General features: G+C 36.7%; 3 protein-coding genes across 3 annotated transcripts; 1 reads left to right on the plus strand and 2 right to left on the minus strand.

The window, feature by feature from the left end:
• Positions 1 to 49437: 49437 nt before the first annotated feature.
• On the minus strand, positions 49438 to 161842 carry LOC131068392 (beta-galactosidase). Its single transcript, XM_058003574.2, has 18 exons — positions 161747 to 161842; positions 161539 to 161651; positions 160328 to 160394; positions 160060 to 160152; positions 148015 to 148158; positions 139703 to 139800; positions 139483 to 139588; positions 139278 to 139362; positions 138826 to 138947; positions 138530 to 138694; positions 114521 to 114738; positions 113902 to 114011; positions 99800 to 99909; positions 99416 to 99523; positions 68518 to 68628; positions 50623 to 50834; positions 50036 to 50381; positions 49438 to 49793 (listed from the first exon to the last, which is right to left on the minus strand). The coding sequence occupies exons 1-18, from the start codon at positions 161840 to 161842 to the stop codon at positions 49683 to 49685; spliced, it is 2415 nt and encodes an 804-aa protein (XP_057859557.2). The 3' UTR covers positions 49438 to 49682.
• A 71389-nt stretch (positions 161843 to 233231) lies between these two features.
• Positions 233232 to 233624, minus strand: LOC131875746 (uncharacterized). The gene has a single exon (XM_059220389.1). The coding sequence runs from the start codon at positions 233622 to 233624 to the stop codon at positions 233232 to 233234; it is 393 nt and encodes a 130-aa protein (XP_059076372.1).
• Positions 233625 to 280251: 46627 nt separating this feature from the next.
• Positions 280252 to 282285, plus strand: LOC131068393 (tubulin alpha chain). The gene is made up of 2 exons (XM_058003575.2): positions 280252 to 281066; positions 281467 to 282285. Exons 1-2 carry the CDS (start codon positions 280368 to 280370, stop codon positions 282121 to 282123), a joined length of 1356 nt encoding a protein of 451 aa, XP_057859558.1. The 5' UTR covers positions 280252 to 280367; the 3' UTR covers positions 282124 to 282285.
• Positions 282286 to 288358: the final 6073 nt, after the last annotated feature.

Genomic DNA, 288358 nt, shown 5'->3' on the forward strand with positions numbered 1-288358 from the left:
GGAGAGTAATTAGCAGCATCTAAACGATGAAGAACAAAGAAATACAGAGGATAATTCACAGGAATTAATTCCTCAATTGAGGAGGTCCACTAGGGAGCGTCGACCTTTAGCCAAGTTTGATGATTTTGTCCACCATTTATTGATTCTAATCAAGCAGAGCCAACCACATTAAGAGATACCTGCAAATGCAAAGGCATAAATCATGAGAAATGGATGGATGCGGTGAAGGAAGAAATGGATTCGTTAATGGAAAATCACACATGGGACTTGGTCAATCTTCCACCTAATTAGAGATCATTGAAAAATTGATGGGTGTATAGATTTAAAGAAGAGGAAGGAAAGAAGCGATATTAGGTCAAATTGGTGGTAAAATGGTATGTGTTGGAAGTGGATTCACTCTGAGAGGGGGGTGAATCAGAGTGCTATAAATTTCTCTATCAAGATCAAACCTGAACAAATGAATGCACCTGAACCTTTTGAACAAACATGTAATTCATTTCAAAAGCATTTGAAAGATAGTTCAATTTAATTTAATGAGCAATCTGTTTATGCTCTGTATAATGCACCTTTGACAACAACTAACTGCTGAAATGAAGTGTTCACATGCAATGAGACATAACAGATTTTAATGACAATATTTTTGCAACAGAATGAACAAAGTTGAAGTATCAGATTGAATGAACACATAAAATAATCAAAGAGAGACAGACAACAACACACGGCACAAAAATTTCATGAGTGGAAAAACCCTCATGGGGTATACAAAACCACTCGAAACTTTTCAATTTTATTCCATCTCAAAAGAACATCAACTTATCACAATGGTGAAGTCTCTGCTCAACACATTATCTTTAATGCCAACTACAAATTTAAAAAAATTCTCAAAGTTTAAGAATCTTGGTGGAGTCTTTACTCAACACCCTTCAAATTTTAGAACCTTGTGAATAGTTGCTATCGATACTGGCCTTACAACTGCATTGTGACTGCAATCCCAAAATCATGATTGAAAACAACTAACATAAAGTTTTTCAATGAAACCAATTACAAGACGTACTGTTGTTTAGTACCACAAAAAAAATCAAACTCAAGATATAAATGTCATGATAGCTTGAGACAAAAAAATAAATCTCTTTTTTAAAGGAATGTTAAATGATCTGTTCAAATTTCTGTTCAAACCCTTGAAGAATGGTTTTAAAACAAATCCTTAACTGAAAGAACTTTTCACCGAATCGGTAGAACTCTTTTTCTAATCAAGAAAAGATTCTCATTTCATTTTTTTAACTTCTTTGATTTAAAAAAACTGATTTTCAAAAACATAAACTAGTTATAAAATCTTTCAAAACGAAAATCTGAATGTTGGCTTATAACGCGAAGATACCTGATTATGTCAGCCAAAAGTCAAATAGAAAAATTGTAAAACATGTATGATGCATGTCCATTTCAGCTCAAAGTCCACCATTCAACTGTGCATCCTTTGTATTCGAACATATAAAAAACCACATCAAGATTCCAACTAAACCCGATCTGCTTGAGGTTGCGAATGATATATGGCGGCTAGGGTTCAATGTTGCCTTTGGCAAAACAGAAATGAGACCCTATAACCTTTATGCGAGCCTCAAAGGAAAATGCATAATATTTCAAATCAGTAAGGATATCAAATGCCAACAAAGCATAAATGCCAAGTGGAACAACTTGATAACATTATGACTTAAATCATAATTTCCAAGTATATCAAATCATAGCTGAATATACTTAACAAAGAAGCCTGATAATAAAAGTGGACCAAGTTATAAGAGGTTGCTATGTTCAAACAAAGAGTAATCAACGAAGGATCTGCACATAAACCAAAGAGTTAGCAATCCATACTGTCATCATAATTAACCATATGCCAAAAGACCAAAGTGAAACTCATTTGAGTGACTAACATGAAGGACAACATCACAAGGGAAAGACCAACAAACTCCCCCTTTGTCCTTGATGGCAAAACCAATGTCAATAACCAAAGAACCACTGAAATAACCATCTATAATGCCAACCATCTGAAATAACAAGACCAATGCCAATAACCAATAACCATTTGTAATGCAAACCAACTATGATGGCAAACCAATGCCAATAACATGAACCATGAACCATGAACCAAAAAACAAGATGATCATACAATTCATCATCAAAGCAATTAAAACAATTTGTGAATCTTTGAACCACATCATAAACAGAACCAAACTGTTCATAAATTGTAACCACTGCTAAGAAAATGCCAATGAAACCACTGCTCATAAAATGCCATGAAACCACTGCTCAGAAAATGCCAATGAAATCACTGCTCAGAAAAAAAATGCCAATGAAACAACTGATCAATGATGCTCATCTCCCCCTTTTTGTCTCGAGGACAAAGGGTGAATCTGAAAGAACAACTGCAAGATATAGTGAGGAGCTGTTAAAATACTATCAAATACAACAACAAGAGGTTGTTGTTGGAGACCAAAGCTCCCCCTGAACTAGTGATTGGATGGTTTAAATAAGGTTAGATAGAGAGACAACTCCCAATCGCAAACGAAGCCTTTCAAATGCATCTGTAGCCAAGGGATTTGTAAAAATATCAGCAACCTGTGCTTGAGTAGGAACATATTGCAATGTAACTTCATTAGCCAATACTTTTCACGAAGAAAGAGTAACCTAGTTGCAATGTGTTTCATTCTGGAATGCAACATAAGATTTTTAGAGATACTTATAGCACTAGTATTGTCACAAATATGGTGAGAGGTTTGTCAACAATAATACCCATATCCAAAAGAGTTTGAGTCATCCATAGCAATTGTGTACAACAAGATGTAGCAGTTACATATTCGGCTTCTACTATAGAAAGTGAGATGCAATCTTGTTTCTTGTTGTGTCATGCCACAAGACTATCACCAAGAAAAAATGCAGCACCGCTGGTGCTTTTTCTGTCATCCACACAACCAGCCCAATCAACATCAGTATAAGCCAACAAAGTAAAATTGTCATTTATAGGATACCAAAGACCAAAATCAAGAGTACCCTTGACGTATTTGAATATTCTTTGAACAACTATAAAATGAGACTGTTTAGGAGCATACTGGAATCTAGAAACCATACAAACTGCCTGAATTAAATCAAGTCTTGATGCAGTTAAGTATAGCAAACTGCCTATCACTCACCTATACAAAGTTTGATCAACATCAAGAGTTTCATCCACTTTAGATAATTTACAACCAGTGACCTTGGGGGTAATTATTGCGTTGCATTCAGCCATTTGAAACCCTTTTAGCATTTGTTTGGCGTATTTTGTTTGAGAAATAAAAATGCCATTTTCAAGTTGAGAAACTTGAAGTCCAAGAAAAAATGTTAGTTCTCCTAACATTGACATTTCAAATTTAGATGTCATTATCTTGGAATTTTTTTGAGATAGTGCATCATTGCTGCTGCTGAAGATAATATCATCAACATAAATTTCTACAACAAGAATATCATTACCTTCTTTCTTGATATAAAGATTGCTATCCACACTAGCTCTGATGAAACCATTGGCTATCAAATGTGAATCCACCCTTGAGTACTAAGCTCCAGGAGCTTGTTTAAGACCATAAAGAGTCATTTTTTACTTGTAGACATGATTAGGTTTGTCCTGTGCAACAAATCCTTCAGGTTGTTCCATATATGCCTCTTCTTCCAGAAATCCATTCAAGAATGAAGTTTTAACATCCATTTGGTAAACCTTAAAAATTTTAAAGCAAGAATATTCTAAAAATGTTCTAATTGACTCAATGCGAGCCACAGGTGCAAAAGTCTCACCAAATTCAACACCTTCTTGTTGTGCATACCCTTTGCACACAAAAAGTGCTTTATTGCATACCACTTTGCCACACTCATCTAGTTTGTTCCTGAAAATCCATTTTCCACCAATTACGTTTTTGTTGTGAGGTCTTGGGACTAACTCCCAAGTTTTATTTCGCTCAATCTGGCTGATTTCTTTCTGCATAGATTTCAACCAATAATCATCATTCAAAGCATCATTAACAGTCTTAGGCTCAAATTCAGTTACCAAACAGAATTGTTCAGCAATTTGAGCTTGTTCATCAAGTTTGACTCTTCTTCTTGTTAAAATTCCAGCATCTTTATCCCCAATAATTAGATTTTGAGTATGCCTCTTAGTAATAATCCTAGAGGGTGTAGATAGAGGTGTTGTTACTTTAGAACTTGACGCATTCTCCTACTGAGAGTCATCTACAACAACAGATTTAGGAGATTTGCCAAGTGTTAAAGTAGGCTCCTCCTCGACATCCTGAACATGATTATCATCTAGAAACACCTTCTCATCAAATGTGACATTTATAGATTCAACTATCTTATTCAGCCTTATATTGAAGCATTTATAGGCTTTACTATGTGTAGAGTATCCTAAAAAGATAGCCTCATCTAATTTAGATTGAAAACTGCCCAAATTTTCATCATCTTTTTTAATAAAATATTTGCAATCAAAGATTTTAAAATACTTAATAGTTGCAGAATGACCATACCATAGTTCATATGGAGTAAAATTAGACTTCACTATGATCTGCACTCTGTTTAGGATATAAACTGTTGTATGAACAACTTATTTCCAGAATCTATCAGGTAACTTGGCTTCATCTAACATAGTTCTAGCCATTTCCTTGACAGTTATATTCTTCCGCTCAACTACCCCATTTTGTTGGGGTGTTCTAGTAGTAGCATACGGTCTTTTTATGCCATGATTTTCACAATACTCAGTGAATTCTTGAGAGGTAAATCCTCCTCCTTTATCTGATCTCAAACATTTAAGTTTGAAATCTGATTCTTTATCAACTAATTTACGAAAGATTTTGAATCTTTCAAAGGCTTCTAACTTATGTTTGAGAAAAGTTACCCAAACCATTCTTGTGTAGTCATCAACAAACATCATGAAGTATTTTTCACCATTGATAGACTTAGTCCTAGTAAGATCACATAAATCAGTGTGAACTAGCTGCAAAGGTTTAGTAGAGGAATGTTCCTCTGATTTAAAACTTATCTTTGTTTGTTTTCCTTTGACACATTGAGAACAAACAACATTTTCTGGTTTACTAAGCACTAGTAGACCTCTTACATTCTGATATTTACTGATTCTAACCAGATTATCAAAGTTTATGTGACCTAAGTGTTTATGCCACATCCAGTTATCTTCAACTTGACCCATAAGACACATACCTTCATTTCTTTCATGATTTGATGAGTCAAGGAGATTATATATATTGCCATGTGTCCATAGTCTTGTTGCAATTGTTTTATGAGATTTAGTTTTGATTGCATAACCTTGTGAGTTGAATGAGACTTTGTATCCACTATCACAGATTTGACTGACACTTAAAAGGTTATGTTTAAGGCCTTCTACATAATACACATCATGAAGAGGTGTATTATCATTAAGAAGTAAAGACCCGCTACCTTTTATTTGGATCCTATAATTATCACCAAACTTTACAACAACACTAGCATAATCTTCAAGTTTCAAGAATTTGTCTTTATCTCATGTCATGTGGTTAGAACAATCACTATCAACAACCCATAAAGTTTTCTTACTAGAGAGAAAAGCAGTTTGAACAAGCATGGATTGTTCTATGTTATAAGCTTGTTTGGATCTCCAACCTTTCCCGTATTTGGTTTGTTTTGTCTGCACTGATTGAAAGTATGACCAATAGCATTACACTTGAAACACCTGATTGCTTTAGAAAAAAACAAATATTGATTTCGACCAAATCTTGATGGTCTGGGCATCATGGATTTGCAGGTGCTCACTTTGTGACCAAACTGTTACAGAAAAATCAATATCCATTGAAGAAGGAATTAAATCTAAAATCGTTCCACTTGTTTTCAAATAGATGCTTCTTACTATCAAATTTTATATTCTGATTTACAGAAATTGAGCATTCACCTATGTTAGTAGGTTGTTTTTATTACCCTAGCAAGTTGTGCAAGTGAATGGTTCTTTCATGTTATTCCACTTGATTTTTGAAAGAGTTAACCTGTTGTTTGAGTGCTAAAATCTCTTGTTCTTTGTTAGAAAGTACTAATATGAGATTCCCTATAACTCTTTTAGAGTCATCTAATTCACTTTGAAGAGAGATGGTCAAATTATCTGAGCTTTTCTCCTAAGAGGAGATGAGTTTCTTGAGTTTTTTAATTTCTTGAAGAGCACAAAGAAGTTCACCTTCAAGATTTATCTCATAGTTCTTAGAATCTGATTGACTATTCGATTTACTAACTGTTTTACTGCTTGCAATTTTAGATGAATCAATTTGAGCCATGCACAAAATTTCACCTTCATCACCCAGAGAGACATCTGACTCATCATCAAAGTCTTCTTTGCAGAGTAGACTCTTTTTCTTTTTAAAATTGTTAAAGTTGAACTTCTTAGGACTGAAAACCTTTTTCTTGTAATGTTTTTCAATTTGGTAATCATCATTATTTTGTTCAGTATAAGGACATTAGGCTGCAAAGTGACCAACTTTGCCACAAGCAAAGCATTTCAGAGGTAATTTGCTTATGTATTTCTTTTTGAGCTTTCTCACTAAGAGAGCTTCTAAAGAATTAGACAATTCGGATCCACTATCCACATCCTCTTTCTTCTTTGTTTTGAAGGCAGACTCTTTTAATGCTGAACTAGTATTGTCAACTTTATTTGTTCTCATTTCAAATGTAGTCAAGGTTCCTTGAAGATCATCTAGGATGAGCTTACTAAAAAAATTCTTTTCTTCAAGAGTTGAAACCTTAGTCTCATATTTAGGCAGTAAGGTTCTAATGACCTTCTTGACCACAGTAAATTCATCAACCTCCTCACCTAATCCTCTCATGCCATTAACAACCTCGCCTATTCTCAAGAAATATTCAACAATCTTTTCATCATCTTCCATTTTCATTTCCTCAAACTAAGTTTTTAAAGTCAGAATTTTTGAATGTTTAACTTTTTCATTTCCTTGATAGATATTTTCAAGTTTTTCCTATATTTCATGGGCAAATTCATAGTGCATGATTTTGACAAAGACATCTTTTGTCAAACCACACAAGATAGTATGTTTGGCTCTGACATTCATTTCATACTATTTTTTCTCATCAGAAGTAGTAGGTATGGTAGCAGGAATAGTGTACTTGCTACAAACAATGTTCCAGACATCAAGATCAATAGAGATCAGATATGTTTCCATTCTAATTTTTCAAAACACATAATTAGTTCCATCAAATAATGGAGCTCTAGTAACTGAGGACCCATCTTGAATATGTGACATGCTAGAAGACTTCCAAGAACAGGATCTATCCTAGACAAAAACCTAATGTAGGACCCTATGCTATGATACCACTTGTTGGAAGTGGATTCACTCTGAGAGGGGGGTGAATTAGAGTGCTATAAGTTTCTCTTTCAAGATCAAACTTGAACAAATGGATGCACCTGAACCTTTTGAACAAACATGTAATTCATTTCAAAAGCATTTGAAAGATAGTTCAATTTAATTTAATGAAAAATCTGTTTATGCTTTGTATAATGCACCTTTGACAACAACTAACTGCTGAAATGAAGTTTCACATGCAATGAGACATAGCAGATTTTAATGACAATAATTTTGCAACAAAATGAACAAAGTTGAAGCATCAGATCCTGACAGATTGAATGAACACATAAAGATAATCAAAGAGAGACAGACAACAACACACAACACAAAAATTTCATGGGTGGAATACCCTCATAGGGAATAAAAAACCACTTGAAACTTGTCAATTTTATTCCATCTCAGAAGAACATCAACTTATCACAATGGTGGAGTCTTTGCTCAACAACTTATCTTTAATGCCAACTCCAAATTTTAAAAAATTCTCAAAGTTTAAGAATCTTGGTGGAGTCTCTACTCAACACCCTTCAAATTTTATGAACCCTGTGAATAGTTGCTATCAATACTAACCTTACAACTTCATTGTGACTGCAGTCCCAAAATCATGATTGAAAACAACTAACATAATGTTTTTCAATGAAACCAATTACAAGACGTAATGTTGTTCAATAACACAAAAAATTTCAAACTCAAGATATAAATGTCATGATAGCTTGAGACAAAAAAATAAACATCTTTTCTTAAGGAATGTTAAATGATCTGTTCAAATTTATGTTCAAACCCTCTTTTATATTTTTTCTTCTTCGGCCCAAGAAAAGAGAGACACTATCTTCATGATGAAAAATTGTCTTATACATAATGTTCACTTTTTACAAACCCCTAAAGAATGGTTTTAAAACAAATCCTTAACTGAAAGAACCGTTTACCGAATCGGTAGAACTCTTTTTCTAATCAAGAAAGGATTCTCATTTCATTTTTTTAACTTCTTTGATTTAAAGAAACAAAAACTAGTTAAACTTAACTAGCTATAAAATCTTTCAAAACACAAATCTGAATCTTGGCTTATAATGTGAAGATACTAGATTATGCCAGTCAAAAGTCAAATAGAAAAATTATAAAACCTGTATGACGCATGTCCATTTCAGCTCGAAGTCCACCATTCAACTGTGCATCCTTTGTATTCAAACATATAAAAAACCACACCAAGATTCCAACTAAACTCGATCTGCTTGAAGCTGCGAATGATATATGGCGGCTAGGGTTCAATGTTGCCTTTGGCAAAACATAAATTATACCCTCTAACCTTTATGCGAGCCCCAAAGGAAAATACATAATATTTCAAATCCATAAGGATATCAAATTCCAACAAAGCAGTGATTAAAACCTGTTTTACAAACAAAAATGAACTTCCCACGTGCCAAGAGCAATGACACATGTTGAAGTACCTTTGCAAAACCAATTGCCAAGTGGAACAACTTGACAAAATTACGACTTAAGTCATAATTTCCAATTATACCAAATCATAACTAAATATACTTAACAAAGAAGCCCTATAATAAAAGTGGACCAAGTTATAAGAGGTTGCTATGGTCAAACAAAGAGTCATCAACGAAGGATTTGCACATAAACCAAAGAGTCAACAATCCAGATTGCCATCATAATTAACCATATGCCAAAAGACCAAAGTGAAACTCATTTGAGCGACTGACATCAAGGACAACATCATAAGGGAAAGACCAATAGTATGACCAACACAAATTTTGTAGATTTTAATGAAAAATTTTCACCTATTGTGAAGATGACTACCATCTAAGTAGTCTTGGGATTAGCATCTATCTATGACCTCAATTTAGAGTAACTTGATATTTAGACTATGTTTCTTCATTGTGACATACAACAAGAATTGAATATGTAGTAGCCTAAGGTTTTAAAAAATAAGGGCAAGAAAACTTGTATTGTAGATTTAGAAGAAGTTTGTATGGGTTCAGAAAAGGTTCATGACATTGGTATCTTAAGTTCAATATTTTATGGTTGAGAAACACTTCATCAAGTGTGAATTTGGTCTGTGTGTTAATTACAAAGTGTTGGAAAATGATGAGTTTGTATTATTGTTGTTATATGTTGATGATATGCTAGTGATTGATACTAGTATGCATGTTGTTAGTAATCTGAAACAATTAGCTCATAAGTTTGCAATGAAGGATTTGGGGGCAACAAAGAGGATAATTGATATGATAATAATTAGGGATAGGTAGAAAAGAGTGATCAGGTTGTCACAAGAAAAATACATTGAGAAGGTCTTGGACAAATTTAAGATGAAGGGTGCAAAGGTTGTAAGCACACCACTTGCTAACTATTTTTGCTTATCCTATGAGATGTGTCCCAATACTCAAGAAGACCAGGAATACATAGAAGTAATTATATACTCATCCATTGTTGGGAGCCTCATGTACACAATGGTATGCACTAGACCTAATAGTACTTATGTAGTGGTAGTAGTCAATAGATATATCACCAATCCAAGTAAAACTCATTGGCAAGTTGTTAAGTGGATTTTATGATATTTGAAGGGCACTTCAAACTATGTTTTGTGATTTGGAGGGAAAGATGCACTACTGCAAGGTTTCCTTGATTCCAATAGAGCTAGTGATTTGGACAAACGAGGATGAACTATTGGTTATGTCTTTACATTTGTTGGGGAAACAATCAATTGGATTTCTAGATTACAAGAAGAGGTCACACTCTCAACTATTGAAGCCGAATACATTACTCTCACTAAAGGTTGTAAGGAAATGATATGGTTGCAACATTTTCTAGGTAAATTGGGTTGCAAATAACATATTTTACTCTCTTTTGTGATAGAAATAGTGCTATTCACTTGGCTAAAAATGTAGCATTTCATAATCAAACAAAAAATATCCAATTGCGATGCCATTTCATCTAGAGTGTTCTTGAATAGGGTAAACTGAGGAGCTCTCTTTGCAATCTGCTTATTGTCCAATGTTGTTGTGTCAAAGGTTTTTGCAATTATCCCACTCCATGGTAGGGTCTCAATGGATGAAATACATCTTTAAATAATGTCTTTGTATCTTCTCAACACTAGGTGGTAAGCATTAATGACTCCCCACATCTAAACTACTAGTATTTGGATAACACACAAGAATAAAATTTTGTAAACCGCATCGTCATGTATATGTTTGCAATCCAAATTATCCACTTTAATGGTGTTTATTATTGCCTCAAAAGTTTCCTTCTCCTCAACCATGAACAATCTATAATTTTTTTGATCTTTGAACTTTGTTGCACATTCACAAGAAATGCCAAAACGGGCCCTCCTCACCATTTTTATTCTATCATTCAATCCTCCATCTAGATTACAACTACACCAAACAAAATAACAATGACCCATACAAAAACTAAAGATCTACTCCACCAATTTTCCAAAGTACTCCTCACATAGAGATGAGGGAGTCATAAGATAGCTCATTTGATCCTAAGAATGATTCCAAATCATGTGCTTGTGCCTTAGGCCATGAGCAAATCATACTACAATCCTTCCCTTGCAAGTCACCTCCATTACTATTACTGAGCTTGGTCTTTCTCTAGGATAGAACCCAATATGTCCCATCACTCAAAATCAATGCCCACCATCTCCAAGGAGCCAATAATGATACCAATGTTTTCTGCTAAATCCATTGTCTAATTCATCTCTCGACACATGTGACGAATGGAGAAGTCAAGTCTTTCCAAAATATCCCATACCTTCCACACCTCTCTGAGTAGTTTCCATTTTTTTATTGTCCTCTTCTTAATAAAATTCACACAATTCATCAAGTCCCCTTCAATGTCCATTGCACTAACTCTATCTGAACACTCCTTCAACCCCCTTGTTAGGATTAAGGTGTCTCAACCTTTGCAATTCCTAACATTGGTAATTGGATTTACTTATTTAATATTTGATTTAGTTTTATTAGCCTACCAGACAATTTTGTTTGCACATGTTATTTCATCATCTTGTGGGAGTTGGCATGTTGACTTATCATTCTACTAGGAAGGTGTCATGGAGTTTTTTCCCTCACATGAGGAAGTAGCCATCGCACATAATATTGATAATTAGGTGTCATGTGTCACGTAATGACAAATTTATGACATGATCTATGACAAATATTATGACACACCTATCTATGACAACTTATGATAGCTTGTGACATAATGGATGAGTATCAAGAGATACCTTTGCATGGAGAAGGGGAGCACCCAAGTTGGGTTGTGATAGGTTGTAAGAGGATCAACTATTAATAGTCAGTTATTAAAGATTCTCTTACAAATATAATTGCAATCAGTTATGACAAATATTATGATAGTTGTAAGATGTGTAAGAATATCTGTCATACCTAGATAAAGCAAATTTTGGGCATCCAACTTTGGAGGTTGAAATGAGGAGTCAAAGGGTAATGTGCCTGTGCCATTTTCATACTTACATGTAGTTGGAAAATGTGCCAAATGAATTTTGACACCCATCTCTTTTGGCTTGGTCTAGAAGCTTCCTCATTTGTTCTATTTCTTAGTATAAGGTTGTGTTGGAGAGCACTATGCATTTTTTGTTTTTGCAAGTGAAGCGTTATGTTTCTAGAATTAATCAATATTGTGGGTTGTTGATTGAATACTCCTGTTGAAGAAGTTGTTGAAGAAGCTAAGTGTTGATATTCAATTGTAACTAATAAGCTTATTGGAAATACAAAGCACCATACTTTTGGAGTGTGGTGCTTTTTTATTGAATTATTTTTACCCATGTATATTTTGTGTTCATTGTGGTATACTATTTGCATGTTTATTGTCTCTATTTGAATGTGTTTCTTATTCTATGATAGTTAAATATTTTTAATAAAATTTTCACTATCTCCCCCGCTATATTAGTGTTAGGAAGCATTGTCTACATCTTTGTTTCATTTTAGTTGGTATCCGAGCCTAGCCAATTTTAGTTTCGTTGTTAGGTAGTGGTTTTTTATACTAATCTCAATTTGAGTGGGAGAATTTGTAGAGTATTTTAAAAATCTTGTTGTAGTAAGAAGATGGCAAGAACATTTGAAAAAATCAAGATGGATAAGTTTAATGGTACTAACTCCAAATTGTGCATGTAAAAAATGGAGGATATGCTCATAGATCAAGATCTATGGGTTGCAGTATTTGGAACAAATTAACTCACCATGATCTAGAATGTAATTGATTGAAAAGCTAAAGCCCCCATATGGCTTTATTTGGTAGACTCTATGTTGTTAAATGTCCATGAAGAGAAGAGTGTGAAAGACCTTTGGAAGAAGCTTGGGGATGTTTATCAGGCCAAACCCTTGGTAGACAAGTTATTCTTGAGAAGAAGGATGGAGGATTAGTTGTCGATCATCTTAACGCATTTAATATGATAATTGATCATTTGGGTTCTAATGATGAAAATATAGAGGATGAGGATCATTGCATTCTTTTTTTGTGTTCTTGCTAGACTCATGGGACCACCTTGTTATGGTTATCGAAAATATAACCACCAAGTTCAAAATGGATGAGGTGGTAGCAACATGTTACTTTTTAAAGAGATGTAAAGAAAGACTTCTAAGTTAGATAAGAAGGCCCTTGTGGATCTTGAAAGATCAAAAGAGAAAGACAAGAAGAAGGACAAGGAACATGAAAGAGGTAGATCCAAATCCCATGGGATATCTAAGTCATCAAGAAATTCCAAGGAAAAGTGGTTAAATTACAGAAAAATTAGTCACTTTTTTAAAGAATGTAAGGGGGAGAAAAAGAAGAAAAAGAGAAACCCCTCCAATTTGGATTTAGACAAATCCTTTTAGGATGATGGTGAATCCTTTTTCATAGCCTTGGCAATGCATGCAATAGAAGATGTGTGGATGATAGATTTGGATGCATCATTCTACATAACCTCATATCAGAGTTGGTTCATGAAGTATGAAGAATATGATAGTGGGAAGGTGTATCTCAATGATGAATCTCTTCTAAGATTGTTTTTAGTGAAAGAGTCAAGATTAGATTTCCTAAAGGTAGAATGAAGGGGATCGATGATGTTTTGTATATCCCGAGTTTGACATAAAACCTACTTTTTGTAAGTAAATTGAGTGATGTGGGTGTGCATGTTGTTTTTATTTCAAGGTGGATGCAAGATGAATAAAGGGGATATGATTTTTACTAAGAGTATTCTGATTGACACCTTGTATAAGATGGATGTACGCACTATAAATTACAATAGTACTTATGTGGAGCTAAATAGGAGGGCTCGATATTTTTCATCCACATCGTCAAATTGAATTATGAAGATGTATGGGCCTCCATAGTTAATTATTTACATAATTCACATAATACATAAAATAAACATAACTCAATGACACATGTTCAAATACACAAGATCAAGACATGATATTTACATAGCGACATGAATATTTAGTACAATAATCCAATTACAAGGTTGAATATAAGGTAACATAATACTTTACAATAGACATAAGGTCAATAGATTGAATACATATGAACAAATTATGAAGACCTTCCTAATAGGAACTTATGGAGGTTGTATCCTTAAAGTACACCACAAGCGAGAATATTTCCAGAGAGAGTTTCCATCCTACCATGAAGTATTTTCACTTCCCCAAAATCTTTCACAATACAAAAGATACCTGACCTAGCATGAGGAAGACTCGCAAAGTAATACTAGCAAGAGTAATGAAATTTGTGTAGTATGATTCTAATACAACATATTTACTTATCTATTTGAAGTCAATTCAATAATTCTAGATTCATCTCAAACATAAGGAAGAACATAGTAAATTCATTATGATCTCTAACTCTTTCCATAGAAGACTCCAAAACACTTATGAGCATACAAGAGCACATAAATGCACACAAGATCACATAAGAGCATGCAAGAGTATTCAACAACATATGTCTATCCAAGCAATTTGATTAATAAATTCATGTCTTGATAAGCATACAAACTTTTAACATAAATAATAGAGATTTTATCTTTTAAAGAATAGGAAAATATTTATTATAAAAGGTATACCACATGTATGTATAGTATATATACATATATAGTCATATATACATAAAGATATGCGTATACATTCTTATGAGTACAAAATAATATCTAATTTAACTATAATGACTAACATCAAATAAAAAGTTATAATAACAAGTTAATAAAATGACTCGTATACCCAAGAACTTTCAAGACACGTTACTTTCTCCAGACATCAAAACTTAATTAAATATGATAAAAATATCATACTTCACTATAGTAGTATAAAATAAAGTTCATATGAAATCATTATTGCTACTAGTCCTAACAATAGACAGAATATATCCATGTTGGGCAATAATCTATACACAAGGATTTTATGCAATTATATATATATATATATATATGAATGACCAAATATTACAACACGACTAACTCCTTGAATTCAAGTTTTCTTACTACAAATGATTAAATTAAATGACACAATAATCATATAAAAGAACTATTTGACTTCTTGGTTAGCATGAAAACAATTGATGGAAATATACCTTCATAATAACTTTTAATCATTTCTCTATTGTGTTTAAATTCAAATATTAAATATACACATTCATGATTCTTTAAATTGACATATAAAGTCAATGACAATTTCTTGAAGGATCATGATATAAATTGCTATCTAAAATAATGCTAGATAATTTAGGCAGTTTGATTTAATAGGGCAAGCATATTTATATCATTCAACTAATGGTGTACTTATTTAATTACAACTTTGAAGAAGAAGGATATAGCTTATTTTTCTATAAGAATGCTATTGTGCACTTATACCCTATCCAGATTTTATATTAATTCATCTAAAGATATTCATATGACTTACATATCTCATCTCTAAGAGAAAGATATCCCAACCCTATCCAATAATGGAAGTCTTGTAAAAATTTAATGTATCAAAAGCAAAGAAATTAGATTTGCTAAGCAATAAATTAGACAATATTTGCTTTACATTATGTGATCCTAGAGGGTTCATGCATGCATGGTGAGTGTGGTTTGATGGAAGAATATAATTTACTGGTAAGGAAGTAACTAAGTTCAACTTGAAGCCATGCATATCAAATGTGAAAATAAGTAGCAATGAAACTTGCAAGTGAACACTAGATAATGGTCTCTTGGAATGCAAGATCAATAGGACATAAAATAAATTTGGTTTTCATGATTGCATCAATTTGCATATAAGTCACCAAACGCTAACAAACAAAAATATAATCTTACTCGAATGTTGTGCAAAGTATTTAGAATGTTAGGGCCAACTCTATTAAGGTTTCGAATTCAGAGAAGAATAAGCTAAACAAGAGCTTAATATGAATCTAGATAAGAAAGCCGCTAAGATTGCTATGTTATAGATGGGTTAAATGAAAGGGAAATGGATATTCCTACAAATGCATATCGAAGTTACTAGTTGATGATTCTCAAGAAGTATACAAGTGTAAATCACTTATTTGCATCAAGGTAGTTCATCCAAGAATTTAAATTTGATTACTAACCTATTCATGTTTATTACGACCTTCTTTCACCCACTATTTTTCCTTCTCTTTTGGCATGCAAATTTGGTTTCTTGATGAGAGTTGCATTTTGGACTTACATTTCATACATATCTTCACAAGACATCACACCCCGACTACTATTCCCATTGGTTTCTTTAGCCTTTTCAATGTCTTTGTAGCCATGTATACTCAATTTGGAAAGAGTATTTTTTGTAAAATCTTATGCTATCTTGTGCATTATTTTAGATTGGATCATCACATTTCTACACAAAGTAGTCATGAAAATTATATTCTTAGATGTCCTACTACAAAACCCATGTCGCTTTTTGTGTTTCTCCTCCAGGGATAACTTTAAGAAACCCCCTCGAGCAATTGTGTAAAATCCTGGCGAATTAGACATTATTTTCGGGGAGAAATTTTCATACTGATGGCAAAAAAAAAATTTAAAATGAGGAAAAAATTATTTTGTATTGGCGATTTTTTTCTAGGGTACGAAAATGCCATAAATTTCTAGCGAATAATACCTTGTTCGATGGGGAAAATATTTATTGTGGGAGGCGAATAATTTTTGTTAAACGGAACAAATATATAATTGTATGAGCGAAAAATTTTACTCAGAAGGAAAAATTATTTAAATGTATTGGCGATTTTTATCCACCGCTTGAAAATAATTTAAATGTATTGGCGAATATTTTGTTATTTATGGTACAATATATAATTCATTGGCGATTTCATGAATTCATTGCCATTAATAGACAAGGCACATCACATCACATCAGTACATCACATCACATAATACATTGAGTCTAGACTCTGCACGATGTATCAATAAGGGCGGCCTCTTTGACACCTAAAGGGTGACACATACCTAAAATATATCAATGATTTTAAACCGTTTGATGATCGTAGAACAATGGCTGAAGTTTTATTTCGGCCCAAATTTCTGAAGAGAACATAGCTCACCAGAAAGTGCTCGGAATGGAATTGTATTCAATAGACACGTATCAAATGTCACAAATCACGATCGATAATTTCGTTCATTTAATATATATCTATTCACTTACGGCAATCCACTTTGTCCCCACGACTTCCAATGTGATACTTGCCAATTTGGTACAGGTTCATAACTGTTTCCATTTTCGCACAATAGTGCATTTATGGGAAAGATTTGTAGAGATACGGAAGATTTAAAAAAATTTATAGCAATTAATATTGTTAAAGAAATAATTATTACAATCAAGAGCTTTAACAATTAATATACGATCTCTGCTTCTTTCATCTTCAATTAGCCTTTGCTCACGATATTTTAGGTTTATAGGCTCACTGCTCAGGTTGTTTAATTTGTTAATTTGTTTGCTCAAGATGGACACTCCCATCCTCTTGAGAAGCATTTCTGCAGAGGACCAGAGGGCCTTTCTAGGCTCCATTACAAGCCCAACCCTCCAATCAGTCTGCAAGGAGGTTGGGTCATTCACCAATGAGGCTGTGCGGATGGTGTTGGGTAGAAAATTTCTACGAAATGAAAATAGGTACCGTGTTAACATGGACCTTACATCCCGCTTCTTAGCGTCTCTTCTGGACCTGGGAGGAGACAAGGTGGATATGATGATGCTGTTGAGGAAGGTTTTTAAGGAAGACTTCCTCGGAGACGACATTACTCTTGTCGTTCTTGCAGAAGTAGGGGTGGGGATCCCTTGGGCGAGTGATTTATCCAAGCTTCTCCTCCCTGACCAAACACTGTCAGTGGCCAGGCAACCGTTTCTCCTAAACCTGAATGCAGAGCAGCTGACGCGTCACAGAAAATGGGCGTGGATTGGCAGGGACTTCCTCCGTAAATGGTTCCTCTTGGATGACTTTCCAAACTATATGTGGATTGAAGAATTCTCTTAGCTTATGTTGTTCGAAAAATTCTACATGGAAGTAGGGCTAGATTCTTAGGGCAAAACTGTAAACAATTCCACTACCTGTTCCCTAGCCCTGCCCCCCTGTAGTTTTTTTTTCCTATGTCCTTCAACCCTAACAGGTTGCTAGTGGCTCACTCATTTTGGCTTTTAAGTTTTGGGGGGACTCAAGTCTTAGACGAAAAAATTGTAAATTTCAAAAGCATAAATATTAATGATAATTTTTCAAATTCTAGTTTGTTTCAATTTGCCTCTTATAGTCTTATGGATATAAAAATGCTTTCTATAATTCTATTTCATTTTTATTAATTAATTTCATTCAAATGCTTTTTGTATATGAGCTACGTTATTTCAATTATTTGTTAAACAATGGAAATAAATTTAATACCGTGATCTTTTTTATGTAATGCTATAAAAAAAAAATTCAATTCATTCCATTAATTATTTGTACATTGATTATGGTTGATTATAATTTTATAAATATATACTATATAGTCATTCAAAATACAAAATTTCAAAGTTGCAAGATACAAAAGTTTATCGGTAAAGGTTTTTTCATTCAATTAATTGAAAACTTTCAAGATACAAAATTTGCCCACAACTTATAGCAAGTAGACAAAAAAAATAGTTCATTGTCAATAGGCCGCTCACTCAGTCTCACTATCCCCCTAGGATGCCTCCTCCCAGTCCCTTCCCTTCTCGAAGGTCGATGCTTTGGCTTCCCTTTTGCCACTTCAGCTTTCATTTTTGGAATGCAGTTTAGGAACCCGAAGTTGGGGTTGCCCTCCAAGCTTGCCAGTAGCTGTATGGCCCTTCCTTCTTCAACCCTATCTCTCAATGCCCTACCAACCTCCATCCTTGCCACCACATGCAAAGCATTCAAGTTTTCATCCACCCTCGTTAATTTAACAAAGACTTTCATCACTTCCCACCCCACTCGGGCTCGTTCACGACACTGGTATTTGATTTCATCCTCTGGGCCATGAATAAAAGGAAGCAAATACTCCTGGTTGTCCCCTTCCTTAATTTGAATGCCAACTCCCGGCACCACCCACTCCAAGATTGAATCCAGGTTAATCAAAGACTCCCCATCAATCAAATTGACCAATGTGAGTTTTACCTTTTCCACTTCTGGTTTGAATTCACAGGCCCATGCCATATTCAGAGAGTAAACCTCCATGTTAGTTCGATACTGGTGACTAATATGCGCCACCTCCTCCGCAAGCATCATTCAAGCTACCGCCCACAACTTCGCCTCCTTAAACCTAAACAGTCCTTGCATTCATTTATCAAATACTTTGCCCAAAAAGGGCACCAATTTCTTGTCTGTTCGAAGTGTGAAATTGGCCTCCATTGTCACCTGCAATTTCAAAATCACTTCCTACAAAAAATGTCTTACAAAAGGTACGATTCTACAAACTACAGATTTGTTTTGCAGCTGCTTCAAAGCAAAAAGTGGTACACAGATCAAAAGGTTAAACAATCTGCCTCCGTCTTATAGGTCGGGTAATGAATGTGCAAGATAAGAGATTAATGCCATGAGATCAGGAAAAAGATTTCCTGCCATCCTACCCTTCCTCCTTTCATGCAGCATGCTGCAGACAACTCCTTGTGCAACAATTAATCACCACCTTGGCATTTGTACTTTCCAAATTTGCTCGCCTTAACAGGTTGAGGACTGCAGTTGCACATTTTTTTAAATTAATAGACTAAATTTATGTTGAACTTTTATATATATTTTTAAACTATTTTTGAAAATTATATATCGTAAACATATTGTCAAAGAATTTTGTTAAACTTTAAATTAACATTTTAGATTTAATATTGAATGTTTTCTTTTTAATATTAAACTTTTACCTTTCAAATTGCATATCAAAATTTATATTTTTATTTAGTTATTTGTTTTATTCTCAAACTATTGCCCAGAATTGAACATTTTAAATTTAATTAAATAGAATTAAGTTTATAGTCTATAGACTATAAATCTCTTTTTCGGGCGGAATTTTAAAATGAATAAATAGACTTTAAAAACAAACCCGAAAAGTAACACGAGTATGGTGACGTGCCAGAAAAATGGCAGAAGTCGTGGGACCCACTTCATCTTAAACATGTACCATCTACCATTGGATGAACAAAGATCAATGACTAGGGTGGATTTCGGCCTGAATGTGGGAAGTGAACACCTTTCTGAGAACTTCGCCCGGAATTGGACATTTTAAATTTAATTAAATATAATTAAGTCTATAAAGCTTTTTTTCAGGCGGAGGTTTAAAATGATTAAATAGACTAAAAATCAAACCCGAAAAGTGACACTAGTATGGTGACGTGCCAGAAAAATGGCAAAAGTCATGGGACCCAATACATCTTAAAACAGGTACCATCGACCGTCGAATGAACAAAGATCAACGGCTTAGGGTGGATTTCGGGGCGAATGTGGGAAGTGAACAGATTTCTGAGAACTTTGCCTGGAAAAGTGACACGAGTATGGTGACGTGCCTGAAAACTAGCAGAAGTGATGAGACCCATGACAACTAACAACAGGTGCCATCGTCCGTTGGATGAGCAAAGATCAATGGCTTAGGTTGGATTTCGGCCCAAATGTGGGAAGTGAACACATTTGGGAGAACTTCGCCCGGAATTGAAATGTTTTAAATTTAATTAAATATAAGTAAGTTTGTAAAGCACTTTTTTGGATGGAAGTTTAAAATTATTAAACAGACTTAAAAAACACACCCGTAAAGTCACAATAGGTACCTTGGTCCCTCGTCTATTGGATGAGCAAAGATCAATTGCTTAGGGTGGATTTCGGCCCGAATGTGGGAAGTGAACACATTTGGGAGAACTTCGCCCGGAATTGAACGTATTACATTTAATGTCCTCAAAATTTATACTGAAGTAGTGAATGTTTTGTCCTTCGGCATCGAATAGTTATTAATAATAATTAATAAAATTACAACATGAATCTTAATGTCCTCAGAATTTATATTGAAGTAATGAATGTTTTGTCCTTCGGCATCAAATAGTTATTAATAGTAATTAATAAAATTACAACATGATTCTTGATATTTTGCCCTTTAGGTTTTACTTTTCTACTTTTTAGAGTTTTCAAAATAAGAGACTCGTAAATCATAATCGTCTTTCATTTCTTGGATAAACTTGTAAGTCGAGGGAGATTTAGAAATAGCTACTAGATTGAGGAATGCAAGTTGCAACAGAGACTATCTGCGCCAATCTAATGAAATAGAAATTCCAATTTCCGGGTAAAATCTAGAACACCTACATCCTGCCTTTTTTGCTTTTGGTAATCTCATGGTCCAATTTGAGGGTTAGCATTTTCAGGTTTTTATCTAGCTGCCTAGCATTATTTTGAATTATTAACAATAATAGTGATGGGGAAAACGGGAAGCAGTAGTTCAGCAAGAAGCCAAGTGAAAAACAAAATGTACCTTAACCTAACCGAACTGGTTAAAACACCAGGTTTCACTGATGAATACCATGATATTTATGACCCTGCTATCCATGGTGAAAAGCGTATCATAGATATTAGATATACATTGTCTAGTAAGGCGGTAGATGCATCCAGGGCAAAATTTATTGTTTTCAACCCAATGTTACAACAAAAAACAAATAAAATCGCATCATGGGATGTTGGATTGGGAAGCATGGTGTTACCTGAAGTATTCCCTTGCCCTGATTTTGTCATGGTCTGCGTCGAAAATTATGATGAAGATAAAAAAGTAATTGTCAATAAAAATACAAAAGAGGAAATTCTATCCATAAACGAGGGAGAATTTGCTCGTTTGTTGAACCTAGGATTTGAAGCCCAAAATTCAAATGTCCAAATTAACCTTGAAAAGCTGGCAGGGAATTATGAGAGTCTCGATCCAAGTCGCAGAGATTCATTTATCAAAGGTCTAATAAAGATTGGTACTGGTATTGTGTTGGATCAGAATCATAAGCCTCCTTATGATTCTAAAATTTTTGTTCCATGGGTTGGGGATACTATTTCCTTGCTGTCGTTTTGCCTGGGATTGGAAAATGATAGGGAAGTGGGTGTAAGCCTTCTTGAAATGATTTATAATATCCATTGTGCAAGTTAGCCAGTAAGATATAATTTTATTGATCACATTGTAAAATCCATGCAAAAAAATTACTTATGATCAAAAAAGGTTCCTATAAGACATTTAGGTTCTCATCCTACTTGTGCTATCTCCTTCTATCCAAGTATCATGCAATATTTGAGACCAACAAGCTTCAAATTGTGAGCTATAAGATTGATGAGAAGACTGGGAAGAGAACAGACTGTCCAATATATGATTGGAGCCCAAAGATAAGGATGTATGATAACAGAAAGAACTACAACCATTTTGTAGACTTCTTTTTGGCACCAATGTATAATGAAATTACAAGCACTCCAATGCCTAGGTTGCCTATGTCTTGTAGAGCTTGCATTCAACTCAGAAGTCAAATAGAATTGGCTGACTAGTTCTTCATGGAAGAATTCACTGTGCTAAGGATTTTTCCAAAGTACATAATGTGGACAAAATTAGTGTGTCAAAAAGGACTAACGAAGTGGTCTACACTTCACTGCTAAAGGTGGAGAGAGAAAAAAATAAACTGGAGAAACAAATAAAAAATTTACAGGCAGACCTAGAAAACGAAAAAATCAAGGAGGAAAGTAGCAAATAGCAAGTGCAATGAATTACAGAAAAGGATAAAAAATTCGGGCTCTACAGTAAAAATTGTAGAGTAGGACAAGAAGGATGCAGAATTGAAGGACCTGACACAAAAATTGGCTAAAAGCAGTAATAAAATTGTTGAGGAAAAATCCAGTTTTCAAAAATTATACAAAAGTTATGAGTCTGCTACCACCAAAATGAAAAAATTATAGGACCTATTGGATCATGGGAAGGAAAAAGAAAAACATTTGCAAGAGGAAGTAGAGGAAGAAAGAAAAAAATGTGCACAAATGAAAGAAGACCTACACAATGCAAATGATAAAATAAAAACTTTGGATGATAGATTGAAAGATAATATGAAAAATACAATGAAGTATATACAAGAAAACATTTGGCGGCAAATAATGCAGAGGAGTGAGAAGTTGTGTGAATGGTTTCAATTGATTGAAAGTATGAGACAATTTTGTTTTAAAATCAAAGGGCACTATGAGAAGAGCACACATGTTTATTCAAAAGAGGAAATGGCAAAAAAGATTCTAAAAGTAGTCTACAGTTCCAGTGACAGCTACTTGGCATCCAAGGAAATTAAGAGCCACATTGATGCCATAGTTAAGACATCATCTATCATTAAAAAATGTCAGAAGCTAAGGGAAACATCAGAAGTTATGGACAGTTGTGGAAAAAAGATAACGAAGTTGCAAGAAAAGAAAAATAATTTGATTAAACTTGGTTTGCCTAAGCCTATTGACATAGAAAATAAATTCATTGGAGAAGAAGCTTACAAAAAAATCATGGAGAAAAAAATGAAGTCTGATTTAGACTTACTTCCAAAGGACACAACGCCCAAAAGTTTTCTGGAATTCATCCAACCATTTACAACTCTAAATTCGGTATTGGATGAAACAGTGATGTCAAGTAAATCTTCTAAATATGGAATGTTGACGAAGTTGGAGTTGACTTTCCATAGTTTACAGAATATTGACCTTCCATCAAACGAAGAGTGGAGCACCCTACAAAAACTGGCACAAAATTCTTAAGAATCATAGTATGTATTGCACAATTTTCTTCTTTTATTCTTAATTTCAAGGTTTAATGTTTTTTCTGTTTGCTATTTTGCTAATCCAGCCTATGAATCTAATTTATGAATAGGAAAAAAATAACACTCGCTATTGCTATTTTGCTAATCCAGCCTATGAATCTATGATGCACAGTGCAAAACTTCAGCCAGTAAATTTGTATTCTCAAATTCTCCCTTGCTTTAACATTTATGCATTTCTCTATTTCTGATTAGTAGGTTTTAGGCACTGCTATTATCTATGTTTAATTTGTCATGACTCATGGTGTGAATTAATATTTAATTTTGACCAGGAGACATCAAATATGTAGCAGATGTTAAATTGATAATACGGCCTGTGATGGCCATATAAATATGTGCTGAGTTTGTGATTTTGATGTTCAGTGTTCACATGTTGCAAACTTGCAATTCGACCTGAAGCTATTATTGCTCCCTTGTTTCTATAAAAGGGAATTCAGGGTCATTTGCAATTTTGCAAAGGGTTCTAAAACATTGTATTCACTTTTGCATGGACATTGGAGAATCACACAGGAGTTGTTGTTGCTCTCTTGTTTCTATAAAACAGAATTTAGGGTCATTTGCAAAGGGTTCTGAAACTTTGTATTCACTTTTGCAACTGGCATGGAGAATCACACAGATTGGTGTATTACTATTGAATGAATTGTATCATATGGCTACATCTTGAAAGAATTAATGAAAATCTAAGTTCTCGACATGTGTATTACTATTGAATGAAATTTATCATATTGTTCTGAAATGTATCACACAGATTTGAGACTCAATCATGTATAAATAAACAATAAACATCTTTGTATCAATAAACACATTATGGTTTTTTTTTTATATGCTATTTTAAATCTGGAAATAGAAAGTTGAAAAATAAAATTACAAATCAATATTAAATTCTAATTGCAAAGAGTAATATGGTTTTGTAATATGAATGATGGAATACAGTAATAAGATTAATAAATACCAATCTCTTACAGTTGCCATTCATCCTCATCAAATTCAGTGCTTTCTTGATTCTCGTTTGTGGTTTCTTTACTCTGAGTCTGAGTCTGCATATCTTCACCGAACTGCATCTTAATGCTACCAGTAGGTCCACTAGTTCCACTGGCACTTTGGTTTGAAGTGTTGCCCAAACCTCTTCTTTCACATTTCGACCTCCAGATTTGCAGTGCCCTATCGTAAGGAAAAGTGTGGACATCATACCTAGATGTATAGAGCCTCAAGCAATTTTCCAAATTTTTGTCTAGTTTGTTTCTTAGCTTTGATTTTAGGAACCCCAAAGCACTGAAAACTCTCTCATCTTCCATCGAACCCAATATCGTGGTAAGACATAAATCAACAAGCTTCACATATTCTGGCATTGAATCATGCAAGGATACGTTCTTAGCTATATATTTCCAAAGCCTTGTTACTGATCCCTCTTCGCAGGGGTTCTCCATTTTGGCATATTGTTGTTTCATAGTGTATGCAAAACGAGATGATTTCTCTCGAAGATGAGTTTCGTCTAATATTCCATTTATAGTTACTCCATTCAATTCTTTAGATATGCAAAATTGTTTTATCAAAGTCAGTAGCTTACTTCGAAAATCAGATGCATTGTTGAGGCTCCAATAATGAGGAAACACAATAGACATGGCTTCGAGTAGGGTGTCTGGAGGGAATCTGCTTCTAATTTCTGAGGAAAGATCATATGCAATTTTCTTCACAGAAGTAGTTACAGTCTCAACAATCTTGTCAAAATCTTCCTTTGTAACTCTTGCTAGTTTCTTCCTAGGGCGCTTTCCTGGTTGCTCAGGGTCGACCGTGGCATAGAAGTGCATTGGTATCTCAACTCCCCATACATTGGCACATACCTCCTCGTCTGCACCGATTTATAAAAAGTTATCAAGATTGTTCAAATCTGTGAGTGTCTGCCACTTAACAAATTTTTCATCAGATAGTGTTGGTTGATTTCGATAGAGATTGTCGAGGGTCATGCATGTCATCTTACGCAATGTAGCATATTCTGCAATATACAGAGCTCTTTTTTGGGTAGCCTTCATAATATTCCTCATTTCCTCTAGCATGGGCATAAGAGTTGCTAAAGTTAAGAGTGTCTCTAAATTACTTAACTTGCCAAGAAGTTCAGAAAATTTCGGTTGATTTGATTCGTCGCGAGTTGTGTGAAATAGTCCAATCAAGGATGGATATTCTGAAAACACTGGACCATCCAAAGAGATCCATCTGGTATCATTATCCTTGAGAAGCTTGTTCCCATCAGTTAATCCATTAGCAAAGTGTTGAAATTCCATAAATCGCTTGGGACTTCGATAGAAGTGTGAGTAGACCTCTCTGATTAAAATTTCAATTTTTTTAACCGAAGCAAACTTGCTCACAATTCCAAAAGCTAGATTCATTCTGTGAGCTATGCAGTGAATTGCAGTAATGTACGGTGCAAATGAAGTTTCAATCTTTGTACAAAGATCGTTCCTGTGACCTTGCATTACTAAAGCTCCATCTGCTCCAACACAAACCAATTTTTTGGCTACCATCATGTCATCCATACCTCCATATTCAATTAAATTTCTCTTTACTAGTTGAAATAAATTTTCCGTTGTCGCACTCTCCTTCATTTTAGCAATAGATAGTAGATGATGTTGGCGGGTATGATTCTCTACAGTATAAACATGCATGCATACCCATGAAGTATTGTCTATTGTCGTAACTTCGTCTAAAGAAAATGCAATGAAGTTTGACTCTCTTATTTTTTCCTGTACATCTTCTTTTTCAACCTCAGCAAGACAACTTGCCCATTCCCATCCACTGTTTACTGACCAGTGTCTATTAGGATAGTTAGGAACTTTCAAAAAGTGTAATAAACCACTAGTTGATGGGAAATCTGTCATAGCACGCCCTCTGCTCAAAATATGAAAACAATGCTTAATTGAACAACTTTTCCCAGTTGTTCTATTTGCATTGCTTTTCCAAAAACAGCTTCAATAAAACCTTTAACTTCAACAGGATTCGTCTGTAATTTCTCATGAAAATAAAATTCTTCGACATTCCTCACATGCTTACATTCATCCTTTGTTTTCCATCTTATCACTGATTTTTCAACCCCGTCTATCATTTGTTTTTCATAAACTTTACCCATATGTTTTTCTATGGTGTCAAATTTTAGCTGCAACCTAATTTCCTTCTTATTTTTCCAAGTGCAAATCTTACACCTGCATTCTATTGGAGGCTCGCCTTCAATTGGATTCTCCATTGGTTCAATGAATGGATACTTCAATGCCCAATTAATTTGAAAATTCCTCACTGACATATCCCACTCCCAATCCTTTTTTGATTGTGGTTCACCATTTTTTGATATGGCTTTTCTTTTCCCCTTCTGTGCATTATCATCAATGGAATTATCACCCAAGTCGATTATATCATTCCGGCTAACTTGGTATCTACTAGATAATCTTCTTCAAGATCATCCCGATCTGAGATATCAGGTTCACCGCCATCTTCAACATGCGGTGCAGGTGGCGAATTTTGTACTTGTACTTGTGATGATGTACCTTCCTGATTTTCACCAGTACCACAATCTTTTCCAATGCCAAAGTATGAAGACAACGTTCTATTTTTTGTTGGCCTCTCCTGGCCTTCCCCACATTCAGGTTTCCTACCCCTCTTCCTGTTCGACATCTCCAATGAAATAGAGGCTGCCAAAAAAATATCAATTTGTTGAAGAAGCAATAATAGACTATAATGTATAATATACCACTTCAAAAATATGATCACTCACCTTTAGGCTTTAGGTAACTAGCAGTCGCCAATACAGTCAACAACAATGATTTTCCTTGGTTTGAAACTTCACTATTGATCAGAATTCAGAGCCTAGAACCCACCAAATTGTGTTGAGATAGATCTGATCTTTGCATGTATTTATACCAATCCTTATATGGTGAATTCCGTGGGAATTTTATATGGTATACAAATATTTGGCGAATCCCATGTAATTATAACACGACTTATGTAATTTTCGAGGTGATTATAGGTCATCCAAATACGACTTATGTAATTTTCGAGGCAATTATAGGTTGTCCAAATAATAGGCGAATACAATATAGTTGCTGAAAGTTGGGGTGACTGGAGACACGCGTCGGCAAGATGTTGGGTGAATTGGGTCCCCCTGGCTAACAAATATTCACATGCCTACAAGCGAATTAAGGTCATCTATTAAGGCAACCTCAGAGAGTGTAGGCGAAATAATTAAATTTACCGTGTGTCCACCATATATTGTATTGGCAAAATCATCGCATAGAAACATTTAATTGCATAAAACATATGGTGATCGGGCCGTGACTTTGACGGAAATTGATAATATTCTGGAGACATGGCCACCCCCAGATGGTACAAAATATTCGCCATTTTCGACAGGGCTGACGTGAAATATTCGCCACTAAAGTAATCTCTGTTCTCCTCATGAAATCCCCCTTTTGTCATGCAGATCGTATTGATACAAATCCCCAAATTTACCCATGTTCTCTATTTCTATCTAGCTAAAATAATAGTCTTGCAAAATGACTGGTTGACTACATAATGTAGTCATCTTCGAAAATGGGAGGAAAGTCCATTATGGAATCATGCTTGCAACTCCCCAATGCATGTGTTGTATTCACAGACATATTCTTTATTGGTAGTGTTGGAAAGAGGGAAAATTATAGATTCTTACATAGTGTAATGGATGAAAAATTAGGGTTTCACAAGTTAAGACTTGTAAACTACCTAACTTTCCAAACAATACATTAAAGGAAGGGAGAGCTCAATTGATCCAATGCAACAGGATTGAATGTGGATCAAGTTCATTTTTTCTTTTTCTTTTATTGAAATTGATTTGAATGGTAGATCTAGGGTGAATGATGACAAATTGACATGAAACAATAGAAACAATGAGCTGTACATATGAGATACAGAGACACGAAGCTAAGTCTGCACAAAAGAATCAGAGAGGCACATGTGATAGCAAGTTCAATAGGAAAGTGTAGGACTTTGTGTCAATCTGTGTCTCGGTCCTTAATATCAGATGTACAGACAGACTAGTACCTTTTGAAATCAGGATGTTGCACAAAATATATTCTTAGAAGTTCATCATAAATCCTCAGGACCGGGCAGTTTTCGTTCTGGTCCTTGGGTTTTTGCCTTTGCAAAAGTCAGATGTGATATCCATTGTCTCCTCTGCCAGAATCTCCATCCATGGCCCCTGGATCTTTCACCTACACACAGAAAGAAGGAAAATAGTGTTGATGCAATAAAATGACTTGACATAACATGAACATGGATGACCTAATCAAACACAAATGCTTGCATAAAGATTGATGTAGATTTGTTGCTCCATAATCAAGAATATGGTGGGATGAAATGCTACCTTGAATGCTTGATGACAAATTGTGCTAGGAATGTTTAGTCTTCGATTAATTAGATGAAAATGAATAGGAAGAATGATCTAATATAGGGTTACAAAGGTAATTTACCAGTTTGGCCGACTTCCAATGGTCAAATTGAGACACTGAGGACCGAAACCATCGAAGAGGGGAAGTGCATTGACCTATTTAAATTAGGTCTTGTTTAAGGAGGACCAGGATGCCCTGGGCACCATAGTCTTGGGACCAGGACACCATGGCCCACCAAAAATAGGGCAAACCAACGGGAGATTAGGGTCCATAGCCCAAGACACAAGTTTAGTTCTCCATACAGATAGATGACATTATATTCAAGGTGAAAAGACCATAAATGGAATTGAGAGAGAGCTAAGATAGGATATGTAGACACCTAAAATTGTCCTATCCTAATTAATTGAATTATTTATTTAATTATTTTTTCCAAATATTTCAATTAATTAAATAGAATTTTATTTATTTAATCATTTCATTATCCTCTTCTAGCATTTCCCTATTTAAATAAATATTTTTTATTTATTTAAGTTTCTCATTTTCTAAACTAAATAAATATTTTATTTATTTAATTGATCTTGTATATGATGAAAAATGATATAATAAACTATCATAAGACCTCAAGATTCACCCACAAACAATCTAAGTCCTACAATGAAACATTCGCCAATACCAATAAAGATACCTAAGATCTTGTAAATCAACAAAATAAAACAATATTACCATTCACATGTCAAGTAGGGTTTCAATCTTCATTGTCTTCGATCTCCATTGATCTTGTTTGATATATTTTCTCTCATATTTTATATGTCCACAAGAGCTCAACAAAGAACAGATTGTGGTTGTAAGGTCGCTTGATCGCAAGAAAGCTTGATTGATGCATTAGTTAGCTAGGATTGATTAGCCGAATTGATTAGGTTTTATAATGAAGGAGAGTATCCTCTTATATAGAAGACACTTTAGGAAATGAAGGGATAAGATTAAAAGGTGAAGAGGATAAATGGTCGGCTAGGATTAAAGCGTAGGTAGAATAAATGATAAAAATAGTAAGAGCGTAGGTAGAGGAAAATTAAAAGATAAATGTCATGTGTCATTGAAGGAAAAAGCTAATGAATTAATTTAATTAATAGAGCAAATGAGATCAATTAAATAAATAAAATATTTATTTAATTTAGGAAAAGGGCAATTTAAATAAATAAAAGTATTTATTTAAATGAAGAAAGGCTTAAAAGAGGATTAATGGATTAATTAAACAAATAAGAATTTATTTAATTAATAGAAGACTTTTTTTTTTTTCCATAAAAGGCCAAGGCCAATATTATTATCGATTTAAAAAATAATTTTACACCTCCATTCAGTGTGGGCACCGGTAGAAAAGAATGGAGGAAAGAAAACCTCTGGTTTCGCCCAGATCTATCATAAGATCAGTAGTACATTGATACGTGATATGAATCATACAATTTCAAATTCCCAGTGGAATTCATAGATTCCCAGGCTTCGTTGTAGAAGAATAGCTTGTTGTGGATAATACAATCGTAGCATCCCATAACCAATATTCTGATAGCAATGAACACTGTTATCTCCTGACTATTTCTGGACTTTGAGTGTAATTTGTTTCTGCAAGAAGACATTTTAACCCATCTACCACACAGGAAGATTGTTAGTAGCATCATAAGCCAATTTTCATAATGTAAAACTATTGATCCATTCTTCAAACAGTTATTGTAGCCTTGTGTATCTCTTATTTTGATATCCCATCATTATGATTATATCAAGATAAGAGAATACCCAAGCTACAATAAATGGAAGTTTAAAAAGGCATCCGACAAAGGAAATTCATAAACCTTAATAACTATATTGTTTCCATAGTCATCACCCGGTAAATGAATAATTATCTATTCAAATCATGCCTCACATTCTGGAGTCCTTGTAGGCCACTTCCGGACTAGGTTTTTTGAAAACAAGTATAAGGATGGAGGAAAAACAACTTAAAACCTTACCATGTTTGTAGTTGTATAGTGTCCCATTTTACCTGGTTGACAAAGCCTTAATGCTATGAACGTTGCATTTACCTTTTCTGGCTAAGCTTCATAATTCTTAGCCTTCAACCTGAACCTTATGTTCAAACTACAGTTTCCAAGGGCGATTACAGCCGTGGAAATCTCAACAAAAAATGTGTTAACAGATCAAAGAAGGAAAGTAAGCAGATCTTTAAAATGTCATTAGTATACCCCTGCTCATTTTTACCATGTCATTTAGGACAGCTCATAAGCAGTATGTATATACCATTCTTATGTTACTATATGTATATGTCTATATATATGAAGATATAGATATGCGTCCGATCAATCATATATAAAAATTCAACCATATATTCTAGTAGGGTCGAAAGAGTATATTGAGAGCATAGTATAATCTAGTTTTAAGTCTTAGCTTAGGACTATATTTGCATACCTATTCACACATTAAGCAGTATTGCAGATATATTAAACAGTGTTTGCCTAAAATCAACCTTAGCCCATATTAACAGGAACCACTGGTTCCGCATATACAGTAATATTTTCTACTGCCAGATAATCCTCAAACCAATCCTCCTTTGGTGGAGGCTTTACATGCATTAACCAGCATAGAAAATATATGCTTCGCTTGATCTCTTCTTGTCGAAGTCCGAAGTTGTCTTCCTCCCCTAGAATTAAGATGGGGAACCTAGGTGCTGGTCTGGTATTCCTTATGAGAATGTCATAATGTCTGGGTCATGGGATTGTGAGATTGTCATCTATATTGAAGAGAACCCTGTCTAGTTCCCCTAGGATGGATGGAATAAAGATATTTCTACATAAATTCCTTATATTATCTCTATTGCTGTCAAAATGCATGGCTACTGTGAGGAACATTACAGCAATATCGTTGTTTGCCCTGGTTTTGTCGTCATTCTGAAGGAAATCCTTTCCTAGCACCTTCTTCACTACATAAATGACAACTTCATGTGGGAATAAGATTATCTCATTTAGGCATTTTTTGGAAATTTCTCTGCAAAAGGCCATTTGTCTCTTGTCACTCTTGAGTCTGATAATTGTATCCATTATTTCCAGTTTAAGTTTGAGAGATATGGGATCTGTGTTTTAATATAAATGTGAGCCAGGCTAAATATCAGGTCGCAATCATTATTCGAAATGGCAATATGTATTTTGTGTCATTTTAAGCATTGATAATCCAAGTTAACTTCTTTGTTAATTATGAAGATCTAATTCGTATCTGAAAAATCTCTTGATGTCGTATTCTCCTTTAATGACTAGCAGATGTTCCGTAAATTGAGATCATGTTTAATTTATCTGTGTGTATGGTGAAAATGGATAACAATAATAACAAAATTGAAAGGCTAAATGAATTCAACCACCAAACCCTAGCCTAACAATGAACAAAGATCCACCATAACATATGAAGATTACCTAAGACAATGCAAATAACTCAAAATCACAAAGATTATACCATCACATGTCCAATAGGGTTTTGATCTCCATTCTTCCTATCTCCATTGATCTTGCTTGATATATTTGCTCTCAGATTTTTTATATGCACAAGAGCTCAACAAAGAACGGAATGTGGTTGCAAGTAGGATCGTAGTGTAGCCAAGTACTCCAAAATTGTTGATTAGGTCATTAGTGATTAGGCTGAGTGATTAGGGTTTGATAATGAAGAAAACATCTCCTTAAATAGAAGACACAATAAGAAATGGAGGGTTAAGATTGAGAGGTGTAAAAAGAGAGGTTGGCTAGGATTAGAGGGTAGGTAAAAGAAATACCAAAATAATGAAAGAGGTAGGTAGTGTATGAATTAAGAGATGAATGACATGTGTCATGTGTAGAAAAAGATAATGAATTAATTAAATAAATAAAGATTTATTTAATTAATAGAAGAAGTAGGACAATTAAATAAATAAAATATTTATTTAATTTAGGAAAGGGATAATTTAAATAAATAAATGTATTTATTTAAATGAGAAATAAGGTTAGAAGAGGATAAATGAATTAATTAAATAAATAAGGATTTATTTAATTAATAGAAGAATTAGGCTTAGATAATTAAATAAATAAAATATTTATTTAATTAGACATGACAATTTTGAGTGTCTACATTTTGCCCCTCTTTGAGACAATGTGGCTTGTCGCGTTGTTTCAAAGAAGATAAGATGAACTGATACAGAGTTGCCCCAAGATGGGAATTATATGCCCCCTCGAGAGATTGGATGAAAATGTTTGAAAAGATTGCAGACAATCTCTCGATAAGAAAGACGGGATAGAATGGACTGATCAGATAAAGTGACAAAGTCACGGGATAACGAAGACTGAGTCGGAAAATGAGAGCTAGGGCAGTCTATAAGATAGACCATGGGGGAAAATACATCCTCATTGTCATCTACACCGTCACAAGAGCATAGTGCAAAGCGAAAATAAAGCAGCAACAGTCAGCAGCGATGGCTTTTGTTCACAGATTCGACCGTGTTCGCCGATTCTAGAGGCCAACAGAGGCAGGAGAGCCAGTGAGTACCATAAAACCTCCTCGTACTTTGATGCATTTATTATTGTCATTAATTCATACTAGGTAATGTAATAAATGCGCATTTATGTCAAGAAAATGTGTTTGTGTCCAAAAATGCGAATTTGTGTCTTCCAGGTCAAATCGGCAGTTCTGTGATGAACATACGCTGTCAATTGGATAAGCTGCTGAGAGGATACACTCAAGAAGGTCCTCTAGGGAAGACTAAGATAGATCAAGGCACTTTGTGATGAATAGTGAGTACCAAGATAGAGTACTTTGTGATGAACAGGGAGTACTAAAATATGAGCAACGCTTTGTGATGAACAGGGAGTGCAAATGTGAGTAACACTTTGTGATGAATAGTGAGTGTCACACACGTAGTACGTTGTGATGAACAAGGAGTACTACTAGGATAGATAGCTATGTGCATTTAGATAGCGAGTAGCATTTTGTGATAAACAGTGAATGCCACTATGACTGACATGATTTGATTTGCTTGACTGCAGGAGTACTTGCCGATGCTGGAGTCACGGGAGAGATTCCCATCGACTCAGAGGTTGCGACCTGAGTTGACAGCCGAGGACTGAGCTGCGATTGAGGTTATGGGATTGAGACATATTCTGTATGTGCCTGAGTTTCGGGTGAACATGGGATTGTTGACTACACTGGCTGAGAGATGGCACTCAGAGACTTGTAGTTTGCATTTGCCGATGGGTGAGATGACAGTCACCTTGGAGGATGTATATAGGATTCTAGGGATACCGATCGATGGGGAGTTAGTACCCTATGATCGAGATGGAGATAGGGATGCACTGAGGCGAGTGTTCTAGGATCCAGGACTAGGGATGAGGGTGGGACATGTGGCATGGGATATCATGACATGGACAGGATTAGCACTACCAATAATGTTGACAGGAGTTATCAGTGGGTTCCTCTGTCTGGATAGGACGACACGAGGGGTGGCTGCAGGGGACACAGGGGCCAGGAGAGTTGATCTTGGGGTGGGTCCTTCTAGGGCTCAAACTTCGTCGAGGCCAGGCGGCTCCGAGGGAGGGAGTTCATCATAGCCTTAGAGGGCTCCCTATGTATCAGTATTGTACCATTTTTGTATTGTAGACACCTGCGGGTGATTTTGTAGCCATATGATTCTTTTAACATCATTGTATCATTACACTTTTGATTATATATGAGAGATGATCCATTTTTGCAGCAGCTATATGCATGTGTACCTTATGTGATGAAATGTTCTTATGTGATACATGTTTTATGATATGGATGCTTATATGATGCAATGCAATATATTTTTGTTCTTTTATGTTGTATATGTGATGCATGATGCAAATGTGAATGTATGTAATGCAAATGAATATGATAATGCAAATGATTATTTACATAATGAAAATGTGAGATGTGCTAACATGTGTTGTATGCAGGATGTGATGCAATTGTGATATCTATATGTATGTATGAAATGCTTATATGTGGTGATGTAGGTGTAACTATATGAAATGCAAATGTTTTTGGGGTGTCATTATACTCAGTCATGTGATAGCGGGCTACGCGGACTCGAGAAGGACAATGGAAGTCAATCAAGAAAGGGGGATGGAAGACAGAAGATATGAATGTGAAAGAGCTTCTTGTGCGTTATCATCATTGAGCTTTATTATGGCAGAATAGGTTATGACAATCGAGGCATTTGTTCGGCCCAGAAAGTCATTGTACCTGTTTGCATGGAGATAAGACAGTCACAAACAAGGAATGCCCCAGTTCATACTAGACTCACAGTGTCCTCATATCCTTGGACAAGTCATAGCATTACTAAAAGACAATCAACAGACAGCAAATGCAAATAGGTGACGATACCCCATCCTCACCTTTCTAGTCAAAGACATCCTGGAGATAGAATCTCTAGTCAAAGACATCCTGGAAAAGCTAAAAAACATGTCACCAAAAAGATAAAATCAAAAGAAAACCAAGACTCGACACCAACATCCACTGTAGTCCTCAAGTTTAGTGTCTCTTGTCACTTGTATAAGTCATGTTTGATTGTGGTCACAATGTTCACTTTCACAAAAAGGATAGATAGCACTGAACCATATGTTGTCTGAGTCTGCTAAAAGATTTGATTTTGTTGAAGCTCATTGTTGCTGCTGTGTCTCATTTGAAATTGACTGAATCCATGAAACTGATACTTTATTGTGGAGAAGATGGAACTTTATTGTGGACTGGCGATGCAGATGTTGCTTTATTGCGGATTGTGCGCGGATAGACTTGAAGGAAGCTGGAAGAAACTGTACTCCTCGAAACATGTGATGTTCTTAGTTCCACACCCATCACTAGACGTAGGAATTGGCCGTAGTCACAGATAGGATCTGATTTATTATGGATGGAAAGGGAGTGAAAAGGGGGGGGTTTATTATGAATGGCTAACCAATCTTAGGTAGATCAATAACAAGCCATGATGGGAAGGGGTAAGTTTATTGTGAACGAATAGGTTGTGAGTGTGTGCAAAGTGAAAGATGAAAGAGAATCCTGAAAGAGAGAGGAGCAAAGTCTCTACGCATGGCGCTGGTGACCCAGTTTTCACCATGGTACTTGCCCAGGGCGCCACCGAAGTGGTTTTCACCGTTGGACGAAATTATTTCTCTTTACTTTTTTTTTTTTTTTCAATTTTTTTTTGTTGTCACAAGGCGCCTCTTTGCCAGGTTTTCACCAAGTAACGATTTTTTAAGTTTTTATAATTTTTTTGTATTTTTGAATTTTTTTGATTTTTTTGTATTTTTGAATTAAGATGCTCTGAAAAGCTATGTGTAGAACCTGCGAAGGTGCATGCTGTTGACAGGATCCTCCAAAGATTCCCCTTCTGTAGTTGAGAGCTGATATGCCCCAGATCCATATACCGCTGTGATGATGTAAGGACCAAGCCAGTTTGGTTCGAACTTGCCCTTCTTATCTCTGTCTTGCTGATTCTTGGGGTTCTCTCTGAGGACCAAGTCACCTACCTCAAATGTACGAGGCTTGACCTTGTGATTGTAGCTGCGACTCATTCGTTGTTGGTAAGCCTTGAGATGATTAAAAGCAGTGTGTCTTCGTTCCTCCAGCAGTTCTAGTTCTTGTAAGCGAGAGACCCTGTAATCTTCATCGTTGATTATGTTTCTCAAGGAGACCCGTAAAGAAGGTAACTCGACCTCAATAGGCAAGATGGCTTCAGCGCCGTAGACAAGTGAGTAGGGTGTAGCTCCTGTAGGTGTGCGGACACTTGTGCGGTAGGCCCAAAGTGCAGGATTAAGTTGGATATGCCAGTTACGGCCAGCGTCGTCGACTGTCTTTTTAAGGATTTTAAGAATTGTTTTGTTAGACGCCTCAGCTTGGCCATTACCTTGGGGGTAATATGGTGTGGAGAAACGATGAGAGATATGGAAGCGGTCACAGAGTTCACGAACATCCTGATTTTTGAAGGGACGCCCGTTATCAGTAATAATGGAAGTAGGAATCCCGTATCGGCAAATGATGTAGTTCAAGATGAAGGTAGCGATTTGTTTCCTAGTAACTTGTGTGAGAGGCACAACTTCAATCCACTTTGTGAAATACTCTGTGGCTGTGATAATGAATTTATGACCATTGGAAGAAGGAGGGTGAATCTTGCCTATGAGATCAAGTCCCCACTGACAAAAGGGCCAAGGAGATGCAAGTGGTTGTAGTTCTTGTGCTGGTGCATGTATGAGGTCTCCATGAATTTGACACTGCTTACACTTCTTGACAAACTGATATGAATCTTTTTCCATAGTAGGCCAGTAGTATCCAGTCCTGATGAGTTTCTTGGCCAAGGTAGGACCACTAGTATGCGGACCACATATCCCTTCATGCACTTCTCGTAATGCAATCTGAGCTTCGTCACTTTCTAGACATCTAAGAAGAGTGCCATCTAGACCTCGTCGGTATAGGATATCAGCTAGAATGACATATCGAGAGGATTGGCGAATGAAAGTGCGGTGTTGGTTGTTCGATAGATCGGGAGGTAAGATATTGTCGCGAAGGTACGTAAATATGGAACCATATAACTGGGATTCAGGACCAACAACGCATATCATTTCAGTAGGAGTGATCTCGTATGAGGGAACCAACAGGTTGTCTACCAGGAACTCATAGCAAGTCTCATTTTGTGGTAGATCAATGAGCGAAGCAATTGTAGCCATGGCATCTGCAGCACGATTCTGTTCTCTTGGTATCTGCTCAAACTCTATCTTTGCGAAGTGCTGTTTCAGATCATCTACCAGTTGTTTGTAAGGCATTAGTTTTTCATCTTTTGTTTGGTAATCATCAGTTGCTTGACGGATGACAAGTTGAGAATCCCCAAAAACACGAAGTTCCTGGATCTTCCACTGAACTGCAATTCTTAACCCAGTTGTTAATGCCTCATATTCCGCTATATTGTTGGTGCAAGGAAATGATAAGCGGTATGACTTTGGTATAGAATCACCCTGAGGAGTTATAAAGAGTATACCAGCTCCTGCCCCATGCTGTGTGTATGAGCCATCAAAGTATAATTGCCATGGCTTTGCAGGTGATATTGTTAGAATGGACTCATCTGGAAATTCTGACTGTAGAGGAACATCATCTATCATGGGAGCATTTGCCAATTGATCTGCAATTGCTTGTCCTTTGATTGCTTTTCTATCTACATATTCAATGTCGAATTCACTCAAAATCATTACCCACTTGGCCAGCCGCCCAGTAAGTGTAGCTTTGTTGAGAAGATATTTTAGTGGATCAATTCTGGCAATCAACTTAGTCTTGTGAGTGAGCATATAATGTCGTAACTTCTGTGAAGCAAAGACCACAGCGAGACATGCACGTTCGATTGGTGTGTAGTTTAGCTCATATCCCACCAATGTGCGACTGATATAGTATACTGCTTTTTCCTTGCCGTCGGGTATTTGCTGTGCTAGGAGTGCCCCCAGTGCTGTTGGAGTAGCTGATATGTACAGTAGCAAAGGTTGATCTGGAATTGGTGGCATTAAGACTGGTGGGTTCAAAAGATAGTCTTTGAGCGCCTGAAAAGCCTGTTGACAGTTCTCATCCCATTTGAACTTGATGTTTTTGTGTAGCAGGTGCTGGAAAGGATTACACTTATCTGCAAGTTGTGCTATGAATCTTCGTATGGACTGGAGTCTCCCTTGTAAAGACCGAAGTTGACTGATATTCTTGGGTGGCGGCATGTCCAAGATAGCCTTGACCTTTGTTGGATCGGCTTCTATTCCTCTTTTAGACACAATGAATCCTAGGAGCTTCCCGGAGGTTACTCCAAAGACACATTTCTTTGGATTTAGTCTTACCTTGTATTTTTCCAGCCGATCAAAGACAACTGCAAGTATGTCCAAGTGTGTATCTCTGTCTATTGATTTTCCCAAAAGATCGTCAACATAATCTTCCACGGTTATGTGCATGAGATCATGAAAGATAGTAGTCATCGCTCTTTGATAAGTAGCGCCTGCATTTTTCAGCCCAAAGGGCATGACATTCCAACAAAAGGTTCCCCATGGACAAGTGAATGATGTTTTATGTTGATCTTCAGGTGCAATCCTGATTTGATTATATCCAGAAAATCCGTCCATTAAAGATAACATTTCATGACCTGCTGTGAGATCAACGATCAAGTCAATGTTTGGTAATGGGAAATCGTCCTTTGGACAAGCCTTGTTGATATCTCTGAAGTCTGTACATATTCGGATACTGCGATCTGGTTTGCTGACAGGTACTAAATTGGAGACCCATTCGGGATAATCAATTGGTCGTATGAATCCGACATCCAATAATTTCTCCAGCTCTGCCTTGACGAGTAATGCCACTTGTGGGTGCATTTTCCTCAATTTCTGTTTTACTGGCTTTGCCCCCGGTTTGACTGTCAAATGATGCATTACCAAATCCGGATCTAGTCCAGGCATATCAGCGTATGACCATGCAAAGTTGATTTGTCGTTCCTTGAAGAAGCTTATGAATTTTGCCCTTTCCGACTCTGTCAATGATTGAGCCAAGAATATGTTGTGTGGAACCTCTTATGTACCAATGTTTGTCTTTATAGTCTCCTCTACCAACATGGATGACTTTTCCTCATATGATGCTAGGAGAATGTCGAGCCTTCCATCTTCGGGTGCCTCAGAGAGGTTTTCGCCCTCAGATACGTCCTTTCTTTTTACTTTTTTGGGGTCGGATAGCACCACAGTGTGGTTTTCGCCATAAGACCCTTGTTTTGTTCTTATTTTCACATTTTTGCGACTGGAAGGTCCGACACCCTCACCAAAGTATGCCATGTTGTTGAGCTCTATGGTGTATCCTGCTTTATGGTCTCCAGGGGGAAGATTATCTCGTATGCCAAGATAGTCGATAATGGCTTCGTCATTTTGAAATGTATCAAATTGTGCTGGTCCTTCATGATCCTAGTCAATGAGTTGGGGGTGAACAAGGGGAAGGTCTTTAGTGTTTTCGGAATTTGCAGGGCTAATAGTGAAGATGTGATTATATTCGGGTATATCAAGACAATCGTCGAGGTCATCGATGGCACTCTCCTCATCAGTTTCGATCGTGAGCGAATCCAAATTGTCATCACTAGTAGCGCCTTTCTGGGACAGGTGTCCTCATCCTATGTGATTTTGACCTAAGACCTTGAAACGAAGACTGTGCGGGATCCTTATGGGTTGGTTCTTGACCAACTCTGAATTTTTTGTAAAATTCCTCCTCTTCTGTAGGTTCACCTGGCTCTTTGAATGTCTCAGTGAGCTCATAGTCACTGGAGGATTTGTCTGAACCCCATTCCCATTCATTGGAATCTGTGGAATAGTAATCCTCTTGCTGAACTTCAACGACTTTGATTTGTGAGGCCTCTTTTGTCCTTTCATTGTGAATCTTGGAATTTAGAAAACCAAGTCCCTTTGAACGTTCCCTTCTTGTAGTTAACTCAAGTTGTAAGGGTTCCATGACACCTTCTTTGCGTAACCCGAGAGGGCTTTTTCCATCATACCCGAATCTTTGCAGAATTTTGAAGCTTTTGCCATAGTTCTCACAGGGTATAATAATTTGATCTTGTGTGTCCTCTTCAATGTCTTTATAGAGCATTTTATATAAATTTTCTTCTTCTAGTTCACCCCATCTTTGAAAGATGGTAGGATCCCATTTGAGTATCATGATGGAGATTTGCTTGTTAGGATGTGGCCTCCCATATTCTTTTGGAGAGCTCATGACTTGTCGTAAAAACATTGTCTGATTCAAAGTGTATTCTCCCATGCCTTTGTCTTGAAACTTGCCTCTAAGTTCACCTTGTTTGGATGTCGAGGGTTTTAATGACTCAGGGTCAATGTATGCCGAAGAAGGAGTAGCCTCACGGTTACTGGGAATGATAGTCTCAGTATGTGATCTCAAGTTATTGCAATATATGAATGGATTTGGATCACCATTGACTGTTACCTCGACTCCATTATGAGGAAACTTAATGCATTGATGATATGTTGATGGGACTGCCCTCATTTCATGAATCCAAGGACGTCCTAGCAATATGTTGTATGTGAGATCCAGATCTAGGACTTGACAAACCACATCCTTTGTGACTGGCCCTATTCTTAGCGGTAAGGTAACTGTGCCCTTGGATGAACGCTCTTCATCATCATAAGCCTTGATGGTGATTTGGTTTGTAGAATTCATAGCTTTGTCAGAATATCCCAATTGTCTGATGGTGCTCAATGTACAAATATTTAGACCTGCTCCTCCATCTATCAGGACTCACTTTATTCGATGTTTATGTATGAAGGCTTCAACGTGTAAAGGTGCATTATGTGGCTGACTTATGGAGGCGTCATCGGCTTCTGTGAACATTAGGGAATGCGGAATGGATAGGTATCCCACCATGGCTTGAAACTGGTCCATGTTCAGATCAGTAGGGACAGCAGTGTCTCTCAAGATTTTGTCAAGGATAGCTTTATGAGCGGGGCATATGCGTAAGAGCTCAAGAATGGAGATGAACGCGGGTGTCTTCCCTAATTGTTCTACAAGGTCGTACTCAGGCTTGATTGATGAAGGATTGGTATTCTTAGTGGAGGCACCTGGCAACGTGATTTTACCTCGACGAGTTGTAACATGACATTCAAAGGTAGACTCGGAGGAAGATCCCACACCTCTTAGGACAATCTTAGGTCGCTGAGGAGGATTCTCAGGATTTTTGTTTTTGATATTAATAGTAGAAATATGATTGTCCATCGAGATGTGATTGATAGTAGAATCATAATTGTAGGGTGCTCTAGTGTAATTGGCTTGATCATCTGTGACTTTGCCTTTTCCTTTGTCATGTTTTGGGAATGGTTCCTTAAACACCTCATGCTCTTGATTAGATGAATGTCCCTCAATCTCAATGTCGCCTCTATCAATGAGATCTTGCACAATGTTTTTCAATCGATGGCAATTACTTGTCTTATGACCCTTACTCTTATGAAATTCAAAAAACTCATCATCATTCCACCAATTTGGTTTGACCTTTGGTTCATATGGGGGAAAATCTGGAACTGTTATCACTTTGTTCGCCACAAGCTTTTTGAATACTGATTCAAGTGGTTCTCCCAATGGAGTGTACTTCCTTCGTGGTTTAGAAGTCGTTTGATTGTTCACTTGATTGTTGGTAGAATTTGATCCAGAAAAGATAAACTTAGGTCTCACTGTATTGGCATCAACAACACCATCATTAACTGTGTTCTTGTTCTTGTTCCAAAATTTTGGTTTGTCCTTTCCTTTGAAGTCCTCTTTGTTTTCTTTGAATATCTTGATACCTCCTTGTTCAATTAAGACCTTTTCTGTTGCTAGACCCTTTTCAATAACATCCTTGAATGTAGACAAACAAGCTTTCTTGAGATCATAGCCAATAGCCTTATTAACGTTTTGAGTGAACATTTCTACCATCTGTTTCTGTGGGATTTCGCAAGAGCATCTGCTAGCGAGATTTCTCCATCTTTGTAAAAATGTTGCGAAAGATTCTCCTTCCTTTTGTTTCGTATTGCACAAGGTAGTAACTGAGACATCTATTTCTATATTGTAAGAGAAATGCTGAATGAATGCCTCTGCTAGGTCGCCCCATGACTTAATACCAGGAGGTAATTGAGAAAACCATTCCATAGCTTGATCGCCTAAGCTCTGTGGGAACAACCTCATCAAGTATGTTTCTTCTGCCGCTACCTCAATGCAAGCTGTGAAGAATTGTCTTATGTGTGCCTTGGGGTCTCCTTTCCCTCTATACTTGTCAAATTTTGGCGTCACAAAGTGTGCAGGAAATGGAGGCATTGGAATGCTCTTATCGAAGGGATAAGGACATATATCTCTCATAGTGTATGTTGGTTTTGATGTACTCATGTCCTCCATTTTCTTTTGTAAATCTCTTATTTGTTGCTCCAAATTATTTTTGGGAGGAGATTGATTTCTTGTAGCATACCCCATGTTTGAAACACCCATTTGAGGAGGAGCTTGTTGCATGTATGGATGATACTGATCGTAGACATGTCCATATGGAGGTCTATATTGATGCGGCATATAGGGAGCACTTGGCATAGCTTCATGTTGAGGGACCCCATATCTATTTTGTGCATATATACCATATTCAATAGGCATTTCATTTTCCATTGTGTTGCCCCCAATTTTGACATGAGGTCTCCTTGTGTCAAAATTTTGGGGATGCCTTTGAGTATCTACTTGTTTTGATTGATCCATACCTTGAGCATGTGATTGAGCATATCTGTCTGCATAAGGCTTCCATGATGGTCTTCGAAGGTAAGTATCATATGTTTGAGCTTGTGTATGTGGGATCTCTGGTTTTTGAAGCAAAACTGATGGTGACTCAGGCATCATATTCGGTCCTCTATTTCCTCCACTATTTGGTCTCCTTTGATCCATGTTGGATTGAGTTTGTTGTGAGGGTCGACTTTCCATAAGTTGAGACATGTCAAAGTCATGAGGTATTTTAACTCCACTTTGTGCCATCATGTGTAAAAAGTACTGTCGATCTCTCCTCATTATCTCTTCAACCAATCTATTGAAATGAGGATTCATTATGGATTCTTCTATGTCTGCTGATAGTATTGAAGAGTTGTCCACATTGTCATTGTGTGTAGTATTGTTGTTTATAGTGTTTGCGCTTTCCACGTTTGGATTGTTTCTATAAACATCCATGTCTGGTAATGTAGTGTGCTCAGGATTGAAGAATAGATCATTGTCATACTCATAAGAACTCATGTTTGCGGATTCGTGAGCTTCTTTAGCAATTCTCCTAGATTTTTGAAGCCGGGTTTCAACCATGAACTAGGTATTTGACCAAGATGTGAGAGACTAGATGAAAAATGGAAAAAGTATGGAAGACCAAGAGTTGTATGGAGTGTAAATGAATCTGAGGTGTACTTGCAATGTCCAAAGTGTAAGACCAAGTATGTAAGTAGTAGAGTAGGTGTGACTTCCAAAGAGACGATCGTTTCTCTTGATGAGGTAAGCTGACCTTGACCCTAAGTAAGACCAAATGAGACCCAAAGGTAAGAAACCTTGATGAGGGACCACTTAGCAAAGTGTAGTTGTATGTAGTGTGTTGAAAAAGTATGATGAGGACAAGCAAGTGACCTTTTGACTCAAGTTTAGACAAGTATGAATGTAAAATGAGATGTGAAGCAATGATGGACTATGTGAGACCCAAGGACAAGTTGAATGCTAGATAAAACCTGAAGAAACAACCTAGGAAGCTCAAGTATTCCGAAACTGATTTCTTTTGTTTGCTGGACTGTTAAAGTTTTCAATTCCTGACACAGACGCCTCTGTATACTTCACAGACGCAATTGTCAGACATAGACGCCTCTCTGTTTGACACAGACGCTGTTAAAAATACAGACGCTATTCTGCCCTCCACAGACGCGATTATATGACGCAGACGCGGTTAAAACAGACACAGACGCATTTCTGTAACCTTAGTGCAATTTTTCCAATATGTGAAGTTGTTTTGTTGTGACCAAATCCGACTGTTTGACTATTTTTCGTGACAAGAGGACACGATGTTGATGACTCAATGTTTGCAAACTATTTAGACTCCAAAAGTGTGTTGTTTGATGTAAAAAGTTTTGCATACACTTGAAGACATAAAAGACACAATGTTTTGTTGTTTTGTCTTGAATGTTTGAGTGTTTAGCATAAGACAAGCACAAATCTTAGGGCTGGCCAAGACAATAGTTGTTGATCCCACATAGGGTTTTACCCCCGAGGCTACGCTATTCAGAGCGGATACTTAGATGCTTGACCTCACTGGCTCCACCCTCGGCATTCACTTCTCGGGTCAGCCAAGCATCAGTCCCCATGAAAACTCCCCATGGCGAACTTTGTATCTCTACTAAGAACCGTATGTGTGTGGGCCGCTACCAGAGGTCCGACCTCCTGCCTCAACAACTAGAAGGATTTGGGCTTCTAAAACAAAAAGGTGCTAGTAAGGGCATCCACTCGTGTGGCCATACATGCGGCACTTTCAGCTCTGTAAATACAGAAGGCTCCCAGCCGGTAGGGGTTACGCCCTACAAATGATCAAATAAATTTGATCAAACAGGTTTATGGGGAGACATAGTGTCGGTATGAACTAATCAGCACACGTTATTCATAGTTTTCACCATGAATACATTTGATTATAGTGGTTTGGATGAGGTGGGTTTTCCTCGCTACCACTTGGGTCATTCTCTTCTCACTAGTAGTCCTAATGACCACACGGGAAGACAGGCCCTCTAAAGATTAAACAAAAAGAGCCTATTGCTCAAGACACAAAAGACAATGATTCAATTTTAGTGCACCAATTGAAGTGTTTGCTAGTCTATGAAAACAAGGCACACAACAAAATTACAAAACCCTAGCCAAGGCCCTGCAACAAAATTGTTAGTAGTTTGGGTTGTTTCAAATGATAACCCCTTCCTGCAAGCACACAAGTTAGGTAAATTTTAGAAAACCCAAAAAGACTTTGTGAAAAGGGGCCTTCAACAAAAACGTTTTTGCCTCCAAAGCAAGCTGCACAAACTTGGTTAGCTAGATCTGCAAGGGTTAGCCGAAAATAAACCAGATCTGAAACTCTAAGTATGAAATCCAAAAACCCGAATCAAAGAAAATTGAAAAATTTGCAAAACAGAAAGCACAGACGCAGTTATACCATACACAGACACGTCTGTATTACACAAACGCGGTTTTGTGATGCACAGATGCGCTCAGATAACTCAGACGCTTTTCCCGAACACAGACACGATAATATCAAGCACAGACGCAGTTTTAATTCACAGACGCGGTTCCAGAAACCTGCAAAAATAAAATCTGGCAAAAACACAGGCGCGATTCACGATATTGCAGACGCTTCTGAAACACAAAAACGCGATCCGAACACTCGCAGACGTGGAAAAACCTAAAATGTCATCGAAAATTGTCCGATCTACAACTTCAAAAATGCAAAATCTGCAACAAAAATGTTAAATGCAAAGGGACAAGAGTCCCACCGGGCGTGCCAAAATGTGTATGGTGAAAATGGATAACAATAATAACAAAATTGAAAGGCTAAATGAATTCAACCACCAAACCCTAGCCTAACAATGAACAAAGATCCACCATAACATATGAAGATTACCTAAGACAATGCAAATAACTCAAAATCACAAAGATTATACCATCACATGTCCAATAGGGTTTTGATCTCCATTCTTCCTATCTCCATTGATCTTGCTTGATATATTTGCTCTCAGATTTTTTATATGCACAAGAGCTCAACAAAGAACGGAATGTGGTTGCAAGTAGGATCGTAGTGTAGCCAAGTACTCCAAAATTGTTGATTAGGTCATTAGTGATTAGGCTGAGTGATTAGGGTTTGATAATGAAGAAAGCATCTCCTTAAATAGAAGACACAATAAGAATGGAGGGTTAAGATTGAGAGGTGTAAAAAGAGAGGTTGGCTAGGATTAGAGGGTAGGTAAAAGAAATACCAAAATAATGAAAGAGGTAGGTAGTGTATGAATTAAGAGATGAATGACATGTGTCATGTGTAGAAAAAGATAATGAATTAATTAAATAAATAAATATTTATTTAATTAATAGAAGAAGTAGGACAATTAAATAAATAAAATATTTATTTAATTTAGGAAAGGGATAATTTAAATAAATAAATGTATTTATTTAAATGAGAAATAAGGCTAGAAGAGGATAAATGAATTAATTAAATAAATAAGGATTTATTTAATTAATAGAAGAATTAGGCTTAGATAATTAAATAAATAAAATATTTATTTAATTAGACATGACAATTTTGAGTGTCTACAATCTGTAATTGATTCATGTGAAACGACATGCTTTGGAGGTCTTATCTGCCCTATCCTTCACATGTTCATAAATAAATTTTGGATATCAATGTTCATTCCGTAGATCTGGAATTATCGAAACTAATGCATAATCTTCACTCCTAATTATGCTATTAAGTCTGCATAGAGGATCGTGCCACTTAGAGAGCATCCATGGTGATCTCCTTAAATTCGGCCAGTCTGGACTTCTCATATCATGGTAATTGTAAATAATAAGATCGATGCTTTTATATTACTCAGAAATAATAGATTCTAATAGAGAGTGAGCTAGGTTATAAGGGTATAAGACCGTATATATATAAATGCATATATATGGATATACAAGTATATAACAATATATATATATATATACACACACACACATATACATATACATATATATCTATGTATATGTATATAGATATATATCAGGGTACACAACTCAAGGCAAAAGTTCAACTTTTTGTGTAGACAGATGACATCAGATTCAAGGTGAAAAGGCCAAAAACAAACCCGAGAGAGAGCTAAGATAGGAAACACTAAAGTAGGAGCATAAAAGGTGGTGTAAATTGCGTAGGATTACAATTTACGATGCTACACATAATCCTTTAAAAAATACCCATTGATGATATAAGTGAAATGCCAAAGTGAGTGAATCATTTAATATTTCTTATTTTCCTGGAGTAATTGTTGCTTACAACCGTAATACGGAAAGGAAGTAATTGCATTATAATTGCACATCCTTGTCATGGATGGATGTTAAACTAAGCATAGATAAAAGCTACTTTCTATTCATATTGATATATCAGCCTTACTAGTTGTGAGCATGATAAGGGACGCAACAGAATGCTTATTTAGCATAACTTGAACGTGGCATTGGAGATCAGAAAATAACATTTGTTATGGATACATATATGGTGCAATATGATTAAGTTTCATGTCAAAACAGATTGGCTTCTTGGAGAAATTGGTGTTTTGATAGAATATGCATAAATAAATGGCATGAAAAATTAAATGGAAAATAAATAAATGGGTTTATCAAATAAAATTAATTTGAAAGAATTTGGGATGTGACAGCATAATATATTGCTTCTACATCTGATGGTTGTGCTTTTTAGGTACTTAAGGGTGCCAATGCTCTAGAGATGAAACTTATAGTGGAGAAGACAATGTTATGGCACTAAAGACTACCATATTGGTGAGAAGGGGTCTCAAAATCGTAAAAACTAAAAGCCTTGTAAAGGGGCTTGATGATTGTAATCTTGAGTTCAATTTTCGCAAATACTTCATTTGTGCCAAGAAAAATCATGTGCATCTTTATTCAACTTCTCGCAAGTCTTCTGGTTTGTTGGATCATGTACATTCTAATGATTTGGGTTCAATAAATGTTCCTTTGATTTCTATATATGACTTTGTTTCATTTATTGATGACTACAACAAAAGGACGTTTGTTTATTTTATCAGAAGCAAGTCTAAAATATTTGTCAATTTAAGGAGTTTGAGGCTCTTGTTGAAAATTAGAATAGTAGAAAAATTAAGTGTTTGAAGATTGGGAATGGTGGTGAGTTTTGTTTAGCAGACTTCGACAAGTTTTGTAAGGACCATCAGATTGAGACTTTAATGTGATTTAAATGCAAAAAAATTATTCAAAATTGGGTCAATGAAGTTTTCGTACATCAGAATTTTTCCAGTAAATCAGCTGGCTCAAGGATTCAAGATTAATTGAATACGTTCATGAATTTTTGCAGACTACTGCTTCTATAATCTACACTTTACATAAATTTATACTGCATGCATTTCTTTGTCCAAAGTAAATTGTCGGATTTAAAAAAGTAGATCACATTTCTTTATATTCTCTTGTTATATATGATATACAAAAAAATCCAGCCATTAAATATTCTTTTCAGTTTTTTTGCATGATAGGAAAGCAAAATGGTTGTGGCAGATATCTATATTCACCTAATGAGATTTTTTTATCAGATTCCTTTGTTGACAGTCAGTTTACATAAAATTAATTTCAGGTCCGAACAAGTTTTCCTGTTTGCAAACTGTTAACGTTGAAAATCTGATATAAAAACTATGCATTTTATAATTATTTCTCCCACATCTGGAAAACTTGATGCACATAATTGGGACTCGTCCAAGCCTAGTCAAAACTGAACTTGTGTCACTGGTGGTAGCCAAATTTTGGATAACTATAGTTTTGTTTTCTCATATTCACAATTGCCACAAGAAAGACATATGGCCAATATAAGAAAAACTACCTCCTCAACTAGCTGTTTTATCTGCCAGATAACCGTAATATTTCTTCACTTACGCATTGTGAAATCTGACGGCAAAATTATTTGCAACTCGCCACTCAAATGTAAGAAAAGTAATAAAAGAACAGCTAGCATATCATGTATCCTTACAATGAAGCTATATTATTCTGTCAAGAGACTACAATACGGTGCTGCCTTTCTTTTACCAATATTAATGTCAAAAGAGGAGAAATTTTAAACTTCATATATGATATAGTTTAAAACTATTTAATCTTATGAACTTCTTGATTTCAACAAAATCACGTTTCCATGTCATTCTTTATTGCTTTTAAATGTTGCTTCTACAAGTTATTATTGGCATTCCTATAGCCTTATTTGTCATTTCCTTGAAGAGAATATTGGTTAACATATCGCCTGTGATGCTAATTTGAAAAAACAATACAAAATTGGTAATAAAACACCACTATCAAAATTAGCTACATATTGCTTCAATTGCAAGAGACTTCATGGTGCCAACACAGGGATCTGCCCCAAAAGCTTCTGATGAAACTTCAAGAAAACATTCACGTTGTCCCAAGCATGCCTGAAATTTTCAAGTATTAGGAAAGGTTTTGAAATCATGCAAAACCTAAGAATGATACATTGCAAAATGAAACACACATTTGCGTTTTTCTAGATCTTATGGAAATAAAAAAGCTATATAATAAATGAATACAAAATATAATAGCCAATATGCAAAATATTAATTTTGTTATTCCATGGTTTCTCCATATTTATACTTAAAATGTCTATGCTTAGAGCTGAGAGGAAACTAGCAAAACTTACTTTTTCTGCAATCACTCTCGATTCTATCGAATGGCATGTCCCTTCTATGAAGTGGCCACATTCTCCTTGAGGATTTCCAAAGCTTACAAACATGATAAAAGAAATCATTTTACCCACAGGGCATTCAAGTCGAAGCGTTGGAATTGTATGTGTATGTAAAATCTTTAAGTCAGTTTCCATTTTCTGCGACAAATTAACAGATGAATGATGCCTTTCAGAGATATGTGCACATATCCTTCTCAAGGACCACCTGCTTAAGGCAACTTTTGATGGGTTGCCCCCTGTCTCTTCAAACAGCACCAACACATTCCCCATGGGGTGTAATAGTGATCTAGGGATATGGTACCTGGAAAACATGTCCCAAAACTCATTAAATGTGCCAAGGTCGTCACTTGGATTCTCATTGCCTTCCACAGGTTCAATACAAAAACAAGTAAATAAAACTGAAAGGAAATGTCACAAGTTATATTAATTGCAATGACTAGGTGGCTTGCTTCAATGAAAATAACCAACTTAAAGCTAAGTTCTATCTTTGATAAATATATACAATTGAAGTTGCTGCCCGTAACACGAGTGAGATTTCATACAATCTTTGTGAAGGTTGTCCACAATTTGATTCACATTTATGTCTATTGTAGCGTCCTCGATAATCACATTTACGTGAGCAGTTTCCTCGAAGAGAATGATAGGAAATCCAGTAGCGTCCAATATGTTCACCATTAACCCATGCTTGACCTTTTCCCATACTACTTAAATCCAAAGCAACAGGTTCATTTCCACGTGGTCCATGTATTCTTGTCTGCGAAGCAGATTATCACCAAAGAATTATTAAACTATTGTTTATTTTCTTAAACAAGCAAAGATTTTTCTCAAAATAATACTTGTCCATGATATGCATTATGTGATTGAGTGCAGAAGAATATTCTTCATAAAGAGCAATCTAGAAAGTGACCGATACATCTCGTCGTTTTATTCTTTAAAAAAAAATCCATATTTCTTGAAATTGTGATGAAGTGACTGTTTATCATGTTCTAAGTATGGATGCCGATTGGCTTTTAAACAAGATCAAATAGGGCTAACTATTTCATTAATTTATCAATATAAGACCATTTAAACATTTTGAAACTAAGCAAACACAAATATTATAACTGCTTAATTCTATTTTGTGCACAAATGTATTTCATTGTTTACAACGTACTACCATTCTTTCAGGAAGTGCTTAGTATGGAACTCAGTTTTCAAAGACGTCCTGTGAAACTGCAGTGGATAGCTACAAACCATCCTTGGCAAATACCAGGTCATAGTCCAGCCCCATTTTAGGGAAAAAAACTAAGTACCTAGGGAATGTGCCCCATGCATTTCAGACCCATCCCCTATAAGAAAATTTTCAGGGACATGGGAACAGATTGGATTCATCCCCCAGCCATCTGTGACATGCAAAAATAATGGGAAGCATTCTACAGACATTAAAAAATTTGCCATAACACCAAGAAACAGCAGGGAACCGGTACAGGCATACAAAAAAAGTTCTTAAAACCAACAAAGATAGAAAAAGAAAAGGATGAGAGTGGGGCAGGGGGGCCACAAGGACCCCCACACACCAACCATAAACCTTAAACTCACACCAAACTCATTTTGCCATTCTATATTTTGTGAAGACAAAAGTGAACAGATGCGATAAGAGATATTTGAGGTAAGTTTACTTTCATTTTTCATTTGCGCAACTACTTTTACATTTTGATTTTTGTTTTTGTCAAACTTTTGAACACTTATGTTGTGTCTTATTTTTATCTGTTGTTTTATATTTGCACTTGCAGCTGTGTTTTGAGTTCAAAAAAAAAAGTGCAGCAATGAGGCTAGTGAGGATGAAGAGGTTCAAATTCATTGAAGAGGCCATACTGGTGCTACTAAGGGTTCTCGTGGAAGCAGAAGTGTTGAAGGGACTATTCATTTAGATGAACCATTTGGATGCCCTTCCAAACTCCTCAAAGTTTACGCAAAGGGGCTATTCAATCCTAAAAAAAGCCTTTACAATTTGCAACAGCCATAGACAATTAAAAAAACATATCAGGGGGAAGAAGAGTTTGGCTAGTCATTTACGCAACAAGGATTATAGCTACACAAGGGTTCACTCTTATATTTTGTGCATAGGTTGACAAGGAATCAAAATCTGTGAAAAAATAACCTTACCAAAAAGGTGGGCTTAAGTAGATTGTACATGGAGGGTGAAACAAGTAAAAAGGGAGTGCCAATAGAGACCATGAAGCCTAGTGTACCAATGCTTACATAAACTATAAATGTTGAGAGTCAAAGGGGAGAAAGTTTCACTAAGTAGAAAGATAAGGGCTGCTAGTGTTGAAGGAATGTTCAATATTGTTAGTGTTTTAATTTGTGTCTTGCGAGACAACACAAAAAAGAACAGCATATATGCCAAAAGTTTGTAAGCATGTAGGGTGGTCAATCAATAAAGATGGCAATTGTGAAATCAGTCACGAAGTGTCTAATTGTTTCTCCCCTCTTGGAGATGCATTCTTTGAAGCCAATCGCACTGATGAATTTAAAAAGAGACCCAATTTACACAAGACCCACCAATATAGGATGATAGATGGCAAAGTTAATCACAAAAAAATATTGTTTTTTTTTCTCTTTTTTCAAAATGTTTATTTTGATAATAATCTGATGCTTGAAGATTTAGACTTGGACAAGTTGTCAAATGAAAGCTCAAACAATGAAAAAGTGTTGCAAGCAGAAGGTTCACAACTAATACCAATTGTAGACCTAGAAAGTCAAAAGCAAGTGAGAGAATTTTTCTCTCAACAACTTCAACCTTTTCTAGAGAATGATACTTCAACATAGAGTTAAGTATGTCAAGTAATGTGTGAAGATCACATCAAATATATGATCAATATTCCTACATGTGTGCTATAGTCATAGAATCTTGCTAGATACCTTCAAAAGGAGACATGGTATCTCCACCTATTGAAAATATTCTTCATTATAGAAGAAGACCATTTGAAACCAATGCACATTAATCAATTTGTGCTAAATTTTTTGCTGCATGACATTCCTACCTCCTTGAACCATCGAACTAAATTTTTTGCTAGATTTCAATGAGGGGGTTGGCATAAACGTGGATTACTAAATAACTATGTTTTCAACCTAGATGCATGTTCCAGACTATTAATGGTCAAGCCCTCCAATGAAATATTCTGATGATAAACTATTCAAAAACAAACAAATGGGGTTCTAAAGGGCCCCCTACAATTCTATGGGCGCCCCTTACCCTTATAATAGTAGGGGTAGGGATTGACCGATTCCCTTCCCCACAACTTATTACTAATTGTTGACGGATCTAAAGTTCTCATTTCAACACCAATATGCTACCCATGAACACCAACACTTGGAAAGACCAGCTGATTTGGATCATGATCAATAGGTAAACCTCCAAATTAAAAGACTGACTTCTTATCTATCCTACGCAAGCCTAACGTTGCACAAGGAAAAGGGAAAGAGGTTGCAAAAAAACTTAAAGCAAGCCTTTTAGCTCATACAAGATAGATAAATTCTCACAACCAAAGCAATCCTTCGAGCTCACTCAACAATAATCAACAAAGAAGAATGAATATACAACAATCGACAAAAAAGCACAACAAGAGTCGGTTTCTAGAACTTCTTATATTGATGCTTACAAAGCCACTTGATCATTACATAGAATACATCCATCTCTGCAAACATGCATAGAGGCTTCACAGCATTGCAACAAGGCCAAGACTAGGATCAAGTAGAAAACTCAAAAGCTAAGTTGCATATCACCTAACATAAGATTCAAATTACACATCAAGCTAACTAGCTCAATTGTACAAAACTGCATATGATAGTAAGAGGCAACCAAGTCAGGTTCTCGCAACCAAAGCAGACCTTCAAGCTCACTCAACAATAATCAACAAAGAAGAATGCAAGTACAACAATAAACAAATAAGCACAACAAGAATCAAAGCTTCTAGAACATCTTATTTTGATGCTTACAAAGCCACTTGATCATTACAAAGAATGCATCCACCTCTACAAACATGCATAGAGGCTTTACAATGTAACTGCAAGGACAAGACTAGGATCAAGTAGCAAACTCAATAGCTCAGTTAGACATCACCTAAAATAAGATTCAACTTACACATCAAGCTAACTAGCTCAATTGTACAAGACTCCAAAAGAACTAGTAAGAGGCACCCAAGCTAGTATTTATAATTGGACTACCATAAACCTATAAAGAGATTTTTCCCCAAAGCTAGATTTTGAATTTACTAGTCAACCAAGGAGGTGGTCACATCTCCATGAATTTGGCACCTTGAACCATCTCGATCACTGACATGGACCAATGGCAAGGCTTTATCGAGAAACCTGTTGACGTGTGTTTTGTACACAATCATACACAGAATAAAATACCAATAGGCATCTTATCCTCTCTTGAGAAAATAGTCTCTAACTGCTGAAGATTCGCGTAAAGGATCAGTTAGGTAGACTCCAAGGTTCTTTTAGTGGGGTCTCCATGTGTGGACAAGCTCCAGTGGTATGATGTGATTTGCTGGAATCACAAGGGGACTTACATTGAACTTCCGATCTGCTTTGCTGGACACAGGCTCTTACTAACTTAGATTAAAAAAATGGAAAAAAAGGATAAGGGCGAAGAGAGGATCTAATCCTAATACTAAGAATGTAGGAGCAATGATTGATTTTTGATGAAACTCTAACTAGATCTTGTTTTGACATCAATGGAACATCTACACAAGGCTAGTGCGATCTTCTAGGGAAGCTTTATGATGTTCAAATCATTACCGCAGGCATAGATACCATCCAAGTTGATGCATATCAATGAAGAGGCGACAAGTTGAAATTGAGCTTAGGCTGAACGATTCCAGTTGACTATGCAAGGCAAGTCTGCAATCAACAAACTGCTAGTAGTGTGGATGTACGAATTCCATCATTAATCAATCGCATTTCCTCCATTCATCTAATCATCTACCATCTAAGATTGAAGACTTCAACAAGAAACCATGCAAATTGCAAGAAAAACGACATATTTCACCATTACTTCAATGAAAATGGAGTTTGTTTACAATCAATGGCAACAATTTCTTGCCTTGTCCTCCTATTCTACTCTAATTGCTATTCTATCAACTATATTCTAACTCTTCCAACTATTTACAACTCTCTCTAATCCTCTAAAATTAACCCTTACAAAATGAAATGCCTGGGCTTATATAGTGCCCACAATACAATTTGATGGCTTAGATCAATTCAAGATCAATGGCCAAGATTTTACAATGAAAACCCTAATTAGGGTTTGTTACAACCATTACATAACATTTAATGCTTGACCAATGATAAAATTGTATTGCTTGGACACATGTCCCTTTTAGAAAAATCGACCAATGGATAGCCGGGGTAGGTACATCGGAGTTTGTGCCACCTTCCATGAGTTAAGTACATTGAATCTGGACATGCTGAGATGGACTTCACTGATTGGAGAAATGATGACTAGGACGCCACCTCATCTGACACTTGAAGCTTGCTAGATATTCAATTTGATGTCGTTGAGAGGCTATCTTTAATTAACTCTTGTTCTAACTCCTTTTGTCCTTGATGTGCAGGATGACGATGTACCTCGCCTTGGAACGCTGGATTGAAAGAGGTCGCCCATGTCTTGGCTTGATCGTCCTGGCGAAGACCGTCCTGGCGAAGACCGTCCTTGATCCGGCTTGATTTTCCTTGAAGAGACCTCCATTTGACGCCTACACAACATTTCAAAATTAGTAACATGATTTTGCAATACATAACATAAATTAGAGAGCAAATTTTAGGAAACTTAATGATAAGTCCTTTATTAATCATTTCCTAAAAACAACTGAGCTAAGGCAAAACAAAATTTCAAAATCCAAAATCTAAGCTATGACGATTAACAATCAAAATCAAAACAATAAATCCATATCGCCATACCTCACTAGAGAGCTAACTCTAGAATGCAAAATGAGGAATTTGCCTAGGCAAAAATCAAAATTCGATAGTCTTGATGTGATCTTCAAAAGAACGTTCCTCTTATCAACTTCGCCACCCTTCAAGTCTTGGACGTGATCTCCTCTTCAAGTTAGCAATTTCGCCATCTTTGATATGTCTTTGACGTCCTAGGCAACTTCGCTCAAATGGAAACTTCAAGTTCGCCTCTCCTTTGGATAGTAGTTTCGCACCACCTTTGATTGAATTCGCTCCTCTTCTTGAATGATAATTTCGCCCTTCCTTTGTATGAAATTCGCTCCTCTTTTGCCTTCTCCAAGTTGCATATGAGAGATGATAAATGATGATGTGAAAATGAAATAAACACCTTCCTTTATAGGCGCTCACCTTCATATTGACCTTAGGCCGACTTTTTGCAAAATATAGCAATTAAAACGATTTTTAAATAAATAATAAAGGCCGACCTTGACAAAATAAACCCAAGCGCTCCCTTTTGATTTTTATTAAATTAATAATTAATTATTAAATGCCTTTATTTTTAATTAATAAATTTCGATTTTTTACAAAGGCAAAAAATAATTAATAAATACATACCATGCGCTATTTAAATGCTTTTAATTAAATATCGATTTTTTTCTAGCATTTAAATAAATTTAAAAAATGTGTTTTAAGCGCCAAAATGAAAAAGTGAGAAGATACGTACCTCATCGCCCTGGTCCCTGACTGAGGGACAGGAGCGATCCATCAATTTGGTCATGATTCTTGCAATTTTTACGTCCAAGGTCTTCATCCTTACGTCCAAGGTCTTCATCCTTACGTCCAAATCGCCATTTTAGCTGGGTCCTTTGAGTTAGATTGACTTGCATGTGTGAATGAGTGCCTTTGGATGTAATATCGCCCTGGTCCCTTCCTGAGGGACAGGAGCGATCCTAGTGTCCTGGCTCAAATTTGCAAACTTTTGATCTTTGTTCTTCATTCATTGTCTTCCAAAGGACGTCCTTGACCATGCCTATCTTTGCCTTGTCTTGGTTTTGACGGAACATGAGTGTTTTAGTAAAAATCGCTTTGGTCCTTGTCCAAAGGACAGGAGCGATATAGGCTCTTTGTGCAAATTGGTAGCATTTTAACGTTCAACACTTTGGTATATCACCTTCAAAAGACGCCTTAGACCTTTTATCATCTTGCAAAACCTTGGCTTGACGTAAATTTTGAGAGACTTGGCCAATATAATCAATATCGCTCTGGTCCCTTCCTGAGGGACAGGAGCGAACTTCAAGTTTTTAAGCTTGTCCTTGCGTTCTTCAACTTGGCATTACCTTCAATGCGTGAAATGACGTCCCTTGATTCCTCTTGATGGCTTGATACTTGTTAAACTTCCAAAATCTTGGTCTTTATGGAAATTTCGCTCTGGTCCCTTCCTGAGGGACAGGAGCGAATTAGGATATTTTAGAGCAAATCCCTCAATGTGGCGATCCTTGTAACTTTGTGCTTGATGGAGATGCTTCGAAACGTCCTTGGTACCTTGTTCTTCGCCTTGGAGTGTCCTGATCTTGGAGGGACGGCAATATAATCATCATATCGCCCTGGTCCCTTGGAGAGGGACAGGAGCGAATTTGCTCTTGTGGGCCTCATTTCACTTCATCACCTTCGAAAATTATATTCAACGGATTCGCAATGCCTCCTTTCATTCATTCATGCCTTGAGATCGGTTGAAATTTGGCGAGAAAATCATCTACAACAAAAATCGCTCTAGTCCCTTCCTGAGGGACAGGAGCGAACTTAAGCATTTTGGTCCTTTGTTGACGTTTGATAATCTTCAATTTGTCTTCAACGGGTTCGATTGACCTCCTTTCTTGCCTTCGAACATAAAATTTGCTTGATCTTTGCCCAGATCGTACCTTATGAAGAATTTCGCTCTGGTCCTTCAGTGAGGGACAGGAGCGAATTTGACCCTCTAGGCAAAACTTCATCATCTCATTGTTTTTGATCAAGTCTGGATGCTCTATCATGCTCATTTCGTCCTTCACCATGCCTTTGATGTCTCGATTCGTCCAGACAAGGTCAGGAATGGCTCAACTAAGCATTTTCGCTCTGGACCCTTGGAGAAGGACACGAGCGAAATTTGACTTTTCGCACTCTCGATGAGGACAATTTTAATGGAATATAACATTTAAGTATAAGTGAGCTTATACTTTAAGTTATATTCCATATATACTTTCAGGATGTTTGAGAGTGGTTTCAGACCTCCAGGAGTTATATTGCAAAATCTAGTTTTTGGAGGTTTTTTCAGTTTCCAGACTTAGTCAAATTTCAGGGTCAGGACATTCCAGACTTAGCCAAATTTCAGGATCAGGACCTCACTCAAGCCGGACTTGCTACCCTGTTGATCTCCCCGACAGCACTTCAAGTTATATTCATTTGATAAAATGTACCTCTTTGGACCTTCTCACATCGTCAAGACGTTAAAATCTTGCAAGGACAAAGCAAAATTGGATTTGTAGCTCCGGTCCTTCACTGAGGGACAGGAGCGATTTAGGCAATTAGCACTGTTATGGACGTCCCAAAAATCTTCAATTTATATTCAACGCATTTATCTCATGTTTTTCCTTGTTTTTGAACGTAAACTTGCCTTGACCTTTGTCTGGATTTTGCATAATGAAGGAAATCGCTCTGGTCCCTGGGAGAGGGACGAGAGCTACAAGGTACCTCGCCCTGGTCCCTTGGAGAGGGACAGGAGCGATTTGGTCAATATAGGTCATTCTCCTTCGTTTTTGCATCTCAAATTATATTCATTTGGCAAAGCATTTTCCTTTGGACGTCCTCAAATCATTAAGTCATCAAAATCTTGCAAGGACAAGGCGAAATTGAATTTGTAGCTCCGGTCCTTCACTGAGGGACAGGAGCGATCTTTCCCCTGGAGGCATTTCTGTGCTCATGAAAATCTTCAATTTATATTCAATGGAAAGATCTCGCCTTTCTCCATCATTTCCAATTCGTAATTCATCTTGACCCTGCAGGAATAGTAAAATATTTGAAAACGAGCTCCCGTCCTTCACTGAGGGACAGGAGCGATTTTGCTCCTACAGGCCAAAATATCATGATTTTACACATTTTATCACTTCACAAGGCGAAAACAAATCATTTGAAATGCCTAGGATCAAAATTCAAAAAAGTCAAAATTTGGTCAAAAATATTCAATTGGACAAAAAATCACATTTCATCTTCAACACTTAGACAAATTTAAGCTCTGCATCAACATTCCAATTGAAAATTAGACCATTCTGGCGAATTCATTTCATTCAAAATTTGCATTCTAGAAAAGGAAATTCAAAAAGCTCCCAAAACTGACTGGATTTTGGTCTGAAAAGACGGTAATTAAAACCCTAAGGCTTGACCCTAAATCCAGACAACTAACAAACTAACAAAACCCTAGAAAAGCAAAGCGAAAACGAGCAAAACGAGCAAAAAACATGGGTCCCCATTTGCAATGGGGCGATGTGTGAAAACGTCACAACAAAACCCTACAAACTATTTGATCTCTATGTGACTTGGCTCATCTAATTACTTACAAGCCACACTAAACACATCAAAACTACAAAGGTAAAGGGATATAGATGGTCTACTAATATTGTGGGGCATAATTCTTCAAACCTGAACAATGTAGAGTGAACCTGCCACCTATAGTGAAGAATCCACTATAGTTTTGATGACTTCAAGGGTTCATTTGCATGGCAAAAGGATTCCAACTCAAATTTTCCATTGAGGATAGCTGTAATATGCCAAATTAAACATTTGCAATCATAAGAATATCTGAAAATAAAATTTTATTCTACTCCCAATAACACTTGATTTTTCCTTATGCCGATAAGCTCTAAAATTGACAATGTCTCCATACATGCAACGGAAAACCCACACAAAACAGAAATCTGGAAAATTATCATGATAGTAATGGTACCTCCCAATGTTGTAATATATTAGAATTGCACCCACTTACATTCACCACAAAGATTTCACATTAATTCCTCAAATTTACGTCAATTGATTTCACCAAAATGCACAAAAAAGGGAAAATTTAAAGTACAGCTTGTAGCATATGATTTTCATTGTAATTTACAGCATCAAGGGTTGTTTCTACAGCCATTACATCATTCATAACTCTCCACACAAATCTGGAAATGATTGCACACTATTACACAACAAAATGAGTAGTTTTCACTACATTGAACAACCGTAAACACCACAAAAATACTTCCAAATCATTACAAGGGAAGCTACAACCAAATGGGAGTTGTCATAAAATCTGAAACACTCTGAAGACAAACATCAACCTATAGCAAAAAGAAACCACAAATTGAAAACTCGCACCTGCAAACCAAATCTCACAAAAAGAAACTAAACTACAATCCTCGAAGCTCCCATGCTTCTAAGTAAAATTGCTTCCAGAATCATAGGGATCTTGTCCTATGACCCTCACAACCTCAGGGTTTCTTCCACAAACAGATATTCCTCTCCGGTTTTTCAACCAAAGAAGAAAGACTATTGAACACAAACGCTCTAACAACCTGCAAGAGAAAATTGGATTGACAAAAGACCCCAATGTTGTCTCCATCACACAATATAAAGATGTAGGCACCACATTTGGTGTCAACGAAATCCCATACCAAAACGAGGGGGAAAATAGAAAACTAAAATTGCATGAAACTCCCTCATCCTTTGGCTGCCAAATCGTACCTAGAAGCTTGGCCACCCAATCCTGCGAAATTGCTGTTACAAACACAAAACAAAAATGGACCCTAAGGCTCTAGGAGAATCCAACATCCAGCTTGGTCTGATAATAGTTTAATTTGATATTTAATTTTTCAATTAATAAATATTTTAAATCAAGACAATAATAAATATGAAATATATTATTTCCATGTAATGTCCCCTTCCTAAGAACAATCTTGCCTCTAAAGGGTGCTTCGGCAACACATTATATTTTCTCCTTAAGTTGCTGGTACAGGTATGGGTACGAGAACCGGGTACATTGGTACGGGCAAAAAAAAAATCCCCTTGGGTATGTGTGTATATGCGCAAAAAATTTAAAGAAATATATAGAATTGTAAAACTAAATATATTTGATCAATGTCAAATGTCAAATGGTAGTGATAAAGATAAATATTAAATGTCAATTATAGTTCAGAATTTCAATATTATGTCATATGTCATATAATATATATCATATATGTCTAGGGACATGATTCAAATGAAAATCATTACAATTATAAAATTAACAATCAAAAATAATAATTGTCTTCTATCTTCATCAATCGTCAAAAGGATCTAGATAAAGATCATCATTGTTTTCTTCAAGTTCAATATCATTTGAACCCAAAGCAGTGCCACTCCCACTAGGTGCATCATGTTTAAGTATCTCGTCATCATCCATAGTGACTCTAGCAAGCTCTTGAATAGATGCATCCAATTTGGTATACTCAACGGTTACATCCCAATGCTTCATTGACCCATCCTTGTAGTGGTGTTGCTCATGTGATAGAAGATGCAAATTCGAATGACATAAACCAAGTCTTCTGCTTTTTTTTGCATCCTACCGGTTACACTTCACTAAGTGGATTAAGGAGTATGTACTCCAATCTGTTCAACAGAAGAAGAACTTGCAACCTATTGAAATTGGAGAGAAAACCAACACAAATAAAAAATAAAAAATGCAACATAAATTAAAGAATGTTAAGTACTAAAGTTTGCAATACAAATGTTAAAAATTAAAAAAACTTACTTGTAATGGAATCTTGATTGCAAGAGGTTGGAGGAACAAATAATCTTGACTATGGTGGTAGCACCATGTACAAGCATCTACTTTGGATTGGTCGTTGATAGCACAAGGACTATGATATTTTCCTGAGATGAACATGCCAAACTCTCCACTAACATGCTCCACCACTTTTGGATCTACGAAGAGTAGCAAATGCCCATTTGTGCCCAATAGCAACTTCACTATCTCTATATGGTAGAGTTCTCCCTAGCAAAGCAAGTCTTGTATATTTGGGAGATAATGCATATGCAAGGAGGTGCAAATGTGTGTTCTTGTTCCAACTATGATGAATGATTTTTTCCAACCTTTTGAAAAATGTTTCTTCGAGATGATTCTTTTTTTGTGCTATTATGAACTTTATTTTTTCTATCATGGAGTCCATGCCATAATAGATTTCCCCCAAACATGGTGTATTTGTATCAGCAAACTTGATCATACTCATGATAGGCTCGGTGAAATTCAAGACATATTACACACAAGCCCACCAATTGTCATCCAAGATCAATGACTTGACCTTTTGGGCTCTCTCGGAATTTGATTGCTTCCAAATACTCCATTAGTTACTAATAAATAACCATGGCACCTAATGCCTCTCGCACCTTCAACAATCGTCTCAAAATGATTGTATGATCACAAGTCTCTCTCTCATATATATATATAAAATTTACTTTCAACAATTCCAACCTCAAGAAAGTCTTGAAAATGCCTTGTGACATACGGTGGTTTGTCACAAAATTTTAGATCTCCTCACCCTCTTGGTATATCTCTTTCACCCACTCTATTTGAGTGCCAATTGCTTGCATCACCAAGTTAAGGGAGTGTACATTGAATGGTGTCCAAAAAATGTGCTAAGATCTTTGCTCAATCAAAGCATCTACAGCCTTGCAATTTTTTGCATTGTCTATAATGATTTGGACAAACTTTTCATTTATGAACTCAATGAGGAGTTTAGAAATTAACTCTACATCTTTTATTTGTCCCTCACAATCAACTGCCTTCAAAAAAATTGCTTCTTTGGGGGACACTACAATAACATTTATTAATGGATGGTTTTTGCAATCTTTCCATCCATCAAAAACAATAGAAACAATCAATTCAACCCAAGAATCCCCAATTGGTTTTAGTGACATCTCTACAAAATTCTTCTCTCCCCCGAACAAGATGGTGTACACCTTTTCATACCTAGGACCTATGAAACCAAGAGGTGCACTATCGATTGCCACCAACATTTCCTACCAATATAGTGATCTCACCAAGTTGAAAGGAAGACCATTGCCATAGATGCAACATGCATTTTTTTCCTTTGCAATGTCTCTTGCTTCCATTTTAAATGCCTTGTCCAAATGGCCTCTTTTGTGGGAAGGATTGGGATCTTCTACTTGGATAGTGGGTGTTTCCAAGAAAGGATGTTGGGATGCCATTACTAGTTGACAATATGTAGGTAAAGTCATTGTCAACTTCTTGTTCTCTAATGAATGTCACTATTTTTTTGGTAGACAACCCCTTCTTATCTAACTCTTCACACATTCTAAACCCTTTCCTAGGAGAGCCACAAAAATGAAGTCTCACTCGATAATATGAGCTCTTAAAGTTGGTTTTACACTCATTACAATTCCAAATATATCCCTCACCTCTTGGAAGTTGCTCAAGCATTATAGTATGTCTCCATGAAGGAGATGCTTATCAGTTTTATATTTTGGTTTCGCACCCACACCCACTGAACTTGAACTACTGGCCATTCTTGCAATTTGTTTTTTCTATTATAAGAAATTACACAATTTTAAATTAGAAAAAAAATGTATGCTTACAATATGTACAAACTAATGAAGTTCAAAACGAAGATAAAACTTGTTTTTCCTAAAAGAAGAAAAAAAACTTAGATGATAAAATCTCCTTTGTGCAAGCTATCTTCCCTCCTTTTGCACTCCTCAATTGATCCCCTTCGGAAAAAACCAGCTGCCCTTCAAAATACCAAAATGAGAAAATAGAGAAATAAGAAGCATATTAGGGTTTTACTTAAAAAAAGGTTAAAAAAAAAAATTTTAAAGTGATTTTGACTTTTTTTTTAAGTTGTTGGGCATTTTTTGAAGGGAACCCATAGGTTCCTTGTGGGTTTGCCCCGGTTATGCCCGAGTGCACCTAGGTATACCCCAGATGCCCTGGGTGCACTGTGGGTACGTGGGCATGTACCTGCAGCACCCAATGCGTCTAGGGCATACCTTGGGCACACCCATGCGTACCCCTAGGCGAAGCCGTACCAGGGCAAACCTAGTGCAGGTGCACCAAACAAAAAATGCGAACCCAATAACTTAGTCTTCTCTAGAATTTCCTCCATTAGATGAAGAGGGCAAGCTAGTTTTGGTGTTTGATGCTATCTTGGATGTGAGGGAGTGTAGATTGAGAAATAGGGTGATCAAGGAGTATCTAATTAGATGGAGAGACTTGACTCTTGAGGATGCTATGTGGGAAGGCCAACAAATTGGGCAAGTGATTTCGGGAAGGGAGGACTGAAATGTCCCCTTTTTTCCAAGTTGTCATCCCGTAAGGTCATCTAGTCTATTTTTTATTCCCATAAGCTAAGATGAGAATTTATAAGAGAATAAAATAAAATTAATTATTTATAAAGTTGTCCCATTAAAATAAATCTTAAGGATAACTTCATTTTTAATTAATTAATTTAATTAAAGTGACTAAAAGAAAAAATAAAGATTATAAAGTCACTTTATTAAATAAAGTGTTTCTTCTAGAAGCTTTAAGGAGGTTAGATTAGATTCTTCTAGAAGGTTCAGTTGGACCTTTAAAAGGAGATGTTGGCAAATCAGTTGGATCACTTATTAATCATTATGCTTCAAAATTCATGGTGAGCTTGTGTTTGCAGGTTCAGCATGCCCTAAGACAAAAACCCTTGGGTGTTTTGGTTGTTTGGACAAAAACCCATTCAACATATTGGATAGATTCATTTCAGAATACACACTCGAGCTTATTTGATCAGTTTTTGGATAGTTAAAATTTCAAAGATAAATTGATAGAGGGATAATTTGGAGAAATTTGTGATGTCTTCTTTGAATACAAATTTCTGAATTTGGAAATAGTCAGTTTGAGAGTCCTATTATTTTCCAACTACTGGTCACTGTGATATATTTATGAATTTTGGCACCTAGGGTTTATGTATATTTTTTAGCATCAATTTTACATACCTAATCGCCTGGAATAAATTGCAGAATTTATTGTTTTGAAGATTTTATACTAGATGCCATGATTGTTGATTTTATGATCAGACTGATAACAAAGAACATAAAACAATAAACGCAATACACATAATACAGTAGTACCCTGGGAAAACCTCCCTCTTGGAGGTGAAAAACCCAACAACAATTATCTCAGTTTATATTAGATCAAACACAGTAGCACAATTATAACATTCCCATGCTAGGGCAGACTTATCTGAAATGCTATGACCTTGACAATCCTTCAAATGCAGATCGTTGTCACTGTAACTTCATTCGGCAGCACTGAAGGATGCTCGCTCAGCTTGGAATACAAGTTTGCCAGCCTTTACACAGATTCCGGAACCCTAGGTGCTTTGCTGATTGCAGAGATAGGTAATTCGCTGATTGCAAAGATTGTAGAATGATCACAAATCATCTTGTATATATATGAATTAATGCCTCCAATAGATCATAGTCGGCCTTATAGTTTTGGCACCAAAAATAGGATCAGACCTTTAATTACAAGTTACATATAGGTCGGCCCTAATTACAAGTTATATAATTGCACAAGGGGTTCGCCCATTTAGGGTCAGACCTAATTGCTTTACAAGTTACACAAATTACATGCTCCGACCCATGATTACATAAATAACTTAAACTAGAATCCGATTCTAATTACATATTTCAACAATGATTGATTAAACACTTTATGTTGGATGCACAAGGAAGGCAGATTTATTTAAGGAGGCGATTGAGTTCATTTCTGGATTAGCAATGGCTGCAAACCCTCACATCTTATAGGCTGATTGTTAAGATTAAACCTGACTGTTAGCAAATAGATCCATATTGCTGGCATAAGAATAAACCTGAGATGGGAAGATTATGATAAAAACTCTTACTGGAAATTATTAATTGTGGAAGGTGAATGATTCCATGGCCAAATAAATGGAGTACTATGCATTGTCTGAGTGGACAAGGAATTAATATCTTAGGCACATAATATAACTTATATCTGCAGCCTTATTCTGCTAAATTTCAATTGCTTGGAGGAAAGAATTAAAGCCCAATTTGGTCATTGGGCTGTAGCCGATCTGTGGTAGGTGCGTGGGGAATTTTCCTAACCCTTGGCATACAAAGGAAGACTTGCAAACTTCAGTTTGGAACGATTTGAGCTGCTGTAGTTCTGGACAATAGATACAACAAATCGTAATGATTATTTATGAATAAAAGAGGTCAGAAATAATTCTGTACTTCTTGCTGTCGATTTCTACAATAAATAAGTAAATCTGAAACAGCAGAAAGGTTTGGTTCTATTTTTTATTATATGCTTGTGCAATTGTTTATCCAATGCAAACATGTTAAACAATGTTATCCAACCATAAATCAATACAAATCTGCATCAAACCATTACCTTTCTCAGAAAGTTTGCGAAGTGTTTGACAAACTTACACAGGAGGAATAGTGAAAAATTTGGGTTTCAAATCTGTAGGGTTTTTAACACTATACAAATTAAATATCTAACAATCAATCAAATTGAATGAAAACCCATAATTATCATTTTCGTTTTTCCAAGAGTTTAATGAGCACAAACATTGTGAACATTTTTAGAAAAATTCAGCAAAATATCCAACCATCTGCAAAGTTGGTGTAACATCAGAAAACTGGGTAAAGGGGTTCGTGGGCATTTAACTAGGCTCACAGCATGTTTGTCAAACTATTCAATGGAAGTAAGAATCTTGAAACGTAATCGTAGGAGGATACTCTTTCCATGTTTACAAGCTTGAAAAGGGTAAATAATCATCCAAGCAATCATGATCATTCTAGATCAAAGGACTTCAAAGGAGGAGGCTACAAATCAACAAAACTTAAGACTTATCTAATTTCGTTTTTCTACTTTTACATATTTGTAAATTAAGTCATTTAAATATGATTTGATAAGTGACTTTTTGTTTATAACTAAAAGTCATAAACTTTTAAAACATCATTATGTTATATTTTATAAACTAAAAAGGGGTTTTAAAGAATCAGTTATAGACGGAGATGCTTCTATATTCAAGGCTAGATTGTAAAGGCAGGAATTCTTTTTGACTGGAGACTTCTTCATTCTCAACATTTGTATAGAAGCCGAGAGATTTGAGCTCTCCTTTTTTATTTCATGTGCTGGTTCTTTAAATTGTAGGTTTTTCTTATGTTTAATTTCCAGCTATATTCTGAGATATTTCCTATCATGCGGTGGATAAAATAAGTCTACCTACAGCAACGGATTTAACATTGGGTGTTTACAGAAACCTGGGTGAATGTCTCTTTTCTTATTTCAAGTAGAATTTTCTCATTCAAATCCTTGTTGCAGTTTCCCTTAAATCTACTCATTATTTTCTGGGATAACTACATTATTGGCCCCATATCAGCCATACCTAGGGTTCCTTTTCCTTTATTTCAATTTTAGTTTGTGCATCTTTCCTACTTTCTAGTTAAAAGCATACCCATGAAAGTCTAAATTTCTGTCATACGAGGGAGCTGCCCTTTTCAAATGCAGAGGAAAATCACTAATCCAATAGGGATCTAAATTATTGGAAGCTGCCGGTTGAGTGAGTCTAAGTTATTTACAGGGAAGTGTCACAGCAACAAATTTATGCTTTGCCGTAATCTTGGAATTGTAAACTCTCACATTAATACACAAAATCTTGCATACAATTAAACCCTTCTATAGTTGATTTCAAAATGAGAATCTTATTCAACGATACATTTTTGTTTTAAAAAATCAATTTCAATCCAAGCATGCCAAAAAAAGAACCGAGAGATGGAATGAATACAAGCAGCCTCAATACAGCTAATGAAATTACAACTCTAAATTACAGTAAATGTCACCAACGATGATCTGACAAAGGCCTAAAGCAATTCCATAGATCAACTATATTTTTGCATGGCCATTTAGAAATTATAATGCAGTAAGAAAGTCAATCAATAGAAATTTATAACTGTTTCACAGAAAATATAATCGGTAGCTTTAAAAATTAATAACAGCTGCAATGTGTGGTTTTCTGCCTAAGAGAAAATTCATCTTCCAGCTGCAATTTGTGGCATCTTTACATTATGTAGGTTTCAAATTCATGAATAGAGAGCGATATGTAACTTTAATTCCAGGAAAGACAGCATCTATCATTTAACTAATTTCTAATATGAGATAATGATTAATTGGTCATTTTCCAGTGTTGTGCAAACACTAAGACATTATTGTGCAATGCATATTTCTAAGAAACAGTACATTCATGTAATAGTCGAGTGATATATTATAATTTGTTCTCAATTGTCCTTGATAAATTGTTTCTCATCTTTTTGGTGGAAGAAAATTCATTTGGCATGCATTTTAATATCATGGTTCACTGTTTCCTGGATGCATTCTTGGTAAGTTTTGAGAATAGTGGTAATAGCATGTGTCAAAATAAGTCTACCTTGTACCAGGTCATAGGTTGATTAGAAGGGGGTTGTGATGTGAATGACCAATTCACATTCTTTGAACCACTTTCAGTATAAAGTTCCAATTTTTCTCCACCTAAGCCAACCTGCAAAATAACAAAAAAGATCAATCAGATACGAGCATTATCAATAGGCAATAAAAACACATAATTGCAATCTATAACATCTGAATTATAGAGTAAAAACTACAACAAATGTCCATTAAGCTAGATGGTGAATTTATAAAATGGAGTTGACATTCTTAACAGATTGAAGATCATAGAATAATGATATTTACCAAGGAACAAAATGTCTTCAAAAGAATAAAGGAACCTCTCCTTGTTAATATAATATATGAACTAACTAAATATGCTCTCTCTCTCTCTCTCTCTCTCTCTCTCTCTAAGAAGTATCTTTCTTCATCGTCTCTCCCTCCTTTCACCCTCTTACCCCACATTATTCCCTCTCTATGGTCAATGAACTAATAGAAAAACTCCTAATTAGCTCACCAATAATGGATTCTAGCAATGTTATCACTCAATACAATCATGAAACAAGCAAAAGAATGTGTTAACAGTCCACAAACTACGATACAGTCATACAAATGTATCTAAAGATTCTAAACATTATCAAGAATCAAAGGAAACAATGAAAACCACAATAAAAATACCATTACAATAACTGAAACAAGAACTTGACCCGGAGAAACCTTAAGAAGGGTGAACAATCCAGATGAGGAGCAAGTAGCACCTCATCTCCACTATATAATCAGTCAAGTACCATCAATACAATGTACAAAAGGTCTGAACTCAAGCTATGAAGCTCAACAAAAATTTGCAGGAGCTCCCAAGCATATCAGTATGTTGCTTTGCTCCGATGTTGCCTTCCAATGCATAACTTCATTCTTACAATGAGAAAAATGAGTTCCAACGCGTACGCGGCTTCAAAACATGCTTAAATAAGTGTCCACCTACTTCTCAAGTGAAATATACCCTTTAATTTCTTTTGGATTTTTTCCCAATTACAAACAACACAAACACCCATTAGGGTTAGGTAATGATAATCAAACACTACTGAAAGTAACCCTTCCACTTTTTGATCACCAAGAGCCCAATGTGGTAAGGTGAGAGCATACAGTGATAAGGGGATCATTAGCTCACTGATCTGCTGGAAATTGCAATGCAAGTACAATACTGGGCGGCAAGTCAGCCCCTTCCGCTTATCCAACGGGTGAAAGAACTTCCACAACAATTTGGCGGTGCCACCAGCCAATTACAAGATTACGAGAACTGAAAATAACAACAATCACTCAACCACTTATCCAGTGGGAGGACTAAGAATGAAATTGCAATCTACTCAACCGCTTATTTAGCGGGAGGACAGTGTTACAATAATTAAAGAAAAATGGCAAGCCAGCTTCTTCCACTTATGCAATGGGACTAAGAGCAACAATCCAAAATAGATAGTTGTTAGTACTACTAATCAACTTTACAATGCACAATATGGATTTTTCAGATTATGAGATATCACGGTCCAAAGATAGGTGGCAAAGCCAGCCTCTTCCACTTATGTAGTGGGACTAAGAGTAAACATGAAACTTGTTGTTAGTACTACTAACTGTTGACGTGTCTAAAGTCGCATTGTTGCAACTCTATCCGGCCAACGCAGAATAGAACGTTCTCACCGAGTATCCTATCTTCTCTTGTATAAGAAAGCCCTAATGCTGCTTTTAATAGATCAAAGGGGGCAACCTCAAGGTTCCAAATGTCAGTTCTTGATTGTGGGATAACTCAACAATCGATGTGTTTTGCTGGGAGCACAAGGGGACTCACGTTTTGCAACAAACTGGTATGCATCCTACAATGTTGTGATTCTCAAGCTGCGAAATAAAAGCAAAAGAGGAGGGATAGGAGACCTAAAATTAACAAGGCTGGTGTGCGGGTAGACAGATTCGACAAAACCAATCCCTTCTTAGCCAGAATAACTCACAACTTCGTAGGAACGGTGCAATCTTCAAGAGGATTTGGAAGATTTTCATACTGCAGGCACATGGCTAAGCACCCAATTCTGGCGCAACTCAGACGGACACCTGCAATTGAACTAAACACGATTTAAAGGCTCAGACTAACCATACACAAGGATACACAATCAGCATATTCTTAATGGTATGAGCCCGAATCCATCAAATACTTGCACACCCAAAAGGAAAGATCTATCTAAACTGTGAAAAAAAACCATGCAAACAGAAGAAAACCAAGATAACAAACACCAAATCAATGTTCATATATTGATTTTGATTGCCATTACAACAATCTTTTGCAGCATTTCTATGCTATTCCTAAAATCTAACTTTCTACAAAACTCTAACCTATTTATATCTAAAAATCTAACCATCTAACCAGAGTCTAACTCTTTACAAAAGAAAGGCCGCTGCTTTTTATAGAATTTACATATTGAATCAGAGGCCAGGATGGGCTGCAATCTGCCTTCTAGAACCTTGGCAGCCTTTACCCATGCCCACTCAATTCTCAGTTATCCCCCCAACCACTATCTCAACTACCTATCACTATTTGGATTCAATTTGGGTCTATCCGGTAGTCAGAAATAGCTGACCTATGTCCCCTTGTTTTAAAATATCTTCAACGGGGCCCACAGGCATTTCTTTTTTACAATAAACAGTTTCAGTCTTTTAAACTAAATTTCTGGAATTAAATCCAACTATATGTTCTTTAGAGAATGCACATTTTGTAGCACTCTGTGTTCTTTGGTCTTCAATCTCGATTTCCAGTAGTCTGGTGATGGCGGGCTTCTCAATGCTTCATCATTGATCTTGCCCTCTGCATCCTCGCTTCCCGTTTTTGCTCGCGATCCTTGCTCAATTTGTGTTTCAAGTTGAAGCCTTAGCCTCTCTCGATGTCGTCCTGCAAACAATGAATTCCACTTTTAATAATCATTTTGAAAAATTAATTAAATTAATTTAACAAATATTAAATTTTAAACGACGTCAGGCTTTGTCTCGGTGAAATTCAGGCTTGATAAGCTCTTTGTGAGATGTATCTTTTAAATGTCTCTCTTCAAACGTGAAATCCGATCATTCGTCTTGATTCACTCTCCAACTTAAACAAAATTCAGGCCTGAGAGGTGAATTGCGGGATGTTTCGTTCAAGCCTTCTTAAGAAGTATATCCAATTTCGAACGCTTCACCTAAAATGTGGGATTTCTTCTTATTTTACTTGCATTTGTTTATGATTTTCAGGCTTGAGAAACCTCTTGGTGCGACTTGACAAGTTTAAAATGCAATCATTTTGAAAATGCAATCATTTTGAAAGTTCGCCCCCTTAAGTGAATTTTGGGCATGTGAAGTCTTTTGCAAGACTTCGACTTTGAATTTTGGGCTTGGGAGGCAAAAAGGGAGATTTTTTTTTTCGGGCATACTAGAGGTTTCGAGAGATTTTAATTTTAAGTTTTACTCCTCCACTTTAACAATTTCGGGCAAAATGGGTCAAATGCAAGATAACAAAATGCAACAAACATCTTCCTTTACCAATTTCGGGAATTCTAAGCAATTTGAGAGATGCATTTGTATTGTTAAAGTGCCTCTCTTTTCAATTTCGGGTTGGAAAACTAGAATCTGCGATTTAAGCTTGCTCTAGTCATGCGACTCTCACCTCTTAAGTTTTTCGGCCTAAGAAGTCATTTTGCGAGATTGAACTCCTTCGTTTATCTTCGGCCTTTACTGTAACTTCGCATGATTTGGAGGTTTTGTTTAGTTTGTTTTTGGCCCAAATGAGGAGTTTGCGCGAATTTTGGGTTTACCTTTCATTTTTGCAAACTTGAACTTCTTCCTCATTTTCGGCATTTTTGGTCTTTTTGCATGATTTTCTTTTTTCAAGTTATCGCCTTAAGTTTTCAAAAAAACTTCTGGCCCCTGGTCTATATTACAAAATTTGGGTATTTGGCCTGGAATGGGCGAACTTGGACGTTTTACTTTCACTTGCAAGAAGATGAAAGTCGCCGAACTTTATATTTCGCCCTCCCTTAAGTGAATTTCGAGCTAACTGAGCACTTCGCACGACTTAGGGTTTTGGACGAAAAGCAGACTTTACAAGTTGTAAATTTCGGGTTGTCTAAAGAGAATGCACAACTTTCTCCATTCGCCTTCTTACTGAATGAAACTCGGCTACCCTGAATGTTTTGCGCGACCTTTGACTTTGTTAAGCATTTCACGTTTTTTGGGCATATCAGATGTTCTGCACAACTTTGAATGATGCTTTAGATGCCTAATTTGTCCGAAAGAAACTCGAGAACTTCATGTATTCTGTGCGAATTTGTTCTTAAGTGATGAAATGCCCTAGCCTTCAATTTCGGGCATTTTACCCTTTGTGTGCGATTTTTACCTTATTACCTCTTCGGTCCATAAGCCGATTTGTGAGCTTTACTTCATGTTTCGGCCCTTTGACGACTTTGGCACGAACTTAACCTTTCAGTTTATTTTTGGCATGTTGGTTTTACGTGAGTTTTGTTCTATTTTCGGTCTCTGAGGTTAAAATGCGAACTTAGATTTTGAAGCCCTTTCTCTCTTTCTACGGGAAGACAATGTTTGCATTTCAGAGCAAATGCCTGAAATTCCTCCTCTGTGGCATTGATTTCAAAAAAATGGGGGTTCCCTGTCAATAGGACGGGGATGTCGTGCAAGACACACAACACTAACCAGCATTACAAAATGGATAAGAATGGTAAATTAAGTGCTGATAACAAGTCTAACAGCTGCAAATAATAAGATATTCACTCCCAAACCAATACAAACCTACCACACCAAAAACACTCTCCACACTAACAATTTCAGATTTAGATATGCTACCCACATGCTGAAACAACACAGACCAGCAGCCTTAAAACCCACCAAAAACCTCACAACTCAATCCACACTCAACAAAAAGACCCCCAAACGGATGTAAATGAAAGATACAAGGCAGGCGATAAGGTTAGAACCAACAAACTGCACCCAAAACCCCTAAATTAATTTATGCATGCATTCCCAGGCAGCCCAACATAGTACGTCCAAGGCAGAAGTACGATTTGCATTTTAAAAATAAATACTCAACACTAAGTACTACAAACTTACAAACATAATCGCTCGGGGCATAGAAAAAGAACGAGCCACTACCCAGAATGAGCTGACACACGAATAGAGAATTATGAACGAGAACATGCTACAGCCACCCCAAACCTACAACCTGAAAGCACACTAACAACACTCCAAAATCAGAAAACCACAAAAATCTTCATCTTCGTTGAGCTCAATCTACTCCTCTGGATGAGAAACAGTCACAAGTTCAACTAGGCGCTATCTCTCAAGCACAAAACTGAAGGCACTACGAGATGTGCATCCCTTGAAGCAAGAGTCTGACAGTATTTCGACAGCACTTCATTATCATAGCAAATGGATACCAAAACAAAAGCCCAACACTCTTATTTATAGCTTTTTGTGTCTCCAAATTCAAATTCACATTCCCTCCAAATGGACACCAAACCCAAATGCACATTCACTTCACATTATTTTGAAATTTACATTTCATTTCTCTTTTTCCCCAAATCGACCTTCACTAAGAGGCAAATATACTTTATAAAAATATCAATAAAGCATAATGTGGCATCCAAAAGTGATAAAGTGCATTATATTATAAAATCAACTTATTCCTCCTTAGGCATCCAATATGAATAAGTGAAATATATTGCAAAATTAACTTATTCTCCCTTAGGTGTCCATTATGCCTTAGCTAATATTTCACTTAATAAAACATTTTTCCTCAACAAGGAATCGCCCAACATAAGCACTTGTTTACACATTTTCAAAGATTAAAATCTTTAATAAAATATTTTTAAGATGGACACCCCCAAAAGACAAAAATAACTCAAGTCATTTAGTTAATAAATGACTAAGTCCATTTGATCATATAACCAAGCTAAAGAAGCTGAATCCAATTTTGCCTACCAAAAATAGAACTGAATCTTTGGATCATCATGCCAAGTTGGACTGCCATAAATAGCCTATGCTGCACTGGCTCAACCCAAAACCCTAAAAATAGTACTTATGAAAATTAGTCTCCATACTCCGTTAAGGCACAAACCGGGAAGCAACTATCACTTACTAAAAATAGTCCAAATGCAATTTAATCACATATTGAGCAATCGTCACAACTTACTAAAAATAGTAAGTCCGGAAAAGTTTTCAGATTTGTTTGCATGTCACACCATTGCGAGTCTCTATAAAAACTTAGAAAAACCTAGAAAAGTAAGTTGTCCTTGCCCCCACTTACTAAAAATAGTAAGTACACCAAACTCCACTGATTGCTATGCATGTACCATCATTGTGAAGCTTTTTGAAAACCCAAAAGGAATCCATAATCAAAACTGTCAAACTCCAACATGCAAGTCACCAGAATCGCCAAAACATCCTCCTAGAAAATAGGAAACCCTAATTCTGCCTCTGACTAACCAATGGGTCTCGAGATTGGCCAACAGACCCCAAAACAAACTAGAGCGAAAAAGGGGACATTACACCAAGGTTGTAGACAACGCAAAACAATGCTCAGAAGTGGAATAAACAGTTGCAACCTTCCAAATTCTTCCTTTTGCATACGCAAAAACAAGTTCCCTAGTTCTAAAAGTTATAATTTGTCAATTAAAATGAGCTCACCAAAGCATACAACCATTCACCACTAGGTTTCCCACGTTTGGCATGGCATCTTGTGGGTTTATTGGGGCAAATAAGTGGCAACCTTGCCAAAAGCATCAAAATGCCAAGTATTTTAGACCTACACACAACTCCATCATCTTCCCTAGGATGCTTTGAATCACCTTGAGTATTAACAATCCTACAAACAAGTCCTTAATGTGGCAAATTTGACATAACTCAACATATCAACATGAAGGGACTCCTTGACTAGAATGGAGAATAATAGATCATTGAAATGAAATGAAATGAAAGAATTTTAATGATCTCCATGAGACCAAGTGTTCTAAGTGACCAAAAGCCACAACATTAACACATTTTCAGATTTCTTTCTATGTCTTCTCTTCTATTATGAATCTTGACCAAGAAACTTGCGAGCTTGTGAAGCCTTGTCTCCTCGAAGAGCTCGTTTAGACTGTCCACCTTCAAAGTATTATCAAACTGCTTACAGATATCCTAATATGCTGCACACTGTATGATGAAGTGCTACTCGGTTTCACTCACACCTTTGCTACAAAAGACATGAGTTCTTTCCTCCCACTTTTCTTTGGGGCTAGTCCATCTATCCATTCCACATCTAAGGTGATGAGAGCCGGTCCTCAGCTGCGCCATTTGATTATAGTCAAGATCAAGCTTTTAAATCATACCTACCCAATCAGGACACTTTGGTCCACAATAGCTTAGGGACTCATCACATGTGGAAATTTCTTTCCAACACCCTCATAAGGGTATCATTTTTTCTTGGCTGGTTTTCAATCCTACGAACCATGTCTCACACAATCCTCTACATGTTTACCTTTGTCTTTCTTCTATAAGAATGCATCTTCTTCAAGCTCTTCCAACAAACCTAGATTGAGATTTTACATTGATGGAAAAACCAATTCTTCTTCTTCATCTAACATTGAAGAATCAAACAATCTAAAGTACTCTAACATGAGATTTGCTTCCAGCCTTCACAAGCACAAGCTTTTGGGGCTCTTATTTGCCCTTCATTTCTATTTCTTATCATTACACTATTTTATTTTATCTTATGAACTTTTATTAATTTGTTTGTAGGGTTCTCTTTTTCCTAGAACTTTCTTTTGTTAACTGTTGTAACTTCTAGTCCCATTAACTTCTAGAACTTTCTTTAAGTCTTTCTTCTTTCTACATTAACTACCAAATACACTTTCATGTAGGGAGTAATTTTCACCAACTTGTTCTAGAACTGAAAAACGGCAATACCCCAATGATTTCATCATTTCCATTGCTCCTTGAAGCCTATCCTTGCTTAAGTGCAACCAAACCTAGGCTGTCCTTAATCCTTTCTTACACTAGGATCTGTGCTTGTTTGATATGTTTAATGAACTTCTTAGCCTTATCAACCTCTAACTCTACATTTTTTCCCTTCACATATGCCTGCCCCAAACCCATATCAAGCAGGCTAGGATAGAAAGCCATAATGATATTTATACTCAACACTGTATTTTTTCTATTGTGAGATATTGATTGATGATCATATTTCCATGCCTATATAATGTATATATTATTGTACCCCATTGGTTGTGTATGCATTGCTTCGACTACTATCAAAGTCATGGGAGACGAGGAGACTTGGAGAATGGTACCATTACTGCTACAACCAATTTTCAAAAATAGGAGACGGGGGGTACTTGGAGATGCCAATTTTTTTTAATATAATTTAATATTTTCCAAAAGATATCATAACATAAACTTTGAGAACAAGAACAGTGGTAAAGTTTAAGTTTTAACATTAACTTTAAGTTTAAATAAACAGGTCAAAATTTCAAATCACAAATGTCATTGTGTCATATAGAGTCAAATAGTTCAAAACTCACACTACATATCTCATATTAGATTATCATTAGTTCATTACATATTGAACTGGGAGATATTTAAAAGAAATTTTGAAATCTCAAAAGAAAACAATAAACTGGAATAATTTTTGTTTGATCTACTTGTAAATAGGTCTCCTTTCTATTTTGGCAGCTAAGAACAGGCTTTTGCGGCTCATGAAAACTTTTAGGCATCATGAAATGCTATTTTAGGGCATTTTTAGGCACTTTTTTACCCAACCAAGATTCTTTAAGAGACGTCCAGCTTTTTTTACTAGAGACATCGAAGATGTCAGGATTCTTCCATCGCCGGTCTCCTGCGCACCCTCAAGTCTCCAAAAATGGAACAAGTACCGGAGACATGTCTCCATCTCCAAGACACGTCTTAGGGGCTCAGAAACACGTGTCTGAGTTTCACTAAGTATTATATATTGAGCAGGTGTGCTTGGCATGTGCTTTTAGTATGTAAGTACAAAGTATTTCTCTGCCCACCATTGCTATTGTTAATGCAATCATTGCCATGTTTTTTTATGTTTATTAGTTTAAACTTCACTTAGTATGCCAAAGTTTCATTTGTAATTCTTATACTTATTCTTGGTTTGTTGATGCTCCCAAAGTTTGAAAACTTTGCCCACCATTGTTAATGTTCAAATTTCAATTCACCATTGTCATCTTTTTTATATTTTTTTTTTCTTTTAACTTTCCATTATATGCCAAAGTTTCATTAACAATTTTTAAGTACATCTTTTTATAACTAAATTTTCAATATATGTATTTGCACCACCCCCTCGCCCCCTCCCCCCATTGTCGTCGACCTATCATGCCCAAACTTAGGCCCTTGGTCCTCTTGTCCCTAAAACCTAACCCTTGTCAAGAAAATTTGTGGAACTATGCTTTTTTTGTTAAGAGTCCTTTTGTCGTGGTGTTTGATATGATACTTTTGTGCACATGCTTGTGTAATGTGATATTTGGTTGTTGTATCTGCATTGTTGTTTTAACAAAAAGTTGTCCAATCAGTTAGTGTCCTAAGCGTGTGGCTTGGGGCGTTACACATAGCATATCTCAATTGGAAAAAGATTTGTCAAAGAATGAATTGCCAAGTTGTAGGAATATTGTATATACACAACACTTTCATCCCTTGTCTTTGGATGCTTCTTATTATATCCATGGAGCAGCTGGACCAATGTTTTGTTAATTACTCTAGTTTGTCCATCTATTTGTGGATTTAAAGCCATTCTTTTCAATCAGGTATCCATTTAATACCATAAATGGCATCAAAAATTACCAAGAAACCTGGAATTTCAGTTTGAAATAATGCTTTGAGGTAAACCAAAGTGAATTTATACATTAGAAGATAAATTTCAAAATGCATCGTTACCCATCAAAGTCTTCTTGTAAGGGATTGAAACACACATCTTGCTTATCTGTCAACCACAACAAATAGACAGTCATTCCCTTCAAGTTTCATGGGAAAACCACCTGCAAAATACTCTCCTGTGGGTATGATGAAATTGGAGGTGGCTTTTACAATCCTAGTTTCCAATTTTTTAGATAGCCCACACTACATAATTTACAACTTCAAACAAATTTGCCAGCATCTCTTTGCAGATGGGGCCAATGAACATACTGCTGCAAGTTTGAAACTTTATTTATCAAGGTTCCACTAATTTTCCGAAACGGGGGGAAAGGGGACAGAGGGATGTGTTTTGAGGATGGGATACTTTTAGGCCATTTTGGGGGACAGCTATATGTGTATGTGCATGTGCATGTGCATGTGTATCAAAAATATAGGGAAATTTCAAATATTCATACAGTAACATTGATGAAGTTACAAATGTAATCATATTGACATAACATTATAGAATCAGAAGTACTTAGCAAAACACAACATAGAGTTCACATGAGTGATGAAAGTCAAACAAATTAATAGTACTACTTAATTGCTTCCACTATTCATGTCAAATAGCCAATGTTCATATGATATAAAATTGAAAAAGAGTAATGGTTTATACACCAAAATGCAGAAAGCCCACAAGTTTGCACTATGAATGTCAAAATGACAAAGTCAGAAATGTCAAAAACATAGTAATGGAAAGTATGATGGCTGCCTCTAATCGACATTTGCCAACATTGCATCAAAATCAAAGCCTAAGTCATTGTCACTATGAGAGATTGGCTCATCTAATGGAACTCCAACCGATCCCTCTTGTGTCTCCTCCTCAATCTAACTAGTGTCCTCTGGATCAACATTCCACCGTAATGTTGGAGTTTGTCAATACTTTAAATTTTGATGATCTTGGAGTCACAAAGCACTATGCACAACCACTTGTTGGCATTGAAATTGTCATTGATCTCGACATGTGTGTGTGCTAATCTGAAGAGATTTCAAAGGAATGTCAACCAGGCTGCAAATGTAGTAAAAGAGATCATAGTGATCAGGCTGATGGATCAGGTTGATGAATTATTGCAGACTCCCACAATGCCATATCAGGTGTCTATGAAGTTCCTATTGGAAGTTTGTGTGTGTTGACATCAATACCAAAGGGAGAGATTGTTGGCATTGAAGTTGTCATTGATGTCAACATGTGTGTGTGCTGATCTAATGAGGTTTCAAGGAATGTCAACCAAGCTGCAGATGTAGTAAAAGAGATCATAGTGATCATAGTGATCAGGCTAATGGATCAGGTTGATGAATTGTTGCAGACTCCCACAATGCCATATGAGGTGTCTATGAAGTTCCTGTGGATGTCTTGAAACTGGAGTTGTGAAAACAACAAATCTTGTATATCGGCCAAACCTCACTATGTTATACCAATCAAGTGTTGTGTTGCTCAAGTGATCATATTGGAATAGCTAAGCCGATCAAATGTTGTGTAGGTGAAGTGGTCATATCGGAATAGCTCTACCGATACCAAGTCATGTGGAGGAAAGTGCTATCGGCATAAGTCAGGCCGATGTTGGGTCGTGTGCAGACTCCTTTGTGTTTTGTCATATCAGGATAGCAATACCGATTACAAAGTTTGTGCTACACATCGGGATAACTGACAAAGGCGGCATAACGAGTTTGTGTTATGCCGACAGAGCAAACTACTCCAACATCATTGTGTCAGAATAGCTATGCCAACAGAGGAGAACAAAGAGAAGACTCCCTGGTAAGTTCATCAGAATAACAAATGCGGATACAGAGAAGGTCCATTGGAGTTTGATATCGAAATAGCTATGCCGATGATTGCTCAGGATTGAGTCATCGGAATAAGGTTGTATTAACGGGTTAGAATTCAAATGTTAATCCGATAGTGTTAACTATTTTGATGGGTATGCGTTTTGGGATAACTTATGCCAATGAAGTTTGTCACCACGGAGTTGAGCTTTCGGGATAGCTATGCTGATAAGGGGAGGTTGATAGTATGTCATCAGAATAACTTGTTCTATCGATCTAACATGTTTTCCCTATGCCGATAGTTATGGCTATTCCGATCTGTGGTTGTTTGGCTTGAAGTCTTTTAGTTCGGGGTAACCTATGCCAATAAGGTGTGTCAACCTGGAGATTGTGCTTTGGGATAGCTTATGGCGATAAGAGAAATCATAGGCAAGGTTTCTTATCAGAGTTACTCATGCCGACGAAAGGAACAAAAGACATCGCAAGGTGATCGAGATAGGTTATAAAGGCAGAGTAAGTGGTAGAAGTCTGCCCGACAATGTTTGTTATGTTGATGAAGGGACGAGGTGTTTTATCGGGATAACTATGGCAATGAACATGAGGAAAGAGAAATAAAAAAGACATAATAGATCGGAATAGGTGTTTATAGTCAACCCGATGTGTTTGATGAGCATCCCTCCAGGCAACCCGATAGTCCACATAAGCCTTGACCAAGTTTGAATAGACTACGAGGCCTATACGGAGCGAATCAGATAACACCTGTCGAAAAGATGAATGGTTACTTTGCCGAAATATCTGAAGATTGTAACCGACTTTGCAATCATGTTTGTGAATCGATAGACTCAGAGAACCACGAGGATGCCAATTAGGATTGACATAGCGACTTGGAGGAAAAATATGATGACATGTGTACCCCAAGTGATCAAGCAGATATACTAGGATGCTAAATGAGGCAATTGGTCGATCAAATCAATGTAGAAGTCGAAGGACAAATCAGATATGTTGAGGTCAATGACAATGGAGATTGTTGTTGAATCTTTTAGGGTAGGTCGACAGAGGATAGAGATGCATTAATAGAGAACCTAGTATAGGTGTTTGCAAGGCTCGAAATGATCGATTGAGGCAGAACCAAATTTGTGGAACAGATTGAGTTTGCCAAATACAACAATCCAAGAATAGTGAACAGAGGAGACGTGTTTAGTGTAGGTAATCCAATCTGATATAGTGGAGACCTTCAGCAATTCGGTACAGAGTCATTTAATACAGGTGTTTAGTTCAAGAAGGGAGATCAAATCTAATTCATGCCAGATCTCTGAGGACAAGAATGAATTAATTTTTAAATTCCATTTTGAGGGAAATCCTGTAGATACAAAGTTGACCGAATGGAGAGGCATTTGATGAGATGTGACAACGGTGGTTGAGGCAGCTGAGATGGGAGAGTTGTGGACAAGTAGCAAAGTTGATAGAGAATGATTCATTGATCAGGATGAGATGTATAGTGACGTGGCGTGTGGAACCACCACAATGACAACTAAGGTAGTTGAGTTGAATGAGTTGTGAGGACAGGTAGTAGATCCTTGGACAGAAATTGTAAGCCAAGTGCATTGCAAGGGCCGAGCGTGTGTGTGTGGTGTTGCTGTAACAAGGTGGTTGTCACCAAGAACTGACAAAGTAGAAGCACATAGAGAGAAAGATAAGATTGATGAAGTGATTGTTGCTGAATGTAAAGAGGTGTGAATAGAGAAGGTGGTGTAGCAACTAAACGGATCAGTGTGTAGTTGCAAAAGCCCTGCAAAGAGGTAGAGAGCAGAAGAGACAAAGAGATAGAAAGCAGCAAAGACAGAGCAATAATAGAGAACTAAGATTGAAGCCCGAGAATAGAAAGCAGCAAGCAGAGATCAGAGAGAAGCTTTAGAATCAATGAAATGAACAGCAACAGAGTATTGTGAAAGTGTGGTTGCAGAAGAGTGAAAATGTAGAGGGCAGAACAAGTAGAGAAAAGAGCAAGGGGTAGTAGTGTATGCAGACCAGTGAGTGAGAGATAGAGTGTAGCATAAACATAAAGAATAGAGCAAAGATCTGAGATCAGAGAGGGAGAAGACAAAGAGTAAAGAACAGAGAAGAAGAGACCAGATGTAATGTCCCCATTTTGAAGCAAGATTTAATAATAAATACTAATAATAAAATTAAAATATAAAAGAATAAAAATTAAAATAAAATAATTATAATTTAGTTAAGTTTAATGAATAGTTAAAAGGCATGAAATGAAAAGTTGTGACTCCCTCAAACATGAGATATAAAAGGGAGAAGAGAACATCATTTGAGAGGAAAAACATGGGGGATGGAAATGCAGATCTGTTTGTGAAAGTTTGTATCCCTTCAAAGGACAGAATTAAGGAATAATTGCACTCCTTCAAAGGGTGCTAATGGTGAAAGAGTGTATCTCTTGCCAAAGGGCATACATGATGAAGAGGTGTGACCTCTCCCTCATATTGGGGGATATAAAAGGGGAGAGGGATCAAATGGAATGGGGAATTGAATGAACTGAATATGATAGAGGACGGGGAAGGGAGCGAACTGGAGAGGAAGCTTCTGCTGCGGACGAAAGGTAAGAAACAGGTGTTTACTTATATTAAATAATATAAGTATATTAGTTAATGTGTTCATATTAGTTAATATGTAATGTTCATTATTATTAGTTAATGTGTAATACTCATTAATATTAGTTAATGGGTAATGTGTAATGTTCATTAATAGGTGATGTTAATTGTAGTCTAGTGAATATATATATATATATAAATTAATGTATAGTATTCACTGGTCATTAAATATAGGTAAAGGATATAATCATGTTAAGTGTGTATACACAAGTTTACACATTAGGAAGGATTATGTAATACAAAGGTATTTAATGAAATGTAATGCATATGTTAAAGATGGTAAAGCACATTGATATATATAAGTTAAAGAATACATTAGGAATCCATGTTAACACAAAGGGATAGATTATGAACTGAAAATTGATATGCATATGTATGGCTTGGTTGATTAACACTCAACCAAGAAGAGACGGATCTGGCCGATCCCCTTTGAGGACTTGGATGATGGAGGCATCACCCAAGGCAAGGAATAGACAAGGGTCTTCCTTGGATGGCTTGGGTGTAAGAGGTTACACCCAAGTCAGGACTCGACGGATCTGGCTGAACCCATTTGAGGACTTGGATGATGGAGGCATCACCCAAGGCAAGGAATAGACAAGGGTCTTCCTTGGATGGCTTGGGTGTAAGAGGTTACACCCAATTCAGGACTCGACGGATCTGGCCAATCCCCTTTGAGGACTTGGATGATGGAGGCATCACCCAAGGCAAGGAATAGACAAGGGTCTTCCTTGGATGGCTTGGGTGTAAGACAAGATTTGAACTCATCTTCGTTTTCCTGGAGGGCTTGGGACCAAGGGGTACCAAGAAGGCGAGCTTCACAACCGTCTAAGGACATACTTTCGTATGGCATTCGTATCCTTTTTTATTAGATGAAAATTATGATTATGTTAATTAAGTATTAAAGTTAGATTGTGTTGACGTGTTTTTTATACACAATCATACACAGAATAAAATACCAATAGGTATCTTATCCTCTCTTGAGAAAATAGTCTCTAACTGCTGAAGATCTGCAAAAAGGATCAGTTAGATGGACTCCAAGGTTCTTTTAGTGGGGTCTCCACGTGTGGACAAGCTTTTTAGTGGTATGTTGTGATTTGCTGTTTCCTCCAAGGCGTCTTACGGATTCCAAAGGCTCGAAGATTCTACTAAACTAAAAAGGAACTTTCAAGAAATAGCAAAAGGATAGGGTTTAAGGAAGTCTAATCTAGTCTAACCCTATGAATGACTTAGTATGGACGAGATTTGGCAAGACTCAACCAACTTCAATTTTGCCATAAGATAACAACTCAATTGAAATTAGTGCGATCTTCTAAGGTAATATAATGATGTTCAATGCATCAAAGACCAAGGACACTACTATGAAGGTACATATCCTAGATACGAAAATGCTTGAAGGTTAAGGACTCAAAATGTTCTCCAGTCGACCACGCAAGGCGTTCCTACAATCAGCAAGAAGCTAGTGGTTTGGATTGCGAATCCTACCAAATATCAAATCTCACACTTAGTCTTTCAAATTAACAAACTACTTTGATTGAGCGTGATTCAAGTACATCCAACAACCATGAAGATAACTTAAGAAATTTGCAACAAAACACCATAACTTCAATATTTTATTGATTTCCAAGTCATCATATACAACAATTGCTTGAATTTCTCTCTTCAAGACTCAATCTTGCTACAAAATAAAAATTGCTTCTAACTCTAATCTCTCTATTTCACTCTTATCTGACTATTCGACTATTAACTATTCACTATTTTTAAATGAAATGAAAAATGGGGGTATAAATAGCATCCCCAGTTACAATGAAAGGTCCAGATTGAAAGGAAATCAACGGACAAGATCATGACACCTAAACCCTAATTAGGGTTTGTTACAAATGACCTCCTTTTTACTGAACAATATTAAATGCATAGCCAAATATTAAATTCGGCACAAAAATCTAGGAGGTATCAACCAATGAGAAATAAGATGTCATGTCATCTGTAACAACCTTTCATCTAGAATCTTATTCCCTTTCCAATTCTCTTTCTTAGCATATGCAATGAATTTTGTCACGATTCCTTCGATTTCTGTGATTGGAATCTCGGGAAGATTCTTGATACTCTCTTCTAAGTGGATGACCTGATCGAATGCATCTAGAAGAGCTACGTCCCAAGTAGGTTCAAGTTCCTTTGTTCTATCAATCAGGAGCATGGTAGCATACATCTGATCATACTGCTCATCTGTAACATCTGCGTCCTTGCGAAAGATGATCTTGATTCTATCCTCAAATTCTTGTATATCCACATCTGTCTCGACCTCGATCCTTCTGCCAAGAATGGTACGAAGTACCTCAAATACTTTGTCCTGGATCGGATTGATCACCTCCTCAACTTGACCACATCTAACACTGATGTCCTCGAAGAGAACACTCTTTATATGGAGTAAGGTTGACCACTGAAACAAACTGTGAGAATCACCTTCTAAGATCCTCTCCTACGCTAAAATTCTTCTGGATGTGTGTCTTATTACCTTCAAGACAGGGACGACAACGTCCTTGGTATGGGCAAATGCAGCTACTGTTGCCATCAATCTGTGGATTATCTCAAGAACTTGGATAGCCTGATGAATGATCTTCGACATCCTTGTAACAAATTCTATAGCCACTGTGTGAGATCTATCCATCCAACTACATGTACGCTGGACCAGGTTCCTGAATCTTTCTGCTTCATTGATCGATTGAAGGGGCAATGCCTGCACTGGTGATCTAACTGGATCCTGACGTCCCAAAGGTTCATTGATGTGACTGAAATATGTCCTCCATGCACCGACCTCCCTCTCCAGCTTTCTATTCTTTTCTACTTCTTCTCTAAACTTGTCCTTCAATGCCTCAAATGTGTCGGTGGCATCATCTAAAGTCTGCTCTGCTGTGGATGGTCCTAACTCAAAAGTCTGTATATCATAATCCTCTGCTAGGATCTCACCCTCATATTTATCTGCTGCCGGTGTAGCTATCTGCAGTTTTCTAGACCCAGTCTCATCTCGAATCATCTTGGACATCTTTGTAGCCTTCTTCTTCTCTGTTATCACATGTGAACGTCCAACAAGGCTCTCTAAATCAATTGCACTGTCCTCGTCCTCAATTACGATCACCTTAGTCAATCTTTCCTTCAACCAATCTGGGATATTCGATCTTGTCTCTTGAACTTGAATTTCTTTATGTACTATTTCTTCTTGTCTGGGAGGAGATGTTACTTCATTATCCTCTTCTAACTCATAATCTTGGAGAGATCCATCTGATGAAACATGCTGTGCCTGTCCTTCCTCCTGTCTGTCATTCTGTACCATCGACTCCATGGACTCTTCTACTTGAATTGTACTATTCTCTGGTCTAGAAGAAGTACCTGGTACTTGATCTTTGTTGGCCCCTTGCTTTTTCTTGGAAGGCTCTTTCTTTTCTGATCTTTCCTTTCTCTTCGAACCTCTCGAATGGAGATTGCCCTCACTGGCACATCGAAGGTTACCTTCACCTGAATTCCTAGGATTAGGATTCCCTTCACTAACACTTGCTCCACCTTCGGCTGGTTTCTCTTCCAAAGTAAAAGACATAGCTATGCCTTGTTCTCTCAACTTCTGATGCTGAACGTCTACCCATCTGCGAGTACAAGACAAAACTGGTGCCATCAAATCATCTAAATCCACGGCCTCGAGCTCATTCCAATCCAACCTTATTGTTTTGCTTTCTCTATCATAGGAAGACTGGATGTGCCTGCCATTGTCCTGAGCTTGGTCGGCCACTCTGTAAATCCTACATTTCCTGATGAAATCCAAAGGCAATCTAGAATGTATCTTACGTTTCACTTCAAGATCATCTAGGAGGTTCATCATAAAATCTTCAATTTGGTGCTCATGTCTAAATCTTCTACCGACCGTCTCCTCTAAATGTCCATATGGATCAAAGCTCTCCCTCCAAGCAAAAGATGAAAAAGAATACAAGGCTAACTCCTTCTCTGCGTCATCCATGGCAAAGACATTAGGACATACCTCAACTGAATTACCCAAAATAATAGGTACCTGAACTCCATTCTGATGTCTGTGTCTGAATGCCTTCACATATGCTGCCAACTGCCTTGTTACTTCAAGTAACACAATTCTGTCTGTCGGGTACCTCGGCAACATGTATGGGGGTAAAGGACATCCATGCACTCTAATGTAAGTGAACTTGGGAAACTGAATGAACCAAGCACCGTACCTCTTGATGAACTCCTGGGCATCCTGAGATAATCTGTTGTGAATCCCTGCTTGCAACGTCCTTGTGATGTTCATCGTGAAAGTATCATTGACTAACTTGTAATTCTTTCCTGGCGGATGATGCAAGTAGGTATAGGATTCACAAGCTCTGACCTCGCCGGGTCCTCTTCCAATCACTCCTCTGTGAGGTAGTCCTGCGTACTCAACACTCCTGATTAAGGCATAGATGACGTATGAACTCATGTGGAAGGACTTAGTAGCCCTGAGTCTCCTCAACTGTACGTCTAAGCAATGGCTAATTATCCTAGCCCAATGTATTGTACCCTTTCCTTGAACAATCACCTGGATGAAGTAAAACATCCACTTCTCAAAATAGAAGGCATGAGGTGCTCCTGTAACTCTGTTGAGCATGGTAATCAAATCTCTGTACTCCTCCTAGAAATCAATCCGATGCGGTGTGTTCGGTACCTTGCTTAGACGGGGACGACTCTTGAGTAGCCAGTTCTTGTTGATTATGCTTAGGCAAGCATCTGGATCATCATCGTACACTGATCTGGCTCCTTCAATGCTCTTGTATATCATGTCCCTGTGCTCTGGAAGATGGAAAGCTTCACTTATGGCCTCCTCTGAAAGGTACGCCAAAGTGTTTCCCTCATTGGACACAATTGTCCTGGACTGTGGATTGTAGTGACGGGCACACTCGATCATCAACTCGTGGCACTAAATAGCTGGAGGAAAACCGGCCGCCTTGATGATGCCACTCTCTATTATTCTCCGGGCGACAGGTGATGGCTTGCCAATGTAAGGGACCTCTCGAAACTTCTTCATGCTAAAGTTCCCCAAGCTTGTATCTCCAATGTTGCTCCACTTCGACACGATCTTGGTCTCCACTTCTTCGGTCTTCTGATCTTCTTTCATGAGAGCCGAGCGGCTGGTGGATGCTCCCACCTTTGGGGTCGCCATACCTACACAACATTTCATTATAAGAACTCGATTTTGCAATAAACAACGTTGATTTAGAGAGATAAAGTTTTTAGGAAACCTCATGATAAGTCTTTAGAGTTATCATTTCCTAAAAAACAACGATTGAGCTGAGAAATTCAAAATTCAAAACTTCAAAATTTGAAATACGACGATGAATGAATAAAGCAATAAAAATAAATCGCCATACCTCAATAGAGAGCTAACTCTAGAATGCAAAAACAAAATTCGCCTAGGCAAAAATTGAGGTATAAAATAATCTTCAATATAGTCTCCTCAAAATTGACTTTGCCACCTTTGGAGTGAACGTGATCTTCAAGTATTGCCTTAGACGTGGTCTTAAATGATCTTCAAATTTGCCCTTGACAAATCGCTCAAACAAATCCTCCAAGTCCTTAGCAAATTCGCCTTAATGTATCCTCAAGTTCGCATTTGGTGTGGTCTTCAAATTCGCACCACCCTTGATAACTAAGCGCCACCCTTGGTTTGAATTCGCACCACCCTTGATGTATAAAGTGCCACCCTTTGGATGAATGAAATTCGCACCACCTTCGAACACACTTCGCACTATATTCGCCTCTTCTCAATTCGCATGAAGAAAGGTAAAAATGATTATGTAAAAATGAAATCTCTCACCCTTCATATATAGCGCGCTCATCCTTTTCATCCCCTAGGCCGACTTGATAAATAAAACCATTTTTAAAAATGATTTTAAATGATTTGCAATAAAATAACAAGGCCGACTTGCTTAATTGAGCACTCCAAATCGATTTTTATATTAATTAAATAATTAATTATTAATGCCTTGCGTTTTTTTAAATGAGAATTTCGATTTTTAATAAAGGCAAAAAATAATTAATAAAAGATAACGCCATATTAAATGCTAAATAAAAATGGATTTTCAATTTTTTAATCGATTTAGCATTTAAGGAAATTTAAATTTGTTTATTTGGCGCCCAAAATTGGAAAAAGGAAGGGACGTACCTCATCGCTCTGGTCCCTTGGAGAGGTACAGGAGCGATCCATGATTTTGGTCTTGATTTTGCATTTCTTACGTCCAACTCCTTCATCTTCACGTTAAAAATTGATCATCATGATGAGTCCTTCGAATTTGATCATCTTGCATGCGTACTTAAATGCCTTTTGAGTGTTCATTGCCCTTGTCCCTTGGAGAGGGACAGGAGCGATCTCCAAATTTCCACGTTCAATATGCATCTTTGCTCCTCGATCTTTCATTGTTTAGCGAATAACATCTATGCTCATTCCTTTTGCGCTTATTCCATTTGTCTTCATTATGTGTTTGGACGTATTAAAGGGATCATCGCCCTTGTCCCTTGGAGAGGGACAGGAGCGATCCACGTTTTCTCCTTGACCTTGGCAACTTCCAACTTCGATCCTCGTTGTGATGTCCTTCAAACGATGTCCCTTGCCTTGCTTATCCTCGCCTAGCTTTGATCTTGAAGGAATACGCGTGCTTTTGATAAGATCGCTCTGGTCCTTGTCCAAAGGACAGGAGCGATGTGAGGCTTTTACATTGTTTGGCGATGTTTGGACGTTGAAAACCCTTGCGAATTATCTTCATACGATGCCTTGGACCTTGCATAACCTTGTGAATCTTTAACTTAGCACGCACTTGGAACAAAACGAGGAATCCAAAGCAAATCGCCCTGGTCCCTTGGAGAGGGACAGGAGCGATATGGTCCATATGTTCATTTTGGTGATTACTTTACGTTTGAAATCTTCATGCATCACCTTTCTATCTATCCATGGACCCTCTAAGACGTTGCGAACCCTTGATCTTACGTAAATCTTGCATAAAATGGCCAATATATCCAACATCGCCCTGGTTCCTTCCTGAGGGACAGGAGCGATCTAGGTCTTAGAATGTGAATTTCATCATTGTGACGACCTTTTAATGTTTGTGCTTGCTAAAGAAGTCTTGAAGTGTCCCTCGCCACCTTGACTTAACTCGGATCGTCTTTGAACTTGCGTAGGAAGCAACATCATCCTTGTATCGCCCTTGTCCCTTGGAGAGGGACAGGAGCGATCCTCCTTTTGTAGCCTTTACCTCACTTTGCCAGGTTCCAAGTTTATATTCAATGGACTCGTCCTTCTTCACTCCATTTGTCCATGCCTTGACATCATCTGTAACTTTGCAAGAACATCATTTATATCAAAAATCGCTCTGGTCCCTTCCTGAGGGACAGGAGCGAACTAGGCATTTAGCACTGTTATGGACGTCCCAAAAATCTTCAATTTATATTCAACGCATTTATCTCATGTTTTTCCTTGTTTTTGAACGTAAACTTGCCTTGACCTTTGTCTAGATTTTGCATAATGAAGGAAATCGCTCTGGTCCCTGGGAGAGGGACGAGAGCTACAAGGTACCTCGCCCTGGTCCCTTGGAGAGGGACAGGAGCGATATGGTCAATATAGGTCATTCTCCTTCGTTTTTGCATCTCAAATTATATTCATTTGGCAAAGCATCCTCCTTTGGACGTCCTCAAATTGCTAAGTCATCGAAATCTTGCAAGGACAAGGCGAAATTTGAATTGTAGCTCCGGTCCTTCACTGAGGGACAGGAGCGATTTTCCTCCTGGGGGCCTTTCTGTGCTCATGAAAATCTTCAATTTATATTCAATGGAAAGATCTCGCCGTTCTCCATCACTTCCAACTCGAAATTTGTTTGGACTCTGCAGGGATGATGAGATATTTGAAAATGAGCTCCCGTCCTTGACTGAGGGACAGGAGCGATTTTGCTCCTACAGACCAAAATAACATGATTTTTCACATTTTAACACTTCACAAGGCGAAAACAAATCAATTCCAATGCCTAGGATCAAAAATCAAAAATGTCAAAATTTGGTCAAAAATATTCAATCGGACAAAAATTCACATTTCACTTTCAATACTTAGACAAATTTAAGCTCTGCATCAACATTCCAATTGAAAATTAGACCATTTTGGCGAATTCATTGCATTCAAAATTTGCATCCTAGAAAAGGAAGCTCAAAAGCTCTCAAAAACGACTGGATTTTGGCCTGAAAAGACAAAATTTAAAACCCTAAGGCTTGACCCTAAATCCAGACGACCAACTGACTAACAAAACCCTAAAAACGAAAGCAAAAGCGAGCGAAAGACAAGCAAAAAGAGGGGGTCCCCATTTGCGATGGGGCGATGTGTGAAATGGTCACAACAGATTGCAATTTGGATTACTCATATATATATATATATGTGTGTGTGTGTGTGTGTGTGTTTGTTGTGTTCTAACAATCTGTTTTGCAGGTTAATGATCTCTAACTAGTAGGGACATTACACCAGATCAGTAAGGTGTTGCAAAACTTCATTTGCAACAAGGTATCTAACTTGTATTTGTTATCTATATTCATTGTAATCTCTGAGTGGGTGCTCAGAGCTAGGGGTTGGTGCTCCTTGGGTTGGTGCCCTAAAGCCAAGGGTTGGTGCTCCTTTGGGTTGTAGCCCATAAACTATAGGGGTTGGTACTCCTTGGGTTGGTGCCCTAAATGTTGTAACAAGTTTTACCTGTGAGGCTACATTGGAGCAGTAGACACCAACAACATTTTTCACCGAGGTTTTTCCCCACCGTGGGTTTTCCTCGTATACATTCGTATTATGGGTTGCCTCTCTTGTGTGTGTGCTTATTTGTTTAATATCTCTGCTCATGATTTTGTGATTAAAGTTATTATTGCTTAGATCTTTAGAAAGTAAAAGTTTTTATTGATTACCACTGGTTCACCCCCCTCTCAGTGGTCCATTGTGTTCCAACACCACTGATTTCTCTACACATCTAGAGTTTAACCTATTCTTCTTGACAAAGTGAATAAAGTTGTATGTGGACCAATTCCTCTCTATTGCAGAGGAATTGGCAACTTGTGTAAGGAGGCAAAAAATAAATTACTAATTAGGATAATCAATTTTTATGATTATATAAATGTTCAACACTAATCAAATTAATAAATTAAATTAATGTATTGCATATGAAATGAGGCAAACAACAAGCATCCTCAATTGTGGTGCATCTTTCCCATGCCATATCCACCATCCAATAGAATCCTCTTGAGCTAATTTAGCTCTATCTATGTTGGCCTCTCATTTGCCGAATGTTGGAGCAAGAAGATTATAAAAGTCAGTCCATTATGTACAAAGTAGGCTCCCCTCCTCAATTGAATACATCTTTGCAAGGGCCATCATAAACCCTTCTTTCACCTCTTCATCATCACAAGGAGGCACCCTACTAGGTCTTGGTGCATACCATTTGGGATTGAGAGTGAAGGCTGCTATATGAAGTGGGGTGTTCATAGTGTTCCATTGTTGCATCACAATGGTCTTAATTTCTTCCTTATATAATCCTGAATTAGGATCCCTATATGAAATTGCTTGCTTCATTTTTCCAAGCATGCTATGAAATGTCTCATATATCTCTCCAAGACTTGGAGAGTCTGTATCAACATATCTAATTACATCCACAACTAGTTAAATGAAGGAGAAAATATATCTGCAAACCAAAATTTGAAAAAAGACAAGTTCAAACTTAGAAAATTGTAATGGTGAAAATTAGGGTTTCCACCATTAGGTGTAGTAAAACCACTAATTTTGCTTGGGGACCATTACATTAAGGAAAGATAGGAATTTGATAGATCTTAACCTAATAGATCTAGATTATGATCAAATTCTAGGGGTATTGGATGCACCTCTTCTTTCCCTTGAATTGAACTGAATTATTGAAGTTGTTGAAATTGGGTAAAAATGTTCGAAATGAACGTAAAAACGCAGAAACAGTGAGCTATAGTCGTCAGATTGAGCCACGCACCTGGATCTGAGCAATGTAAGCAAATTTGTACCAGCTCCCCAAAAGAGCTCCTAAAATGTTGGGACCATGGTGTTGGTTGCCCTGGTCCTCCAAACTTTTCGCACTCCAAAGGGGGATTGATTCGTCATTGTAGATAATGCTTATTTTGAAGATCACAACTCCATACCTACTTCCTACACATAGAAAGAAGGGGAAATAGGTTGTGAATAGGGGTTTGACTTAGCCAAACCCCAATTTAGGAATTAATCTTGAATGAAATATAGCAAATACTAAAATAAATAATGGAAAGATATACTCCAAATCTGCAATGACTAATAATGATGCTTTGCTTATTGAACATAATCACATATATTGTATGAAATGGCATGAACATGACAAAAACCCTAATCACACACACATGCTTGCATATGATGATATAATGTTGCTCCACAATAGATAAATGAAGATTATGTAGCCTTGAAGACCTTTAGAAATGCTTGATGATAAATGCTTCAATGCTAGAATGCTTGGTGCTTGATATCTTCTAATTCTAATTTCGCCTTCTATCCTTGTATATCAAAATGAGGGGAAAGCCACCTAATATACTTGCATGTCGAAAAACATAATTTTCCGAGATACGTCAACATGGGGCTAGATTTCCCACACAAATTTGGAAATGGTCAAGGGGTTCAAAGGGGGGGCCCAAATAGGGAGGACCAAGGCGAGGCACCATGGTCCCAATGAGGACCAAGGCACCACGCCCTAGTCCTACCCCGTTTTAGGGCCAGAACTAAGGGGCCATGTGGTGTATGAAGTGAAAATAAGGCCATATTTGCATGATGTAAGTATAATTGGGTCTTAGTCAAGCATAGGGATGCAAACACTAAGGCGAGAGCCCCAAATGTGGACCAAATTGTAAGGGAGTACAATTTAGGACACTACAAAAATTTAAATCAGATTTTTTTTAATAAAATCAGCAACCAAATTATAAATTTAAAATAAAATAAAATAGCTGGCATACCTTGTCTCTATGGGCTTGAGGAATTCCTTCTCTAAAGATGTCCTAAAGAGAGCAAGTCAAGTGTGATGGTCGCAAATAAACATCTAAATATCTCTAGCCTTTACAACCACCTTGTAATGTCCCCATTTTGAGCGTGCATCAGAGTTAATGGATTTAGCCTATCACTAGGTCCTTGTAGGCTAATACTAGTGATTAGAGGACCCTATTGTGGAGTGTTTTTGCTCTCCAAAGGACAATTGTTGGTGTTTTCATCTCCAGACCCTTCATATGTTCCGAGGCATTGATATTCAAAAGTCTTTGGTTTGGTTTTGAGGGAGTCACTATTTATAGTAAGTTAGTGGGTTGTTAGAATCCAACCTTACTAATTTTAGTAAGGCATCCAAATGAATAGTGGATGCAGTGGGCTACCCTATGTTGTTCGCAGAATTGAGAAATAATGGTTATTATTGGAGTTACGATATTTTAATTATTATTGAAGTATAACTTTAATAATAATTAAGTATAAGTGCATAATAATGATTAATATTTGGACTTTATATTATAAGGGACATTTAATGAAATAAAGTCAAATATTAATACATAAGTTGGACGCCCACTTTGCACTTATTAAAAATGGCCTAGGTGAGGCCTTTAATGAATTAATGAAATATTAAATGTTTTTGGGGGAAAATTGAACCATACTGGAGAAGTTATAAAAGGGCCTTAATGAATTATTTGTTCAATTGAACACTTGAGTATTTCAATGAAGTTTGTCTATGAGACTGAGACCAAGGGTTTCAGCATTGGAGAACAGAAACTCTTCAGTGTTTGTGCAATTTTGAGGTTATGAGATACCAATTGAATTATTGTCAGGGATTGGTTTCATCCAGAGGCCAAAATAGAGCACATTGGTGAAGTTTTCAGGAGTTTATTTCAAGGGTTTGAAGAGTAAATAATTCAAAGAGAAGATAAATCTTGAAGGTTGGATTTATGAATTGTTGGCACATATCCAAGGCTGTACATATTCTCAAGGCCCAGCCGTACCTTCTTCTAGGGCTGGAGAGTCTTCTTAAGGTCAAAACGCCTTGGGACTTGAGCATATTTCTTCATTGTGGAGGCATCTTCATTGCTGCTAGGTCTCCCTTGGTATCATCAATTTATAACAGCATATTACTCCAGGTTCATTACTTGCATTTTTATTGTCTAAAGGAATAAATCTGATCGCTGCTATCAATAGTGCTGTAGGTGCACATTTTATGTCAGTCATTGAAACAACCTTCGATTGTAAGCCAAGAGTCTTGGCATTGCATTTAGATCAGTTGTATATCAGCATTATACTTGGTTTGCATCTAAAGAAGGAGATACAAGGTTGCATGCTACATATTTGTCTAAATGTCTATTAGCTATAAGTGTCTTTTGTTGTACCTTCATATTGGGTTGAATAGATGCATGCCAAGTGTTTGATAATTTGTCAAGTAGACGTAGTTAATATTTCCAGTCACTTATATGCATGTGTGAAGTCATAAAAAAAAACAATTGGCATATCATTTCTATGTCATTGTTAGTCAATCTTGAGCATTTAAAAAAAATCAAATGCAGCACACAGAACCAAAACAACACAAATAGAAACACCCAACCAGCAAACATACAGGTTGCAGGCAAAGTGTTTGTCAAATTGTCTAAGGCAAAAGATCAGGGGTTTTACATCAAAATTGCCAAGCCACATTACACACCTACTGCACCCAATCTATCTTCCCTTTGTCTTTCAATGCGTTGTTCAACACGTGAACACAACAAGGGGTCCAAAAGATGTGCTTGTAAGCACTCTCAACCATCAAACCAGTTAATTTGCACACACAAGTCGAATCAGTGACCACCTGCACAACATTGGGTGCCCCAACCTCTTCTATGGCATCCCTCAAAATATGAAACTAGAATTTAGCATCCTTGTGCTTCCCAAAACAATCAATGGCTCTAAAAATATGAACCAGCTGAACATGTGACCATGATGTTGACAAGTGGCCAATGTCTAATATTGGTCCACCCATCCATGACAATAGACCAGCCCATCCTAATTGAACAGTCTCATGTCCTCCATCACCACACTCACCTTAGTATATTCTTTGTCACGGAGTGTAGTATGTAGTTTATGTTCTCCAAGGGGGGCTAATGAGGTACCAACAGCTGTCACATCTCTAAACTTTTTTTTGAAGTAGGGAGAACGTGCTACATAGAATGGGATGGCATGGGCATAGAAAAAATTTGGCTATGGAGGACTCTGCCACATCTCGTGCATGCACATTGAACATATTTGCAAGTGGATTTGGCTGCTCACTAGAAGTACTAGTAGCCTTCCTCTTCCCTCTTGTGCAAACATGAATACCACTACTAGTACTAACACTAGGACCACCAAACATAGAGGGCATAGGCATAGCTGATTGTGCGGATTGTATTTGCATTGGCTGCCTTGTAGACTGTGATTCTGCCTCCATGTGCAATCTATAACATCTACCCTCTCATTGTCTTTTATTTCTTTATAAAACTTGACCTCATGGCATGTAAAACCCAGTAGATGAGAATAGACTCTTGTGTAGCTCCCATGAAATTTTTTCTTTTACAAATGTTGCATAACCACAATCTACTACCCCCTTGAATTTTTCTTTTTGTCTTTATCTAGGAGTGTTGCCATTTGAAGAAGAGGTTTTTTAGGATTAAAGGGACTTTTGCATATGTTTTTAAATCTTTGAAAGGGCATTCAAATTGATTTCTTTGAGATTGTCCCCCATTCAACCAATTAGCTTTCATTTTGTTATTCCCTCTCAAGATGCCCACTACTTTCAATACTGCTGCTCATTTTGTTTTGCAAACTGAGAATTTAAAAAAAAACACAAAAAATCATACATTTCATCATTTAAGCTTAGAAAAATTAGAAAAAGAAAAGAGAAATGGAAGAATAACATACCTCTTTGACTTTTCTTAATGGTTGTTGCCTTAATGTTCTCCTTTTTTGCTAGTGAATGCTGGTTTTTTTCTCCAACAGCACCTTCAAACCCTCTTTGTCTTTCTCACTTTCTACTTTGCTGCAGTTTTTTTTCATGTAGAAATGAACTCATATGCCTAAGAAACCAAGTTTTATGTTTGCATCTTAGGGTTATGAGGGCGTGGGGTCCACTAAGGCCCAATTAAAAAATTAAACTTAAAAATTCGTAGTATTTTTTTTTTAAATCACTACTGAGAAGGAGATCGTCAGCCATCCTCATGCCATTTCTGAGACATCCCTGACAATTGGGAGTGTCCCCATTGCAAATGTTTTTTGGGGGGATGCCTGGGAAACAAATTGTTGACGTGTGTTTTATGACCACACCAACACAGAATAAAGTTTCCAACGGACACTCTATCCTCTCTTGAGCAAAATCCTTTTAATGTGTATGTTTAACTTCACTCATCGAATGTGCATTGTTCTATGATGGTGTTCATTGATGGTATGAAAATCCTTAGCACAACCCTAGAAGATTGCACCTCCTTTGCGTAGTTGTCTTAAGTTGGCAAAACAAAGTGTGGTCGATTTCACCTGAGTAGTTGTTGTCTTTTAAGTTCTTTAGATTTAGATTCGAACCTCTCAATCCCTTCACTCATCTACTTTTTGCATATTTGCAAAAGGTATGAGCAAATGATTTCACCATGAAACAATGTTATCTATCTCATTCATCTAATTGCTTGAAAACCAATCTAACTACTTGAGGAAGAGAAACCGTGCAAACTTTCAAAATAACACAAGTAATCACCAAAACCAATGAGTTACTTATCATTATCCTGATATCTTATAGCAACAATCACATAAAAATTCTCCCTGTAAGGACCAGACAATGTGCATGGTGAAGGCATCATTTGCTTTCTTGAAATAAGTATTGTTGTACAGGTGCAATTGAGGATAGCACTCATGCGCTTTGAATTGTCCTGGACCGCATCCCATGGGTCCTTTGCTTGACAATCCGCTGAATTTGGCCATTCTTGCCAACAAATAAGCAATGTATGAGCTCATGTAGAAGGACTAGGAATGCATCAGATTCTTCAGTTGTTCGTCCAGGTTGTTGCTAATTATCCTTGCCCAATCCACCATCTTTATTGCATCTATCACTTCCTCAATGAAGTAAAACATCCATGGCTCAAAGACGAATGCTTGCTGACATCCCATGATTCGACTCATCATCAGGACAAGGTCACTATACTCTTGCTTGAAGTCCATGCTGGTAAGCTACTTGGGCATTTTGGAGTGACGAGGCTTTGGCTTTTGCATCCATTTTTTTTTGATGATGCCAGTGCATCCATCCACTCAAGAGTCATAGAGCATGGTCACCCTTTCCTTTGTCTTCTACACCATGGATTGACATGTGAGGACTCCAAAGGCTTCAACAATTGCCTCAACTGTGAGATTTGCCAAGACTCTGCCATCAAGAGCCACAATCGCTCTTTGCTTAGAGTTGTAATGTTTTGCACATTCGATGATCAGCTCTGAGCACTAGATGGCAGGAGGGAAACTGGCTTCGGCCACAATGCCTCCTATTTGATTTTGGAAGCCAAACTTTGTTCACCTTTTCTTCAACCTGCTAGCAAAATAGTTTTGTTTGCAACACAAATGAGGAGAAATGAGCCAAGTTTATGTTATAAAACTCACTTTTAGGGTTTTATTTTCATTTTTTAAGTGGTGGATATAAAAAAAATTAAATTTTACAAAAAATATGATGTTTTTTGACCGCCGGCCACTCGGGTTCGACCTAGGTCTGCCTTGGTCGGCCTGGGTTGTTGTACCATAGGTAATACTAATCATAGCTTAGAAAATCCTGACGTACATTATTTGAGGGTCATTGTTATTTGTATGCTGCCATATCATAATATATGAATCTCAGCTGTTAGTTGAAGCTGTCATACAATGTTAAAATAAACTGCTGTAATTTTAAAGACCATCAAATCAATATTTGTGTTGCTGTCCTGCCATACCTTGCAAGGGAAATTCAATGCAGCATTTGTAACATGGGTTAGTAATATGGTACTATTAATAACATTAAGTATTTCTGTTGAATACTGTTTGTGAGGGTTTGCAGTTCTTTCATAGTGATTGTATATTTTCCAAAACTTGGCTATTATAAAATATTTGAAAATGAATGAAGTTTCATAGTCGCTGTTCTATATATTTGACCTGTTTGTATAAGCTACAAAATACAAAAAAAAATAGCATATTCTAGAAAAATCCAGAAAGGGACATTACATAGTTTTTTTATTATATTTTTCTTTGTACAACATGGACATAAAATCTATCAAAACTTCTTAGGCCCACTTCAAGACCTCATTTCAAATTCGATATGTTAGAGACCATGTGGAGACCTCATAAGACATATATCTCTTGTAATAGGTCACATAAGTAGGTTGAATACAGTGTCAAAAGAAAATGCAAAGGATGTGATAATAGAAGAGAGAAGAGACCTGATAAGTCCATAGTTCTTTTGACAAATCTCGGGCACCATCTCGGAAGCCTTGAATTGTAACTTCTGTGATCCCTGCAACCTTCCGCTCATAAAGTGGCCCAGAATTCTTCATCCAAATTGTAAACATCAATTTAGATGAATTATCATAGTTTTCTTATGCAATAATTGGTATATAAAAATATAATAATATATCATGAAGAATATATACTGTCAACTACACGTTGTTAAGATTTACAATTAGAAATGATTGTTATCACCCAAAGATAATAAGAGTGACCAAATAACACTACCCCTTTTCTAGTTTCTGTATCAATCGTGTAGAAAGATAAAAATAGAAAAACAAGTTAAATAAAGAACTTTATTTAAAACTTTTGAAGATTACCGGCAATCCAACGGTCATGCTTAATAGAGCGATATCATTTTTCCCCGGGTGCAAGTAGACAGGCTGCTCAAGCTTAAACCTTGGTGTTGTTACATTTCCATGAGCCCTTCCTAAATTATGCAACAAAAAAAGTACATGTTTTCATTTTAGTTAATGTTAAATCACACATAATGGTATACAATCTGAATACATAGAGCCAATGATAATCATGTATTTCCATGACAAAATAAACTTGTTCTTGAGTGCAACTTAAGTCGAATTGTATTTTGTAACATTGTAAATAACAAAAAACATGAAACAAATAAAGTAATATAAAAGACAAGAAATTAGAATGTGTTTTAAATGTCAGCAAGTAATAAGCCATTTGAGAAACTACACCCAAAACAATACAGCTTGTATGTTGTGATTTGACTACAAATTGAAGTCAAATTCAGTGTAATAAATGTTGTCCTCAATTTTTGATTCCAAAAATTGGACTATCACATGGAAATTTTTATTTTTTTTAAATGAAAAATTTTTCTCTATGGAACGCTTCCCGAGGCAGAAATTTGCCCCATCCTTGGACTGGATCAATCGTTGATCCATCCCCAAGCTAAGTTTCAAATTTCGTCGCGTTTCGAGTTCGTTTGCTATGTTTTTGCTTCAATGTAGGAGAATTTTTCGATGATTACCAGTAACTGGTAATTTGTTTTTCAAAACCCCCTTGAAGCTTTTAGTCTTGTAGGGAAATTTTTCTCCAATTACAAGTTTTTGGAAACTGGTAAAAAGGGTTTTAAAACCCCCTTTACTAGTAGAATGACTTTTAAGTGTTTTGTAAAACTTGTAAATGGGTTTTTAAAACCCCTTTACATGTTTTTATGACTTTAAGTTATTTTTATTTTTAAATAGAACTTGTAAATGGGATTTTAAAATCCCTTTACATGTTTTAAGTAAAATTACTTGTAAAGGGAATTCTATTTCCCTATTACAAGTAATTTAACTTGTATTTCCTTTTCTAAAACCCGAAATTTGCCTTAGAGGCAAAAATATGAACATTTTGAAAACTTCTTGTTTCATTTCTAAAACCCAAAATTTCTCCCATGCCTTTGCAAACTGATTTGGGTTCGAATTTTTTGGAGGAAAGATAGGGATTCCTTCCAAATGTAGATTTGCTGCAACTTTGAAGGATTCAAACCCTTGTTCTACGCATCTATCAAACTGATTTTCGCCATTTGTCTTCTTCAACGTTTTTTTTTTCTGAATCTTGCATTCGTGCCATTTGCCATGGTTTGGAGGTTCGAATCTACCCATTCCTAAGGCGTTTTTGATTCAATCATAAATGCGCTGGATTCCAAACTTCATTCAAACCGTTTTGTGCGAGTTTTGGGTAATCAATTTGCAAAAACGCCCTAAAAACCAGTCACGTTTTTTGCAAGTTTCGCACCTTTCTCATTCAAGGTATGCTTTCAATTCTAAATCATTTTTGCTTTCTCTTGTATTTAATGATGAATCAAATCATTTTCGAACTACTTCCTTGGCATTTTTTATGGCATTTTTATAGCAAATCGGTTTTTCTTTGGTCACCATGCGTGGCTAAGTTTCTTCCTTTGTTTAAATTCTATTTAAAGGGTTTCATCTTCCATGTTTGGTTGACTCTACAAGCTTGGATCTCTCCTCATCTTTGCAAGGTAATTTTTATTTTTGTATTTCTTTCTTGTTTCTTTCCTTGCATTTTCTTGTTTAAGTTTTAGTTTTGTTCATGTTCATATTGCGTTTATGAGAGGAAATTCCCCATTTTACAAAGAAATTTGTAAAGTAAAAGTTGTTCTTCCCCTTTGAAAATTCTCCTTCGTTACTTGCATTTGGATTTTAGAAACCCGATTGCAAGTAAGAGGAAAATTTGTGTTCTTCCCTTTTTTGGACAAAGACTTAACCTTCTTTAGTCCAAAAGATCAAGTTTCAAAACAAGAAAAATGTGTTCTTCCCAATGTGTTCTTACCAATTTACAATCTTCCCAATTTGCAAAGAAATTTGCAAGTGTGAAAAATTCTACCACAAGATATGTTCTTCCCTTTTTGGACAAAGACTTAACCTTCTTTAGTCCAAAAATCAAGTTTCAATGACAAAAAATCAAGTTCTTCCCAATTTCGGGTTTTGAAATCCGGATTGCAAGTTGAAAGTTCTTCCCATTTTTGCATGACAAAGTTCCAAGTGATCTTCCCGAAATTCATTTTTATCTATCCGCTTCCAATTCCCTCATCCGTACTTATCATCTTCGTCATTTCCCGCATGCCTAAATACCTTTTCTTTTTGTCCATTCCTTCGATTTTCAGTTTGTAAATAAGTTTGCATTTGGATTTAGAAAACCAATTGCAAATGTGTTCTTCCCAACTTCCAAACTGAAAATTCATTCTCCTTCCATTTATTCATGCTTCGTGTTTTGCAAGTATAATTGCATTCGGAATTTAAAACCCGATTGCATGTTCTTACTTCCCTCTTGTATACTTGCAAAACATGTTTCAAAACCCAAAATAAGTCAAAAGCTTATATCTCCTCTCACAAAACCAAAATACAAAAGTTGAACTTTCTCATTTGGAGGAGTGAAAATGTCTAAAGATACTGACTTCGATATTGCCTTGATACTCTTGGATTTACATTGCAGCATTCCCAGTTGTTTCCAGATGACAGATGTATCATCATCTCCCACTCCAAAAAAGATGAAATATAGGTATGATAAATACCAGAATGAAGTTCCGCAGTCACAGGTCTCCTCCTCCCTTGATCATATCAAGGATACTGAGATAGGGCATGTTGACATGTCCGAATTCATACAAAGGATTGAAGATCCGAAGGAGGGTGATATGCAACAGTTGCTAGACAGCCATATCCATCATGCCGCATCCTTTCCAGTTGCTGCCCTAGAACCAGAATTTATTCTAGCATGTGCTCATCATTTTGACAAAGAGACACGAGTCATTAAAAATGATGATGGGGAAGTGATCATTCGCCTAGATGCAGAAGCTATAGAGAGGGTTTTCAAAATACCTTCTGAAACCATTTATATAGAGATCTCCAAGCAAAGTGTAGCTGGATACTTTGCCAAAAGGGAGAAAGACTGTAAGCGTCATATCAACAAATGGATTCATGAACCTCACAATGCGCTTACCAGATGGGCAAAGTTATATCGGTCTGATTTCAAGAATGAGATCGGTGATACTATTACTCTTCTTAGCCGTATGATGGGATTGGAGCATTCCAATGTTTTTGAACCTTGGATGTACCAATTTATTATGTTAGTAAGGCAGTCTCAGCACATCTGTTGGGGTGAAACCACTAGTGATGCTTTGTGTGAGCAACTTGCAGTCGTCCCTACTACCTTCACCTTCTACATGAATTCATATCTCGTGTATATTGCTACGTCACTTAGACATTTCCCAGGTCTTTCCACCAAGGGTGACCGCATGCTTGTACCGGTTTGGGAATACTATGATTAGTTGCCTCTAAGATCAAGTAGGTCTCATTTCAGAAGGGTTCAGGACGCTTTCTTTGGTCATTATTTGTGTCAATTTGACAAGAACCTAAAGAACAAAAGAGTCTCAGATGAAGCATGGGAAAAGGTGAAAGAATATGGTTTTTTGTTTCTACAATTTCCAACTTTTATCTACATGAGAGTTGGATGCTATGGCGGGCAGCCTTACATGCTCCCACGATACCCAACAGATAAGATTATTCTCATGGAATTGGGAAGGCAGATCATGGTTGTGCATGCACATCAGTCAGTTAAGCACAAGGTTGGCATGGGTATTTCTTCCAACAACCCATTGAAGATTGGTCAATATTCTCTAATGACTTCAATCAAGGCCAAGGCTATGGAGACTGAGTTGTAGGAAATTAGACTCAAAAGATTCAAACCTAGAGCTGATTTCGACTACCGAGGCATGAAGGAGAAGATCAAGAAGACCTTCATCCATGTACACCGGATAGAAGATATCTGGGTTGATCTCCGTACCGAAAAGGAGATTCGCAAGATGGATCACTGCCGACTCACTGCAGAACAGATTGTGGATCTAAACCTCGTGAACATGCCACAAGGTATGATTGATGATGGCAACGTTCTTGATCCTGAGTTTGTCAATCAGAATGTTGATGAGGCTCCACTTCCTTCTATCCACTGGTCCCATAAAGAAGGCACTTCTACCTTGGATAGATTTCAGTCAGTTCTTGCCAATACCAATATCTGGCTTAAGAATAATGGTGTCAAGCTCATTAAGATTAAGGTTGGGAAAGAAGATGATTCTACAGGTCCTCTTGGGTGGAAGTCTGAAATTCAACTAGACAACAAAGAAGGTGCATCCTCTTCTAGTATGAGGATCAAATTGCGAGTCAGCCGTGCAATGGTGCTTCCTCCTCAGGAAATAACAGTTCAAGGCAAGGAGAAGCCACAGTTGGAAATTCATGTGATTGATCCTGAAGCTTCAGAGGAAGAAACTCAATCTGATAATGCTCCTCAGTCACTTTCTACAAAGTCTCCACATAATTCTCTTTCTTCACTTCCTATTGAGGTACCCATGTTTCCTCCTATGATAGATGTGAGCTCTCAATCTGCCCCTTTAGTTTCAGAATCTCCGCAGAACATCCTTCCACTTTCAACAGCAGAACCATCTCAAGGCCATCCTCAGGAAAATTTGTTGAATATCTTTTTGGAAGATCCTTCATATGTACTTGTGTTTGATATTGATACTTCTATGACCTGTTTTGATGAGTTCATGACATCCTCATCACATCCTATTGTCACTCAGTAGACTATGGTGGCTATCCAGACGAACACTTCTCCCAAGGTCACCACAGTTATTCAAACAGAAACTGCTTCTCCCTCTATCCCAAAATCAGAGTTAATGGCTTTACCTCCATGGCTCAGTTCCTTCACTGCAAAGAGGAAGAAGCAGGTGATCTCACCTGATCCCTTTGACTACCAACAGTTGAAACAATCAAAACCTAAAGCTGTTAAGAGGGCAAAAACAGTTTCAAGGGTGACCGTTGATGAAAATTGGATGAGAGTGGCAGAGATTGCTGAACCAATATCAGATAAACCAGTTGAAGAAATGCAAGCAGCTGATTATCGGATCACCAAAGTTCAACTGGGTAAGCAGACTCATGAGGTTGTCAAGCACGATGCTCAACAAACAGTGGCTACATTGGTACAATGGTATGATGAGGTGTTGACCAAGAACGATCAACTGGAAGTAGAGAATCAAAGACTCATGGCAGCCATCCAAAGTATTACTCAACCTTCAAGTGGAGAAGGCCGAGTACCTATTTCTTCCAGGGTCAGCGAACCAATCCAAGGTATCGAGAGAGCCGCCCAAAAGGTTCAAGCCTTAGACCCTTGGGTTGATCAACTGCATGACTTATGTTCACAAGTCATAAGACAGGTATTTGAAACAATGGTTAAATTGGAGATCATTGAAGATAAGTTGAATCAAATCTTGGGTGCTTTCAAACTAAATTTGGAGAAGGTTGAGGGAAATTTAGTTTCTTGGAGAAAGATGCCTCAACATCAGTTGGGCGTTCTTCAGGTGCATGACGTAATTCCTTCCAGAGTCATGTACATTGAATATGAGGAACTTCTGGAGAACAAATCTCTTGTTCTCAAATCACTCATTGAAGAAATTGATGAAACCTTAAAGTTGCGTGAAGCTGTCTTTCAAGATGTTACCTCCCATTGTAAAAAGGCATCCTGCGACATTTTAAATCAAAATGATGAGCTGCTGCCCGAGGAAGAAGTTCTTGTAGATCTGCAACTCAAGATTCATGATGAATGGAGAAGTGAGCAATTCTCAGTCGCTTCCATTCAAATATTGATTAAGTATCAAACTGAGTTGCAAGAAATCCGGTTAGCATTGGAAAAAGGCAATTCCACACTATGCCAATGCCATGATGTCATCGTAAAAACTAGGGTGGTGGCTATGAACACTCATGAACCAGACCCTGATGAATTGCAGAAAGTTATTCAGAAGTTCGAATTGTTCATATCTTCAAGAGTTGCAACTTAAGTGTTTTTAACACTTGTTGTAAAATTTTAAAATTGTAATTTCAGAATTGTAGTTTCCCTTCTGCAAGTTGTCATCACTTGCATTTTTGTAATCACTGGTAAGGCAACTACAAGTTGTGTCCGATTAGGACTGTAGTTGGAATAAGTCTTAGTTAGTTAATGAAGTCATAATTAGTTGTTGAATAGATCTTGGTGGTTGAGGGAATTTCTCAAGTTAGTTAGGATCCTCCCACCTTTTTCTCAAGGCTCCTCTCCTATAAATAGAAGAGAGGGTCCTTTGTAATCTTTATCTTTTGGGAAAACAAGCAAAAACTTTGCCAAATTTACAGCAAGAAGTCTTTGAGTTTATGTATGTGAATTGAAGGTTTTGAAGAATAATAAAGAAGGATTATTCAAGTTTTGAGTCTTTGAGCTACATGTTTGAGTTTGAATCTTTTTATTTCTTCCATGCAAAGTGTTTCTAAAGGAGCTTAGTCCAATCTGATTTAAAGTCTTTGAGCTGCAAGTAGAGAAGATTAATTAAAATAGGAAACTCTCTTGAAGGAGCAACAAGTCTTTGAGCTTGCGTCTATTCTTGAGGAAAAATTACTGTTTGATAAGAAATAGCAGCAAGTCTTTGAGCTTGCATTAGTTCTTGTCTTTGTGTTAAAAGAATAGATTATTTCAGTCTTTGAGTTGTTATCTTTTATTCGTTGTAAAATTTAGTATAGCAAAGGGTAGATAGGACTTCCAATAGTCAAGTCTTTGAGCTTGATATTGCTGTCCCGTCCCGAAGGAAGTGACGGAAGTCTTTGCGCTTTCAGGAAACTTCATTTCCTTTCTCTTATTTCACTTGAAAGTGGTTACTACTGTTATTCAATCACTATCCTTTTCTGTGAAGAGAAAAGGATATTGTCTTTCTTGAAAAAAGAAGAAAGATTGTTGTCCCATCCCATTTTATTTTCCAAGTTGTAGTTAGATAGGGGGAGCCTTCCCTTAATTAGGAGAGTTTTTACTCGTATGCTATGGTTGAAACCACAATTTTGTATATTTCCCCAAGTGTAAAAAATTTTGTGATGTCCCCTTCTAGCTAGTGACATCATGCTAGCCAATGATTAGCCTATAATTGGACCCTCGTAGGCTAATGTGGATGGTTAGAGGGTCTTCTAAGGATTGATTCTTCTCCAACATTCAGGGAATTGGCCTTTGTTCGATACCATTTGGACTCCATTTGCCATACTTACTATGTATAGTAAGTCAGGGGTAATAGAGATGGACCCTTCTATTTTTAGAAAGTGTGTTTGGTCACATGGGGAATTATGAGGAGAGATTCCTATTTCAGACGGCATAGCAATCTGACAAGTATTTCAAGAGATATTAAAGTTTAAGTGACTTAAGTGATTTATTTAAATATTTTAATGTTATTATAAAGTTATAAAGTAACTTATAATAATAAAGTCACTTTAATATTATAAGGTGCAAATATAAGAAAATCTTTTATCCCACATTGGGAAGAAAAGTAAGTGAGCTCCTACAAGGAAAGAATAAATTAACATGAGAGGTTCTTTTCTTATCATCGGATTGTTGTCAATTGCATTTGATATGAAATTGGGAGAAGAAGCCAAGGGTTTCTGATTTCAGTTAGCCATTGGAGAACATCAATTCTTCAATGTTGCAACCATTTGAGGTGGTGAAATATCCACTGAATTTGGCATTTCAGGAGAGCTTCACTCTGGAGTTATATTTGTGCTTAAAGTAAAGGAATAACAGAAAGGGTTTGAAGAATATTGAGGACTATCGAGTGCAGACCTGAAGATTCATTGGCAGCCATTAGTAATCGTTCTTTTAAAAGTTTGTTCTTGCTGCTACAGTATGCATGAACAGTACCCGTGAACAGTGCGCATGAACAGTGTCGCGCTACAGTATTTGTGCTTGATTCCGATTGCAACTTTCATCTCCATCATCGAGTATCACTATTATCAGGTTCCTCTTGCAACTATTAGTAGCTAGTATTGAAATCTTAGGCATATAATTTTGCTGTTGTAAGTGATAACTTAGAATCAGATTTGGTATTGCTGTAGTCTTTTTGTAAGCCAATTAGTCTTGGCAAATCCATAGCAGCATTGTACTTAGGAATGAATTCAATAAAGAAGATATATGTTGCATACCATTTGTTTGACGAAATGTCCTGTTAATAGCATATATGATCAACATAATAGTTGCATGCCAGTTGTTTGTCGAAATGTCAGTTGGCTGTAGGTATGCATTCCATATCTAGTTTTCATGTATATGCATTGAAAATACCAAAAAGAACTGCACTTGCATACTAGTTCATTGTAAGAGGTATTGTCAACATCATTGGTGAACTTCCTAAATTTCTTGGCAACTTTCAAAATGTATCAAACAATCTGAAATACAAAATTCAGAATAGAGAAAGACAACATACAAAGTGTTTGACAATATTCCTTGAGCCAAAATCAGTCAGTTTGGGCAAGGGATATTACAAATTTTCAACCAACAATAAATAAAGTTGATATTGAGCAGGTCAATTGATCTCAAAAAATTTACTCATATTCTAAGAATGGGAAAAATATATAGTTTTGATGAAGATTATCTCCTTCCCATGATGTCTTTCTTGGTGTTCACATGTAGATTCTGTTCCAATGTCCTCAGTATGCAATTAGTGCATTCATTATGCAATGTTTATCTTCTCTCAACCACAATACTTCTTTGACAGACAAATTTTTTTGCCATTGTGACCAGCTGAAGGACATGGTACTCAATCTAGGATTTGACACGTTGAACTCGCAATCTTTTCTTTTAATCGGTTTTTTTAAAAACCCACAATTAATGTAATGGGCTCGACTAATTGTTTTGAATTTTGATATGCCAATACTGAAAAACACTAATTTCCCACGGTTTTGTGTATTTTCCAAGTGTTTAACCAAATGACAATAAAGATAACAATGCACCAATTGATATTGCATTCACAAGATAACTGTTGGAATAACAATCACTATTCTACTTGAAATTCAGATATTATATTATTCTGAAATTCTGATACAATTCCACTAGATCAGCAGCTAGTAGAATTTATTCCACACACTTATAATAAAAAATAGATAAAGATTCTGACCTTTTAATGGAGGCTGATAGCTGATTGAAACTCGTTGTAAAACTTCCCAAACAATATAAAATTTGATAGAGATCTGAAAATACATCATAAACTCCCCATTGTGAACTATATGGTCTAATATTTCCCTTCACAAAGTATTGTGATCACCCTATGAAAGTTGTCGTTTTAGTTAGAGGTGTTGGTGGTTGAAATAAGCCACACCCAGACCAACAATGGACTGGTCCAAGAGGGGCCAATAGCTCAGTGGTAGAGCACTCCAGCAACGTATGGAAGGTCCTAGGTCGAGTCCTAGCTGGTCCATGTCTCAACATGGTATCAGAGCAAGTTTCTGAAGAGCCATTGCCACAATTAGTGCATCCCCTCTATCTTGAGGAGGAACTTGAGCTTAAAGTGAAAAGATGTGACAAGGGATAGAGATCATTTTTAGATTGAGTAGAGAGAGATTCTTGGTTACAAGTTATAATTGAGGACAATGCCAAGAATAATGAGAAGGAAGTTCAGGCCACTTCCTTCCAGCTAGACTTTGATGATTCTCTTCATAGAAGTGACATGTCTATCTTCAACCTTGGAAACTCTGCAGATTTGTATCTATCTATGGCAACTGAAATATGAGATTAGGACCTTCATTAGATGAAAGGACCAAACTGATCAGATAAGTCTTCTCCCTACTACCACATTTATTTGATAGTGTATGGTGCATTGCTTATGCTCATGTTATTTGTCTATTGTATGTATTGGACTAATGGTTGCCTTCATATTCATGAGACTAGAACTGCCCATGTGTAAGGTCGAGTTCTATAGCCCTTAGCTATGATTACATACAATTTAAGACATCTAATTTATCATAATCAATTTTTGAGCTATGTTTAACAGCAGATTATTACAAGTGTATGTGCAAATGCATGTGTGATTACAGGGGACACTCGAAGACCTTAGTAGTTAAGGCTTGACTGTTGTTATACTACTTGCAAGGGTTGCAAGTTTATCCAAAGCCAGATGGAGCTTGGATAATGTGATAAGCATTTTTTTCTTGGTTATTATCTCAAGTATTACTTTTATTTACTTTTAGTCAGCCTCTTATCACTATTCCTATATGTACTATAAAAGTTACTCTTGTTCTTTTCTTTGGCCCTCGAGGATGGGTTTTGCAGAAAAAGAAGAACGATACATTAGGAATGTTGTTGAGGCATTTGTATAGGTAATGGCAGCATCGAGGATTACAAAGCAAAGTCGAGACAAGAGGGCTCCCCTAGTAAGAGGGAGCGAACTAAGGGTATGCTCATGTGACAGAGGGAGTAGCTAGAGAATCTGCTTCAATTGACTTTCGAGGATCTTGGTTATATTTGTTCAGAGGGAGTGGACCATGTCGAGATGGTTCTCTAGTGATTAGCAGTCGCAGGACTCTATGATTCATGGATGGAGTCCCATGTGTGTAGGCTGGAAGGTTTTATGCTGTCACCTAGGTCATGATATTCCTGAATAGATGGATACTTGGTGAACTTGGGATTCACCAAGAGTGATGCAGACTCCAACCTTCTCATAAAGGTTGTTAATGGTGAGGCATTGATTTTGGTCCTTTATGTTGATGACTTATTTCTCACTGTGGCAGAGAAGCTCATCATTTAGTATCAGAGGGAGTTAGCCTTTGAATTTGAGATGAAGGATCTTGGCCTTATGTACTACTTCCTGGACTGAAAGTTTGGTAGAAGACCGCTGAGATCTTCTTGAGTCAGGGGAAGTACACTATAGACCAAAGTTCAAAAACTCAGACTCGCCATGGACTCGGCAAACCAAAAATGTGGACTCGGACTCGGACTCATGAAAGACTTGCGAAAGACTCGACAAGGACTCGGCTAAAAAAAAAACCATAGTTTTACAAAAAAACATAAAGAAATTAATGCATTTAGAGAACATAAGAGCCATAATTGAAACATTACACGTCATATGATCAACAAACGCGCAATATTTGAAATTTCATCAATCATACTCATAGTTTCAAACTTTCAACTCTAAAATGTATAATACCAAGATTTCTTCAATGCTAATTATGTTGTTATATGGAGCCTAATCAAACTCGGAGGTTAAATTTTCCCTACTTCCATCAGGGCAGTTTCCCCGTATATTTTTTGACGGGGGTTTGGGGGCAGCACCCCCAAGTTGGGGTCAAGGGGCATACTATTTTTATTATTTTATAAAGGCGTCGAGTGTTATTTTTCTATTGGCCCACGTCCAATTAGGGTTACCCCTTAACCCACAAAAAAGTCAAAAAGGGGAGGAGTTACGCCAAATGAAGGCAAAAAAAACTCATTTTTAAAGCTTGCCTGATGGTTTTTCTGGGTCGCGTGAGTCCATGCAAAAGACTCACGCGAGTCTTTCAAATGGACTCGCCAAGACTCACGACTCGTGGCTCCCACGGACTCGCGACTCATGGTGAGTCCATGAGTTTTTAAACTATGAAAAGGACTTTCAAAATACTTTACAAATATAAAGTTAATACAAAAAGGAGAAAAAAGAAAATGATATTATTTTTAATTGAAAAAACTATATAAGAAGTTGAAGAGTGAAGACGATTATCAATTGAAATTATCAAACACATTTTTCTTGAGATTGAACATTGTTCATCTTTTCTACCCTAACACAAAAATCCTTTCACAAAGAATGGATTTGAGGACAAAAGATACTCCTATTCATTTGAATAATGTCATCCCAAAATTATCATTGTGCTTAAAATATGCAGACTTTGGTTGTGAGATGTCAATACATATTTCAATTTGACATAAGAATGTGGAGTTTCTAAATTTTGATTTGAAGAAGCTTTCAACCTTTTTAAGTTTGATTTTTGAATATTTATTTAATAAAGATTTAAGAGTCAGATCTTTTAATGTTTATTTGTAGGCATTCCTAGGCTGATTGTGCCCTTTTTTATTGTTAATGATTATTAGGAACTGAATGCTAATTAATGTTATGTTTTGAGAGATGATAGGCAGACACACTCATGCAAGTTGAAGCACGCTTCATTTTAAAGAAGGCTTAAATATATTATATGTACTCATTTTACCTATTGCCTCACCTTCTTATGACTTGTTTGCAGCCTGTATTCATCCTAAGAAGGCACTTAGCTATATGTTCTTTCCTAGCCTCACTTATATGATGGAAAATAAGCTGCCATAACCATAAGGAATGGTGTGATTCATTCTATGATGAAATTTTAATATGTTTGAATGTTGATAAATGTTGTCGTACGCTGCTAAGGAGATTGCAGCCTTTGGTTGCTGCAAATTTAATACTTATAAGCTTGTTGTACTCCTAAGACAGTCACTCCATTCTAGGTATGCTGCATAATTTTGAGTAAGGTTTATATTTTAGATTCTAACATTAGATTTTTGCAATTAACATTCATGAATACAATTCATTAGAAAAATATTTTCATTGTCAATTTTTGTGTAGCTTACCACCAAAAATAATTTAAAATTTGAGGACGATTTCAATATTGTATGGCTGGATGACTATGCCACCACAACATTGGAAAATCATTACTCTCTAGCATGGATTTTTTTAATGTCAATCTCTATTGTTCTCTGTCAGATTCAATATTTGCATTTTTTTCTGAAAATCTTGCCACCAAAACTAATTTCTGTTACCTTCAATTATCAGTTTGTAGTCTAGAAGGCTATGCTGCCACTAGAATAAGTATTTCGTTACTTCCATATTTTGTGAAAGAATGCAATATTGAGTTGTGCAACTTATCGCCAACAAGTATTTATTATAAGATCAATCTAATCCTTTCACTATATGCTGTCACTTTGCCCACATCAGGATCTTAGTGGTCAAAAGGTGTTAAAGATCGTTATTGTCCAATGTGAAATTACAATAATTAGAAAAATCAGTTTGTGACATTATTCAATCACAACTATCCAAACAAATAACCTGAAATCAGATGGAGTATAAGGTTGTCAATGTTTTTGCACATAACCAGCAGTAACATGTTGACTCCCAAACCTCTATGAACTATACAGTTTGAACCATTCAATCCCTTATTTCAATCATACTTTGGCTGGACAACTTATATCAAAGTACTATTTTTTCTTATCTTAATTCATTGTAAAAAGGAAAATTCACTATTGTGAATTATTTTTGAAATGTCTTCTCTGTAATTGCAGTTGTCTTTCACAAAAAAACATATATGGTTGGATCATATATTGCCAAAAATATCTCAAATACTCTCCAAATTGACATGATTTTATTTATGATCCTACTTCAAATTTTGTCTTTTCTTGTAGTTTTTCAAAAAATATGTATAAATCCATTGTGGGGGCACTAGATTGCTTACCAAGATTCACAAGAACCCTCAAGCAATAATTCATAATTTATCTTATGTTGTTAAGTTCCTTTGGCTATAACAAGTGTCTCCCAAAACATGGATCTGAAACCAATAACTCCATTCTCTGTAGATTTGAACTATAATATTGATTTGAATATCTGTTTTGTGACTAGGTATTGAAAAAATCTTGTGCCATAATCTCTATCTCCATTCATGGTTTACCATATCACTCACTAGAAGAAGGAATAACTAGATGAGCAATATCAGTTAATACTGCAGAAACAAATAGATCTTGCTGCCACATCGTAAAATTCATCCAGTATCTTTATTGTGTTGTCTTTATCTAAAAGTTTCAACTGATGCATATTGTATCAGCGATTCAGCAGTTCCAAACATTTCACAGAATACCAATTTGATCTAAAGATAAGACAGAAGGCATCCTTCAGGATATCTTAATAACTACCTTCATTTCCTATACTAATAATTCTGAGTGTCTTGGATGAACATATTTGGTTATTGAATATTTCCCAAGAAGAATAGCATATACTACCATGTTTAATTTAGCAGGAAAACGTGCAATTCCATGTTTGCATCTTTAAAACTCAAAAGATTGTTATGAAGACTTGAAGATATACCAGCAAGAATGTTGTTGATGAAAACCAGCACACAATAACCTTGAGATACAATGCCAAGAATAGGAAGTTTATCACTCTTCAAAAATGGCTCATCTTTGTCAACATTTATGCTGCCAAGCAAGCAATAAAAAATGTCACTTCAATTTTTAAAATGTCTGCATTATGATCCGTAAGAAAAAGTATGTCTTGCATGCATTTACAACCATCTTTATCATTCTTTTACCATGCCAGTTTCTTAAAAATATATTCATACATTTTTTCTCATTCAAATATGTGACAATTTATATATGACTAAGATTCTGAGTCACATCATTAATTATTGGCAATGTATGATATAATCAGAGATTCGTAAAGCCTGACGATCTTTATGTACTTTCTGAAATGTACCATTTTTCCACAGAAAGACTATTATAATACATCAAACGTTGAAAAAGATCAGTCCAAAGGTAAAAGTGTTTTAGTATACAAGCTGCTTGCACAAAACTTTTACTCCAATTGCAACACAGGAATTGACCAAATGTTCACCATGTTACAGTGAACTGACGATCCTCTATTCATAATGGGCATGCAATAATTTTTGACAATTATACCTTCATTACAAGGATGGTAGTCGTAATACCTGATTGTGTACCAGAGATAATCTGTCATGTCCTTGGTTGTACTAATATGTTCTAAGAGGCCTGATGCCTTAAAAGAATTTTCCTGTAGAACTCCAATATGCTCCTCAAATATTTGCCACTTTTCAAAACCATCAACATTCTCATTTTGTAATATTTTGGATGGACTCATCTTCTTGTAAGGGGTAATTGATTTCATCAGGTTTGTTTGAGAATTCACCTGTTAAGGATAGCTCGATAGTTAGCATGACATATCCTATACAAACTAGCACAACAAAGGGACATGAATACTTAATCTTCACCACTGATTTCATGAAATTAGAGTATTATGCAACTATTTCAATGGCAAAATCTATTTGTATGAAAGCTCTTTATTTGTAGCACTTGAATTCTTCAAAAAGATGTAAACATTAACACAATGGTTTTTCAGATCAGCACTCAAATATAATTTATGTAGATTGGTATTTTCTAGTTAAGCAGTCTTGTATAAGACAGCTGTATTAGTTGCCTTGCAGCTGAGAGAAATCTCATAGATCTTGATCTTCAATTCAACTTATCTATGAAGTTTATCTGCTTAAGAAAAAACCTAACCTAGTGCAAATCCAAAATTCCATAATATATTTCTTCAAATCGCCTATAAAATCCTTCCAATTTTCTATAGAAGGCTCTAATGTTGTGTTGTGTGTTCAACATGGCCTAATAGGGCTCATAAAGGAAAAACTCCACATTTTTCATGTGTTTTTCCACCTTTTCTTTTCTCATTTGTGGCATGTTTGTGGCACAAGTTAAACTTTTGAACTTGCTGAATACTCAACAAGTACTTGCCAGAAAACTCGCCCCAAACTCTATCAATAACTTGGCACAAAAATCAATGAGTTAAACTCACAAAAACTCCGTCCTAAAAAATCTTGGTGAGTCCAAACTATGTTAGCAATGCAATAGATAGGTCAACACAGATTGATTCGGATAATAGAAATCAGAATATATAAATTTAGCAATAAAATTTTGCAAGGGGCATGCTTCTCTTCAAGACACCCTCTTAGTAAATAAGTTAGGAGTTAGATATTAATTTTAATAAACACCTTTGTAAACCAAAGTTTGTTGGTTAGGTAAGTAGTTAATAGCTGGTTGAAGAAGTTACAGAATGGAGAAATGTATGTTTGGGGCCCATCTTTTGATAGAGGAAGTATCAGTGTTTTCAGCTCTTACCCTTTTCTTGTTAATAAATAAAGTCTGCTTCATTTATAGGTCTATTTTTTGCCAATTTCTTTTTAGGTCTTATCCAACAGATCCATGTATATTGGTTAACAACGGGATCAGAATTGTATATTGACGATTCAAGAGGGATACTTTTCAAAAGTGTTTGTTGAAAATAAAGTAAAAACAATATGTTGTGCAAAGAATCAGGTATGTGGCATCTGGAATTAGTCATTTTGGGATCCAAATAACTAATAAATTAAAATATCTTAAATAATCAATCATATTCTCAGAATATGTGAAAATCAAGGCAAGAGAGTGAACAAGAATGCACAAGTAAGAGAATTGAAAGCTTCACATGTTATCTAGAACTAGTGGCAGGATACAAAGACTTAGAGGGAAAAAATGTTTTTAGTCAAAAGACCCTTCCCAAGAAGGTTTGTTTTGTTCCTATTTTTATGCCCTAGGTGGCTCCATTCAACCTGTTATACTGCACAACTCAAGAAATGGAATCTTTACCTTATACTATGGACCAACAACTACTTATGGGGTGTACTTGTGTAATGTCCCCTTTTTCGCTCTAGTTTGTTTTGGGGACTGTTACCCTATTCTAGAGACTCGTAGACTAGTCAGAAGCAGAAATTATGGTTTCCTACCTCTGGAAGGATGTTTATGCAGTTTCGAAGGCTTACATGTTGGAATTTGTCAGTTTGAATTCTGGATTCCTCTTGGGTTTTCAGAAAGCTTTGCAATGAGGGTACATGCATAGCAAGTTATGGAGTTTGACCAACTTACTATTTTTAGTAAGTGGAGGCAGAAGCAGTTGAGTTCTCTGGGGTTTTTTGGGTTTTCTGAGAGCTCTGCGATGGTATAACATGCAAACCAATCTGAGGACCTTTTTTGGGACTTACTATTTTTAGTAAGTTCGGCCGCTGCTCAGAATGTGGTAAAAATCATTTTGGAAACACTTACTATTTTTAGCAATATGCTATTTATAGTAAGTACTATTTTTGGCAGGGATTTTGCAACTCAGCTCAGTGACTATTTCTGGCAGTATTATTTTGGCAGGATCCTATATTCACTCAAATGACTATTTTTAGCAATTCGGTTCATATCTCCAACTTAGTTCAGTTTTGGTGATTTCCAGCACTTCAATCTCCAGCTCGATTTGGCAATAATCAGTATTTGAGGAGAAGGTATTTTTAATATATTAATACCTTAGGCATGAGGTATTAATATTTGATTATTTTATGGATGGACGACTTAGGAGGGGAGAAAATATTAATTTTATCCTAAGTCTATTTGGGCAAAATTTGCATATGACTTCAAGGGGGTCGTCATGGTGTTAATAATTAAATTATAACTAAAGGCAAATGGGGTGATTTTTTAAGTATATTGCCTTAGTAATATTTTTTATTTGGAAGTCATGGTTGGGCGCCCACTTTACACTTTATTTTATGACACTTATATTTATTAAAAAGGGTGATTTTGGGTGAATGTGAGTTGGGCGAACTTGTGCAAGGAAATGAAATGAAATGCAACGCCAAATGTGGATGAAATGGAATGGCATTTGGTTTGGGTGCATTTGGAGAGCATTTGAATTTGAATTTGGCTGGCAAAAAGTTATAAATACAGACCTTGGGCTCTCATTTGGCATCAATGAAAATTTGTATAACGAAGTGGTGCCAGATTCGTGCTTCGAAGTTGCGAGCTTCCTAGCTTATGTCGGTTTCGTGCTTGAAAGATAGCACCTAGCTACGGAGAGACTATTTCTCACTCAGAGGAATAGATAAAGTGTATTGGGAATGGTTGCTTCAGTTGGTTTTCTGTTTTTGGTGTGAGTTTGTGTGTTTCCGGGTTGCTGGTTGGCATCATGGCTGAAGCGTATTTCCACTCCTAGTTTCCTATGCAGGTTCCTGTTGATTTTGGGTATTGGCTCTAAAGATTTCTATGCTCCCAACGATAAAATTTGTAAGTTTATAGCCCGTAGTATTGAGTTTCCAAATTTTAATTGCAAATCGAACTTTTCAGCTTAGACGTTTTGGTTAGGGAGTGCATTGGGTTGCGTGTTGAGTGTTTGGGGTTATATTGTTGTTGTTTTCCTGTTGGTTCTTAGTCGCTATATGCTTATTATCAGTTTGGGTGTGTTGTTGGGTGATTTGAGTGGGTTTTGAAAGAGTTAGGAGCATTTTGGTTTGTTTCGGTGTTGTTGGTTATGCATTTCCAGCTTGCTGTCATAAATATAAGATTTTCGAAAGTTGGTCGTTGGGTGTGCTTTTGAGAGTCTGAGTAGATTGGGTGGTTAGATGATGATTGGAGGTGTTGTTGCAGTTGTCAGCTCAATCAGCATTTTGCTATCAAATTTCATATTTATTGTAATGCTGGTTGGTAGTACTAACAACAACATTTTGGCTTTCTACTGTCCCACTGCATAAGTGGAAGAGGTTAGCTTGGCCGCCTATCTTGAGTTTGTAATTTTGTCCTCTCGCTAAATAAGCGGTGGAGTTGATATTAATTTCTATTTCTAGTCCTCCCACTGCACAAGTAGTTGAGTGATTGCATTCTTCAATTATTTGGCTTGTCCTTGGCTGGTTTACCGACAAGTGATTGCATAGTTTTCAAAATCCCGCTGTATAAGCGGAAGGGGTTGGCTTGCCGCCCGAAGATTGTCATCATTTTCAGTTATCCGCATCTAACAATCCCCTCTACACTGTATGCTCTCACCCTCCTAGCTTGGGCTCTCGGTGAACAGAAAGTGGAGTTACTTTCAGCAACATTTGGTTTTCATTTCCTAACCATAACAAGTGTTGTGTTGAATGTAATTGTGGAAAAAATTGGGAAAAAATTAAGGGGGATATTACAAATTTCAGCCCTAGCAGATGAGGGGTTGAGAACTCAATGCACTTGAAGAGATGCAATTTATTTTTGTCAAATGGCAACTATATGGCATTTGCGTCATTTAGCTTATTTTGATAAATGGTTATTCATGGAGATTCTCAAAACATGGTAGCAAAGCATAAAATTTACCAACCATGGGACCATTTCCCTATAGAAACCTGCAAATCTAGTTGCAATGCCTGCACAAAATTTTAAAAGGCTAAGGCTGCAGATTGAATCAGCATTATGTTTCATGCCTAGTTAGTTTGATAGTAGAATAATGTATTTTAAAAGGGGCTTGTTGATTGTCCAAGTAGAAATTACTCTATTATTGTCCCTTGGTAATTGACTAATATCTCTAAGCTAAACTCGATTCAAGATTGTAGAGGCAATGATTATCCTATATTTATAGTAATGACCTTTCACTTTACCATATTTGAAAAAAAAAAAAAGAGGGAAATCTGGGGACACATCCCCATTTCTGGAACGTTCCGAGGACTGGGGGACAACTAGGGCATGTCCCCTAGCCATCCCCAAAAATACAAAAATGACAAGAAACATCCCTGAACTGAGGGGACACGGCAGGAGATTGGAGGGGATGGCTGGCCATCCACAGGATGGTTAGGGGACGTCACAAACATCCCCAGTGGTCCCAGAGATGGCCAACCGTCCCCTTCAAAATGTCGCATTAAAAAAAAACATTTTAATATTCTTTTTTTGGGCCCCACCCCCCACTCACGCTACATGAGGATTTGAATTGTTCAGATCTGTTGATCATGGTTAGTCATGATATGTACATGAGGGTTCCATATTTATATCAACAATTAGTGCTCAGATCTGTTGTTATACTAAACATATTTTATAATTTTTCTCATATAAAAATCTCTTTAGGTTTATGTCAATTTCACAAATAATTCAATTTCAGATCAGCTATCATAGTTGATTATTTTCAGCATTCAAAGGTTCCTAAATTCATATCAGCCTTGTTGATTTTTGGATCCGTTGTTCATAGTTGGATACTTGATTGATATTAAATTTTTTGCTGCTACTGCTGATCAACATTTACTTCATTAGGGTTTCTTCATCATCTCAAATTGCACACATTAAGAGAATTGCATATTTCCAAAGGTTGTTCAGTTGGGAACATTATAGACTTGGAGAGTATAACACTATGAATCATCAAATGTGTTTGTGACTATTATCAGTAAGAAGCATTAGGCACAAACTACAAAATCAATTTGTGTCATGTGGAGAAACAACAGGGCAAAAATGGCATCAAAAACTAGATGAGTAACAAAAAATTTAGAAATATTTGCAAGTTGAATCAAATGTTGTAGTAGATCTGACAAGACCTAAAGTTCATAAGTGCTTAAAGTTTCTCAAATCATAAGCTTTATCAGAGACCCACACAAAAATTAGTCTTACCAGATCATGAGCACTTTATCTGATTTTGATTGTGTGTTGAGAGATGCAGATTAGGGGTAGCAATATACTTTCCTTTTTTTGTATTTTCATATTTTAATTGAAAGTGAATCTTGTGGCCTTTGGGCATTTTGTTGTAACTTGTATACTATTTTTAATATCACGTGCTGATGCATATTGACAATGAATTATGAGAGCAATTTGAACTAAGCTTTGACATTGTCACATTTCAATTTGTTAATTTGTTTGACTTTGACTCTCATGTTAACTCTCAATTTAACATAAATGTTATAGATTAAGGTTCTATAATGTATATATGCATACTTTATCCATGTTATCATATGAATATTTAAAATTTTCAATATTTTTATATAATCGTCCCCTTTGTTGTCCCCTGACGATCCCCAAAAATGGCTCAAAAAATCAGGGACTTGGAAACACGTCTAAAGTCATGTCGCCACAACTCTCTATTGGCCAACACAGAATAGAATTTTCTAGTTGAGTATCCCATCCTCTCTTGAAATAAGGAAATCCCTAATGCTGTTTGGATTGATCATTTGGGCATGACCTCAATGTTTCGGTTGTCAGGTCTTGACTGTAGGATAACTCAATGGTATGATGTGCTTTGCTGGATACACAAAGGGGACTTATGGTTAGGCAAAATCAGTTCTATTCGTACGGGTTCCTTAGGATTCAACGGTTATGATTTCATCAGATTTTACTTTAACACGATGTTGTTTCAACTTCCACTTGATTAAAAAAAGGGAAAACGGGAAAGGGAAAGAGAGAGAATGACTAATTAATCTACCTGAGACAGCATGTTCAAAAAAATAGATAGAAACCTTGAAAAACCAGACTAAACATCATCAGCTAATGAAGCACAACTTTGTAAAAACTAGTGCAATCTTCAATGGGAGTTAGATTTTCATGCTATTAAACATAAACACAAAATCAGATATTCATTCATTTAATGTTTAATAACCGAACAAGAGCATAAAACTGGTTCAGATTAACCATGCAAGAGGAAATGACATTCAGTCAATCCTTAACGGTGTGAACACTAAGGTTTCTATCAGATATAATCCTAAAAATACCATCTGAACTTAAACTGCATAACAAGAAAAATAAAAGATGAAGGAGACCAAACAGCTTTAATATCCATTAAATCTACATAAATTTCACCCAAGTTTCAGCAACAATCTTAAAAAACTTCTTACAAAATGAGGGAGAAACTATCCCTTTTATAGACATTCAAAAATGGATGAATGGCCAAGATTTAATCTTACAAGTGGCCCAGTTTCATCCTATAAAACATGGCTACCCATACCCATTGATGAAGAGCAAAATATCACCACCAACCATCAACTAACTAATAACTACCAACTACCAAACATAAAGTTGCTCCAAAAAGTGCACTTGCACGGAGCTCAATATATGCAATAATTTTGAATAGTTGACAAAAAACTTTATCCTGAAAAAGTGCATTTAGAATTTAAAAGAAACAAATATTTCAAGAAAGCACTTTTTCTTTCCCCGAAGTAGACTCTTTCTCCAAAAATTCAAATTCCTCACGCGAATACTCTTCCCAAATGTCTCAGTTTGCCACATGCTCTTCCCGAACATATTCTTGAAACCTTATGCAAACAGGGAACAATTCTTTATTAGAGGGAAAGGGAAGATTGTGCATTTTGAACCGCACACCCTCAAGATGAGTGTCCACTACCCTCAATTGTTCGCGCCAATGAGATTGATGATCGCTAAAACGCAGCATGTCAACATGTAGCTTGCCAATACACTCTAAGTCTTCCACAGAGTATGTAGTTTTATCAGCCTTCAACCTGGCATTCCATTGTGACACCACATCAGCATCCCCCATGGTATTTGTTATCACAAAATCTCGCACCCTTGCTAAGCTATCAACTCAGCAACCTTGTGAAACATGGAAACAACCCCGAAGTGTGGGACCTTGCGCAAGGGGGTTGAATCTTCGGAGAAGGCCGACTTCCTTCTCAATCCAGGTGCAGGTTTTGAACCAACTCAACACTTCAAATCTAACTCCTAGGCCTATCGTAACAAATTGCAAAGGTAAAGGGAAGAGAGAAATGCTTAAAACAAAAGGAGGTGATGCACCAAGAAGAGATTGTTTCTCTCCCTACCCGAAATGACACAAAGAATTAACTGAAACACCCAGGAGATGCACAAACTTCAGTTGTATGAGTGACCCCAATGCATGTATGAAGGTTAGAATCCACTGAATGCCAAGAGAGGGGAAGGTTTCCCACAAGTCACACTCAAAAATAAATTTAACACAGCATATATGAGAGAAGAACCACAAAACATAAACCTATGATGAAGGTAAGGAAACATACACAACATACATAAGTTGAAAGAAGGCAAGAATGGTGATTTCAATTAATTATAAGGCCAATGGCCAAACTTACAATTGCATAAATGCAAGATAAATACAAGAGAAGTGGGAGAGCATGGAATAGCTCAAGCCAGCAGGGAGAGAACCCTTTACAATGAGGCTTCACAACCTTTATATAGAAAAATGGTTACAAGAGTGATTGTAATGTCCCCTACTAGGTTTAGCCCTGATTTAACCATAATTAATCTATTTCCATATTCTTATGACTTAAACTAGATTGATTAGGAAGTAAATCTATCTTAACCATGAACCAAATCAGGAATATTTCATAGTTCAATCGGATTATCAATTATAAAATTGTTCATCCCCTATACTAGGGTGCCTCCATGCAGAATCGAACTGTGGACCTTCAGTTTACAAATATAGATTTACTAGGGTTCATCCCCTATGGCCTCCATTATTTAATCATATTTATATTGCATTTGACAATATATTACTATTTTCTATTCTATAATCCATGTTTACATATTCCTAATTTAACATGTATTCTCTAACATATATTCAGAAAATATCCACTATCCAATATATTTATCTATTAAAGTATATTCCTAATTATGCATTGAGATGTATTTATTAACATTTAAGAACCCTTCATTACATATGTGATAAAATGTTCATTCCTTATATTTATCAACATATGTATTACAATATTCATTAATATACGTATTAAAATATTCATTATTAATACTCATTAATATTCATTCATTAATATACGTATTAAAATATCCATTATTAATATTCATTAATATTCATTCATTAATATACGTATTAAAATATCCATTATTAATATTCATTAATATATATATTAAAATATTAACTATATCTATTTACGTATATATTTGTAACATCCCTTACCTGTCTGCACCCGCAGTAGTGGCTCCCAATCTGCAATTCCATGTTGCTCTTCTCAGTTTTCCTTATACCTCCCGCTGTCCCCTTTTTTCCCCTTGCTGGAGTTAATTCTGATGTATGGTTGCTGGGAGTATTTACCCGATTTTTGGGTCTTCGACCTTCCTTGCGTTGGCACTCGCCTAAACTGGAAATGGAATTTCAGATAAAAACCATTCCATGCCTTTTTCAATGAAACGATCACTAACATATATTCATACATTCCATCGGGTGTGTCCATTGGAAGATAGAGACAGATTTATTTGTTAAGGTTATAATCGTGCCCCTTAGTAATTAAGTGGTTAGTTATAATTACTTCTTTATTGATTAGTTCTTCCTCCTTAATGACGAATTATGGTGATTGTTGTATCCTCATTTTAAACGCTTCTTTCTATAATCGATTCCTTATTAATCTCTGATATATAACAGTTTACGTACCCACTGGTATTTTATCCACCCATGATGACTAGTCTTTCAATAATAGTTATTATACTTTTTCTGATTCACTGATCTTTGATCGATACTTGTCAGTGTTATACTGACATCTACGGATCCTTGGTTGTATTGTTTCCCTGTATACATGATATCTTAAAGCTGTGATCAGTATTGGCTTGTGGATTGCCCGTATGGGGGACATCACAGCTTATCCCATGGGATACAAATAAAAATAAATAATAGAAACAACGATGTTCGTTTTTTTCTAATCAATATGGATTTATGGATGCCTAACCATAATCAATTCTATGCTGATTGAATGTTGGCTTACGGTATCTTATCTCGAATGTTCTCATTATATATTTATTTTATTACTATTCATTTATTTATATTACTTTTATTATTATTATTAGATAAATACGAAATTAATATTAATAATTAATAAATAGAAATTATATATTAAATCTTGTGGTGACCACCTTAATATTATATATTAAATTATATATTAATATTATTAATTACATAATAAATGATAATTTGTTATTATGCTGAAGAATCACAAAATCTATTATTGATTACATCACTCAGATGTGGGTTTATGACAACCCTCTCCCTTTAGAGGAAAATCGTGAAGTCTCATAAATGAGACGATTTTGCAATCTTATTCAATGTTAATTAATAAATGTTTTAATTATCGTATTTAGCTAATCCAATAATCCAATGTCAAAAGAGGGGTTATGACAGTGATCATGACCCCTGTATGTCAGTCTGGGAGTGCAGGGAAGTGCATGCACTTGACTTCTGTACATGCAAGCAAACTAGCCATACCCACAAAAGGCAACCTTGAGAAGGGTGGATTGACTGACCTTCCAAAGTCCGAGTATGCAGACATGACATAAGTCACTGCAACAACCATGGCCTCGTACCTCCCTTGATGGAAATCCTGCCAAAAACATTAAATGCACTACTGTGGCTCCACAAAAGAAGGTGCACAAGTCACAAAAGTCGTCAACGCATTTAAAGCTTTGAGTGTCAATCACGCCATCCGGAAGTGTTGCAAGCCAGAAGTAATTTGGAACTTTGGAAGACTTCGAAGACCTGGGTCACCAAAGTTGGGAAGACTTAGCAACTTGGGAACTTCAGGGTTCCGGAGTTCTGGGGTAGAAGAACTAGGAACTTGGGAACTTGGGAGTTCCGGAGTTCCAAGGTTGAAGAACTAGGAACTTGGGAACCTGGGGGTTCTGGAGTTCCGGGATTGAAGACTTAGGAACTTGGGAACCTAGGGGTTCCGGAGTTCCGGGATTGAAGACTTAGGAACTTGGGAACCTGAGGGTTTCGGAGTTCCGGGATTGAAGACTTAGGAACTTGGGAACCTGGGGGTTCTGGAGTTACAAGGTAGAAGAACTAGGAACTTCCTTCTAACAAGACAACACTTCACACTTCATAATTCCATTGCTTTTCTCCTTGATCAACTGGGGCAGCGCTCGTCCATAGAACATATCTCTGATCGGTTCTTACTGATGGAGCAAGGGTGTCATAAAATGACAACAGTATCCTTCCAGCCAATGACTAATGCCTTAAGGATGTCCTCACCAATGCTCTCAATGCCAGACAAGTACTCGTCACATTCCTCCTGAGTTTTTCTGAAGACGCTCGCCGTGTCCATTTTCATGTTGAGAATCCAGAACCACTCCTTGAAAGTATTGATATCATAGGGATCCAGGATAGTGTGTAGTGTGGGAATTTGGGTGTGAGTTCTGAAGAGAGCCCTCATGAGTGGTTGAGCCAAGCCAATTGCCTCCTAAATTTTAGCATACTCATTTTTCACCTCCACCATCTTTATCCGAGTTTCATGTATTTTGAGTGTTACTTCAAACACATCATCAATAATCTTCTTTCCTCTTGTCATAATGCCCCGGATCCATTTTCTAATGGCCCTAGCAGTGTCACGCACTCCTTCGAATTCAGCAGTAGTCTTTGTGCCAACGCCAATGAAGGAGCATGGGACTCAGCGGTATGTTGGAGCGGTCTTAACATGTGATCTATGTACCCCTCGGCTTGCTCAACACGAGCTCGATACATATCCCTTTCAGCAGTTATTTCATCTAGCTGTCTGAGCATATTCTGTACGAAATCTTTGAATTCTTCCCTCTCCTTCTCTTTGGTTGCTCGCCCTATTGGGATGGATGTGACGCTATAGTCAGCCAATGCAACCTGATTTGTTGGTTTGTCTGCAAGTGGAGCAGCAATATGAATTGTACGATTTCTTTGCTCATCCTTAGTGATTCTAGAGTAAGTCTTCGTCTTTTTCTTTCCTTTAGATTTTATTTCTCCTATCCGAGAGAAGATATCCTCCAGGTTAATTGGTGGCTTGACAGACACTTTTCGCTATGCTCGAGTTATTACCAGTCCTGAGGGATGGTCTCTCCAGATGTGACTACTAAATCCCCACTTTGTTCTTTGGATGCCCCAACCGATTCACTACTTATCTGCAACTGATCGGACACAAAAGGAGGAATGGGTGCAGTATCAAATCCTTTACTCAGGGTTGAGTTCTCTCCCACCTCACTAAGCAACTGATGGGTATCCTCTAGTGGCGGCTGCTCTTCAGTTCTGCTGGGTTCTTGGGTTCTATCCTCTTCCCTTTCTCCCTCAACCGTGGTGTCATCCTTGTTGCCGCCTCCTAGCTGCAACTCATGCCTGCTCCCCTGTGTGGGTTCTTGTTTGTCAGCTCCTTGATCCGGTGCAATCTCTCCTTCGTCAACCTAATTTTCAGGTCCATCCAAACCAATGATCATTGCCTCCATTTCTTGCCGACTTTGTATTTACGGATCATTTGCCCCTGATGCAGTAGGATCATCCTATGAAGGTGGAGTTGGTAAGTGGTCAAGTTCAATCACATCATCCTCTGAACTGGTGTCCTTGGATGAGGAAGTAACCTTTGGCCTCCTGATCGGCATCTTTTCTCTTCTTGCCCTTTTTGACGTTCGAGTCCCCCTATTGGCTCTTGCTTTCTTTCTCTTTTTTTTTAGGTTTCTCAACCTCTTCTTTTGGTGCGCTTGATGTTCCTTCGTCTTCTAAAGACTGGGAATGGAGACTACCCATCAAATTATATGTAAATTGGGTTCCCTCATGGGTTGTCTTCTCTATCTATTGGGATAGCCAATTATCTGTGTATCTTCTTGGACCCTCCATGAAAACTTCAAAATCTGTGATAGGGTCTTGAGTCCAATCGATGGCTGGCGGGAGGTCCCTGACTGCCTCAAATTCTTGGACTTGCAAGCAATTTCCATAGTCTATTACCTAATCTGGAACCTGGCGGTACTCATAAAGTCGCATTTGTTCAACACTCGACCTCGAATATTCCCGCCGACGAACCTCAAAGTCATCTGAACAAATGTTTCAGTAGTCCTCTATTGATGCCTTGGCCCTGTAATGCTTGTCGTAGGCCTTCTTTCCCAATCCAGCAAGAGCAAAGCATTTCTTAGGGAAGTGCTCCTGTAAGCAATATGACGTCAACTCGTCGAATGATTCCATGGTTTGCACCGAATTCTTGAAGTGTACGTCAAGGTTACCTAAGATCATAGGGAACGTGAATCCTAATTGCTTTTTGTCCCTAAGTATGTTGCCTATTGGGTGTGCCTGCCTTTCTAACTCCATGAGGACTAATCTATCTGATGGGTAATGCGGAAGCCGATACGGTGTTCCCTCAAAGCCTGATATTCTGATGTAGGTGAATCTGGGGAACTGGATGAACCATGCACCGTATTTCCGAATCAAGGCGGTAGCCTACTTTGACAGCCTTATGTGCAACCCTCCTTGCATTAATCTAACCAGGCGCATTGTAAAAGCATCATTCACACGCTCGTACTAACCAATCGCATATGCAATGTTGTTCTTTTCTCTTTGGGCTATGTCATACTAATGCAACTGGGGGTAGCAGTCGTATACTTTCACCTGATTCGGCCCGTTCCCAATCTCACCTCTTTTGATTAATCCTGGTAGTGGCTGATGTCGAGCAAACATATAGACCAGATAGGAGGTCATGGCGAAGTACTTTTTCTCTTCGAGCTCAACCAGTTGTGTATGAATGTTATCACTAATGATTTGAGTTCAGTCAAACTTAGATTTCCCAGCAAAGACTTGCTTGGTAAAGTAGAACATCCATTCCTCAAAGAGATTGGATTGTGGAGGTCCCATGACCCGGCTAAGCAAGGTAACCATATCGCCATACTCATTGTGGAAATTGCTTTTGTGGGTCTTTTTACCGATCCTAGTGCTTGGGGGTCTTCTTTCTTTGAACCACTCATTTATCAGTGTTTTGCACGAAATAGGATTCATGTCATAAGTAATTTGTGCTTCATCCATGGTTACGGCAGTGGGACTATCAGGAAGCGAGATATCAAATGCTTCCCCAATGGCTTCAGGTGTGAAGTCGGCCATTACCATCCCTCTCAGCACCACTAATCTGGTTTACGGGTGATAATGCTTAGCGGCTTCGACCACTAGTTCGTAATTCTGCACAGCCAATGGAAAACCAGCAACCTGAGCAATACCACTATCCAACATCCGTCTAGGCTTGCCATAGGCGTTAGGAGAGTATACTTTGTTCCTGAAATCCTGAATGTCGATATGTCCCAGGTCTCTATCTCCTATATTGTCCCACACACTTTGGACCTTTGACTCTTTGACCCCTCCCCCTTTGTACTGATAATTCATTTTCTCAAACTTGCAGGGAATGTCAACTTTGGAAGTCCGTGATGCTCCAGTTGCGCCAGGTGCTTCTGAAGACTCTGTCGCTGATTTAGGCATTTATCTTGCACACCCAGACACAAATTACGAGACAAGTTTAACAAAAAACGTGGGTTAGCAGTGCCAGAAGATGACGTTAGCGCAAAAAATTGTTAAAAGGTGAGAGTTTAAAACGAGATATTCAAATTTTGTGTTTTAGATTGCGATCTGGATATTTGAAAATCAGTTGGTTATTTGGTAGTTGTTGCTCTTGGAGCGGATTTTCGAAATGTTGCTCCTGATTGTTGATATTAAAAAGTTGCAAACGCTATTGGATTGCACAATTCAGTGTTTTAATTTTCAGTTTTGTAGAGTGCTGATTGTGGATTAGAATTCCTAGATTTTGTCTAAGTCTTGGTTTCGATTGGAAAGTCGATTTTAGCAAATGATGGATATCCCTAGGGTGCTTAGTTTTTCAAAATTAATTTGAATTTACTTTCTATCAAACCCTAGGTTAACAAACATGATAATTTTGCACAATCTTAACTATTTGGAGTCGAAATTTGAACTTACCTGGCAGCGGTTAAGCTTGTAGATCGTTTGTCTTTGCCGAAACAGCCTTCTCTTGCGCGATGTTGAATTTGCTCTTGATTTCAAAAAAACCACTGAATTTAAAGTGTCTCCCTTTGAGAAATTCGGGATTTTGATAGGTGTTGCAGATGGTCAATTTTTATTGGGGTCTTTTGTCGGCGAATGATGGGGAAATCGCAATGCTCTGAGATTATACGAACTTCGTTTTGCCTACTCTCGACTTTGATCCTTTGATTTTGAACGTTTTCCTCTGTGTATGAACCACGCCATAACAACTTCAGGCTTTGTGAGAATTTTGGGCTCTTTAGGCTAAATGCGTGATTTTGCTTTGACATCTCTCTTGCCTTAAGTCTTCAACTTTGGGATTTTGGGTCAAAACGTAGACTAGGGCTTCAAATTGTTTTCAATGTCTTCTCTACTAAGCAACTTTGCAAACTATAGAGCCTTTACTAATTTTTGGGCTTGATGGTCATTTTGCGCGATTCTCCCTTTTGGAGTTTTTTGGGTCTTAAGAATCGATTTGGCGCGATGTGAACTTTTTGAATTTTTTTCAGCTTTGAAAGACATTTTGCGAACTTGTTATTTATCTCCTTTTTGGCATTTTGGACTATATTGCGAGCTTTCGTTGCTTTTCAACTTTTATTCTCTCTTTTGCTAGTTTCGTGATTTTCTTATTTTTGTTATTTTCAGCTTAGAGGCCAATTTTGGAGAGCTTTATCGAACTTGCATTTCAGCTTTAGAGGTTATATGTGCGACTTGGGAAGCTTTTTGGAAAGACTTCGGCCTAAATGGGAGTTGCGCGATCTTTATCTGACTTAAGTTCTTTTTGGCCATTTTCAGCTCATTGGTGGATTTTGCAAGAAACATCTTTTAACCTTTTTTGGCTTAAATGTTCATCTTTGAAAACTCAAGCTTTTGACACCTTTTGCGCGATTTTGAATTGTTTGCCAATTTCGGCCCAAAAGCTCGAAATGTGTGACTTTTAACCCTAAAGTTTCCTTGTTTCGATTTTGGGCCAAAAAGTACGATTTGCTCTATTTCCTTCTCTGAGTCTTCAAATTTCGTGCAAAAAGGCCGAATTGCAAGATTTTAACATGACTTAAGTTTTGAGTCTCCAAATTTCGGGCCAAAAGGCCGAATTACAAGATTTTTGCCATATACATTGCAATCTTCAAACTTAGGCCGATTTAGACAAAAGGTGCAACCTTTGACATGCGTTAGGCATCCTGGCCTTAGGTTTCAAAGTTGTTGAAGAGCCATTTTGATTTGACAACATTTCAGGACTTCACCTCAAGCTCTTTCTCACTCAAGTAACCAATTTTCTTATCAATTCAAGAACCTCTTGTCAGCTTGGTGATCTGACTTTACTGCATCTTGCTTCTCATTTTCAAGATGCAAATACTCCACTATCTAGGACTTAGGCTAGATCATCTTCTCAACGCTCAAACTCGTAAAGGCTGCATCTTCTCTTTGCGAATTACCAGAACTTCCTACTCAGGACCTGGGCGAGGACAAGACAAGAAAACAAAGAAGGTGGGAGGGGGGGACCCTGTCGATGACGGGGAGTGTGTGCAAGGCACAACAGATAGTTGTCAAGTCTTTGCTATTAGCCTTTCATTTGTAAGACATGTAGTTGCTCAAAAGTTGGCCAAGTCTCTCTCTTTGAGATGAAGTGAGGTTCAACACTCCCTTTGCCCAACCAAGGCATAATCCCTTACACTTCTCCCAATCCTGTCAGTGGATGCCCAAACTCAATCACTCCCATTTCCATTCCTCACTATCACCACCATTGTTTCACTCAATATCCTCTACCCACCTACCTTTCTATACTCCATCTACCCTTCCTTCCACCCATCCCCATATCCTAACCCACTTCACCTACATAACCTACCTTATATTTCCTAACTTCCATCCCACATCCTTAACCTACCCCTAACACTACCTTTACCTTTACCTCCACTACCCCTTCCATCTCATTCACCTCCCTACCTTCACCTATACCTTCACGTACCTAACCCTCTTCTCATCTTAGTATGCTCATCCACTACCCTTCACCTACACTCACACCTACATCCTCTACCCTCCATCTCACACCCTTATCCTTCTACTTCCCATCATACCCTTTTCCTTTACCTACCACCCTACCCAACCCTCATTCCATCTTGGTCTACCCCACCTTTGCCCTTTCCACTACCCCTTATACCTCCCACATCCTAAAACTCCTTACCCCACGTATCTCCTATTTCCCTACATCCATACCCCCTTATGTCTCCCTTTCCTCCAACATCCCATTCCTCCTCTTTCCCCACGTAGCAGCTCCCCTTACCATTTCCTTACCACTCTTCCCTCACATTCCTTCCACCTCACATTCCTCTCACACATACTGGGCCCCACAAAATCTGAAATAGAGATTTAAAAAAGGTTCTTTTAAGGCATAGAGTATTTCATTCTTTTCCTTCTCTACCGCATTACATTACTTGGGCCCACAAACTTTAAAGCTGAAATTTTAGAAGAATTCACATGCCCTGCCACATCATTGCTTGGGCCCCAACAAATTCTAAGATGGAGAAAAAATTTCAAGGCTTTTTTTTAGTATCCACCTCACCATTATGACACATCCTCAAGCCCCTTAAATCCACGTAAAATATAAAGGCAAGGTGTGGCACTAAGAAAATAAACAAGCTGGCCTCTGAAGTGAAGGATGTGTCACATAAACAAAACATTGGGGGGATTTAAATTCAAAATCAGGTCATAAGGAGAGCACGAATAAATGACAAGTAAAAGACAAGACAAGTGATCAGATTCTAAGGAGAACTCAGGAGGTACATGCCTGAGTGACTTCATCGGCAGGTTTAGGACTGAGTTTCATGGGCAAAGATAAGGCGAACTCCATCAGATTTTTTAGGACAAACTTCTTCCATGATCAAGGTGAATTCTCAGTCAGACATTGAGGCAGAGTCTTGAGGTTTATTTTGATGCAATTTTGGAGGTATCCTCATCATTTTTTTTGGCATTAGTGTGCAATTTTCTAGCAGACCAAGGCAAAAGTTGCATCCAAGTGAAAACCAGACCTAGAGCATCAACTTAGAATATCATTTCCAGACCTGAAACGGTTTCAAAATGTGATTAGTAAAGTGATAGTTTCTTTCTTCATTCTAAATAAAGGATGTATAAGGCTGAGGTTTATTTCATTCTCCTCAATTCAAGTTATGTTCAATTGCAGGTTTTGAAGCAAGGATGGAGAGCTAGGAAGGATCAGCATTCGTGGAAGCAAATGAACCACTAAACACTGCTATGTCTGGGTCCAACAAAGGGATCGATATCTGATCAGTCAAATTGACTTGAGCAAAGAAACATCTAGGAGTCAATTAGCTGGTGCAACTGAGGCATTGATACCCATTTAAAGAAAAATCATTAAATACAAATAAAGCCAAGAATACCGACTTGCTAGAGTCATACTTGTGCAAGTGTTGGGTCATTTCCTTTGACCCTCAAAATTTACGAATTGGCTAGGATCATTTCCTTTGCTCTCTAGGATGCCCGATCAGCATGAGACAGTCAAAATTTGAATGGAAGAAGTGCTTCTGAGATTTTTTAGTGGTTGGAAGGCTAACAGCAAGATGGAGATGGCAAATTTGAGACCACTTCCATTTCTCCTCATCTGGAGCGAATTTCCCTTCCACTGCTCTTGGCTAGGAGCGAGATTGATTTTTAAGCCCTCCTCAAGGTTGATGTGACACTTTCATATGCATAGATGGCGAATTTCCCAAAAGATGACAAGGCAGATTTACCTAAGGCAAAATTTCAAGTCATGTAGATGAGGGTTGGAAGATGAAAGATGAAGCTTTCAAGTCACATGGATGAAGGTTGATATCAAAGTCAGATTGCAAAAGATGAAAGACATCGAATTACTAAGCTAGTGAGATCAAGAGAGGGCGCACACACTTGAAGGTTAAAAGAGACGAATTCCAACCTGGGCGGACAGAAGCTGAAGAAATGCAAAATCGCAGAGATACAAACTGAGGTATAAAACGATGAGACACGACTCAAAAGTGCATTTTCAAGGTACTTCAAGTGCTCCTTGTTAGGAGCGAAATCCACTTCAGGTGCTCCTTGTTAGGAGTGAAATTCACTTCAAGTGCTCCTTTCTTGGAGCGAATCTCACTTCCACTGCCCTGAGATAGGAGCAAAATTTCTTCTTAGGCCTTCCATGAGGTGAATTTGGCATGTTTTCATAAATGAAAGGTTGAAAGACCTAAGGTTTAAGCACATAGAATGAAGAAACGTGAGAAAGAGCGAGTTCAATGTCAAGTTTGAAGACCACTTCAAGTGCTCCAAGTTCAGAACGAAAAACTTCAAGTGCTCCATCTTTGGAGCGAAATTTGCTTCGTGAGCTCTCCCCTTAGAGCGAATTTGCCTTCGAAGCCTTGATTGAGCACGATTTAAAGCATTTGAGTGGTCATGAGTGAAGATAGTGAACATGACTTTAATTTGAAAACCACTTCGAGTGCCCCACTTTTGCAGCGAATTTCACTTCAAGTGCTCCTCATTGAGAGCAAATTTGCTTCATTTGCCCAGGATAAGATGTAAAATTGCTTATAGAATATTGCCTTGAGCCAATTTGATGTCTTCATATGCTTAGAAAGGAGAATTTTTGAATTTAAGATGATGAAGAGCAAAATTGAAGGCTACTTCAAGTGCTCCTCTTTTGGAGCGAACTTCAAGTGCTCCTCTTTTGAAGCGAATTTCAAGCGCTACTTATTGAGAGCGAATTCTACCTCTTTTGCCTACACTCATGCGCGAATTTGCTTCAACTTCCACTGCGCACCCTAGGAGCGACCTCCTCTTATCAAACCTACAAATCACATAAAATCAGAAATTATATCAAATTAGGAGGTTATATAGAAGATATATATCATGTGTGTTTGATGCTCATTTGTTTGTTTTGGAGGAGATAAAGAAAGAAATCAAGGGGATCACGTTGGAGGAGGATCAAAACAAGTGTCCTAAGGAGGAAATTTCAATGTCAAGGTCAAGAAGATGTCCTTGAAAGGAAAACTTCATCAGCAAATACAAAGACATCAAGGAGGGTGACTACACAAGAAGAGTTCACTTACACAAAGACATGATCCACAACACTAATAGCATGAAGAGAATCACAAAGAAAGAGTTTCCAAAAGAGTGAGGAAGCAACTATGAAATCAAAGGTTCATTCCAAGGCAGTATCAGCATCCTAAACTAAGAGGGAGTCAACATCTACATCTTGCGCCTCCATGACTGAGACATTCAAGAGGATAGTTTCAAAAGAGTTAATCAAAGTCAGAAGATCATTATTATCACAGCTGAAGTTGGATAATGTTGAGTATCAAGAGATATTGCTCAGTACTCATTTATGAAGATCTACCAAGACTACAAGCAAGATGAGATGGCATCTTAGTCGTCATCCCAGACACCACTCACCAAATCAAGGAACTCCACATCAACACGTCCGAATTCAATGGACCAAGCTCATCATATGATGGCACAAACTTCGAGGCACCTACCCCCATTATCCATTGGTCGAATATTTCAGAGAGGACATGTGTCTAGATATTGCAATTATTTCACTGGCTGGAATAGAGTTTGTTGTAACAAACCCTAATTAGGGTTTTCATTGTAAGATCTTGGCCATTGATGGAGAATCAATCCTGGACATTCGTTGTAATGAGCTATCTATATAAAGCTCAAGCTCTTCATTTGTAAAAGATTAATACAGAGATAATAGAATAGTGTGTAGTCCAAGAAAAGATAGATTAGAACACAGAATAGAAGTTAGATTAGGAGGAGGAATTGTTGTCAAGACTTGTAAATAAGATACTTGTTTCATTGAAGTTATGGTGAAATGTGTTATTTCAACTAGTCCCGTGGTTTTTGTAATATTCCCCTTAAATTTTTTTTTTTAATTTTCTCAATAAGATTACAAAGCAAACACAATAACCTGTTAAGGTTAGAGAGATGAGCCAAAACAACCAAAAGAGAACCCTTCCACCTTTTGTTCACCGAGAGCCCAATCTGGGAGGGTGAGAGCATACGGTGTTCCGGGGATTGTTAGCACCATAAACTGAACGGAAATTACAATGCACGAGCGGCAAGCCAGCCCCTTCTTCTTATCCAACAAGATAGAAACTAAACTACTAGGCGGTGAACCAACCAAGGAAATCAACAAGGATTTTCAACACAATCACTCTACCACATATTTTAGTGGGAGGACAATACATAGAAACTATCACTCCACCGCATATTTCAGCGGGAGGACAATATCACTCAACCACTTACTCAGTGGAAGGACAAAGGTTACAAATTGAATTACAAACAAGAAGGCGGCTATGCCATCCTCTTCCACTTGCACAGTGGGAATTACAAATAAGAAGCAATAAGAATGATTGATCAGTACTATTGAAACAATCTTACAAATAGAGATATGAGCATAGATAAGAAGTTAAGTGCAAATCTCAAGCTATCCAAAATCACATGACATAAACACTACTTGCTGTTTTGAAACTGAAAATCAATGACACGCAGAACCAACCACACCAGGCAACACCAAAAAACTCAACTCACTCAATTCTACACTAAATCACACCAAATCTGAAACAAAAGAAAGAAATGACATAGGTGATCAATCCCCAAACCTCAAACCAGCAACTTGGAAGCTTCAGGAGTGATGCATGCAACCCAAGGCACCTCCCAAATGGTACGGACTGGTGTAGATTTCGATTTGCAGCTAAAAATCAGAATCACCACGTCCCCATTTGCAAATTGGTGACTCATCGCCTAGGGAGTACGATTGGATAGAGCCAATACCCAGAATGTAATGATCAACAGGCAAGGAGATATGAACAAAATAATGCTTCAGCGACCATGTCCAGCAACACCAAAAAATTACAATAGCAAACAAAACTCTCCAAATCTACACAAAACGCAATCCACAGGAAACAACCAAGCAATCCAACAAAATCGAACCACAGCTAGGAGTGATGTCTCACACTCGAAACTACAAAGGATACTCTAGGAGGTTTTCACCCTCGAAGAAGTCTGGAGTCATTCCGACAACATAACAGTGTAAATTCTCTGGATGACCAAATGAGAGGCCAAGCACCTGTATTTATAGATTTCCCAGTCTGAAATTCAAATCCAAATTACCGCCAAATTTACCCTCTTCAATTTGCATTTCATTTCCCCAAGGTGGACCCAAGTATGGCATCCCACACATAAGTCAAAATCACGCCTAGAGGGAAAAGACCACGATTTTTTGGCATGTAAATACACTTTGTTAAATAAAATAATGTCTCCACATTCACTCTTTGGCGTCCCCTTTCATAACATAAATATTCCGCGCAGCAGACTTAGGAAAACAACATTATGCACAATTCTCAATAAAATTAATCAATAATAAAATAATTAAATATTAAACCTTAGGATAAGGAAAGAATATTTAATTAAATAACTTATAACTCCAATACTGATTATCATCAATATCAAGGATGAAGGTGAGCAATGAAAACCACTGAATTGAACTGGATCAGGACCCTGTCCAAGACTGCCAAAAATAGCAACGCTCAAACTGCTACTTACTAAAAATAGTAAGTCATGAAATACTGCTCCGAAAAGCATGATCTTCGCAATTAGAGAAAGAGCTTGGAAAGCTCGGTAAAATTGTACCATCCAGTCATCCAAAATCTAACTTACTAAAAATAGTAAGTATGCAAACCTCAACTGAATGCGATGCATGTATCATCACTGTGAAGCTCTCTGAAAAGCCAAAAAAACTCCACAATCAGAAATTCCAGACTCCAACTGCTTCCCACTCAAAATCCTCCCGGAAGATGGAAACCCTAACTCTACCAAAAATAGCCTACGGGCCTCCTAAACAGGCTATTCTCCACCAAGAATGGTCACTAGCTGGAAGGGGACATTACAGTTTCTACTTCTCATTTGCTTTCATGTTGATTAAATTGAATGGAAAAATTGTTGAACGCATTTGTGTGGAATCCGTTTAGTCCATACCACTAGCCTCTTGCTGATTGTAAGAGTGCATTGTGTGGTCAACTAGAATGATATAATTTTAACTTCAAATTGTTATATATCCATTGTTTATGCATTAACTTGAATGGTAATCAATGTTTCATGATAATGATTTGAACATCTTTGAATTATCCATTAGAAGATTGCACTGAGCTTGTGTCAAATTGCTCGGTTAGATGTTGAGACCTTGCCCAGTAGGATTCCATCGAATCATTCACCCATTCTATTGCATTCTTAATATTAGAATAGACTTTCTAAACCCCATGCCTTTTGCCCTTTTTTACTCTCCAAGCAAATAGTTAGGATCTAAGTTCCAACACTTCAAGCATTCAACATAAGTCCCCTTGTGATCCCAGCATAATCACATCAACCAACTGTGCTTATCCACACGTCGTGACCCAACATACAAGAACCTTGGAGTTGTCTCAAGTGATCCTTAAGCCAATCTTCAACATTTGAGTAACTTTGTTCAAGAGAGGATAAGATACTTTTGGGTATTTTATTCTGTGTCCGTATGTGCCTAAAAAACACATCAACAACCAGCAAGCTGAAATGTCAACTAAAACATTAACCTGCAAATCAAATCTGCTGAAGGTACAAAATCAATAAATAAATTGAAATCCATATTATATTACTTGCTATCTGAATTTTCCCTGTATTAGAAAAGTGAGTGCAAATAGTCATTAAATAGACCTGCTGACATGTGCTCACAAAACAAAATTTAAGTGCTTTAGAGCTGGATCCTTATCATGTATTTTCATCACTTAGAATCTCTCCAAAAATATGACAAAAACTATTCCTTGCCCAGAATAAAAACTCAATAACAACAAAAATAAAACAAACTCAATATCACAGTCGACTTGAGACCTTTGCCTAGATTTGCAAATGCTAACACCAAATATAAGCACCCATTCTAGCAACTTAATTCACTAAATATAGTATATTTCCTGCTTGCACCCAACTTTAAGACTAACTGCTACTGCACCAAGTGAAAAAGAAGAGCAGCTGAGAGATCAAAACAATAACATGTCCTAGATATGGAAACCAGCTCTTAATCAACATTGTGGATGTTAAATTACCTTACAGTATTATTGTGCCATTTCTGCTTTTCAAGCGCAATTAAAAAGAAAATCCTCCACTTCATTATTCCCAGAAAATTGACATTTAGCAACCATTTGAGAAATTCATTAAATAAAATCCTAAACTTCATTGGTTCCCAGAAAATTGATATTTACCACCCATTTGAATGATGCATTGAACAAAATCCTCCGCTTCATTGGTTCCCAGAAAATTGATATTTAGCCTCATTTGAGACATGCAATTAAACTAATTTTTGAACAGGTAAATTTAAACAAATGAAATCAGAGCAATGACTCACCATTGCAGTATTGAAAATGACAGTCCTGCAATCAGGAAGTATGCTGACTGACCATGCAGGCAAATAATATCTTAAGTTAAAGAAACTGATAGTGACATCAGATTTAGGATCCATGTTTGAAAGGAATGCTGCACATTCTCCTCCTCTGCTTCTGAATACATGAGCCTGAAATCAATAAATGCCTCCAAAATTGTGAGGCCCATTAACGGAAACCATTCAAATAAAGATTATAATATATATACACATTATAACAATAGATATGTAAATCAATGAAAACATGAACTATCAATCTTTACCTCTTGTGAAGGACCCAACGTGATTTTATCATGTGATTTCCAAAAGAGAATAGCAATACTACAAAGCTTTACTGCCTTGTGTAAATCTCTAAGATGACCCCATTTGGGTTGCCTGATGATGCCTGCAAATCCAAAAAAAAAATTGATCATTAATTCAAGAGAACTCAGTTTGAGCTAATTAGATATTATCAGAATTAAATTGTTATTCTATAGTACATGTTTTTAAGAAATAATATTATGAAAACAAATTCAAAGAACATTGGGTAAGAATTTGTATTTTTAACTTGTCTTATTCTTTCAATGATAAATTACAAAGAGAGATCCAAAACTTCGAATTCATAATTTTTGCGACTAATTTCTTACCTTAACTTCATTATCATTAATAATAATTGCAGAAAGATGAAGTCTCTAAAAATAATATTGTAAAATGCATATACATTGTTGTTACCAACCATATTCATCAATCGGTGCATCATAATCATAGCTTGGGGTGACAAATGGTCCTCCAGAACGCCCCAAATTAGTTCCGCCATGATACTGTAGTGCAAATTTAATGTCAAATCACAAAAAAATTGAAAGATGTCTATGCACATAAACTAGAACCAACTCAATTTGTTAACATAAACCAATTTATGCATCAGTTCAATCATTTCATACCATGTAATAGTTTACAAAAGTACCCTTTTTTGCAACAAATCGTGCAACCGCATATGCAATATCTTCCACTGGCCTTTGGGGTCTCCTCCCTCCAAATACCTGAAACCTATATTAACAGAAATTTTCATAAAAACAGTAAAATGAGAAGCTGTAACAGAATGAAATTACATTAGAATTAAAATCGCATGTGAGTTTAAGCTATGTATTATTCCGAACTTACCAACCAGTCCAATTTTCTGTCCATATTTTTGGTTCTTTAGTTGAATTAGAAGTGAATGTCTCTCGGTCTCCACAATACATGCCATTACAAGTATCGATCTACAAAAATAAAAGGAACATTTAGAAGAAACAAAAAACTGTAATAGGAAATAATTGATTCTAACCAAGTATCAAATGATTATTATAGAAAAAATGATATAATTGACGTTATTTTCATTTAATCCAAAATTTAACTCAAGCTTGTTTGTCATATATCTGGCTATTTAAAACGAAGAAAAAAAGGTAACAGGCATTTTTTGAAACATGGTAAAAAAATAGATTATATTAGAGTCTCTAAAGCTTAGCTAAACAAATTTTGAATTTTGTAATAGTCATAAGCACAAATGAGGACACCATTGGTCATGCAGGACATTGATACTATTTGTACTTCTACTGCTTTTGATGTTATAGAAACCTCTATTTAATAGATTTTAATCATGTGGATGCTTCTACTTCTATTGAACCTCATGTTGGGGATGCTGCTACTTCTAATGATCTTCTACATACCCTTGTTGCTGCTTTTATATTTGATCCATTAAAAGCTGAAGCTAGCCTTAGACCCTCTTGAAGAACGAATATTCAATGCTCTTCCAATACAAACAAACACTAATCGAATTAAACACACCAAACAGAACTCATATATAGTGAAAATGATGCAAACACAATACCATAAAAGTTTGAGAAACCCCCAATGAGAGAAAACTCAAAGAAGAGTGTGTTTTCATGCCTCATGCCACTATACCAGAGGTTATACAAGTGTTACATCACTCATAGTTACAAGACTTGGACTCAGTTCAGACTCGGCAAGCTGATTTTTTACTCAAACTCGGCACCCGGACTCGACAAAAACTCAGCCAAGACTCGGCAAAATGGAAAACCCTAGAAATTCAAAGATTTTTAAGGATTTAAAACCTATTTCATGCATCCTTTAATAAATAAACCTTAAAGACACAATAATTTCATCCATAGTTGGACTACTCGCGACTCAACTCGACTCGCCAAACCCCTGAGAAAAAAACTCGGCAACGTAAAAACACACTTAATTTTAATAAAAAATGCATTTTTTCTGCAAAATTTAATGAGAAGATGCATCCAATGAGTCAATAAATGATAACACAAAAGAAACAAGTTGATTCTAGATATATTTAAATGTAAAGTGTCTACAAAATCGCATCCTCATGAGGAATGCTGATGGCTGGAAGCAAAATAGTAAATAGTTTTTGTAAAACTAAAAGTAAATACATCATTACAAATTACAATTACAACTTCCTCTTCCCAGCTCTAGGTAAAAATAGAGGAGAGGTAAAACTAGAGGGTCTAGTCCTAGAAGTCTGCAATAAGCCAAGAACAAAATAAACATCATTACATAAAATAAGCCACCCGGACCAAAAATACTCAAAGCAGGTCCACTCCAAGAGAAAGAAGAACCAAAACACATCACTATACATCCTTCCAAGACAAATCCAATGATCCGCACACGCTAATATATTCTCCAAAGTCATTACCAAATGTCACATGTAGCCATAGCAATCATTCAGCCAAAAAACATCTTCCGATGCAAAATACCTCACGTGGATCTCGACACGCCATGGTGAGACCCATAACAACTTCTCAATACATCTTCCAATGCATATCTAGACCAAAGGAATATGATCCAATCAAGATAACTCAATCACACACGCCAAATTATAACATAACTGAATATCTCGAACATAAATCAACAAAGCTCTCTTGCAAAACAAAGAATCCACCAGAGAAGCAAACTAAGAATACTATACAAGCCATAAAATCACATCCACTAAACCGCAACACAATCTGCAACATATTTGAAGGTCACTGAAGACTTTCTGAACTAGTCTGACCAGTGTTACAAGACTCGGACTTGGCAAGATAATTTTTTACTCGGACTCGAACTTGACGCCTGGACTTGGTAAAAACTCAACCAGGAATCAAAAAATTGAAAAACCCAAGAAATTCAAAGATTTTAAGGATTTAAAACTTGTCTCATGCATCCTTTAATAAATAAATCTTAAAGACACAATAATCTCGCAAATAGAATTAAAATTACTAGATGCCCTTAACGACACTGTAAACTACTAAATTTGTGTATAGACTATACAAGGTTGATTGAAGACAATCATGTGCAGATGACAACTTCTTCAGAAGTTCAATCTCTAAAATCAACCAACACAATTTTCAAACAGAAAGTGTAAAATGACACCAAATTGCTTATTCATGACTGTTTGTAAATTCTAATTTGCCTTGATGCACCAATGGGGTTCATGCATGCCTAATACAGTGCTTAGCAAAATTAATCAGGTCCACATGAATGAGATATTGAAACTTTTTGCATGTATTAATTTAGGATATCATATCTTAGTTTTGTGTTTATTCTCCTATTTATGCCTTACCTAAGTATGCTACTACTGGAAAAGATTGATTGGGCAACAAGTTATGTATCTTCAAATTTGAATTCAAGACATTCTTTTGCAGATGTGTACCACTAAAATCTAGCAATTTTTTATTGACATTTTACTTCCACAAGATAGCATTTAATAGATTATATATTGTAATACCAATTTTGTGCCATCCATTTAGAAACTTTATGTGTTGCAGATACAATATCCTCACTCAAGATTCAAGATATGTCGTCCACCGTATCCCTCGGATAACTTGAGTTCAACTATCGCCATCTAGAGGACAAGCTTCCCTTCTGCCCGAGGGTGTATTAGTTGTTGCCGGAACTCATCCAGAATTCAACAACTAAAATACTCCCATAGAATAGTAGGGCCCCCCCCCATGAACTGGTCGATCCAAATTAGTTGAGGAGCCTACCTGATTCATTTTCTCTCTTTCTTGCCTCCGAACCCAAGGATGGAGAGCTCATGCTCCTGAACTCAACTCTCCACTCTAAACCCCCGGTCAATAACTATCTGGATTGGACATCTGTTAACATCATCTATAAAAAATTATGAATTGAAAATTAAATTTCCATAGCTAAAAATTAGCTCTGAAATCTTCTGCATGGCAGAGGCTTACCCTTGGGACTTGGCGAGTCTACCAAATCTGACAGACTCAGGGAGTCTAAGCAGACTCAGCTAGACTCGGCCAAGTCTGAGTCCAAGGTCGTCTAGACTCTACAAAGTCATCCCGGCTCGGGACTGGCAAAGTCCAAGCCAAACTATAACTATGAGTCTGACAAACACACATACTGCCAAAGAACAGAACTAACTATTCGAATTGAAATACCATAACTAACATCAAAAATACCAAACTCAATCTGCAATATAAACCACAACTGCAACAACCAAGAGCATATCCGGACCAAAATCTATCAAGATAACCAAGTTTGACACCAATGACAACTATACAAGCTCATACTTCCACCAGACTGATGCATCCATTTTTGGGTGAAAATCAGAGGTATTACAGCAGTGCGTACAGCTAAATTATTAGCATGCTGAATTCTTTTGTAAGTGCTTGGTCTTGTTGATTTACACTCAATTATAGGAGGTTTTGCATTTTGTTGCTGTTGATTATCATACAAGTTTATCTTCAGAATTTCTAGCATAATTATTTTATGTTTGCCTTGTAATTTTCTATGTAGTTCTCCACCAAAAAATATATAAACTAATGGTTGATTTTAATATTGTAAGTGTATGAGGCTATGCAACCGCAACATCGGATTATTATTTTTTATATAAATGTATGTAGTTCTGCCCCAAATTTAGAATGCCTATTTGTTTTGGAAGCCTTATTGCCAAAACTAGGTTCAATCATCTTGAGTTAAAGCTTGTAATAAATCTAAAAGGCTTGCCACTAGAATAAGCATATCCTTACTTCCGGATTTCATAATAGTTTGCAATATCAAGTTGTGTGACTTGCCATCAACAAGTACAATATTCTCATATTATTCTAATTCTATCACTATATGCTCTCAGCTTGCTCACATCGGAACCTCAGTGAAAAAAGTGTTAAGGTTTCATGAACATTAATTGTAAAAAATAGTCAAAATTTTAATTCAGGCCATAACATTGAAAATGTCGGTTATTTCATCTCAAACTAAAGTTTTTTAAATGCCCCTCAAACTTCAGTACTTTGCAACCATCCTACTCATGTATTTCCATAAAAATGATAATGTCTTTTCCTTTTTCTATGGACCCCAACCTAAGTCCTCTTCTCCATGAATAACATCTACAATTCCAGCTTCCCATTGTTAAGTATTCCCAAGGCAGGTTAAAACCCTATTTCTTGTGTGCCATTCTGTTACCGATTTAGGGTTTTATCATTCTATAAGCATGCCCATTTTCTTGCATTTCTTGATGCCTTCACTTTTTCCCCTTCCTTCTCTCTTCTTGTGGTACTATGGTCAAGTCTTTATCTACTTGTGTATCATGTTCTTTCCTTTTATGATTCTTTTCCATGAGTTCCCTTTGTGTATATGGCAGTTTCTTTAGTAATTGGGCCCAAGACTTGGCCTCCTCATTGAATCACTTAACTAGTTTTATATATATATATATATGCTTGTGATTGCCAATTCAATCTATTTCATTTGTGGTGCATCTCTTATTTCTAGAGATTTTGATTTATTTTCTTCTACCATTTTCAGTTGGTCTAGATCTTGTTTTATTATAATCAGCTCTTCCTCTCTTTTTCCATGATGTTGTTTACTTTTTCTTTGTGCAGTTTTCTCTCTCTTACTGATATCCGGTTGGATTCTGTGATTTCTTTTATCTTGTTGTCTTCATATTGACCCCTTACTTCCAAAGTCTTAAAAGTCTTTATTTCATGATCATTAGCTGATTGATATATAATTCCAATGATCATATTACTGGTGTTGACGTGGGGCTTATAGATCCTTGTTTTCTAGCTTATCTTCCACCGTTTCTACTTTGTTTGTTAGTAAGTTTTGGCCTCATTTAGTTGTGTCTTATTTCAACTTGAGGCACTCAGTTAACTTTTTCCTTTCCTTTATCTTGCTCTTTAACCGTTTTCTCTCCTTGTGCTTTATGCATTCTAGCAATGCTTGTAGACGAGTTATGAGCTATTTTCGGCAAAATAACTGTGGATTTTTCGTTCTTTGTTTGTTTCAGTTTCTGAGTTTGCTTGCACCTTAAAAGCTGCTTCTACAGTTTCACATTTATGTATGCCAACCTTTCCATTGTATCTTAAAGGCTAGGCTAAGGGTGTCCTAGCATGGATGTTCCCCATGAGCCAATTGTCCCTCCACGTGCATTGAGATTAGGGTACAGATAGACAATTGGGGGACCTAATGGGTATTGTGAAACGTAGTTCAATGTAAATATAAAAAACCCCATGATATTTTTATTAACCTATATGCTTGCTTCCCCACTTGGAACCCTTCTATTGTTTCATTATTGCCAACTGTGCATTCCCCTGGCACTATTATCTTTGTATGCGAATGGTCCAATATAACCTGTTTCTACACGTTCCTATCGGCTGGTATTTGCTCTTCTTGTTGCAATTGTGCATATCATCTACCCAGGAAATAAGTTGATGAGAATCAGATTGGAGAGTCTCCAATAAATATGATTACAATAACCCAAAGCTCATTACAATATTAAAAATCAAACGAACAAGCTGACTAGTATTAATCACATCACCCTCATTTCACATACCACTCATATTCTAATTCTTGACTTAAAGATGTATGAATCAATTTAAATTTTCCATTCAAAGAGGAAAATTGCAACGTTCTACGAGGACGTGTCCCCGCCCCTAGAGCCCTATGTCCCCGTCCCCACTATCGTTTTGAGGATGGCGGAATCTCACGGGGACGTCCCCCTCCCTCAAAAATCGTAGGAAATCTTTGAAATGTCCTCAGACCACACAAGAATGTCTAGCCATCCTCCGGACAGCCAAAGACATTTGAGGGGACAGCCAGGCATCCCTACAGCAGTGGTATAACTGTATAGCAGCAAAAAAATTCCCTATAAATGTATTTTTTTCATTTCTGCTTCATTTTTTCAATCATCCAAAAAAAAAAAAAATTGTCTAACACCTTATGCAGCTTATCATTGTTGTCCATCAAAACCATTAGGGTCTCCACTCCCAAACCCCTATTATGGATCTCATGATTAATTTTATTGTTGTTTTATGATTTTTATTGTGGTTTGTTGTTATGCTACTGCTATCATTATTTATTTAATTTATATAGTGATATTGTTGTTATCCCCCCCCTCTCTCTTTCTCTCTCTAAAATCGACCCCTCCCCATCCCCAAAACACTGCAAAACATAGGAAAAATGTTCATCCATCTTCGCCCTTTGTAATTTTTGCATAACAAGTTGATGAGAGATTTGAGGCTACAATTCAATGGTAAACATTGATGGCCTAGAAATCATTGGTTAGAGGTTTGAATCCCATTAGGGAATCTCTAATAAATATGATTACAATAACCCAAAGCTCATTACAATATTTAAAAAGAAAGAAACAAGCTCACAAGTGTAAAACACATCACCCTCGTTTCACATACCACTCATATTCGAAATCTTTGTCTTAGAAGATGTATGAATCAATTTAAATCTTCCAGAAAAAATTGTTCTTCCTTATTTGCCCTTTTTAGTTTCTGCATAACAAGTTGATGGGAGATTCAGGGGGTTTGAATTACATTGCGGCCTTTCCAATATATATGATTACAATAACCCAAAGCTTATTACCATATTAAAAATGAAAGAAACAAGCTGACAAGTGTAAAACATGTCACCCTCATTTCACGTACCACCCCTTTTTGCCCTTTGCAGTTTCTGCATAACACTCACTAGGTTATTTACCCACCTAAGGGGAGATAGTTTTTTAATCATTTTCATTAATGACCTCCCATTTCAGAATCCTTGTTAAGATTATTGCTCAGATTTCTAGCTCATTATACATATATTATAGAAGAGTTCGCTATGTGGGAACCTGAGGGTGTATGATGTCACTCCCCAAAGCCCCATATTAACAAAAAAAAATATGTTCTACATCAGCCTCTCTTACGTATTGTCTACGCAACAGTTTCAGGGCTGCTAAATTGTAATACTTGTTCACATCAATTTGCATACCAAGGGGTTAAAAAAAAGCAGAGGCTGTAAAAAAGAGCAAGGCTATGGACATATCTTACCTTTGCCCTGCTGCTGATCACAAATTGGGTGCGTCCAATGTCATTGCGACTTCTTTCCGCACCTCTGCTTGCTTTTGGTAACCAAAATGAGTCACAGATATGCCAACACAAATACGAATATCTAACGTCTAGATTATGGAAACCACACCACCGGACCTCTATTTCAAATATAAACTTTTCAGGGCCATGTCATCTAGTCGTATATTTAGTTTATCATATATTTAGCACATCATATAAAATATTTAGCACATCATATAAAGGAGACATTTAAATATGTTTTTTAAAAACCTTTCCTATGATGTGTTAAAAAGGTTCTCACAATGTAGCTCTGGTGAAGGTAGTAATTCCATCAACAATGTCCATAATTGCATAGAATTCTTTAAAAAAAAATCAATTAAACTACTTTAATATTTGTTATGTAAATGAGGCAATTTAGAATTGATAAAAGAGCCTCTCTTTATTGAAATTTTCAAAATTGAGCTTTCAAGAATGTTTCATGGTTAGTTGGTTTGGGTTTTTTTTTTGTGAGTTAGAAGATTGACATCCAATTAAGTTGTTGTACAAAAAAATTAGAAATACCACAAATTTTACTAAAGACTCAACAATATTCTTTTAAATGTCAATTTTCCCTATTTGAACTTTCCTTGTCTCAACCATCCTCCTAACAAAATGATATTGCACATCTACATATTTAGTTTGAAAACAATAATTTTATTTACTAATTAATTTAATCTATTTAACCATCATAAATAATATATAGGATAGTTTTTTTTGTTTTTTAGTGAATTCAATCTTTTAACCAATAGAACACAACCCCTAATTTATTTTTATACAATAATTTATAACAAAATATAAGATCTTTTGAAAAAATACTAACATATGCAATATATGAATTTAAGCGTATCTTGAGACTTAATGATTAATAAATAAATAAAAATTCAACTTTAAGCTCAACTATGTTCTACATGAGCTTTATCCAAATATGCAAAGTATAAAGAATTCAAAACAAATATGGGAAGTAATACCTAAGCATTACATTATAGAAAAAGCATGTATGTACCATTTTCTTAGTTGTCATGTGCACCTTACTAGGTAAGTGAAAACAATTAATTACAACACTAGCAAAACAAAATTAAACATAAGGAAACTAACCACATTATCAGGGGCGTCATCTTGTTTGCACATTGTCCAAGGAACTCCTGTTTGTAATGCCACAACCATGCTTGCTGCCCATTCAACATATGAATGCCCACTTTCTCCAAAATGAGCCTCTACATTTTGATATTCATTCTCTATCTATAAACACAAAACATATAGTCATTAATTATTGATTCTTTATCTATAAACACAAACCATATAGTTAATAGCATCAACAAACAGTTTTAATCAATGATTACAAAAAAAAATTAATAAAATAAATTGAAATTATATAATAAAGAATAAAAAATTTAATTATAAAATAATAAGTATATAACATCAGTATGATAATAAGTTTGGGGAAGTGGAACAGAGGATCAATAAATGTTAGACCACCCTGCACAAAATTATGGAGATACTTTGGTGGCTAAACTAGAAAAACTTCACCAGGGCAGGGTTTTTGTTGACTTGGACCGGGAAAACGATTTGAGTACTGAGGATAATTCGGGTCTTAGCAAGAGAACGAGGGCAAGTATGAAGAAGAAGACTACTAATTTGCCTCGGGACATCATGGAGTTGAAGGAAGCGACCTAGAAGATGAATCAACTTGAAGCTGATGTTGTTGAAACTTTAAAGAACCTGGGTTAGTGTTGTTTCTTTTGCTAGTGTTGTTGTATTCTTCTGTTAGCGTTGTGTTGGCTTTTTGCTAGTGTTGGGCTGGGGTTCTTTCTGTGTGTCTTGTTTTTTGTCAGTCTTGTTGGGTAAAAGCACAATTTTGAGTCCACATAAAAGTGACATTTCTAAATTGAATTTCAAAATAATGTAAACTGATCAAATATAGAAATATTAATTAAACTTATGTCTATTATTTTAAAAAATAAAAATAAAAAAAGTTTGACATTTGTTTTATATATTCAAACACGGATTTTTTATTTCTGAAAAATGTTGAAAAATCAGGGGTTCTAGTTGACGTCGCCAAACAAAATGAAAACAAACTTATTTTTTTCTGATTTTAATTTTCCAAATAGAATACATATATATGCAGTGTTAAAAAAAAATTAAATTTTGATATATATTTTTCTCGTAATAATATTTTTAAGTCCAACATAGCTGAATTTGGTAGTTTTCATTCGACGTCACCTTTTGTCTACCAAATTTATGATTATCAAAAAAAAAAATTATACCCTTTTGGAGAAGATTCTCTCATCTAGTGAAAAATATATTTTTTAAATTTTTTAATATCATTTAATTTTTTTTTAATTTTTAATTAGCTTCTTTTTTAACTTCAAAAACCTACTTGCAATGTTTAATTAATAAAAAATATTAAAATTAATCAAAATATGAAAAAAAAAATTATATGTCTAGATTCGTGACTTCAAGCTCTACAAAAGGGTATTTTTTTATTTTTGTAAAAACATATTTTGCTTGAAGAAAAATTGAGCAGAAGTGAAAAGTTTTAGAAATACAAACAAAATAGGTGATTTGGCTACCACATCACCTGCCACGTTGGTGAGTCTGGTCGAACTCAGTCCGGTCGGACTAAGTTCAGCCAGACTGTTTTGAATTTTATTGAAAAATCTAAGGTCAAGTACTCACAAAAAGTGCCTAAATTGCGCCAATAGTCCGGTCAAATTGAGTTCGGCCAAACTCAGTCCAATCAAACTATCAATGCCATTTCGGTGCCACGCGGCTCGGGGGTAGTTTGGTTATACTGAGTTCAATTTAACACAAAATATTATTAAATAAAATAAAAATTAGTTTTGTTATTAAAGGTGGCTTATATATTGGTGTCAAATAAGATTACATGAATTTATATAATTATTAACTAAGATTGACTTAAAACTATTTAAATTAATTAAAACTATAAGTTAGTTTATAATTTACTAAATAATTAAAAATTGTGTAATACATAAACCATTACTTAAATAAAAGTTATGTTATGTTTAAATAATCACAAATAACATGACAAGAGTTATTGCTCGATGATATTTAATATAAATAGCATATGATTTATGTAGATAATAACAAATGATATGACCCTTGAGATGATATTTTTTATAGATAGCAACAACTAAATGCATTATTTTGTTCTGTCTATCTTAAAATATTAAGAAAGTTCTCCATTATAATTATTATATCAAATTGTCCAAGGGGTTGAGCTTAATTGGTTAAAACACTAGGTTGTCACTGTGGAAACCCTTCTAAGTTGTGACTCTTGGCCTTCCATAAAAATGAGGAAGGTTTAAGATCACTGCGGCTTCGACCTATTACCTACCAAAAAAAAAAATTATTATATCAAATTAATATACTTTTTATTTTAAAATTTAAAAAAATCCCTTATGTCCATTACTATACTACCTAAATTAGAGTTATTTAAAACAAAATCATCCAAAACCTTTTCTATTGAATATTAATCACATTAATAATCAAAATATGATTCAAAGATGATATTAGAAACCTAATAATTTTTAAGATTCCAAGGGTATACATCACTGTAAAATTAGTATAATTAAAAAAGTATACATTACTATAAAAATTTTGTTTCCATCATTAATTTTGAGTATAACTACTGAGTTAAAATAAAAATTTATCTATATTTGTTGAGTTGTTAGATTCTTTGTTGTAAGATTCATATAGAATATTGTATTGCATACATGTTTTGGCTAATTGAGGAATAAGTGGGACTAGGTGGTTGTACTTCCTTTTTTATACAATTGTAAGAAATGTTGTATTGTATATATATTTTATCATGTTTAAATTATACTTTAACATGTTCACATAAAATGACTAGATTCTCATTTGTATCAAAATAATGAATATTTGTGAGATATTATCATAGAGCGCTTGTATAAATTAAACTTTATATTTAGGTAGAAAAGTAAAAGAGTCATTCTCATGAATTCACCCAAAATCTTTTTCTTTAGATTTTATTGGTTAAATTATACTTAATTATTTTAATACTATCATATGTTAATCATCTAACAAAAGTGTTTTTTTTCCATTTCTAATAATCTTATGATAATCATCTAACAAAAGTGTTTTTTTTCCATTTCTAATAATCTTTTGGTTCATAGAACCAAATAAATCAACTTGGATAAATGAGTTAAGGATAGTAGGAAGCTAAAGGACCTTATAAGGATGTAGGGAAAATTCCAACATTAGATTATTGTTAGCTCAAATATTTATAGAGTACTTATTAATATCAATTTGGTTTAGAAAAAGTTTTTTAGTGAGATTCTAATGAATTAAAGTCTTTTTTATGTCCAAGAAGTAATGAGACCTAGTCTAACTTCTTTGTTTTGTGAATAGTTGTATGAGTGCTTATTTGTATATTGAAATTTTGTTATAAATAATTATGTGTTTTTGTTTTCATACAAATGTAATAAAGTCATTTCCAATGAAGAAGCATATTGGGATTATTCCCACTATTACTTATTGTGAATGGTTAAGTGTATCCCAATTTATACCCAACGAGCTTTATAGTAAAAAATTGAGTTATCTATTTAGTTACATATGTGTACCAATTGCATTGTGTGTCTTAGATCACACATTGTGGATATTTTTCAATGAATTGTGGATAAGTCCAAATTCATCTTGATTCAACGTAAGAGCATAATTATGCTCATGCATGTAATAAATATTATCTTTGAGTCTAATAATATGATACAATATGGGAGAAAATGGAAAGAACTAATAAATCCTACTATGTGAATATAGGTTTGAGTATTTAAACATATCATAACTAGCTAGTATATAACTACCTAGTTAATAGAATAATTCACATGTTTTTGTTAAGTTTCTATAACACCAAAATTGCATAGGTTTGGTCAAGGAGTAAAGAGGATTAGGTGTAATGTGTTTCCTATTTATAAGAACATGATAAATATTGTATTATAAATTATATTTCACTATTTTTGAATAATATCATCCCAATGCATTTATATAGTTTTTTTTATTATAATAGTATTTATTTGTGGTTGGGTGAGAGCGAAGATAATAAATTATGTGATTATGTAGTTGAAAATAGTGGGAAAGTCATTGTTAAAAATTATAATTTCTAAAATGGGTGATTTATAATGTAGTTTTACACAATCAAGTGGTATTCTCAAGTATTCTTATGTTTATTTCATTTTAAGGTATAGTGAACCACTCAACATAAATGACCATGAAATCATCATTGACACTTTTAAACCCTTTGTGATCTTATTTCACACTAATAGAAACAAACTCAATGTGTTGGTTGAGATTCAGATACACTATGTAGTGACACCCTAAGGTTGTACTTCAATTCTTTATGTCATGATAGTCACATAATTGATTATACAATTATAGTAAGTTTAGATAACATTTGTTTGACAAGGAAATCGATAAAACCGTTTAAATTACACAATGTCAATAAGTCTTAAGGCACACTTTGAAGTGGGGGATAAGTCTTTGGAACCAAGTTATAATGATTAGATAGTAATTTACAAAAGAAGTGTATATGAGGGTTGTGGATGGGGACATATCAAAAGTATTGTGATAAAGATGTTGTGAAGCTAGAATAAGTCATGATTGTTAGCCTAGGTTATATGTTGATTCTCTCTAAAGACAATTCATGCATCCTTAAAAAAAGAAAGAATAATCAAAGAAAAAATTGGTTTTAGTAATGGAACTACAAAAAGTCAAGTATTATTTGGAATCTAACATACACATAGTCTAAGATATATGAACAATTAAACCCTATAGAAATACATTACAGCCACACATACTAGAGAGAAACACAATCTTGGGGATGTCAAAAGATGTAGCTCCCAATTTATTGGATGTATATTAAGTGAAAGTAAATAATAGACAAATATAAAAAAATTAGTTAAACAATATTACTTATAAAATTTACTTTTACTTTTCACATAAGTGTCGATTAAATTAAATAAAAAAATGATTCAAGTAATAAAACTATATATGTTGAAGATGGCATGCATTAGTATAATGGAAAAAAAAAAATTCTTTTTTCATAAACCTTAATAACTATTTAAATTTTGTATATATTTGGTTAAACAATATTTATTAACATTATTTATTAATATATAACAAATAAATAAAATTATATACATGTTAATAATAATTTCAAGGTAAATAACTATCTCTAGATTAGCTATTAATCAAGAAAGTCAAACGATGGATTACCATCCATTGACATTTTAAGCATATATTTTTTTAGTAGAAATAAAATCAAAATATCACATTTCTATTCTAAAACACATGCAAACCTCATATTCAAGTAAAAATGGAATTAATAATGAAAATTCAAATAATAAAAGAAGGCAAGTTACGAAATGTAAATTTCATGGTAAACTAAACTTGATCCAAGGATTTGGGATGTGAATGCTCAACTAGATTACTTCAAAATTTAAGAAACACATTCCATTAGAGATGCGCACCTTGCACCTTTATTTATTTATTTTGGGAGGGAGAATGAAAGAAAAAGATTTGTTTGGAAGATTGAAAGTAGATAATGAATGAGAGGAATTGTTTTGGATCAAAGAGAAAATGAGAGGTGTTGATTTAGTTTGTTCAAGATGAAGGGATGGGTTACATTGCCTAAAACAATCATATATAGTTAATTTTAATTAAAAAAACAAGGAAAAACAATTAGTTGGTCATTTATTTCATGAAATGTTGGAGGTGGTATAAACTAATTTAATAATAAAATGTCATTAAATTTAATTATTAGTAAGGAGAAAATTGAAGAAATTGAATAATTATATAATTAGATGTGAAATTGGGTTAGACTAATTAGATAATATTTATTTTATTAGTTAGTGGTGAACTAGATTAATTAAATAACATAATTATTTAATAAATTATTAACGAAATAGATTAATTAAATAACATAATTATTTATTTAATTATTAGCAAATTAGATTAATTAAATAATTATTTAATCAATTAATAAAGATGAAAATGTTGGTATGAAATGGTGTTAGGGTGACTTTATGTGTTTATATATTTACATTGTCCCCTCTTCAAAGTGTCATTGTGATACCTGTTCATGGGTTTCCAAGGGTTAATCCTTTTGGTAAGGATCATGGAAATAAGGAGGAGATTTCGTCAAAACCTGAGTAGGGATGGGTTAAGATCAACTTTGACGAGGCCTCTACGGGCAACCCGAGTATTTCTGGAGCGGGATGTGTGGCTTGCGATGATGAAGGGAAGGTTCTTTTTAAAGGTGCAAAAAGACTGCAAGATGGAACTAATAATGACACAGAGGTGCAAGCGGCTTTGTTAGCAACTAATTTGGCAGTTAACATGAAGGTTTCTAAAGTCCATTTGGAGGGAGATTCTCAAGTTGTGGTTAACACAATCATGAAAGGAGTAACCCTGCGTTGGAGATTAAATAATTTTATCACCTTAATCTGCTCAAAATTAAAAACCTTTCAAGATTTTTGTATTTCTCATGTAAGGAGAAGTGGAAATGTCATTGTTGATGGGTTGTCCAATGTGGCATGCGATTTAGCTAAGGGAGAGGTGAGGTGGTGGGATGGTAATGATAGCACCATTCAATGGAGTTAAGACGGCCTACTAAATACATACCAATGACATACTTGAAATGTGTGAAATGTGTTTTTTTTCCTTTGTTCGTGTATCTAGGCTGGCTCGAGCATTATGAGCAATTAATGTCAAATTCCTCTGCAACAGCAGTGGAAGTTGAAAGAGCTTCATTAATAGTTAGAATGAGAATGTACGCTCATTCATTGTGGTAGATGAATGAATTTGGTGGTGGTGAAAGCATTTTCTTTGCAGAGATAGGTGGTTTTGTGTGGTGCTCGAAATGGAAGCCAATTTCACACTCAAAACGACTAAACTCATGTCTGCCTTTTGGGGCTCGGTTCCTGAAAAATGGCTGCAAAATATATTTATTGTGAGGGATCCCCTATTCTTGAGGGATGTTCAATTGGTCCTAAGCGAGGAGGTGGTAGTCATTGGTCATAGATACAAAACAAGGGTGGATATCTACTCCTTAATTATGGTGTGGGGCCTCGATTTGGTTATTCTTATGAGGAGGTTAGAAGTGTGATGACGACGATAGTGTCGAAAGATTACCTACTTAATATGGATTCTCTGTTGGAGTGGGCGGTCCCGAGATGGGGCTTTAATGTTTCAGAAGGCATCTCAAAGGAGCATGGAGAACTTAGAGGCAGGCATATGCGGATTCCTTTTCTACGATGTCGAGAAGAAGTAAAAGCTAGATTTCGTGAGGATGCAAGGAGAGGGTGGGAGGGCCTGAAAATGTATGTTCAAATCATGGAATTGGAGGAGATCATCAGGTAGGTGAGGGAGGAAGCTGGGGTGGTGGATGAGGAGCAAAGGAAGCGACCGATAACCAAGCATCTATCCGTGGAAATGGCCAACCAAAATGAGTTGCTGGCAATCAGACTGAGTGGTGGTGAGAATAGGGTGGGTGGTGTTTTGAGCGCCTCAACTACAAAAGCGATGAAGAAAGAGAGAGATGAAGATTTTGCAGGCCAGGATACCTCTTGGTGCCAATTTCCTTTTTTTGTTAAATTTTATTTAAAAATCTTAACTTTTTGTTAGAAACTGTTTGAACAATATATGCCAATTTTAGTATGGCATGATGTATATGGACATTTTTGTACTCATGGTAGTGGGGTGTGGGTTTTGGGCAGGTTATTTGTTTGTGAATTTCTTTTTGTTAATGGGTGGTTTTTTGGGGGAAGTGGTTTGATAGTTAAATTCTGGATGAAGATGTACTGTTTTAACTTTATTTAATAAAATCACAAATATTACCGATCAAAAAAAAAATAGTGTCGTGATTGAAAATCATTGAGATTGAGAGGAATAACGATGCTTATTAACACCATGGTGGGATAGGGATAGTGAAATGTTGTGCCTGGGATGTTTGAATTTACATTTTACTTGATTAGTTTGGTTGGATTGATAAATTATATTTTGGGTTTAAGATGCCTCAAGAATTTAAGGATGAATTGTGAATGGTAGCTGTGAAGAATGTGGATGGGTTTTCTAAAGCAAAATTGAGATCAAAAAGATGTTTAGTAAATATGGAAAGGGAAAGTATGGTTGAGAAATATTGTGGGAACTTTGTAGAAAAGTATATGCCAGTAATTTTGAAGAAATTTTCAAATGTGATGAGAAACCTAAATTTGATATAACATATGATGGTATGCATTAAAGTATAAGGAAACATGATGATATTTTATCACATGCATAACTTGGATTGACTCATGCAAAAAAGGCAAATAGTAAAGATGCCCCAAAAACATGCCATCAAGACACGAGATGATATAACAAACCACGGTTCAACCTTAGTAGAGTATGTTGGGGGTCAAAAAATAAAACGCATAAAAGAAAGTGTGATACCAAAAAACACACTCTAACACCTCACCATATATTAAAATTTAAGAAAATAATAGACCTTGTCACATACACAATTGCTCACCCACGTAGATTATTATTTTCCCCTCATGAAATCCTTGTTTAGAGCTACACATATAATTAGTTATATTATTTAATTAATCTAATTCATTTAATTTGGTTAAATAATTATTTTATTTAATTAATCTAGTTCATTACTAACTAATTAAATAAATATTATTTAATTCTAGAGTCGTAATCTAATATCACATATTATTATTTAATTACCTCAATTTCCACCTCATGCCTAATTAAATAATCTTAGTACTTAATTATTTTAGTTTCTACTTAATATTATTATTATTATTTAATTACATCCATTGTCAAGTCATTTGAAAAATTAAATTAACTAATACATTGCTATTTAATCAACATGTATTCCCTCTACCATTTTTGAAAATAAATGAGAAACTATCTGCCTTTTTCCTCTCATTTTTTGTTACAACCAATTATTTATCACATTTTTTCTAATTTTCTTGAACTAATTTAGTCCCCATCTCATTATCTTAAACAACCCTTCATCTTCCCCTTGATCCAAGGAAATTTCTCTCATCCATTCTCCACCATTGATCCTCTAGAAAAATCCTCAACATACACTTTCCCTCCCAAAAAAATTATAAATGAAGGTGCAAGTTCCCTAAAATGAAGAACTCATTTATAATAGGTATATGTTGTCTATATTTTGAAGAAATCTAGTTGAGCAACCACATCCCAAATCCTTGGAACAAAACTACTTCACCATAGGTCTCTCTATGGCCTCAAGTAGGCCCCACAAGCCCAATATGCCACAATGGAGTCCTTTCTTCTCTATGCTAGATTATATTGATGTCATTTTGATCTAAATGTATAAATTCTAAGATAGGAGGATGATGGTGCTCCTCTCTTTTTTATTCTCTATTTTGATGATATTGTTAGAGGGAGTACGTAATCCATTATTGACAAGTGAAGATTCCTTTGCATGACAAATTTTTTATAACTAACTTGGGTACATGCTATACTACTTTCTTAAGATCAACATAATTGAGTCCTATTCTTGGATCATTCTTACACAGCCTAAGTATACCACTAAGCTCCTTACTCAATTTTATATAGTTGATTGTAAGCGTGTACCAATTCCCTTTCTATTAGGAGTCAATCTTGAAGCCAAGTGTTCAACTCCCTTGGTAGATGTTACCTTGTATTTCAAAATTATTCTAGTAGCCTAATCTACTTGACTTATACTCACCTTGATATTTTATTGTTTGTTGGCATGGTTTTATGCTTTATGTAGGAGCCTCACAAGCTTTATTAAAAAGCAACCAAATATGTTCATCATTACATACACAGAAGTCACAAATACAAGATCTTCACTATGTAATAGATACAATTCAAATTTCATTGGATACATAAAATTTGATTGGATGTTGGTCTTGATGATTGCAAGTCCACATCCCATAATAGTGTTCACCTTGGTTCTAGTCTCATTTATTGGTAGAGCAAGAAATTGCATGTCATTTCTCTCTATTTGATTGAGACTAAACTATCAAAGACCTATTCATGTTATTGTTGAGGCTATTTGGCTTTAGAATACCTTCATTAATCTTGGTATCACTTTTCAACATCCAGCAATCATCTATTTGGATAACTAGAACACAATCTAGATATTGAAGAAATTGGCCCATCATTAGTGAACCAAACACATCAAGATCCACTTACATTTTATTATAAAGTTGATTTAGGAGGTCATTGATTTGTTCCATCATTCTACAATAAAGAAGGTTATATACATATTCACAAAAACATTCATTGAGAGCAAGTGTGTCTATCTTTGAGCGTTTTTGTGGGTGCAAAACATTTCTTGAGAGGTTACTTAGGTTTTCTTACTTCATCCTCTCATGGAGAAGATTTTTCTCATTTGAATTTATTTTTTCTGTTTGAAGAAATCTTTTGTACATGTGTACCCCATTGGATCTTATTATCAATATCTATCTTTGAATGTTTTGTTCTTTTCTTTCCCCAAATTACATTTAAGAAATTGTTATTGTGAATGGAGTATATTTCCTAAATAACTCTTGTCTAAACACTTTTCACACTTTCTCATTTGAATTTATTTTTTCTGTTTGAAGAAATCTTTTGTACATGTGTACCCCCTTGGATCTTATTGATGTCATTTTGATCTAAATGTATAGATTCTAAGATAGGAGGATGATGGTGCTCCTCTCTTTTTTATTCTCTATTTTGATGATATTGTTAGAGGGAGTACCTAATCCATTACTAATAAGTGAAGAATCCTTTGCATGACAAATTTTTTATAACTAACCTGGGTACATGCTATACTACTTTCTTAAGATCAACAGTATTCAGTCCTATTCTTGGATCATTCTTACATAGCCTAAGTATGCCACTGATCTCCTTACTCAATTTTATATAGTTGATTGTAAGCGTGTACCAATTCCCTTTCTATTAGGAGTCAATCTTGAAGCCAAGTGTTCAACTCCCTTGGTAGATGTTACCTTGTATTTTAAAATTATTCTAGTAGCCTAATCTACTTGACTTATACTCACCATGATATTTTATTGTTTGTTGGCATGGTTTTATGCTTCATGTAGGAGCCTCACAAGCTTTATTGAAAAGTAACCAAATATGTTCATCATTACATACACAGAAGTCACAAATACATGATCTTCACTATGTAATAGATACAATTCAAATTTCATTGGATACATAAAATTTGATTGGATGTTGGTCTTGATGATTGCAAGTCCACATCCTATAATAGTGTTCACCTTGGTTCTAGTCCCATTTATTGGTAGAGCAAGAAATTGCATGTCATTTCTCTCTATTTGATTGAAACTAAACTATCAAAGACCTATTCATGTTATCGTTAAGGCTATTTGGCTTTAGAATATCTTCATTAATCTTGGTATCACTTTTCAACATCTAGCAAACATCTATTTGGATAACTAGAACACAATCTAGATATTGAAGAAATTGGTCCATCATTAGTGGACCAAACACATCAAGGTCCACATGCATTTTATTATAAAGTTGATTTAGGAGGTCATTGATTTATTCCATCATTCTACAATAAAGAAGGTTATCTACATATTCACAAAAACATTCATTGAGAGCAAGTGTGTCTATCTTTGAGTGTTTTTGTGGGTGCAAAACATTTCTTGAGAGGTTACTTAGGTTTTCTTACTTCATCCTCTTATGGAGAAGATTTTTCTCATTTGAATTTATTTTTTCTGTTTGAAGAAATCTTTTGTACATGTGTACCCCATTAGATCTTATTATCAATACCTATCTTTGAATTTTTTGTTCTTTTCTTTCCCCAAATTACATTTAAGAAAATGTTATCGTAAATGGGGTATATTTCCTAAATAACTCTTGTCTAAACACTTTCACACTTATTTAAGTTTACTTAGAAATTACTTTATCACACATTAGCTATGTTTTTAAATCTCTTGGACAATCCTATATATCCTAAAAGGCACTTGTTGCTTCCAATTTCATCAAATATTATAGTTAAATATTGTTTAGTTTTTCTTCAAAGTCCATGTCAAACAACCAAGTTTCATGGAAATCTCCGATCGAAAGAACCAATGTTGAAGAAAAAATGGAAAAAAAAGGAAGATAAAGAACCTGTTGAAGGATGATGGGACCTCCCTGCGAAGCATACATATTCTCCCCTTTCATCATACTCACTATTTTTTCTGTGAATCTCTGCATTTCCTTCTGCAATAAAAGAAACACCTTATTAATTCATGTGCTGAGCAATTCATTAGTTCTAAATTTAAGAAATGTATATTTTTAAACGATGTTTAATATGGCAGTCATACCACATATTTTATTCAGATGGTGGATACAAAAATATTCATAATTCAACGAAATTGTCTAATGAAAAAGTTACCTTGAAAGGTTCATTATCTGTGCGAAAAGTTATGCCCGGAATATCATGCACCCAGTATGGGATTCCCCTGAAACAAGATTAAAATTCAGTACAGATTTCAAATTCTATGCTCCCCTACAATAATAATATTAATAAGTTATTAAGTGTTTTTGATTAGTCTTGATATTCAATAAAACGGTAAAATTAGAACAGTTAAAGTACACAAAATGAATTCTACCAGAGATGGAATATACCAACAGGACAAGAACAATACAATAGCACTCAAGTTGTGGAGGGAAAGTACAATGTCAAAAGAGCAAGCCTAAACAATGTCAGATTCGATCTTAATCAACAAAATGAAAAACATCCAAATGGGAGAGAAAATACAGTAGCAGTCAAGCTGTGGAGGAAAGTACAATATCAAAAGAGCAAGTCTAAATGATGGGAGAGAAAATACAATAGCAGTCAAGCTGTGGAGGAAAGTACAATATCAAAAGAGCAAGTCTAAATGATGCCAACCCTAGACAACAAATGAATTCTATAAGAGATGGAACTTCCAAATAGGAGAGACAATACAATAGCAGCCAAAAGAGCAAGCCTATATGCCAGACTTATCCTAGACAACAAAATGAATTCCACAAGAGATGGAGCATCCAAATAGGAGAGACAATACAATAGCAGTCAAGTTGTAGAGGAAAATACAATGTCAAAAGAGCAAGTCTAAAAGATGCCAGAAGCTTCTGCAAAATGAATTTCACAAAAGATGGAACATCAGTGACAATACAATAACAGGCTACTAAGAAAAATACAATGTCAAAAGAGCATGCCTAAACAATGCCACTGATCCTGGACAACAAAATGAATTCCACAAGAGATGGAATATCCAAACAGGAAGTGACAATACAATAGCAGTCAAGCTACAATGTCAAAAGAACAAACCTAAACAATGCTAGACTCGATCCTAGGCAACTTCACACACTTCACCCCAATGTGCCAATGAAACACACATTTAGAAAAACCTTTCTTTAAATAAAATTGTTGAAAAAATTCAACTATAATAGATTTTATAGTTTTTTAAATAATACAATCTATTAGGTTTTATAGCTATTTTGGTCTAAAGCACATTAAACTGTTTAGCATTATTATACTAATCTCTACTGCACCCAGTATCACACTAAGTTGATAACGGTAATGAAGTATTTAGTATTGAGAACTGAGAATATCATGGTTACCCGTAATTCCATTCTGCATTAATGTATGGCCCAATCCTCAGATTCACATACAGTCCTTTGGATTGTACTATCTTCACAAATTTAACTAGATCGAATCTCCCTTCAAAATTATACTGCAATTACAAAGTACATCACTCAGTTTAATACTTGGTGTGAGCATATATACAATGTTATATCCATCCCAAAACAATTTTTTCCAACATTATACCTGGCCTTGTTTTGGCTCGTGCATGTTCCAGAACACGTACGTCTGAATACAATCCAGGCCACCCTCTTTTGCTTTGTCTATAAGTCCAGGCCACATCTGTGAAATAGACATTTAAAAAAAAGAACATAAATACATTGTATATATCCTCAACAATGACATGTATTGAAATGAAAGAAATCTGTCTATAGCACCAGAGCATGATGTATGATCCAAACCCAACAAAATTGAATAACAAATAAAGAATCATATGTACACATATCCACAAGGAACAATACCACATCTTCATTACAATTCATAAAGTTTACAGTTTTGATCCTTTGTTAGCAGTGCTGTATTATGACAGAATGTTTTTGTGGGAATCAAATTCAACAATAAAAAATTCTACAATGACTGAAATTATGAAGAATATTGCAAAGATGAAGAAACCCACCTCAGGAGTGCTTCGTACATAATGGATGGATCCTGAGAACAGCAATTTTCTTTGGCCATCAATCATCAGAGAAATACCATCATATGTTACTTCAGATCCATACACATCAGTTAAAGAAAACCACAAACAGAAGATCCCCACAGCTGCTACTAATGGTATATACATTGTAAATATCCAGCAGGAATATTGGTCTGAATTGTGATGTCAGCTCCAAAACAAGGAAGAACAATTTACACAGAAATATCAGTCACATACAAGATATGGGGATCAAGATATGGGGATTACAATGTTACAATGAAACTGACATGGAATACAATATCATGATTACATTTTAATTCAAGTTGTTTAATTTCAATTATAAAGATAGAGATGCTGACATTTATGTATGAAAAAAAATATATATAGATTTATCCTCGTTGAATAGTTTTTTAGAGTTACAATATAATTGTATGATTATATTGTTATGCATTCTTATTGCTTGCAAATTCACCTAATATCTTGCAAATTCTTATTGACAGTTACAATATAGTTTTTGGCAGTTACAATATAGTTTTTGATAGTTACAATATAATTGTATTGCTTGCAAATTCTTATTGGGTGCTGATAAGGATGCAATGCTTGAATGTTTGAGAATCGAGGTGGTTTAAAAATCAGTTTTATCTGGTTTTTTTAAGGAAGTTTGTATGTACTATTTGTTTTACAATTAAAATTTGTATCTTCTTTTTCTTATTTTTCTGATTTTGCTTTGTTTTTTCTTTATGTTTGTGAACTGAGTTGGCTTAACAAACAGTTTTATCTGATTTTTTAATGGAGTTTTGTACACACTATTTAATTTAAAACTGGACTTTACATGTCTTTTTGCTAATTTATCTGATTTTATTGTATCTTTATTTTATGTTTGAGAATCGAGGTGGCTTAAAAATCAGCTTTACCTTGTTTTTTTTCCAAGACAGATTTGTATGTAATATTTGTCTATTTAAAACTTGAGTTTTGCCTAAATTTTTTGTTTTGTTTTTAATTAGGGATAGGGCCAATAATTAGGGATAGGGCCAATGTAAGTGACCTAAGACATAGGTGCTGACATCTATGTATACAGACTTGTTTAGTAAAAAAAAAATATATTCTCTTGAATAGTTTTTGATAGTTACAATAACATAATCTAGATGACTTAACAATCAGTTTTAATTCGTTTTTCGTCGAGACAGATTTGTATGTACTATTTGCTTTTTTTTTTAATTTTTTTACATTATGATTTTGATTTATTATGCTTTTGAATGAATTTTTGTTGATAAGTAGGAAGTATTTTCCACAAGAAGTCAAATTATGATATTGCTATCACCATTTGATTATGTACTTTTTGAGTTAAACTCGTTGACTCATATTTGATGAGTAGTGGTTCACAACAACCCATCTCTCACCAAAATGAATTTTTGTTTTCAATTATATTTTTGAGTATATTTGAAAAGAATTATCTCTTCTATTTAAATATGACTTTTTTAATTGTCAAATCTATTAAATTTTAAATAACTCTTTTTCTTTTTTTTTTTCTCTATATTACCATTTATTATGCTCTTAGATAAATTTTTGCTTTAAATTTATATATTTTTTAGAATATATTTGAGTATAATTGTTATCTTTTACTTTGTTTAAATATCAAATATTCAATACTAATTTTTACTCTTCATCTTTTTAGAACATAGCAAATAGTTGTCCTATTTTTACAGGTCAAATTTTACTTTTGACTATTGAATTTAACAATACTAAATAAAAATTATTCTCTTATACATTCTTGTTGTCTACAAATTTACCTGATTTTAATTTTATTAATGGGTACTCATAAAGATGCTATGTTTGAATGTTTGTCTTTATGGTTATTTTGTTTTTTTCCTTTTGTGCATTTATGTTATTTGTGCTTTGCATATATTTATGTTATTATTTTTTTGTATATTTGTGTGTGTTTATATCTTTGTGGTAATGTTTGAATTTTGTATTTAATCTTTGCTTCTTGTTTCTATTTATTTGTTGGTTGTTGGTTTATTTATTGTTATTCTTCTTTGTTGTTTTTTCTTATTTTCTTCTTTATTGTTTAGACTTGGATTTATTTTTTTCTTATGCTTTAGCTTGTTCTTCTGGTTATTTTTTTTCTTATAAGTTTTATTTTCATTCTATCCTCCAATATATATTTCTCTAATATATCTTAGTTGGGTATATTTGAATCTCTTTTTCATTCTTTCTTTTTATTTTCTTTTTTTTGTTCTTGAATTTATTTTTAGTCTTTTACTTTCCTCCTTTCCTTTTTCTTGGTATTAATTACCTCTTCTTTGTTTAGTTCTTTTTTATTCCCTTTGTGTAGACCTTCAGTTTTGTTCCTTCTATCCTCCAATATATATTTCTCTAATTTTCTCTAGATTATTGTTCTTTATGTTTTAAGGTAAAGTTCTACTTTAAATTTATATTTATTTTTCAAACATATTTGAGAAGAGTTGTTATTTCACTCTATTTAAATATCATATTCTTAATTTTGACAAATATTTAATCGTATAATTTTTATCGTTCATCCATTTTAGAATATAGTAAATAGTTATCAGGTATTTTTACTAACCAAAGTTTAATTTTGATTATTGGATTTGATAATGTTTAACAACATTGGTCCTCTTCACCAAATAATTTTTTTCTAAATAATAAATTCATTGAACACAATACTTAAAATTTACATATTATTTTACATCATTTCTTGGAATTTAAATGGTTATGTGCTATCTTTTCCAATCAAAATTTAATTTTTTATATATTATTTTCAAGTATAAAAATTTTATGATGTATTTATGTCAATACCTATATTTGATTTTAAATAGAACTTCAAGACAATTTAAGAATAAAATTTGAACCCTAGTCTTATGCTCCTTGTTCTAATGCCAACTAGTCTCAATTCAACCCACACTCACACTATAGTGTGTGCATTGGTTGTTTAACCATTGAAATTTGCATGTAAGTTTTATTTATTTTTTTAATAGTGTTTTGCCTTTTTGCTATGTTTGAGAATTGACATGGCTTAACAATTAGTTTTACCTCAATTTTATTCAATGGAGTTTTGTATATACAATTAGAATTTATGTCTTTTTGCTAATTTCTTTCATTTTATTTATCTTTTTCTATGTTTGAGAACCTAGGTAGCTTAAAAATTATCTTTTATCATAGATTTGTATATACTATTTATTTATTTTTTCTAATTTTTTTCATTAAGTTTTGATATGGTTTTTTTTTGTTTTTATTTATTTTTACATTATGAATTATTATGTTGTAAAATGAATGTATGTTTTCAATTATATTATTAGTACTTGTCGTTAGGCAATATTCTTGTAATGAAATTTTTTTGTTATGCTTAAATAGTTATTAAAAAAAATTATTTTGACCAATCATAAACAAATATTTTTCTTTCTTTTAAATTTTTAAATTTATTATAAAGTATACACGCATATTTGTTAACTTTATAATTAAAAAAAAAAAATTATCTTGTAAACGATTGGCTAATACTTTTTTCCCTGTTATACACGTGATTCTCGGATGCAGCATAATAGATTTCTATTTTATTTGGTTTGAGTAATTAAATTAATCTTATACTCTAAAGTATCAAATTATGTTGTTTATATAGGAATAAAATATTTTTTAATTTTATCACATGGATCTAAAACATTTTATCATATATAATCTTTTATTTTAATTTATATATTATGCTTTCCTCTATCCCAAAAATTAAAATTGAAGCATTCCTTATAATAATATTAAAAAGAATTATAATACTTTAAAAAAAAATTAAATTATAAATTATTTCAAAATAATAACAAAAATACATTATGTAAGATAATATAATAATAAAAAAATACTATAATAATAAAAATTACAATATTATTATACCATCTTATATTATATTTCTATTAATATTAAATTATTTTTAATATATCACATATTTTAATTATTATTATTATTATATTTTAAAATTAGTATAAAATTATTATTATTATATTTTTTTAATTTTTTCTAGTTAATAAATTAAATCATAATTATTATTAAAACTATACGAAAAACAAGGCAAGTACTAGCCACTATGTGGCACTTGTTTTGAGTATATTTGAAAAGACCATTGTTTCCCACTTTGTTCAACCAAAACTTTTTTTAATTATCAAATAAATAAGTAAAATATTTTTTTTTTTAGTTTACTATATATTAATTCATTAATAATTTTGGTTAACACACTCACACAGATCACTTCAACTTTACAAAAGATAGAATATTTAAAAAGAACATTTTCCTATAAAACTTATAATCATTACTTCTATTAAACCACATAATTTGCTCCTAAAATCTAGACACTTAGTTGGAAATATTTATAAAAGGAGTCCTAAAATAGGGTCCCAAAAATAAGGAATGTGGATTGAATTGGCACTAATTAGCATTAGACCAAGGAGCATAAGAGTAGGGTCCACAATATAAAGAATATGGGTTGAATTGGCACTAGTTGGCATTAAACCTTTTAGACTTGGTCTAGTGATAAATTTGTGGGAGTTAGACACTTGACTCAAATTCCATTCCTAACACGTTTCAAAGCATTGTTTACAATCAAATATAGATAATAAAAATTACTTTGAATATTTGAATATTAAAAAATAATGATATTTAAATAACCAAACAACTCTTCTCTTAATGATGGGGGACCAAAAAGTTCCCTAAAAAAATAATGATAATAATAATTTACCTAAAAATATAATAAATGGGTAAGTGCATCGAGATGGGGGACTAAAAAGTTCCCAACTCTTTTTTGCCAAAACAAAGCCTTTTGGCCCATGCCAAATAAGGTGCTCACCATATTTTTCATGCGCCAATATGTTTGGTGTGCCAAGCCTAAGGTTTGGTTATACCAAACCTATTTTAGGAATGCATTATTTGGTGAGTGCCAAATTTGGCACTAGCCAAGTGTTTAGCATTGCTAAATTGTCTTTCTCTTTCACTCTCTCTCTCTCTCCCAACAAGAATATAAAGTATACATTTCAATATGTCTTTTTCATTTCTTATACTTTAAGTTATATTTCATGTATTTATTGGCATGATGTTTGAGAGTGGTTTTAGATCTCTAGGAGTTATAATATAAATATTAGGTTTTAGAAGGTCATTAAAAAATTTAAACTTAAGTCAAATTTCAGTAATTAGCATGCTTTTATTACCATTCTCTTACTCTCCATGTCATTGTCTTTATCTCCCCCAAACTCTAAACATATAGGTCTCTACACTCTTCCTTTGTCTCATTTCTACCTCTCTCTATCTCACTCTCCTCTCTCTCCCCCAAGATCTAACACTGCATGTTTATCTCTCTTTCCTACACTTCACTCTCTCCTATATGTTTCCTTTCTCTCTGCACACCTCTCCCTCACTCCCTCACTACATTTATTTATCTAGGTCTCTCTCACCTTCTCTCCCTTTGTACCTCACCTTCCCTCCTCCCCATCTCCATTCCTTCCTCCCTCCCTCTCTCTTCTTCTCTATCCCTCTCTTATTGTTTCTCTCCCCTCTCTCTCCATTCTCTCGATCACTACCTCTCCCTCCCAGCCTCTGTCTCTCACCATCCCTAGGTCTCTCATTTCCTCTAGCTTTACCTCTCTACCTCTCCTTCCTTGTCTCATTACCAATCTCTATCACCTCTATCTTTCCCCTAGATCTATCAACCCTCTCTCCCCAAGCTCTAGGTCTCTCATCTCTATATCTCTCCCCTCTCTTATTCTTTACCTCCCTCTTCATCTCTCTCCCTATCTTCTTACCCCTCTTTCTCTCTTTGTCAAATTCTCCCTCTCCCTCACCTCTCTACATTTCCTCTCTCCTTCTCTATCGTGCCTTCTCTCTGTATCCCCATCCCTATCCCCACCTCCCTCTCCCTCTATCTCTCTCACCATCCCTATGTCTCTCCCTCCCTTCATATATACCTATCTACCTCTCCCTCCCTATCTCATTACCCACCCCTCTCCCCCTCTATCTCTCACCCTCTCTCCCTAGGCTTTAGATCTCTAACCTCTAGATAGAGAGAGATCCCAATTGAAAGAGAGGGATGGAGAGAGAGAGAGAGGGAGGGAGAGAAAGAGAGGGGGAGACCTGAGAGAGAGAGAGGGGAGGGGAGGGAAGGAGGAAGGGGTTTATGGAAAGTGGGGGAGAGAATAGAGAGAGATTCCAAGTGCAAGAGAGAGAGGGAGCGAGGGAAAGAGAGGGACAAAGAGAGACACATAGAGAGAGAGTCCAAGTGCAAGAAATGTAGGGAGGGAGGGAGGGAGGGAAAGAGAGGGAGATACTTGATAGAGAGAGAGAGGGGGGGGTTGATGGAAAGAGAGGGAGAGACCAAAGAGAGGGAGAGGGAGAGAGAGGAGCACTAGTACATTCGGGGCTAATTTTCGATGGCCGATTGTCGAAATTGCGACTAATTTTCGTCGGATTGCCAACAAAAGTAGTCATCGAAAACTCGTCGTCAGACTTGCCGATGATGCCTCTAACCGTTGGAAATACAAAAATCCCATGGACTCTACCGATGGTGGGCATGATCGCTCTTCCGGTCAAAAAAGTCGTCGGACATGCAGTATCCCTGTCGGATGCTTGTGTGGAATTCGCCGGAAGGTCGACGGAAGTTTGGAACTTTGCACTGACGATGATGTTGTTTGTCCGACGATTGTATCGTCAATCCGTTAATATGTATCGACGACCGTCCAACTACGAAGTATCGTCACACGTACAGCATCCTCATTGAATGTTTGTGTAGTTTGAGTTGGAAGTGCGACGACTCTAGAACCTTTGCACTGACGAGAATGTTGTATGTCCAATGATTTCAACATCGGTAGAAAGCTTGGTATCCATCGTAATTTCGACGATAACAATATTTTTTTCAAAAAAAAATATTATTATCTAGTCATTGATATGTACAGCGAATGATATTCTATCCCCACCAGCTACCAATAGGGGGCATAGGTTTGAGGCTAATATGAGGCGCATTGGTTTCAAGCTAATATGATCAGGCGCACCATGGTTGAGATGTTCCAACTCCTAAGAGGACTGTATGAACCACTAAGTACTAGTAAACCTATTAAAAATGGTGTTGATAGGGAATTAGCTAACCCAAATATAAGAGCCTTTAAAGCAAATCAAGGAGATGAAATGACTTTATCTACCTTATCTAAGTTAGTAGTTCTTGGGAGCTACCAAAACTTATCTACTATATATATACATGAAATGAATTTGTAGACACTCAAAATTGTCCAGTCTAATTAAATAAATATTTTATTTATTTAATTATCTAAGCCTAATTCTTCTATTAATTAAATAAATCTTTATTTATTTAATTAATTCATTTATCCTCTTCTAGCCTTATTTCTCATTTAAATAAATACATTTATTTATTTAAATTATCCTTTTCCTAAATTAAATAAATATTTTATTTATTTAATTGATCCCACTTCTTCTATTAATTAAATAAATATTTATTTATTTAATTAATTCATTAGCTTTTTCTACACATGACACATGTCATTCATCTCTTAATTCCTACACTACCTACCCCTTTCATTATTTTATTATTTCCTCTACCTACCCTCTAATCCTAGCCGACCTCCTTTTTACACCTCTCAATCTTATCCCTCCATTTCATATAGTGTCTTCTATATAAGGAGATGCTTCCTTCATTATCAAACCCTAATGAATCATTCTAATCACTCATCCTAATCGACAATTTGGAAGACTTGACTACACTACGATTCTACTTGCAACCACATTCCGTTCTTTGTTGAGCTCTTGTGCACATAAAATCTGAGAGCAAATATATCAAGCAAGATCAATGGAGATAGGAAGAATGGAGATCAAAACCCTATTGGACATGTGATGGTATAATCTTTGTGATTTCATGTGATTTGCATTGTCTTAGGTAATCTTCATATGTTATGGTGGATCTTTGTTGTTGTTAGGCTAGGGTTTTGTGGTTGAATTCATTTAGCCTTTCAATTTTGTTATTATTATTATCCATTTTCACCATACACATTTTGGCACACCCCGTGGGACATGGATTTTTCTTAGATCTATGTTTTTTGCAGATTTTTCTAACCCTATATTGCTATTTTGTAAAACAATTTGGAGAATAACCTTGTGCAGCTAGGGTTTTGGACACAAAATCAAGATCTTGGAGAGATTTGATCATATCTCACAAACGGCTAGGAAATTTTACACTAAATTTTTTTTGCAGGTTGAAGAAAGTAACAGGAGCTCCCAATCCAAAATTCAAAATTTTTGGACTACATTTTCATTTTCTATGATTTTTTTATGATTTTTCATAAAAAATTAATTTTGAGAGAAAATGAGAGAATTTTTTGGATTTTCTTAAATTTTTGGAAATCTCTCATAATTATACACAGGATCTGTTCTTTGTGAATTTAATTTTGATGCAAAATATTTCCCTAAAAATTGGATCTTTAAAAATTAGGGTTTTTCTTTATTTTGATTAGATCTCACAAACGGCTTCAAATTTTGACATAAAATTTTTTGTGGAGGTCAGGAAAAGTGTCAAAAAGATTCAATAAAAATTTCAGATTTTTCAGATCGATTTTGCATTTTATATGAAATTTTTATGATTTTTCATAAAAAATTAATTTTGAGAGAAAATTAGCAAATTTTTCAGATTTTCTTATATTTTTGGAAATCTCTCAGAATTATACATAGGATATGTTATTTTTTATTTTAAATTTTATGCAAAATTATTCTTCAAAAATCAGATCTTTGAAAATTAGGGTTTTGCATTATTTTACTCATATCTCACAAACTGCTTGGATTTGTTGTAGAAAATTTTTTGTGCAGGTTTGGAAGACCATAAAGACTCTCCAATAAAAATTTCAGATTTTTTGGATCTATTTTGCATTTTATATGAATTTTTTATGATTTTTCATAAAAAATTAATTTTTGAAGCAAATTAGCAATTTTTTTGGATTTTCTTACATTTCTGGAAATCTCTTGAAATTTTACAAGTGTTATTTTTTTTATGATGAATCAGATCTTTGAATTGGTCAACAAAACGCATTGTTGAAGGCCCCTATTTCACAAAGTCTTTTGGATCTAAAATTTACCTAACTTGTGTGCTTGCAGGAAGGGGTGATCATTTGAAACAATCCAAACTACTAAAAAATCTTTGTTGCAGGTCCTTGGAAAGTTTTTTTAGATTTTTATTGTGTGCCTTGTTTTCATAGACTAGCAAACACTTCCATTGGTGCACTAAAATTGAATCATTGTCTTTTGTGTCTTAAGCAATAGGCTCTTTTTGTTTAATCTTTAGAGGGCCTGTCTTCTCATGTGGTCATTAGGACTACTAGTGAGAAGAGAACGACCCAAGTGGTAGCGAGGAAAACCCACCTCATTCGAACCACTATAATCAAATGTATTCATGGTGAAAACTATGAATAACGTGTGCTGATTAGTTCATACCGACACTATGTCTCCCCATAAACCCGTTTGATCAAATTTATTTGATCATTTGTAGGGCGTAACCCCTACCAGCTGGGAGCCTTCTGTATTTACAGAGCTGAAAGTGCCGCATGTATGGCCACACGAGCGGATGCCCTTACTAGCACCTTTTTGTTTTAGAAGCCCAAATCCTTCTAGTTGTTGGGGCAGGAGGTCGGACCTCTGGTAGCGGCCCACACACATACGGTTCTTAGTAGAGATACAAAGTTTGCCATGGGGAGTTTTCATGGGGACTGATGCTTGGCTGACCCGAGAAGTGAGTGCCGAGGGTGGAGCTAGTGAGGTCAAGCATCTAAGTATCCGCTCTGAATAGCATAGCCTCGGGGGTAAAACCCCATGTGGGATCAACAACTATTGTCTTGGCCAGCCATAAGAATTATGCTTGACTTATGTTAAACATTCAAACAATCAAGACCAAACAGCAAAACATTGTGCCTTTTGTGTCTTCAAGTGTATGCAAAACAATTTTACATCAAACAACACACTTTTCTTGGAGTCATTTTGGAGTCTAAACACTTGCAAACATTGAGTTCTCATCAACATTGTGTCCTCTTGTCATGAAAAATAGTCAAACATTCAGATTTGGTCACAACAAACAACTTCACAAATTGGAAAAAATTTTACAGTCCAGCAAACAAGAGCAATCAGTTTCAGAATTCTTGAGCTTCCTAGGTTGTTTCTCCAGGTTTTCATCTAGCATTCAACCTATCCTTGGGTCTCACATAGTCCATCATTGCTTTACATCTCTCATTACATTCACAATTGTCTAAACTTGAGTCAAAAGGTCACTTGCTTGTCCTCATCATACTTTGTCAACACACTACATACAACAACATTTTGCTAAGTGGTCCCTCATCAAGGTTTCTTACCTTTGGGTCTCATTTGGTCTTACTTAGAGTCAAGGTCAGCTTACCTCATCAAGAGAAACTATCCTCTCTTTGGAAGTCACACCTACTCTACTACATACATACTTGGCCTTACACATTGGACATTGCAAGTACACCTCAGACTCATTTACATTCCATACAACTCTTGGTCTTCCATACTTTTCCATTTTCATCTAGTCTCTCACATCTTGTTCAATACCTAGTTCATGGTTGAAACCTGTCTTCAAAAATCTAGGAGAGAAACTAAAGAAGCTCAAGAGTCCGCAAACATGAGTTCTTATGAGTATGACAACGATTTATTTTTCAATCCTAAGCACACTACATTGTCGGACATGGATGTTTATAGAAACATTCCAAATGTGGAAAACGTAGACACTACAAACAACAATGCTACACACAATGACAATGTGGACAACTTTTCAATACATTCAGCAGATGTAGAAGAATCCATTATGAATCCCCATTTCAATCGATTGGTTGAAGAAATAATGAGGAGGGATAGACAATACTTTTTACACATGATGGCACAAAGTGGAGCCAAGATACCTCATGATTTTGACATGTCTCAACTTATGGAAAATCGACCTTTGCAACAAACTCACTCCAACATGGATCAAAGGAGACCTAATAGTGGAGGAAATAGAGGACCACATATGGTACCTGAATCACCATCAGCTTTGCTTCAAAAACCAGAAGTCCCACATACACATGGTCAAACATATGATACTTACCTTCGAAGACCATTATGGAAGTCTTATGCAGATAGATATGCTCAAGCTATGGATCAACCAAAACAATTGGACATTCAAAGGCATGCTCAAAATTTGGACACAAGGAAACCCCGTGTCAAATTTGGGGGCAACACATTTGGGGGCAACACAATAGAATATGACATGCCTGTAGAATATGGTATACATGCACAAAATAGATATGGGGTTCCTCAACATGAAGCTATACCAAGTGCTCCATATATGCCGCATCAATATAGACCTCCTCCATATGAACATGTGTATGATCAATATCATCCATATATGCAATATGCTCCTCCTCCAATTGGTGCTTCAAACATAGGATATGGTTCAAGAAGTCGATCTCCACCTAAGAGCAATTTGGAGAAACAAATCAGAGATTTACAAAAGAAAATGGAGGACATAAATACACCAAAACCAACATACACAATGAGAGACATATGTCCTTATCCATTTGACAAGAGCATTCCAATGCCTCCATTTCCTACACACTTTGTGACGCCTAAATTTGACAAGTATAGAGGAAAAGGAGACCCCAAGGCACACATAAGACAATTTTTCACAGCTTGCATTGAGGTAGCGGCAGAAGAAACATATTTGATGAGATTGTTCCCACAAAGCTTAGGCGATCAAGCTATGGAATGGTTCTCTCAACTACCACCTGGTATTAAGTCATGGGGTGACTTAGCAGAGGCATTTATTCAACATTTCTCCTACAATATAGAGACAGATATCTTAGTCACTACTTTATGCAACACCAAGCAAAAAGAGGGAGAGTCTTTTGCATCATTTTTACAAAGATGGAGAAATCTAGCCAGCAGATGCTCTTGTGAAATTCCACAGAAACAAATGGTAGAAATGTTCACACAAAGTGTTAACAGGGACATTGGATATGACTTAAGGAAAGCTTGTTTGTCTACCTTCAAGGACGTCATTGAAAAAGGCTTAGCAATAGAGAAGGTTCTAATTGAACAAGGAGTCATTAAGATATTCAAGGAGAACAAAGATGACTTTAAAGGAAAAGACAAGCCAAGATTTTGGAATAAAAACAAGAACATAGTCAATGATGGTGTTGTTGATGCCAATACAGTGCGACCCAAATTCATCTTTTCGGGATCAAGTTCTACAAACAATCAAGTGAATACTCAAACAACTTCTAGATCACAAAGGAAGTACACTCCATTGGGAGAACCACTTGAGTCGGTCTTCAAGAAGCTAGTGGCAAACAAAGTGATCACAGTTCCAGATTTTCCTCCATATGAACCAAAGGTCAAACCAAATTGGTGGAATGATGATGAGTATTGTGAATTTCATAAAAGCAAGGGTCATAAGACAGGAAATTGCCATCGACTGAAGAACATTGTGCAAGATCTCATTGATAGAGGTGATATTGAGATTGAGGGACACTCATCCAATCAAGAACATGAGATGTTTAAGGAACCATTCCCAAAGCATGACAAGGGAAAAGCCAAAGTCATAGATGATCAGGCCAACTATACTAGAGCACCTTATAACTATGATTCAACTATCAATCACATCTCGATGGACAATCATATCTCTACTATTACCATCAAGAACAAAAATCCTGAGAATCCTCCTCAGAGACCCAAGATTGTCCTAAGAGGTGTTGGATCTTCTTCTGAACATACCTCTGAATGTCATGTTACAACTCGTTGAGGTAAAATTACGTTGCCAGGTGCCTCCACTAAAAAACACTGCTTTCTCGTCAACCAAGCCTGAGTATGACCTTGTAGAACAGTTAGGGAAGACACCCGCACTCATCTCCATCCTTGAGCTATTACGCATATCCCCCGCACATAAAGCTATTCTTGACAAAATCTTGAGAGACATCGTCATTCCTACTGATCTGAACATGGACCAGTTTCAAGCCATGGTGGGATACCTTTCCATTCCACATGCCCTTACATTCACAGAAGCTAATGATGCCTCCGTAAGTCAGCCACATAATGCACCATTACACATTGAAGCCTTCATACAGAAACATAGAATCAAACGAGTCCTGATAGATGGAGGAGCAGGTCTAAACATTTGTACATTGAGCACTATTAAACAATTGAGATATTCTGATAAAGCTGTGAATTCTATAAACAAAATTACCATCAAGGCATATGACGATGAAGAGCGTTCATCTAAAGGCACAGTCACCTTACCTCTCAGAGTTGGGCCCGTTACAAAAGATGTGGTTTTTCAGGTCCTTGATCTAGATCTCACATACAACATACTCTTGGGACGTCCTTGGATTCATGAAATGAGTGCAGTACCATCAACATATCATTGATGCATCAAGTTTCCACACAATGGAGTTGAAGTGACCGTCAAAGCTGACCCAGACCCATTCATATATTGCAACAATCTGCGACCTAGATCAGAAATAACAATCCCAGTTAATAGAGAAGTTATTCCTTCATCAGCATATGTGGATCCAGAATCATTGATAGCTTCTACATCCAAACAAGCAGAGCTCAAAGAAAATTTCAAGTTTAAAGACATGGGATGTGGTGAGTATATCTTTCATGTTGATCAACTCCCTCTATCTCCTAAGGTATTCAGTCAACAGGAACAACCTACAAACAATTTGCAATGCCAAGGAATTGGGTGTGAACCACCTAGTGTTGTGGCTACTAAGTTTGAATGCAAATCTCTTCTAGTGGTGCAAGCATCTCTTGATATCAATAGTCCTAAGAGTGGTTCCAACAAAGAATCTATTGAGCATATCGCCAGCCCTCTTGAGACCTCACATAGCTTTACCATTTCATCCATTCATTCCATTTCCACTCCACTTCCAGACTTGGATCAACAAGAATTACAAAAGCCCTTACTCATTGGGGATCAAAAATCAAGCTTTCAAAAGAAAAATCTAAAAGTCAATAATAAAGAAAAGTCCTTTATTCCAAATCAAAATCAAAAGCTATTGGACTCTGCAAAAATCAAAGTCAAGGATAAAAATCCTATGAAAGAAAAAGAGCAAGAGTTGATCTCCCCTACTACCAAAATAACTGGGGGCAAAAGTTCTAAAATTTCAAGTCAAAAAGCATACTTGTTGATCCTAAGTCTCCATCATGCTATCCTACTTTCACTTCTTTTCGCAATCATAAGCCTTCATCCCTCATCCACTTGTTCCACACATCCTTTCCCTTCTGGTGATACATCATGGACCTTTAATGGAGCTTCCTTGAAGGACTTTGTTATTAGGGATGCCCAAACTTCTTCTGGTGACATGCATATGGGCTTATGTAGTCCACACACTAGTAATTCTATCACAATTCCTTCATCAAGGAAGACAGACACTCAAGCTACACATCATTCAGTCAAGGAACAATGCAGTTACAATCATAAGGTTAAGCCTCACACATTTGAGGTGGGTGCCTTGGTTCTCAAAGAAAATCCCAAGAATCGGCAAGACAGAGAGAAGAAGGGCAAGTTCGAACCAAACTGGTTTGGTCCCTACATTATTACAACAGCATATGGATCTGGGGCATATCAGCTCTCAACTACAGAAGGTGAACCTTTGGAGGATCCTATCAACAGCATGCATCTTCGCAGATTCTACACATAGCTCTTCAGAATATCCTAATTTCAAAAATACAAAAAAAATCAAAAATCTCAAAAATACAAAAAAAAATCAAAAATACAAAAAAAATTATTAAAAAAAAAAAAATCGTTACTTGGTGAAAACCTAGCAAACAAGCGCCTTGTGACACAAAAAACATTGAAAAATCAAAAAAAAAAGTAAAGAGAAATAATTTCGTCCAACGGTGAAAACTGCTTCAGTGGCGCCTTGGACAAGTACCATGGTGAAAACTGGGTCACCAGCGCCATGCGTAGAGACATTGCTCCTCCCTCCTTCAGGATTCACTTTCATCCTTTCACTTTGCACACACTCACGACCAATTCATCCACAATAAACTTACCCATTCCCATCATGGCTTGTTATTGATCTACCCAAGATTGGTTAGTCATTCATAATAAACCTCCCTTTTCACTCCTTTCCATCCACAATAAGTTAGATCTTATCTGTGGCTAAGGAAAATCCTACGTCTAGTGATGGGTGTGGAATTAAGAACATCACATGTTTCGAGGAGTACAGTTTCTTCCAGCTTTCTTCAGTCTATTCGCGCACAATCCGCAATAAAGCAACATTTGCATCACAAATCCACAATAAAGTTTTGTCTTCTCCGCAATAAAGTATCAGTTTCATGGATTCAGTCAGTTTCAGATGCGACACAGCAGCAACAATGGGCTTCAACAAAATCACATCTTTCAACAGACTTAGACAACATATGGTTCAATGCTATCTATCCTTTTTGTGAAAGTAAACATTGTGACCACAATCAAATAAGACTTAAACAAGTGACAAGAGACACTAAACTTGAGGACTACAGTGGATGTTGGTGTCGAGTCTTGGTTTTCTTTTGATTTCATCTTTTTGGTGACATGTCTTTTAGCTTTTCCAGGATGTCTCTGACTAGAGATTCTATCTCCAGGATGTCTTTGACTAGAAAGGCGAGGATGGGGTATCATCACCTATTTGCATTTGCTATCTGTGGATTGTCTTTTAGTAATGCTATGACTTGTCCAAGGATATGAGGACACTGTGAGTCTAGTATGAACTGGGGCATTCCTTGTTTGTGACTGTCTTATTTCCATGCAAACAGGTACAATGACTTTCTGGGTTAAACATATGCCTCGATTGTCATAACTTACTTGCCATAATAAAGCTTAATGATGATAACGCACAAGAAGCTCTTTCACGTTCATATCTTCTATCTTTCATCCCTCTTTCTTGATTGACTTCTATCGTCCTTCTCGAGTCCGCGTAGCCTGCTATCACATGACTGAGTATAATGACACACCAAAAACATTTGCATTTCATGTAGCTGCACCTACATTACCACATATAAGCATTTCATACATACATATAGATATCACAACTACATCAAATCCTACACACAACACTTGTTAGCACAATTTACATTTGCATTATCATATTCATCTGCATCACATACATTCACATTTGCATCATGCATACACATATAAAACATAAAAGAACAAAAACATTGCATTGTATCATATACATATTTACATCCATCACATAAAACATACATCATAAGAACATCTCATCACATAGGTACACATGCATATAGCTGCCGCAAAAATGAATCATCTCATGTATATATATAAAGTGTCATGGTACAATGATGTCAAAAAAAATCATATGGCTACAAAATCACCCGCAGGTGTCTACAATACAAAAATGGTACAAATACTGATACAAGGGAGCCCTCTACGGCTATGATGAACTCCCTCCCTCAGAGCCGACTGGCCTCGATGGAGTCTGAGCCCTAGAAGGACCTGCCCCAAGATCATCTCTCCTGGCCCCCGTGTCCTCTGCAGCCACCCCTCGTGTCGCCCTATCCGGACAGAGGAACCCACTGATAACTCCTACCAACACTATTGGTAGTGCTATCCTGTCCATGTCATGGTATCCCATGCCACATGTCCCACCCTCATCTCCAGTCCCGGATCCTAGAACACTCATCTCAGTGCATCCTTGTCTCCGTCTCGATCATAGGGTACTAACTCCCCATCGATCGGTATCCGCAGAATCCTATATACATCCTCCAAGGTGACTGTCATCTCACCCATCGGCAAATGCAAACTACAATTCTCTAAGTGCCATCTCTCAACCAGTGCAATCAGCAATCCCATGTTTGCCCGAAACTCAGGCACATACAGAATATGTCACAGACCCATAGCCTCAATCGCAGCTCGGTCCTCGGCTATCAACTCAGGTCGCAACCTCTGAGTCGATGGGAATCTCTCCCGTGACTCCAGCATCGGCAAATACGCCTGCAGTCAAACAACTCAATCATGTCAGTTATAGTGGCATTCACTGTTTATCACAAAATGCTACTTTTTATCTAAATGCATATGGCTATCTATCCTAGTGACACTCACTGTTCATCACAAAGTGTTGCTTCTATCCTAGTAGTACTCCCTATTCATCACAAAGTACTACGTGTTTGGCACTCCCTGTTCATCACAAAGTGCTGCTCACATTTGCACTCCCTGTTTATCACAAAGTGCTGCTTATATTTCAGTACTCCCTGTTCATCATAAAGTACTCTATCTTGGTACTCACTATTCATCACAAAGTGCCTTGATCTATCCTAGTCTTCCTAGAGGACCTGCTTGAGTGTATCCCCTCAGCAGCTTATCCAATCGACAGCATATGTTCATCATAGAACTACCGATTTGACCTAGAAGACACAAATTCACATTTTTTGGACACAAACGCTTTCCTGACATAAATGCGCATTTATTACATTACCTAGTATGCATTAATGACAACAATAAATGCATCAAAGTATGAGGAGGTTTTGTGGTACTCACTGGCTCTCCTGCCTCCGTTGGCCTCTAGAATCGGCGAACGCGGTCAAATCTGTGTACGAAAGCCATCGCTGCTGACTGCTGCTGCTCTTTTCTCGCTCTGCACTTTGATCTCGTGAAGGTGTAGATGACAATGAGGATGTCTTTTTCCCGTGGTCTATCTTATAGCCTACCCTAGCCTTAGCCTTCATTTCCCGAGTCAGTCTTCTTTATCCCGTGACTCTGTCACTTTATCCGGTCAATCCATTCTATCTTGTCTTTCTTATCAAGAGATTGTCTGCAATCTTTTCAGACATTTTCATCCAATCTCTTGAGGGGGCATATCATTCCCATTCTGGGGCAACTCTGTATCAGTTCATCTTATCTTCTTTGAAACAACGCGACAAGCCGCATTGTCTCAAAGAGGGGCAAAATATAGACACTCAAAATTGTCCAGTCTAATTAAATAAATATTTTATTTATTTAATTATCTAAGCCTAATTCTTCTATTAATTAAATAAATCTTTATTTATTTAATTAATTCATTTATCCTCTTCTAGCCTTATTTCTCATTTAAATAAATACATTTATTTATTTAAATTATCCTTTTCCTAAATTAAATAAATATTTTATTTATTTAATTGATCCCACTTCTTCTATTAATTAAATAAATATTTATTTAATTAATTAATTAATTCGCTTTTTCTACACATGACACATGTCATTCATCTCTTAATTCCTACACTACCTACCCCTTTCATTATTTTATTATTTCCTCTACCTACCCTCTAATCCTAGCCGACCTCCTTTTTACACCTCTCAATCTTATCCCTCCATTTCATATAGTGTCTTCTATATAAGGAGATGCTTCCTTCATTATCAAACCCTAATGAATCATTCTAATCACTCATCCTAATCGACAATTTGGAGGACTTTACTACACTACGATTCTACTTGCAACCACATTCCGTTCTTTGTTGAGCTCTTGTGCACATAAAATCTGAGAGAAAATATATCAAGCAATATCAATGGAGATAGGAAGAATGGAGATCAAAACCCTATTGGACATGTGATGGTATAATCTTTGTGATTTCATGTGATTTGCATTGTCTTAGGTAATCTTCATATGTTATGGTGGATCTTTGTTGTTGTTAGGCTAGGGGTTTGTGGTTGAATTCATTTAGCCTTTCAATTTTGTTATTATTGTTATCCATTTTCACCATAAACAAAATTTATTTACTATATATCCACATATTTCTTATAAGTATTTCCCAAATTGATAATCTCATATAAAGTGTCATCCTATGTCAATACATGGCATATACCTATTGAATTACATGTATATATATCATACTAAGTAGTCACTCGTTATTATAGATTCAACATATATTCAAAGATGATAATCATGCATTCCAGACTACATGAATATCCTCTTTAATAAAATAAATCACATGTACAAGGTTATTGGGTTGATCGAGTCCAATAGAAAAGTACAATAGGTAAAGATAGTGTATATATATGTATATATATATATATATATCATACTAAGTAGTCACTCATTATTATATATTCAACATATATTCAAAGACGGTAATCATGCATTCCAGACTACATGAATATCCTCTTTAATAAAATAAATCACATGTACAAGGTTATTGGGTTGATCGAGTCTAATAGAAAAGTACAATAGGTAAAGATAGCACTCAAAATAATGTTACTAGCATCTTAAAAGAAAACATAAATGCATTATGACCACCCACAAAACACTTGATATAAAATATTTCCAACCTTTCTTTTGTTTAAGTCCACCCGACCACATGGAACCCTTAGGTCCACCCCATCATGCTTGTGGAGATAGTTCGAAATAGTCAATCAAAGTATACAAGGGGGATGATAGGCTCACACATGCCATACACGATGCATACATGCCACAAGTAATGGAACAATATAGTACAACATCAATAGAGAAGGATGATACCAAGTCATGAATCCACATAGGGTCACTACTTTAAAACTACACAAGGCATTAGATTCTAGAGTGCAGTGGACGATGTGCCATCGTATGTCTCTTTGCACAAGTCCCAACGATCCATGTGCGGGCTTTCCTTTCATTGTATGTGCTCATGGGGACACACCATATGAAACCAAGCATTCTCTCATATGGACAAGAATGACAATCACATAATCCCTATGCTACATGAGCGGATATGTCTCTTTGCACAAGTCCCAATGCTCCATGTTCAGGTATGTCTTTCATCGTATGTGCTACATGGGGACGAACCATATAGAACCAAGCATTCTCTCATGTGAACGAGAACAATGATCACTTAATCCTTATGTGAGTGGGCATGCCTCTTCACACAAGTCCCAAGGCTCCATGTGCGAGCATGCCTTCCCAAAACACCCTTGGTGTTGTGATAACCCTCAAGGCGTGCTCAAGGAACCAATTTTCTTGTTATTTGTTTTAATTCCCAAGTCTATTGTTTTGTTATCACTTGATTACAAAACTCCCCAAACATGAATGCCAAGCATACCAGGTACGCTGATGGACGAGGGATAGGAGTGGGAGCCACTCCCTAGTCTCACTCTAGGACTAAGCTCATACCATATCTAAATGAAAGACATCTCAAATACATCATCGGTGGAAAGCTGCAAAATGCCATTTTCATACATAAGCAAGACATACTCAATTGGGCACAATCACCAAGAGAACGGTAAAAAGTGTGTTTGAGATCATTGTCCTAATTGTGGTGTGGTCACAAAGAAATCGTCGTAAATTTGTCAACCTTTCCTTTATTTAAACCAAGTAAACCTTTATGTATATGTATATGTATATGTATATGTATATGTATATGTATATGCATATGTATATAGTTTTATGTATTCATTAAAGATTTTCATTTAATTTTGAGCATTTTGTGGATGGTATAATCAAGAAAAATATCATCACCCTCACCAATTATGCTCAACTGATTTAAGTACAACCATTTGATTGTTAATAATTTTTAAATTAAGGGAGTACTTTTCAAAATAGAATTGTTGAATTATTGATTTTTTATATATATAATAGTATAAGCCTTTTATGGATGGTATAATTAAGAAACAAGCCATCACCTACACCAATTATGCTCGATTGATTGAACTACAACCCTTTGGTTGTTAATAATATTTAAAGGAATGAATTACTTCTCAAAATAAAATTGTTGGATTATTAAATTAGTATATATAATAGTAAGCTTTCTATATTCATGAAAGATTTTCATTTAATTTTGAGTCTTTTGTGGATGGTATAATCAAGAAACATACCATCACCCTCACCAATTGTGCTCAACCAATTGAGCTACAACCCTTTGGTTGTAAGTATTTTTCAAAATAAAGAAGTACTTGTCAGAATAGAATTGTTTAACTAACATGAATTAGTATACATGGCAATACATTTTGTATATTTATAATAAAATTTCTTTTTGTTTTAAGATTTGTATATTCGAACAAGATTCATACATAAGCAAAACATACTCAACTAGGCACAATCACCAAGAGAATGGTAAAAAGTATGTTTGAGATCATTGTCCTAATTGTGGTGTGGTCACCAAGAGATCACCGTAGATTTGTCAATGCAACTTTTGTTGCAAAGTTGTAAAAAGTGTGTTAGTTTTGTTTCAATGTTAGTTAATACTCAAATATTGGTTATGGACATTGGAGGGTTGATGAGACACATAAATATCCTTGTTTCATCGACCATAGGATCGATTGTTGGAGGTATTGAAGGAAAAGTCAATAAAATTTGGAGATTTTCTACAATTTTCACTATTTTTCAGAACGTTACAGTCTATTTTCCATCATTTTTTTGTTGTGAAATTATTTTTGTTGGTATTCTAAACCTATTGGTAATGAGAGAAAAATGAATCCATGAAATTTTGTCTTTGGTTTGATTGAATTTCATTTTGATTTGAGCAATTTATCATATTTTTTTCTAAAAACTATCATAAACCCTTGTTAGGGTATCTAGTCATAAAAATAAATATATAAATCATATCCCCACTAGTGAAAAGTCACCCCAATGGGTGGGAACATGTATATTTCTATTATCTTTCATGTTTTCATGCTTTTTAAGTCTCCAAGATTCATTAGCACGTGCAAATGGTGATTGTTGGTATGATATTGGTCATGTATCAGACCTAGTGCAGCATTGAGGGCAGATTTGAAGTTGTAAGTGCAAGATAGACCCCCTTGGTGTTTGGAGGAAGGTAGTGAGGGGTGTAGAGGGTTAGTGCAGACCCTTTACAAGCTATTGTGGGTAAAATCATCAAGAGCTTTATGACTATCCCTAGATAGTCATAAAGAGCTTGGGTAGGTAAAATCATCAAGAGCTTTATGACTATCCCTAGATAGTGTGTGGATGTCCTAGTGAACAAATGAAGACTGAGATTTGGGGAGTATGATGAAATGAATAATCTTATTATGTGGTGGAAATTTGAGATACGGTTGTAGTGATCCATGGCAACTTTTAAAGGGGTTTGGAGGTCCTAATAAGTGGAAACAAATCATATCTTGCTGATTGTCCTAAGTGACTTGGTTGTCATAGTCATTATTGTCAATCATCTGTATATTGCAAATGGGGTTCACATAAAAGTATTGTAATATTCAGAGACCAATATAAAGGTTGTGTCAACCTTGTGAAATTTTCTCCTAACAAAGCCTAAGGATTTTAGGGCTTTAGGAAATATTTTGTGGTGTCTTTTGTCCATCAAATGGGCAATATATTTTGCTAGGGATTGATTTGTGTCAAGTAAGAGTAAGTGAGAACTTTGGGATTACAAAGATGATTTTGAGGCATTGTCTCATGTTCTCAAAACAATGTAATCAACATGTCCAAGGTGATATCCAAGGTCCAAGGGATTTCCAAACCTATGTGTGAGGGCTCAAACTTGTAGTAGTTTAGGATGGAGACTAGTAAGTATGCCCTAGTGAGTTGTTGTGTATGTTGAGTTTGCCATTGTGACCTACCCCCTACCTCTGCATCATGCTATCATGGTTATGCTAGTTTGAAGAGCAACCCACATTTCAAGCATTCAAGAAAACATCAAGAAACAATTGAGAAATCTACGGTCTTTGCTATGGTATTAATTTTTATCATTTGATTTTATGCATAGGTCTTAGGCTTTATTGGACGAGTGTGAATGTGAATTTGGATCTTGCATTGCATTTTTTCCACTTTATTTAGATTCACATCTTCAATGCTTCATCCTTCACAAGTATGAAGACAAGTATGATTAATTGTACCTAGCTTTGAAATCAGTTTTCAATGGTAGAATTTTAACACTAACAACCATGAGCTTATATGTCCTTAACAACAAATTTGTCCCCCTTTTACATGCACTTAGGGACCCTCATTGTTCCTTTATGGGTATGTCATATTTTATGACTGTCACGGGTCTAGGGTTTCAAGAAATGAAAGAAAGCCCTTTCTAAACTTTGTAATACACTAATACCCAAAAATTCTACCCCAAGCATGTTCAATATCTTCATAACCTTATTAGAGGTTTCATGCTTTGTAGGTCTCCAAGATTCATTGGCACATGCAAATGGTGACTGTTGGTATGATATTGGTCATGTATCAGACCTAGTGCAGCATCGAGGGCAGATTTGAAGTTGTAAGTGCAAGATAGACCCCCTTGGTGCTTGGAGGAAGGTAGTGAGGGGTGCAGAGGGTTAGTGCAAACCCTTTACAAGCTATTGTGGCCCTTGGGTAGGGAAAATCATCAAGAACTTTATGACTGTCCCTAGATAGTATGTGGTCGTCCTAGTGAACAAATGAAGAGTGAGTTTTTGGGAGTATGATGAAATGAATAATCTGATTGTGTGAGATAGGGTTCTAGTGATCCTTGGCAACTTTTAAAGGGGTTTGGAGGCCCTAATAAGTGGAAACAAATCATATCTTGTTGATTATCCTAAGTGACTTGGTTGTCACAGTCATTGTTGTCAATCATCTGTCAATTCTCCCAACACTATTATACAACCTTCATGCACTGTCATACATTCTCAAAATAATGTTACACAACCTTCACTAGAATTTTTCACTTGTGAAGGTCTCTCACCAATGAATTTGGGGATTCTTGGACTATTAAGGTTTAACAATTTTTTGATAGTTTTTGAAAGTAATTCCTACAATCCTTTGTGTAGAAACAACAACATTCTATATGTCCATGCATCAATGAGAGAGGTTTAGGATTTTCATTTAGCAACATGATTGATAGAGATACCAAGAATGAAATTGCAAGGAAGATCTAATATTTATGAATGAAATTGCAAATCAATCTAAGTTACATGTTTGATATCTTACTTATATCATGGCAACATAAAATGTATATATGCACTCAACATACCTCTTTGCTTGTTTATTTGAGAATGTTGCTAGGAATTAATAGGTGAATGATACATTGATCTACACATGAATCACTTGTACTTTCCCGATACTTGAATCCCTTGGTCAAGGCTGCATACCCCCTTACACTCGAATATTGTTTCCACCCTCATGATTACTTGAAGTTCATTCTCAAATCACACTAAATAACAATAGTTAGTACAAAATAGTGACCATAGCTAAGGAAGCCCAAATTTACTCATACTCAACATAATAAGAAATAACTAAATCATCTGGACCATTATTCATAAAATAACCTCTTTTTCATATCATGGAAGGCCAAAATTACAAGGATCATGCTTCTTCGAAGGAGCCATTCTTCAAAGCCACCAAAATATCAACAAGAGTAGAAGCTATTAGGCTCATACAATTTTAAGACATATAAAGAGTTGAATCAGAAGCGAGATCATGAAGCATACAATAGAGAGGTACTCATGGAATAGACATCTGAAAACATCTCATTCATGAAGTAACAAAATGCTAAAGAAAATGGCAAGTAATAAAAAAACTTACAAGGATGAGGCATATTCATAACTTTTACAGTCTTGCCTTGGATATCAACACAAAAAGAAACTCATATTGTTCGTGTACATACAAGACAGTATGGGAGTTCATTATACCCAGCAACTTGTGGTGTTGTTGTTCATGTTGGCTCTGTTGGACCCTGCAATTAAGATTCAATATACATTATTCAATAAGATTAACTGTGCAACATAATGAAATATTGAAAAGTGTGTTATCTTGTTGAGCTTCACTTGGTTTTGAGAATAGTTTAATATTCTCTACTTAACATGGCCAACCACGTGAAGGTGGAAGCTCATTTGGCCCCTCCCCCCCCCCCCCAACATCACTCTAAATTCCCCGTTAACATCTTATAACATTCATTCTTTCTTTCTTTCTACCATTAATAAATATAACATTCATTTATTAATATCACATAACATTAATTAACGTGCAACATTCATCAATATTAATTAACACATATCATGCATAACCATTAATTAGCACATAATTACATTCATTAACACATAAAAATCAGTCATTATCAAATAAGGTAGATTACAATCATTTCTTTTTTTTTTTTTTTCTTTGAAGCTATGAAAAGACTAAGTGGAACATCTATTTCTTCATCATTTCCCCCCTCTGCAGTTGTTTTGCCCTCTGCTCATGATCTTGATGTATGCCTAGTCCTATATTGAGGATGAGGACACTGAAGTGAAGGGGGGTCCTCTGCAATAACAAAGAAATGGGTTAAATTCAAAACATTTTTTTATTATTGTTACAAGTATTTCATTAGTTTAGAGAAAATAACTATTGTGCCGCTCTTTACCTGATGGGGCCACATCATTTTGTCTAGCCTCAACCTCAACATGTTGAACACCCTCTAGATCATCTGGAGTTGAAATAGTAAAGGTTACATTAATGTTGAACACCAATTGCAATTATATTTGTTTAAAGGAATAACAGTGGTCCTCTTTACCTGATTGGGGAACATCACATTCCTGATGTTATGTACCCAGATCATGCTCCACTTGGTCACCACCGACTACATGATCTAAAATATTAATAAAAAAGGTTACATTAATTGCTACTCTAATTACAAATTAAGATGTTTAATTGTTTTAATAACTACATAAATAAATTTGAATAGTAAATGAATACCTCCACTACTGGGATGCACATCTGAACCTTCATGTGCAGGTGGTGTTTCACGATTAGCAAGCTACACTCCAATGTCATGCACATTGTTATCATTGCTTGCTTATTTAAAACAAATATAATCACTTTATGTTGGAACTCAACATCAATTAGATTATTGGTAAAGTATTCAATTTGAAACAATTTCCATTTAGCATATTTACCTATGTGACAGATGCACTCAAATATTATGTACCCACTCAATTCTCGTAGTCGATCAGCCACGGCTGTGTAGCCTTGCTGGTAGGTAGTTCTCTTGTCATCTTCTATGGGCGCTCTATTGAATTTAGAGCCCTGCATTTTGCTTGGTATCGTGAATTTTGCTTGCATTATTTGATATAAAAAAAGTCATTTGCAATTTATTAATATTTTGATGCAATATTTCATTTACATGAGATACTTACAATTCGTGCAGCAAGTTTCATATAACCACCAGAGTCGAGTTTGTGTTGCCCATGCTTTTCTTGTCTTGCCTTGGTTTCCTTTGACGTGTCACTTAGTTTATAAAAAGTTTGAAATATGTCAGATTATATAAATATAAAGAGTAATTAATTAGTACATAATTACATTCTTAATAGTATCTTGTACCTTCTTTTGGTGTCTAGTAGTGTATTTCCTTTTTTCCTTTTAATTCTCTCCTTGGCATCCAAAATCAGGTCCTTCCACTCCCTCTCTAGAATCATGGGGGGACGCTCGTACTTTAGGTTCTCTAAACGGATCCTGTATTGGTCCCTCACATACTTTAGATATGTGCCAGCTTTTTCAAGGAGATTGGTTTTGTCAAAGGTGTCATTTTCAAACCACTCAACCATTTGGTTTGTCAATTCATCTTTTAACCTTTTTTCTTGGTCATTCCACCTTTTAAAGCAAAAACAAACCTGCTAGATTCATAATTGAACTGAAGCTACATTTATTATAGTTCAAGAAATGGATCAAAGGAAAACTATTCTAGCAATCATATGAAATCAAAATAGTGGATTAGGGTTAGTTCACATATGATGTACCACCTTTTACGTATGGTGGGCCCAAATATTTGCAATGCAATGTCACTAAGATGTTTATAGAAAATATCATTTCCTACAAAAAATTCATGGGATCATTAGTCCAAAACGAGGGATCATAAAGTAAATTACAATTAGACTATAAATAATAATAATTTTAAAGTACCTGGAACCTTCTATATCTTTAAGGGAATCATTTCTTCATCGCTCACCACCAATGTGGCCTGCAATGTTCCCATACTAGCAATACGAGAAGATCTAGGAAATGATGGTATGTTATCAGCAATAGTCACCTCTAGCACATCCTCATGTGCATCTCCTCCTACAGAAAATGAATCCACTATGAAATGCCCCCAAGAAAGAACGCTTGGAGGGAAATAAACATATAACAAAAGATAGAGAAAAAGAGGGATCTACCAACAATGGGCGAGCCAATATGACGTGCAATAGAGGATGTATGCATGTTGTGTGTTGCCGACATTGCAGTCGGCAATACAAGTGGGGCTAACCTCTGATGAGGCGGCAATGATATTTGCATAGGAACATTAACAACACTTGAAGAATAATACATTAAATATATGAAAAGTGCAAGAATTGTAAACAAGAATGAACTTTTATTATGAACATTGACAGTATCAAGTATGATGTGTTTTGGGTACTCAAAGTGATAAGCCATGCAAGCGATAATCCAAGAAAATTGTCATCACCTGAATTACCTGCAACACCCTGATCATGGCCACCACTTTCATGAGGTCACATAGATTGTTGTAAAAACAACACGTACATATTTTAGTTAATGACATAAAAGAGAATCAAATATAAACCATTATTGAACTTTTATTATAATTAAAGCTTTCATTACTGCTTACTTGCAATTTTTCTACTGTCCGAATCAATACTTGCACCCTCTCTTGTATCTTAGCAGTCATAGGATGCATGGTTGCTAAAGTAACAATCTCTTTACTAATTTTTCCAAGAGGCGTTTTTATGAATTCCATAGGGTGTGTGGAATTTTCAGGGTCATCATCACTTAATCCTCTTGAGTCCACATTTCTAGAGAGGTGCTCAAGTACTGCAACTCCCTTTCCCTTTCCCCGAACATCCGTCTGTGTCAAGAATATCATTAACAATTACAAAATTAGTCTAAATCACTCAAAAAAATAACATAATAATGTAACATTTTGCTTCTATCTAATTTGTACAATTAAAATGAGGTTTACCTGCTTGGTAGAAGTGTCGTGACCTACATCCCTGTCTGTGCTATGTGATGGATCCATGTCGCCCTGTGACAAAGAAAAAATATAAAAAAACATTAGCGAAATTAAACCAATAGACTTAGCAAAAAAACTTCATAATAAAATGGTATATTTGATTCATTAATTGGAGGTTGGTTAATTTAAATGGTATACAGTACGTACCACCCCCATGATATTAAATTTGTTTGTATATATACAATTCAAACTATAATCGATTAGAAGCTCTTCACCTGCACTTATTGATTTTATCGCACATACGAATACATGATTTCCCTCGCGCACCTTAAATATACAATTGGGTTGTTTATTAGTTGACCCAGGTCGCGTACTATTTATAAAACCTGCAATATTCCCTGTTGCTTTTGGCCAACCATCAATGTATACAGCCACTCATTTACTTTGATCATTATCTTTCTGTTGTATATAATTTGCTAATAGTGCATACCTACGCATACTTTTTTTATATCGAACAATTTGCATCCAATTATTGTAATTGTAACAAGGTTCGATAAACTCCATCAATTCAGCAACTTTTTTGTAATAGACCTTTATGTCGTCCATGGAAAATAGGCCGAAACCATGTAAAGACGAAGGTGCTATGCGATATATCCTATCGTTAACACAAAAATCAGTGTTTATTGGAGGAAGCTCCTTGGGCACCCATTGTTTCTGTAGATGTTTGTACCTCAATGGCACCTCAATGTCGCCTTTGGTCTCATCATCATAAGAACATGACACCCTTGAGCAAGGAAATTTTTCATGCATTTATTGAATTTTCTTCTAATCTGTTGACCTCTTGTTGATCTCCCTATTGTAGAACTACTACATGTCCCACTTTCATTTTCTATTCCTGCATTTCCCTCACTCGAGGAAGACACATCTGACAAATACCTATTTGGGGGTACCTGCACTCCATCAAATGAGAGAGTTAATTGGTAATGAGAGAAATTTTGCAAATGAGGGTAATGTTGATGAAGAAGTCGGCCCTAAAGTTGATTTTGGGATTAAAATTTGAATAAGTCCAACTGGGGCCTCAAGTGTTGATAACTGTATTAGATTTACTGCTAATGTCAAAGTTTGAAAAACTGAGGAAGTTTGTTTTCCAAGTAATTTTAAAAAAATAAACTGTTTCTATAGGGTGTATTGACTAGTTATACCTGTCAATCCATGAGACTGTGCAGGATCCTCGTCAAAGGGGTTCAGGTTCCTGCACATGTAATTCAATTATCTTATGTTAGCTAAAAATTACATAGTACACAACATGAACAACATGAACTTTGTAGACAAAAAGAGTATTAAATAATAAAAAGATGTTGTCATCAAAATCATTGTAAATTTTTTAATTCCTTACCTTTACTTTATGTAGACTATGCAGGATCCTCAACTAAATGGTTGACGATATCTATAGTCAATGACCTGTTCCCACCAAGGGTGACAACATCACATGGGGACTATACATGAAATCAACACCATCAATTGAGCATCATAAGCATTACTACATTTTTAAGTTGATAAACAATAAATACATACGTATCATAAGCATCATAAGCATCACATGATGTATCATCATATATGTAATTGAGCATCATAATTAGCATCACATATATGTCATCGTAAACATGTAATCCATCACATATATATCATAAATCACCATCCATCATATATGCAATAAACAATCCACATTCTATAAATAAACACAAAGTTCAAAAAATGTCACATGTATCATCATAAACATGTAATCCATCACATATGTATTTTAAATCAACATCCATCACATAGCTAATAAACAATCCAAATTCCATAAATAAACACAAAGTTTTAAAAATGTCACATAAATAGTCACTCTCCCTATCTCCATCTTCATATTAAAAGGTGCATCATGAATTAATTATGTAATGGCATTAGAATTCAAAACATAATGAATTAATCATGTAAAAAAAATTCTATCAAGAAATCAATATTAAATAGATAATATACTAATCGCATACCTCATACATTTCATTCATCATCATGAACATCATGATCATCATCGCCATCATCATCATCATCATCATCATCATCATCATCATCATCATCATCATCATCATCACCACCACCACCACCACCACCACCACCACCACCACCACCACCATCATCGTCTTCATCACCATCACCATCACCATCACTATCACATCACCATCACCATCACATCACCATCACCATCACCATCACCATCAGCACCATCACCATCACCATCACCATCACCATCATCATCATCATCAGCTTCTTCTTCTTCATCATCATTGAGAAACTATCGATCGTGATCATCATCGACTTCATCTTCTACTTCTTCGATATCTTCTTCTTCCATAACATTATACTTTATCGGCCTTCCTCTTGGATCATGTCTAACAACAAATGCCCAGCCCGGTTAATGTGGAACCTCTGAGTAAAATACCTTCTCACATTGGCTTGGAAGAATATAGGGCTCATCCCCAACTGGTTCAAATGACCTTGTATTAACCATTGTAAAACCATTATCATGTTCAATAAAAGTTTTATCAAGATCATTTTTATTCAATCGTAGCCTGTACCATTTGACGACGAACAAAACTAATTTGAAGGAATTAAAGTCACACTCAAGTATGTCATCCAAAATGCCATAGTATCAATTTTGAGACTGTTGAGGATGTATGTCATTTCTTGATGAAATATTTGTCACCTCAAAGACTGGAGTGATGTCAGAATCACAAGTTTTCTTCGTGTCATCCAACTTTTTAATGCGAAATTTATGACCATTGCAGCACATAGCGTTGTGGTGTTTGACCTGCGATATGTCAAACATGTAAAATTTATTGCATTGTGAGTTGATAAACATATGGGTAATTAATAAATTTATACATACATGTTTATCTCTTAAACCATATGCTAAATCAATTTCCCTTTGCGTAACATTGGAATCTCCATTACGATGAGCTTCTTTAACCAATGAAGCCACACCTTCCCATGTTAATGTGCGACCAGAATGTTGACAAAGTTCAATCCATACTGTCATCCAATCAAGATTGTTTGCAATATACAAATGTAGTGCATCCCACTCTCGACCAACTGTACAAAAAGTAAAAAGATGTCTTACAACCAATTTATTTTGAAGATTGAGAATTAATTAACTAAAATAACATCTTATAATTACCTCTCACTTTCCTCAATCTTGGGATCCCAAATGCAATCCACGTGGATCTTTGATGCAAACTTAGGAAGATATTAAAAAATGTACACCATAGTCTGGTATACCATATATCCCTCCACCATAGAACCCTCAGGATGTGCTCTTTGTCGAGCCAAAGCCTTCAAAAATTTCAAGTGCCTCTCAATCATCCACATTGACCTAATGTGTACAAGTCCACACAATTCAGTCTCCTCAACTTGGTGTATGAGGTAGTGTTCTTGTGCATTGAAAAAAGGTGGAGGTAGACACTTTTGCATTTCACACATTAAATGAGGAATTTTTCTCTTCCAATATTTTATATCGTCTTTATGGATTTCTTTACATGACAACCACCTACAAGATATTCAAGACGCAAAAAAATATATTACATAACAAGTAAAACAAATAGCAAATATAATATCTATACAACGAACTAAACAAATATCACTGCTTACCTCATGTATTTTCCAAGATCATATATGACTTGCTTGACATTATTGTCAAAGTCATCTAGGAGAGATAGAGGTCTCTGAATGTACTACAACAATTATAAAATTATCTTTTCATTTTTTTCTAACATAATACAATGAAAAGTACACATACGTGCAGTACTTAAATACATAGTAAAAACACAAGAACATGAATTACCTTAATGAAGGTATGTCAATCATGCATTTTCATCCCTGACCCAAATTCACTTTCTTTGATATAAGATTGTTTATGTTCATAGCAAATTCTGTGGGAAATCGAATTTTTTGTATGACTTCTTTTATAGCATTGCTTTGTTGGTCTATTAATAACCAAGGAAGCTCACTTATATTAATCTAGTCTCCATGGCTATTTGATTGAATGACATTTATCATTGCATGATTGGAATCCTGAATGTCACTACATATTTTGACAATTTTTTCTTTGTCACGCCTTCCATCCAATATTTTCCATAATGTCTCTATTATATTCTTTCCAATATGCATAGTATCAAACAAATGAACAATTTGTAACTACTCGTAGTAGGGCAACCTACTAAATTGTCAGGGATAACTTTTTAGTCTCTTAGGAAGGTGGTCATTTATGCCTTCACAACCTTCATGATCATCAATCACATCATCAGTAAACAAAACAAAATAGAAAAGATGTTTTATGACAAACCAATAGATGGAATGGCATTACCTTGATGATTAATTCTATTATATTCCAACTTCCATATGTGAGGTGTCATTCTTTGTGGCTTTGATGTATTCTCTTCTTTCCCATTGAAAAGATGTTTTTCAGTATTTCAATACTTATGATTTTTGTGGAGAAAGTGCCTATACTCATCAAACACCTGCTTTCCTAAACTTTTTGAATGACGAGATTTCATCTTTGGACCACAAACAGGACATGCAAATTTTCCCTTTATTTGAAGACCTACAAGATAATGTATAATTGGATTAAATATGATAATTTTTTGAATTATAATGTTCATGCACAACTTAAACACTATAACATACCACAAAAATGTGTTAGCCCTGGGGCATCGTGTATTGTCAATAGAAGCATCGAATGGAATTGAAATTGTCTTTGTCCTATTGGTCTAGAGATGTCATACATAGTGACACCATTCTATAACTCCAGCAACTTGTCAATAAGAGGCTCGATATATACATTCGTATCTTTAACTTGGTACTTACCTAATCGAATGAACAAAAACATTACATAATTATTATGACCATTTTACTTGAATATTTATAATTAAATGTAGACGACTGTATTTAAATGATAAAATACCTAGAACAATCATTACCAACATTATGTGCTCCCTCTTTATTGACATCCATGGAGGAATATTATTATTGATAACGAAAACAGGCCACACTGAGTAAACAGATCTCATCTCTCCAAATGGATTGACATCGTCCGCTACCAATGAAAGCCTGAGATTACGAGGTTCTTCTTTAAAGTGTGGCCACTTTTCCTCTATGTCCATAAATGTTGAACCATCCGCAGGCATTTGAATAATGTCATCTCGACTTCTATTGCATGCATGGTAATCCATAAATTATGCCAAGCTAGTGCACTTGAATAATCGTTGCATACATGGAATAATGGGAATATAGCGAAGAACCTTGCGAGGAACCCTTTTTGTTATTTGATCTATTTGATATCTACTGATATGACATTTAGGGCATTCAGTTCGAAATTCTTGTTGTTTGTGATATATAATATGATCATTGGGACAAGCATCTATTTCTTGATACTCCATTCCAATATCTTTCATAACGGTAGATAATTCTCGGTATGAACGAGGTAGAATATTTGATGGTGGTAACAAAAACTCACCTATCAATCTACAACAAAAAAATATAATTTGTTAATATAATGAATATTAATGGTACAGCATGATTCACAGTTTATTGTGACATATATGACATACCTTAACATACGTGAGATTTTTATGTTGGATAAACCATTCATAACCTTCAAGTTCACCAACAACAATATAGCGGGGAGAAGAGTTGTCTGCGAGCCTTCGTAAAGGGCCTCAGATGCCTTCTCAAGTAGAGGGACATCATGAACAACATCAAGGTCATCTTTATCATCATGATCGGTTGCGCAAGTACTAAATATGTCATGGATCAATGTATTTGCACCATCATCTTCAATTGTGTTTTGTGGCTCATGATAGTCATCTTCCATGGGATCATTATCTTCAGCTTCGATATTCACACCTCCATGTTCGTCCACTTCGAAAACCATATTCTTCGGGTTGTGTTGATCCATACCATGTGCTCTGGGGTGCTCGACCTATATAAAATTGATAAACATAAATAAACCATGATCAGGATCTCATCATCAAGTGATTTATTATGTATATAAATTGTTAAAATGATATAATAAAAAATTTACTAATGGATGATAATCATGTCCACCTTCAATGTGACCATGCAGCCTACAATGTTTCCCTTAAAAAATTTGCAGGGACAATAACATTTTCCATCACCTTTTCTTTTCAAGTTAGACCACAATCTAGCAATTGTCTCCTTATTTTGTTGTTCGCTAATATTGTCTGACATGGTCTTTCTTCACAGGCAAGAAAATTGAGCTATAGAACTAGTTATATAGAAGTTGAAATGTTAGTTATGAAATCACGTTTCAGTATAATATACCAAATTAAATTACTTGAAAATAGAAATTATCATCATTGAACCAAAACCATTTAACTCTTCGTTTTCATCTCAAAACATATCTAATGGCTTTGTGGTATACAACCCTTGTATCATATCTTAAGTTGACTAATGTCTAATTGGGGTAATCCATGAGTGTCTAATGTGAATTTAGTATCCTAAACATTGGAGAGACCTTATCTGACTTGCCTAATCAATGTGGTTGTTGTCCCAATATGAAATACTGAGTTCTACCCTTGCCTCTACATCAAACTTCTCACATCATGTTTCTTCAACAAAACACACTAATATGAATTGAGCCAACACCATGAGGATAGGGTCAAGTATCATGGAAACTAATCATAATACGTGAAGACGGTGTTCACACATAAGTGTTGGCTCTCAACAATGCCACACTTCCAAAATTGCCAGTCTCAAGACTTCTCCTATTGGGTCAACACTCATTGATGGCCACAAGGCCAAATCAATGTATATTGGCTTCAAACTCCTTACTCTAGGCTAGGAGGACCCTAAACAAGGTCTATGAACACTCACTTGGTATTACAATAGAAAGAGCCTTCCCCTAGAACTTTGTTTGCAACGCACACATCAATATTGGTAATAATTGTTATGATGGATGGTCTATTAGAACGGTAAATAAAATGCTTATTCTTTTTCTACCCTTTGAAACTACAACAAGGTATTTGACTTGGCAGGGTCCCCACACATCACTTCAACAACAAACATTAGGTAATTTAACCTTTTTCCTTCTCAATGTATTTTTTTTTGTCTTTCACTGGTTTTCTCAGTCCGATACATATGGATATCAAACCTTTCATGCCATCATCACATGCGCCTTCCACTATGTAGTCCTTTCATATTTTAGGTGCCTGAACACTATGTTGTTGTTAAGTATTGATGTAGTCCTAAGACATCTCATGAATCCTTCACATGTTCACACTTGGGTTTACAAACACAACTCTGTCAAAAAAAAAACAATATCACTAGTAAAACTATGACGGTGACAATCAATACCCTTAGGACAGTCATAGAAATTTAATCTATTTCATTTGGTTTTGATCGAAAAACCCTTCCGAAGGTTTCATAGGGTCCCCTCACCCCTCTCTCTATCATCAACCACTTCAAAATACCAATCACTTGGTCTTCCCACCAAATTCTTCACTCTTATAGCCTTTTACTGATTGATAAATAGAGATATCAGATTGTCCTCATGCCCAAACTTACCAAATCTAATTTGGAGCCCTACACACAAAATAATATGATACATAGCATTAAAAAAGGTCTTCCCATACATTTGGGTGAATTTATATGCATGGGAGACCAATATACATTATTTACTCCTCTCGGTAAACACTAGGCAGGGTTTTGACATTTTTTGGAAAAACTATGATATCTAACTTAAAACACAATGAAATTCAATGCCACAAAAAGAAAAAATGAATTTAACTCACTCCTCTACCACATCCAATCGACTTCCCATCAAATTATGATGATTTTCACAATGAAAAATGAAGAGAATCAAACCGAAACGTCAAAAAATGCACATAAGACCCCAATTTCATTAAGCAAAACTCTTGGATGGCATGCCAAAGGCCTATTTATTCCCATACAAGTGGGTTACAACCTCAAACCACCATAAAATAACTTTACAACCATATTTTTAAGAAGTTTCTACAAGAAATGCAAAAGTTGTCATGGAAATATAACAACTTTTTTCCCAATGGACCTCAAACTTTCACAATTAGGTCTCTATTTGTTGTTAGAATGCGATCTATGACTAAGTATTAGAGGATCTTAATAGCTTGGGTATCATGCTTTTATGTGTCTCTGACATGAATCCTAGTAACTATATAGGGATCTTACTAGTCCTAGATCTATGCCTTGTCTTTTTGATATGGTTCCTAGTGAGAATATATGAATCTTACTAGTTCTAAATGTCATAACTTTGTGTTTTGCATGCTCCATGTGTGTTACCAATGTTACTCATATCACTCGCTTTGTACTTCCCTTTTATCTCAATATTGTAGATTGACAATATCATAAGTCTTGGGAGCTACCACCTTTCCAAACTTGTAGTCATCTTGACTCTTCAATATCTTGGTGAAAGAATATTTGGTTTCTCCATATTTTCCCAAGAGTACATGATCATAATTTCATACTCTTGCTAAGAGGGGGATAAATATTGCATCATAAGTTGTATCTCTTTAAAAATATACACTAGGTTTGGACTCACTTTAGTGGTTGTGCCTTATTTATGCCTAATTGTACTTAGGTTTGACAATGTTTCCATAAATTTGGTTTATTCCCTTATTCATGATGTTCCTCGTGGCTCATTTTTATAGGATTAGGGTCTTGGGAACCCTTATTCATGGAAATTGGACCTAAATTTTGAAACATGAATGTTGGATTCGCAAATAGTAGGAATTTCCTCTCCAAATTTGGACTTTTGCAAAAGTTCAATTTGAAAAGGTGCAAGGACCATCCATATAAGGTCCATCTTGAAAATTAAATGATAATACCATTCACGCATATTAAATGATATAGTCAAGTAATAAAGAAGGAAAACCATTTCATGAAGTTGTCAAATGATTTTAAAGATGCATAACAATCCACTAAATGCAATTCACTAAAAAAGAAAACAAAGTATGCTACAAGATAGTGGGTAAGATGCAAGGAATGAAGTTAAATAGATAAAGAAAAACCATGAATATTACCAAGTCAAAAGGAGTAGCTATGACCTCTTAGGTGATTTTTCACTTGCATAAATTAGACTTCTTAAGGATAGAAACATATGTAGATAGTAGTATGAAGTCTTTTTGACGATTTTTGAAGTAGTTGAAGGAATAGCTTATTTTAGTTATATCTAACCCAAGACAATTTCAACTCAAAGTAAGGAATAAAACCATATGTCCTATAAGTTTGGGAAGCTAATTGAGTAGATGGATAAGGTAGAGCATGACTATAGGGTAGTCTTGAGACTCTTTTAACTCAATTAGAACATGTACCAAGTATCTAGGAGCTTACAAAGCCAATTCAACCATATTTCAAGTGAAAATGCAATAAAAGGAGTAAAAGCTTTGAATACACCTCAAAAACCACTCCTAGGTGGCCAAGTAGGTGGAGAAAGTCTTTTCCAACATTTTTTTTCTTCGTAGATGCAGCCATATATTCTCTTTATTATTTGAGATGAGATATAGGACTCCTAGGGCTTAGTTCATCTTAGTTCTTTAAATTCTATGCCAAGTGTTGTAACTAAAAAAATTCTTACAGCAAGAGATATTATTTAATATCATTTAAGGTTGCAGTAGTGCAAGGAACATCAATATGAAAAGAGAAGGGATGAAGAAGTCAGGGACCTTGAAATTATACATCAGAACTATGATACAACTAGCTAGGATAGAATTCCCCCCTCATTGGGATAGCCATTTGACTCCTACCAGGATAGCTGAACAAAGCCAAAGAAGGTGGATAAAGACAAGGGCAAGAAGAAGGTTAATAAAGAGGGAGATGTTGAAGAGGAAGAAAAGAACCAGAAAGATCAACAAAAAAGAAAATGAAGAAGATTAAGATGTGTAACCTAGTTTGATGTTTTATCTAGTTTTGGACTTGAAAATTATTTATGCCTTGACAATATTTTATGTTTTATGGCTCATGAAAACTCACAATCTAGTCACTACAGTATATGAAACTCACAAGAATATGAAACTCTCTCATGAAAAATGAGAAGAACTAAGGAAGAAAGGCATATCTTTTTATTGCAAGAAGAAATGGGAAAGAGGACACACTTGTAAACAAGATGGAATAGAAGAGGGAAAGATGTGTTTTTATGTGCAAATATCCATGGGCACCCAAGCATAAATGTAATGCAAGGAATCTTTAAAGAAAGAACTTGTGTTATAAATGCAAAGAAAAATGGGAACTAGGACATATATGTGGATGCCAACTACGAAAAATAGAGGCAATATCCGATGAAAAAGCAAAAGGAAACCTGAGAAAAAAAGAAAGATATGGTGAAGGAGACCATAAGAGAATCCCATCAAAAGAAGAGGGGACAATTGAAGAATGGAGTTTTGTGGAGGAACCAATCCAATAATCACAACAACCTCATAAATATGACAGAAGAAACCTCTCCATAGAACCTCAAGGTTTCATCATTAAGTAAAGAGTGAATACATTCTACTAAATAAGAAGGATCTAATAATAGTACATATATTAGCATGTGTATACTTCGTACTTGGTTCATGCTTAATGTATTTACAAGAATGATGCTTAACAACTAAGAGAATAAAACGAAACAAGAATTTATTCAAAAGAGAACATTATGTTTAAGGTCATAGATGTGTGGCATGCTTCTAGACAATATACGGAAAGTTTGCCCTTATTTTGTCTCATGATTACAATTGATGAGAGAAAACTTGTCTTAATATTACAAATGTTGGGAGGGGGATGATATATTTGATCATCTAAACCTAAAGTTGCTTGAGGACAAGCAAATTTGGGAGGGGAGACTATGATGCCCCCGATTTGAACAACTAACATTTCTTCACAGAAGGTCCAAATGATGAAATTGTCTTACATGGTAAGACTTCACAATTTCATGGAGGAAATCATTGATTTACTATAGTCAAGCTTATATGGATTAAAGACAATAAATATCAACCCTCACCATTAATCTCTAGCGATGGTGAATATTTAAGAGTGATAACATGTTAAGGTTGTGTAATATAATATGAAGAAGCATGCCAGTTGTTAGGAGGAGACATCATGGTTTAGGAGGGGATGCCACCACTCCAACAATCACCCTTTATTGAGTGGTCACCACTTCTGTACCCAATGAAGAGATATAAGTAGTGCACTCCCAACGGTTAGAAGATCATCAAACCAAGCACTTGATACTTGATAAGGCACTGACTATAAAATGGATTGATTAATTCATACTATTTGGTATGAATTCCTTTGTATATAATTGAATGGATGTTGGATTAATGAATATACTTCTACACACTAATCATTAAGAGATACAGTGTTGGTGGTTCTGTTATTACCCAGTCTAGTATCGATCTAATCTTGTTGGGGAAGCATCTCACGATCAAACCACAAGGTCTCACTACCGATTAGTCTACTATTACCAGGGTTCACCCTCTAATTTGTAAAATTTCACAACTTATTTATTTTATGCTAAGTATATGTCTGGTACTAGAATCTTTCATATGATTGAGTACTTCCAACCATGGTACAAGGGAAGTAGGCTTGCAAGAGTGGTACGGTGATGGTTCTATGTGGGCAAAGGGATACAAAGTGTACTGCCCTTGAGCCTAGAGGAGATGGCTTCTACGGAAACCTATTGTAACCTCTTTCCCCTATCATGGTAAAGATTCAAATCCAAAATTCTAAAATTTCTCATCCAAACATTATGCAAATCCGAAATTCCTCATGAAAATTGATGCTCTGCAAAAAGGACATGGTATTAGAGTAAAAGCCTGTGGTCGTATAACACACAAAAATACAACAAACTGTTAGTGTTAATCAACCAAAAACTAAACTAAGCGGGCATATCAAAAGAGACACTAAAAACATGCTAAAATATTTAACCATAGAAACAAATATCACAAGGCATCTCCAAATGCCTTCTAACATGTTCTTAACTCCTCCTTTGTTCCTCTCCTCTCCAAGTTCCAAACTAGTGTAGCTCTCAAGAGCTTTTTGCACTATGGATGCTTATGGAGGTTCAAGATTGTAGATGATTACTCCAAATGCTATGCAAATGTGAATAAAAGCTAATATTAGATGCTATGATGCTAAAATGATTTATTTTAGGCCAAAATAACAAGATATTAGTGATTTATGCTAAATTTTCTCTAAAATTCTCTATAACTTAGATGCATACAAGTTTTCAGGATCTGGATTATGAAGAAATGGGCTCTATTTATAGGAAAAATGGAGCAATGGATGGTTGAGATTGAGTAATTTCAACAAGGGTCACGATTGAATAATATTCAATCCATGTGAGGACTTTCAACCCAATCCCAAGATGACAAGTGTCCATATGAGATAGGCTGAGAGGAGAGGGAATAAGCATTAAATGCTTGACATGATCTGAAGGTTAACTTGGGAGTTAAAGTCAAGGTTGGGTTGAGTGAATAAATTCTTTATTCAAAGAATAAAGCCTTTATCCAATCGATAAACTCTTGTGCAAAGACAAAAGGGATAACCATGGTCAAAGCAATAAATGCTTGAGGAGACACATGAGTGCAAGTTTGAATTAACCATAAATGGTTATGTAAGAGTCATTAATGGTCATGTAAGAGCCATTAGTGGTTTTGGAAGACTTAGAGGTTAGATTGTTGAACACACAAAGCATTAAATGTTTTTCAAAGACTTTGAAGTTTTTGAGAAGTGACTTCAAGTTGCTTAGGAATGTGACAATAATTAAGGGATGGATTAAGCTAATTGATTAGGATTAGATAGGTTCTAAAAGAATTTAGGAAGGGCAAGTGGGAGATGCAAGTGGATTTGGTGGGTGAGGGAAAATAAGATTTTTATTTAAAATAAAATGAATTTATTTCAATAAATGTGTGCAAGTTGCATTTGTAGGAAAATGCAAGTGGGAGGATAAATGATTTAAATAAATGTTTTATTTATTTTATTTAAAAGAGGAAAAGGGGATTAAATGAAATAAATATGATTTATTCATTTAATTGATTTGTGAATTTGGTTGAATGAATGAATTAAAATAAATTGAATAATTTATTTAATTAATAGGAGAATGTTTGAAGATGAATTAATTAAATATTAATTTAATTAACTGATGGCTAGTGGGTTTTTAATCAAATAAATAGAAAATATTCATTTAATTAAAATGGACAAATTTATGTGACTACATTTGCCCCTCTTTGAGACGGTGCGGTTTATCGCGTCGTTTCAAAGAAAGAAAAATAGGTGTGAAGAAATGCCCCATAAAATGTTAATTTAATGAGTGGTATGCCCCTCCGAGAGATGGGCCGAGAAATTTTGAAAAATCGAGCGATCTCTTGAAAAAGAATGAAAATTGGCAGGTGATAGAAGAGAAGAATTTAGCAATGTTGGTGAAAAATGGAAGAAAACAGAGATAAAATGAAGAAATGGGAGGCTCAGGAAGTTCACGGGGACCACAGCGGTGAGCGGGAAAAAATTAGGGGTACAGCGAAGGGTTTATATGGGGAGAAAAGGGTGAAAACAGGCTCATTTGTATCCACGACCATAGTGAAATTGTAGCTCTGATAGTGACTTTCTGGAAGAGAGAGGAGCAGTCAGGATGTCGGTTCCCATAGCAAAACATCGATTAGAGCGAGTCCGTTGATTCCAGCGGTCAGATGACTACGGACCAGTGGTATGTAAATTTGAATTTTTGAATTTTATGCATTTTTTATGTGTTTTTAGGTAGGGCCAAGTTGAGTCGAGACAATAGCGCTAGAACTTTGTTTTGGCGCTTTTGTCAATTTAATTAGTGCTATTGTGCCGCAATGGCGCTATTGCAGAGTCGTTTTAGCGCTTCAGTGAAAATTAGCGCTATTATTTGTTTGGCGCGATGAAGTAGTTGATTGAGCGCTATTGCTATTAAGTAGCGCTATTGCATAGCTAATGTAGCGTTTTTGCGGTTTGAGCACTTTTGCATAGTTGATTAAGCACTTTTGTTAGGGTATTAGCGCTATTGTTAGGGGATAACACTTTTGTTTGCAAGATATCACTTTTGTGCAGGAAAATAGATGCCCCAGTTTGTGTGAACCAATGATGTATGGATGGAGAGATGAAGTGAAAGTTGTTTTGAACCATAGCAACCCTAATGAGACTTAGGTCATTTAGGATAAATGTTTGTTGAAGGATAGGTGTGCCATGATTGTTTACTTGTTGAGACCCGAAGATACTTGATCAAAGTATCTGTTGATAGTCTAGGTTTAAACTTAAGAAAGTTTGAAACAAAACAACTGATGATGATGGTTGATGCACTTGTGTAGGAGGATATTCATGTCTTACAGTTGCACAAGATGCATCCTACCACACAGGGGTTGTGCGATCGGTTGACAAAGGTTGAGGTGGATTGTATTGCAGCGACTGGCCTGTATGATATGATGTATATGCCCGTGATTCAGATGAAGCACAGTTTGATGACAGTATTGGCAAAGTGTTGGCATAGTGAGACATGCATGTTTCACTTGGCACAAGAGCAGATGACTGTGACCCTGGAGGATATATGGTACATCCTGCATATTCTCATTCGAGGTGAGCTGGTGACGTATGACAGAGCGTGGGGGACCCTAGCGATGCAGAGATTTTTTGATGAGGACGTCTTTATTGATGATGGATCGATAGCCTGGGAGGATATAACGGCTTTGTACGAGCCATTACCAGCAGTTCTATTAGGGATTGTGGGGGGACTACTGTGTCCAAATCATCGATCACATGGATTTGTTGTTGGTTGGGGGTAGGTGATTGAGCAGATGATGATAGAGGGGACCCGGTTTGCATGGAGAGCGTGCGTGCTAGCACACTTATATCAGGAGCTGCATGAGGTAGTATACCGAGGGAGGGGCTCATTGGCAGTGGGAGTCATGCTGCTGCATATTTGGGCGTGGGAGCACCTACCAATTACCCGACCAGTGAGTCTGAGATTTCGGGCAATCGACCAACCATATGTATATATGTATAGTGGTATGATGAGTCAGTCCCACCTGGGGAAGTTAGAGTGGTGGCGGCGGGCACTAGATGATCTAGATGCAGTGATCTGGAGACCATATATTGAGTGTGAGCCCTGGGAGGATGATGCAGAGGCATTGTCGTAGGTGTTCATGACCTGATTCCTTATTGGGAGGATAGTCTACCATGCAGAGAGACGGTTGCTTGGCAGAGTTTTGAGACAGTTTTGACAGCGGCAGGGATTGCCCAGGGGATTGGGAGAGTATTTTAGGGTGGTCCGAGAGAGGTACGTGTGGGGGCCAGTACTACCTTATGATTAGGCATTAGTAGAGTTTCAGATGCTACAAGAGAGACCATGGTATATACGGTCAAGGATGGTAGATGCAGGGGTGTCAGAGGAGTATACACAGTATATGGCGGCTCATCTGATTCCTCGGATATCAGATTCGGTAGAGCTGATTCTAGATTTTGAGGAGGATAGGGGATGGAGATGGAGGAGGAGAGGAGGTCGAGGACCTATAGTAGATGGACGAGGGAGAGGGGATGGTGGTGATGGAGGAGGAGGAGGGGGGATGGTGGAGGTGGTGGATTTGGAGGTGGAGGTGGTGGTGGTGGTCGAATTCAGCAAAGAGGGAGAGGCAGTTTGCCATTGTAGATATCACAAGGACCTTTGATGCAGGGAATTAGATTGGGTGGCAGAGGTATGGGAGAGAGGGAGGTACCGATGGATATAGGGGAGGGAGCCACTGGAGAGGGAGATACATGCGAGGCACCTATGAATATAGGGGAGGGAGCCATTGGAGATCTTCGGGACCATATGATATTACATTTGTAGACTCGACTTACAGCAGCCGAGACACAGGTGGAGGATCTGGAGGTGGAGGTTGCAACTAGAGATGTCTAGTTGTTTGCACGAGAGTCAGAGCTGACGGTTGTGTTGCGGGAGAGGGATGATGTGGTGGAGAGATTTGCAGAGCTGCAAGAGAGAGTTTGAGTGGGAGTAGGAGCACAGGGTCCTACTAGGGAGGTGATGAGGGAGATCTGGTGAGCACAAAAGAGAAGATTACATTATGCAAATCCAAAATTATACGCTATCAGAGTACTCTGATACCACCCATTAAATTAACATTTTATGGGGCATTTCTTCACACCTATTTTTCTTTCTTTGAAACGACGCAATAAACCACACCGTCTCAAAGAGGGGCAAATGTAGTCATATAAATCTGTCCATTTTAATTAAATGAATATTTGTTATTTATTTGATTAAAAACCCACTAGCCATTAGTTAATTAAATTAATATTTAATTAATTCATCTTCAAACATTCTCCTATTAATTAAATAAATTATTTAATTTATTTTAATTCATTCATTCAACCAAATTCACAAATCAATTATATGAATAAATCATATTTATTTCATTTAATCCCCTTTTCCTCTTTTAAATAAATTAAATAAAACATTTATTTAAATCATTTATCCTCCCACTTGCATTTTCCTACAAATGCAACTTGCACACATTTATTGAAATAAATTCATTTTATTTTAAATAAAAATCTTATTTTCCCTCACCCACCAAATCCACTTGCATCTCCCACTTGCCCTTCCTAAATTCTTCTAGAACCTATCTAATCCTAATCAATTAGCCTAATCCATCCCCTAATTATTGTCACATTCCTAAGCAACTTGGAGTCACTTCTCAAAGACTTCAAAGTCTTTGAAAAACATTTAATGCTTTGTGTGTTCAACAATCTAACCTCTAAAGTCTTCCAAAACCACTAATGGCTCTTACATGACCATTAATGGCTCTTACATAACCATTTATGGTTAATTCAAACTTGCACTCATGTGTCTCCTCAAGCATTTATTGCTTTGACCATGGTTATCCCTTTTGCCTTTGCACAAGAGTTTATCCATTGGATAAAGGCTTTATTCTTTGAATAAAGAATTTATTCACTCAACCCAACCTTGACTTTAACTCCCAAGTTAACCTTCAAGTCATGTCAAGTATTTAATGCTTATTTCCTCTCCTCTCAACCTATCTCATATGGACACTTGTCATCCTGGGATTGGGTTGAAATTCCTCACATGGATTGAATATCATTCAATCGTGACCCTTGTTGAAATTACTCAATCTCAACCATCCATTGCTCCATTTTTACTATAAATAGAGCCCATTTCTTCATAATCTAGATCCTGAAAACTTGTATGCATCTAAGTTATAGAGAATTTTAGAGAGCATTTAGTATAAATCACTAATATCTTGTAATTTTGGCCTAAAATAAATCATTTTAGCATCATAGCATCTAATATTAGCTTTTATTCACATTTGCATAGCATTTGGAGTAATCATCTACAATCTTGAACCTCCATAAGCATCCATAGTGCAAAAAGCTCTTGAGAGCTACACTAGTTTGGAACTTGGAGAGGAGAGGAACAAAGGAGAAGGAGTTAAGAACATGTTAGAAGGCATTTGGAGATGCCTTGTGATATTTATTTTTATGGTTAAATATTCTAGCATGTTTTTAGTGTCTCTTTTGATATGCCTGCTTAGATTAGTTTTTAGTTGATTAACACTAACAGTTTGTTGTGTTTTTGTGTGTTATACGACCACAGGCTTTTACTCTAACACCATGTCCTTTTTGCAGAGCATCATTTGGTGAATCCGACGTGAATCCAAACACCCAAAAACATTAAACTAACTTGTTTGATTGTTTAGCTTGACACACAGGTTGCGCTTCGGTGTTTTTGTTCGCATTCCAATGCTATTATCATTTAATAGTTTAGCGTTTTTGTTTATACAATAGCACTATTGTCCAAAGTTTACCATTTTTGTATATATTCTAGCATTTTTGTCTTTTAATTAGCGTTGTTGTTGAGGTTTTAGCACTTTTGACCTGCTGCACAAATATCCTACTTTAGCACTTTTGTCTTCCTTTTAGCATGTTTGTGTTAAGTAGTGCTTCTGTTTGCACACAGAATAGCGCTATTGTAATAGAACGTTGTAAATATTTTTCCTTGTAACCAAAAAAAAAAAAAACCAAAAATATTAGGCTTGTGGAAGCCCCCTAGACATGCGCGTTTTTCTAACTTATTCTCTTTTGTGCAGGTTTTGACTAAACCCTACAATAAGAATTTTTAGTGATTTTTAGCTTAGGAAGTAAATTTGTTTTTATTGTTAACTTTGTCTTTCAAGTTGGGATAAAATAAACTCACTTTCTTTTTGGTTAAAAATAAACTACACTTTGATTTGGGTTTTAAAATTCACCCTATCTTTTCATTTGGAGCTCTAAAAAGAACCACACTTGTTCAAAGTTAAAAAGAACCACAAAAACTCCAAACCAAACAAAATTTGCCTTTTTTTTGCAAGATTAGGATTCATTTTCCTTTTGGTACTTAAAATCAACAAGACAAAATTTTATTTCTTGCATCAAACTAAGAATTCACAATCCACACTTCCACTTTTGGGCAACTAAAAAGAACAATCAACTTGTCTTATTTTGTAAAACAATTTACTTCATGCATACGTGTTTCAATTTCAGTTGACCAGGATTTCAAATTCTAGTTTACTCAAACACATTGCATTGAAAGTTAAAAAGAACATCATGGTTGTTGGAGCAACATCTCCAAATAAATAAAACTTCATTGCAATGACAAGTTAAAAAGAACATGTGTATTTTGTGTTTGTCACACTTGTGCAAAAGAGTTTGTCGAGTGGTCCTACTTCTAACACACACTATCCTCTCCCTTGGCTTTCGTGGTCCTAGGTGCAAGAGAAAAGTGTTAGTATCACCCAAGTTTTATCTTTTTAAGAGAGGTCTACCAAGAGACACATCACTCTTGGGAACGACCTCGTGTGGTAAATCTTTCGAGCCGCTATAGAAATCAGGTGAGAGCGAAAGTTGTAGCCTTGGGTATAGTCGTTCCTACAGTATAACTTGCCAAAAGGACAAATGGGCCCCACCGCAAGTTACAAGGCTCTTAAGTGAGTCACTGCATAATGAACTTATGTCCAAAAACATCGAACATTACTAAATACCTTTAAGTAGTAGCCCACCCGTTCTATTGATTGAGGATATTTGTGATACAATTCAATGCAAGAGCATAGATGGTTTTGCTCCCAAGATACTCACCATACATATTTCCTTGAATAGAAACATAGCTTTTTGAAAAGTCACTTATGGCTTGATGAAAGTGATGACTCCCCCATCATAGGGATCATCTATTTGTTATGCTCATGCAAGACTTAGTATATCACATCCTTACCTGCCACGACGGGATTCATAAGGTATGTAGTACCAAAGTCAAAGAAATATCAAGATGTGGGCTGAATTTATCACAACTGGCCATTTGACCTTAGGGATAAAAAGTGTTTGAAGTTTTTCCATTTTTGAGTCAAGACCAGTGCAAATTGAGCCAACTTTAGGCTTTGGAAACACACCTAAAAATACACTTAAAGGAAAAGGGTCATAAAAAGTCCAAGGATTGGGTTGATCTAGACCCATACTTATTTGTGCCTTTTGAGGCAACATTTTTATGTTTGTGTTCTTGCCTTGTTTTCTTGTCAAAGAAAGAATCAAAAATCAAATTCCAAGAACAAGTATTCATCCAACATAAACATTTCCAAACACCAGCAAAAGATCAAAAACAAAGAGCAAGAGTATCAAACTATATGACCATTCTTCACATCTCAAGAAAGCAGAATCTTCATCAACACATCAACTTGAAGAAAAGACCATTGAGCTCAAAGACTCTTATCAAAAAGAGGAAATTATTCTATCTTAATAGACAAATCTTTGTCTCTCATAGAGCCTTCTTACGTCACATGCGTCTTTATCTTCAAGGGAAATCAAAGTAATTTGATCCAGAGTCATTGAACTGCAGAGCTTTTACACAATATCGAGCTTTGAGTTATCACAAAAACAAATGAGGCAAGATCAATCCTGACTTCTTTCCAGCCATTTGCATCACATATAACATAGCTCGGGAAGAACCACCAACTCCCAAAATATCAGAGGAAGAATTTGTCCCATATGTGACACAAAGCTTTTATTGAAGTTAAGCATTTCATCCATTATCATATCCATATCTCATCAACTTCATTCCAACTCTCAACACACCCAAAGGTTTTTGTCCTAAGTTCTATTCTAATATTGCTTGAATCAAACGCAAAACATCACTTTTTAGAGTGTCTCTACATCTAGGATAAACTTGTCCTAAGAGACATTTCTACGCAGGTTAAAACTAGTTTATGAGTGAATCCTCTCGTTGCTAGGTAGTTGAGTTTGTAACACATCTTAGATTCCTCTAAACCTTATCACATCAAACCTTATCAAAAGCAACAAGCAATTCAAGAAGAAAACTTTGGTCACATCTACCTTTAAGTGCTAGAGATCCATATGCAACACACCACACCAACCATAAATCTCTCATTTCATCAACAACTCATCATAATTTTCACCCAACTTCAACAAAAACTTATAAACAAAATGGCTCATACCAGATCACGATCTAGACAACAAGAAATTGAAGAGGAAGAGGAAGAAAATATCAATGAGTTCCAAGAAGCCCTTGGAGGAAACGTAAATGATGAAAATCTAGGCACTCCTACTCCTGCAGCAATAGAAAGGGTGTAACACAACCCTCTCTTCAATAGAATTTTTGATGAGATACTCAAGAGTAATGTTGATGCTCACTTTTTAAGACTTTCTCAAGAAGGGGCTAAACTACCCTCTGACTTTGATGTAGCACAACTAAGACAAGCATCAAAATGCCAAAGTCGTAATGAGGATGAAAGAGGTCAAGAACACATTAGATACAACTTTCATCAAGGTAATCCCCCACCTCCTCCTCCTCCAAATGACATAGAAACGTTGCGGCAACAAGTCAAAAATCTCGCCCAACAACTTCATAGTGGTGTAAAAACAAATCAATTTTCACTCAATGACATTTGTACCTATCCCTTTGATAGGAATCTTCATATGCCACCTTTTCCACGAGGGTTTGAAACACCCAAGTTCGAAAAGTATAGAGGAAAAGGAGATCCTCATGATCATGTTAGAGAACTCCATTCAGCTTGCCTCGAAGTGACATATGAGGATATGTACCTAATGCGCCTTTTTCCCCAAAGCTTGGGAGGAACAACCACATCATGGTTTTCCAGATTACTAGGTGGCATTAGGACATTTGAATAGTTAGTCCAAAAATTATTGGCACATTACTCACACAACATTGAACGTGATATCACCATGGCTGATCTATGTAACACTAAACAAAAACTAGGTGAGCTATTTTCAGTCTTTCTGCAACAATGGCGTCAAATTTCTAGCAGACATTCTCTTCAGTTACCTGAACAAGAACTAGTGGAAATATTTATTTCCAATTTAAATGATGAAATGGAATTTTACCTAGACGTAAAAGACATAGACTCTTTCAATGGCATGATCACCAAAGGCTTAAAATGTGAGTGGGCTCTCATCAAAAAAGGGCTTATCAAAATATATAATGAACCAAAGGTGGCCCTCACCCACGCTTCAATAGTGACAAGCCTAACTTCTGGAACAAAAACAAAAACGTCATCAACGACGGGGTTGTGGATGCAAGAACTATCAAAAGTGCACAACCTGTAGTTTGATTTGCAGGACAGAATCCCCCACCTAAGACTAACACAGTTGCTCCTCCAAATCAAGGCCGCATCACATCTCAAGACGAACCCAAACAACGTCAACAAAAACCAAAGCGAACATACACTCCCTTAGGGGAATCCATCGAAACAGTGTTACAACAGTTGGTTTCTCAAAATCTGGTAACCTTACCCAAAACATCAAATTATGAACCTCAAGTCAAACCTTCATGGTAGAGGGATACTGAACATTGTGATTTCCATCAAGGAAAAGGGCATAAGACAAGCAATTGTCATAGATTGAAAGATCTTATTCAAGATCTTATTGATCGAGGTGAAATCAAAATCGAGGGACATGACCCAAAGACAACAAACAATGATCATCTCATGTTTAAAAATCCACTTCCATCACATGATCAAAGGGGTCCTTCCACTTCAGGGAGAAACACAGATACTACCAATTATACGCAATATGCATATAATTACACTGTGAATCACCTATGCGATGCTAGTGAACAGATTGCAACTATAACCATCAAAAATCCCAGCTCCACTTGCAATGTTGTTACACGTCGCAACAAGATTACCATAAAAGCAGCTCCAAAAGGCACTCCATCTATCCCAAAGTAGTATAACCCTGTTGACCAATTAGACAAAATGCCTGCACTAATATCTATCTTAGAGCTAGTACGCCTATCTCCATCCCATAAAACAATCTTGGATCAAGCTCTCCAAGAGGTGTCAGTCCTTGCAAACCTAAATACAGATCAGTTCCAAGCTATGGTCGGAAATCTAAGATCATCACCTTGTCTCACTTTCTTGGAAAGTGACAACTCCTCCTTCCAGCAACCTCATAATGCCTCACTCCATATTGAAGGGTTTATCAACCAGCATAGGATCAAGCGAGTCTTGATCGACAATGGAGCAGGCCTGAATATCTGTACTCTACAATTAATCATAGCTTTGGGATATGCAATTGAATCAGTGGATCCCCGCAAGAAGATCACAATCAAAGCCTATGATGATGCAGAGCATTCATCCAAAGGCGTTGTAGTGCTACCAATCTGAGTGGGCCCTGTGGTGAAACACATCATCTGTCAAGTTCTGGACCTTCCTCTGCCATATAATTTATTGTTAGGAAGACCTTGGATACACGTCATGCAAGTCATTCCATCCACCTACCATCAGTGTATCAAGTTCCCGCATAATGGTGTAGAGATCACAATCTTGGGAGATGCAAACCCCTTTGTATATTGTCATAATATCAGTCATCAACCAGAGATTACCATTCCTAACAATAGAGAAGCCATCTCCTCCACATCATACATAAGTCCAGCCTCTCTTGCCAGTTCAAACACCACTATACCCAAGCAAGAAAAGCTAAAGATGAAAATAGCAGAGGAAGGTCCTGGGGAGTACAATTTGAGCCAACTATTCTGTGTGGGACAAATGCCTACTTCTCCTAGAACACATGGCAAACCTCAACGGTTACTTCAAACACCACTAGACAAGCCAGCATGTCCTTTGACGCCATTCATCCTGGGAAAGAGTTAGGAAGAAGAAACAAGAGATGAGGACTTAGCAGAATGGATTTGTAAAGATCCCATCACCACCGATATTCCGCAAGCTAAGCTTCCCACAGATCAGTATAGCAAAAGGCCTTCTCATTATGCAAAGAATGGGATATGATGGTCAAAGTGCTTTAGGGCATTGTAAGCAAGGAAGACATGAACCACTGTAGTCAGAATTAAAGCCCAAGGATAATACAGGACTAGGCTTTCAAAAGGAGATCCTTCCTAAGCTCAGATTCAAAGGAAACCCCAGCCAACCACTATATCAGCCTATTACAAAGAGGTCACCTTTGATTATAAAAGTAGCATCAAATGCCATGGCCACTGCCCCATCGAGGCTAAAAATCCCAAAAAAACCATCTACAACACCAAGCATCCCACCAATCAAACCAGCAACCCCATTAGCAACAATAATAACATCAATAGCACCATTAGCAGCAACAACTGTATCAGAATCTCCAGCAGTATCAACACCACCGGCAATTCCAGCAGAATCAACACTACCAATACTCCCCGTATCGGATTCTTTGATTCCCATAATCCTTCCTACAACACCAATCGTTTCATCTACAATGGTACATCAGCCAATCACACCTGTAGTGTTTAACTCAAAGGACATCCCAGTATGGTATAGTAATCGGATACTGAAAAGTGACACAGAGACCGACTCACATGAATGGGAATTTGATTCCATCTAGATTAATACTTCAGACGAGGAAGACACATCACTACCTCCACCTCGCAAAGACATCCTTGTTTACAGAGAAGCACAGATAAAGACCTCTTGGGTTCCTAAGCTGGAAACATCTTCCACAGACCCTACGTCACATCCTACGCTTGATTCTGACAGGGAGAGTACCATCAACGACCTTCACCACAACGTCTTAACCCTCACTGACACATCTAACGAACTTAACCTAATCGATGAAGTAATGCCCATTATCCATCCTGAACTTATCGAATGGAACCAACCTAATCCCCCATGTCTTGACCTTTTCCAAAATAATGAGGCGATCATTGACTTTTTGGAACTATGGGATAATATACCAAGCGGGGATCACAAAGCCGGATTTGCTATTGAACTTAATAGTGCAGCATACTTTGAGGTGGATACCAAACCTTTCAGCTACAAAAATATAACAATAAAACATGGATCTTCCAGTGAAAACCACACCATGGAACTGTTTGACCCTACAAAAGTAAAAAGAAAGAGCGTATCCAATGGTAAAAACCTCTCTGAGGCGCCGAAGGATGAAAGGTTTGACATTCTCCCTTCTAGTACATAGCAAGAACAATCAACAATTCTCATTGAGGAAACAAAAGAATACAATGTGGGGACTCCTGAAACACCTCACCGCATACATATGGCATCTCTTTTAACTCCAGAGGAACAACCTAAGTTTGTAGAGTTCTTCCAGAAGCATCAAATCAACTTCGCATGGTCATATGCAGACATGCCTGGGCTTGATCCTGATTTAGTCATGCATCACCTCACCGTAGCAGAAGGAGCCAAACTTGTCAAGCAGAAGCTTCGCAAGATGCATCCTCAAATTGCAGTACTAGTCAAAGCACAACTTAAGAAACTCCTAGATGTTGGTTTTATTAGACCAATTGATTATGCAGATTGGATATCCAATATTGTACCTATCGGCAAACCAAATGGGGGCATTCGTATTTGTACTGACTTCAGAGATCTGAACAAAGTGCTATCCTACAATCTTCTTACAACATTCAAAACCTCTAAAACCATTATGCAAGGTGAGATACCTAAAGATTGGGGGAGAGAGTGATGAGAGACCTAGGGGGGAGATTGAGGTTAGAGTCTTAGAGCCTAGGGAGAGAGGAGTAAGATACATAGGGGAGAGACAAAGGTGAGTGAGATAGAGGGGGAGAGAGTGGTAGGTAATGAGATAGGGAAGGAGAGCTAGTGAGGTAAAGAGGGATGAAGAGGAAGTGAGATAAAGAGGGATGGAGGGAGGGAGAGACCTAGAAATGGGGGGAGAGAGAGAGAGAGAGAGATGAGAGAGAGAGAGAGAGAGAGAGGAGGAGAGAGAGAGAGAGAGAGAGAGAGAGAGAGAGAGAGAGAGAGAGAGAGAGAGTATTATGCAAATCCAAAATTCCTCATGCAATTATTATGCAAATGCAAAGATTCAATGAATGAAGGTGAAGATTAAAACAGTTCCTCATATTATGTGAAAATCTGAAATGAAGGTGAAGTTTAGCAATTCATTATATTATCCAAATCCAAAATGAAGATGAAGATTCTACCTCAAATGGTGAGTGTGTTGTTTGATCTTGCCAGGGGTTGAGCTCGACATGGAAAGCCTGCGCGGGATTGAATGCACAAATGACTTGCCCTCTTTTTTCTTTTCTTTTTTAAGTAATGCCTGTTGCCATCGAAATTTTGATGAACTCGGGCACTTTTTTTATAAAAAAAAAAAATCATTTTCGACGAAGTCAAGCATTTTTTCAAAAAAAAATCAAATTTTGTCACAATATACCTTCTCCGTCAGAATTCTAGACCAAATGTATTAGTGGGGGGGGGTTGAGAGAGAGAGAGAGAGAGAGAGGAGAGAGAGAGAGAGGAGAGAGAGAGAGAGAGAGAGAGAGAGAGAGAGAGAGAGAGAGAGAGAGAGAGAGACCTATGAGAGAGAGAGGGTGAGAGCCCAAGGGAGGGAGGGAGGGAGGGAGGGAAGGAGAGCTAGACAAAGAATGAATGAGAGGCCTAGAGAGGGGAGAGGTAGATAGGTGGAGAGAAAGAAGCTCACAAAGAGAGAAAGAGGAGCAAGGAGGAAAGAAGAGACATGGAAAGGGAGGGAAAGAACTAGAGAGGGGAGAGATATAAAGGTGAGATACCTAAATATTGGGGAGAGAGCGATGAGATACCTAGGGGGGAGATTGAGGTTAGAGTCTTAGAGCCTAGGGAGAGAGGGGTAAGATACATAGGGGAGAGACAAAGGTGAGTGAGATAGAGGGGGAGAGAGAGGTAGGTAATGAGATAGGGAAGGAGAGCTAGTGAGGTAAAGAGGGATGAAGAGGAAGTGAGATAAAGAGGGACGGAGGGAGAGAGGGAGGGAGAGACCTAGAGATGGAGAGAGAGAGAGAGAGAGAGAGAGAGAGAGAGAGAGAGAGAGAGAGAGAGAGAGTGGGGGGGGGGAGATAGAGGTGGAGGAATAAATGTTGTGAAATACCTAGAGAGAGGAGAGAGAAGTGAGAAATAGAATAAAGAGTGAGGGAGAGAGAGAGAGAGAGAGAGAGAGAGAGATAAAGAAAAGTGTCAATATAGGCAATACCCTCAACCATATGTACCCTATACCCTGTACCATCAATCTTGTACCCTAAACCATATACCCTATATCCTACAACCTATTCCCTTAACTCTATTCAACGGAGGAAGAGGTAATGACAAAGCAAGGAGAGAGAGAGAGAGAGAGAGAGAGAGAGAGAGAGAGAGAGAGAGAGAGTAATCTAAGGAGGTAGAGATGATGAGGTAGACAAGGAGTGATTGAGAGGCATAGAGAGGAGATAGGAAGAGAGGTGAGGGAGATAATTTCATAGAGATCTAGAAAGATGGGTAAGGAGAAAAGGAGAGAGGGAGAGAGGGAGAAAGAACTAGAGAGGGGATAGATATAGAAGGGAGATACCTAGAGCCTGGGGAGAGAGATAGGGGGAGATATAGAGGTGGGAGAGATAGAGAGGGAGAGAGAGGTGGGTAATGAGATAGGGAGAGAGAGGTGGGTAATGAGATAGGGAGAGAGAGGTGGTGAGGTAAAGAGGGAGGAAGGGAGAAACCTAAAGATGGGGAGAAAAATGGTGGGAGAGAGTAGTGATTGAGAGAATCAAGAGAGAGGAGAGAGAAAAAATAAGAGAGGGCGAGAGAGAAGAAGAGAGAGGGAAGTAGGGATAGAGATGGGGGTAAGGAGGGAATTTGAGGTAAAGAGGGAGAGACCTAGAAAGGGAAGAGAGGGGTGAGAGTGATGGGAGGGAGAGAGAGATGTGAGAGAGAGAAGAGAGGGAGAGAGATAGGTCTAGAGTTTGGGGGAGATAAAGGGAGTGAGATAGAAAGAGAGAATCTAGATAGGAGTGTGTTGGTTACTAAAATTTGATAGTCTGAAAATTTATATGATCTTATAAAACCTAGAATCTTTATTATAACTCCTAGAGATATGAAACCACTCTCAAGCATCATGTCTATATATTTTGTTGAGAAAATAGGTGTTGTACACCTTGCATGATAATGTTTAATTGTAATATTTTATGTATTATGGATTTCCCATGGACATGTAATGTATTATTTTATTATTCTTGTTGCACCTAGGAGCACCTAGATGGGCGTGCAACATGTAGAGATTCCTTGGGGAATATTTTTGGAGACCACTTGATGAGTTGTTACATTGTATATTATATTTTATTGTAAATCTTATTATTGGGGAAATAAATCAAATAAAGTACCCAATAGTAACTGAGGGTAGGTGGGGTTATTTACCACATGGTTTTGATGTAATACCACTTGGTGGTTTTGTGGGAGTTTATGTCTATAAAAGCACCACGAGGGTAGTTGTTTGGGTTAGCTAGGTTAGCATTTGCGAAGGAAGGAAGCATGGCATGGGATGTGTAGTTACATGCTTGGTCACATGGAGTGCTTGTTGAATGGCTCATTTCAAAGGTTTTCCATAGTTGTATTGTAATGGTTGAATTGTTGATAATGCATGGTGGATGATGCTTTTGGAGGCTGGGTTTTTCCCTCATGAGGGTTTTCCTAGGGTATATCTTGTGTCATATTTTCATGGGTATGTTGTCTATTCTTTGCATGTGGATCCTATGTGTTGATTTGATTAAAATTTAAATTGGGTTATGTGGAAATTTTCATAAAGTTGGATGCAAGTTTCCTTACAAATGATATCAGAGCTATGGTTTTATGGTGTTATAACCCTAGATGTTGAAGCCGTGAATGCATGAAACAATGAAATACAAGGCAACATAGGAGGCTTTTGCAGGTTGTTTATTGTAAATCTGAGGCTTTTGTGTTTGCTGTTATGATGAGTTGTTGGTAGATTTGGGGTTGGCAAAATGTTGGGTCAAATGGGTTTCCTTGATTGTGATTTTATATGAGGGTTTTGGAGGTGAGATTTTACAAATGGCCCCATGAGACAAAACAAACCTCATAGATGGATTTAGGTTGGTCGGGAGATGAAAAATAATATATAATTTGACCTATTTTGGCCGCAGTTTAAAAAATGCAAATTTTTTAGATCTTAATTCGACAACCGTCAAATTCTTACCAGTCTATACGAAAATAAAAATTATTTAAAAAAATCCCGTCGAAATTTATGCAAAACAAAAAAATAAAAATGTTGCAGGTCGAATTGAAAAAGGTTTTTGAAAATTAAAATATATATATATATTTGGGGGGCTGGGCCACCACCCCCCCGGGTGGGTCTGAAGTAGTATTGTCGCTGACAGTACCAACTAGTACTATCGAATGACAGACCTGCAACTGTTGTCAACAGTATTGTCGGTACTGCCACGATAGTAGCATGGGCCCCGACCGTGGGAAACCCCCATATTTTTTTAAAAAAAAAATTAAATTTTAAAAATTATGCCTTTTCATTAAAAATTAAATTTTTGTTTTTATAAAGTTTTTTTTGTTATATAAAAACTTTGGAAATTGAAAAACTTTGAAATTTTAATATGCCATGTAAATTTTTTATATGTCGTGTTTTAAATGGTGGGTGGGCCCAGCCAGTGGGTCCCACCTGGGATTATTGGAGAAATTGGAAAAATATTTTTATTGGCATATGGAGAAAAAAAAATGAAAAATTCTTTTTGTGGGATATTGGCGAGATGTTTTAGGATCCAATTGCTTGCATTTAGCCTAAATTGGTTGTTTTCTTCCATGGAGCATAACTTGGGTGTATGGTGTTGGTTTTCTGACTTCTTATAGTTGTTGGAAAGGTGACTGAATGTACTTCATGTTTATATGATTAGTTTTTCATTGTTTGGGTAGTGAGATGTCGACTAGAAGTGACAATTATCTTTATGGCTTTGAGAGGTCATAACTTGAGCATACGGAGTTGGATTTTGGACTTTGAATAGTTGACGAAAAGCTCTTGGAGAGAACTATACTTTGGTTCAAATTTGGAGCAAGTTTGACATGATTTATTTGCTAATATTTTGATTTGAGTTAATTATGGGCTTTTTTTAGTATGGTGACATTATGAGTTTATGGCATGTTTAGTCTTGGAGATTTGGATTTGATGTCATTGTACACTCAATGTTGTATCTCGATTGTTCTCATGTTGACATGGTTATTGGTTTTGGTTTGATTATGTATGTTGCATTGTTGGATCTACAAGTTGTGCAGTTTTGAAGGCAGTCTATACTTACAGGATTGCATTTATGGCTTGGATATGGGTTGTATATGCTCGTAGACCTTTCATTGTTGATGCATATTTAGATTGGTGGCTTGGTTTAGTCACATGGTTTGTTGATTTTGTTGTCATGTTAAGGAGATGAGATGAGGTTACCAGGTACAATCATGGTGGAGGACCTATGGTGTTGACTATGTTATGCTGACAGGTTGGACACATTGGAGGTTAGATGCTTGTCTTGTGGATGTGATCATGATACCATGGATGGTCCTTGTATTTAGGGAATTTGGCATGAAATGATTGGATTTGCAGGTGCTTTGATTGGTAATGATTTGATTTGGATTCCTGATTTGTTATGGTGGTGTATCTTCTTGTTTGAGGATCATGGTTACTTTGGCTTTCGGGAGCTCATGATGTGTACTTTGAGTTCTTTTATTATTAGATGGCTTTGATTGGTTCTCATGTTAGAGGAAGATTTTATCATGATGTCATGGATAGCTTGTTTATACGCTTTCAGTGGGAGCTTTTGACAGTGATGATGTGGTGGTGTAGGATTCGTTCCTGATTGTTTGTTGGTGGTTTTGTATATTCTTGGCTTGGAGTTCATGGTTTACTTGATGTTATTGACATTTTACTTGTATGCAATAGACCTAGATGATCTTCATTTAGGATATGGTTATCATGATTCTATGGAGAGCTTGGTATCATGGTTTAGTGGGAGCTTGTAGCAGTGATGTGTATTCACCATTGGATAGTGGATGATCTCCTTAGTGTGCAGATGTTTGGAGGATGCCTTATATCTTGTTGTTGTAGAAGGGTCTTTCACATTTGCAGGTACACTTGTAGGAGATGGTTATCTTCATGATATTTGAGTATGTTTACATCTTGAGGGCTCAAGGAGTCCTTGGTTGAGGTGTGGTTTATGCTTTCATTTGACATGTTATCTGTGTTTGTTAGGATGGTTGATATTATGTCACGGTATACTCTTTATTGCATGCTTAGAGTTTTGACATGATATGGTTATTTGATATGTTCATATGGAGCATGTTATCTCTTTGGAGCAGATGGTTAGATCATGTTGTCATGTTTATGTTCCTAATTTTGTGGTTGGAGATTTGACATTTATCTTGGTAGTTCTCTTTGTATTGGGTACATGATCATTTGCTTGATTACTTCATGGTGATGTTATGTTTTTGATTAAGTAAAAACAGGTTTTAAGGGACCTGAAACCCAATTACATTTGAAAGATATTCAAGAAGGAAACAAACAAGACAGCTGCAAAAGACTAGCAAAAAAACCAGCAGCAAAGAAAAGGACGGCAAGAGGCCAGCAATAAATTGACCCCAAGCCCAGCATTACAAGAAAATTAAAAACTCTTCATAGTTTCCTCAGCATTCTGCACCAAAAGCATCATTGCCTTGGCCGCTTCCCTTAGGTCATCGTTTTCCTATCCAATCCGACTCTCTTTCATTTTCGTGTCCTTCTCAGCAATAGTCTGCTTAGTTCTGCGCCTAGCGTTCTGGTGGGTTGGGCTGGAAGTTGGAGCATCTTCTATAATTACCAGGTTCTTCTCCTGGTTTTTCTTTTCCAGATGATCCACCAGTGCATTCATATTCTAGGAAGAAACTTTAAGGACCTGGAGGCTGTGATTCATAAGGCTTTTCAATGCTTTCTCATTACGGGCAATCTGGGTATTGACGTTGTCTTTGTCCTCCTCCACCTGTTCTTTCATAGTTTTAATAACGTCCTCCAAATGATTCAGGTCACCTTTTATCAAATCTTTCTCCAGCCAGTCCTCCATCTCCATTTCCTCCTCTGCTTCACTATTTTCCATATCCTCGTTATGTTTCCTAGAGTCCGACATCTTAATCAACTTATTGATCTTAACTTCTAGCTCCCTTTGCTTACCCTGCATGCTGGTGATGTTTTCAACAACCCATTTTTGGAAATTGAAGAATTCAAGGGTGCAGTTGTGAGTGTTGTCCAAGATGGTATCCGCAGAGTTCTTGCTCTATTCAGTCTCCTCAGCATTAGGGTAGTCACCCTCCTTAGGATTCTGAGCCTCATTCTCACTTTCCACACCCTTAGGGTTAGAGTGAGGGTTCTCAAAATTACCCCCTTCCTCCCCTTCACCATAGTTCTCATCCTTGTTTGGCTCCATTTCAGTATCAATGTCCTTATCCTTTCCCTCATCTTCATCACAATGCACCCCCTTTTCTTCATGCTCTGTTTCAACTTTCCTTTTTTTATGGGTAGGGGTGTTGGGTTGATCCCCATTCGAATCAGAGTCTTTGCATTTCTCAGATATATGAGCGTTGATGATCAAAGGATCATCCTTGGTTGCCCTATCCTTATCCTTAATATGTTCATATATAAGCAGAATGAGTCCCTAGTGAGCTAAAGGATAGGAGCTAGGCTTTTTAGCATAGTCGGCAAGGCTCTCGTTTAGAGAGGAAGCTAAATAGAAGGGTAAGGATATTTTAGCCCCATGACGGAAATGGTTCAGGATAGCGAAATGATAGTTATAATTTTTTGTAAATCTGCCATCCACAGTCAAATATTCCATTAAAGCCCTAAGAACTTTTTGCCATAAAGGTTTTACCTGCTGGGGGGTGTAGTAGGATATGTTGTCCTTCTTCGCAAGGTTGCCCTTCTCATCCTCCATCTTTGGGAAATTTTTGAATGCCTCTGTTGCATACTTCTGATCCCTATAGAATTTAGTCCCCTCCATCTTGAGTCTCGTGACCTCTGCAATCAAGTTTTCATCGATTTGCCAAATCTCCCCAAACAGGGTGGCTCTGTTGTTACTCCAGCTTTTAGCGAAACCGTAAGACACAGCGTTTCTGCTTCCATGAAGCTTTTATATAATTAGTGAAGCCGTGTCTATGGAGCCTTCTCCAAACCTTTCTTTCGCTCTTCCAATTCTCGCATCCTGGAGGCTCGTTCCTATTTAGGTTACCGCCCATTTTGATTTCCAAGTAAAGATACCCTCTGCTGCAGTTCTCAATCCGCGGATAAAACTCTGAAAACTTGTTATTTCTGGATTCCCCGTTTAAAGACTCTTTTGTAGTATTGAAGTTGATACTCATTTCCACACAAACCTAGCTATTATTACTATAATCTTTCGCACACATATGATCTTGATTATGATGCCGAGAAACACTCATTATCTGACAGTTAATCCGCCCCCAAAATCTGTCGTTGGAACTCGTTCCCCAGAAATTAATCATGAGATTAACTTGATCCATTGATGCGATCAAAGTATAATTGCTCTTTAATCTCCCATTTGATGTGAGTTTCTCCAATGTATTTGACATCCTTCTCCAAATTGACCCCTTCATTGGCTAGGATATCCACAACCTTATTGCCCTCTCTAAAGGTATGAGTTATACTAATGCTAACATAGTTATTTAGAATATCTTTAGCATTTTTAATTAAATTGATAATATTCCAGGGAATAGAACTAGTACCTTTGAGGGCTTGTATGATGTTTAAAGAGTCCCCTTTGAGCCAAATTTTTTGGAATTTGAATTCCTGAGCTAGCTGGAGGCTTTTTAGCATTGCCAGAGCTTCAACCACATGGTTATTTTGGGTCCCAAAAGGAGAAGCAAAAGCAACAATACAAATTCCTTAAGCATTTCTAATAACTCCCCCTCCACCAACCTTTCTAGGGTTCCCTTTAGTCGCCCCATCAAAATTAACCTTTATCCAGTCATAATCAGGAAACCTCCATACAATGTTATCTCTCTTCTTCTTATTTTCTGATCTGTAGACCTTATGCATTAGGTTCCATTCAGTAAGGATGTCTTTTTCCATATCATTCATATCTATAGTAGACCATTGCTGATTATTCTTGTGAGGAATGTTGATATTTTCCTTTATAGCCCTGCATATTTTTTCAAAGACCACCTGCGTATTACACTTAACTTCCCTAAATATCCTATTGTTCCTTTCTTTCCAAATGCCCCAACATATCATGGGGAGGGTCAAAGACCAAAGGTTCTTGATGATTTGGCATTTGGTTGGAAAATTCCATTGCCAGATGATATCCTTGATGCTCTTGTTCATGACCCAGTTAATTTTCCATTTTTCCCACATTTTGCACCAAATATCCCAGGTGAAGGAGCAGTGGAAAAAAAGTTGATCAACCGATTCCCCCTCCTTCTGGCAAAGCTCACATCTATTAGGGAATTTGAAACCCCTTTGGATTAAATTGTCAAGAGTAAGGGTGCTATTATGAGTTGTAATGGTACTTTTCCCCTATGATTAATTAAGTATTTGCAGCGGATTAAATAAATCAAATATTAAGTTAAACCTAATGTAATTAACCTTTTACTTAAGATAAATAATTTGAAAGAAAGGTATGTACATCAATAATCAATAATAAAACATTGAGATAATAATTTGCAGCAATGAAATATTAGGGCAATGACAATATGAAATTGATTAATACATATCTGTAAATCACATCGCAGATAGGCTACTTTCCTACACGCAGAGGATTAGTTATAGGTATAGGTTTTCCAGGCAAGGGAGCACTCTAGGAGAACACGGTTCTTACATAGAACCCCACATGCCTTCACGACATGAAATAAACACAACCCTGGCCAGGACACTCTCGAGTGTATGCCCCTTCTCCAATGCCCAATGCCCACCCACCAGACCTTAACTATCCCCTCTCTTGTGCTTCCTTTAATTTATCCTTCTCTTCTCTTCTTCTCCCATCTCCACCTTCTCTATTAATTCATAGGTTTATATAATTTCACAAGGGTGTTTACCAAAAATAACACCCTTTCATTATAATAATATTTTTTAATTGCTTTGATTTATATATTCTGTTATTACAAATTCTTTCTCAGGAAAAAGTCCCATAACATTTCTCCCCTTGCAATTTAACTATTGTCCTCAATAGTAGGAGATGCATCTGCATCACAACTCAAAATAAAGCGTGATTAATAAATAAAATTACTAATATTGAATATTTGTATACTCCATTATAATTACATGTTCTATTTTACTCCATCTATATCTTTTGATTCAATGAAATTCAGAAGTTCAATAATCATATTTCTAATTAAAATTATGACAAATTTTCATACATGTCTTATGAAACATATCATGAGTTTTTTTTTTGTTTTTGTTGAAGAGTCTATCATAATTTATACATTTTCATCTCCTATATTTTTAACTTTACCACTTTACTCATTTATTCAACTCCTCTTCTTTTTATAAACTTATTATCACGTGGTCACACAACACTCATCATGGATGTCCTATATATGGTCACTCATAATTTATAGAAGTGTAATCTTTATATTTAACACACATGCCAAGATGATATTCATGCATTCCAGACTACATGAGCATCCTCTTTTACTATAAAATAAAGCACATGTACAAGGTTATTGGGTTGATCAAGTCCAATAACAAGGTAAAATGAAATAAAACATGGTAATATTGCTAGGCATCTCAACACTAATAGAACAAAGGTAACTATTAGCATGCATTGAGAACTTCATAAAAATTTGGTCTAGTGTTTCCTTTATAAAAAATGAATAATTATTTAATTAAAATGATCATTTGATCAAGTAGTAATGGTCCACTCACAATTATAATTATGTAGGAAAACTTTCCATGAAATAGAATTGGAAACTATTAGATTATATATAACATGGATTACATGAGATATAAGACAAAATAGTGGAGGATAAGGATTTTAAATTTACCTAGCCATATGTTCAAAAATATAATGTAATATGTATTTGGAGGTTTGTGTACCCACTTGAGATCATACGAACCCTGATTAAACACATTTCTATTATTAAGTGAAATTATTAACACCAACCTAAAACAACATTTATGTTGAATACAATGCACCTAATATATGTAGCTAACCTATCCATTGTTATTGCTTAATATTGTTGCTACTATAAAATCTTCAAAATGCATATCATTAAATGAAGTCTAAATATATTTGATAAATCTATCCCACATATATTATTTTAGAGGTGGTTTCTCCCCCTAAAAATTGTACATGTCCCCATGTCTAAGTGTAATAAGAACATTTTAGTTCTGAAACTTTTTAGTCATTGTATTATTTAACTAGCATATTCTAGTAGCTAAAGTATTTTACCAATTTTAAAAATGATCTTAGGACCTATGGGTTATGGGCCCACAATGCAACCTAGGTCAGACTTAAGTAAATCTAGATGCGATATTTTATTTTTATTTTTATTTTTCTAACAATGTATGGATTATAAATACCCTTTAAAAACACTTGTCAACTTCCTAGATACAAAAACTCAAGGCTTTAGTTTTTATAATCCTTTTTAATTTTATAGCTAATAAGATCCCAATATAGATAAACTATGTTGGATACAAATAACTCATTGATTACTTTGAGTATGACTTATATCCTTGACTACAAAATATAAATCCTTCAAGTTTATTCCAATAGAAGTGCATATGCATTAAAGAACATTTTTAGTGAGATTTAGGGAATAACTAGATGATAGATTTATTTTAACCTTGGCAAGCAAAAAAAATAGAGACAAGGTACTTGAACCATTTAATAGATCGCCTCAAAAAGTTATCATCTCACCAAAATGGAAATTGTATGTGAAAATGACTATGTGGTTATGGTTGAGGGCGAATGTCACATCAAACACATTGAAATTGATATTTGCCACTGACATTGCACAAGAATTTTTTTTTATCTAGAATTGGTTTTCAAATAATCTATGTACAATGATTCATGCCCCAGCCTAATCAAACCTGGCAACTATGGTTGTATCCAACAAGATGGAAAAAATTGCAGCCTTTTAAATGAGAATACTAATTGCAAGTTGAAGTTTGTTTAAGGCATGGGGTAAGAAATGTTCAGTTGTTTTGAAGTTGTTTTTGCAACCTGTTAAATGAAAATTTTGGTTCAATTTGAGATTTGGTTTCAATATATTCCTATCTTATATTGTTCTTTTAATACTTTCTTGTGAATTTGTATGCTAACAACTATGAATATTGAGATGAATTTACTGGTGTAAGTGAAACCATATCATTCTTGTTGTTATAAATACGAGGGTAAATTATGTTTTTTTAAAATTTGATGAGAATTTATCTCATTCATTTTCAAGATTAAAATCTATAGGGATTCGCTCATTCACTAAATCCATTGAATACTAAGAACAAGATCTATACTATCAAATACACTAAGGACTTACGTTCTGTACGTAGTCACAATTTCTTGTTCTTGAGCTGATATTTCAAAGTCTTGATTCCTGTTCAACTATAAAATTCTTGAAATGCAAACTAGACCTTAAGAACATGAAACAAATTTAAATTATAAATTTTAGAGCTCTATTTTGGGGATCGATGGAAGAGGATACTTTTGTTAAACTTTAAGAATGCAATACCGTTATTTTTCTTATGACAACATGGTGCGCAGAAATGGGTAATGGACATGATTATAAAATATGGAAGCATGTATAATACAATGTATAATGCCTCAAAAGAATGTAGTCACAACTTTCAAGCATGAGGTACTATGAAATATAGCCTATTAAAAACTTCTTTTTTTTTTCCTCACTATGTTCGTAAGTAAATTGCAAGGGCATTCACCAACGCATATAATGTGCAGATTTACTGCAACCTCTATACCTACATTTTCAAAATTTTCACTAGATGATTCCAAATGTGATAAGTTTTTAAATATTTATTTATTTTTTTAAATTTTATTTCATTTTTTTTTTTCTTCTTTTTATGGTTTCAAAAAGAAAATTTGTCCTCAAGTGGAATTTTGAGTCTTTAGCTTTAAATCTTTCATGAAATAATTTTATTTAAATTATATTATCAAATAGAAATCTTTATGCAACGGATTAGGGTTCTAATTTGGGTTGATAAAATTATATATATAAAATAATAGTAACCCAAAACTAATAACTTTTAGAGTAAAGATCGTTGAGGCTTTGATACCAAAATGTAATGGTACTTTTCCCCTATGATTAATTAAGTATTTGCAGCGGATTAAATAAATCAAATATTAAGTTAAACCTAATGTAATTAACCTTTTACTTAAGATAAATAATTTAAAAGAAAGGTATGTACATCAATAATCAATAAATAAAACATTGAGATAATAATTTGCAGCAATGAAATATTAGGGCAATGACAATATGAAATTGATTAATACATATCTGTAAATCACATCACGGATAGGCTACTTTCCTGCACACAGAGGATTAGTTATAGGTATAGGGTTTCCAGGCAAGGGAGCACTCCAGGAGGACACGGTTCTTACACAGAACCCCACATGCCTTCACGACATGAAATAAACACAGCCCTGGCCAGGACACTCCCGAGTGTACGTTGTACCCTGAGTTGGACACACACAGTATGCCCCTTCTCCAATGCCCAATGCCCACCCACCAGACCTTAACTATCACCTCTCTTGTGCTTCCTTTAATTTATCCTTCTCTTCTCTTCTTCTCCCATCTCCACCTTCTCTATTAATTCATAGGTTTATATAATTTCACAAGGGTGTTTACCAAAAATCACACCCTTTCATTATAATAATATTTTTTAATTGCTTTGATTTATATATTCTTTTATTCAAAATTCTTTCACGGGAAAAAGTCCCATAACATGAGTAGCAAGCCAAACGAAATTGTTGACTTTAGGGATCAGAATGTTGTTCCAAACTTTACTCCAAATGGGATTGCTGGTTTGAGAGAAGGTATTTTTATAGGCAGAAGCAACTGTAAAAACACCTTTAGAATCACTTTTCTAGAGGAAAACATCATCATAGCCTTTGTTAGGGGAAAAGGACAGCAACTCCTTCTAGAGTGACCTAACCCACTTATCCTCCTTCCAATAGTCACATACCATAATCCCAAACCTCCTTTTGCACTCTTTAATAATTTGACTGTTGTTTTGATCATAAAGGGCTTCATTCTTCATCCAAGGGTCTTCCCAAAACCTTATTTTGTCACATTTTCCAAGGACCCATCCAGCCCCATCTTTTGCCACTTTTATGGATTTAGTAATACTATTCCAGATGAAGGATCCAGCAGGGATATCTTCAAAGTTAAGGATCCCTTGGATAGTCTGATTCTGAATGTATTTGTCAAACCAAATTTGATTTCAATCTTTCTTAATGTCATAGGCTCTCCATAACTGTTTAGCAAGAAGAGCTTTATTAAAGGTTTTTATAGCCTTAATCCCCAGCCCTCCTTTGTTCTTTGGTCTACACAATTTGTCCCAGGCAACCAAAGGTATTCTCTTTTTTTCTTCCACTCCTGACCATAAAAATCTCTTATGGATTCTTTTCATAGCTTCAGCAAATTTAGCCAGAATACCAAACAGGCTGAGGGAATAAACAGGGAGATTTTGAAGAGTAGCTTGAAGGATCTGCATTTTCCCGACCTGAGATAACAATGAGCCTTTCCATCTAGCAAGTCTTTTATTAATTTTATCAATAAGCATAGTCCAGAAGGAATTTGGGGGAGCTAACCCTAAAGGAAGGCCCAGATAAGTGGAAGGGAGCATTTCCACTTTGCACCCAATAATGTTAGCAATTTTTTGTTGTCTTGTGACTGGAGTATTGAGGAAGTACATAGCCGATTTGTCCCAATTGACTTGCTGACCAGTAGCCAAAGCATAGGAGTTAAGAGTTGTTTTGAAGGCATCAGCCTCCTTGACCGAAGAATATCCCATAAGGATAGTGTCATCAACAAATTGTTGATGAGTGCAAAAAACATTAGTAAAGGAAGGTTGAAGACCTTTGATAGTTCTGCTTTGTTTTAACTTATGAATCAATCTGCTCATACTTTCAGCCAATATGGTAAAAAGGATAGGAGATATGGGATCTCCTTGCCTTAGCCCTCTTGAAGTTTTAAAAAAGTTGCATTTGGAGTTTGGCATGGATTGATTAGTTACATGTACTCATGGATACATGGAGACATAGGTGATGCTAGTATTCTCTTGTGATTAGAGACATGTGTTGAGATGGTTGATGGTTTCAGCAAGAAGACTGAGGAGCATTCACCTGGTATGAACTTGAGAGGAGAATGTTCTTAGATGATTCAAGTGATGACTTGGATGTCTTGGATGAGCATTCTCATTCCCCACTCTTGGTCTACTTGGTGGTTTACTCTTTGAGAGGTATTGCCCATTGTTCCTTTCATATTATAATTATATTTATCTTTCATAGATATGTATTCAGTTTGAGAGTTGTTTGGCATTGGTTATCTCTTCATGCATTTGAGTTATTATTATGATGGCATTCATTGATATTGAGGTTGGGTGATGGTTTCTTGGGCGCATTCCATTGGGATTAGGAATGGTATTGGTTTGATCTTCTTGGTTATGAGAGGCTTACATCCATGTTGAGTATATGATATATTTTTGGTCCAAGGTATTGAATGATTTTGGGTGTTGTTATTCTATTCTCATTTAGGGTTTTATGAAGGAGATCATACTTGACATAGTTGGAATTTAGAGGTGTATGTAGAAGGACATGCTACAGGTTTTGATTTGCAATGTTTCTCTCTTTTGTCTTTGTTATCTTCCTGGATGTTCGCTTTGCAGTGTTTCTTTGATTTGAAGTGTTTGGAGCTATGTGTTCAGTAGTTTGTGTTCATGATATTTCATGTGGGAGATGACATGGAGATTCCTTTATCTCTTTCTTTTGTTGGTTTTGGAGAACATGGGAGAGTTATGGAGACTTGTGGTGAGATTTGTACTTGCAGGTTATTGTTTTATAGGCTATTCATATTGTTGTGGATATTACTTGATACTACATGGTTATGGTTACACCTTATATGAGATGTTGTTAGTCAATTCATTTCAGATTTGACATTACCTATGCAGTAGGAGTTTCTAGGTGCACATATGTGACAGCTATTACACTTGGAGCTCATGGTTGCATGTTATAGGTTGTATATGTTGATGACTTGAGATTCACTTGATACGTCTGTATACCTTGGAGTTATGGATATTTGGATGTGTTAGCACTAGTCGTGGGTGCTATTTCAGCTATGGTTATTGGTTCTTGTCAGCTACCGATGCATTGGATACCTTTGGATTGAGTGTTTGTGTTTGAGATATCAGTTGAGAGATGGCTTATTATTCATTGTAATAGATTGTGTGGCTTTCTCTTTGGATGGCCTTTTCATGTCCAGTGGAAGTGGCATGGTGAAGGGTGGGAGCATTCATGTATGAGATGGTGGTCACTTTGATTCTTGTTGCAGGTATCTTGATGGAGCACATGGAGCACTTTGATTCATGATGATATATGTGTTAGGAGGGATCGTTCCCTTGTTCATAATGTGGTTGATTGCCCCTTATGCAATGTATACAATAAGTGGGAGAATGTTTGGAAAACAGGTGTTGTACACCTTGCATAATAATGTTTAATTGTAATATTTTATTTATTATGAATTTCCCATGGACATGTAATGTATTATTTTATTATTATTGTTGCACCTAGGAGCACCTAGATGGACGTGAAACATATAGAGATTCCTTGGGGAATATTCTTGGAGACCACTTTATGTATTGTTTTTTTTTTCGATAAGTAAATAGCTGCAGAGGGGCAACACCCTTGTATTAATAAAAAAAAGAGAATACAAGGCCCGATTCAATGAGAACGGTAGGGGGAAAGAACCAGGAAGAAAACCCCCTACCTTAGCTCTATTCTTTAAACAAAGAAAAACCAACAATGAAGGTTGGATGAGTACAAGACTTCAGATACGAACCTCTTAGAAGTAGATAACAGAGGCTTTAAAACAAAAACATACAATAACAAAATTAGAGAAACCAGAGAGAACAATGACAACCGGAGTCAAAGGGAATCTTCAAAAACACCATCCACCAGAGCATGAGCTGCATCCAGGACAATAGGGCATTCAATGCCACAGTTCGAGTGAGCCGCCAATTCTGCCTTCTCCCTAGGGAGTCGGTAGTCGTTTAGGGACCACTCCTCACCAAGCCCAATCCCCCAGTCATTACCAGCCACCAAATCTCCATTCTCCAAAATCCCAAAATCATTAGCACCCACTAGCTCTTCATCACAAAAAAAATTTGCCCTCCATTTCGACATGAAGTTGTTTTGGATGCCAACTGCTTTAAGCAGAAATTCAATGTTCTTGGTAATGACAGGCTAGGTTGCTTGAAGAGTATCAAATTCCATAGAGTTAACAATCACAAGCTTCCTCACCTCCGCCCCATTGCCTAAGGACATATAATAATTTTGGGGAAGAAGAATTCTCAGATTGGCATCAATATTGTCCAATACAACATCAATTTCCCCCAACAGGCGATGTTTAAACATCATTTAAGTTAACAACTTTGCTCTCTACTTGCTAGTACCCATATATATCACCATTGCAAGGAAAAGTGTCGGGATATCAGCATTGGCTCTGCACCTATGATAATCCATAAGGAATTCCTTTCCCAAAATCCTCTTAAGGCTATGGAGAATAAGAGGATGTCGAGAGAAGAGGACCTCCTGCAAACGTTTGTCCGTGATTTCGCCTAGGAAAGCCATCTGGCGACAAGTAGCTTCAAGGAGAATTGGGGTCTCCATATCAAGTCACCGAGAAAAGAAAGTAATTGTTTGATGGAAAAATGAGGGCATTCCATTGTTAAATAGCAAGACATAAAACCAAAGAATACGGCACCCGGCAAGTGGTTCATGCCAATTGAATACACACACGCGTGAGATGCCAGTGTCCAAACAACATCTGAGCCAAAGCTCATCAACTTAATGTCGACCGACTTTAACCATCAGGTGATTATAAGCAAATCTTGAAAGGATCTAGTCATAACTACATATTAATTAAAGTACACTTATATTCAATTGCCACGGGGCCTAAACCGACACAGATCAATGATGATGGCAATGTGTCACATCTCAGTGACAAGCAGAAACCTTAACAGGATATCAAATCATTCGGTCGATCTATCGATTGGAAACCATGACCATTAGGTTAAGAAGGAGTAAAGCGGCAACCGGGGAGGCAATATACCAATTTGCACCATAATCAATGATTAATACAGAGAGAAACTCAATCAGAAGAAGAGAGAAGAGCGCAATCAATAAGAGACTCAACTAGAGAGCACCCCCCTTAATGAGATAGTGAGGATACCATGTCAACTGGTGGAGGCAATACTACGTCACTAATTGGCCCAACAGAGAACCATAATCTAGAAGGAGAAGACAATTGGTAGGAGCCACTACTGACAAACTCAACTGGAAAACATCATTGCTTGCTAGGATAAGCATGCCATAATACCGGTGGAAGATCAAGGGGGGTCACCAATGGCTGCCACCAATTAAGAGAGTTTTTTAGCCTCTCCATTACCCTCCCTATAGATGTGGCTAACCCGAAATTCATCAAAGGTGGTTAACAACACCATAATCAGTTGAAGCCACTGGTTAAGGCGCCAACTAGGGATGTTATTACAGCGGATCGCATTAACCACATTTAATGAGTCTCCCTCCAGATGAATTCTCTGCACCCCAAGCTCCTTCCCTAACTAAAGACCTCTTAAAGCTGCTCTAAATTTAGCTTCATTGTTAGTAGCAACTCCAATCTTTTCAGAGATTTCTTTTATACAGATACCATCAGAATCCCTCAAAATACAACCAATACCACTTTGACCCGGATTTCCTGCAGAAGCACCATCGAAGTTTACCTTGCTCCACCCAGATTCTAGCACATCCCATTTCACCCCCACTCTTGGATTGACTTGATCCATCGGGTTTCCCAAGGCAAAAAGCAGTGGAATGAGAAGATTTGGAAGAGCCAGCTTAATCTTCCAATCCCAATCCATGTACAAATTCTTCTTTAATGATTTAGATTGAGCAGCCTCATTCAAGATCTCAATCAGGTGGTTCTCATTTTTCCCACAAAGAGACATTAAGCTCATCTCTTTACCCTAGTAGATTCTACGATTCCTTTCTTTCCAAATTTCCCAAATTAGAAGCGATGGTGGGATATAAAGCAAATCAGCAAAAATAGCCTTTCCTACCAGTTTAGGCCACTGTGAAAACCACATATCCAGCCCTGATGGGAAGGGGGCGAATATTCATACTCTAGACATAAAATGCATCTGTTGGGTCCATTGATACCCATTGAATAGAGCCTTGCTTTAGTTAGGATCTTTTTCTGACAAGCCAACCAAGCAAAAGAGCTTGCTTTGGGAAGGAGGTGTCGATGCCAAAAAAGATTAATAGGCCACTCTTTTTTGTCTATAGCTGCTTCTTTCAATTTGTAACCAAAGCATACTTTGTATTTACCATCAGAGGAACTGCACCACCTAATAATATCCTTTTCAGAGGAAGGGAAAATAATCCTTTTGTTGAGAATGTCAGCAAACAAGTCTTTCTGATGCTGATTCAAGTCCAAGGGATCCAAGGAGTTCCATTTCCATTTAGCAATACCATTTTCTTGGATAGGATAACCATAATCACAGATATTGTGCCTCCAAACGTGAAAAGTTTCTACCATAATAGGTTGTAGTGAGGGATTGAGACATAAGGCATCTTCACCAACCCAAGATTCAATCCAAAAGGAGGCATCCCTACCATTCCTGACATCCCAGGTAACCTGATCACTTATGATTTCCCTACTATCCACGATAAAATTCCAGATGGTCGAGCCTCTGAGGGGATTGTTTATAGTGAGAATCCTTTTTTGCTCCAGGGAGTCCAAATATTTATGTTTTAGAAACCTTACCCCTTTTTACTTCCCACCACTACAAATTTCCCAAACCAATTTTGCACCCATAGCTAAATTCATAATCGAGATTTGGCGAATGCCAACACCCCCTACCTTTTTTGGTTGGCAGATCTTTTTCCAAGCTACCAAAGGAAATTTCCCTTTTTCATCTGAACCATTCCAAAGGAAATTTCTCATTAGAGATATCAATTCATCTTCAATTGCCATCGGTAATCTCAAGCAAGTCATGGAAAAAACCGGTAGCGCAGAAATGATCGATTTTATCATAGTGAGTTTCCCAATAGAGGATAACCACTTACCTTTCCAAATTACAAGCTTGGATTTGCACTTATCAATAAGATGCTTCCAATAGTGAGTTTTGTTACTGCCAATGAAGAGGGGGGTTCGAAGAAATATCCCTAAGAATTTTGCAACTCTAAGATTAAGAATCCTTGATAATACACCTTGCAAGTTGATCAGAGTGTTGACCAAAAACACTTCAGATTTGTGCCAATTGATTTTGTGCCTGGAAGCCATACAGTAGTCATCGAGGCATGATTTAATTGTTCTTTCCTCCCTCCTACAAGTCGAACCAAATAGAATGGTATGATCGACAAACTGCAAATGAGTCATTTTTCAACCCCTGTTGCCACATTGACTCCAATCCAATGCTCATCTTGTTGAAGATCTCTTATTGATCAACCTAAGGCTTCAGCCATTATGATAAACATAAATGGTGATATTGGATCACCTTGTCTAAATCCTCTTGTCGAGTAAAAGAAGCCATGAGATGAGCCATTAACCAAAACAGAGAATTTGGGGGAGGATAGACAACTCGTGACCCATGTGATCCATTCCTTGCAAAAGCCAAATTTATTAAGAACTTCAAATAAGAAATCCCTGTCCACCATATCATAAGTTTTCAAAATATCTAGTTTTAAAATCATACAGGAATCCTTGTTTTTCCTAGCCGTGTGAAGCGTTTCATGAGAAATGATAATGCCTTCCACAATGGATCTTCCAGGGGCAAAACCACTTTGTTCATCTCATATGATGTGTTTAAGGAGGGGCTTCAATCTGTTGGCTATGATCTTTGTTACAATCTTATAGACCATGTTGCATAAAGCAATGGGCCTAAAATCTCTCATCTTTTGAGGGTTTTTCTTTTTCGGGATTAGAGTCAAAAAGGTGTGATTAATAGCACCTAACATAGTCATTTTCTTTCTTGATTCTTCTATTGCAAGATGTAGATATCGAGTGATGATATCCCAGAAATGATGGAAAAAAGTAGCAGGGAAGCCATCAGGTTTCAGCTGGAAGGTAATTTTCTTTACTTCATCAATTGAAATCGGAGTAAAGAGAGTTGTATTTTGACTATCAGATATTATGGATGGGATTGAGTTAAGAATTTTGGCCCTTGCTTCATGATCGATCCGTTGATCACCATTCAATAAAGAATCAAAGAATCTTATAGCTTCTTGCGCAATGTCCTCATAGTTCTTGACAATGACTCCATCCGGTCTCATAATCTCTGATATTTTGTTTCTATTTTGAATGGCAATGGCCGACTAGTGGAATAATTTGGTGTTTATGTCACCTTCCTTTAGCCATAACTCCCTTGATTTTTGAGGCCAATGGATTTCCTCACACCAAAGGATTTATTTTAGATCATATTTGAGAGTATTTTCTTTGATAAATAAATCCTCATTCATTCCTAAAGTAATAACAAAGTTGGTTATTTCTTCCAGCTCAGCCTTAATTCTTAATTTATCCATATGAATATTCTTGAATTGGCTCCTATTCCATTCTTTGATCTTAACCTTAATATACTTGAGCTTCTTATTGAGTATGAATAATCTCGAATAGTTCCCAAGAACCGGTTCGCTCCACCAAACAGATATAAGATCATATAGCTTAGGAACTCTGAACCACATTTTCTCAAACTGGAAAGGAGTACCTCCCTCCGCTTGTCCCATAGCGACCTCCAGACAGATCGAGTAGTGATCTGACCTGATAAGCGAGAGAATTGATGACTCTAAAGCAAGATTTTGACCTAGCCACTCACCAGTAACAAGAAACTGGTCAAGCCGTTCAACAATATTAGTAAAACCCACTCTCCTGTTCGTCCACGTGAAAACTCCATTTTTAGGAACAATGTCTAGTAGGTGATTCTTCTCAACAAATTCCAAAAACTCCTTCTAGGACATACTAGTCCTCTAAATACCCCTACTTTTCTCAATGCCGGAAAGGATCGCATTAAAGTCCCCGGCCACCACACAACTGCCATCGGTAATACTATTAAGTTTGATGGTTAAGAGATCCCAGAGAGCATGTTTATCACCAACAGAAGATGGTCCGTACACATTAAAAAGATTAAAATTCTCATTCCGTCCAAGGATAGTTACCAGGCAATGTTGCCAATGCTTATCCTCCCCAACAAGAGAGATCCTAACATTTATGGGATTCCAAATGATTCCCAATCCACCAGAGGCTCCATCTGATTGCCTAAATAGACCATTCCACTGTTTCCAAACTCTCATTTTAACACCAATCTCAACCTTACTCCATTTAGTTTCTTGTAGAAGCCAAATATCTCCTTTGGTGACATCAATCTGGCACTTAATCATGCGCCATTTATCAGGGGCATTGATGCCCCTGACATTCCAAGATAAGAGTTTCATTACTCCCGGGGAAGGGCATTTCCCTTCCCTAAATTAAGTTTGGTTTGACCGCTGGCAATACCAGCCACTGCTAGCATAAAAAAAAATTATTTGCGCCCCTGCACACCTTTTGGCTTAAAATTTGGTTTGTCAATGGTTGAATCTGACTTCCCAAAACCTTTTGTAGTAGCCTCCAATACAAGATCAAAGTCAGGTTCAAAGTCTTCATCCCCCTCCGAGGAGGAAGATTCAATTTCACCATCTTCCAATTCAATACCTATCGAGGAGCAAATATTCCCTCCCATCTCCCCCGGAGTACTAGCCTCCATACCCTAGGTGTGAAAATTACAATCTTCAATTACCAGTTGATTCCTAGGCACAAGAGGAGAGGGTGGAAGCGAATCCGCTAATTTGGATTCAATATCCGCCTGTAAGGTTTTAGTCTTTTCCAGAAGCATGAGAAGATCTTGTTGGCTCTCGCTTTGACCAGAGGAGGGAGGAGCTATGTTCAAAGGATTTTTCTCTGTCAATGGAACATTCTCATTATCATGAGTTTCATTACAAAAATATTCCTTGGTATCAGTGGAGATAGGGGGTTTCAGTTGCAGCTTTTCTTCAATAGGAAATTGCATACAGGAATAACTTCTTTATATCGTAGCCGAAACATCAGAACTTAAGTCGGTGTTGTCCAAGGAGAAGCATTTAGGACAAATATGCAGCTGGTCTTCTCTATAAATATTTTGGATCCATATATTCCCAACACCAATAATTTGACTTCATCGGGGATCTCGGTGATTTGATCTGTGCTAATGCAAATTCTGAGGAAGCTTCCCCATAATTTATCATCCAAAATGTCATCAACCGATACAAAGGTACCAAGGTTTTTGCATATATCTTTAATGACATCAATATGCCAGTAATCTGAGGGATAGTTGTAGAATCTTATCCATACCTTGCTATCCGGCAATACATGCGTTCGGGGATTGAAATTGGACTGCCAATCAATGATGTGAACTTCAATGCCATCCAAGATATATGGACCTTTGTTTTTAGCTTTCATTTCTCCTCATTGCTCATAAATTCAATCATATAGAAATCATTTGGGAGAATATTAATTTTAATATCCTTTCCCCATTGTTCTCTACATCAGGATTCAAAGTTATCCTTGACCCGTTTTCCACCACTCCACTTGATGAAAAGGCAAAACTCAAGCAAACTCGACCTAGCAAAATTAATTTTATTCTCATCCAAAAAGATGGTAGGTCTTGAGGATATTCTTACCGTTTTAGGATGACGGGGTTGATGAGGGAGGAAGGTCCGTCTTTGGAAGTCAAGGTTACTCTCTCGGTCCGACCAAGGGTTCCGATTTTTAGGACGAAAGTTGGATCTCCAAAACTTGGCATGGTCCACCGTTGAATTATCTTGCCCGAAGCGCCCATTCCACATTTGGAAATTACCATGAGATTTTGGAAGGACCAGAATAGATTCAGAATGAGGATTGCCTCTCTCAATTGCCACACCGGGGATGCTAGATTCAGGCGATGGATACCAGTTTCAGGGGGCCTCGGAAGCAGGATGCTTAGCCTTGGGAAACCAACCTTTGTTATTCGAAATGAAACCATTTTTCTTCCATTTATGTGGGTCAATAGGGCATTGGTTACCACTTGAATATGGATTTCCAAAGTTCATCCGCAATCTAGAATATCTGTTACCCTAGAGCATGTCTGCTTTCCCAGCATTAACCGGTTTCTAAGCAGATTACAATCTACCTGTTTCAATGGGAAAGGCAATATCCACTTCATCGCTCCATGATCCAACCTTTGCGGCCTGAGCACTAGAACTTCGTACATCAGTACCCCTGCTCCAATTGCCACTGTCGATCCTACTACCTTCCAATGCCACCATTTCGCTCCTCTTAAAAATTTGAGGTAAATAATGGTTTGAACCAAGGATGTAAGCACTACAGGCAAGAAGCCCCACTATTTCTCCAAGGACCACTTGATGAATTGTTACATTGTATATTATATTTTATTATAAATATTATTGTTGGGGTAATAAATCAAATAAAGTACCCAATAGTAATCGAGGGTAGGTGGGGTTATTTACCACATGGTTTTGTAACACATGGTTTTGATGTAATACCACTTGGTGGTTTTGTGGGATCTTATGTTTATAAAAGCACCACAAGGGTAGTTGTTTGGGTTAGCTAGGTTAGCATTTGTGAAGGAAGGAAGCATGGCATGGGATGTGTGGCTACATGCTTGGTCACATGGATTTATTGTTGGATGGCTTGTTTTGAAGGCCTTTCATAGTTGTATTGTAATGGTTGCATTGTTGATAATACATGGTGGATGATTCTTTTGGAGGCTGGGTTTTTCCCTCATGAGGGTTTTCCTAGGACATATCTTGTGTCACATTTTCATGGGTATGTTGTCTATTCTTTGCATGTGGATTCTATGTGTTGATTTGATTAAAATCTAAATTGGGTTATGTGGAAATTGTCATAAAGTTGGTTGCAAGTTTCCTTACATATTCATGAAATATAACTTCAAGCATAAGAAAGAAAATTTTCATATTGAAATTTGATATTCTTAAATGTTAAATTTCATGAAAAAATCTTCTCTCGAGACTAGGTCTAACTTGTGACCAATCTAAAAAATTTTCCAATGCAAACCATTTGGTGCACACCAAATATAAAATATGCATGTTTTAAATTTGTGTGTGCCATATTTGGCGCATGCCAAATGTGTTGCTTTGGGAAACACCAAGCTTTTGGCTTAGATTTCTCTTGGGCATCCAACCCAAAGGCTTGGATGACCATTTTAGGCCTGAGAAATATTTTTCTAAAAACATATAATTTTCTCACTTTTACATCTGTGCTCCCTATCAAGTTTGCATGTGTTTCAATGCAAACAAAAAAAATATTACAATGACATCAAGCTCTCTCTTAGCTATCTAACCATATATATAATTCTTTTCAAATCTTGATTATGTTAAGGTTTTCATCTCTATTTTCTTTTGTTTGCGTGTCCTTTTTTTTCAAAAAACAACATGTGTTATTTTGGGCATAGTTTTTTACTCGTTTATAAGATTTTGAAATAAATTACATTTTTAGAAACTAGATTGCATTCTACATGTATTGAAAGAAATGATTCTGGATTAGTTTTCAAAAAAATTAGGGGGGAACACACTCAAATTTCTATTTTTCAGGATGTGTCCACTTCGAAAATTTATAAAAAAAAAATCATATATTCATAAAAAAAATTGGCATAAACAACATGGTGTTAACTAGTTTCTCATCGAGAAAGGGAGGCCAGCCTTTGGCACTGCCATGTAAACTTTTACCAAGCAACTGCAATTTGTTATGTTTCAGCTTAAGTTGTGAAATCATCAGTGGTTTGGGAACATCTTTCATGCCAAGAAAATGACTCAATTAGAGTTGAATTGTATTAATAGAGAGATTAGAGAGCATGGATTGTCAGAAGCCTTGCTTAGGGAGGAAGTCAACGCAGTCAAGGTTTTAGAGGAATGGGAGCTTAGGGAGGAAATCTACTGGAAATGGAGATCTTGTGTTGATTGGCTTCAAGAGGGGGATAAGAATATTGTGTTCTTTTTCAATTCGATGAAAGCAAGAAGGCATTGCAATTCCATCCCTGTTCTGGTTAATGATAGAGGTGAGTAGTGTCTATCCTTGCAGGAGATTTTTAGGGAGTCTTTGTAGTATTTCCAATCACTTTTTAGTGAGGATTTTCATGGGGAATCGGAAGAGGAAAATTAGGTTCTTGCTTGTATCCCTTCTCTTGTTACTAGGGAGATGAATGAGCATCTTATGGGACCTATTTTGTTGGATGAACTTGAGAGGATTGTTTTTCACATGAAGAAGGGGAAGACGCCTGGACCAGATGGGTTTCTGATTGAGTTCTATCAAGAATTCTAGGATATTATTAAATTGGACTTATTAGAGGTGGTCCAAGCGTCCCAAAGGAGTAAGCAGATGCTTCGAGCTTTAAATGCGACGTTCATTGCGCTCATCCCCAAATGTGATGGGGCTGACTAGTTAGGCCAGTTCCGCCCTATTTCTCTTTGTAATATGATTTATAAGATTATTTCTAAGCTGATAGCGAAAAGGTTGAAGAATTGGCTTGGGGGGATCATTTCTGAAGAGCAGAGTGGGTTTGTGCAAGGTCATTAAATTTTGGATGGAGTGGTCATTGCTATTGAGACCATTCATTCTATGACAGCTTCCAAGGAAAAAGCTATGTTTATCAAGCTGGACATGTCAAAGGCTTATGATAGAGTCTGATGGTCCTTTCTCCAGATGATTCTTAGGGCTTTTGGTTTTTTTGATGAATGGATCCAATGGGTTATGAGTTGTGTTTCGTCTACCTCATTCTCTGTGCTAATTAATGGAGATCATATTGAGTTGTTTGGTGCATCCAGGGGCCTTCGTCAGGGGGACCCTCTTTCCCCTTACTTATTCATTATTATGGCTAAGGGTCTGGGGAGATTGATTAAGTATAATGTGGGACTGGGTACTATTCATGGTTGGAGCTAGGGTAGTGACATACCTCCTCAGTCCCATTTGCAGTTTGTGGATGATATGGCCCTAATGGTACTGGCTAGGATCAGAGAAGCTATAAATCTGCGTAAAATCTTGGATGTCTATATTGGGGCTTCTGGCCAGTTTATCAATGAGGATAAATATTCCATCATCTTCTTCAACACACCTGGAACTATTCAGTTGAGAATTGCTCATATTTTGAGATTCCAAGTCAGGTCTCTTCCCTTAACTTACCTAGGTATTCCTATTTCTGTTGGTAATCCTCCCAGGAACTCTTGGCAGGTTATTCTAGACAAATTTCACATGAACGTTGAATATTGGACTCATAGATGGTTATCCTTTGTTGGGTGGGTTCAACTGATCCAGTCGGTGGTACATGCTCTTCCGATTTATGGGTGTATGCTCCAAGTGGCCCCAAAGTGGTTTGTGAAAGTATTGCATTCTTTGGCAAGGAAATTCTTATGGGAAGGAAACCTTTCCTCCCATAAATGGTGTCTTGTCAAATGGGACTTGGTGTGTAACTCGAAGTAGTTGGGTGGGCTTGGCTTAAGGCAGTCTTCTTTATTTGGGGAGGCTTTGGTGGCTAAATTGTACTGGAGGTGGTGTGTTGAACAGGATCGAGGTTGGGCTAGGATTTTGTCTTTCAAGTTGTAAAGCGGAAAATCAATCGAACCCTAGTTGCTCTCCCCTCTTCCAACTCCAAGGAGAGAGAAGGGAGGTCCCTAGGGTTGATGGTTTTCACTTGGGAGAGACTTTACATTCAAAAGAGGGGTTGAAACCCACAAGATCCAATCCCACACAAGGCAAGATTGGATGCTAAATGAGTTTCAAGGGTTAAGACAACAAGGCTACCCTCTTTTGTAAAGAATGTTGATAGAAGAATTAAGCTAGGAATGCATAGAAAGTGAGAAAGATTCGCTTATAAACTGAGATAGGGATATAGGATGAAGCTGCGGACCTGGAATTAGCAGTAAAATGTCGATACGGCACTGTCCTGCAAATTTGAGCAAAAGTTGACGAGACGATGGCGCCCAGAGTGCACACGGTCCTCCGAAAAATCCGCAAAACGAAGGGGGATCTGTTCGTCTCTGCACAAGGATTCCAGATCTTCAATTTCAGCCGCGTACCTGCAACCTACACACAGAAAAGCGAAGACGATTGGGGGGTTAGGGATTAGGGGTTTGCCTTTAGGTCAAACCCCAGTTTTGGAATTAACCAAGAAATGAGAAATTGCAGTAAATGTAAATGTCTGTAATGTAAAACAAGTACTAATACCTTGTTGTAAGGATGTTTGTATCCTTATGTGCAAAGGTATAGATGTTGTTATTTGTTGTATTGTTGTATGTAGCATGTAGTGAGTGATCTCCTCTTCAATGGTTGAATCCTTGTCTTGAATGCAACACTTAGCCTTGAATGGAGACTTGGAATGATCAATTGCTTGAAGGAATGTTTGAATGCTTGAATGCTTGAATGCTTGAGTATCATTTCCACGCCTTTTTTCATCCCTCTTCTTCCCAAAATGAGAGAGAAAATGTAGTTTATATACTTGTCAATTAGGGCTGATAGACTGATTTTCCCGACCTTAGGCCGACCAGGAAAGTTAATTTCCAATTTGCAAACAAAAAGACCCGAAGTCCCATAGGAAACCGGGCCCAAAATAGGGCCAGGGACCAGGGCGCTGGGCGCTCTGGTCCCACCTCCCGGGACAGCAGGGTGCAAAGGAGGTTCAGGCTAGGGTGCTTGAAAAATGCAGTTTTTGATGTCGTGGACAAGTTTCGGGGTCTCCATTCAGGTTGCGTGTTGCGTCGCCATCGTGAAGACCGAAATGCAGTCGAAATTGCAAGTGTCGCAATTTTAGGACACTATATTTAGCCCCCACTTTAGCGGGAGTATGTATGCTCATACTTCCGGTAAAGTACAAGGAAACAACATTGAAAGACTTTCACCACGTCAAGGAGGCAAGACACACCAAGCCCCCAGTGGACTAAGGATCTTACGACTTCGATTGACAAAGTAAAAGGGAAGATCACGAGGGAGAACCATGACTGTTAGTAGTAAGGTTCCCTCACTATGAGTCATGCAAGAGAAATACCGAAAATTTTCAAGGCAAAGCTACATTCGCCAAGAAATTTTCAAGTATCCTGAAGGGATAGACGGGGTGTATGCCCCCCTACGTTAAAGCGATCGCACACGCCTCAACGGGGGTGATTGTTTTAACGTAGTGATACACATAAGAAATGAGAAGGGAAAGGAGCACGTTATCACAAAGATTTAGCCCCCAAGTGTGAGATAAACCCAAGGATAATAGACACAAAACACAAAGCACGAGGTGACTTCGCTTTCCTCGGGGTCAGTATGCTGTATGATAAGTCATGTATATATATCATATGTATGTATGCATAATTGTTCTTCATTCCCCAATCAAGGAAGGTCACCTAGAAGAAGGGAACACATGTGTCTTTTGAGTCAACATGAGAGAGACCAAAAGAGATCTCAATGCTTTGCATCATCCTCAAGTAGACAACACTAAGGACAACAAATAGAAGAATGAGAATAACACATAGAAGAAGTAACAAATGAGAGGAGGAGAGAATCTGCTATACTAATGTAACTAGTCTAGCATGTCATCTACCCCCCGATCTTGCTGATCAATGTTTCGAGAAGGCAGGGAACATGCTAGAGGAGGAACATCCAACACAGTAGATGGAGTTATCACAAGATCCAAACAAGGGCTATGTTCATGTTCCAAGCCACGTTGTTCTTGTCTAGGAGCTAGGATAAGTGCTTTAGAAAATTTGTTAGATAAATGATTATCAATATCAACAAGTTCATATTCACTATCAGAAGCAAGAGGAGTAACATTTTCATCATGAATAACATTTTCATCTATATCATCATCAAGATTTATACAAATAGGATCTTTAACTCGCACAGGATCAAGACCATCATGCATCTTATGTTTAGGAGATTTAGGCTCAATTTCCGGCTGAGGAGAAAATGGAATAATGCTTGTTGAAGGTGTTTTTGGAGATTGCAAAGTTTGGGAAGCAGATGCTTGAGCCCTAAGACGACGCTTTCGTCGGCGTTCACGTGCAGAACGATTTCGTCTAGTCTTAGTAGGAAGTGGAGAAGTTTGAGGAGGAGGAATATTCTCATCCTTATCACTTGGGTGTTTAGGTTGTGGTCTCTTAGGCTGGAAAATAGGAGAAGAGGAAGGTCTCTTCTCTCTATAAAACGAAGGAGGAAGAACTGCTCCATATAAAGGAGGAATATTTGGTTTAGGAAGGAGACCAAGTCCATCATGACGAGGAGGTATAGGTCTACTTTTAGAAAGTTTATTAGGCATAGACATAGTCACATCCATAGGGATGGGTTGGGAATCTTCTTGAGGAAAGACATTAGTTTTATCTTTCAAAGGAAGAACTTCCTTCTCAAGAACGATAGGAATATCAAGTTTGGGTGTTCTAGGTTCACTTAGAGATAGGATCATATCTGTTTTCCATTTTTGATAAGATTTGAAAAGATGATCACTTCGCGGAGGAAGAGATTGGAATTGTTTAGGCCAAAAATAATCAATAGGAACACTAGAAGTTCTTTCAACTGGTTTAAAGAGACTATGATTGACAGTAACAACTTCACCATTATGGGGAAATTTCAAACGCTTATGAATAGGAGAAGCAATAGCTTTCATGGAAGATAGCCAAGGATAGCCAAGCTTCACACGAAATTGTTCGGATGAATGAATAATAGCAAAGTTTACATCAAGGGATTTGTTATGAACCTCAATAGGCAATGTAATAGAACCAATTGTAGGAGAAGAAAATGCATCAAATAATTTCACAACCACATCTGTTTTGTCATAGATCACTTGATTCAATTGCAAAGTAAAAAGAAATTCTTCAGTAATAACATTAATCATGCACAAAGGATCAATAAGCACTCCACAACAAGGTGTATTCTTGACTTTTGCAACTATGTATAAAGGACCATCAGGTGCCCTAATAGTTTCACTAGAATCAAATGTGATGGAAGGTTCTTTAGGGTTTTCTTGCCGCTCTACAAAGTTAATCACATTCGGAGTCATAGACACAAGACCATCAGATGAGAGAGAGGAATCATTAGCCTCAATCGCATTAGAGGTATGAGAAGGTAGTGGATCAGTAAAAATCTGAAGATTTTGGTTAGGAGGAGCTACAGATGTGTTGCCTTTATCATTCACTCCGAAAACAGAGATAGTATTATTATCAATCAAATCTTGAATTTTACCCTTTAAAGAAAAACATTTTTCAGTATCATGCCCAGGCTGACGATGAAATTAACAAAAAGATTTGTTATCAAAATAAGGTGAAGTAATCTTTGCAGGATCAATTTGTCTTATAGGAGGAAGAGTAAGCACATTTTGTTCCAATAACTTATTCATAATACTATGCAATGATTCATTCAAAGGAGTATACTTTCTTTCTTTCTTGAAAAATTTAGAAATAGGAGGCACACCTGATGCTACATTCACATTGTTGTTGATGATGTTTTCATTGAATTTGATGGAATCTCTGTTCGGTTTAAACTTCCCAAATGGTTGTTGACTACTATCACCCTTATCACTCGGAGCCATAGGATGTGATTGTTCCATTTGACTCACAGTCAGTTGATAATTGTGAAGAGTTGCACACAACTATTGGAAAGAAGTAAACTCAGAAAACAGAAGTTTGTCTCGAATATCTTTTTGTAAATTAGAAATAAAAATTCTTTGAATATCATTGTCAGGCACTGGAAAAGAAATTTGAGCATACAAATGCTTATATCTACCAATGAAATCAGTCACTTTTTCTTTAACACCTTGTTTACAATGCATTAAATCAATCAAAGTAACTTTAGGACTTATATTGTTTTGAAATTGTTGAATGAAAGCATTTGCAAGTTGTTCGAAAGAAGTAATAGAATAAGAAGGCAACGAGCAATACCATTGTAGGGCTTTGTCTCTTAATGTTCTAGTAAACAGTTTTGCAAGCAACCTTTGGTCATAAGCAAAATCAGTACATATTGTTTGAAAAGTCTTAACATGTGTTAGAGGATCACCTTTACCATTATAAAGCTCCAAATGCGGGATTTCAACATGTTTAGGAGGGATAGCTCGAACAATGTCAAGAGAGAGTGGGCTCGCAACATCAAATGTGGGCACACTAAACTTAGATTGATTAATAGAGGCAATTTGTTGCTGTAAAGAAGAGACAGTTTGTGCAAGATTGTTAATGGTCGCTTCAGTCGAAAAATTCATAGTAGATGTGTTAGATTGGGATGGAGGTGTTATGTTATTGAAAGAAGGTAGAGAGTAAGGTGGTGGGACTCTATGATAATTAGTCATAGGAGATGATTGGACAGGAGGAATACTACAAGGAGGAATGGAATGGTTGAACGAATTGCCCCCTTGCGTCATGTTCATTTGTGGAGATGTAATAGGAACACTCATTGAAGGAATGAATGAAGAAGTCGGATTAAATGAAGGAAGAGGGTTAATTGAAGAAGAAGGATTGCCCCCATGACTAGTGATCATAGGAGGAATGTCTTGTATTGAAGTAGCCATTATGTTTGATGTAAAGGTAGGTATACTAGCAATAGAAGTTGTCAGAGGAATAGAATGATTAACTTGTGTAGGAGGTTGTGTATAACCTAAAGTTTTGGCACAACTCTTCATAGGCATCACATTCAAATCCACAATGTGTGCAATACCACGCAAAATATCAATTCCATTCTTATCACTTTGAAGCATATGTTTTAGACCCTCAATTAAAGGAAGAGCTTGACTATCGGGGTATTCTTGAGACATCCATTGTCGAAAATCATCAAATTGGTTATCCAATTTCGAAATTTGTTCTACAGAAACCTCACGGAGAGCTTCTTCATCGTTAGGAGGATTAGAGGAATTACCCATGTCTTCGTTAAAAAGGCTATTCAAATTAGGTTCCATCTCCTCGGTAATTAAACCTCGGAAAGACTTAATTCTACGGCTTCGTCTAACAGGAATAGTGTAAGTAGGGCTTATTGTTGTAAAACTCATGCACTAGAGAGGGAGAGAAAATTTTGAATTTAGAGGTAGCAAATTTCAGTAAAATCAGCCAATCTTCTAGATTTAAGCTGTTAAATGCAATCACGACAGTCTCCCGAAATTTCGGAAAAAATGTTAGGGACCGTGGCGCTCGGAGTGCACACGGTCCCGGCAACTTTTTTCAAAATTTGCAGGGATGAAAGTTATGATGATTTTAGAGCTAATCTGAAAAATTTGAGTGATTTTACGATCTGTAGATAGGCCAAATTAAAGTTGCAATTTCAAAATTGAACCCTACCAAGATTGTCAAAAAATGCAAAATTTGAATTTTGAAAAAGAGAGGGAAACTGAAATTTTGAATTTTATAATTTTAGAGGGAATACCAGAAGCAATGCAAGTTTTGAAATTTAAAATTTGACTCAATTTCACGCGAAATTCAATTTTGAAAGCAGAAATCAAAGTTGTTGTAATTAAGCACTTAATTTCAAAAGTCACAAATTGCAAAAATTTGAATAAAGCACTGAAATTTTTAATGAATGCTAACACACTTTTCAGATTTAGGACAGTAAGAACACAATTTTGACACAAAATTTCAATTTCAACAATTTTTGAATGATTAGGAGCCTTAAACCAAGCAATCACAAGACCAACTTTGACCGTAATTTTGAAAGTGTTATAATTGATAAAATCAGCCAAAATTCTGGATTTTAGCAGAAAAATACAGTAAGATCTTGCTCCCAAAATTTCGGAAAAAATGTCAAGGACGATGGCGCTCGGGGTGCACACGGTCCTCGCAACTTTTTTCCAAATTTTCAAGGATGAAAGATATTGTGATTTTATTGCGGAATCCAAAGTTACAGCTGATTTGGAGATGTTTTGATCAGTGAAATTGTCAGACAAAGGTTGAATCAAGAGGGTTTCAAAAATTAGGGTTTTGACACTTAACCACTTAATTTTCAAAATTAAAGCACAAATATGAATTCATAATTTGTAATAGAAGGGCAGATCTGAAACAAGCATTAACAATTAACTATTTCACAAGTTCAATTACCAAAAAGAAATTTAGGGTTTTTATGCAATTATCCTCTAAAATTTGCAAAAGATCAAACACGGAAATGTAATCAAGGAATCCAATTTTCAGATCTAACCATGAAAAATCAGAAAGGATGTTCACGTCGGGTTCACCAAAATGTAAAGCGGAAAATCGATCGAACCCTAGTTGCTCTCCCCTCTTCCAACTCCAAGGAGAGAGAAGGGAGGTCCCTAGGGTTGATGGTTTTCACTTGGGAGAGACTTTACATTCAAAAGAGGGGTTGAAACCCACAAGATCCAATCCCACACAAGGCAAGATTGGATGCTAAATGAGTTTCAAGGGTTAAGACAACAAGGCTACCCTCTTTTGTAAAGAATGTTGATAGAAGAATTAAGCTAGGAATGCATAGAAAGTGAGAAAGATTCGCTTATAAACTGAGATAGGGATATAGGATGAAGCTGCGGACCTGGAATTAGCAGTAAAATGTCGATACGGCGCTGTCCTGCAAATTTGAGCAAAAGTTGACGGGACGATGGCGCCCGGCGTGCACACGGTCCTCCGAAAAATCCGCGAAACGAAGGGGGATCTGTTCGTCTCTGCACAAGGATTCCAGATCTTCAATTTCAGCCGTGTACCTGCAACCTACACACAGAAAAGCGAAGACGATTGGGGGGTTAGGGATTAGGGGTTTGCCTTTAGGTCAAACCCCGGTTTTGGAATTAACCAAGAAATGAGAAATTGTTGTAAATGTAAATGTCTGTAATGTAAAACAAGTACTAATACCTTGTTGTAAGGATGTTTGTATCCTTATGTGCGAAGGTATAGATGTTGTTATTTGTTGTATTGTTGTATGTAGCATGTAGTGAGTGATCTCCTCTTCAATGGTTGAATCCTTTTCTTGAATGCAACACTTAGCCTTGAATGGAGACTTGGAATGATCAATTGCTTGAAGGAATGTTTGAATGCTTGAATGCTTGAATGCTTGAGTATCGTTTCCATGCCTTTTTTCATCCCTCTTCTTCCCAAAATGAGAGAGAAAATGTAGTTTATATACTTGTCAATTAGGGCTGATAGACTGATTTTCCCGACCTTAGGCCGACCAGGAAAGTTAATTTCCAATTTGCAAACAAAAAGACCCGAAGTCCCATAGGAAACCGGGCCCAAAATAGGGCTAGGGACCAGGGCGCTGGGCGCCATGGTCCTGGGGGACCAAGGCGCTGGACACCCTGGTCCTGAAGGACCAGGGCGCTGGGCGCTCTGGTCCCACCTCCTGGGACAGCAGGGTGCAAAGGAGGTTCAGGCCAGGGTGCTTGAAAAATGCAGTTTTTGATGTCGTGGACAAGTTTCGGGGTCTCCATTCAGGTTGCCTGTTGCGTCGCCATCATGAAGACCGAAATGCAGTCGAAATTGCAAGTGTCACAATTTTAGGACACTACACAAGTATATGCAGAGGATCCCAAAGGAGGAAATTACAAGATATCTGTTGGTGGGAAAAGGCTCTATGATTTGGAGTACTCTCAAGAAAGGGGCTACACTAATAAAAGGTGGTCTTTTTTGGATCTGTAGGAAGGGAGAAGAGGTACTTTTATGGTTTGATTCTTGGGTTGGCTTTCCCCCCATTATTGATCAGTTTCCTAATTTAGTGAATCTTTGCTAGAGGTTCTTGGAGGTAAGGTGGTCTAGAGTGAGCGACTTTAAGTCTGTTTATAGGCGTGGGCAACTAGAGATAGTGTGGTGGAAGGTTCCTAATGAATGGTCAATTGTTGATATGGAGGAAGACTGCACTGAGCTTCATGGCATTTTGGCTAGTAGACACTGTAGTTCCCTTCAGGATAGGAATAGACTTGCTTGGTCCCCGAATCCTAAGGGTGTTTTTATTGTTTCCAGTAGGTACCAGGAGTTGTTGTTTTGTCGTTTGGAGGGGAGGGAGGTGCACTGGTGGAAATGTGTTTGGAACAATTTCTCTTGGCTGAAGTGTAACTGTTTTGCTTGGACTTTGGCTTCGAATAGGTGTCTTACCTAGGACAATATTTGCAAGTGTGGGTTCCATGGTCCTTCCATATGTGTTTTGTGTGGTAATGGAGAGGAGGATTCCTCTCACCTATTCTTTAGATGTCCTTTCTCATTGTTGCTCTGGCATTACTGGTGGGGGTGTGGAAGCACCCCTATGTTCACACACTTTGGTGGAGTTTTGGAGCAGTTTGGACAGGCCTCCTATTTTGTCCTCTTTTCTCCAGACTGTCTGGCACATTGGACCCATTTTTATACTTTGGCAGATCTAGTTAGAGAGAAATAGGAGGATTTTTAGGGATGACAAACTATTGGTTCAACAAGTGTGGAATAGAATCATTGGCATGATCTTGGAGACAGTGGAAGCTAAATGTGAGGTGAATTTTCCTTTGGATAGAGGAGAGGCTGATATTGTGAGTAGGTTGGTTTTACAGGAGATGTCTCCTATTTCAATGTGTGTCAAGAGAGGTAGACATGCTAAGCAGAAGGTTCAAAGGGTGGGAACCTAGTTGCCCCCTCAGGATGATATCATTAAGATTAACACTGATGGTTCCTCTCGAGGTAATCCGGGTCCTATTGGGATTGGGGGTGTTGGTAGGGATTGTATGGGGATTGTGGTCTTCTTCTTTTCAGTTCATAAAGGGATGTAGTCTAATAATTTTATGGAGGGACTTGCAATTTTGTATGCCCTGGAGTGTGCATATGAGTTGGGGTAGCGTAAGGTTATTTGTGAATCATATTTGCAGATTATTGTTAATTTGTTGATTGAGCAGAAGGTGAGTGGGATTGATTGGCAGCTCGCAGGTATTGTGCACCAGATTTTGCAAATTAGCATTATGTTGGAGAAGGTGTATTTTATCCACATTCCTCATGAATGGAATAGAGTCGCAGATTGTTTGTCTAATTGGGCTTCGGAACATGGTGATGTTTGGAAAGTTGAGGGTTGGGAGCATCTTTCCCCGGATTACTGGTAGTACTTGCATAAGATCTTTGCTGAGGTTATGGATAGTTATGATGCTAGATGATTTATGGTTGGGTTTGTTGTTCTCTTCTGGAGCCTTGTGGCTCTAGCTTTTGTGTGTAATGTTGGTTTCTGATTATTAATAAAGTTTTTACCCCTTTATATAATTTAAATATTGTTACTTATTTGTTTTTTGGGGGCTCATGTAAGTGCATAGTTTATTTTTATCTATTATTTAAATGAGCTTTGAGGAGATAGACATCTAGATGGCGATAAATTATCTTTATTCAAAATACAAATTCTAATTGGCTCATGCATTTTAAATTTAAAAAAATTGACAAATTATCAAGGTGGCTGAGCATAGTGCAAAGTGGAGATAATTTTTTTTAATCTAGAAGTGGTAATTATATTCCTTGCCTATTGAATGCATCCTTAATGCATATTTCTCGTGAGCCTTTCAATTTGTACCCAGTGCTTTGAGCTCGCTTTACTTGTCCATTGTCTACTTCACATTCTTAGTGAATTCAAGGGCCCTGCAGAAATTTCTCAACATCAAAACCTTGATAAAGCTCTTTGCCTTAGCATAAAGGTTTTGCAGATCAAATTTTACCATTTTGGATGGACTTTCATCTAAGGTTTCAATCAAAGATTTGATCTATCCATTTTGGTAAATTTTTAGCATCTATTTAATGCAATGTCTTGTGAAAGGCATTCTTTCATAGCCTATGTTAAAGCCTCGATTGGAACCCATTTTCTCTTGTAATAGTCTAGTGGGTTTGGACCATTTTTAAATGTTTTGTTTGATAGCAATTGAAATTTTGTAATTGTTAAATTATGGCATTGATTATGTGTTCCTAGATTGTACTTAGCCCAAAAAAATTGGCATACCAGCATTCTATAAATATTTACCTAGGTGTCATACCCATACCCAATTCCAATTCAACAATAAATATTTGTCAAAAATACTTGGGTATGAAAAAATTGCTATCAATTGTTGTGTGTTTTCATTACAAAGGCAATTAACTTATTTTTTAGCTCCATTCTTGTTAAGAGTTACTCTTACCCGTCCTCTTGATATGCTAAAGACCATCATTCAAGTATGTAATTTTTTTTGTGTTTCATATGCGCCCAACCAATTTAGGAACTTGATGTTTACTTAAAATGTTGCAAATTCTAGAAATAATTGCTTTTCATGCTTCTTTTTTAGTATTTTTATCTTCTTAAATTTTATATTGTATGTTGTGGTGTATGAGAATCACAAGTATTATGTCATTATCGCCTTAAGCATTATGATTTTCTACATAGATTATAAAGCCTAGTTATAATAGGCATACCCAATAATATATCATATGGACCGATCTAAAATTCATAGATCCATGGTATGACTCCTATCTTAGTACAACATTGTGACAAAGTCATGTTCATAACAAGTATATAGAGTTGATTCTCAAACAATTCTAAGAATTTCATCATAAAAATATAGATGTTAGAGTGAAGAGTGTGTTGTTGGAAGCTACAAGGATATGGTATGGTGGCATTGGTTCCTATAGTGTCATGAATTGCACCCCATCTTATTCCACACTATGTAAGTGCCTTTTCTTTATACTGATTGGAGAACTCCTTTACCTTTTTGTCCTTGTGTCCACTTAGTATTCTTATCACCCTTTAGTCTATCCTTGTCCCGACCTTGTCAGTTGTGTGACTCTTGGATTCTTGCACACCACAGAGACATCCACACTCCATGCTAGTGTCCCACAAATTTACAGTCCCTAGATGGTCATTTGAGTATTACACATGTGACTGGCAAGGTTTCTAATGTCTCTTCATGCAACCACCGATGTTGATCTCGTATCTTTCCTTTCTTGCCTTCATTTTTCTCTCTAATCAATCTCTCTAGTACTTTTTGGCTCTGTACACAATCTACATCTTCTTGATTATTATTTTTTGCATTTTTCCATTGTTACACTTCATTCATTCATCTGGTCACCATCATCGCAACTATGTGTTTAAGGATTCTTGGTGCTCACCTTCACTCCAATAAAATTTCACTTGTTTAGTGTTGAAGGGGATTTTCTTCCTCCTTATTTTCATTACATCTCCAATAGCATATTATTAATCTTGTTTATCTTATATTATTGTTTACCATCTTATTTGTCCATTATATATTATCTTGGTTGTCTATGGAGGTGAAAACACCAAAGCAGGGTCTCACTATGGTAAACCTCTAAAATATAGCCCCAACATTTTGTCTCTATTTTTTTGTGTGACAGTTACTAAAGGAATTTTGTGAGCTAGATGGAGGCTTCAATTGTTGGACCATTGTGATCTTCTTTCCTTTTATTCCTTATTAGTGTTGTTATGTTGTTTACTGTCATTTTGAGATTTCATATCATTAAGACTATAAAGAAAACCTTAAGTCTGGTCACTCTACATTCTCTGTGTGAGACTCTATGCTCTATCATACAGGACACCAACGTGTTGCACTATCATCCTCAACCTACGCATGCATCCTTGGTCAGAGAGAAAGCAGGGGTCATGATGCAGAGTCAACATGGAAACTTGGTGTTATTAGGCCTAGACGTGCACACTAGGCTCCACTTACCCCTCAAGACAAGATTTTAGGTTTCACAATACAAGAAAAGACATCACACCAAATTTGTGTAACAATATCCATCTATCAACCCCTTAAGTCCAACACCTACAAGGCTAGGGTATCACCAAACACATGAAATGAACTCACCAAATTGTGGGATAGATCAAAGGGTTTCTTCAACACACAAATACACCAATTCAATAGGTTTTAACAACCCATGAACCCCACAACCATGACTGTCTGATTTGGGCTAGTGAGGAAGGCCTAATTGCATTAGGTCAACCTAATAGGTTTTTGGCCCTTACTTCTCCAAATTCACAAAAGACTTCCCAAACAAATGGAAGTTTCAGATACCCTTTTGTAAGTTCTTCAAGACTGCAAAATTTTAGATTCCAACCCTCAAAGTAAATGTTTGAACCCCAAATCAATCATATTGGGTGTATAGGCCTAATTAGACAGGTTTGCAAAGGAATTACACCACCGATGGCTTCCCCAAGATAGGTTATGGTTTTGGAAGTGTTACCTTACTCTACCAACACCAATTCAAGCATTAGTTTATTTGATTCATTCCAAATCTGCACGGTATGCATCAATTTGCTTCTCAACATAGGCTGATCACATGAGGATGCCCGACTAGGGTCAATGTTTTCTCACACCTCTCCACACTCTCCTGCACAAGGATTTTAAAATCTTAAAATACATCCTCTAAACTTTTCTTTCCCTCAGGGCCAAAAATCTTCCACAAGGGAGAGTCAAGTTAGAGGCATTTGAACATGAAACCCTCGATGAGAAGAGGGTTTCAAACCCGGTAGCAAAGATTTATCTCTAGAACGCCACAAAATCCACCAAAATGAATGCCACCAAAGAAAAAATGATCTTAACACATCCTACTATGTCTCTATGCAGATATTATTGCATTTCCAATTTGACAACACCACAAGAATTGCACAAACAATGTGAAATTGCAGGAAAATATGTGTTTTCATTCAACTTCAATCTCCAAACTTTCTCTAACATTCTCTAACTGTCATGTCTTTGGCTTTGTGGGATTTGTATGTGTCTCAATAACTCCCCCAACTAATTTTTGAAAGTTCATGACCATTGGGAGGAGTGGTTGGTCGAAAGACAAAGGTTACATTATGTTGTCAAGAATGTTGCCAAGCAACATTCTTGTCAACTTGACAATTTTGATCATCCACATTAACAATCCAACTAATTTTTATTCCACATGATCCAAAGTGACTCAAAAGACTCAAAATTCCTATTCCTATTCCTTCTTGACCCTATTGATCATATTTGACCATGTAGGCTTATAAGTGCCAAACATGTCAATGGCCTTACAAAGTGGGTCTTAATACAAAACAAAAGTTCAAAATCAAAAGAGGTCCATACTCAAGACCTTGACACATCTAAACACCTAGTTACACCCTTATACTCATAGCATACCATGAGTGATGGTTTGGTTTGAAGGTGCTCCTGCACCATACTCCCCGGGTGATTTGATCTCAAGTCTTGAGATGAGTTCCTTCAGATTGTTGCCATGATTGATGATATTTGTCTCATCCATCCACACCACTTCCTCTTCAGGGAGTCCTTGCTAATTCACCAAGTATTGTTTATAGACCTTTCTCCATGTCTTCTTGATAATCTTTGTATCCAAAATACACTCAAGCTTCAAAGGTTTTCTTGGTGGGAACTCCTTGACCAATTCTTCATCTTCCTCTTGATGGATACTTACTTTTGTACTTGCAACAACATCCCCTTTATAGGATGACAAGTTTGCAACATTGAAAATGGGTGAGATGCCAATGTTAGAAGGTAATTATATCTTATATGCATTCAAACCAGACTTTTGGATGATTCTACAAGGACAAATCTTTCGCATCATCAACTTGGTATGTTTGCCCTTAGGAAGTCTTTCCTTCTTAAGATATGCCCACAACAAATCTCCAATCTGAAACTGTACATCCCTTATCCTTTCATCTGCCTACTCTTTGTATTTGTCTACTGATTTTTGTAATGTGGCCTTGACTTGATCATGAATCTCCCTTATACTCTTTGCAAACTGTTCACCATGTGCACTATTTTGACCATCATTAGGCAAATTTTTGAGTTCTAGAATTCCTCTAGGGTGTATGCCATACACTATTTTAAAAGGGCTTTTTCTTGTACTTATATTAATGGAATCAGTGTAAGCATATTCTGCTTGAGGTAGAATTGTATCCCACTTCTCTCCATGTTGTTTGGTAAGGTATCTGAGGAGATTACCAAGTGACCTATTCACTACTTCAGTTTGGCCATTGGTTTGGGGATGATAGGCAGAAGTAAAAGATAAATTTGTCCCCAATTTCCTCCATAAAGTTCTCCAAAAGTGCCCTACAAACTTAACATCTCTATCTGATATAATGTTTGATGGTAACCCATGGATTCGTACTATTTCTTTGAAGAAAAGTCCTGCAACATTTGAGGCATCATTGGTGCTTTTGCAAGGCATAAAATGGGCCATTTTACTGAACCTATCTACTACCACAGATATACTATCATACCCCTTTCGTGTCCTAGGCAATCCCATCACAAATTCCATGCTAACACAATCCCAAGGTATGGTTGGAATAGGTGGTGGTTGGTATAGGCCAACATTTGTGGTTACCACTTTCGCCCTTTGACAAATGACACGAGATTCAACAAACCTCCTAATATCTGATTGCATTCTTGGCCAATAATAATATCTCCTCACCTGCTCCAATATCTTGTCTAGACCAAAGTGACCACTTAAACTTCCATAGTGTTTCTCCTTAACTATATTGTCCCTCGTGGAACACTTGGGCACACACAATTTACTGCCCTTAAAAAATAACCCATCTTGAAGTAGATACTCAGAAAATTCAACATGATATGAATAAAAAAAATAGTACATGCCTTATATGCCTCATGGAAATCATCATCATCCTGGTACATGGTCTTGAGTGCATCTATCCCAACACTTTCCAACTGCACTTCTTGTATGGTGAGTATTCTTCTGCTCAATGCATCTGCCAGCTTGTTGGCCTGTCCTTTTTTAAGCTTTATAGTGAATGTATAGGCTTGAAGTGACTTCACCTACTTCATATGTGTATGGTTCAGTTTGTCTTGACTATTTAGATAACTTAAGGCCTGATTATCAGTGTATACCACAAACTCTTTGGGTAACAAATACTACCTCCACTTCTTGAGTGCTTGCACAAGAGCATACAATTCCAAGTCATAAGAAGAGTACTTCCTCTTAGCCTCATTCAACTTCTCGCTAAAAAAAGCAATGGGTTTTCCCTCTTGAGTGATCACTGCTCCTATATCCATGTTAGAAGCATCACATTCAATGGTGAATATCTTGTTGAAATCAGGAAAAGTAAGGACAGGTTGTTCTGATACCTTTTTCTTCAAGAGTTCAAATGCCACACCTGCAGCCTCTGTCCATGCAAACTTACATCTTTGTCCACCTTTGATTGTCTCCAACATAGGAGCACATATCTGACTAAAGTTCTTAATGAACTTCCTATAAAATTTAGCTAGCCCATGGAAACTCCTCACCCCTCCAAGGGTCCTAGGAGTTGGCCAATCGATGATTTCTTCCACCTTGTCAGGATCCATCCTCAAGTTGCCTTTAGAAATCACAAAACCCGAGTAGATTAGTTCCTCCTTCAATAAAACACATTTCTCCAAGTTTATCATTAACTTTTCCTCATGCGATATTTTTAAGACCTGATCCAAATGATTTAGGTGGTCTTCTCTAGTCCTACTAAACACTAAGATATCATCAAGATACACCACTACAAATTTCCCAATGAAAGGCTTTAGAATTTCATTCATTAGCCTCATAAAGGTACTACGGGCATTACTCAAACCAAAGGGCATCACCATCCACTCATAGAGTCCCTCACTTATTTTAAATGTCGCTTTCCATTCATCTCCAACCCTTATCCCGATTTGATGGTACCCACTTTTGAGGTCAATCTTTGAATATTACCTTGCACCTCCTCAACAAATCTTCTATTCTTGGCATGGGAAACCAGTATGTGATTGTAATTTTATTAATGGCCCTCGAGTCAGTGAATAACCTCCATGTCCCCTCCTTCTTAGGAGCCAAAACTGCAGGGAAAGCGCAAGGGCTTGGGCTTTTCCTTGTCAAGCCTTTGTCTAGCAACTCTTGGACCTGTTTAGCAATTTCTTCATTCTGCATAGGTGTCATTTTATAGGCAACTTTGTTTGGTAGTGTGGAGCCAGAGATGAAGTCTATGTGGTGACCGATCCCCCTAATAGGGGGTAATGCTTTGGGTAAATCATCAATACCTTTATATCTGTCCAACAATTATTTCACCTCTCTTGGACCTACTTCTAATATCTTTTTCTGTACCTTCTCTTCATGTTTAGGTAGGATGAATAGGGCATAGCATGGGGTGTCTCTCTCCTTTTATGACTTCCAAGAAATCTTTCCCTCCTACACACATGACAATGTACTCGTTTTGCCCTCTCTCATTGATGTTATCTTGCAGGGGTCTCAAGGTAATAGTCATTCCATACTTGGTTATAGTGTAGGTATTCCTTTGTCCATCATGATGGGCTTTCAAATCATATTGACATGGTCTCCCAAAAAGTAAGTGACATGCATCCATTGTTACAATATCACAAAGAATTTTGTCTTTATAATCTCCAATTTGGAATTCTACCCAAGCCTTCTCTTCTACCAAAGTTTGATGTCCTTTTGTGAGCCAATAAACTCTATAAGAAAAGGGTGGGGTATTCTTTTTATCTTCAATTTCTCTACCATTCCAAGAGACACTGAATTTTCAATAGATCCTGAATCAATAAGGACTTTACATACCTTTCCTCCTGACTTGAAAGTAGTCCTAAATAAGGACTTCCTCTGTGGTGGTTCTGGGGTGCTAGGTGCATTAAATAGTGTCCTCCTCGTCATGAGGTTTTCTCCTAACTCAAGATTTGCAAATTTTTTTCTGGAGTGTACACTCTCACAGTCCTCATCTTGGATCAGTTGTGTTCTTCTTTCCCCTCGACTGGTTGAACCACATTTCTTAGGACATCTGGAGGTCGGGTGCCCTTCTTGGTTGCAATTAAAGCATCTGAAAGGTCTAGAGTTCCTTCCTCCAAATCTCCCTCTGCCATTTGGCCTTCTTCCTCTAAAATTACCTCTATAACCTACCTCTCATTGGTGCTCGCCTTGGTTTTGTTCTTCTTGGTTTCTTGATGCTTGACCCTTTCCATTAGGACCTCCTCTTCGTCCAAAGTTTCTACCAACTCTATCTTTGTTATTCTGATCACTCTTCCTCTTTATCTTCTCCTCCGCCCTTAGTGCTAATTGAAAGCACTTATGTACTGTTTCAGGTGCTAGGATACTAATTTCATCCTAAATGTTATACTTCAATCCGCTAAGATATCTTGCCACCTTCTTTGGTTCCTCCTCATGGTGTTTGGTTCTTAGACTCAACCTATGTAACTCCTTGGTGTATGCACTCACATCAAGGTCTCTTTGTCTCAAACTTTGTAACTTCTCGTAGACTTAGACTTCATAGTCCATTGGGATGAATTGTGTCTTCACTTTTGCCAACGTTCTAGCCCATGAGGTTATCATACCTCTACCTTCCTTCACCCTCTCACCTTGGAGGTAATTCCACCAAGTGAGAGTTGCTCCTTTCATCTTGGACTTAGCAAAGATAACCTTCTTATTCTCATGGGTCTCCTTGCATTCAAAATGGTTGTTCAATGCCTCAATCTAATCCATCACTTCATCTGCATTCATTTTCCCACTAAACATAGGGATGCCATCCTTACTTGATGAGGATTCTTTGGCGATGGATTTTAGGACCTCAACGAATGCTCTCTAATCTGCAGGTAACTCAGCTTCCTACCTTGGGGTCTCTTCTTCTCTCCCCTATTCTTCCTCTCCATCAGAGTCACATTTACCATCTTTTCCCTTGCCCTTGGCCTTCTCTAACTCCCTCACTCTATTTTCAAATATCTCCTCAAACAACTTCTTGATGGCATCTTAAGACATATGTTGAACACTCGATGTCACTGAGAAGGGGGGTGAATCAGTGATTTCCAAAAAATTTCCCTTTTCTATCCTATTTGTGTATATCAGTTAGATGGAAAGATAACACAAATGCAACCACACATAAAAGGGACATCTTATAACACTAGATGTACGAGGAAAACCCAAGATGGGAAAAAACTCAGTGAGAAATGTTGCTAGAGACTACTGTTCCAATCCAACCTCACAATGAAAACTTTAGTTACAATGTTTAGGGCACCAACCCAAGGAGTACCACTCCTGCTTTAGGGCACCAACCCCTAATTTTAGGGCAGCAACCCAAGGAGCACCAACCCCTGCACTGAGATCCAACTCAGTGATCTACTATAAACATATATCAGGTACAAAAGTAATATCCTTGTTACAAAAGAACTTTGTAACTCTTATGCAAATCTCTACACCAGTTATCCTCTCTTCAATTCTCTATCAATTCTATGCTCACCTTCTCGCTACTGCAACCTTATCTCCTGCTGCAAATCAATCTCTGCTCCACCTCACTCTCTATTGCACCCTTATCGGTTCAACCTCTTCTTCTCTATCAGTTCTTCTCTCTACACATTACCGGTTCTCAGCTTGCCGGTTACTTCAGTTGCAGGATTAGCTCTGCAGTGATCTCTACGTTGCCAGATCATTTCAACTGCTTGCACTGCAGTGCAACTCCCTTTGCAGTTTACCAGTTTCTCTGTCCTTGCCGGTTTTGCCTCTGCCAAAACCTCTCGTCGATTGAACTCTTCAAATCGGTTCTTGTAGACACCTAAAATTGTCCAGTCTAATTAAATAAATATCTTTATTTATTTAATTATTTTAGCCTAATTCTTCTATTAATTGAATAAATCTGTATTTATTTAATTAATTCATTTACCCTCTTCTAGCCTTATTTCTCATTTAAATAAATACTTACTTTTATTTAAATTATCCTTTTTCTAAATTAAATAAATATCTTATTTTTTTAATTGATCTCACTTCCTCTATTAATTAAATAAATCTGTATTTATTTAATTAATTCATTAACCTTTTCTACCCATGACACATGTCATTCATCTCTTAATTCCTACAATACCTGCCCTCTCATTATTTTCTTATTTTCTCTACCTACCCTCTAATCATAGCCAACCATTTATCTTTTACACCTCTTAATCTTATCCCTCCATTTCTTATAGTGTCTTATATATAAGGAGACAATTCCTTCATTATCAAGCCCCGACTAATCGACACTTTCGAACTTTCATATGCGATCAAGCCTACTTGCAACCACATTTCTGTTCTTTGTTGAGCTCTTGTGCACACATTAAATATGAGAGCAAATATATCAAGCAAGATCAATGGAGATAGGAAGAATGGAGATCCAAACCCTATTGGACATGTGATGGTATTAATTTTGTGATTTTATTTGATTTACATTGTCTTAGGTAATCTTCATATGTTATGGTGGATCTTTGTTGTTTTTAGGCTAGGGTTTTGTGGTTGAATCTATTTAGTCTTTCAATATTGTTGTTTCCATTTTCACCATAAACATTTTGGCACGTACCATGGGACATGAATTTTTGTTAGATCTATGTTTTTTGCAGATTTTTCTAACCCTATATTTCTGTTTTGTAAAACAATTTGGAGAATAACCTTGTGCAACTAGGGTTTTGAACAAAAAATAAAGATCTTGGAGAGATTTGATCCGATCTCACAAACGGCTTTGATTTTTTGCACCAAATGTTTTTGGTAGGTTGAAGACAACATCAAGAGCTCTCAAACCAAAATTCAGATCTATTGAAACATATTTTAATTTTCTATGAATTTTTTATGAATTTTCATAAAAAAATTCATTTTGAGAGCAAATGAGCAAATTTTTAAGATTTTCTTATAATTTTGGAAATATCTCTAATTTATAAACATGATCTATTCTTTGTGATTTTAATTTTGATGCAAAATATATCCTAAAAAATCGGATCTTTAAACATTGAGGTTTTTCATTATTTTGATCAGATCTCACAAACCTCTTTGAATTTTGACATCAATTTTTTTTTGCAGGTCAAGAATAGTATCCGACATGCTCAGTAAAAATATCAGATTTTTTGGAGCATATTTTAGTTTAATATGAATTTTTTATGCATTTTCATAAAAAATTAATTTTGAGAAAAAATTAACAAATTTTTCAAATTTTGTTACATTTTTTGAAAGCTCTCATAATTATACACAGGATCTGTTCTTTTTTATTTTAAATTTGATGCAAAATCAAATCTTTGAACATTAGGGATTTGCATCATTTTGGTCATATCTCACAAACTGCGTGGATTTTTTGCAGGACTTTTTTTTATGCAGGTTTGGAATGCTATCAAAAGCTTTCAGTAAAAACTTCAGATTTTTAGGATCAATTTTGCATTTTCTATGAATTTTTTATGATGTTTCATTAAAAATTAATTTTTGGAGCAAATTACAAACTTTTTTGGATTTTCTTACATTTCTGGAAATGTCTTGAAATTTTACAGGTGCTTTGTTTTTTATGATGCAAAATAACTCATGGAAAATCAGATCTTGGAATCTATCAAAAAAACGTCTTGTCGAAGGCCCCTATTTCATAAAGTCCTTTGGATCTAAAATTTACCTAACTTGTGTGCTTGCAGGAGGGGTATTATTGCAAAACTACTAACAAATCTTTGTTCCAGAATTTTGGCAAGGTTTTTTGATCTTTATTTTGTGTCTTGTTTTCATAGATTACCAAAAACTTCAATTGGTGCACTAAAATTAAAGCAGTGTCTTTTGTGTCTTGAGCAATAGACTCTTTTTGTTTAATCTCTAGAGGGCTTGTCTCCCCATGTGGTCATTAGGACTAATAGTGAGGAGAGGACGACCTAAGTGGTAGCAAGGAAAATCCATCCTCTTCCGAACCACTATAAACAACTGTATCCATGGTGAAAGCCATGGGTAACGTGTGTTGATTAGTTCATACCGACACTATGTCTCCCCATAAACCCGTTTGATCAAATTTATTTGATCATTTGTACGATGTAACCACTACCGGTTGGGAGCCTTCTATATTTACAGAGCTGAAAGTGTTGCATGTATGGCCACACGAGCGGATGCCCTTACTAGCACCTATTTGTTTTAGAAAGCCAAAATCCTTCTAGTTGTTGGGGCAGGAGGTCGGACCTCTGGACGACCCACACACATATGGTTCTTAGTAGAGATACAAAGTTCACCACGGGGAGTTTTCATGGGGACTGATGCTTGGTTGCCCCGGAGAAGTGAGTGCTGAGGGTGGAGCTAGTGGGGTCAAGTATATAAGTATTCGCTCTGAATAGCATAGCCTCGGGGGAAACCCCATGTGGGATCAACAACTATTGTCTTGGCCAGCCATAAAAATTGTGCTTATCTTATTTTGAACATTCAAACATACAAGATTAAACATCAAAACATTGTGTCTTTTGTGTCTTCAAGTGTATGTAAAACATTTTTACATCAAACAACACACTTTTCTTTGAGTCATTTCGAGTCTAAACACTTACAAACATTGAGTCTTCAACAAAATTGTGTCCTCTTGTCACGAAAAACAATCACAAATTCAGATTTGGTCACAACAAACAACTTTATAAATTGAAAAAATTGCACTCAGTTTTCAGAAATGTGTCTGTGTCAGATAGAATCGCATCTCTATCATTTAGCCACGTCTGTGAAGGGCAGAAACATGTCTGTGTTCTCTTAAGAAAAATTGCATTCACAAAAAATATTAGAAACACGTTTGTGCAGTATAGAACCACGTTTGTGTCATTTAACCGTGTTTGTGAAGTATACAGGCACGTCTGTGTTCAGAATTGGAAAAATTTATAGTCCAATAAACAAGAGCAGTCAGTTTCAGACTTATTAAGCTTCCTAGGTTATCTCTCTGGGTTTTCATCTAGAATTCAGCCTATTTCTGGGTCTCACAAAGTCCATCATTACTTTACACCTTGCATTACATTCACATTTGTCTAAACTTGAGTCAAAAGGTCACTTTCTTGTCCTCATCTTACTTTGTCAACACACTACATACAACAACATTTTGCTAAGTTGTCCCTCATCGAGGTCTATCACCTTTGGGTCTCATTTGGTCTTACTTAGAGTCAAGGTCAACTTGCCTCATCAAGAGAAACTATGATCTCTTTGGAAGCCACACCTACTCTACTACATACATACTTGGTCTTACACTTTGGACATTGCAAGTAAACCTCAGATTCATTTACATTCCAACTCTTGGTCTTCCATAATCTTTTCCATTTTCATCTTGTCTCACATCTTGGTCAATACCTAGTTTATGGTTGAAACCCATTACCAAAAATCTAGGAGAGAAGCTAAAGAGGCTCAAGAGTCCGCAAACATGAGTACCTATGAGTATGACAATGATGTCTTTTTCAATTATGATCATACCACATTTCCTAACATGGATGCCTATAGAAACATTCCAAATACTGAGAACATGGACACTACAAACAACAATGAGACACACAATGACAATATGGACAACTTTTCCGTACATTCAGTAGAAGTGGAAGACTCCATTATGGATCCTCGTTTTAATCGATTGGTTGAGGAAATAATGAGAGATAGACAATATTTCTTACAAGTGATGGCACAAAGTGGAGCCAAGATACCTCATGATTTTGATATGTCTCAAATCATGGAAAATCAACCTTTGCAACAACCTCACCTCAACATGGATCAAAGGAGGCCTAATAGTGGAGGCAATAGAGGACCACATATGGTTCTTGAATCACCATAATCTTTATTTCAAAAACCTGAGGTCCCCCATACACATGGTCAAGCATATGATACTCACCTTTGCAGACCATTATGCAAGTCTTATGCAGAAAAATATATTCAATCGCATACCAATGCTAAGGACCAACCACCAAAGCAATTGGATATCCAAAGGCATGATCAAAATTTGGACACAAAGAAACCCCGTGCCAAATTTGGGGGCAACACATTAGAACAAACTCATGACATGCCTGTAGAGTATGGTATACATGGACAAAATAGATATTCCATTCGTCATCATGACTCTATACCAAGTGGTCCTTATACACAACATCATTATAGACCTCCTCCATATGAACATGTGTATGATCAGTATCATCCATATATGAAACATGCTCCTCCTCCACCTGGTGCCTCAAGCATGGGATATGGTCCACGAAGTCGATCTCCAGCTAAGAACAATTTGGAACAACGAATTAAGGACTTACAAAAGAAAATGGAGGACATAAATACACCAAAGCCAACTTACACAATGAGAGGCATATGTCCCTATCCATTTGACAAAACCATTCCAATGCCTCATTTTCCTACATATTTCGTGACACCTAAGTTTGATAAGTATAGAGGTAAAGGAGATCCTAAGGCACATATAAGACAATTTTTCATAGCTTGCATTGAGGTAGCAACAGAAGAGACATATTTAATGAGATTATTCCCACAGAGCTTAGGTGATCAAGCTATGAAATGGTTCTTCCAACTTCCACCTGGAATTAAGTCATGGGGTGACTTAGCAGAGGCATTTATACAACATTTCTCATACAACATAGAGACAGACATATTAGTCACTACTTTGTGCAACACCAAACAAAGGGATGGAGAGTCTTTTTCATCATTTTTACAAAGATGGAGGAATCTAGCCAGTAGATGCTCTTGTGAAATTCCACAAAAACAAATGGTAGAGATGTTCACACAGAATGTCCATAAAGACATTGGTTATGACTTGAGAAAAGCTTGTTTGTCCACCTTCAAGGACGTCATTGAAAAAGGCTTAGCAATAGAGAAGGTTCTAATTGAGAAAGGCATCGTGAAAATATTCAAAGAAAACAAAGAGGACTTTAAAAGAAAAGACAAGCCAAGATTTTGGAAGAAAAACAAGAACACAGTCAATGATGGTGTTGTTGATGCCCATATAGTACGACCCAAAATCATTTTTTTCGGATCAAGCTCTACAAACAATCAAGTGAATACTCAAACAACTTCCAAATCATGAAGGAAGTACACCTCGTTGGGAGAACCACTTGAGTCACCTTTCAAGAAGCTAGTAGCAAACAAGATAATCACAATTCCAGATTTGCCTCCATATGAGCCAAAGGTCAAACCAAATTGGTGGAATGATGATGAATACTGTGTGTAGTCACATAAATCTGTCCATTTTAATTAAATGAATATTTTGTATTTATTTGATTAAAAATCCACTAGCCATCAGTTAATTAAATTAATATTTAATTAATTCATCTTCAAACATTCTCCTATTAATTAAATAAATTATTCAATTTATTTTAATTAATTAATTCAACCAAATTCACACTCAATTAAATGAATAAATACTATTTATTCAATTTAATCCTCTTTCCTCTTTTAAATAAATTAAATAAAACATTTATTTAAATCATTATTCCCCCCACTTGCATTTTCCTACAAATGCAAGTTGCAACCACAAGTTGAAATAAATTAATTTTATTTTAATTAAAATCCTATTTTCCCTCACCCACCAAATCCACTTGCACTCCTAAAACCCCCTTCTAGATTCTTCTAACCCCTTCCTAATTAGCCTAATCCATCCCCTAATTATTGTCACATTCCTAAGCAACTTGGAGTCACTTCTCAAAGACTTCAAAGTCTTTGAAAAGCATTAAATGCTTGGTTTGTTCAACAATTTAACCTCGAAAGTCTTACAAACCACTTATGGCTCTTACATGACCATTTATGGTTAACCCCTAACTCAACCCTCATGTGACTCATGTGTCTCCTCAAGCATTTATTGCTTTGACCATGGTTATCCATTTAACCTTTGCACAAGAGTTTATCCATTGGATAAAAGCTTTATTCTTTGAATAAAGAATTTATTCACTCAACCCAACCTTGACCTTAACTCCCAAGTTAACCTTCGGGTCATATCAAGCATTTAATGTTTATTCCCTCTCCTCTCAACCTATCTCGTATTGACACTTGTCATCTCGGGATTGGGTTGAAAGCCATCACATGGATTGAATATCATTCAATCCTGACATTCAATCCTGACCCTTGTTGAGATTACTCAATCTCAACCATCTATTGCTCCATTTTTCCTATAAATAGAGCCCATTTCTTCATACTCCAAATCCTAAAAACTTGTATGCATCTAAGTTATAGAGAATTTTAGAGAGCATTTAGCATATCTTACTCATATTCACTCTTTTGGTTAAAATTAACAAATAGCATTTAGATAACTCATCCTTATTTGGTTATTAAGCTTGCCTTTGCATACTTTTCACAATCATCTATAATCTTGAATCTCCATAAGCATCCATAGTGCAAAAAGCTGTCGAGAGCTACACTAATTTGGAACTTGGAGAGGAGAGGAACAAGGGAGAAGGAGCTAAGAGCATGGTAGAAGGCATTTGGAGATGTCTTCTTGCATTTACATTCACAGTTAAATGCTTTACTTTGTTTTTAGTGTCTCTTTTGGTATGCCTGCTTAGACTAGTTTCTAGTTGATTAACACTAACATTTGCCTTTGTTTCTTTGTTTTTGTGTGTTATACGACCACAGGTTTTAGTCTACCCTCACCCCATTGTGCAAAGCATCACTGTGAATATCACAAAAGAAAAGGACATAAAACAGGAAATTGTCATCGACTAAAGAACATCACACAAGATCTTATTGATAGAGGTGACATTGAGATCGAGGGACACTCATCTAATCAAGAACATGAAATGTTTAAAGAGCCATTCCCAAAACATTACAAGGGAAAAACCAAAGCCACATATGAGAAAACCAACTATAGCAGAGCATCCTATAACTATGATTCAATTGTCCATCACATTTTGATGGACAATTATATCTCTACCATTATCATCAAGGACAAAATGCTTGAAAATTCTACCCAAAGACCCAAGGTTGTCCTAAAAGGCATTGGATCTTCTTCTGAACCTACCTCTGAATGTAATGTACAACTCGTCGAGGAAAGGTCACTTTGCAAGGTGCTCCGGCTAAAAACACCGCTTCCTCATCAACCAAACTTGAGTATGACCTTGTAGAACAGTTAGGGAAGACGCCCGCGCTTATCTCCATCCTTGAGCTCTTACGCATATCCCCTGCACATAAAGCCATTCTTGACAAAACTTTGTGAGATAGTTTTGTCCCCACTGATCCGAACATGGACCAGTTTCAAGCCATGGTGGGATACCTTTCCATTCCATACTCCCTTACATTCACAGAAGTTGATGACTCCTCCGTGAGCCAACCACATAATTCACCTTTACACATTGAAGCCTTCCTACACAAACATCGAATAAAACGAGTCCTGCTAGATGGAGGAGCTAGTCTCAATATATGTACTTTGAACACAATAATGCAATTGGGATATTCAGACAAAGTTGTGAATGTTACAAACAAAATTACCATCAAGGCATATGATGATGAAGAGCATTCATCAAAAGGCACAATCACCTTACCTCTTAGGGTTGGGCCAGTTACGAAAGATGTGGTTTGTCAAGTCCTTGATCTAGATCTCACATACAACATACTCTTGGGATGCCCATGGACTCATGAAATGAGAGTTGTTCCCTCAGCATATCATCGATGTATCAAGTTCCCACACAATGGAGTTGAAGTGACCGTCAAAGATGATACAAATCCATTCATATATTGCAACAATCTGTGACCTAGATCAAAAATAATTATCCCCGTCAATTGAGAAGCTATTCCTTCATCATCATATGTGGATCCAGAATCATTGAAAGCTTCTACATCAAAACAAACAGAGCTCAAAGAAAAGTTCAAGATTAAAGACATGGGATATGGTGAGTATATCTTTCATGTTGATCAACTCCCACTATCTCCTAAGGTATTTAGTCTACAAGAACATCCTACAAACAACTTGCAATGCCAAGGAATTGGGTGTGAACCACCTAGTGTTGTGGCTACTAAGTCTGAATGCAAACCTCCTCTAGTGGTGCAAGCAACTCTTGATATCAATAGTCCTAAGAGTGGTTCCAGCAAAGAATCTATTGAGTGTATCACCAGCCCTCTTGAGACCTCAGATAGCTTTACCATTTCATCCACTCCTTCCATTTCCACTCCACTTCCAGATTTGGATCAACAAGAATCAAAAAAGCCCTTACTAATTGGGGATGAAAAATCAAGCTATGAACAGAAAAAACTAAAAGTCAAAATAAAGAAAAGTCCTTCAGTCCAAATCAAAATCAAAAGCTATTGGACTCTGAAAAAATCAAAGTCAAGGATAAAAATCCTATGAAAGAAAAAGAGCAAGAGATGATCTCCCCTAATACCAAAATAGCTGGGGGCAAAAGTTCTAAAATTTCAAGTGAAAAGCATACTTGTTGATCCTAAGTCTCCAGCATGTCATGATACTTTCACTTCTTTTTGCAATCATAAGCCTTCATAACTCATCCACTTGTTCCGCACATCCTTCCCCTTTTGGTGATACATCATGGACCTTTAATGGAGCTTCCTCGAGGGACTTTGTTATCGGGGATGCCCAAACTTCTTTAGGTGACACGCATACGGGCCTGTGTAGTCCACACGCTAGTAATTCTATCTCAGTTCCTTTATCAAGGAAAACAGTCACTCGAGCTACAAATCATTCAGTCAAGGAACAATGCAGCTACAATCACAAGGTAAAGACTCACACATTTGAGGTGGGTGACTTAGTTCTCAAAGAAAATCCTACAAATCAGCAAGACAGAGAGAAGAAAGGCAAGTTCGAGCCAAATTGGCTTAGTCCTTACATCATTACAACAGCCTATGGATCCGGTGCATATCAGCTCTCAACTCCAGATGGTGAACCTTTGGAGGATCCTATCAACAAAATGCACCTTCGCAGGTTTTACACATAGCTCTTCAGAATATCCTAATTCAAAAATACAAAAAAAATCAAAAAATTCAAAAATACAAAAAAATCATAAAAATAAAAAATCGTTACTTGGTGAAAACTTGGCAAACAGGCACCTTGTGACACAAAAAAATTGAAAAAATAAAAAAAGTAAAGAAAAAAATTTCGTCCAACAGTGAAAACCACTTCGGTGGTGCCCTGGGCAAGTACCATGGTGAAAACCAGGTCACCAACACCATGTGTAGAGACATTTCTCCTCCCTCCTTCAGGATTTCATTTCATCCTTCACTTTGCACACACTCACAGCCTGTCCATTCATAATAAACTTACCCATTCCCATCATGGCTTGTTATTGATCTACCTAAGATTGGTTAGCCATTCATAAACCTCCCTTTTCACCCCTTTCCATCCATAATAAATCATCTCCTATCTGTGGCTAAGGCAAATCCTACGTCTAGTGATGGGTGTGGAACTAAGAGCATCACATGTCCGAGGAGTACAGTTTCTTCCAGTTTTCTTCAGTCTATCTGCACACAATCCACAATAAAGCAACACTTGCATCGCCAGTCTGCAATAAAGTTCCATCTTCTCCGCAATAAAGTATCAGTTTCATGGATTCAGTCAGTTTTAGATGAGACACAACAACAACAACAATGGGCTTCAATAAATCAAATCTTTCAATAGACTTAGACAACATTATGGTTCAGTGCTATCTATCCTTTTGTGAAAGTAAACATTATGACCGCAATCAAATAGACTTATACAAGTGACAAGAGACACTAAACTTGAGGACTATAGTGGATGTTGATGTCAAGTCTTGGTTTTATTTTGATTTTATCTTTTGGTGACATGTCTTTTAGCTTTTCCAGGATGTCTCTGACTATAGATTCTATCTCTAGGATGTCTTTGACTAGAAGGGCGAGGATGGGGTATCATCACCTATTTTTCTTTGTTGTTTGTGGATTGTCTCTTAGTAATGCTATGACTTTTCCAAGAATACGAGGACACTTTGAGTCTAGTATGAACTGGGGCATTCCTTGTTTGTAACTGTCTGACCTCCGTGAAAACAGGTACAATGACTTTCTGGGTTGAACATATGCCTCGATTGTCATAACCTATTTTGCCATAATAAAGCTCAACGATGATAACACACAAGAAGGTCTTTCACTTCCATACCTTCTATCTTCCAGCCCCCTTTCTTGATTGACCTTCACCACCCTTCTTGAGTCTGTGTAGCTTTCTATCACATGACTGAGTATAATGACGCACAAAAAATGTTTGCATTTCATGTAATTTGCACCTGCATTACCACATATTAGCATTTCATACATACATATAGATATCACAATTGCATCACATCCTGCACACAACACATATTAGCACATTTTACATTCTCATCATATAAATAGTTATTTGCATTATCATATTCATTTGCATTTCATACATTCACATTTGCATTGACATAACATATTAAAAGCATAAAAGAACAAAAATATTGCATTCCATCATGTACATATTTGCATCCATATCATAAGCACCACATAGAAGCATACATCATAAAACATATAGAAACATCACATAGGTACACATGCATATAGTTGCCGCAACGATGAATCATGTCATATATATATATATATATATATATATATATATATATATATATATATCTCAAAAAATCATGTGTCATGATATAATGACACAATCACCCAAAGGTGTCTACATCATCATACAAAATGGTACAAAACGGATACATAGGGAGCCTTCTAAGGCTATGATGAACTCCCTCCTTCGGAGCCGGCTGGCCTCGACGGAGTCTGAGCTTTGGAAGGACCCGCCCCAGGATCATCTCTCATGTCCGTTCTATCTGGTGGTGGTGGAGGACCCATAAGCCCACCGCTAGATGCCTATCTCCCGTCTCTCCCTCCAATGGTCGTCGCAGTCCTCGATGGTCTACAGAAGCTCCTACCCGCAGATCTAGTGGCACCGCTCCATAGTGTAGGTCTCTCCAGTAGCCTATCTCCTCCCCTGCCCGTAGAATATATGTGTATCTAGCCCCTGTGTCCTCTGTTGCCTGCTTCCCTGCCCTCAGTGTTGTCTCAACCTCTGTGTAGTGCTGAATAGCTTGATCCCTCTCTCGCTCAGTGTCCCTCAACTATCTCCTGAGCCTAGTTGTCTCCCTCTCTAGATCCTGGATCTCATCTGCCTGTCCCTGGCAGATCTCCCTCAAGGATAGTAACTCATCCTCCTCCTCTCCCCCATCACCCTATCCCCATGGCTGCTCCTGTCCTTGTACCTGTCTAGGAGCATGTCCTGCTGGCACCTGTAAAGGCAATCCACCTCCGCCCCTCACTATCTGAGCCTCTTGAGGCTATCTCTCCTCTTCGCCCTCTCTCCTCAGAGCCACTCTCCTCTTTTTCTAGTGCACCTTGCCTCCACCGTCGGCCTCTACCTCCACCATCTCCACTATCATCTATATCACCTCCACCCTCTCCATCTATCAGCTCACCTGGATCCATTAGCCGTGGAAATGGATGCTCTCCCTAATATGTAGTGTACTCTGCATCCTTTATATCTGCCCATATATCCCAAGGCAGGGGAACCATCTATGTCACATCCTGATCATACGAAAGCAATGGCCCCAAATGCACCTGATCCCTCACTGTCTGTGCATACATCCCTAACTCCCGTGGCATCCATTGTATCCTGTTGAACTGCCTGCCCACCCTATCTACCAAGTGCCTCTCAATAACATAGGGTGTCTGACCAATCAGGTACCTGCTCCTGAATACATACGACAACTCCACTATGTCATCCTCTCACTCCTCACAGTCCCGGTATGACCTCCATACCATACTGTTTATGTCGTCAATCACTCAGCGCCAATACTCCAGTCTCCCAATCTATGGCTGAGAAGTAATCATATCATACAGGTGTACATAACTACACCCATGTCCTTTGCCTTTGAAATGTATTGGCCGTCATATGCCCATACTTGCAACAAGGTCACCCCACATCCCAATCCTGCTGATCCGTGATATACAAACTGATGCAACTCATAATACAGGTGTGCCGGCAGACACGGTCCCCATGCAAACCTGGTGTGCTCTATCACCAATGTCTCCAGAGTCCTCCCTCATCCCACTGCCAACCCTCGTGTCGCTCTATCCAGACAGAGGAACCCATAGATCACTCCTGCCAACACCATTGGTAGCTCCAATCCTGTCCGTGTCATAGTGTCCCAAGCCACATGTCTAGCCCTCATCTCCAGTCCTGGATCTTGAAACACTCATCTCAGTGCATCTCTGTCTCCATCTCGATCGTAAGGAACTAACTCCCCATCCATCGGTATCCTCAGTATCTTGTATACATCCTCTAAGGTGACTGTCATCTCACCCATCGACAAATGAAATGTGCAAGTCTTTGAGTGCCATCTCTCAGCTAATGCTGTCAGCAATCCCATGTTCGCCCGAAACTCAGTCACGTACATAATATATCGGAAGCCCATAGCCTGAATTGATACTCTATCCTCGAATGTCAGCTCTGCTCATAAACTCTAAGTCGACGAGAATCTCTCTCGTGACTCCAGCATAGGTAGGTCCTCCTGCAATCAAGCAAATCAACTATGTCAAATCCCAGTGGTACTCCTTATTCATCACAAAGTATTGCTTTTTATCCTAGTAGCATTCCCTGTTCATCACAAAGTGTTGCTTCCAATCCTAGTGGTACTCCCTGTTCATCACAAAGTACTTCTTTTTATCCTAGTAGCATTCCATGTTCATCACAAAGTGTTGCTTCCTATCCTAGTGGTACTCACTATTCATCACAAAGTACTATTTTTTATCCTAGTAGCATTCCTTGTTCAGCATAAAGTGTTGCTTCCTATCCTAGTGGTACTCCCTGTTCATCACAAAGTACTACTTTCTATCCTAGTGGCATTCCTTGTTCATCACAAAGTGTTGCTCTTTTTTAGTACTCCTTGTTCATCACAAAGTACGGCTTTTTTTTTTTAATCCTAGTACTCCCTGTTCATCACAAAGTGCCTCGAACTACCCTATCCTAGGGCCTATGCTTGAGTGTATCCTCTTGAGTAGTTTTCTGATTGGCAACGTATGTTCTATCACAAAATTGTCGATCCTAGCCCTATCTTCTATTCTAGTCTTCCTTAGAGGACTTTGCTTGAGTGTATCCTCTCAAGCAACTTATCCAATCAATAATGTATGTTTATCATAGAACTGCTGATTTGTCCTTGAAGATGCAAACGTGCTTACATACTGCACATACGTGCCTGCTCTGCACAGACACGCTCACATTTGACACAAACACTACTGCAATCATAGACGCGCCTGGCACCAACGCAAACACTCCTTAACGTTCCCTCCCTTGCTTGACATTTTTCTAGACCTACCTAGAGCACATTTATTGCAATACCTAGCATACATCTATGACAATAATTAATGCAACAAAAGTACAAGGAGGTTTTACGGTACTCACCGGCTCTCTTGCATCTGCTGGCCTCTGATATCGGTGAACGCGATCAAATATGTGCACCAATGCCATCGCTGTTGACTGCTCTTTTCTCTCTCTGCACTCTGATCTCTTAGGTGTATGGATGACAATGAGGATGTTTTCCCTCGTAGTCTATTTTATAGACTACCCTAGCCCTAGTCTCCCGTGTTAGTCTTCTTTATCTCATGACTCTGTCACTCTATCTTGTTAGTCCATTCTAGCCTTTCTTTCTTATCGAGAGATTGTCTGTGATCTTTTCAAACAATTTCATCCAATCTCTCAAGGGGGCATATCATTCCCATCTTGGGGCAACTTTCTATTATTTTAGCCCAATTCTTCTATTAATTGAATAAATCTTTATTTATTTAATTCATTCATTTACCCTCTTCTAGCCTTATTTCTCATTTAAATAAATACTTTTATTTATTTAAATTATCCTTTTTCTAAATTAAATAAATATCTTATTTATTTAATTGATCCCATTTCCTCTATTAATTAAATAAATCTTTATTTATTTAATTAATTCACTAACCTTTTCTACCCATGACACATGTCATTCATCTCTTAATTCCCACACTACCTACCCTCTCATTATTTTCTTATTTTCTCTACATACCCTCTAATCATAGCCGACCATTTATCTTTTACACCTCTCAATCTTATCCCTCCATTTCTTATGGTGTCTTCTATATAAAGAGACGCTTCCTTCATTATCAAGCCCTGACTAATTGACACTTTCAAACTTTCATATGCGATCAAGCCTACTTGCAACCACATTTCTGTTCTTTGTTGAGCTCTTGTGCACACATAAAATCAGAGAGCAAATATATCAAGCAAGATCAATGGAGATAGGAAGAATGGAGACCCAAACCCTACTGGACATGTGATGGTATAATCTTTGTGATTTCATTTGATTTGCATTGTCTTAGGTAATCTTCATATGTTGTGGTGGATCTTTGTTGTTATTAGGCTAGGATTTTGTGGTTGAATTCATATAGTCTTTCAATATTGTCATTGTCTGTTTTCACCATAAATAGTTCTCAGTCACACACTTAGTCTCTTCTCTGATGGTCGTTGTGCACTTGACTGATTAACTCCCTGGTTTTTACTCCCTTCTTCGACTTTTCTCTCTTATCCAACAACAACTGATCTGGTCTTCGATCTGCATATTTATACTATGCCTTCCCACCAAAATGGCATTCGAACTTTTGGCGCGCTAGGGTTCCTTCATTGACCCTGAGACAAAACCAAATCCAATTAGATCTCCTTCCAGAGATCAACCACCTGTAACTGATCACCTATCACCGCCAATCGCGTTGTGTCCAAACATGTTTGCCCTATTTGGCAAACACGACACCTTCTTCGGTCTGCACGTGTTAAACACCTAAGAAGCGATCACGTAGATGGCTTCACCTACCCTGATCAACACCTGGACACTCGGTCTCGATCACGAAGTCATCAAAATAGATCTTTGTTCTCTGATCAGTCTCAAGTCGCACCCTTCTGCTTCTCGACCCGTGAAACACTCTATCGACATTACCAGTCACCACCTACCTCACCGAAAACTCTTCACTGACCTGTGCATGCATGCCACTTCACCTTCACATGGCACCTTTGTCGACATCCACCTTGGCTCACTATGTCGGTTTGACTTCGTCACCAACTAGTAGCATACAACCGGGTTCATCTATGGGTTCACACACCCTGCCGGTTATACCCTAACCGGTCTGTCTTCTCCCTGGCACTTTGCTTCTCTTCTGGGGGAACACCTAAACCGGTCAGCACTCTTGCCAACCTTCCTCATGCACATCTTCAACAGATGGGAGCCTTCTGCATCTGCACTTTGTAAGCTTACCGATTGATATCTATATAATGTAGTATCTTCTACATGTATACTGGTAAGATACCATGCATATCGGTGGCACCAAACTTCATCTTCATTCTGGCAACATTCTCTGTTTGTAGTTGTTCCAACTTGCCTTCTTCATCAATAGACCGGTTCACCTATCTATTGCTTTGTCAAAGTGACAAACATATCCTTCAATCTCTGTACCGACAACTCATCATGTCTACCCGGCTGATCCGGTGGGAGCGGATCCTTGTCATTTGCATCCAACATTGCACCAATATGGCTTCCCTGTTTGAACATGCATATCTTCAAACAGGCACGTGTGATCCGGTTAGGCATACTCTCTGCGAGTCTTCTCTTAAATTGGTGGGAGTCCTCCAAATTGACATTCAACAACATATCGGTGGCCTAAACATACTTCACCTCCGGTGTTGATGTGATTTTTATAACATTCCGTCTCTTCATCACACTCAACATCCCAACATCTTTCTCTCTTACAGATGTCATCATATACCGAAAGTTATATCATATCGGTCTCTTGTCGATGTCTTCAACACAAGTCAACACTAACTTGTGTACCGATGACTCCAATGTGTTGGATGACACTCTCTTCCTTACCGATGACCTACAAAGCTAGGTGACATGAAAGACATCACTTTCGATATGTATCAGTGAGGGTACTACTCATCAATCTCCCATACAGGTTGACATCAATGACAACACAATGCCAACAACATACTCTTAAGAGGCATGTTTCTAGCCTCTCCCTCACTTTCTTTCGAGGACATACACCAAAAATCACTTACCCCAAGTGATCCGACTCACTCTGATACCAATATGATGCAGAGTCAATAGGGAAACTTGGTGTTATTAGGCCTAGATGCACACACTAGGCTCCACTCACCCCTCAAGACAAGATTTGAGGTGTCACAATACAAGAAAAGACATCACACCAAATTTGTGTAACAAGATCCATCTATCAACCCCTTAAGCCCGACACCTACAAGGCTAGGGTATAACCAAACACATGAAATGAACTCACCAACTTGTGGGATAGATCATAGGGTTTCTTCAACACACAAATACACCAATTCAATAGGTTTTAACAACCCATGAACCCCACAACCATGACTGTTCGAATTGGGCTAGTGAGGAAGGCCTAATTGCATTAGGTCGATCTAATAGGTTTTTGGACCTTACTTATCCAAATTCACAAAAGACTTCCCAAAAAAATGGAGGTTTTAGATAACCTTTTGGAAGTTCTTCAAGACTCAAAAATTTCAGATTTCAACCCTCAAAGTAAATGTCTGAACCCCAAATCAGTCCTATTAGGTCTATAGGCCTAATTGGACAGGTTTGCAAAGGAAGTACCCCATCGATGGCTTCCCCAAGTTTGGTTATGGTTTTGGAAGTGCTGCCTTACTCTACCAACACCAATTCAAGCATTGGTTTGGTTTATCCATCCCAAATCTACACTATATGCATCAGTTTGCTTCTCAACACAGGTCGATCACATGAGGATGCCTGACTAGGGTCAATGTTTTCTCACACCTCTCCACACTCTCCTGCACAAGGCTTTTAAAATCTTAAAATACATCCTCTAAACTCGTCTTTCCCCTAGGACCAGAAGTCTTCCACAAGGGAGAGTCAGGTTAGAGGCATTTGAACATGAAACCCTTAGTGAGAAGAGGGTTTCAGACCCGGTAGCAGAGATATGTCTCTAGAACGTCACAAACTTCACCAAAATGAATGCCACCAAAGCCAAAATGATCTTAACACATCCTACTATATTTCTATGCACAAATTATTGTATTCCCAATTCGACAACACCACAAGAATCACACAAAGAGCGTGAAATTGTAGGAAAATGTGTGTTTTCATTCAACTTCTTTCTCCAAACTTTCTCTAACCTTCTCTAACTGTCATGTCTTCGGCTTTGTGGGATTTATATGTGTCTCAACTAACTCCCCCAACTGATTTTTGAAAGTTCATGACCGTTGGGAGGAGTGGTTGGCCGAAAGACGAAGGTTACATTATGTTGTTAAGAATGTTGCCAAGCAACATTCTTGTCAACTTGACAATTTTGATCATCCACTTTAAAAATCCAACTAATTTGGATTCCACATGATCCAAAGTGACTCAAAAGACTCAAAACTCCTATTCCTATTCATTCTTGACCCCGTTGACCAGATTTGACCATGTAGGCTTATAAGTGCCAAACATGTCAATGGCCTTACAAAGTGGGTCTTATTACAAAACAAAAGTTCAAAATCAAAAGAGGTCCATACTCAGGACTTTGACACATCCAAACACCTAGTTACACCCTTATACTCATGGCATACCATGAGTGATGGTTTGGTTTGAAGGTGCTCATGCACCAGGTCGTCAAAGGATCTTTATAACCTGCCCTTTTAGATTCAATAGATAAGATAGTTTTATTTTTTATATGTGCTTCTTTTATTCAGTAATTTTTGTTCATAGGTTTGGATTGTTAAGACACTTGTATCTTCCTCGCCCACTAGAGTGCTAGTTAAGTGAGGTAGCAAAGGAAGGTTTGTTCCTTGAGGTTTCATCACCTCGAGGGTAGCAGATCCCCTCCTCCACATTTTGGTGAACTCGACGTGAACATTTGTCTTGTGAAATTGTAATTATCTTTAAAACATTTAAGCAGTCCCTTCAATTACTATTTCATTGGCATTCATCAAACTTCATCTCTACATCATCAAATCCCAAGCCGAGTGGTGACTTGTTTATTAACATGGTCACTATCGAACTCTGATCTCACCTCCTAGTTAGAGGATGAAAAATAATGATATATCCTTCACACCTCTGACACTCCTTATAGTGAAGAGGCTTCTCTGTTATACATCTTGGCTAAGGTAAAAAGTCACACCATTTCAAGTGTGATGGTAGATCCTACATGTTGATTCAATGTTATTACAAAGGAGGATTTGTTTATTACAAGATGCTTGTTTGAGACTTTTCCATATATTGATATTATATTATATACGATACATAAAAAACAATATACAATCCTTTATGATATATAAAATAAATTAAAAAAATGCTATCAAAATAAATTTTAATTAAAAAAAATCATGACATGATATATAAAATAAAATAAAAAATATAAAAAAATAGATTTAAAAATAAATACTTTTCTAAATATAAAATAAAAGAATGTGACGGTTGGGGATTTTAAAATAAATACTTTCAAAGCAGCAACTCTATTTTAAAATTAAAAGAGTGCTATCAAAATAAATTTTAATAAAAAAAACAAACATGATTATGATATATAAAATAATATAAAAAAAATTAAATTAAAAAATAAATACTTTTTAAAATATAAAATAAAAGAATGTGACGGCTGGAGATTTTAAAATAAGTATTTTCAAAACGGTAAAAACTTTTAAAGCGGCAACTTTATTTCAAAATTAACGTGAAGCGGCAACTTTATTTCAAAATTAACGTGAAGCGGCAGGCGGCAACTCCGTTTCCACCCGTTACTGACGGCATCCGTTGGCCGGCAACTCATTTAACGCATCCGTCAAATCTAACGGCAGCAGCAAGTGGACATGAGCCCAATTTTAAAAATGATTAATAACTCCTCTAATTTATTTTTTAAGTAAATTTATAAATTAGTAATTAGCTGTAATTAGGTGCAGCTGTAAGTGGTGCTCTTCCCCAATATATACCGAACTAAAACACAAAATTGCAGAAGAGTGGGTGTCTTTGCAAACGCCTTCTTCACTGTTATTCGCTTTCACAGCAATACATTTTCCCCCCCTTTTTCTGTGTGATTAAGCTTCGAAAATGAGGGAGTGCATTTCGATCCACATTGGGCAGGCCGGAATCCAGGTCGGAAATGCATGCTGGGAGCTCTACTGCCTGGAGCACGGCATTCAGCCTGATGGCCAGATGCCCAGCGATAAGACCGTCGGAGGCGGAGACGACGCTTTCAATACGTTTTTCAGCGAGACTGGTGCGGGGAAACATGTTCCTCGGGCTGTATTTGTAGATCTGGAACCCACTGTTATAGATGAGGTTCGCACTGGCATCTACCGTCAGCTCTTTCACCCGGAGCAGCTTATCAGCGGCAAAGAAGACGCGGCTAATAACTTTGCTCGTGGCCATTACACCATTGGCAAAGAGATCGTGGATCTTTGCCTGGACCGTATCAGGAAGCTTGCAGATAACTGCACAGGTCTCCAGGGTTTTCTGGTTTTCAATGCAGTGGGCGGAGGGACTGGATCTGGACTAGGTTCGCTTCTTTTGGAGCGCCTTTCTGTGGATTATGGCAAAAAATCCAAGCTAGGCTTCACTGTGTATCCTTCGCCGCAGGTGTCCACATCCGTGGTTGAGCCTTACAATAGTGTGCTTTCTACACACTCACTTCTGGAACATACTGATGTCTCTGTGCTTTTGGACAATGAAGCCATCTATGACATTTGCCGCCGTTCGCTCGATATCGAACGCCCGACCTACACAAATCTGAACCGTCTCGTCTCACAGGTAATCACGAACCCTAATGTCCCTCTGGAACCCCTAAGCCCTAAGTTGAAATCTTTATAAAACCTCGGCTGCTTTGAAACCCTAATGAACCCTAAGATTTATTTTGAAATCAAGATTTGTTTTGGTTGTATTTGTAAGATTTATTTTGAAATGGAAGTTTGATCTGGTTGATTTGCAAGATTTATTTTGAAATCAAGGTTTGATCTGGTTGAATTTGCAAGATTTATTGATTTATTTTAAAATCGAGGTTGTCTGGATGAATTTGCAAGATTTATTGTTTTTTTTTGAAATCGAGGTTTAATCTGGTTGATTTGCAAGATTTGTTTTGAATTGAAGTTTGATCTGGTTTAAGTTGCAAGATATATTTTGAAATCGAGGTTTGATTTGATTGAATTTGCAGGTCATTTCTTCATTGACCACTTCCCTCCGTTTCGATGGAGCTTTGAATGTGGATATAACGGAATTCCAGACAAATCTGGTCCCGTACCCTAGGATCCACTTCATGCTCTCCTCTTTTGCCCCTGTGATCTCAGCAGAGAAGGCATACCATGAGCAGCTCTCTGTGGCAGAAATAACCAACAGTGCATTCGAACCATCTTCCATGATGGCCAAGTGCGACCCTCGTCACGGCAAGTACATGGCATGTTGCCTCATGTACAGGGGAGATGTCGTCCCTAAGGATGTCAATGCCGCTGTCGCCACCATTAAGACCAAGAGGACCATCCAGTTTGTGGACTGGTGCCCCACTGGATTCAAGTGTGGAATCAATTACCAGCCTCCCACTGTTGTTCCAGGGGGTGATCTGGCCAAGGTTCAAAGGGCTGTCTGCATGATCTCCAATTCTACCAGTGTGGCCGAGGTGTTTTCCAGGATTGATCACAAGTTTGATCTCATGTATGCTAAGCGAGCATTTGTTCATTGGTATGTGGGTGAGGGTATGGAAGAGGGAGAGTTTTCTGAAGCTCGTGAGGATCTGGCCGCTCTGGAGAAGGATTATGAGGAAGTTGGCGCTGAGTCTGGTGAGGGCGACGAGGATGATGAGGGGGACGAGTACTGAGCGATTTTTACTGATTTTCTTGTTTTCCTTTCAATGGAATAAGTTTAGAGAACTAATATGGCTGTTATCGTTTAGCTATCCAGTGCTTTTGGATGAAGCTTGCCCGTAAAAGTGATTTCTTTAAAGTCATCTGAATTCCAGTTTGTGAAAGATGTTTTTCAATTTTTGTTATGTTGAATGGTGGTGGTATTTCGCTGCTTATGTTGAATGGTGGTATTTCAGTGCTTATTTTCGAATGGTGGTGTTTCAGTGCTTATGTCGAATGCTATGTACTGTATCTTATATTTTTTAAGATGTCTGATTGAACCGCATCTTATTATTAAAGCTTCTGGATTAGTGTAGAATATTTTAAGATAATAAGCTGTTTATTCTATAACAGGGTTATGCATTCATTTAGTAATGAATTAATGTCATCTGACTGTTTTTTAATTTAATTACTTTATTAAATACAAATAACAGTCTTGTCAATATCCATTTTAGTGCTGGCATAGGCAATTCCGCACAGGAGGGATAGCTCGGCTATTTGGGCGTGCATTAGGGAATCAGTTAGTCAATCAGTCCGTTAGAGTAGAATGAGGGAGAACATGGGTGGGAGGGATGGTTCATCAACCCCTAACATTGTATAGGTAGATGGTAGATTAATCGACTCTGCAGAGGTCTAGTTCCATAGGCAGACCTAGTCTAGGTAAGGACCAGCCCATGTGTATGTTCGCAAGTTCCCCTCTTTAACCATCTCACTCGAGCACCAAGCCTATGCAAAATAGTTCCCCTCGTTAATTAACCTGGGGAGTAAGCGGGCGGTGGGTGGGTTAAAAGTGTCTGCATGGTGATGAATTAGGTCCAATATAGAATTCTCAGTCAATTAAGTATGCTTTAATAAGCTAGACCTTCCACTCATCAATTATAGTTAGACCTTCCACCCACCCAAGGGAGATGTTTAGTTTGATGCAACCCTAAGAACAAGGACAGGGAGTGTAACATTTAATTGATTAGAAAAGCTAACTTTCAGATGCCCTAATCTAATACAATGTTAGAAAATTTCTTGAAAACTACTATTAGAGTCTAAAAAATTTAATTGAATCATTTTTAGCCTTAATACTGTTAGCTCCGTTTACCCGAATCCATAGCCACCGTGCACCCTTTAGAATAGAAGGGGCATTTGACCTAATGATAGCCCAGGGCCAGTAACAAAGCTATCAGCTAGAAGGACAGGAGTCGATCTACCAACAGCATAAGAGACAGTACGAGTGAAAGCACCTGCCTGTTGAAGAACCCAGCCAGTTCATTAGCTAGTTATTCATACTAAGTAGCAGCGCGAGCGGCAGTTCCTGGCCCTTTAGTAGTAGTTTCTTACGACCCAGTAATAGCCGCAGTTCCTTACCCAGTAGTAGTTACATACCCAGGAGCTGTTCCAGGTCTCGCAGAGATAGTAGTACCACCAGCAGCACTAGAAGAGCTAGCAATAGAACCAGCAGCCTGGTTTAGAAGCATAGACTATAAACCGGACAGATCCATATCGAGATTGAGCAGCACCATCACTCCCATCTAGATCCATAGTTTCGAGATGGCTAAATTAAATGGATAATTCTAAGTATTTTTTTTTTCTAAATTGTACTTGGTAGGAAAAAGCCTGTAGCTATTCTGGTTTCCAAAAATGCAACTGTCGTGCCAGGGATGTCAGTAACATAACATGACAGCTATATACGGTTTGCTAACCCCGTTTTGGAGTCAGAATAGCTGTGTCTCAGGAAAAACGTCTTGTATTGTTTTACTTTAATGATATTGTCATGATGAATTTGTATGGTCATGTTTTTTCTTAGAAAAGCAACAACTCAAAGGTATTGGTCCTTATAATACAAGGGTGATGAATTTGTATGTTTATGTTAATTTACATTTGGTTTTGAGTTTATTTTAAGAAAATAGTTTACATTGGGATCTTGTAGTGGTTGATTTCTTTCTTGGTTGTGTGTTTATGCAATGGGGAATTCTCAAATTGAACTCCTAGCTCCATATAATTATGCATCATGAAAAAATCTTATATAGAATTATATAATTAGAAAGGGTTATCTTTGCTATCTAAAGGAAATAATTCCTTAACCAACTAATCTTACAACATTAACAAGGTTGGAGATTGAAAGGGAGAAAATATTTGGATTTATATGTTCATACATTCTGTTAGATTGTTGGAGACTGCTGGAGACTATTGCTCCAATCTAGCCTCACAATGAAAACTTTGTTACAATGTTTAGGGCACCAACCCAAGGAGCACCAACTCCTGATTTAGGGCACCAACCCCTAATTTAGGGCATCAACTCAAGGAGCACCAATATCTAATTTATTTATGGGCTACAACCCAAAGGAGCTACAACCCTTGCATCGAGCTACAACTCAGTGTTCACCTCTTAGACTTAGCCAGCAAACCCTACCGATACACCTCTCATCTTCTTCTTCTCTGTTGGATCACTCTACCGGTCCACTGTTTGCCTTCTCTGCAACTTTCTTCATTTCTGCTCTATCGGTATAACCATTATCGATTCTACTCTTCACTCTCCCTCTTTTCTCAGATACTTGTTGAGCACTTCGCTGATTTGCTCTCACATGCAGAAGTAACACTCAACCACTTCGTAGTAGCACTATCCTCTTCTCTTTAGCAGCAAGCTTAACTATGTCTTTGGCTTGCATATTTATAGATTGGTTTTCTTGCCAAAAGCCAGTTCAAAATCTAGGCAGTTAGGGTTTCTTCATCACCCTCGAGGCAAACCAAATCCAATCAGATCTTCCTCAATCCGATCTCCTAGACAACCAACTGTACACCTCCGCCAATAACGCGCCTTCTAATACACGTTTTCCAAATATAGCAAACACGGAATGTATCTTGACCTGCCTTTGTCAAAACGTCATTAATTTTTCTGTTGTTTCCTCCTCGAGGTCTTCTCACAATCTGATCTTCTTGCTTTGATCTAGGCGCCAACAACTCCGTGATTTTTCTCTGTCATTCATTCTTCCTCGAGCCACACTTCTTTGATCCGATCCATAAATCACGACATCCATATTCAATGCACACCTGTAGAAATACCTATCTCTACGCGACACTTCACCAATCTCTGCGAGCTTGCCACCTTGACTCCAAGTGGCATCCATGTCGACCAACTGCTAACAAGGTTCTTCATGTCGATCCAGATAGGATCACCGACCAAACACTCTACCGGTTCCTCTTTCCTGTTGGTTTTCTAACCTTGCCGGTATCTCACATTCTACAGGTTAACTCCTTATGTCTGCACTTGTTGAACTGTCGGTGGAATACCAAAACTGGTCTCCAGACATGTCTGTCCAAAGCATGCTCATTCCCACAAGGTGAGAAGACATCTGCATCTGCACCTTGTCCATATTATCGGTGGACTTACATACTGACAAGCACTCTTCATCTGTACTGGCGTCTCAACATGCCTTCTCAGTCGGTCCAGTGCATATCCCTGATTTCATGCACTTAATGCACACCTCTTCTTCCTTATCTCACCAAAATATGATGCACACAATGCATGATAGGAGATAAGTTCCACTTACCGGTGGAGTGGCACCTTGTCTTCTGCATCCTGCAATGTACTCATGTGACTTCCTTGTTTGTGTAGCATATCTTCAAATAGGCACATGTGATTCAGTGTGGGCACATGCACTGTCAGTCATTGCTTCTCATGATGACTGCATCTTCATCAGGTGGGAGTTCTGCTGTCTTGCAACCTTACAACATACCTATGATCTGTTCATTCTTCTCCTCCAGTGTTGGTGTGATTTAGGTAACATTCTGCCTCTTCATCACAAACAACATCCAAACACCTTGCTCAGCCTGCTTGTACACTGGTCATGACCTTTGCAGGTTGGCAACCACTCACTTGGTTGATCTGACTCCCCCATGTCAACACATCACTTACCACTTGACATCCTTTCCTTACCGATGATCTGCAACACAAGGTGATATCAAAGATATCTCAACCTGTACTCCTCCTTGACAGTGTTGCACATACATCTCTCATACCGGTAGTCATCCCATACTGGTTGACATCAATGACAACCCAATGCCAACACATCCAAGACTACATCTCTAAAATCAAGCAATTAAAAACACAACTAAAGGATTGCAATTTTGAAAAAGAGCATTTATAATTGATTCTTAATGTGTTGAGCAAGCTTGGTCTTGAGTATTTAGTGTTTGTTTCTATCTTCCATACCCATCAAATTTATCATATGTTGGTCCTAAGTTTGATTATTTTGTAACTATTCTAATCCAAGAGGATACAAAATTAATTCATATGGGTCTAATCAATTCTTGTGGCAAGTGAGCCTAAGAAAAAGAAGAAACATAACAAGACAAATAAAGACTCTAAATCTTCTACCTCTCAAGAGGAATCATCTAATAAGGATAAGACTAAATGTGCATATTACAAGAGGGTAAGTGTACCAAGATGGGGGACCAAAGAGATGCCACCTTCTTTTTTGCCCCCCATTAAAGCATTTTGTTCTCGCTAAATATGGTTCCCGCCATATTTAGCTTTCACCAAATTAGTTTAGAGTGACCAAGATGTCTCTTTCTCCTCTTCTCTCTCCCTCCTCGCCCCATCTCTATTTCTACCTCCCTCTTTCTTATTCTCTCTCCTTGTTTCTCTCCCCTCTCTCCATTCTCCATCATTACCTATCCCTTTCACCCTCTCTATCCTCATATATAGGTCTCTCCATTCCCCCCTCCCTCTTTACCTCTCTACCTCTCCTTCCATATCTCATTACCCACATCTCTCCCCCTATATCTCTCTCATCTCTATCTCTCCCCTAGGTATCTCACCTTTCTCTACCTAGGCTCACCTCTATATCCCTCCCCTCCATAGTTCTTTCTCCCCCTCTCAACCTCTCTCCCTACCTCCTTAGCCATCTTTCCCTCTTTGTGAACTTCTCTCTCCCTCACCTCTTTACCTCTACTCTCTCTAGGTTTTCAGTCACTCCTTTTCTACCTTTGCCTCCCTCCCTCCTTAGCCCTCTCTTTCTCTTTCTTCTCTCCCCCTTGCCTTTCTTGATCATTGCCTCTCCCTCCCTTGTATAGGGTTTAAGGAATAGGGTTGAGGGTATTGGTATAGGGTATAGGGTACAAGATTGATACTCACATCTAAATATGTCTTTTTCCTTTCTTATACATTGTTATATTTGATGTATATATTGGAAGGATATTTGAGAGGTTTCAAATCTCTAGGAGTTGTAATGTAGATTCTAGGTTTTAGAAGATCTTATAAATTTTCAATTTTAGCCAAATTTTAGAAATCAATAGGCTCCTATCAACATTCTCTCACTTTCTCTATCTCACTCTCTTTATCTCCCCCAAGCTCTAGACCCATCTCTCTCTATTGCTCTTCCTTTGTTCTCTTTCCACCTCTCTATATATCTCTCTCTCCTCTCTCATCCAAGATCTAGTCCTACCTCTCTACCTCTCTCTCTCACCCTTCACTCTCTACTATATGTCTCCTCTCTCTCTTATACACCCCCCACTCACTTGTTTGCTACCTCTATTTCTCTAGGTCTCTCCCATCTCTAGCTCACCTTCCCTCCTTACCCTCATCTCTATCCATGTCTCTCCCCCCCCCCTCTCTCTCTCTCTCTCTCTCTCTCTCTCTCTCTCACATTGTTTATCTCCCCTCTCTCTTCATTCTCTTGATAACTACCCCTCTCTCTCTCTCTCTCTCTCTCTCTCTCTCTCTCTCTCTTTCTCTTTCCATTCATAGGTCTCTCCCTCCATCTCTACCTCTCTACCTCTCCCTCCCTGTCTCATTATCTACCTAGATCTTCTCCTTTATTTCTCTCACCTCTATCTCTCTCCTAGGTCTCTCACTCCTCTCTCCCTAGGCTCTAAGTCTCCGACTTCTATATCTCTCCCCTCTCTAGTTCTTTCTCTCCCTCTCCACATATTTCCTACCTCCTTATCCCTCTTACACTCTTTGTAAACTTATCGTTCTCATTTTCTTCTCTTCCTCCCTCATCTCTATCTCTCCCCTCTCTAAGTCTCTCAATCACTCCATGTCTACCTCTCCCTCGCTCCCCCCTTAGCCCTCTCTTTCTTTTTGTTCTTCTCTCTCCCTCCCCTCTTGAGGTCACTAACTCTCCCTCCCTTGTATAGGGTTTCAGTAATAAGGTGTAGGATAGGGTTGATGGTATTACCCATATTGATACTTCCCTTCTATTGAGAAATATGTTGTAT

The sequence above is a fragment of the Cryptomeria japonica genome, chromosome 5 (genome assembly GCF_030272615.1).
Source record: "Cryptomeria japonica chromosome 5, Sugi_1.0, whole genome shotgun sequence".
In the NCBI taxonomy this organism is placed as follows: domain Eukaryota; kingdom Viridiplantae; phylum Streptophyta; class Pinopsida; order Cupressales; family Cupressaceae; genus Cryptomeria; species Cryptomeria japonica.

What these genes read in the sequence shown, in the direction of transcription:
- LOC131875746 (XM_059220389.1), bottom strand. Translation starts at nt 233,624, where the DNA reads ATGAGCTTAATGTCTCTTTGTGGGAAAAATGAGAACCACCTGATTGAG.
- LOC131068392 (XM_058003574.2), bottom strand. Translation starts at nt 161,842, where the DNA reads ATGTGGCCTGGACTTATAGACAAAGCAAAAGAGGGTGGCCTGGATTGT. An exon ending in CAGATAATGAACCTTTCAAG is followed by an intron (nt 160,153 to 160,327) that starts GTAACTTTTTCA and finishes CTTTTATTGCAG; the next exon opens with AAGGAAATGCAGAGATTCAC. An exon ending in GTCCCATCATCCTTCAACAG is followed by an intron (nt 148,159 to 160,059) that starts GTTCTTTATCTT and finishes TTGTGTTTATAG; the next exon opens with ATAGAGAATGAATATCAAAA.
- LOC131068393 (XM_058003575.2), top strand. Translation starts at nt 280,368, where the DNA reads ATGAGGGAGTGCATTTCGATCCACATTGGGCAGGCCGGAATCCAGGTC. An exon ending in TGAACCGTCTCGTCTCACAG is followed by an intron (nt 281,067 to 281,466) that starts GTAATCACGAAC and finishes TTGAATTTGCAG; the next exon opens with GTCATTTCTTCATTGACCAC.